Here is a 266898-nt window from a genome sequence, read left to right as displayed (position 1 = left end):
CTCTTTATTGAACCAGCAGCAATATATTAAGTTAAACTCACTTTTTTTTTTTTTTTTACACATTCGATTAAACAAGCTTTAAATTATCACTACATCACAATATTTAAGTGAGATGTTTTCCAAGAAGACGGCGCTAAGATAATAAGTCAATAATATTAGTCTTATATTCATTATTAGGGTGACTTTATAACTTCTCCAACCTCTTGGTTAAGGCTCTTGTTTATGAATGGGCACTAATCCTGTTAAATAATCCCATACATTTTAAACAAGTGGAAAGATTATTATTATTATTATTTGAGCCGCCTAATACACATTAGATGATTATGTTTCCAAATTGCAGGCTTTTCTCCCACAATCTATTCTGCTGAGATATGTACAAATACCTGCTGTCTTGTCTTCTAGAAGTTTCAATGTCTCAGGACACAGTCAGACATTATCCACTTACAGGAGACTGTCTCCCTCTGGAGGCATTTTCAGTTAAAAGCAGTTTCACTGTTTTAAGACCAATCTCAACTCTTTATTCAAGTCAAAAACAGGCGTGTTCATATTGAGTGAATAAATAATACCTAATTCACTTTGTCATGACCCAGCTCAGGAAATCTTAACAAGAAGGGAGACACACCATGGCAAATATTTAAACATGGAAACTTTATTTCACAGAGTAACCAAATTAGACCAAATAGTGCCAATAAACCACAATTAAGAAGTGATCACAAATTAAAATAGGACATGTGGATGACAGTAAAATCAGTAATATGTGTGAAGTGTTAACAATGGGTGTGTGTATGGGTGCTATAACCAGGATGACTAACTAAATGGCGTAACAAACCAAACCAAAAGACGAGAGAGCAGAGAGATGGTGGATGAGTACAGCCGGGGACTTAAGGAAGTTCAGGACACTGGGCCAAGGTGCACTGACTGCAGTTAGTCACCTGCAAGGGAGAGACACAGATCAGCAACAGATACAAGCTCCCAGATGACACCACAGGGGCCATCAAAACCTTACATACACTGGATGCTGTACTCAAGCTTCTGGTTTAACTGTGAATGTAGACAGGTGTTAAGAGGAAGGAAAAAACTTTTTCAAATATAATCTAAAAACAAAATGGAAAAGCTACTACGTTTGAGATACACCACTAGAGGGCAGTACATACAGTATTTTTATTTACAGATTAGATTACATTTTTAGAAACATAAACTTACACTGTAACCATTCAAAAACTCTACCTGTAAGATCTAAATTCCAGTTTGTGCTGTTTTAAGAATGAACTTAATGAGTAAGTGAGTGCGCGGGAGGATGTGCCAGAATCACAAATGTGTCAATCTCTTTACTGTAAGATTAGATAACATGAATTTACAGGAATGGACTAAATGTTGTAAAGCATGAATGTATGTTGGTAGCAAAGCACACTGACTGTAGAGGAATTATACTACTTCAGGACAATGTTTTTTTTAAGTTAACTGTATTTGTCCACAACCAGGTATGATTCAGTGGGAAGGTGCAGGGTATAATGGGTACAAATAAAACCAGGGATTGTATTTCAGGTGTTAATATAATTTATTTTATAGCCTATACAATGGGCCAGAATGATCTGTATGTAAATAATATTGTAAATAAAGATGTAGATCTATCACTTACACTGTCTAACTGTGTTGCAATCAGTGATGCATTATAAAAACTGACCAGTTTAACTTGTAAGTGTTTATTTTTTCTTCCACTGACATGGAACAGTGAATGTGAACAGAACAGATAGAATAGATACAGCGTGATAAAACATGAGTTACAGGCAGCAGTAGCTCAGTCAATAGGGATTGGCTTGGGGACCTGAGGCTGGCTGGTTTAAACCAAACCAGTCAATATGGAAGTGGACTGGTAGCTGGAGACTAACAGTCCACCCCCAGGGCACTGCCGAGGTACCTGTGAGCAACCTCTAACCGGTCAGGGAGCTGTACTGCGGTGACCAATCGCTCCAATATCTCTCCATATTGCATGTGTAGAGGATTCTGTGTTTGCACCACACTAAAACTACTAATCTGAGTGAAAAAGATGAATTTCTCCACTGGGACAAATAAAGTATCAAAACAATTTTATAAAATATGAATCGTTTTTTAAAAGAAGGTCAAGGTTTTTTAAATATCGACTTGTTGCATGATAACATCCATCATGCAGCTCGACATTTTCCTTTCACTTCTTCTTTGAGAGTTCAGGAAGGGTTGGCTGGCGTCAGAGTGTGGGCAGCAACATGTCAGTCCCATGAGAGACACCAACATTCGTTTACATCCGCTGAGAACGTCAACGCAGCCTTCTGCTATTTCTTGTGTTCACCAAAGAATGAGGTCAACAGTTTGAGTCTGAATGAAGGTGTTTTTGTGTAGCTACTGTGGTGTTCAGAAAAACACAACATTGCTTATCTGCATATCAAATTCTTCTGCGTTTTGTATCTTTAAAGGATCGAGTAATTTTGTCAAAAAGGGATGTTGATTGCTCCACACACACTTTGACTCAGTTTAATGGTGAAATTGGAGCAAACTTTCTAATCTGTTCAAATAGATTTTGGTAATCGAGTCCAAAAACACTGTTTTTTTTACTGATTGATGCTTGTTGTAGTTTCCTTTTGTCTTTTGTATCCTTCTTAACAAAATGTGAAAAGTACCAAACAATCATAAAATCTAATTCTAGGAACTGGTGCATACCCAAAAAGGGTTTAAGACACCGTGTTTTTCAGAGTATATGTGATGTAATGTTCCTGTTTCTTCTCTATGGCAGATTTCCTAAAACTGACTCTGAGCTCTACAGTATTTAGTGACGACGGTACAGTCTGAAAGGAAGGAAACTGTTTCGTGTCAGGAAAAACCTAATTACTGGAGCACCGTTGGCCTGTTTAAGGCAACAGGAGCTGCTTTGTTGGAGTAAACAGCAAAATCCTTCTGGGATCTTCACAATTTAAATGGAGCCAAGTCAAATTGAATGTGGGTTAATGTAGAATTTAATTAAATTAATTTAAGTTATTCACACATTTAGAACATAAAACCTATGATTTAAATTAGCTGGTAATCATACCATAATTGTATAAATTGGAGTGATAAGAATTTACCATGTCAGCAGGGATTTCTTAAATTATACACAAAAATAAGCTTCATACTGTAATGTCAAGAAAACAAATTCATTTTATTTTTATTTTCAAACTGTACATACATCTGTCACACTGCCACAAAACAATACAAACAACAAAATTATATGAAAATAAACCAAGAAAATATACTTTAGTCATATAACTAACAACACACAAACAAATCTATATTAACACCAGTGTGAAACTGAGGAGGTAAAGGGATATTACAGCATAAAAGTAATCTTGTCGAGAGTCAAAACTTTATTTCTACACTGTAAACTATTATTACATAACAAAGAAGTCTTCATTGCTACCTGTGGAGAGTACATTTATGATTTCATATACGAACAGACTGAGAAAATTCATAGCGTGTAAACTGAAGTGATTTAAAAATGGAATCCATATTTATATTTCTCTGATTGGAAAACAGACAAACAGATGACAGCAGCAGAAATGGCTACAGTGACCGATGGCAACCGAGTAACAAACATACATACAGTAAGTGTTCAGAAACAGAAAAGATCAATACTGAAAAATGGGGCTCAAAGTCATTACACACAGTCTGATCTGGTGTGTAATCCTGATCCTGGTTATTGTCTTTATGTTCAGTAGGTTGTATTTATAATCCGGCAGTGGGACACTTCCTCATCATATAAACAACAGCTTGCTCCAGTTTGACTGTATCAAGGCCTCTCCTGGGCCCCCGCCAGCTCTCCTTCACTAGACGTAGTTGGACGTTTGGTTGGTGGTGGGGAACAGGTGGTTTCCGCTTATGGACTCTTTCGACTCGGACCGTGAGCATCTCCGACAGCTCAGGAAAGAACCGCCCGCCATAGTGAGGAGGCCACCAGCCCAGCTGACAAACACCGCCTTACCAAACTCAAAGCTGCAAAGAAACACAGATACATTTAGATGCACATGTATATACAGAATCAGCTGTTTACATAATCAAAATGTGTGTGTGTGTGTGTGTGTGTGTGTGTGTGTGTGTGTGTGTGTGTGTGTGTGTATATTCATACTTGTCCAGATGATGGGCATTCTGGGAGGTGTCAACAATCATTTTGACATACCAGGAGGTTATGATAATGGTCAATAAACCTGAAAACACATCATATAATTCATCACAGACGTGTTCATTTCAACTCTGCTAATCTCTTTTAAGACATGACTTCTACTAATGTCTTTTCTTGTGCAGTTTGCTTCTTGATTTAGGGATTGATTGAATATTTTTAATGACTGAGGAGAGTTCAGATGGAGGATAAACACAAATGAAATGAATGATAAGGACTCGCTGCAGAAAAAAAAATACTGACGTGCAAATCGTCCCATGAAGTTATTGTTTAGGATTGCTTTTTGTTATTTTTATGGTTTCAGACAGCTCAGACAGTTGTTTTAAAGTGCCATTAAGGTCGTTTTTTTAAAATGAAACTTTAGTATGATTGTATTATAAATGTTATTCACGGTTCTATAATCACATTTGTGTTTAATACTGGTTTTGTGGTGTGGTTTTGCTGTGATATATTTATGGTGTTGCTTCTCCGTAACTCATTGTTATTGTTAAGAGATTTTAAAAAGAGAATTTCCTAGTTATATAAAGGTTACATTAAAACAAATGTGTTTAAAAATGATAGTGTTGGCACAGTATATTTGACATATTATCCAGTCTGGGTGCCACTGAACACACCTGAAACCATGAACATGATTCCTCCGATCATAGCTGTTGTGGCTTTGCTCTCTGGCTTGCTGTCCATGAAGTGGGTGCACTTCATTCCCACTGTGGAGATCAACAGCGCCACAGTGGAGAGGAAGACGCTGAGCAGCATCACCGCCCTGGTGGCCTGGACCTCATCTAGAGAAGCAGAAGTGGGAATGTTGGTACATATACAAAGTAAACTTCTTGTTTATACAGTCTGTGATTGTTGGACATGATCTTTTGTTGCTTCTTACCGTTTATTTACTTATTTCTGTAACTACATGTATTGAAATGTAATATTAATTTACTGTAGTAATAGTAGGCTAATTCAGTTTTACCCTGTAGGCTTAACCTTTCCCAAATAAGGCTGAAATAAAATTTATAATTCTACAAAATATACTAAAGAATTGGCAGTAACTAGATTAGAGAAGAATAAAAAAGAATAATATGACCCTATATGAATAAGATTATGCCATGAAGCCTGATGAGGTCAGTCCAAGAAGCTTATACAACAAAGACGCACTTCTGGTTAATTATAGTAACTTGTCAGTGGAAGGTATCTCAACAAGCAGTGTCTGGTTTTTAGAGGAGATGCAGATGCGATAAAAAAAAAAAAAAAAAACGTACTTGGCAGCTTGAGGAGGGACTGGTAAGGTTCACAAGTTGTTCTCTCGTAGCCACTGCAGCTCTTCCACAAACCGTCGAAGATGCGGTGCGTCTTTCCCTGGGTCTGCTTCTTCCATTCAACCATGAAAGTAGCGGAGACAGTGGCAGCGAGACCCACCAGTGAGAAGAGGAAACCGAGCAGCTGCAGTCCCGAGCTGGCCATATTGGTCCAGATAAGAGCAGAGTTCAGTGAATTCAAGTAAAAGCCCGGGAACTTGGTTGGATAAGTGACCAGGAGAAAAAAAAAAGTTAGAAACTCAATGACAAGTCGTTAAATAGTCGCGGATGTAAAATGACCTCCCTGTAAGTGTCTCCGCACTGCTGCTCGGACCGTTATGCGCGCGCTCCGCTGCAGCCTCTATTTAAAGGTCCGGGGCGCGTGACGAATGTGAGGTCTCTACTCCACCTGCAGCGGATGATGGGAGGACATTTTTCCTTCCTCAGAAAGTCAACCTCAGGACCGGGTCATGGATTGCGGTAAATGCTGACTAATCTAGAGGAAGAACATCAGAGAGGTTGTTATATTATAAGATTGCGCTTCTCTCCTTAAAGAGTCATGTTATTTAATTTATTTTATACATAGGCTACAACAAATATAAGATCATCAACAATAAAAATTAACATTGAAATAACTCAAAACATGAAAAAAAAAAAAAAAGAATTACATACAAAATTACTAAGATAAGCTGATTATTTTAAAGTTTCCCATAAGAGACAGTGTAACTTGTTAGACTCGCTGCAGCGAATTATAAGCAACACTTGAAATGCACTGTCATGTTAATTCTCGCAATTAACATGAGCACAGATTGCATGGTTAGTGTGCAAATATAATTAAATTAAGGAAAATTACACACTGCACACAAGGACACCTGGAGCATGTACATTTTGTATAAGAGGAACCAGTTTATATTTTTGTTATTGTGGGCATGTTATTATTCTGAATGGTTCCAGTGCAGCTCCAGGAACCTTCACAGTTCTCCAACAAAATCAGAAATAGTTAATTTGCATTTTATAGTGCATTTACTGCAGATTACATATACTGCACTTTACAATGTGTAATCAATAGGAGTTCAGTTTCAGAGCAGCTCCACAGAAAAAAATACTAAATTAATAATTTGATCCACTTTAATCTACAGGTTTTATGAAACAGTATCAAATGTTTTATTGACTCTTCAACTTACTTATAAACAATGTGCTATGCATATACCAATGAGCTATAACACTATGACCACTGACTGGTGACGTGAATAACACTGATTATCTCGTTATCATGGCGCATGTCAGTGGGTGGGATATATTAGGCAGCAAGTGAACATTTTGTCCTCAAGTTGATGTGTTAGAAGCAGGAAAGATGGGCAGCGTGAGGATTTCAGCGACTTGGACAAGGGCCAAATTGTGATGGCTAGACAACTGGGTCAAAGCATCTCTAAAACTGCAGCTCCGCAGAGGTCAGCACTTATCAAAAGTGGTCCAAAGAAGGAACAGAGGTGAACCGGAGACAAGGGTCATGGGCAGCCAAGGCTCATTGATGCACGTGGGGAGCAAAGGATGAAAACATTTGTAAAGAGGAGGTATTTCACCCAAACAAGCAAAGGTTTGCATGCTCCATTATCATTCCTTTCCTAAGCAATTAACAGAAGTAAGCTTGTGTTTATGTGAACCAACAGTCTTCATTTTACCCAGACAATTACCAAATTATTTGACCATATTTGGTGAAGGGGATGCCAGTCTGTAAACACTGGGCATTTGTGTGTTAGATTGGATCAGTGTCCACCCTTTCCTGAAATAAACCTCCATCAAAACATTTTTTGGCAATTAAAGTCACAGCTCCCATCTGAATTTGCCTAAAGCAAGTCGTTTTGTATGCCTCCCTTACAAGCATTTAGTTTTTCGCTCCCATTGTTTGATATGATTTAAGGTCTGCCTGGGTCAAACTTTATTTCCAACGAATTCCTGTTGTAGGTTTGCAGGCTGCAGGCAGAACCAGATTGTTAATGACAATATCAGGAAATGTATACTAACTTCCCTGTGATTCCCTAATCCTTCTGGTTCTTGTGTAACAAAAAAAAATCCATCAAGTGTTAAGAAAAAACATGTGGCCTCTGTCAGAAGTATGCTTAGGTGAACTTAAGAGAGAAGTAATCTCTCATTCCAGCAATCTGTCCTCCCACATTAACATATCAGCTGTGCTTCATAAGCGACACCAATAACCTCCCCCTCTGTGTAATGAGTAACATCCTATGAGGAGTTTGTGAGAACAGTATTATTCACTTCACTATTTCACACTAGCTTTGGCAATGTAAATGTCTGTTTGCCAATGCCAACATGTGTAACAGGTGTTCATGAAGATAAGAAAATGAAGTAAATGTATCTATGTGGTCTGTTTTCATAGAGCAGTTGGTTTCAGCTGAACATTCAGTGACCATAGCTACCACTACTGGCAGAGTTTCATAGCACTTTAACTGACATCGTTTGTTACATCCATCATTTTGTCAGATCAGGCAAATATTGACAGACCAGACATCTTTTATCTTCTAGTGAACTACTTGTTGCAGCATTATCTACATTATACTACTACTTTATTTTTATAGCCCATTTTTATTGTTGATTTAGTTTTTCCGCGAAAGTTAACCTAGCCGTCTGAGCTTGATGTCCTACTGGTAAAATTTCAAGTAACTGTAATTAGGTAACTGTTTTATTCTTTTTACTTTTAATCTTTTGGACTGTGTGTTTACTAAATTAATTTATGTTTTGTACGTCCTATGGGGTCCAGCGTAAACGTTTAGAAGGACTTATTGGCAGAAATGGAATATAATATTCATAGGTATGTTTTCATTAGTGCAATTACTTGTATAGGAATCGTTGTGTTTTAGTTACCTTAGTGAGCCACAACAGGTCGCCTTCCATGGAGTCTGCCAAACAATGCCTATAGATAGGGCCTTTCAGTTTAGCGGCCACCGTAGTTTCTCCTACACTCTTCCTGTCGTCAAATACAGAAGTGACCAGTATTCTAAGTTGCAATCTGTAACTTAACCGCTAGATGTCTCTAAATCCTACACACTGCTCCTTTAATTTTGACAGGTCTATATTTTAGTTGTTTTTTTACTCCATAATAGTAATAATAATAATAATGACACTGAACCTGTTGTCAAAACTGTTTTAATAGCTTCAGATTCCTGTCTTCAAGCTTCCTTATTCATGCAACCATGCTCTTGAGTGAAGTTTCCTGGTGGACTGGACCAGTGGATAACCAGCTTTATGAGAACACTTCAAGGATCACTGGGGACGCTGGACAAATCAAAGTTTGATGCTAAGATAATAATACAGTCATCATGATAGACACTGCTTTGAATCATCTTGAGCTATCATGTTGTGGGCATTATGTTTAGAAATTTGCAACCAAAATTAAATTAGGCCTTCTCACTTCTCTTTTAGCTGCCAAAAAAAGCTGTTTACCATCATTCTCAGAACAGAAACTGTGTGTCATCAAACGAGGAAGAGGAGGGAGTGCATGTGGATGTACAAGTTACTCCTCAACATTAAGTATGACACTTTTCTTGGTGTGATTCAAAACAGGGGAGGGGTCAGTGTGTGTTTCTGCTCAGACAATGGACAAGTTGGCAAGTGTGACTATGATTCTGATGCCTGATCAGCAGATACACCCACTCCTTATAGACAGTCTATCTGCCTGCATGAATCCAATGTGACACCCATACACACACCAAGGACAATACAAGTCACAATCCACTTCTAATAGCAAATCTGACTGTGAGAGTTTTATGAAACACAACAGTAAAATGTTGCATGTTATAGACTACTTATACTTTAGAAACCATGGATGATGCTTAATCAATTCAGGAAACATATTAGTGGTATGATACAAATCTAAAATTTATAAAATCTAAACAGATTCGTACCTCTGTGCCCCAAAAATAGTTTTTGGTAGAGACACCAAATCCAGATCATATTAACTGGTGTAAAGTTGGGAAAAAAGACTTAAATTGTAGATGTGAAATATTGGTCAATCCAACACTTGAAATATCTCAACAACTCTTAAAGGACCTACTATGTGTATTTTTTGTTTAAAAAAATAATTAGTATAAATACGTCTATGTATTGTGCTGCAGAGATATTTACACTGCAATTAGCACGCTAACAAGTTAGCCCTGGCCTGTCTCATAATACCACTTTAGTACCTCAAGAGGTGATGTAGCATCTAATCTGCCATGCATGAGAGGATGAATCCATGTTCAGCAGCAAAGAAAGGGATACAAAATAGAAGCAAAAAAAGGGTTAACATTGGCATTGCTTTCCTAAAGGGATGAAGTTTGATGCTGAACATTTCTTCTATAGCTGTAAGACAGCTGTTATTGTTGGCTATTTAGTGAAAGCTTATGGGTAATTTAGCAAATAGGTAAGGTATCTAATTGTATACTGACAGCGTTGATATGTTTGCCAAGTTAGAAAGACCTATGGAGGGACTGTGCATCCTTGTTTCTTACAATAGGAACTGACACCCCAACTTTCTGGTGATATGCTGCCTCCGATTATGTTTGGAGTATGAATTCAACAGATGGCCAGTTCTTACATATAGCTATTAATGACTTTGGTGATTCATTTGATTGCCATTAAATATTTTATGTAGCGCTATCTGTCATCTGGTCAAGCCTCAGCTGAACTTTGTGTTTAGTGTTAATTTGCATATGTTTGCACCCTAACAGGCTAAACTAAGATGATGATCATGTTAAACATTGTTCTTGCTTAGCATCAGCATGTTAGAAAATGTTAGCATTTAGCTCAAAGCTGAGCTTTACAGATCTGCTAGCTGTAGGCTTGTTACACAGAGGAATTACTTTGGCCTACACGCGAGTCCCCAAATGAATAGAGGACAAACTTAGGCCAATGCAAATGAATAAAATGGGGACACATTATAACCATTACATCTGGAAAAATTGACTTTAGGTCACTGAGGGAAAATAACAAAACCGTATCTCACACACAAAGACATTCCCCAAATTGACCTTTCAAACTAAGAAAGAGGCAGTTATTCTAGTCTTTATCAAAAATCAGCAGGCTGAGATTGTTTCCTCTAACAAATAAATGTCTGTGTTTATATGGATATAAAATATGAAATGTGGTGTTTAAAAAGGCGCAGTGCAGGTTGTTTTTCTCAGGAAACTTAAGTCCTTTGAGATCAGTTATAAACTCTAAATTGTTTTCTGTTAAAGCTGTGTGGTGCTGATTGTAAAAACTGCAAATGTCCCACAAAATCTTATAGGATTTTTCAAATGCGCTGAGCTCTGAAATATTTTTATTTTTGCGGTAAAGCTCTCATGTGTGATTGTCTTAAATCTGTATAAGCTGTTGTTTTATCACAAGTGACCAAACTTGGTATCAAACAGACAATGAGATGTCTCAGCCTTGACCGGAAGTAAAGATCACCTACAACGCACTTAACACAGAAACACTCAGATTCTTAGGTTCCTGGGAATCAGGGGAGGACTTTCTACACATCAATTTACAACTTTCAGTTCACTAACAAAGACTATGTCAATGAGGATGTGGAATTAGAATGTTATATTGCATAAAATTGATAAAGGTAAACTGATGTAATAAACTATAGGACGGATGAATGGGAAAAGGGTCGAGGGACGAATGGATGAGTGTTGAGGGATGGAGGATGAGGGAGTGTTTGTGGATGGATAGAAGGATGGAGGAGTTTGGATATGGATTGTGCTGACTGACGGCGAGAGGATGGGAGGGAACCGGTGAGTCAAAGAGTGTTTGGATAAGGTGTGCTTTAAGTATTTTTTTGTGGCAATGTGATGAGTTTGAGGTGCTGTCTTTGTTCCTGAATCTAGTTATAAAACTTCATTTATGGGTTATATGAATTATAAAAAACAGTACAGAAAAATGTCTTCTTGTCTTCTTACATTTTTCATTATCTGACTTAAGGAAGCCAAAAAGCTGCCACACGTCTGATTTTAAATTTGGACAAGTGATGTCGAACAAAGTCAGAAGTAGCTTTAGTGTCACAATTCATTTTTCATCTCACCTATTTGTATCACAATTTAACTGTCTTGCGATATATCATTACATTCCTTCTTACAGCAGAACTGGGTAACAAGTAGCCCGGCAACAACAGACTAAATTGCAGGCTAGGTAACAAGGGGGTACACAAATGTCAAGACAGTGACTCCGGTTTAGATATGGATGGACTGCAATGGATTATATAACAGTGAGCGAGCTCTTTTGAAGAGTTCAGTGGGTACTACGATTGTCAAAAGTATCAATACTTGAATACATCTTTAATGATATGTGTTTAGAACTGTACAATCTCCATTAATTTCACACATACATGCAAAAGTACAGAAGCTATTAAAACAGACCTACAATCAGATTTTCAATCCAAGGACACTGATGACACTGAAACAACAGGGAAGAAAATCAACTGGTCTTCAATATGTGTTCAGGGCTGTCTGCATGTTGAAATAAATTATCATATTTTGTGTGCTTAGAATTATTTTTTATTATTTTATCATGTTATGAAAAGAGGTCGTGTTTTTATACTAGTTGTATCGAAGTTTAAAATTCTGGTATGGTGACAACTCTAATGGGTTCGCAAGACAGTCAACACCAGTTGAATTGACAGGTTTCTTGGAAAGTAGCACATCAGTCAACTGATTATTTACAGTAAGTGCAGGTTATTATCATAATTCACTGTTAAAATTACTTGGGAAATAGGAAAAGTTTTGACAGTTGGCAGTCTAAGCATGGCTTCCTGCAAGTGTCGCCTAAATAATGCTCGCTATCATCACATAAAAGGAGGAAACAAACATTGGGGAGGAGCTACAGTATGATCTCAGTTCTGGGAATAACTTTGAGTCATTGGAGTTAATTAGAGGGGAGTTAGTAGTAGGGGATGGAATCGAAAGTAGGTTAAAGTCTCGTGCCTTCCTTTAATGTCTCAGTGATTGGGCAGTTTTACACTGCACAAAAACACATACAATTTCTCACAGGGGACAACAGCCAACGCCCGCTAATGCTACAACATAATGAATAAGTCAATAAGCTCCTCAAATACTGACCAAACAAACAAAGCAAAGCTCAAACACTTCATAACTAGCAAAGTGCTGAACATGCACCTTGGAAAATGTGTGAGGAAGATGCCATCTAGTGGCTGGTCAGAGCAGAACAACCAAGGTGTGTCTGTAGACACCCTGAGACACCTGTTACTCTCCTTGACGCTGACTGCAGTGTCTCTGTACTGGTAGTTTATAGTTTTCATCCCAGTGTTTTCTTTACACCTGCTCCATTACTGTTCACATATAACAACTCAGTTATGTACCAACCTGCAGGTTTGAAGCCCAAATCACTTTGAAATCACAAAAAATTTAGCTGTAATCACAGGGCAATTTATATAATTTATATTTGTATAATGTATTAAATCATATTTACATGTGGTGGTGGTCTATTGTTCTTTGCAATACTTATACTGAAATACTAAACTGCTATACAGACACAAAGTCATTTAATAAATGTGAAACCATCAAATACCCAAATGTGGAACTGCTGGCACAGAACCAATTGACTCAGAAAGGCTTTGACTCTCATACATAATATTTTATTTTAAGTTCTTTTAAATATTATAGTTGCATTATTTCATTACCACTCTTACATTGATATCATATGATTAGGCCTTAATTAGGATTAGTGCCACCCAATGGTCATATTGAAAATACAAACTAGGGTAGGCAATCTTCTTAATTACTTTTATGGTAGAAAATAAACTATGTGAGCAGAAGGCACCAAAATAATGATTCATTCTGACAGAGAGAGAGGGATTTCCCTTTAAAGTCAATGCAACATGTAAAGGCTGCCCCTAGTGGATGGAAGATTTTTAAAAAGAGACCACTGTTTTAATCACTCACTGCAATATATCTCCTCCTTAGGACCCTCTAAGGTCAGGAGTGAATGCTGCTGAACACAATGGAGCATACATAATAGATACATAAATAAAAAGGACCCAGAACGTGCTTCTGTCATCTAGAAGCCTATCCAGGCCGATGCATCCAAACAGGCTTATTTTACAGCAGAACATTTTACTTAGGTCATAGGTCAACTCAGGTGTTGACAATGGCTCTAATTTATGAGATATCATGAACAATGCCGGGGCTGTGAAACTGAAGCAGCTAAATGCAATTTAGCCATTGTTAATATTTATTATTTACAGATGTGCTTTTCCTCCTGTTACATGTGACAAAATGTCAGTTGTGAAAAAGGCTTATATTACTAGCACACATGTGCCCACTGTAGATGACCGAAAGTCAAGCAAACTGTTGTACAAAAGTCAATGTAACATTCCTATATTAGTGCTTCATCTTGTAAATGAAACTGTACCAGTCGAACAATATCCTAAAATAAATTCAGTAGTACCTTTTGTGCAAGCTTAAACAAAGCGCCCGAGAATTGCCTTGGCATGCGTACAAGGGTGACTCCCTGCACAGATGGGCCTAGGTGGTGCTAAAAACCAGTCCGATGTCATTCCTGCATCAGGCACAGCAACCTAATGCCTCAGGCCAAACGGTCTGCTTAATTTTTTACACCTCACATGAGAATGTTTGCTTTTGTCCACAAGCCAGCATTCAGGAGCTCCAAAACCTTTCAAATATGACAGACACTCCTCAGCGGCCATGAGAGTGTCTTTCTTCACTTAATGAGGCTCAAACAGGAGGTTTGAGCCAGTGTAAATAAAAGTGTGAATAGATAACATGGCTATTATGCATATGTACACAAATATGAGCAAAATATGATCTCTCATATTTGTTTGATACTATAGTCTGATCTAATAATCTCAAGTGATATGAATTGATTAAATGTATCCTGTGCAGACTCATGTTGGACTAGCTCTCTCCTGCATATGCAAGGTGGATGGATTTGAGTTCCTCTTTTGCGTAAAATCCTCGGTTGTTACTGATTTGGAGAAGACAGTGTGGGTGAAGGTGTTGCAACTCTGCTGATGCAACCCTTTCAGTGTAAGAATAATACCTGACACAGAAAGAGAGTATTAGTGTATAAAGTGATCAGATTAAAAAAGCTAAATGTGGTGTGTTTGAATAACTTGCAGGCTGTATTAGATGGCAGATTCTTTTCATTTTCCTACATACAGAGCTTCCCTCTGTGAAGGGTTGGATCAGTTTAAGGTCTGACAAAATAGTTATCTGACCACCTCTACCGGTTTTTCCTGAAGATGCGCCCCAGGCTTCATCATGCAGGCTGACAGAGAGAGAGAGAGAGAGAGAGAGAGAGAGAGAGAGAGAACATGCAATGCATTGGTTAAAGAAGACTGGAGCTTTTTCCTTTATATCAAAGAGTGTGGAGAACACACATGTTTTTATTTTCTCTCTCAGCAGGATTTACATGTTGATAAAGATCTGGATAGACAGAAACCTCCTGTATGTGGAGTGTAGCTCTCTCTCTCTCTCTCTCTCTCTCTCTCTCTCTAATAAGTGGGTGTGTCTTCATGTCTCAACAGGGCATGCTTCAGTTGATAGACAGCTGCACTCACCTTTTTACCTGCCAGGTGAGACACGAAACAGCATTCAGTCCTCAGAGTTAATTTTCACTCACTCAGTGAACGCAGCAGCTTGTTCATCCTTCGCAGGCCCCTCGAATGATTGGATGACACCGGCCAGGACAGGTGAGTTCAGTTACCTGTAAATACATATTGTTCTGTTTTGTCTGTGCACTTATGCAACACTGTTAACAGGCAGTATTGGTAGTTATGATGGCATATCAACATGTTCATGTTTTTCAATGCAAACACCTGTAGATGATGGCTATATCATAGTGCAGCACACTATGATTATTAAGACAACATATCAAACAAGTTTCAGCCTGAACCTGAATCAATATTTGCTTGCAGTGAGGATCATTGTGTGTATTTTGTGATATATGAGCACTGAAAAAGCATGATCAAACACGTTTTTTACACATTTCTACCCACACACAACTACAGTATATATTGGTGATATACAGAGTAATAATTATGTTTTGTCTCAACAGGATTATTTTACAACATTTCTGTTACCCGCTCAGCTGGAAACTTTGCCTGGGAATTTGTGTGTTCAAAAATTTCAGTCATTGTTTCTGGTCGTGTGTGTAATGTACATCCCAGGCAAAACTGAGGTACCACAATGGAGGTTTGGATGGTATTTGTGTTGGGGGAATATATTTTCAGGCTGAATTGCAAAATTGAACTCTGCTTCTAAAAAATGTCATGTATTTTTTTTTAATATTGCAAACTGTCAATATATGTTAAAGGAGCATTTGGGAATTAGAAGCTGCCAACCAAATGTTAGTAGGCTTCATGTCTAATCAGATATCCAAGCAGAGTCTCATCTGAGGAGCGTTTTAGCAGACAATCTTAAAATTCACCAGACACTAAATCCACAAGGAGTTAAACAGGAATTCTGTCTTAAATCTCCCAACAACAGCAGCAGCCACTTTTCTGGTTATGGAGGTGTAACTTCCAGTAGTTTGGTTGTGACATATCCCACTGAGGGCATGGCAGTGTTGTTACCACATGCAGGCGAAGCATCAGTATGTCAGGTATGTTGGTGAACCAGCTCCACTTAGACGTTCTCAGATGATGGGTGTAACTCTGTACTTCCCTTGACTGTGGCATGATTTATTAAAAATGCTGACAATAAAAGATTAATGCCACTGACAGCAAGCACCCCACACAAGGAAATAACTTCACAATGAAAACTCTGAGTACATGACTGCATCCAAGATAGAGATTAAAGAATTAGCACTGCATCCAAGTATCTGTATGTTGTTTTTCTTTTAAAATAAAATCCCATTTAGGGACAAATGTTACATATCAGTTTATGATTTCAGGGAATATATGCTCTTGTATCTGTTAAAACAAAAATGAACATGTGGGAAAAATGCTTGTACAGCATTGTATTGTCATAATAGTCTTTTAGCTTAAATCATTTATTTAAGCAAACAGCTTGAGATGTACACATACTTCAAACAGGTTTCTTCAAACTCAGTTCCCTTTCATTTGGTATTTCTGAGTTAACTTTGTCCAACAGGTGAGTGACACATTATGTAACATTCAGAACAAATGTGACATGAAACTGGGAGTCAGCCAACACCACCACAATTTAAAATCTAAATGCCCTTTGTTGCTTTTGCTATGCAGATTGTCCTCTGGGCCAAAAGCTAAGCAGGTCAGTTGCTAGAGGGTGAGTTTGGAGCTGAAAAGTTTTTCTTTTTGGGAAACTTAAAACCTGTACTACAGGTATATGGTGACATTCTGACAGTGGCAGAATGGTAAAAAAAAAAGACTTTACAAATTACTTTGGAAGCCTCAAGGTATTTTTTATTAAAATGTTATTTGGGCCGGAGCCTCTCTGTTTCACTAGTTGCACTCCAACGCACCGAGCAGCCTCGTGTTTATGTGGCCTAACTGTGTGACTTAATGAATGAGTCGTATTCATAAACAGTGGAAACGCTGATACAGTTTAATACATTTCGAGATGCTATAGGTAAAAGCAACTTGTTGATTCCTTTTACTTTAAAAAAAAGGTTCTGTTACAGCAAGTGCCAACACATACAGTATGTGTTGATTCATGATTGGTAGATTGCATACAAGCCCTGAATTAAAGAAAATCAAAAAATGTAACACTCAATGTTTGATGTAGACAGCACTTGATTCCAAAGTAATGTCTGATGCACAACATCCACAAATACACAAAGACGCATCCTGATCAGATCAATTTTGTACACGTCCTTTTCCACATGTCCACAAGGTGGTGCTCTCACCAAAGAATAAATTACGAGTCCCACCTTGGTGGGTGTGGTAGCTCTGCTACAACCACTACTAAGCTTTTCCCATTTTGAAGTCCCTGAAACAAATTACATATGGCACAAATTTCATTCTGTCAACAGCAATTAGCACATATTATGATTCAATATTTTCTCTTTTCTTTTCTCAGGATACAAACATCTCACACTTGGGTAAAGAAAACTGCTCTTTTTCTGTTAACAGGGAGGGAAGAGTTTTGGAAGCTGATTTTTAATTTCAGCAACATTTATTATAAAATGAGAACCTTGAAGCAGCACTAAATGTTCACTGGAGTGAATCACTTCTGTGGCCATCACAAACATTTCAGTAAACTCAAAAGATTGAATGTGCTTTTCATTTTCCTTATCATCCTTATTCAATATGAACAGAAATTAACGGATCCTGGAGCAGTAAAAAGACTAAAATAGGTCCCTTGGAGCAGTGATATATATTGTAGGTCAACATTTCAGGCAGTTCCTGTGACTGGTTTCCCTCAATCCTGACTTCTATTGTGGGACTGTTGCCTTTTCTGCAGGCAGGAAGGGATATCTGCCTTTGAGTTTGAGACAAAGAGAAGAGGACTGGAAGGGACGGCAGGACAGCTAGAGGGAATGGAAACTATGGGAACAATCTGGATCAGCAAAATATTGTATAAAAATAAAATGGAAGGCTCCCTTTTTAAACAAAGATAACTAGTGGGAAACAAGATAAAGGGACTTAAGACAGAATCTTGTATTATCCACAATGGGGAACATGATTTGGTAGAACGAGTTAAAAAAAGAAAAATCAGATATGTACATTTAAATATAAAGAACAAATATTCAATCGCACATCGTCTGTGCAGTAAGCACAAGCATAAACACAGACAAGCAATGTACATGCATTTCATTTAGGTACTGGTTCTTTTATGGGCCAGTTTTGGTTTGTAAATGATGAGCTGATATGAAATAGTTGCAGAAAAGTGATATTTTGTACAGTAATACATGAGCTAACGCATATTTTATTCATTCACAAAGAGAAGATTATTGGCTTTTTGTGGCTTTAGCCCTTTCTGACAATAAAGGAGGGAGACATAATTTGATATAGAGCTGAAATGCATGTACACTGTTGTACACTTTCAGTAAGCATGCACATAGAAACAGTGAGTATCATCCATCCACTTTCAGTTTAAGGGTGATGGCGTTAAAAAGTGCCCCTCACAAGCAGAACAAGACACAGCCTACAGCCAATTAAATGTCCATGGATCATCACAAAGCTCCACCTCCTCTGCACTGGAACAAGGTGGTAAACATGTCAAAGCAAAAACTACCAGCATCTTGATAAAGGCTTATTTCTGTTTAGCTTGAATACAGCAACAGAGACGTAACCCTCCAGAGTCATACACTGTGTGGCACATGGGTCGGGCCTGTGCAGAGAGAACAGAACTGCAGCATGGGTGTACAAAGCAGCTGCCATGTTGGTATCTAAGACACTGTAGCAGCCATGTTGGAGCAGACAGGCACGTCCCATGTAGAGTCATGAGGAAATTTGAGATTGCATGGTTATATCCAGCGGAGGCCTTGAGCCCCTGTGATGACACGGTCCACAGATGAACATCAGCACATGACGACGATGGCGGTCGAGGAGCTGGTTCCTCGATTTCAACAGCTAAGAATTAGGGGAGTTTATGTCAAAAAGGCTGATATTTTGGCTTGTCTTGATGTCGAGTCAGTTAAAATAATACAATTTACAAATAAAAAAAAAAAAAAAAAGAGGAAAAGATGAGTGTAGTTCCAACACTCACAGACCCACTTCCTTCACTCTGGGGCCAACTTTGGAGGGTATTAAAAAAAATCCATTGCATCAGATTGTCCCAAGGCTTTTGGTCAACGGAGTGCAAATGGTTGAAAACAAAAAGATAAATTAAAAAAAGAGGACAAAGAAGGACTGACAGCATGTCTGGACATGGTAGAGAGCCTGAGTCACCGCTTGTAATAGGCACCTGGAAAAGATGGAAGAGACCGTCAGAGATCCATCAGCAGCTTGACACATCACATTGTAATTTAAGTTGTATTGTATTGTAGTTGTGGTGTTTTTGCGCTTTCACTTTTTCTTCTTTGAGATCTGGAATTTGTTTTTGCTGATTATTCTTACCACTCTCCTAGTTATGTTAACAAGAACTGTCTCTGCTTTGATATAATACATCACTTCCCTGGTGGCCTGGGGGTTAAGGCACTGACCATCAGCCACAACCATCTCTGGTTTGTTCCCTGTCGCTTACTCTTCCCTCTAATTTCCTGTCATCCCTCAACTGTCAACTCAAGAGTAAGTATATATATGTATGAGCTGAGGAAATTTATTTGCAAGTTTGTAGCTTTTGCTAATTCAAAATCAACACTTCTGCTCCAAAATATGTGCAGTCAGGACAGTCTGGATGCACAGAGCTATAAAAACCACCTCAAAGACTAAAAATCTGACAAGCTAAAGAAAAATAGTAAGCAGTAATGTTAACTATATGCAATGTATCTTCCTTTATGCATCCTTCTTATTAGATAGTACTTTAGGTTTAAGTGTAATAAATACAGCCACTCTGTCACATGGACTTCATACCTTTGTAAGCAGCCTCAGGTCGGGTGGGGGCGCGGGGGGGAACAGGGTGGTCCGAGTAGCCATAACCAGGATTCACATTCTCATAGTCGTGTGCACGAGGCTGAGGAGGTCTGAGACAGTTGGAGAAAAAGAGAAAGAAAATTTAAGAAAAGACATTTCTGAGGTTTCTACTTCTTGACTGACTAGAAATATTTGGTCTGAAGAGTTAGTCTTGCAGAGTCTTGTACCTGGCAGGCTTGTTGTGGTTCCTCTGCCTCTGGTATTCATGCTCATCTCGTGTTCTGGGCCGGACAACTTCCTCTGAATTTGGCTGGAAACCAAGAAAGATTATGGTTCCTATAATTACGGTTCTAGTACCACAGTGGAAATACACACATATGTAAAATAAAGTCATAGGCTGCAAAAATATTTCACCCCGAAGCACACATTTAAAAATGAGTACGGTTGCGGAAAATTACCCTGTAGTCTCCCTCTTGCCGCCTCCTTTCCATTGCCATCCTCTCCAAGGCCAACCTCTCCTTCTCTCGCTCCTTCTCTTTCTCCCGCTCTCTCTCATTCTCCCGCTCACGATTCTTCCTGTACTCCTTTTTCTCTTGTTCCATGAGCAGTCGGGCGATTTCCTGCCGGGGCAAGACATCAGACACATCCATATCAAAAGAAAAAAACCTCCATATCCAATGTGATGCAATGTGTGGGCGACACCTCCATTGTGTTTCATGTAAATACAAATTTGTGTTATATACAGTATATCCCTAGTGTGCTGGAACTGTCGTATTCTAAAAACACCCTATTCATAGCTATATAGGTTTTTAAGAACATTAAATGAGTATAATGTCACTGGTACAGTAGTTTATAACTTCTTACATAATCTTGGTCAAGAATATGGTTTAGACATGGCTTTATATACTCATGGTTATATGACAATAAAGCTGATTCAATTGGCTGAGCTCAGGAAATGAAAGGACATAAAAAGAGGACAGACATAAGAAAAGTTTCCAGACTTCATGTCCACTCACCTCATCCTGTGCCACTTGGGCTGCGCGCACATGCATCTTGCTTGCCTGAAACCAGAAAACAATCAAAAAGTCACATTTTCCCCCAGAGTGGAACACATTGTTCCAACATTATATAACATAGGAAATGGCTGAGATTGAGGCCTTTCAGTATGTTTTTTTGGGACACACAGACTTCAAGGCATTTACAGCAGAGACGTATATTGCTTTATCACACTGTTATTCCAGTGCTTCTATCATACAGCACTCGCTACAGATGAAGCTGTAGCAATGTTGAGTAGACTTCACACGTACTCGCACTAACCCTTATACATTGCTTTCTTAAAATAAAGCCTCATGTTATTGCAACCAAAAACCTAATTCTATATAAGTCCAATGGTGCAAAGAACTGACACTGTACTTTTTATAAGCCTACTGTCAAGACTTTTGATATCGGATTTATTATAAGCTGAATATCTGACTTTGTATATCTGACTTGACACATCCGAGCACCATCCAGAAGCTGGGTGTTAGTATTCAGAGCTCTTGCTCTTTGTAGCCTTCAATAATACCAAGTTTAAGTGCTTGAGGTTGGTCTTGGCTTACAGTATTTATTACTGCCTGCACTTTTAACATGCACAGTAGCACATTTTGGGATCACTCAGCAGAACGCAGCAGCTTAATGGAGGAAGAGTTGTTAAATGCATAAAACTTTTATTATAAAATATGTTCAACATATTAAACAGTTTGATTTGATTTTAAGCATGCACAATAAAATGTTCACCTTTTATTTGAAGAAATTAATAAAAACTAATACTTCTCTGGTGTGCTCCCTCACTTTGATTTCCTCCTCTTGCAGTTTCCTGGCCACCTCCATGTCCTTCAGCTCCTGCTCACGGAGATCGAGCTTGGTCAGCCCCTTGGTGGCCTCCCTCAGCCCGTACTCCGTTTCTGCTACTACTACTGCTCCACTCCCTTTGTGCACAATACGACCTGCAGATGTCGGCACATTATAGTAACAACAGATTAGGGCCGCAACCAATGATGATTTTCGGGTTTCAATTATTTTGTGTTTCAGACCTGAGGAAATTGTATGTATGTATGTATACATACATTAAAAAAAACAAAAAAACAACACACAATTTCCCAGAGCCCAGGGCTATGTATTCAAATTGCTTTTTTGGTCTGATTTCTTTTGGCATTCATCTTCATAATTAGCAAAATGAAAAATTAAAATGAGCTAAATCATTTTTGAGTAATAGACTAATTGTTTCAGCACTAGAACAGACAAAATCATATCTGGATTAAAGCCACAAGGCACCTAAAAGGGCTGCAGTGCATCGCCGCTGGTATTTATCCCTGTGTTTTGTTTAATGCCTTCCACAGCTTCGGGATAAGATAATACAACTGGCTAACCAGCCCTGCAGCCCCTTGTGAATGCCACATTTGAACATCAAAATCCATTAAGCTATTCTATAACAAAATCACAGCACACATTTCACTCTCAGTGTAACAGGCAAGGCAAGAATGAGCGAACCCCACAGCACAACAAACCATCAGAATCACATCAGTCATCAGTAATTACTGTAAAATGATCATCGTCCTCATGAGAACAGAGAAAATTAAAGTCTTCATTAGTGATTGCATTGTTAGATCAACCCACCACCTGAGATTGCCACAGCTAAAAAAGCCACTCCAGCACACCACACAAACACCCCTGCAGCACCCAGAGGGGAGCTCAGGGTGGTACCTGTCTCTTCGTTGGGGTGAGTATGACTGCGTTCCCTGCCGGGGACCTTCCCCCTGTCGGGTGAGAACTCTTTGATGTTCCCTCTCCCTTCGTCGCTCCTGAACTCCTCAAACACCTCTTCGGGGCCTGACTGGATACGCTGCCGGCCCCTGGCCCTCCTCTCCCTCTCACCATCATCCCCTTCCTCCTCCCAAGACGCCCTGCCCTCCCTTGGCCAGTCCCTGCTGTGGCCTGGCTCCCCTTCAAGTCCCCTCTCCCTGCTCCTGGTTCTGGCTCGTTGTCTATCTCCGTCTTTCTGTCTGCGTCTGTCCCCGCTCTGTCCTCTATCTCTGGATCTTTCCCTGTCTCTTCCTCCTGCTCTCGCCCTCCTGAGGTCGTGCTCCCTGTCTCTCCTCTGGTCTTTTCCCATGTGCCTTTCCCACTCATGCTGCCTGTCCCTTTGTCTTTCCCTGGCCTTATCTCTCTCTGCAGGACTCTGTGGGGGAGGTGGTCTGGCTGGTCTCTCTTTCCTCCTCACCACTTTCTCTGCATCCTCTGTCTCTGGACCCCTGGCTCTGCCAGTCTCTGTGGGTTCATAAAATGGGTATCTGTCCCCGTGTTTCCCCCTGGAGGGCAGCAGGTGCTCTGGGTATGGATCTGCAGGTCTACTTCGCCCTCCTTCTGCCACTAGGTAATGCTCGGGGTATCTGGAGCGACTGTGGGGTGCTACTGGGTCCTGTTTTGGGTACCTGCTCCTTTTGGGCTCTATTGAGTTATAATCTGGGGAGTTATCACGATGTGAGCTCACTGGAGCATATGCATCATATCGGCCTGGGGACGTCGATTTGTGACGGGTGTGTTTGTCCAAGTCAAGGGGTCTTCTTGCAGCTGAACAGGGCAGAGATGAAGGAGCGAGGGTGGAAGGAGGGCAGCATGGAGAGAATGATGAAGATGATGGTTGATGAGAACATGGAAACGTGAAAAATGACACAGGAAATACATAAGCTGAGGTGGTTAGTAAGCACCGAGTTAGGCAGCACCTAACCTAGAATGATGGTAAAAAAGACAGATGTAAAGTGTCGGTGTTAGTTGCACCCAATATGTCCAGAGATGTGCTCATTACCGTGGGGAAATTAAAATGAAGTCCCAACAAATGTTTTGAGATGGTAATATTAATATAGAACAGCCGGTATAGCATATAATACTGTGTGTTGTTTGATGATTGACTCAAATGGAATTGAACGTGAGACTGAGCACAATATGTTCTTCTCTAAGAACAGTCCTGCTGGGAGTTGGCCTGTGACTGACAAGTTTGAATGAAAACAAATGAGTTGAAAAGCACATTGAGGAAGCACACAGCAGAGGCCTGGACCTGTGCAGAGTCAGCTCAATGGAATTCAGTTATCTAACCGGCTGCTTAATGTCTCAACTTTTGAAAAAGGGGGCAGGTACATAGACAGTTTACCTGGTACCTGCTCAGAGTGACTGGGCTATTCTAAGGGTTTGCTTTCTTCTGCCCCATCTCACTTTTAAATACACGTTCCCATCTTTCCTATACTCGTAACACTCTCTCACATTCTCACAGGCGTGTATCTGTCAAGCGGAGACAGATTCTGCCCCCACGCTGGCTCGTGTGCAACTGTAATCCATTGGATTAAGACAAACACAGCCAGCAGCCTCTCATTTCCTAAGAGGTGCGGCCAATTACATGACCTGATGAAAAGCAATGAGAGCATACAAAAAGCTGTGTGTGTGTACAGATGTATAAAAGAGTATATAAAACACAACACTCTAAGAATATCCACATATAAGCACAAGATGATGACAGTTTTTAACTTTAAAGAACTAAACACCTTTATGCACAGTTTCAGTCTTGTAACCTGCATATCACACATCTGGTTACTCACTGTGAAACCTGTCCCTTACAGCGATAGCTGCAGGCTAAACAAAGGTACTCAATCTTTGTTCTACTTTGTGTACATTCACACTGCCACAGTTGTATGCATACACATACAGTCAGCAGGGACACTGTAGGTGAGTGGTTATGTAACTTGCGAGGCAACACTGCAAACATAGTGAACCTGGCAGTGGCACAAATATTCTACTATAAAGAGAGCAGGGCAGAGTGGCACAGTTGCCATGGATGTACTGTAGGTAGGCCTGCCATGTGTGACATCTTTAGAAAGAGGTAATGTACCGGGTCAGCTGGTGATCCATACAGACACAACAGGACAGGTAGACTGTCAGCTAAAGACACTTAGGCCCGTTTGTGTCACAGTATAGACACTGTATTCTCTAAACTCTGCCTCCACAGCAGCTCTTCTGTTCACAATTGTCCCCCTCCCTCTGTGCTGTTTTGCATCAGCTGTTTCACTTAACATACGTCCACAAAGCATAAAAGGAGTGGAATAACCTAAAACTCCTCTTGTAAGCAGACAATATTAACCTTGGCTGTGAAAGTAAATAGTATTGTGTCTCTGGAATATATGTGCATTTCAGAGGATATAAAAAGGTGCTGGGAACAAACAAAGCAGAGGAAATCGATAGTTTTGTGTTACACACAAAATAATTATTTTCATTCAGACTTGGCCACATTACTATGAGATAGATGGTACATTTCAGCGGCAGCAACATTTCTCATGCTGACAAACTGATATCCCTTTACTATATGTCACTATGCTATTGAGCCAGCATGACGCAGAATGCAGGATTGACCCTGATCTTGAGGTGAATCTTCTGCACAGTTTACTTGACATGTGGCAACCGTTCACAAACAAGCCAAATGAAGATTCAAATGAGTTTCTGTTTCAGTAGAAAATGAACAGACCTCCAGTGGGATGAATCATGCAGTATGGTGATGCGTGGTGTGCTTGAAAGGAACGATTCCAATATGTGACACTGATAGAGCTCAACAGTATGTTACAAAAGCATAACAAATACAGGTTTCTGAACAAAAGAGGTTTTACGTAGGTATGTGGCCTCACTTGTTTTTTCCCAATGCCTTCATTGACCACTAACTGGAGATTCATTTAACATCTGAGGTAAACACTGATATCAAAGCACGTTTAAGATGCATCTTCAAAACTGGAGCACTGTTAAACCCATTTACAGTGGTGTTTGCTCTTGAATGGGAGTGAAATGACAAATTATTTCTCTGTAGGAACATGTAAGCCTCCCTTCAAGGTTAATTATGGGCTTATAAGCATTCCAAAATCTTTGCCTTGTGTCAGCAACAATCTCCAGCGCTGTGCAGCATCAAAAGCACACCCTCACACATCTAGAGCTGGTAAGAAAATCCCAGTCCACAGAAGAGGAAGCATATCTTCTCTCATGTCCTCACTCACACTCACACTCACACTCACACTCACACTCACAAGCTCATACGGGCAACAAACACATGGAGAGAGAGATAAACAAACACAAGAACAGCTAGATATTAACATGAGACAGTGGCGCTCTCCCCACCTCCGTGATCCTCAAAGTACTCCTCCTCAAAGTTTGCTTCCAGCTGCTTCTGTCTTCTCCTTTCCTCTTTCATCTCCTTCTCCTGCAGCTTACGAGCTATGGCCTACAAACAAACAAGGCCACAGTAAACATGTCATCCCACATGAATATGAAAAAGGCTCTCTGTTTGGGCCAATATGTAACAAATATGATGAAACCCATCAATGCTGGGGTAAATATTCTTACCAAAGTTATGAAAATTGGCATTTTGTGGGTTGAAAATGGCTACAGACATGCCCTGTATTGTTTTAAATCACTCTGAACCTTGCAAGGCCAATGCTGACATAGAGTTGGCCGCTTTGAGTGGAAGTCTGTGAAATGGCTGTGCTCCATGTCGAGGCCACACCCCTCAAAGTCACTGTCCTTTGCAGCTCTCGGATGCATTATTTAAATTTGCTGAGAGGAAGTTAACTACCAGAACTGAAGGGTGTAGTTACACTTTAAGATAAAGAAAAAATAATCAGTGACATCTGAGATATTTTGAAAGATCTACTAGCAATTAACCTCAACCGTTGCCCTTTGCGGAGGGAACACGGATACTGATATCTGAAATCATTATCAACAATATCATGGAATTTATGAACATCCTCATACTGTAGCATCAGCATCATATACTTAAATCTCTGCTCTTTGTGTAATGCAGAAACATTGTGAATACATTATGAATTTGAAAAAAATAAATACAGGTCAGGTCACTATGGCTGTCATTCCGTGATTACAATGGGAAAGCACAAACATGATTGTTCATGATTCTAGTGGAATGACCCACCCATTACAGTACACTGACACTAGAAGTCAAGTCATTGACGGGTCGATGTAACTGACATTACGCCTGTGTGTGGGTGCGTGCGTGCGTGCGTGCATCTTACCGCATCCTTCTCTTCCTGCTGTCGCTGCTGTTCTGCCTGTCGGACCAGTTCTTCCTGAATCTCCTGGGCGATCTCATTATCTTGGCGCTCACTGAGGTCCACACAGGTTGATGTGTGTTCATGGATATATGTGGAGGGGTTTGGAGAACATTAAAACATGAATTAAAGATATACAACAGTTAATAGCTTCAGGATTGTGACAAAATCTCTAGCAATGTTTAATCAGTAATGTTTGTAATCATATAAGTAAGGATGTGGATGATGATGATGGCTAAGACAGTGTCAGACCAGTGTTTAGAGATTAAAAATATTTTTGTTATTTCTACACATGTATGTCTCATACACATATGTCTCATACATATGTTAAATACTTCAATGTCTCCCGTTTTGAGCACTTCCTCCTGATGTTTCTGTTGGATTTCTTCTGACCCTCAATACTTTTTTCCCCCTCATTCTCCTTGATACATTTTACCCCAACTTGCCATGAAGTATTCCAGCCTTAATTCATACTGGATTAATATTGCAGACTTAGAAAGGAAAATGAAAACACTCTATTATACTGTATTGCGTTACACCAGAGAAACACAAGGCAGTGAAGTTATTATCTAACATGTAGTGAGCGGGAATGTGCTTGCTTCAGGCAGGAGCATTAATATTTTTGCCTGTTGTGATGTCGATCTCAACAGCTCGCTTTGGCTCACTCACGTCTTTAAACGGCATGGTTTTGACAACAACACCATCTGCCTGGAGGGCTGGTATGCAAAGATCATTTTTTTTGTTTGTGTGTGTAGACACACATGAGTGTAATGCTTTACTTAAAAAGACACAGCATCAGCGTAACTACCTTGCACTGTAACTGCATTTGACCTGAGCAGCTGACAGCTAAGGAGGACTTAAGCTGTCAAAGGTAAATAGACTATCGGGCCTTAGAGTGCCTTGATAGGTCTGTACTAAGAAACAAATGACGCTGCACTCCCCTGTGTGTGTGTGTGTGTGTGTGTGTGTGTGTGTGTGTTTAGTCAAATGTCTCAGAGTGGGTGTATATGAAGTGGCATTGGCAACACAAGGTGGATGGCAGTGTGAGCTCCCAGCATGACAAGCAGCACTGGCCTGCCTGCATAGATGGTGGAGCATCTGGTCTCCCCCCGGGGGTGCAATCCCACTACTGGAGCTTTCTGGCTCTGGGTGTGTTTGAAACGGTCACTAAACTGTGAGTCAGCAGTTTTATTTTAATAAAGATTTCGGAGCAGAGAGGAGGGCTTATGTTGCAGCTCCTAGTCTGGACTGAACAAGCACACGCATCTATGTTTAGGAGTGGTCACTGCCCACTTTGTGGGGAAGCTGCATAGCTTTGGACGTGAGGCTGGAGCTGACCCAAACCCCTTAAAAAATATAATTATATATCAGGGCTATGGAGATACCACACAGAGACCACAAGAACTGAATGGTCTGCTTGTGTTTTTTCCTCCATGTTTATGATGCTGGTAGCAGTTGCTGTTAGTGAAGACAACATCTATCAAACTGGAGACAGGCCTCATAATCTTCTCTTCTTCAGAGCGGTTTTAAAGCTAGTATATTTTGTGATCTAAGAAAGCCTTTACCTTCTCCACACAGCAATAGTTGCTCTTCATCAGAAAGTCAGTGTAGAAATGTAAAGTCAATTACATCTCATGTATATGAATGTGGGACTCCTCAGTAATCAGAAAAATAGCAAACAATACCAAATCTTTTACTCACTGATCTCTAGCAGACACTGAATGAAAGAGCATTTACAAGCTTATTTTGGTTAATGAATGCGAGACGTGACCTATTAATTTACGGCATTAGGGTTAAACCTACACTAAATCAATTTGGAGTCATCTGTGGCACGAGTGTTGGATCACCTCGCATAAATCTGTCTTAGGTTTTGGGAGTAATTACACTCATCTGAAAAAGATGCTACCAACAAAGCAACAAATACTGTACACAGCTATTATTATAAGTAAGTTATTACTTCTTGTGTTCTTTCGGGGGCCATAGCTTTCAAGTAAATAAAATGTATCATTAAATATGAATAAGAAATAAGAATATAAAGAATTGCTCCTCATTATAGGTCGCATTTTTTTTATTTGATTGATTTACATTTTTGAATTTTGCTTTGATATAGACATGTATAAATGGTGCGTGTGTGTGTCTGTCGGTTTGTTAGAGACACCCACAGGTCAACGTGCTGTTTTTGGCTCTGGACTTTGGCCCTCTTATCCTCCTCCTCCTGCAGCTTCTTGGCCACTTGCAGGTCCTTCTGCACCAGACGGCTCTTATTGACGTTGGACGCCAAGTGGCTCTCAACTGTAGACACAAACACATAAGCACTGCTCTTAAAAGTGTGTACACACAAACCAGAGTAGGTCAACTACTGCACTAGCGATGAATTAGAAGAATGATGAGCAGCTGAGCACCGAGGGGTTTAATTACAGATCGACACTTTCTTGATGTGTTCCACTTCTGAGGAGCAATAGTATTGTTTGGATGGTCTGCAGAGAACACTATTAACATCGAGGACGCAGACGCTTCAGTCTCTGGTAATAAACAGAGAGCACTCTTAGTCACTGAGAAATGAATGTTCACAGCTGAGGTGCCGTTCCAAGGTTGTGTGATGGCACGTTGTGAGCCATAACAGATAATAAATCCTGCTTGCTGACGCACTCTCGGCACTAGGTAAGCATGGAGAGCATCACTCACTCCTTAAGCTCTGTTTCACCTGTCTATCGATCTGTTGCCAGCTTTCATGTCAAAAGGACCAAATTACGTTTGGCAATTTACCCGTGAGAGGCCCCATAAAGTTTTTTTGCTTTCTGACCTCATGGGATGGAAAGAGGAAACAGTGAGTCACAACTTGATAAAAAGTCAAGGGGTTGACATTGATTTTTTTAGATGACACTGATCAATTGTTTAAGTGTATGACACCGTACAAAATGGCAAAACTGATGTCACAACCCAAGATAAGGCTATCATTTATCCACTGCCACATTTTTCATTGATTCATCTTTCCAGGCAGGAAAAAAAAAAAAAAAGATTGAAAAAACAAAACAAAAAACATGACCGGACATTGTGACATTAGTTCATTCAACAAACTCAACCTTGAAGAGGTCTCCTGTCATTCAGAAAAAAGAGGCGTTGGGGTGAGAAAGCTAGAACCTTAGACATAGCAGGGATCCATACACTGAAACAGAGAAAACACATTCCAGAAACAAAGACGCCAAGAGCTGACACAGCCATAAAGAACATTTGGATGTTTCAGTGTTCTGCATGCTCAACATTTTGAATGGAAATAAAAGCCAGCTGTAACTCCTCTTCAACTTGAAGTCAATGTGCCAAGAAGCCAATCTGGGAGGGCCATCTGTTGATGTGATCCAGGAAAAAAAAAAAGGGACACTGGCAGGCTACGTCAGCCAGCATTCTCCTCAATGACCCTTGGGTCAAAGGTGAAACAAACACTTGCCAGCTCAAACCAGCTCAGTTAGTGTGGCGACAACAGGAGATGAGCCTTGGCTATAGATCACTGAGGCTCTAAAAGGGTTAATGACAACGCAAGGACACGACAGCCAAAACCCAATTTTACATACAGCTGAAACAGAGACGAATCTGCTCTTAGGGTATGGCTGAATGACATTGCGCCTTCTTTCTTGCAGGGATTGTTGCATAAATTACCCTTTTATGGTGATATAGAGTGACATATTTATGGAAACAGAAAAACAAGCTATTGTTTGAAGAAGTGAAAGTGGTTATGTTTCCACTGTCTACATTCTAAATGCATCCATCCCCCTCAAAACAAAATTTCCTACACAATCTGAAAGCAGTAGCCTCTTTTTGTTGGTTCCTGTCATTTCTGAATGAAAGAGTGCATGTGCAGGATATGATGCGTTGTGGTGGCCATTAGCCACCTGCAGATATTCATTTGTGTCTGATAAAAGGAAGGCCTTGTTATGTCTGGCTTTGTGTTTGTCAGTGCCTCCTGGAAGAAAATGTCCTTTCAAACTAACTCAGCAGAAGGTGGCAGAAGCTCCAATGAGGGGCCAGACGTATTTCTACAAGAAACGTTAAAGCTTTTAACAATGAGATTTCAACAATTTGTCTGAATGCACCTAACTGAAGAATGTGAAAACGATGCCAGGTAATTACAGATGAATGAGCTCACATAAAAGCACCAGCAAATCTAACAAGGCATGCAGGGACAAACACATAGCACACACACACACACACACTACAGACAAAATGATGCTTTCGCCTGAGTCAGAGACACGAATTAATGTGATCTGATCTAATCACATGCACCAGTCCACTGTAGTCTGTCACAGCCCTGCCCTGACACAGTATTGTTGTGGCTTCCTGCATCATTCACACTGTTAACCGTGTGGCTGAAGTAGGGTTTATGTCGGCTTAGTCCAGCTGCAGCCACTGACGATGCGATTTACTCTGTTGGACACATTTTCCAGAATGGCCAAGAGCAGCGTGGTGGAGTCCTTGCTACTCTCTGAAAACATCTTTCATAGTTTGTTCTTTTGCAAAGTAAACATTAAGTGACCTACTGTAGGAATGTAGCAGGGCAGCTTGACAAAAAACAGTCCACAGTGATGTAATCGGCCCGATGCAGAAAACATTACAAGAATAAATGACTTAAGTGTTTAAACAGACTGTCTGGGAAAAGGGAATGGGACCTTTGTGTATGAACGGGATGAACCCATCTAAAGCAGCCGAGCTTGAAAACAGAAAAGCAGCAGACGTCTCTTGTTTGAAATAAGTAGCAGTTATAAGTCTCTTGGGTGGGGAAGGGGGGGCAATTCAAAAACCATAGCCAATTTGTAGTTTCTTACTTTCTTGTTCCTGGAGGTTGTAAGCCAGGCAGTGATCCTCCAGCACAGCAAAGTCTCGGCACACTGAAAAAAAAAAAAAAAGAAAGTCTGAAACTGAAAAAGAACACAGATACATCATTATAGTTTCAACTACGGCCGACTGAAACTCTAGCTGTTAGCTGGTACAAGTCATACTTGAGGCAGTTGAGGTGTTAGATCTAAATCTGACAATCACAGTTTCAGATGCCAAACATCCGGCGCATCAGCCTATACAAATGCTTAAATAGAACAAATATGTAAAAGCTGGCCCACAGGAAGCCAGGTCAAATAGGTTAACCAGAACACACAAGCAGATGATCAAAAAGGTGTCAGCAATTAAACTTTGATTGTAATTTGTGAATTTATTTCAGTGGCTCTACTACTAAACTCTTTTATATGTGTGATGTACAGATTTGCCTTGTGAGCCGAGTGACTACTGGATCAAAAACAAAAGATCTGTTTAACACTATATGCCCAGCTTATTTACAGGATGACACATTTACATATTTCACAAATTAAAAACTGGCCCCAAACAGTTTGAGTGTGATAAAGAGTCGGGCCATCTGGCTTGAGGCTCTGTGTTTTTTTTTGTCCGTAAGACATGAAGTGAAACTTTGAATGAGGAACCACCATTTGCCCTCAGACTGTGAAAACTAAATAAAACATGTTGTGGGAGATTTTGAGACTTATCTCTTTGAGAAAAGTTATTTAGAGGTGAGTGTGGTCTTAAGAAGTGAGAAGTAGTCAAATAGCTGACGAGCTGTGGTTTGAATCGTCCCTCCCCAAGAATTTGTGCAATTTGCAAAGATTAGAGATAAATGTATTTATATTTGTTTTAATTTGGTGATAAATCCTAAATCCTGATGTAGTGAATGAGTAAAATTATCTTATCAAAGCTCCAACCTAAATTGTCAGACAGCGTGAAATCTGAAAATATGATCTTTTGAACAAACCCATTTACTTGTGAGTCACATTTACTGTAACTGAGTTTTTGATGGGACTGACACTGTGTGCATGGCTAAAATCATGACCTCAATTATCTGCATACAGAGTATGATCACAATTTATAGCAAGCAAGATTTCCCTGGGGGAAAAAAAAAATCTATTTTACGGTTTGTTTTCCCATCTTACATGGACATCTTCACAACAAGTCAACAGCAGACTTTCCATTTATGGTTTCAAAAGCAGAGATACGGCCAAAATGCTGTGCATTCTGGAAACAATTGTGCAAACTGCTGTGGGAGGGGAGATTTCCTCATTAAAAAAACCTTGATAGCGTAACCAAATGTGCTTTTCTTCCTTCGTATATTCGGGATCCACCAGCCTTCAAATGCTGACAATTTCCTGTGTAGGAAACAGTAGAAACTAAGACCTTTCTCACAGCCTCAGATAATTATGGATGTGTGTAGCATAGGATGTGTGTACCTTATAGTGTCTACGGTTCAGTCGGCATAAATTTAACTACCCTCAGTTTAGCATGTATCTTGAAATACTGCAGCAGGAAACTTTTTTTCAGCTGCAAAACTTGTGTAAACATCGTTGCATTATATATATATATATATATATATATATATATATATATATATATATATATATAGAAGAAAAACAATGAATCTATGATTTCAGCTTGCAAAAAGCCATACGCCACTCTGCTCAGTGAAGACCAAAATAAAGAATAATTTAACTTACTCAGAGTATTTCTTTTACATACTCTTGTTTTAAGATGAAAGTTGATTCATATCATACACCATATATTATATATTATTCAGTCATATCAATCCTTCCTTTGACACTAATCTTGTATTTAAAGCTCTCCTCCTCCCAGCTTTCATTACACATGCGAGCCAAACTCAATAACCTCTCACATCTGCTCTCACAAAGATTCATCCACATAAAAAATTAATAACCAGCAACAGCCTATGACTATGTGTTTGCATGCATTAGAAATAGCTCTGTGGAAACAATTTTTTTGCCAAAAGTATTGACGAGCACAAAGACGCCTGGGACTCAAATCACTGACGCATGGTCCAGATTGTCTGGTTGTATTAGATGCGAGTTACTGGGTGAATGGTTGGGTTTAAACAGATGCTGTGAAGAAGAGGGCGAGACCTCCACAAAGCCCCCCTTAGTGTCTCAGAACAGTATGGGATTTGATTAACATTTCACAACCATATGCTTAATCTTCTTAGCCAAGAAACCTGAGATTATCTCTGGCTGGTATAGCTGTGTACAAGAGTGGTTTTAACTACTGTAACGATTTAGGTTTGTGTAACAGTAGCTTTTAAAAGCTTCCAAGATCGCGAGTATCTAACTAGGTCTAGTTTTCAAACCACCACCAAGCAACAAGTGACAAAAGAATTACAGCTGCAAGCTCTGGTTCATTTGATGGCTTTGAACTGGAAATAGAATAGTTCATTTGAGAGTTACTGTACTACTAGACAGCTCACAATATTCACTGTCTCCCCAACACATGAGGGATGAGGCTGAAACTTTTCCAGCAGCTTTCTCTGTCTTTCCCTCCCTCTGCAGACTAGCCAAGCAGTGGCAATGCACGTTCCCTCTCTCTCTGACCAGAATAACAAGCATCCTGCTGAGCAGCTGCTTCACACCAACAGGACGGGGTCCACTCCTTCCAACCAGCACAGCATCCCATTCAAAAACCTGCCCCAGTGTAAAAGCCACACTCTCCACCTGCTTTTTTTTTTTTACCTTCAAGTCAGTAACTGTAGTAGACCAGGTTTTGAGTGTGTATAAAAGTTATGTGGTGGGGGGTGGGGGGTGGGTGTTGGTTTCTTGCTGGTCACACAGAGTCTTTGAGGATAATGTGTCAAAGCAGTAACATATATTACAGCCAAAAGCAAAGTGCAACTGGATACGTCAGATGTGAAAATCAAAAAGGAAGAGGCCAAAGGTGTCTTTCAGTCCACCGTCCATGCTGCTTTCATCACAAAAACAAACGCATCTTATACTCAAGAGCTCTGGTTGAACTACAAAGTTCACAGCAGGCAAACATGTGATCAGACCAATGAATACAAGTTCCCTGACTCCTGCACTGTATTTTCCCATACTGGTGTCGTGCCAGATTGTGTACATCCATTAGGAGTATATGTCCCTTTACCCACAAAGCATTTAACCATAATACAAACACTGTGGGAAATATGAAAGGGGGGGGGCATGGTGTGCCGCCCTCCTTTCTCGGTGCTAAAAATCCCGTTTCGCCTCTAACCTTGAATGGAAACACATTGGGATACAAAATCTGGTCTGTATCCCCCTCTCTGGGTTAAGAAGTCTAATCAGTGCTGCCTACCTGACTCCAGCCTCTTTAAGTCTACTGTGCTAGCGTCAACTAGCAGGCTGAGCTAGCAACCATAACAACCGTGGTGCCTGGAAACACCTGCGGTCACTCGGTTAGCGTTAGCCTCGCTACTGTTACCTAGATACACAGCTAGCTTGCTTCACATACAGCCGGCAAATATGTTTACGGACATTACCCTCTTTCACTCCAGGTAGTTTTTTCTTGTCGATGCTAACGTTACATTCAGCCATGTTGTCACCGATTATAAGTCACAAAAAAAAAAAAAAAAAAACAACCGTTGACGTTGAATTACACTTCCGCGTTTTTCCGAAGGTTAACCGCAGGCTGATTGATCGCCTTTGCTCATAAACCCGATTGATGGTTCAGGTGCTGGACGGCCCTTTTGATTAGTTTCGGTAGCCACCCTCCCTCGATACGTCTCTGCTGTAATTGCCTGGCAGATACTCTGCTGAAGCTGGCGTGTCACGGTTTTTACGAGCGTCCCTCCCTCCCTGATCCTCCCCACGACCAGCCCCGCCAAGGCAGATCACGTTAACGAACAACTTCCGCTCAGAAATGTCAAAATAAAAGGCTCAAAGACTCAAACGTTATGTTGTTGTGGCACATTGTTAAAGCACTGAATAGAAATAAAGGTGGCATTAACATTAATACATTCTTATCACAGTAGGTGATCACTGTATTGTTTGCTTGTCAACACTTCCAAATGGAAAATATCTAAAAAAAAAAAAAAAAAAAAAATTTAAATCATGTTTCCCCAGAACCTTATACATTTATGATACAGAAAATAGTTTGTTCACAGGATGCCATCATAGTAAGAACCTTACTGAGAAAATGTGTTTTTAGGGCTTTTCATTTAACATTTTAAGGTAGCATTTCAGGGTTTTACACACCTACATTTCAACATTGTTGAAATGATCGATGTACGTACGTCATATGAAGACACCAGAACAAGTTACAACTGCTGAAGAAAGTTGTGAGATATAGTGTAATAAGTGAAACTTGATTTTTTTTAATGTTTTTGACTGGATATAAGATTATATTCTTCTGGGAGCTGGTGCCACAAAAATGCACATACTGCTGTAGTATGTTAAAACACAAATGTGTACAATAATAATTCACAGGTCACACAATAGCTGCAATAACATTTATTATATAACCAAAAAATACAAGGATACTAATAGAAGCCAAGATCACAACTTTCGGTTTTATTTTGAAGACCGCATTGTCACACTTCCGGTATAACTCTAGCTCCATCTGTCTGACTTGACGCAGCTCCCTCCGCAGGGTTCAGTGACTGGAGACATCTGCAGCTGCAGCTACAAGAAGTCTTCACCACGACCTCCTCTGGCCAAATCTATGATCCAAATGAATATTGATGCCTTGTGACATTTTTGTTCAACAAAACATATGTGAAAATGGTTTGTTATACTGGGTGTGGTGAAAACCTAACAAACACTATACAACGAAATAATCTGCTGACACGATTACAAATCCTTCCTGTTTATCTTCATGACCATTGTCCGCAGGATTTGTGAACAGTCTCCCTGATATAACCAACACACTGGGCTTTAATAACTCACTCAATCAAATCAAAGAATCAACATATAAATGGTGCACACACTGTAGCAAGCGCACCTTTTGTCCTTTGGATGAAGCAGACCAGACCCACAGCTGTGTTATTTACTTATTCTCTCAAATAAAAGAAGTTGAGGACAACTCTTGTTTTAATGTCCTTTCTCAAAGAAAAAGAACACGACACCTCGAGCACTGAATGCGGACGATATGTGCGGGATAAAAAAAAATCAAAACAAGACAAAGCAGACTGACTGACGACTCAGTCGTTTGTTTAAATGAGTATGACATACATTTATAAGTGACAGTGAGTTACAAGCTTTCTGTGTGTGCTCTGTTCTCTCTCTTTTTCACTCGCTATCATTTACACACACACACACACACACACACACACACACACACACACACACACACACACACACACACACACACACACACACACACACACACGTGTCATGTGATCTGAAAGCAGCCGGTATTCTGATTATGTTAATGTGATTGCTCCCTCTAGTGTTCAGCATTTGAACTTGCAGGTGTTTGCCACACTTGCAGCAGCCTGTTTCCAATTAATTTCCTTTACTGAATGCATACACCAATTATAAATAAGTGGTATTAGTGGTCCATTTACTGGCCAATCAATAACACCATTAATAGAAGCCTACATACTTTGTCAAATTAGTCTTACTGTTTATTTTTAGCAACATATTACGAGGTCAACGTGGCCCTGACCTTATTTATTAGTGATGCAGTGGACTGGTTGGGAGCAAAAGGGGATCGATGACTGCATGGCTTCAGCTCAAACATCACACACTTCTTACATTAATAGAAATCCAAAACTGGTTCAATTGTTTGCAAAAGCCTTGAACCATATTGCTGTATAATTCAGAAAAAAAGTAAGGCCATGGTACATGCAGCTGACATCTACCCCCCCCCAAAAGACTCTCTAGATGCTTTCAGGTTGTTTAAAGTTTCTAGTTTTATTAGGCCCTTGAGCTGCTTTGTACTAAAAAGCCAAACACTAAAGAGATGGATTTGTGAAAGATTCTTGGTTGCGAGACACCAGACGTCAACAGGCTCCTAAGTCAAGTCTGAAGGGGGGCAAGGCAGCCCTTTTATGAGACCCTCACCAGCCAGGTTCAGTAAATGCCAACCGGCTCATTTCCCTAAAGCTGCACAAGCACAATGGCTGCTCCTCTGGCAGAGACATGAGATGTGATTCCCTTGATGCACAAAATAGACCACAGTGACTTAGGAGGTGTTGAGTAGTTGGCTTGGCCGCAGTGATGGATGTTCCTTCAGATCCAAATCAGTCCCGAAGCCAAGATTGAGGCGCTCATCTCTGGCTATGATGCACTTAGAGACTGAATCAATTTACTTGCCCCCTCCCTCCCCAGACCAACGCACGCCCACATCTATTTAAAGAATCAATTAATGTAAAAGAAAAATACTTGCTAGTGCCAAGAACATCTGATTCTGGTCTTTCATAACCAACAGGCTGATTGATAACTTCCTCTCTCTGTTTGATTTGCCCATGTCAGAGTGATATAGGGTTACTGGCCTCGCCTAGAGCGTCAGATCACCGTATTTCACTCAGACGGTCCATGGTCCACGTGAAATTGTCGTCCATTGACGAAACCCACGATGACTAGCTATTGATTTAGTACGCAAGGGGCTGACTGGCCCCTCCTCCTGGCCCCTGAAAGGATAAATATATTGACTGGATGGACCCAAGGCAGTGGATTGCTTGCCTTGCTTGAGGGAGGTCTCACAGTGTGGCATTAGTTTGGGACAATACAATGAGTACTATGGATAGGGTTACAGTTGTGAACTACTGCTTAGGACTCCTGGGTTTGTTACTACTGCAGGGAGTGTTGAATGTAGAGGGAAGGAGCCTATTCAACCCTGGTAAGTGTTTTATGTCTTTATACAATGAAAATGCTTCTGATGCCGCATGCAAATACTGCACCCCTTAAATTGGTGTCATCGCTGGTTTAATGGCCAAAATGCAACAGGTTAAGAGATGATGCCTGACTATGAAATGGGATGGATGTGACATCATGTTTTGTGATACTTATGGTGCTTAAAGTTGCATTTTTTAAATTAGCTTTGTATATACAGGAAACCATGTTTTTAATCCAAAAGAAGACACAGATCCCCAGGGCAAGATTCTAGCTCTGTTACTACACAAGAGCTTAGTTCCTGTTGAAAAGGATGATCCTCTAGGTGAGAGATGAGAATAAAATAGTGAAACTAATTTAAATAACACAGATGTATTCTGGCTGTAATGATGACTGGTTTTCTTATCTGCAGGTCTTGAGCTGGCCAATAAATTAGCTGAATTAGAGGAGGTAAGGATATTTACACATTCACACATTCACATTGAAGCAACTTTTGAAAAAATGTGGATTAGGTAACAAAATCTACCAGGATCTACTACAGTGCTGTCTTATATAAATCGAATGTGTGCATCTTGTTTCTATTTTCCCCAAAAAATGTGAATCAATTACGTTGACAGGTGGCTCTGAATGAAAAACTGTTACACTACCTCCAGAATAGATGGTGTATTAATACTAAGTCATGTCTCGCTGTGTTTAATCACTCTGATCTCTGCTTGTAGCTGCGGGCGCTCAGGGACAACCTGGAGCTAGAGAGGGAGATCACAGCCAATTTGGCAGAAGGCAAATCCATAACTAGGAAGAGGGGAGAACGTAAGTTAATTCAGTATTTTGATTAATGTGTATTGTACAAATGAATTTTTGTTGTAAAAATATAATTTGCAGTCCTAATATGCTGCATGCAAGATATCATTCTACAAGTCTTTATCTCCTTTGGTCTGCAGCTTGCTTCTGGAAGTACTGTGTCTGACACGGATACAAGAGGAGGAGTACCACTGTGAAATCTTGCTGCAAAGCCCAACATAGCCTTAAGACTCAAAACACCAGTAACATAATCACACTGTATTTATCAGCAGCAATATAGAGTTGTACCATAATCAAAGTCATCAATAAATGTTTCATTTCCACTGCACCAAGGTGCTCTCATGAGAGTTTTAAGGACTGTGGCTGTATATCTTTAATCTGTAAATAATCAGCTACTCACTGGGAATACTTGAGGGTCAGATATGACAAAATGTACTTGACTGCAAAGACATATTATTATTCTTATTATCTTTATAATTGCATGGATTTTATTTGCCTGCTGCTTGTGTTTATGTCGCTCTCTTGTGGCAGAATTGGGCACAACAAAAAAATTTTGTACCACTGCCCAACATCGCATCTGTTCATTTTACTAAATAAATAAAATTATAATGTGAATCTGTACTTTTTGTTTTTTTGTTCTTTTTAAATCTTAAGGGAAATTGAACATGAGTCACTGAATGGACTGTTTTTTTAAAACGTTTGAAAAAAACATTGCTTTTACATTACTTCTCATTTTAAAAAGACACAATATTACTGACAAACATATTGGTCTTAACCCTCATACCTGCTTTTGTTGTATTTACTTCAAATATCAAATATTTAAACAGTGAAATTAAGCGTCTAAGTGAAGGAATGTGGGAACGGGGCACAGCGGTGACGGGTGAATTATTCTAGAGTGAGGTTAATATTACTGGATTTTTTGGAGGCAAGGTGACAAAGCTGAGTCACAGGCTTAGTCAAAATAATGGGAGAGCTGTTGTGAAAAGATCTGAATCATACAGAGGGCACAATGAACACAGGAGGTTTCAGGGAAACCAGGCTGAATGTGACGCTGAGCTGCATTCACAGCAGCATCAAAACCAATACTTTTTCTTTGAGGCAGTGAGTCCTTGCAGTCATGTTTTCAGAGCTTAGTAATGTACTTGCACAAAAAATATCCACATGCACACAACATGGGCGTTACCCCATACATAAATATCCAATAGTATATCACATACATAACACATTCTTCTGTGTAAGGAGGCAGACTATTTTTTATTTTTTTATGTTTATATCAGCAAGTAAATGTCCAAAAGTTAATTTAATATAAAAAGGAACGATACAAAAAAACAGTTTCATACTGCAACAGACTGCTGACTATGGTGGTTATATTACATATAGGCATACATAAATTATTAGATTGTGTGTTTCAAAATAATAGCCAGTAAGATATAATTTAAAAAATACCTACAAGATGATGTTAAAATGATTTTAATGTAAAATTCTACATCAGATAATTACTATGTCATATGAAAAAGTTACGGACAATTAATCTTTGCTCTCTGTTTCTGCTGCTGCACCACCAGATTTAAGAACAGCTTCCTCAGCACTCCATCTCATAAAATAGTACTTAATCAAATTTACTTTAAATATTTTTTTATAAATATATATATATGTATATATATTGTTTTGTTTTTAAGAGTAGCATAAAGGGAACTACAACCTAATTTGTATTATACAACCCTGCATTGTTAAATGACAATTACGTTTCCTTGTATCCTTGTTTTACCTTGGTTTTTTATGTTCTGGTTAGCGGTTCAACATAGCGGCCTCTGCTGCCTCTGAAGATATAAATGACTCATGTTGCACACTATACCTTTAAAGAGAAAAATATGACATCAGCAATCAATTGCAATTTACTTGGTAAACTGTGCCAAGTTGACAATTTATTTCCTTTTTGCCCCTAAATTCAAGGGGGTGTAAGCTGACATCACTGACTGGGTCTCATTTTAACTGTGTGACTCACCAATTAATCATAAGTTCTACCAGAACACTTTCTTTGTCTCTCTGTCTTATACACACACAAACAATATGCAGAGGTGACACATTAAAAAAGTGCTAGCTGTCAAATCTATTCAAACAAAGTGATAGTTTTACTCATTTTATTTCTTTACCAATACATTGTAATCAGCAGAGAAGTTACCACAATTAGTCCTCTGCTCTGTCACACTACAGACATCTGACACAAAACACTCACAACAACTCACCAACTGACTTCATACAGAAATGGGTGTTATCTGTTTCAGTTCAGTCCATAAATTGTGGAGTGGGGTCAGACCATCCTGTCAAGATAAGTCCACAGGAAATGAACCAGCATCCTGTGTGTCACTCATATAGTAAAACATGCACTATCGTGTCAAGAATAGTTCTTGTGTGGACAAAAGTTGCATACAATATGTTTTACAACTTTGGAAAAAAACCCATAGCACATAACAGTAAAACTGATGAAACTATGTAAAAGGCAACTCAAAGATCCCCTCTTGGTGCAGCGTTAATTGTTCCTAAAAACACAAAAAAACTACGATTACCATTACAGTCCAATATTAATGTAGAATTTCCACCATAAAGATGTTGTATAAGTGTAAAATAAAAATAAGTTCACTAAATGGGTTTAGTGAAATAGGTCATCATAAAGGTCAAATATTGTCATATATTTCCAATGGTAGGTGAGATGGTAATAATGTTCAACGGTTGGGCAACATAAAGGACTGTCAGCGCGATGCATGACTTTTGGGCGGGCATTTTGGTGGAGCAGAGGGCAGGGTCACTTGATTGACAGGGAGACCAGCTCTTCAAAACTAGAAAGAAGAACAGTGCAGAGCACAGCAACATGATCATAACGTCAAACGGACAATGATGGATTCTTACTTCAGAGGTCGGTAGAATATTTAACTTGTTTTGGTTTTTATCCCTAAATCAGGTTTAATCTTTGTACTGTTATTTAAGAGAAAGACTTTATTTATTATTATTGTTCGAGAATTAGTATGTCTAATAAGAACTGAATTCTGGATTTGCAGTAAATCCTGATTTGATAAAATTTGGGTAGAAAAAGGTATAGAAAAATTCTGGATAAACAGTGGCAGCTCATTACACTGGGTGATATCAGTGAGATAATTTCAGATCTAATCTTTTGTGTCAAAATGTGTCCTTATTTCAACTGTGCAGGCACCTGGTGGATGACATTCCTCCTCTTCACACTGCCACATCTCACCTGTAACATGGTCTGCCCCAGCAGCTGCCAGTGTGTTGAAGGTGCTGTCAAGTGTGTTGGCTACACAATCACAGATATACCAAAGCATCTGCCTGTCCACACATACCTGCTGCTACTTAATGACACCAACATGAACGTCATAAATGAGCAGAGCTTGGGAAACAAGGACCTCCTGTTACGTTTCAGTCTGACTTACAGTCATCTACACACTATCCATCCCCAGGCTTTCCACGTTGCTCCACAGCTCAAGTCTGTTAAGCTGTCATATAATGATCTCTCCATCCTTCCTGCTCAGGTTTTCAGTCCACTGACTGATCTGGAACAGCTGCATTTAGATGGTAACCAGTTGGAGATCATAGCTCAGGATATGTTTGAAGGACTTGTCAGGTTGCTGGATCTGGACTTGAGCCGGAACAAATTGAGAAATCTCTCTTCAGATGTTTTCGATGGACTGACCAAACTCAACTTTCTGAACCTTGGCAGGAACTTCATAAAAAAGCTTCCACCAACCATCTTTCATTCCTTGACTGAACTTCGCCAGCTCCCGATCTATAACAATGAGCTAGAGGTGCTAGAACCTGGGATCTTTGATGGACTTATCAACCTTGAGGAGCTTAAACTTCACCATAACCAGATTTCCTGTCTTCCACCTCAGGTGTTCTGGTCACTGAGGAGCCTGACGATGCTCACCCTGTCGTCCAACCAACTTAAGGCAATCCCGGAGAAGAGCTTCTACAACATGCCCAAGCTGAGAAAGCTTACCATTTACAACAACCCACTATTATTGCTACCAGACCAGCTAATGGGTTACATGCCAGACATGAGAGAATTTTATCTGTATGCCACTAACCTCACAACTGTTCCTGGAAATTTGTTTGCTAACATGTCTGGACTCCTGAGTCTTAACTTCCATTTAAATACATTTCTATATGAGTTGCCTTCAGACCTCTTCTGCTGCCTTCCCAACCTTCACAAGCTCTCATTGAAATTCAACAACCTCCTTTATCTACATCCTCAGTTGTTCTCCAAACTAACTGCACTGGACAAACTGCATCTTAATAACAATAAGCTGCAGAGACTACCAGAAAACATTTTTCAGGGCCTCGGAGATATTTTGACAATTGATTTGAAGAATAACCACCTCAAGACTCTCCCAGGAGATATTTTCCTGTCAAATACAGGTTTGAGAGCTCTTACTCTGAGTGGCAACCCCTGGAACTGTACCTGTGGTATTAGAGGTATTGCGAAATGGATACGACATAATGAGCATGTGGTTCTTGACAGAGATGAAGTGCTATGTCATAGTCCATTGTACCAACTGCTCCGTACCATTGGATCTCTGTCTGATGAGGAGTTCAAATTTTGCAATGCTACAAGATACAAAAGTTCTTTTACTACACAGAATTACTTGCATGAGCCAACAAAGCCATTCTACACCATTTCGACCAGCGGAAAAACATCAACTGTTGCTTCAACAACCACACCACCTACAACAAAATCCGACACCACTCAACGAGTTACTGAACAAATCACCACCTCAACAACCACTCCAACGACAAAATCACCTGTTTTACATACCACAGTCCCATCAACACCTCTCAAAACTCCCAGCACTAGCCCGCCAAACAACGACTTTTTTCTCCTTACTGAGACTCAATCGACCTATGACTTATCAGTTCCTTTCTATGACACATTGGTAGTAGAACAGGGGTCCGAGTATGTTCACCACAACCTTCACAAGGGCTGGGTCTATGTGTGGTTTCTGCAATCAGATACGGCCTTGACCGGGTTCCTCATGTTCTGTCACATCCTTCTTGTTGCCACAGGCTTGTTCTTCATTCTTACTACCATTTATGGCATGTATCGCCTCAACAAGATCATGGATGAGCTAAAGGCTGAGGCTGCACATACTCCAGGGTAATAAAACGTGTTATCAGGCCTGGTGCCCAAGAGACCAAGATAAACTGTGCCTATCTAGAGGTTGCAATTAATAAAATATTTTCTTCAAGTGTTACTTTAGGACAGCCAGACTTGAAATGGGCAAAAATAAAACAACCTCAATAAAATATTTATAATTATATTTTTATATTTTAAGATACCAACAAAATACTGTAAGATAATACATTTAATATTATATAAGACAGTGCAGTATAGTATATACACTTAAAAACAGTTATGTGGATGTAAGTCAATCCTTGTTACAAATTGTTTGTTCATAATTGTAAATAATTTACGTAGAGCTGTAATTTCAAAATAAATTAAATAGTCAAATAATCAATAAATGATTGAAAGAAAATGAATGGTTAAAACATTTTCTATCAAAAATGCCAAACATTATTTGGCTCTTGCTTTTCAAATGTGAAGATTTGCAGCTTTTCTTTGTCTTTTGGGTTTTGGGACATTAGTTGGACATATCAAGCAATTTGAACACATTGGGCTCTGGGAGGTTGTGATGGGTGTTTTTCACTACTTTTTGACATTTCATGGACCAAATTACTTAATCAGGGAAATATTTGGCAGATTAATCAATAATGAAAATAGTTTTCAGTTGCAGCCCTAGAGTTAAGTTTTGAAAAAACAACATATGAAATAAAACATCTTCCTTCGCTATCTATCCTTTGTTTTAAGGTTTTATACTAAATTTTACACAGACTAATATCTAATTTGTGTTTGTCCTTGTGCATTTATCTGCTTTTCCTTTATGACAGCAACACTTATGAAGAGTGCAATGTGAAGTGATTTGTTTCTCTCTAGTGGTGAAATCTTCAAACTGCATGAAGAGACATCACAAGTAAATATTGTTTACTGTAACTTTTGAGTAATAATCAATACATTTCTGAATAAATTGTATTACGTGCAAATGTCTCTTTTTTTCCCCACCATGTTGGTAAATGCCAACACTTTACTAACACTTGTCACAATTATGTTATTCCTATATGACAATGGTTTATGGGTCATATAATCAGGAATATCTACATCTGTTGTTCTTTACTTCTCCCCACATGCACATTCACACACTGGTATTTGGTAAAGGGAGTTCAGTTGTTTGTTGGTCATATTTTATAGTTTAATCAGTTATGAAAGTATATGTAAGAAATCTTATGTAGCCACAGTATAAGATATACTGTAGGTCCATATGCACCTATAACCCAAGGTCTACACATAGTTGAAGTATGTTGTTTAAGAAACAAACTTGCCAGGGCACCAGTTATATTTGAGGCTATTGTAAAAATCTTCATCTCCTAAAGTTCTTATCTGGATTTCCTCTTGGAATTGAGGGGGAATTGTACATTCCAATAATGAATCACCTCCTAGATACTAGGGAAATTATACCCTTATCTTCGCAACAGCCTTCAAAACAGGAAGCTAAGTCAGGGATCAAATAAAGGTTTGAGATGACTCTTTCGCAAAACAGTGTCCCTTTAGTTTCGTAAGCCTCCACTGTGAAACAAAACCACAAAATGTGCACACATTCTTTTTTAAATGAAAGAGGTCACTTAAGACAATATAAAAAAGGATTGAGAGAAGATAGTTGCTCTCTAATTTTGTCCTAACATTTTTCAAATTTCAATGTTTTTAAACGAGAACTTTGGAGGATTATTAATGGCTAATACAACTTAAGTTAGATTTGAAACCAGTTGTGTTGATAATTACCCATTGGACACATAAAACAATTTAAGATTATTATTTGGAGGTGAATCAACACAGAGAATGTTCAACTGCTGGTCAAAAAAGCTTTTGAATCTTTTAAACTTTCACAAAATGACAGCGGATGCCACAAATTCCACGAGAATTGATTGGACTTCTACAAACAAAAGAGGATGAATTGGTGAACAGCACCCAAGTTCATTGCTATGACAACGGGCGATTAGGCCTTTCCAGTACACTGAGCTCACACAACAGTCGGCACACACTCACACACAAACACAGTGAGAGAGTGCGGGGAGAGGAAACCATACTGCAGGCGTCATAAGAAATATTCTACCACAGTGGAAAACAAGTGGAAAGATTCATGAAACATTTTTTTAAACATGGGATTTTCCAGATTTGTACGTCTGGATTTAGCAGACTCTTGGCTGTAGGGTGGAGCGATAATCCTCTTACCTCTGATAATTAACTGTTAGATAGCCTTTTGACATTAACAAACTATAGTTTTAGCCAAACATTTTGCCAAAGGCAGCCACAGCACCATCATTAATGCATTTTTCTTTGGTCTCTAATTAGTTTCCATCTAAAAGGAGTAGAAGTATTTTTTAGGAATCAAAATTCCGCTATACTTGAAAAGAGAAGAGTACAATCTTGTTTTGTTTGTCTTTTTTCTCAAACGGGAAAAAATAAAGTACACTGCTATATTAGAACTTTCTTCATCTCCTCACATAAATCATGCATTATATCTGACATTACTGACTTATATCTTTAAAACTGAACCACTCTAACATCTCTTAACAGAATGACACACTCATAACACTACTCTTGTCACCCAGTCTGTCCCAGTATGCCCAGTTTATCAGTGTTGTTATGGTCTAGTGTGGACAAACACCTGTGGAAATATCAGAGGTAACATTTGGAAACTTTATGGACATTATGGGATAGAGAGGGGATATGTACTTCCATTTGCTATAACATGTGTTCCAGCTTAATAATAAAAAGACTTGATGATTCATCATGATGTTTCTGTCAGTTTAGATGGGTCTGTGGCTGTTGTGAGGTAATTCAGTTATAAAATACTGGTCTGACCTGCAGCACTTATTACTTTCTGACTTATATATCTTTCAGTACCTTTACAGTAATATCATAAAAACACCATGTTTCAAGCATGAAATGTATATGAACTGCAGCAACTGACTGTCTATACGTTCACTCCACCCACGTTATCTGTTTTCTGTGGTGAGGAGGGAGTTAGCTGTGTTTCAAAACAGATGGATTTACTTATAGCAACACAGGAATGTTAAAAGCTACAGAATACTCCCTGCTCAAACTTTTTTCCACTGGTTTATTCATCATTTAGCACCAAAGCTAAAACACACAGAATTTGCATTAACAGAAAAACAAACACTCAAACTCTATGAAAAGTATTTTACACACACATACTGTATATGTACATAAACAGAAACTTTCTGCAACCTCATCACACATAATTAGAATTATACAATACTGAAAGCTGTTTATTTATATTCCTGAACATACCTGCACAGGAGTTCATTATATGACACTAAACATACTGAATACAAAATGAATTATTTCTGCAGCATAAGTGAGACTTAAGAGACGTGTGCAGCTTGTTCGGTTGTTTTTTGGATCATCTTGTAATCTGTAATCCACAGTGTGAACACTGAAGACTGCCAAGTGGCCAAACCATGGGTTTACGAGCATACCACGGACGTCATACCAAAGATATGTGCAGCTGCTTAAATTTGCACACCCAAACAAGAAGGCACATACACAAAAAACAATGTCACAAACAAAAACACAAAACCAACTCCATTGTCTTAAACCAAATCAAATTCTCACCCTTGTTGTAACCCTAACCTCCAACATAAATATGTCTTTTTTCCTGAAAAGTAAACAAGAAAAACATGTAGCCACATCGATGAAAACATATTGATCCCCTAAGATGAAGCACAGCTCACACATCCCTTTACATGAATTCAAACAAGCACAGACACTCCTATAAACACAAATCACCAGAAGGTGGGGCTTCCCATTATGTGATCCCCAACCACCACATGTAGCTAAAAAATGTGAGCGTGAGTGTGTTAGAGGAACAGATGGGGGCAGGGGGACAGCTGGGACACTGAATAGTGCCTCTACAGCTTTTAGGAAAAGGACCTACAGATTTCATGAGCTCAAGGCAGAAATTAAAAAGAAAACATTGGTGATGGGAATCAAGTGATGACGAAGAGCAGGAAAATGTGATGGTGTGAGAGTTCTGACAGTTCTGGAAACATTCATCACAGGATTTGTAAAGCCGAGGAGGAAGGGAGGACGTACATAAAAGATAACCACACCAACCCACTGTCTCTATTCACTCAATCGTCAGCCACATCGGGAGGTAAGTTCTGCAAAACAACATTCACTCTTGTTTAACAGAGTGCTTTTTACTTCTAATATACGATGATGATGATGTAAGTAAGTAATTTCCCCACGGGGATTATTAAAGTATTTCTGATTCTGATCTGATTCTGATGTATGATGTGACAAATAGATGTCATGGTTAAATTATCAGAACTAATAAGATAAGGGCAGTTATAGAGTAGCAATATGTTCATATGCCACGTCTATATTTATATAAACCTCTGTACTTAATTCAACCCGTGCCTATAGGACTCTTATTCAGTGAATAAGTGAAATTTTCCGCCTGAAATGTGTCTTATTTTGGAAAGTTTGAGACTGGTAATCAAAATCCTTTTATATAAAACATAAATTAACTTATGTGGCTTGACTACTGGTTTGTGGGAATTCAGTTCCCCACTTTGCAAGCACAGTATTTTCATGACAGAGAAAGTGCTGATCTTTCAGCTATGGCAAAGGGGGGAAAAAAATCAAAGCAATTAATGGTGAACTGGAAATGCTTTAGACATTATACTATACTGCAGACCATTCCAAGTCATCCCAGTAGAGAGCAGACAGTGGTTTTGGTTGGACAGGGATGATGTAATATATACCAGAGAGGAAACATGGTTTAAGTGAACATTATTAAATTCATACTTGAGTCACAACAGGCATACAGGCAGAACAGTTCTCAGTGATTTTCTATCAAAATGCAGCTTGAAAACTACAAAAGCCGCTTACTGTAAATCCATTGTTCCTGACATTGTTTTTTAAAATGTTTCCCATTGCAACACAAACAAAAGAAGGTGAACCTGGTAGTTACGTAAGAAACACGTCTCTGAGTTAAATGTGAACACCTTCCATTCACAGCAGTAAAGAAAAGGGAAGTGGTAATGAAGCCAGTGTTGCCCAACAATGTTCCCCCGTTTGCCTAATTTGAACAAATAAGAAGGAGAGTTCTAAGTAATAAGACTAAGGGTTAGGGTTATTGATAGTAATAGAATAAAAAGTACTCATTTTAAAATAGTACAGTAACATTTTACTAACAATGAAAACATTGTTTTCCCTCTCACAGCAGGGATCCAGCACCATGAGTACAAAATGTATCAAAAATAGGAACAGCTGGGATGCACCAGGATGTATTCTATGACCCTCTGTCTTTGATGTGAACAAGAAAGAAAGAAAGAAAGAAAGAAAGAAAGAAAGAAAGAAAGAAAGAAAATAAATCTGTGGCTGAGCTCATCTGAGGGACATACTGGTCTCTTTAGAAAGTTACTTCCTCAGAAGGACTCTTTCTGCACCCTAATACACAGCCACAGAGAAACAACTCATGCTTGCCAATCTTAAGTTGCAGAACTTTAAATGGATTTGCATGGAGAAGCAGGTCATTATGTTGGCACAGCTTTGTGTTTGGAGCCTCCTGTGCCATTACAAACAGGGAGCACAGCCTAAGCCACAGCCTCGAACATGTGCAGGCAGTCATATGTTGAGATGTATTTTAGAACCAACGCAGAAATAATTTTGCTTGTGCAAGACCATGTCCATATTCAGTGAGGATATACTCTGCAGTTTGGGAATTCACACATTCTAAGAACTATAAGGTCTAGACCTGCTCTATTTGAAAAGTGTCCTGAGAAAACTTTTGTTATGATTTGGCACTATACAAACAAAATTTATTTGAATTCAACATGTGAGGTCCGAAATTGCTGTTGAAGACAAATCTTGAATAAATGGGTTTAATGCCAAAATACAGCATAAGCATAGTGATTCACCAGCCAATGCTGGTTACAATGCTGACAGGCAACAAAGTACAACACTGAATCAATTTATGCAAATGTATCCTTTTTGGTTAAAACAAGAATGCTGAGGCTGCAACACATGGAGACTGTTACTAATTAGCGTAGCCTTCAGTATAACTGCCTTATTATGGTGGTTATTTGAAGTGCAGAGAATCCCCTTGGTGGTTGTTTTCTCTGCGAGAGAATGAAAAACAGGCAAAAGTCTCTGGAAGCTAACAACAATTGTACATTAAATCTCAGAGAGTAGTGCAAGTAAAAAAACAAAAATGCAAAAATGTACCCCTTAATATTAATGCTTTAATAATTTAATAAAAAGTTTATAATTTTATAATGTTTACAGTGGAGCAGTTTATTTTCCCCATTTGCAAGAGTAGACCTTATTGTAATATGAAGCCAACAATAATTTCTAATTAAATAGGAGTTTAGAAACACAAACATTTATGTTTTGTGGTATATTTCAGTGTTTTATCTCTATCATTTTGTGTTTCCGCCATCTTGGTGGTATTTTGGACAGCACCATTTGCAACGCTGACTTTCTATTCAAATTGTGCAGCCTCCAGGTAATAAAAGTTGAGTCTTTGAGTTCTTGAACTTGACTCAACTCCTCTAAAGCCAGAGGACATTAAAAACTCCCAGTGTCTAGTTTAACAGCTTTAACATTTGTGCAATGCATCTTTGTAAAACTGGAATGTGTATGATTAACTGACATCTAGTGGGAAGGTTGGAGATTGCAACTATTTGAATTCAGCTCAGCCTTCCAAGCCGCGAAAAGTTCCTATCTAGAGCCCGTAATTGGTTTGTACATTCTGGGCTACTGTAGAAACATTGCAATTAAACACGGTGGACCAGCTCCCCATGTACATAAAAATAGCTTGTTCTAAAGTAAAAATAAAACCCCACAAAGATTCTTATTTTCAGGTGTTTATACACTAATGAAAACGTACCTATGAATAATATACATTGGACTTTTAAGGACAAAAATGGCTATATTGTACATAATGTTCACAAAGCCCTTAACTATCAATGTAAACATGATACAAGATTCATAACCAACCTTGTCTGTAACATAGCCATTTCTTCTGTTCTAGGGAAACAATGGATCTGTCCCTGACCATTCATGTGCTTCTACTTCTCTGTTCCCTCAATGCTGTCGTTTGGGCGTGTCCGGATGGATGCAAATGTCAAGGACTATCAATGCTCTGCAGTGGCCTCTCAGACTTCCCCACAACTGTGACCCCATCAACCACAAGCATTTACTTCTCCAATTGCACTTTCTACTCTCTAAAACCAGAGGACTTGACTGATTTCTCTAATACCCTTAGCATATTTTTGATTAAAGACACTGTTCTGAGGGAAGTGCACCTTGGTACATTTGATTCCACTCCAAACATGGGTGCCTTAGGGTTCACTGGCACCGAACTACAAGATCTCCCTGAGTCCTTGTTCCAAAATCTTCCGGCCCTTAAGTCTCTGAATCTGAAGAGCAACAAACTCCTGGTCCTCCGTCCTAACTGGTTTTCTGTGCTGAGAGATCTGAAACTCCTTGACCTCAGTAAGAACCTTTTTACTTCTGTACCTGTGGAAACATTTCACCCTCTTGCTGAGCTGCAGGTCCTTTATCTCTCTGGAAACAACATCAGTCAACTATCTAAAGAAACATTCAAGGGTCTTTCTCAGCTGAAAACCTTGCGGCTTAACAAAAACTCACTACACCAACTTCCTCCTGGCAGTTTGGATGACCTTGGAAACCTGGAGGAACTTTCCCTACATGACAATCTAATCACTCATCTCCCCCATGACCTGTTCTCCAAGACTTTGAAACTCCAGAAGCTGTTCCTCTCACACAACAGGCTCACATCTCTTCCACAGGGGATCTTCTTAAACCTACCCTCACTTTCACAGATCTCCCTGTATGAAAACCAGCTGGAAAGTCTGGCACCAGGGGTGTTTGGGCCTCTTGCCCTGCAGGAGTTGTGGCTATATGACAACAAGCTAAACCGTGTGGAAGATGACACATTCAAGAACCTGACTCAGTTGCGTCTCCTGGTGCTCAGTCGCAACCAGATTAGCTTTGTATCCACCAGGGCCTTTACAGGACTGGAGCAACTTGGAGAGGTATCACTTCACACGAATAAGCTCACAACCCTGCAAGCTGGGACTTTCCAAGGTCTGCCCAATCTGGTCAACATTTCCTTGGAGAACAATTTCATCAGCTCCCTCCCTTCAGGTTTTTTCCAGGGCGTGGGCCGCCTTGGACAGATTGACCTGCGAAATAACTCCTTTCCCAACCTGCCACAGGAGAGTCTTGATGACCTCACTGTAGCTACTGAAGTACTCCTGCAGCAGAATCCCTGGAAGTGTGACAAGGATATTCTGCCACTTAGGGACTGGCTGACAAAGAATCCAACCAAGGCTAACCAAACACTTGTGGTCTGTGAAACACCTTTCAGTCTGAATGGTGAGGTAATTGCTCTGCTGACAGATGAGAACTTGATGCCTCTCAGCTCCACTGAGGAGCCTGTGTTGACCTCGACGGAGAAGAGGAGAAAACCCCATACCCCTCCAACCAGACGCAGCACTCCCTCACCTGCTGTCAAGACCACCCCCACCACAAAGCATGAGGAGGTCACCAGCGGTGGACAAGGGGAGAAGGAAACGGTTGCCAATAACACTTCAATCATCCTCATCATCATCGCAGTAGTGTCCACTGTCATCATCAGCACTGTCATCATTGGCTGCGTGTGCTGGAGGAGAAACAAGAGAGGCAGAGGAAACATACGCAGCAGAAACAAGAACTCTGTGCTGTAGACTCGACCACCCAACATCCCAGCAACCCAAGAACTTTAAAGCCAAGTGAAACTGCTCACTGATTACTGTGGTTTACTTGGAAAATGTGGAGCCTAGAGTTGATTTTAGAGCCTCAAAGGCAACAGAAATAACCACTCCAGCTCCATTCAGATGTACCGGCTAGAACAAACAAGTAAACTTTTGAAAATCATTAGCTTTCAAATTCAATGATGACATTGAGCAGACGGTATTCATTTCCTATGTGCAGTAAAAACAGACATCATATGTATTAACTGTAAAAACACCCACCTTGCCATCTTGTGGAGAACCTGGACATTTTTGTGAATGTAACCTCAGATACACTGAAACAGTGTTTCACAGTTTTCTAGTAAAGTTAAGACTGCATTCAGTATTTTCTTCAAATTATTTTCCATTGTTCAGTACTAATAATTTCAGTATGACAATCGCTTTTTGCGCTAACATCAATACATTTAAGAGATGGTATTACTTTTTTTGTGAAATGGCTATCCATGAAAACACAGCATTGTGACTCCACTGTAACACAGTTCATCCTATGGTTTCCACATTTACAACTCAAAATGCTACTACTCATTCAATAAAGGCACTACTTTTAGTGGGAGCAATCTTTCATTGTATGACTCACTTACAGAACAAAGTGGTATTACATGCAAACCTCCATCTACTTGAATGTGATAGCAAGTTATCTTGGCTATCATATGTAGAGGAGCATATAACTTCACTTAAATGCTTGTTTACCCACAAATAAATGTGAAGTAATAAAAATAGAAGGTATCATTAGACGTGTACATGAAAAAAAAATACATCAACAAATCTAAAAGTATTGAGATTTTGATATCTTTACAGCATGTTTTGGCCTGTGATGTTCCTCCTGTGATTACTAAATAGCCAATAGGGAATAGACATAATGTTTAATCACCAGTATGTTTCTGATTACGTTGATTTTGCCAATTCAGTTAATGGATTTTACAGAAGAACAAAACCACTGAGTAGATTTAAAAGTGGTCATTGTGAAGACGGAACAGCATGATACTGAACCACAAATGTTTGGGTTTGCATTCACAGCAATCGGTATTTTTGTGAGGCAAAACTTTATTCTTTGTTATAAACACAGATTAATGGAGTGATGATGTATATTTACCACTGGTAGGAACTTCAGCCATTTATCTAACCTATGTCTACTACACCTCTTGGTTAAATTAGTTATATACAGTATAAAAGACTGCCATCTAATGGAAGGAATACAGAATAATGTTTGAAACCTTTGGCAAAAATCCAAAAATCCCACCCTTGTACTGCAATTACAGATACCAGACAAAACAAATGAATCATGTATGTTGTAATGCATGTCTAATTGTTCCCTAACAATAACAAAGTTCTAGTGAGAAAGAAAACATTATCAACAAACTGGAGATAGAGGTCAAACGGCTTTTCTAGTTGTAGAAACATGTACATTTTCAAAATGACAAAATGTTTACATACCATAGAGCATGTTAACATTTAGAGTATGTGCATAAATTATGAATTTTCAAGCCTTTAAAATAACATCTGTTGTTTACATTACTGTCCAAGGTGGAGAACCTAACATACCTAACACATTGGATGTTAGGTACAGCAGAGTCAGTGGTGATCATCCATAAAATTTCAAATTAAAATTCAGTGTATTCGTAGGTATTGATAACAGACATTGCTTTTAAAATGATGTTAATTAGGGCGCCTGGATAGCGGCGACCCATGTACCGTGACTGAGTCCTTGCTGCAGCGGCCCAGGGCTCGAATCTGACCTGCGGCCCTTTGCTGCGTGTCATCCCCTCTCTCTCTGCCCCCCTTTCCTGTCTGCCTTCAGCTGTCACTATAATAAAAGCCCCCAAAAATATACTTTAAAATGATGTTAATTTAGAATATTGAAAACAAAGAGTTGTGAATTCTGTTAAAATGTCAGTGATAATCAGAAAAAAGAAAAATATATCAGTTTGGTAATCTCACGAGCAATGCAGTAAGTGGCTGAAATTTAAAACAAAACGTCGGTCCTTCCTCTTATCTCAAGCTGCAGAAGTGAGTTATACCACACCCACATGCGATGCAACACACACAAAGCCAGCTGGCCAACATTGATACATAAGATAACTAATGAGACTCAGCTTGTTTGTGTCTCCTCATTGCTGCAACAACCTTTTTCATACTGGGACAAGAAATAAGAAGGTAGGCAAATTTGTTTTTTAAATTTGACTGTAACAGCACATAGATTTAATGATAACTTTGTATGATGTCACTGGTACTTGATCATTATTGCAAAAAACAACAACATAGGGTTAAAATTAAATCTACAAAATTTTATAAATTATACATTGTTGCCTTTTTTTTCTTTTTTAGTGAATAAACATGTCAAGAGGAGAAATCATCTTTCTTTTTCTGTGTTTACTGTTTGAATCTTCATCGACTCAAAGCAAACAATGCGAAACAGAGACAGACTGCCAGAACCAGATTGTTTTCCGGTCTGCCACAGAAATCCCACAAACCCTGAGACCAGGTGTGACAGAGGTTTTCTTTCTGGATAGCCAAATTAAAACAATCCCTAAAGCAGCCTTTCTTGAAAACCCCCAGCTTGAAAAGGTGGAATTCTTGAACACTAATACGACATCTATTGAGCCGGGAGCTTTTGAAGGTTTGGTAGACCTCAAGGATATTGAGATCTCCAACAATCCACTAACATCAATCCCAGTGGGAGCATTTAAAGACCTAAGCAACTTGGAGAGGCTTCGACTAAAGCTAAACAAGCTCCGCAGTCTAGAGAAAGGCTTATTTGACGGCCTTGAAAAAGTAAGAGAGCTCCAGTTAAATGGGAATGAGATTGAATTGATTGAAGACGGGTCCTTTGATGGTGTTGAGAACCTTGTACTCCTCCATTTAGGTAAAAACAAACTCTCTGCTGTATATACCAACTGGTTCTCAAAGCTAAACAAACTGGAGATATTACGACTTTACGAGAATCAGCTAATCACAATTCCTGAAGATATTTTTCAGAATTTGCCAAATTTGAAGGAAATTGGCTTGCAAGGAAACAAAATAGCAGAATTACCACCAAATCTATTACCACATAAAGACAAACTAAAGAAGCTTTATTTGGAAAGTAATCTTCTGACTAGTTTACCTCAAGAATTTTTTGTTGGGTTCCCTCAGCTTAGTTCACTGACGCTACATAAGAATAAACTGAGCACTCTACCACCAGGGCTTTTTGGAGCATTGCCTAAATTGACTGAGTTAAGTCTCAGTCAAAACAATCTCAACACTCTTCCTGAAGGAATAGTCAGCCCTCTGAAGAAACTCAAGAAGCTAGATCTTTCTAAAAATCACTTTGTCACCATGCATGCTGAGTACTTTGAAGGCCTTGAGAAGCTCACAGAGCTGAATCTACTGAACAACAAGATAAATTCGCTGGATGTAAATGTGTTTGCAAAGCTGCCATCACTGACCACACTCAAGCTAGCTCACAACAACCTCCAGACGCTTCCTGAAGATATTTTTCAGCATTTAGTAAAACTCCAAAAACTTTACCTCAGTGACAACCCATGGCACTGTGACTGCAATCTGATACATCTTCACCTCTGGTTGAAGGCGACCTCTGTCAAGATTATGAATCCTGTGGTTTGTGAGTATCCAGAAGATCTAAAAGGGAAGGAAATCCAATCATTAACAGAGGATCAATTTATATGCCCCACCCTTCCCTCCACAACCACTCTCACCACCACAACTACAACGACACTCCCAACTACAGAACCAACAACCACCATACTTACTACCACAACACCAACAACTACTTTGCTAACCACAATACTTACTACAACAACACCAACAACCACTTTGCCAACCACCACCACAATAATACCAACAACCACTGCTTTGCCAACAACCACACCCACAACAACAATAATAACAACTGTACCCACGACCACTATAACAACAACAGCTCCCACCACAACTATAGCAACAACTGTACCCACGACAACTATAACGACTACACCCACCACAACTATAGCAACAACTGCACCCACAACAACTATAGCAACACCAGCACCCACCACAACTATAGCAACAACTGTACCCACAACAACTATAACGACTACACCCACCATAACTATAGCAACAACTGCACCCACAACAACTATAGCAACAACAGCACCCACCACAACTATAACAACAACAGCACCCACCACAACTATAACAAAAACGGCACCCACAACAACTATAGCAACAACTGCACCCACGACCACTATAACAACAACGGCACTCACCACAACTATAACAACAACGGCACCCACGACCACTATAACAACAACTGCACCCACAACAACAATAGCAACAACTGCACCCACGACCACTATAACAACAACTGTACCCACGACAACTATAACAACAACTACACCTACAACCATTATTGCAACAACTGCGCCTACAACCACCATAACAACAATTTCACCTACCACCACTATAACAACATCTCTACCCATGACCACCACCACAACAAGAAGTACGCCTATGCCCATGACAACAACTCCACCTACAACAACTAGGACACCTCCTCCACAAACCACTCCAATGATCTTCATCGTTCATCCCAAGGAGCCAGCCACTCAGGAGCGATCATCTTCCTACAAAAACAAACTTCAGCGGTGCAAATATCAGATGATGATCTACACCTCACTGCTGGTGGTGGAGATCACCTGCACACTGGCACTGGCTAAGTTCACCCTGTCTCTTTACCGCCTGCTGCAGCACAGGGAGAGGATGTACTACAGAGTCAAACTCACCCACTTCTCCTACAGGAGAGAGGTCACCCTCAGGCCACTACTTGAGGCAGAGACTCATGGACTTTAAATAACAACAGCACTTTAGAAAGCGTCCACTTGTTTGATGTCAGTGATGGTAAATGAGCAGATTAGCAACCACATCACCTGTCAAAGCACCCTGACCTTCAACCAGCAATACAGAATGTTTGTCTCCCCCTCTGGCAGCGAGAGTAATTTCACACAAAACATATAAGAATTTTTAAGTTCACCACAGTGTAATATACAGTGAGTGCTCAATACAAACCCCACAGTAATAGCAACTTTAATAAAAAAAATGTAATAAAATATTCATTAACTAATGCTATACATTACTAATATTATCATGCTACTGATGACATGCTTTGGCAAGTTGTACATACACTAGAAATGTCTCATCTGCAAATTCTTTTGCTGTAAAGGATTTCTGAAATGCATAATAATGTGTTAAAAAGATAACACACAGTACAATGATTAAACATCCTTTTTCCTGGACATCTGTTTGTCTTGTTATGACTGAAATCAAGCACTTGTAGATACACTCTTACAGCAGGGGGAGCCAGAAATCCAAGAGACTTGATTCTCTCTTTCATTCACGAAAACAAGAAGAAACTTTACCTAACACAGTCTAGAATTGGCAAACATGTACCTGTAATTTAGACAACTTCCTAGTATACTGGTTAAAATGTATGGGTTTGTTTCATCTGTTAAGTACTACAACTTAATTTTTTTTTATTAAAGTAACAATCTTATGATGTTACTTGCTAAAAACAGAAACTACTGCACTATTTCCACAAGGTCATTTGTGAAGTAGCAGAGTGGAAAACACTGAGTGGGGATTTGGGACTGGGATTTGGGTTTTGGTAGGATAGTCTGCCTGATAACTAAAGGTTAAATGCATTAATTAGGCCGTTTATTAGACAGTAATACAGGAACAGAGCAGTGGGCCAAATTCATTAACCTCCTCTGAGTGAACACGTCTGTGAGTTTGTGTATGTGTGTGTGCGAGATAATAACAGAATGAAAAACTAAAATGTATCTAAGTAGAAACTATTTGCCTTTAAAATATGTTAAAGCAAAATAATGACTCAGACGCAGATAAACAATACTTGTAAGTGCCAACTTTAATTTTAGGGTTTTTACATATACCCTATATCCCCAGTCTGCTATAAAACTCAAAGCCAGCACTTCAACCTTGTAGTTACTGAACAGAGCCGAAACAATAAAAAAAATAACACAGTCCTAACACTAATAGAGTTCACAGTATATCAATCTGGGTTTTAATCATGTTAGTTGGTCATATTGTGGCCTAGTAGTTCTTCAATATATTTCTATTAGACTCTCAGGCCAAAGCATCTGCACAATGATACACTTTGTTTGTATTTCCATTTGAGAGATTGTCATGAAACCTACAGACACTCACAGTCTGACCATTTTGCCCTTAAAACGGACTGACTCTCTGAGGGAGGCGTTGTAGAGATTGATGACCACAGGCAGGAATGATTTCCTGTGGCACTCTGTAGTGCATCTGGGTGAGAGGAGTCTTCTGCTGAAGGTGCTCCTCTGCTGGGCCAGTGTGTCGTAGAGAGTTTATTTAGAGAGTCGTAGTTATTGTTGTTTGTTGTAAATCAACTTTTTTATCTCTGCAAAAAAGAAACTCAGCAATGTGGAGATGTAGAGATATTAATTTCTTCCACAAGAGGGCACTTATGTATTGGATAAAACAAGACTACAGAAAAAGATTCATTTGTTTCACTTCTTAAAATGTTCTCAGCTGTGCTTCTCCCCTCAGTCAAACTGCTGTATTGAATAACACAGTAGGTTCCTGTTGAATTCACGTGACACAGACAAGAGAATCTCGTTTCAAGTGAAATAAAATATGCGTTTATATATAATCAGATGGGATCTAAACTGAGAATACTCCATACACGGCAACTTACATAAATCCCTTTGGAGGAGTCATCTGTGAAAGAAAAAAATGTTATGAAGTTATGCCAGACAGTGAGAATAGTGAATGAAGAGACTGAATGAGGGTAACATAACTTTGCTTTATCAGATTTAGCTCAGGGCTATATGGAGAAACACACACACACACACACACACACACACACACACACACACACACACACACACACACACACACACACACACACACACAGAGAGAGATGACTCGATTACATCAGATATGGGCCTTCTGATGCGGTAGAAGGGAAATGATAAATAAGCAACTGTATCAGAAAGGACAGAATTTAAACCAACATTAAATGCATTTGTGATTGGTCAAGTTGACAATCAAAAAATCAAACCTGACATAAATCAACGGGCAAACAGATGTCTGGTGCTGATGAACACCAACATGCTACCTAAGCAACTGAAAGCTGCAGAGAAGCCAAAAGAGTTGTGTTGCTAAATATTTCATCCCACTCTGAAGTGTTATGTACGGTTAGCTTTTGTTAAGTCCTTTCCTGTGATGTTGCATCGCAAAGCTATTCTCGTCTCCACATGAAGCAAGCAGTATGATGTCTTTATTATTTATCCAGATTTGAGTGACTGGTCTATTTTAGTCCACTCTATATTTCCCTGTGTCTCTGTGATTGTAAAGGTCTGAAAGGGCAAGAAAAATGAGACACAGTTGAAATCATCCAGTCCACTACACTGTTTTTTTGTTTTTATATGTAGCTATGAAAACATTAAATTAATGGAAAATGAAGTATTGTCGATGCATCCTATCAACAACCAATATGCAAGCAGTTCAATTCTCATGCTGTGAATCTTCCAAATGCTTTCAGTTTAACAGTTTTGCATCAGTTATGTAGGAAAGTACTTATTAGTTAAACTCCAGTGTCAGATCTGGACTTTCTGGTCAACCCCAAACTGGTTTCAATTTAATGTCTCTCATGTATCAGGTTCAGAACTTATTTCTGTCACCATGCGGGATCCCACAAGGAGCAGTTCTCAGCTTCATCCTCTTTTTCCATTTGGCCATGCTATTAAGATGTATGGGAATTTATCTAATTATTATCATCAGACTCAACTGTACTTAATACCACTCATTGTTCCTCTGTTGCCTGTGCACTGATTAGGTTAAGATGAGTACAACGTCCTTCTACACAGCAAAAACTATGCTGCTCTTTGCTGCTCACAGCTCATGTTCACACTAAGGCAGAACCTGTGATGATGGGTCATCAGACGATGCTTATTTTAAGGGTCATAAGCCAAAAAGTATAGGAGGCACTGATGTACAGTAAGTGTTCTGAGGTTTTGGTATATTCTGAATAGTTCTTGTAGATGAGTCTAATAACCATTACATCATCATGAAGTTTTGGAAAAAGTTAAAAAAGGAGGATCATTTCTTTCACTTTTCACAGTTTCTGTTATCGTCTCCTTCACTTCCACTTTCCCACGTTGTCAAAGTTCCAACATTCACAATTCTGACACCACCATATCTTACAAATGATCTTCTGTAGAAATGCAACTCTTTTCATTCACACCGCCATAAATATCATTCCAATGTACCTCTCCTTATAGAACTAGTTTAGTGTGTTGGCAGCTGTGCATTCAAAACTATCTGTCTGACTCTACAGTGCATCCATCAAAATGTCCTATTTCACTTCTTGGAACTTCAACAACAACCATATGAACTGCCCGACCACTTCAAACTCTCTGCACATTGAAAACATTTCCTCAAAGAATGCCATGTGACTATGAGGAATTTAGCTTTTGATGTTAAATTTACTGTTTCGTTCAATTTTAATAAAACAATTCTAGGAGCATGTTAAGATTTACTCCAAATTATACAAAATACAACTTACTATTACATCATAGGGAGCCTGACATTTGAAAGCAAACCACACAATTTACTAGAAAATGGGCCAACAACCGCTAACATCAAATGGTCAGTTATATCTAACAAGGTATAGGTGACCTTGCCATGAGGCAATGTGATTATAATGAGTGGCTGGAACTATTTGCTGACTATAGAGTTGTATGCCCTGCTCTGAAGGTTATCGAGGTCTAAATGTTTCTAAAGCAGTGCAGTTGAGCCTCTGCTACATGGGCTTACATTAGATAATAATCAGCTGGCCCTCTTTTATTCTCAGAAACATACAATGAAGTAGATGTCAAAGCATAGTAAACACCTTGAAAGGTTGCATGGTTGTTGTGGGGGTCAAACTTTTACAGAATTTTATAATAGCCCCCATCACACCACAGTCTTTAAGCTCATCATTGGCGGACTATGCCCAGATGATTTAAAATACGTAGGGATGTGCAGCTGAAATCCTGAGTGTTAAAACAATACAGTGTCAGTAGCCAAATTAAGAAACTAAAAGTTGATATAATAACTTCAATCTCACATTTCTCTGCCTTTAGTGACCCTGTCTATTGCAACACAGGTCTACCATAACAAAACATATGCTCACTTTGACTTCCCTCTTTGAAATTCAATGGCTTTACAGTTTACAGTTTTAGATGAGCTAAATGATCCTCTTCCAGAAGCAGAAGAACTTGTCATATCCCCTGAAGCCTCTGCTTTTAGGGAAGGATAAGCCTGCAAGTCCTTCTAATGAGCCTGAAACAGAGCTGAGGAGGTAATTGCGTGTGAAAAGGGCAATGTGCTGAAGAACATAAGAGGCCATAAAATGAGGAGGAGCCCATTACAGCCAAACTAAGACATTTCAACTGGAAAATAGTTTGCAGTAAGCAGGCGGATTTTTAGCTGGGATGGTACAGCTGATTACCTGGGGTTAATGACCAACAGAGGCCTATTATAGAGAATATGTGGAACATACGATTGAGATGCGGCTGACTGATTTTTGAGCACTCTACCTCCCATTCTTCTGAAGTCATAAGAAAAGCTGAGAGTAAGCTCTTGGGGGAGATTAAATTCTTGCTCAACTGTGGCTACAGAATAGAAATCTTCATTCCAGACCCACCATTGTACCACATAAAGTTACCAAGGAAAATACATTTCTGATATGAAGCCAATTCACAGCCCCTTTTGAAACTGTTGTCAAAAGTCATCCTGGGCAATTACCAAGCAATCGAGGACGAGTCGGGTTGAGGGAAATTTCAACAAAGCATCAAGTAATGAAAATATCTCATAACAAGACACTCCAATCACATTGTAATGACATACTGTAAGCTCCATATAATGATACTTTTAACAGTCTGAAGTATGAGTGGTGGGATCAACATTTTTCACTTTGAGACTGTATTTACTTTGTTTTTCTCCTTGGTACTCTTACAAGACTGAAGACTTAGTTGTATATTATGTATTAGTATATTAAGGTGATTATACACTAATGAAAACATACCTATGAATAGTATATTCCACTTCTGCCTATTCATCGTCTTAATTTTTATTTTTTTTTAGCTTTTTTAGTAATGAATATCAAATGTTAAAGAGAAATACTTAAGATTTGAAATTGGGATTTCAAGGGCTTTCTTATTTTGGATTTATTTTTTTTAATGTTACTGCATATTTTTGCAGATGAACTGTGCTATTATTCCTGCCTTAAACTTTTAATGACTGATACACAGACTGACAAACTTCTTCTCTTGGCTCAGTGGACTCAGTTCTACAGCTTCCCTCCAGCCTCTAGAAACCCCCTCATGGGGCATCTGCTAGTTGCTGTTGCGAACACACGTAAAATGTCAGCAGACAAAGAAAAGCAATACATTTTGAGTTTTTATATAAGGATACTTTGCCATTTAAATGTGCTAAAAGCACAGATGAGATACAATAAAAAAATAACAAAATTCAGGACAATTATTTAAGCCACAAATTATTATTGTTCCCTCAACATCTCTAAAAGACCCATGGGACTTGTTGTGTTCGTGTATACAGTGGGAACAAAGACAGCCTGGAACAAACTGTCCAGCCGTGAGGTCCATCAGATATTTTAGATTACTACCTCCCTGATGTTGGCAACATTTAAATTTGATCTGTAAGTGCTTAATTTGCATATAGTCACAAAGTTTACACTGTGCCATATTTCATGGACACATAGGACATCTGCCACCCCTTAAATCACCTCCTGGTGTCTTGGTTTGACTTTTAATCCTCTATTTTTACTATCTATCCATCATCAGGATACTGTTTATTAAAGAAAATTAAAACAATTGGTTTATTTGATTATTTAAATATAAATCCTTTGTTTGCCTTTTTCATTTTTCAGTTTAGGCAAATTGTCTACCAATATTAAAATAGAAAATAGAAAAACACTCTGAATTTGTGTATTTCAGTATTATGTTGTCACCTAACCATTCACACTTATTCCTTAACCCCTAGCTCCAACTGTGACATGCACCACCACTTGCCAATTAATCCTAATCCTAAATTTTACATTAACCTCATGTCAGAAATGAGTGAGGGCCAGTAAACTGTTAACACTTGCAAAACAGCTTCCTCATCCTTGTACTGTATTGTTTTGAGGCAAATATAGAGGAACAGCGCATATGCACAAGCAGTCTCACACAGGCAGACAGTGCTGAGGGGCAGCCCTGGCCTCTGGCACTGGAAAACACAGCCGCCTTGGCTCTGGTGTCTCATGCATCCGCTCCCACAACCCAACCTCCCACCCAAAGAGTATCCAGCATTGCCAGCTGAGTCCAATCTCTGCTTGCCAGCTGCACCCCCCAGGCAGGCTGCAGCAACATGGAGCTAGGGTCACCATGACACCTTCTCTCTCACTGCTAAAAATGGAAACTGTCAGGTACTGAAACGTATCATGCTACATGGTGGCACAGTGGACACAGAGCATACTAAATATTTTCAACAATCAAACAAATGGTTTAGTTCTTCAGGGAATTAATAGATTATTAAATAACGTCCACAGATAGGAATAAAGTAGGAGATCAATTTTTTTTAAGCATAATCTTTAACCTCTAACCAGTGCATGAAAGCTTTGGCAGGGATCGCTATGGTGCTTTGTGATCAACGCTAACATCAGAATGCTAACATGCTACCTAGTATAATGTTGACCTGTTCAATATCCAAGTTTAGGGTTAGGGTTAGCCTGTTAGAATTTCTACCAATTGCAAATTAGCATTAAAACAAAGAACAGCTAAGACTGGTGGGAGGGTAGTTTTGCAAGCAATTAGTTTCATCAAAGGTATTGGCTCCAGAGCCGCATGTGGCTTCTAATCTTGTCTAGTCTAGTCTCCCTAGTTAGACAAGCTATGGATTCCAAATCCCAAAAAAGAAAGTCTCACAGGAAAATAGAGACAGTAATTGTGTGTGGACAGATTTGTGCCGTTTATCACGCTGCAACCAGTATGCTTGATCTGCTGTGAGAAATTAGAATTATATGTTTTTTAGTTCCGGACAGATTTTCACTCTTTATTTTTTGGCCAATAATGGCTCTTTTGAAAGTAAAGGTTGCTCACCCCTGCACTAGATGAAAAGTGAAGAGGTCACAAAATTATAGTTCATCCTGAGGTGGACAGGAATGTTACTACTGTTACCTACTGACCAACAGATCAACATATTCATCCCTAGAACCATGCTGCTAGCAAAAAAAGGTGTGCAGAGTGCAGAATACAAACTGTGAGTGAAAATACCATATAAAGGCTGCATATAACACATCACCTAAATCCTCACCGAATTAGCATAGGAAGGGTTAAGGAAAAAAAATCTATATTGAAAATTGGATCAATCAGGCATGATTATTGTAAATAATGGCAACAGACTGTTTCTGTCTGTTACTGTTTCACAAATATATCACCATAAATACGTAAAAAAAACTAATTATGGGTAATGTGAAATAAGATTACACTTTTCCTTATTAATGCATGAGATAAAGTTTTCCCACTATTGTCTCTCCTGATATCAACTAACTTTATTGGGCAATAGCAGCCCAAACATTCCCAAATAATTATAGATAAGAACGCAAAACAGCTAATGTGTCTTGTACGGTTACATTTTACAACCTTCAACTACAGTGATCTCAGCATTAGTAACCACATTACACATTAACCTTGGAGAAAATCTAGAAAAAATGTTCAAGCGCCTGAGCTGATGAGAAGATGAATCTTGGATGATACTTTGAATAACGATGCCAACGACCCAGCTGCCAAAACAAGAAGAAATAATGGCTTCAAATAATGACTTGTCAGGATTTGTATGAGGAAATGAGACAGAAATAACTCTGCTTGGGAAAAAAAAGGCATGGCTATTTTTACCCTGTCCTCTTCTCTTTCGTCTAATTTTAGTTAAGAATTACTCTTGCTGGCTGCCCAGGCGGAGGTCTCATCCATCTGCACAAGGGTGTTGCAAATATTACAGGAACAACTGTGCGAGTGATGAAAATCTCCGATATCCATATTTAAACACCTGGATTCACACAATGCTTAGTTCTCAAAGTCACATAATTTTGTTCGTTTCGAGGTCAATTTGAGTCACTACATTAGAGAGAAGTTTGAGATATTTTGGGATCTTTTGGACTATGATGTCATTCTAAAACACACCAGTGATAATGGTGTCATTGACTTAATGAGATGTTTCACCTTTGCTATACCCCAAGAAGATGGTGAAGCATTAGCCCAGCGTACAGGACACAAGAGAACACTTTGCCATTCAACTTCCAGATTCATGGGCATAGCATTTGGCTCTTAATTGGCCATTTGCAATTAAAGTGATTATTTCTCTTCTGTTCTCCTACCCCACAGGACTGCTCTGTGGGTCAAAACCAGAGTAAAGGTTCGGGGTTTAATTAAAAGAAAATTAAGTATACTGCAGTTTTCAACATGACCTATAGATATGCAGCCATCCAGCAATCCTATATCAAATAGTGCTAAGACTGACTGAAAGAGTCATTCCATACTGTGCTGCACTCGCACTGAAAGTCACTCACTTTGACAAAATAAGCAACTTAAAGATAAAGAGAGCAATCAGGGGCCAAACAGGGGCAAACACACAGTCGAGGGGCTGCTGGTATACAAATGTTATGCAATGAAAAAATTGAATGCATTTTTCAGTCTGCAAAGATAAAATGATTTAACCAATGCTGAAATAAGTCATTATTATGTGCTTAAGGACCACTGGCCAAGAAATAGTGAAACTGCATTGCATGAAAAATTCAGCAGCATTCAGTTGTACTTGTATAAACTGCTGGATAGTTTAATTTATAACAAAACATATTTTATAAGGTCTTAATATGGTTTATGTGCAAAAAAGTCTTAATTTGTAAAAAAAATTACTAAAGTGGTCAAATAATTGTTTTCCCTCTGAAATGTGGTAGAGCAAACTACAGTTTAATGCACACTAATAATAATGTGTTTGTGCATTCACGACATACAAACTCTTTTGGCTCTTATACAATGCAAAATGCCTTACAGCACAACTTCTGTGTTTAAGAATAAAGACTAACACTTTATTGTAATTTATAATAAAAATACAATACATTTACATTCCCATTTATAATAAACCAACAAAACAATATACATTGTATCCTTGATCCCTTTCTTTGTGTCCTCTCCTCACGTCTTGTTTCCCCCCCTCCTAAGATGCCGGCATAGGAAGCAAAGAAAAGAAACAAAGAGAGCGAAGTCGAGGCAACAGGCATTTAACAAATGAGACATCCTTGCTTTTAAAGCATCAGTGTCAATTAAATATGACATGTGGCAAAGCTGCATCAACTGTCTCTCAGCAAAGGATACATCTGTGCATCCTCTCTCATAGCTCCTCCGGCAAGACTCCTTTCCCCTTCAGAGGCATAATAGAAATTGAGACGTACTTCAAGATGGCGTGCCGGGATTGATTTGAGAGGAGATGACGTGGCCAAAATACAGAAATGAAAAGCGGGCCGATTGAATGACACAAACAGAATGGGACAGTTACATGTTTTGTCATTTTCAAATATGTATCAAACACACAGGTTAAACACACAATATGTATTCCTAAAGTTATTTACACACAGTCTCTTTTTGTCCATGTGCACTGCCCTTATTTCATGTTCAAACTGAAAGCTGGAGCGTATCACCATTCTGTCAAATTAGACTCAAACATTATGAGACAGCCAATGAAATCTTCCAAACAATCCAACAACAAAGTCTCATCAAATGAACTGCCTGAGATAGGACAGCCAATGCAGCTGATTATGTCACACTGCACTGTTGTTAAAATCCCTATTACTGTGTAGCGGTCTCTTTTCTCGAATTAGTTACATTTTTTAGCAAAAGAAACACAGATTCCTATGTGTTTGCAGGAACAAGAAGGAGGCTGCTACTAACAGAAAACCTAACTCTAAATCATACAATGAATCAACAGCCACACCAACATGTGACTGTTGAAACGCTCAGAGCTCCATGTATCTCAGATCTGAAGTTCTGAACATTTCATATTTGCATTTAGCCGGCTCAGCAAAGTACTGTACCGATCTGGTGTAGCTTGTAACTAAACTAATGATGGAACCTTCTTCTACCTAAAGAACAGTCAGTCAGTTTCAAACCCACAGCTGATTGATGTTCAGCAGCTCTCTACTCCATCTTTTATCACAATAAATCTGTATAGAGCTCATTTGCGACAATGTCACAATGACATCTACCAACTGCTGTGGGTAAAGTAAGTTCTCAATAGCAGCTGTCCATATCCAACCACACACAGCGTGTTCTGTTCTTCCAGCTGGGACTCTAGTGCTTTCTCAATTCATCAATTAATCATTTTATACATCATTTGATGTATAAAAGTAAAAATGCCCAACAATTAATAACTAACAGATTATTTGTTGTCCAGTCCAACAGTCAGAAACTTAAAGTTAAGTTATTCAGTTTACTATCATACATGACAGAAATATGACAAGCTGGAACCAGTGTTTTGATTTGTTTTTTGCTTGAAAATGAAATAATTATTTAAGCTGATTAATTAGTCTGTTAGTCAGCTCACTGATTAATTAACTAATCATTTCAGCGCTATGGGATACAGCACAGATAGACTTCTTCTACACCCAGCTGAAAATGTAAAATGTATCTATAACCTGTTTTTTGGTCTCTATTGTTGTTTTATTAAATGTATCCATCTTTAGACACCTATCAATCACCCAGAGAAAGTGTCTTGGATAAACAATGGTAAGCAGCCCTATAGAGAAGCTGCCTTTGAGGTTATATAGTTAGAGCCTAGATGATGCAGCAGTCTGGATCACAACACTTACTGTGAATGCACCTGTGTATGTGGCGAAGCGTCACCTCAGCCAGAAATCAATTGCAATCACCCTCTACTCTAGTCTCCCAGGAGCTGGTTGTTCCTCCACCTTGCAGTCCCACTCGGCCCAAGCAGCACTGTGGATGTAAACTCCCTGCTCTATCAGGACACAATAGCAGATTGTGACTCTCTGTTAGCACCATGTCTGTATTATTAGCAAATGATGAGTAAATTAGTTAGATAAATTAGAGTTTATATCTTTTAGTGATGGTACATTAGTATTAACTAATATAAATGTATGGAAGTGTAAAAAGGGTCTCTCTTGCAAACACAGCAGCACTTGATGAAGACATCCAGTTTCTTGTGTGTATTTCACAGTTCCTCTCAGTCATTGTGAGGTGATACTGCAGAGTGAGATTGAACAGCAGTTGATTTAGAGCCCAGCGTGCAGCCGTCATCAGACAGATTTACACTTTGGACAATAATAGTCAGCAACCACATGATTTGTCTCTGCACACAAAACTCTCTGTGACGGTCCCAATAAATGTGTCAGATTCAGATGTCATCTCAAAAACTTGACGAATGTTAGTCGTAGTAGTTAGGATTTAGTTAGGACTTGATTACTGTATAATTCGACAAGTATGTAGAACATCTTTCAGTTTGAAAAGATTCAGCCAGATTTTTTTACAGGAATATAATCTATCAAAAATAAATATTTTATAACAGCGTTGGTATAATACTACAATTACAAACAAACAACTACAACTTTTGTTGTGATCTCAAATTCTCTTTGAAGCAATTCATTTTTGCACAGTTTAAATAATGATGATAGTGTTTTATGAAATCTATGATGGTGCAATATTTTTGAATAGTGTAGTCTTGTTCTTTTAGGCATGATACTCTCATTGGGCACAGTAGAAGTGTCATCACTCATCAGTATTGGTTCTATTGAACTTTTTTACCCTTGTAAATATTAAGTCTGTTGATAGGGAAATATAATTTCCGTGTATATTCATAATATGCAATATTAGCACAAGTAGATAATAGATTATTTCAATTGAAGGTGATCAAGAGCACTGTGCAGGATGACCCTTATTCAGTAAATGTATATCTATATCTATATCTATATATATATGTATATCCAATGCCATGTGAAAAAAAAAGTCATTTGGATGTTACTTTACTTATTTGTTCAAATCACAAAAAATGTGGCAAACAGAAAAATGTTGCATTACTCATTGAATTCTGGTGCCAAATGTCAGCTCCTCAGGAAACTGTGAAAAAGTCTGATAATAAGTGTCAATGCTGACATAATGTCCTTTACACAAAAGCTCTGATATTCTGCTGTCCTGGACCTGTTGAGCTTTCGGCTTGTTTTGACTTTATTATTTAACTAATAACAGTTAGTATCAATTAGTATGACTAAAAATTAACTGCTATATAATCCAGTTTATTTATTTATTAACTCAATAATCAGGTACTTGTTTCACTCCTATATTTGTAAACATTAGGGATGTAAACAGACATTTGACACCATCAAAACACACCAAAAAAAATGTTAATGCTGACTAATGTTAGTATGACATGATAAGACAGGTGATAGCAGATTCTAATGATATCTTTCCAGTTTCGGTGGTGGGGCTTTTATATTTGGATCATTATTTATTGTTTATAATAGAATAACATGTCTGACATTTTAGTAATAAAATCATAACTTCTAACTGTTGCTATCATATCCCAGTATTTTTGTCTGTTTGTTTCATCTTACAGCTGAGGGGGAGGATGATATGAATAATTATCGCCTCTGTGCTAATTGACCAACTGCTTTTCACTCTGTTGTTTCAAGAGTTGTCAACCAATCACAAATGCCAATATACTAAACATGTACACATAAAATACCAAACACAAACACAGCATCCGTTCTCTCCCTTCTGCTACCTTTAAAGACACACACGCACACACACACTCACTCTCTATTTGACCCTTCCTTCTTACTGACATCCAGCTTACCCACAAGGAGTCATCTCCGTACACATACCAGCTGTGTTGGCGCAGCGAGGGGCCTGTCTGCTGTGTCAGGGTGCACCCTGAGTTAACCACACAATGAGCCACCATGAGCATTAAATAGCAATATAAATGGAAATTAGTCCCTTCAATGTAGAGAAGATAGAGTGCAAGGAAACAATATATGTTGCCAGATAAGTAAGAATGATTAAAATGCCATGGAAATGACTGTCTGGATTACTTGCTTGTTGTGAGGACATAATCCAGTCCTTCATTGGAGAATCGTGCAGATATTTATTGATTTATCTGTCTGTTGTTAAAAAGTACTTTAATTGTGTACCATACTGATTGACAAAGATGTTCTTTACCCAAGGTTGCTGCAAACTCAATCACAGAAAGATCTTTTTTGTTTCTGCTTCCACAATTTGCAGTTCTACTTTCAATAAACCTTTGCCAAATCTCGGCTCAATAAATTCCAGTGACTTAAAATGTGAGAGTTTGATCATCAGTGAGGAATCTGTCAAGAACCGGCCTTTCAGTCATACCGATGTAACATGGCCAGGGTAAGGACACCAAGAGACCTAGCAGAGAAGAAAACTTAGGAAGAAAGCTTTAAAGTATTCCAATCTCCATATTAAAGCCAGTGATTGGGTGAGGGGGTGGTAGCTGCATGTGTGGCAGTCACCCTCGCTCTCCTTGCCTCTTAGCAACAACTTCACGTCTGCAAGTACGTTTAGACACAAATATTCATTAGTTTTTATTACGGTTAACTAACCATTTAACAGCTGCTGTTAGCAAATACAGGGCAGCCTATAATTATGTCGTCTTAGTTTGGAACCCTCTTGAAAACAAGATGATTCATTAAGGGAGTTTGTCCTGATAAATAATAAATTTAACTTTAAGAAATGTCATAATTTCCTCCCCAAATGAAATTATGGAGCCTTCAAGGTCTGTTGATGTCAACGTCGATGTAGGTTTTTAATCTTATGCACGATGCATGATAATAATTTGTACACACAAGTTATTATCATGCAACAAGATAAAAAAAAAAAAAAATTCAGTACTTAAGGGGCTCTCCTTTTGTTTTTGTTTTTTTTGCTTTATTATTCTACATGATAAAGTACATGATGACCTCGCAAAAATCCCAACATAGCTTTGTAACTCCAACCTGAGTAACCAGCAAAACAACCAAAACCACCTGTGAGTGTATGTGGGACCTTTAATCTGTAACAGTGCATTACATTTACACTACTCATCATATGTTTGGTATGTAAAATCTAAATAACTACCAGTTAAGTAATTAAGTAGTAAAATGTACATAGTAGAGTCTTTGATTATAAGATTTATGATAATAAGTGACCTTAAATGGCTGCTTGGTTTGAATGTGTCTCGTGACTGTCGACCTGCCAAGGTTGAAACTTTCCTCTCACACAGTGTGTGTTGGGATACGCTCCAGCCTTCTGTGACCCTGCACAGGATAAGCAAGTATAGAAAATGGATGGATGTTTGCTGTTGTTTGTGTGGAGAGGGAGCATGACTCAGCGGTCAACCAGTGGGACTGGGACCGGCAGGTTAGCGGGGGAACAGTCTGTTTTATCAGTAGCTCTCTCAAACGTCACATAACAATCTCACATCTCAGCTCGCCTGAACCTGCCACATTTCATTTGAGGTTTGTTTATCAGACTGGGGTCGCACACCGCCTCCTCCTCCTCAATCAAAAAAACAGGACTTGTATTTTTCAAGACAAGGCACTTTGAACAATACAAAGTTCCAACAAATGTTTGCCGTTCAGCGAAAGGAATCATGCAAATGCTCCTTGCAGAATTATGCAAATCATCACGGCGAGACCCGGGAACAAAGCAAAAAGAAAAAAAAGATGCATATAAATAAAACAAGAGTGCTGATAGACTGAAAGAGGTTTAGATATGAATAAAGAAAATGGTTGTGAGTGTTTATACAACGCCCGACAATTCCATCAACAAAAGTAGAGAAGTATGGAATCTAAAATTAGCAGGATGTTGGATTATAAAATTTTGAGTGTGTACTCAGTGTATCCATACACAAAAAACTTTAAACATATAATGTACTGTATATAATTAGATTTGTGTGTATCGACTTTTCACTTAAAATCTAAAATGTAAATCGTGCAGAGGTCAGTTAGATGCATTTAAATATATGAGTCTTCCCAAGAAGAGCAGTGTGCACCCCTGTGCTGTGTCTCGCGTTGACAGAACAGTTTTTGTTAGTAGTTGTACTTACAATACATCTCTACTACAGTAACAGATTTCACTGCAGTCTTGCTCCATTCAAATTTACATCAACCTCTCCACCAGACTACAATCTCCTGCCAGGCAATATCTAATAAATTCTCATCAAGAATCATTTATGGAGGTTGTTTTTAGGTTGCAGCCACATTCCAGCTATTCATCCTTCATCTTCCACTCATTTCTCTTACATTTCTTTTAGATTTTCCGTCTTAACAATTCTCCTGAGAGACTAATTGCCGGATATGATTAGTAAAAAAACATACCGCTGCCGGTTCACTGACTGAGGAGTTGCACAGAATTGACAGGGGACTGACAGTAATGTGACAGAAAAGTCTTAATGGATGAGGAGAATTTAAAAGACAACTACAGCTCAGACTGTGTTAAATTAGTTGTAGTTTTCCTCCTCAAACATTAAACTGTACCATCAACCGGCAGCTCAAGCACTGTCTGTGGTCCACGCCCATGGGCATGATTACCCTGCTTCAAATTCACAGAGTATCACATTTCACACTAAGAAGTCTTTTTTTAGTTGTCACTATTCCATAAGAGTTTTTGATTGAGACACTTGCGTCACAGCCAGCAGATTCATAAGAGGCGAAGGTTTGCTCCATCACTGTGTATGGGTTGCACTCACCTCCAGAGGAAAGAAATGCAAATGAAGTACAGCATCTTGAGACCTTTCAGGCAAGTGGCTGCAAGGTCACACCTGCTGGTGGTAAGTGGCCTACTTGAATTTCCATGAAGTGAACACATTACTGATGCGAGGTCAGAGGCTTTCTCACTGTGCGTGCCATGGGAATAGCCTGTATTATATTTATATTGTAAAGCCAGCTGTAAAACCTGATCTCATATGTGAATCCGGTGGCAAAGAAGACCTGACTTTAGCTGTATAAACCATTTTTATCTGCACAGAATAGCTGTATATGTGGGTATCTTGATGTTTGTTGTTGCTCACATAGACACAGAGACTTGTTTAAAATGAAGAAGAGAAGAACTGTGAACTCCCTTGGAGGCAATATAGTAGACTTGCCAGTGTTACATAAGGCTGTGATTGCTCCTTTTAAAAGACACTGGCACCTCTGTGCTTTTTTCAACTCCTGGCTCACATGTTTCTATATTGGCAAAGTTTGGATCTATTAAATGTCAATAGTTTGGCTCTGACTTGAAATACTGTAAAACAATAGAATGAATGCGCCAAATTTATCACAGATTTTTTTTATCTCAGTTCTTAAGGAAAGAAGGACATTTGCTTTTAATCTCTAAGCAGCTTAACCCCCCCTACTGTGAGAGGAAGTAATGTGTATAATCCCTAAAGACACAAGTTTATCAAAGTTGTGGATTTAGTGATGAAACATCCTCCCAGCACTGTCCCTCATCAGAATCATTTCAGACTAGTTTGAAAGAAAACCTGCCCTCAGATTACATACATTTTAATAATAATACAATCAGTCACTGAGCTTCTGTACTGAAAATACTAGTGATGTTTTTACCCACTCATCTGATATTAAGCACTTGTTATGTATTTCATAAACAGCATGTGGTTATTACTTACTTTTGGATTCCAGAAGAGACCAAACCTCCAAGATTCACAGTCAAAACTTTAACTACACCAAACTCTTAACCATAATTAAAAGATGACTATCCTATAATATCAAGGCTTACTATATACACAATCATTGTTATGCCTTATCTAAATGATGTAGCAGTGTGCTGTCTGATTTTTTAAAATCTCATTACATTCAGTTGATTATACACTAAGATAGCTACTAAGATAACATAGTTATGAACATAATATTCCATTTCTGCCAATAGATCCTCCTAAATGTTACACAGTGGACCTTTTAACGCTTGATATACTATGTATGTATGTATGTTTTGCCTCAGTGACTTCCTAAACATACTCAAATATACTGATATGCTATACTATTGGTGTAACTCCAATTTACCAATGTATGGCAGTGGCACTAAACGCTGTATTATGATACCAGATCACATTTGGGTTTGTTGTAGTTTATTCAAAAGTAAATGCATGTATGTAAAATACAGGACAATACAGTAACTTGTCACACTTTACTTTAGAGTTTACTTTATCATACTTTTTCTTAGACCACTTCTAGTCTAATTATCATGCAGTTATGTATTATAGCTGTTTACATCAAAGTAATTTATGTTAACTGTATAACACTACTATAAAGAATACTTTCACTGAATAATTAAGGGATAATTTGCAAAAACAGATACACACTATTCTTAAAATGAGTAAACCAACAATATTTGGATTTATATTCTCTGGATTGCAAAAAAAAAACATAATTTATGAAAGTAATTAAAAACAAAGCTATCTGTTCTTGCAAATGAACCCTACTGTTTTTATTGTGCAACAAACTCTTCAGCAGCTGTTTACCCTTGAGTTGTGTGGTTAGTTTTATTTTCTCCCCTCAGGGATTCCCATCCATAGATATGCCGTGCTGTTTGAGCTCACTATTAGCTCATGACCTGCATAATAAAAAAATCAAGTTTAAATCCTGAAAGCTGGGAGTAGTGCTTGTCTCATTGTGTGCTCCTGTTTGAACAAAACCAGTATAGTCAGAGCTCATCTGGAGACAGCCTGCAGATATTTGCTGAGGTATACTACTGGCTGTTAGTTATAGGCTACTTTTTATATGCACTGGTTTGAATAATTCAATTATTTCTCCATCTGATACAATCAACATGATTCATTGTCTACTACTACATGTATTACCCAACTATGGGTAATAAATGATAATAATGAAATAAATCAAGAAATGATTTACCACATCCCTCATATTCATTTACCTGCCCTCCACAGGCCTAAAACATGCACTACACTTAATAATCTGCCTTAATACCCAGAGGTATAGTACATGTACAATACGGATATATTTTCTTATTGCATTTTGCAGCTTTCCTGCCAGACCGTTATGCAACATAGTAATTTTAAGTGAAAGCAAAACAAGTTCATCACAGTTTGTTCCTCTAAAACCAGAGGACATAAATATAGAAAACAAGAACAAGAAACAGCCTCATTCATCATACATTCGATTCTCCACACTGACTCAACGCAGTGATGACTGTAAGCTATTAAATAGAGTTGTGGGTTTAGTGAATGTGAATGTAATTAAGAAAACAGCAAGTGGATTTTCATTTATAAAGACTCGTTTTACTAAGGGAAGCTGCACAAGGTCAGAGGTTTGAGTAATTTAACACCGAATCATAATGCCTCACTTCATTGCATGAGGCAAAGGGCAATCTCTTCCTACCACGGATCGCTGTGATGTCAAGTTCAAGGTCAAAGGTCACCAGTAATTGGTCACTGATGAATTAGGTGTTTCCTGACGGGTACAGACACACCTAATCAGCATGTAATCCATGAATGTATGTTTACTTAAGACACGCAGCAATCTTTCTGAGCAATAGTGGAATAAGATGTTGGTAGCATATAAATCAGCACCTGCAATGCTGAGTCACCTGCTGTGCAGACAATACAATGTACAATGACTAGACTCATTTAAATAGTGTTGTGCTATTTTTAACATTAGACATTTTCCAAAAGCAACAGCTCACTGTAATTTCTGCATTTTGTCTATCCAGTAAAACATACATGGCAAAAACTGTTTTTTAGATGAAGAAAAGATTGCGTGAGTATGTGACAAGAGGAACTTACGGTAGAGGCTTGTGTTTAAGTCAGTGAAATGAAGAAAAAGAGAAAGTAAAGTAAACACGAAACACAACAAAAGTGAGAGGAAATAAAATCTGTCCCTTTCCCTCTAGACTGGCACCTCATATGTTTCTTAAAAGCAGCGAACACAAAAAATACCTCTACCTGTATACCTTCTGCTTTTCCTTCTGCTCACCTGTCACAATGGTGACAAGACTGGGCTCAGAGAGGAGAAGACAGACAGACACAGAGCGAGAGAGAGAGAGAGAGAGAGAGAGAGAGAGAGAGAGAGAGAGAGAGAGAGAGACTAATACACAGAGAGCCGTCCTTTGCTGCATTGCTGGGCTTGCGCCCCATCATTTCCCCATCTCATTTAATTTATCAGATATTGCCTGGCAGAATCACCCAACCTTGGCAGTGATTATGCTCACCTTGTCAGTCATTCTCTTAGGATGTGTCTGTGGAATCACATGAGAGTTGCAGCAATGCTAAGACCAGTACACTGCAAAATCATTATAACAAATGGAGCTGGATATAGTATTTTAGTTTGCTCTAGAGATTGTTCTTTTGCAGCTGAAAATGATGCATCTTGATATTATGTTTCAGATACAGACATGTCAATAAAATAAGCTCTGTTTTATGAAGTTAGGTTTGGAAATAAGTAGTTTTTTGTTAGCTTACTCAAGATGAGGTTAAATATGCAGTCACAATTTAAAGAATACTAATAGGCTGACACCAATGACTTTTATTTATTGCATTATAAAGAGAAATGTGTCCAGGGATGAAGGCAGAATGAATTTGTATAGAGCAGCTTTCAAAATGCAAAACAATAATATTTTTAATAATATAATCATAATTTACAATTATAAACAACAATATATGAATACTAGTGTTGCATGAATACAGCTCTATGTAATATTTTTTCCTTTATTGTGGAGAGATCACAGGAGGCCGAGTGTACATACATCACGCTGCACGGAATTGTTATTCCAAAAATATTCTGTGAGCAGAAATTATTTGCAAAACTGACGGAGCATTTAACTGTTAAGATTCCATATGGCAATGTGATTAACACACGCTTACTTTCATGTTCAAGTCCCGAGTGTCAATTTGTCAGAACAGCAGCCAGCTGTTCTGGTGCGAGGGGTCAGCACAGGATTGCCTTGACTCCACATGACACCACACAGCTGCCAAAGAGTGCCAGAGTGGGTGACATAATGACACAGTTTGGATTTGGTTTCCATCAGTGGCCATAATGTCAAGATGCCCTTGAGAAAATGTGAATTTCCCAGCAGACTTGCTTAACAACCAATAGCAGCTGTAGATGGATGTAGACTATTGTGTAGCTCCAGATGAGAATAGTATGCTCTGTATGGTCAGTGCCCTTAACCTCTAGAAGCCACAACATCTGAACTGCACATTCACACACAAATACACAAGTTTTCTGGTTATGACACGGTGGTTTAGGGTGTTGTGTTTACAGTTTTGCACATGTAAACATCTCATCCTCATCACATTAACTTGATTTTGGAACCCACAGTATGCAAGCTATGTGAATCTGAAAGAAACCAGGATAATGATAGTAAGGTTTGTTGTCTGCTATAAGCACATCTTCAACTTGAGTAATGCATTTTGTGTATTGGTGGTAAAAAAAAAAAAAAAAAAAACACACACACACACATCTATTTAGTACAACTTGCAGTTACATAAGTCTATTTTTCATTCCACTAGTAAAAAAATCCAGTTCATTTATCAATCAGCCAGACCCATTATGCTACAGGCTACATCCGTATGTTTCTGTCTATTTGCTACTCTTTTTTTTCTGTCAGTTGTCCATGACTGGCTGCTGATTCAGCTGCTGTTTTGCTTTTAATCTCACCAAATATTTGTGGTGTTTTTAAAACAGCTGCTGGTGTTTTGCACTCAAATACTGCATTTGGATTAAAAAACTCTACAAATTGTGCTCTCTGTAAAATGTTTCAGACTATTTAGGAATCTAAATCTGATATGAAATAATTTATATTCTAGGATCATGAGAGCTTAGTTTCTTGGTGCATGACATTAACACAGATGTGTGCGATGGTTGCTATGAGTGAAAGAAATGCTGTCCTGAGAAGGAACCCTTGGCACCATCTCCACATCATTAGTCCTGTCTCTGAACACTTGTTCTCTCAGTCTAATATTGACAAATGATGAGTAATGGAGTTGCGGGTCTATTCAGCTTTGTTCTTAACTCTAAAGGGAACAGTCCACTGAGGTCTGAACTGAGCCAGGATTATAAGGCCTATGTCTGTGAATGTTATTATGGGAGGTCAGGCTGTGTTGGTTACATTGACTGGCTGGTGAGTAGCAACTACTGAAGGGATAATAATTAAAGTGTACCATCTACAGAAACTCATACAGCAGAAAATCCCACAAAAATATTTTTTCTACTTACCCTTGTTGATTGACAGGTCAAAGTGAATAAAAACACATTGTTTCCATAAAATGCTTAGGTAGTGTGCATCAAAGCTCTTTTAGTGGACCAGCAGGGTATTTAAGATTCTGTAAATTAACAAAAAACACTTATTTGATGTGCATCTTATTATAATATCAAGTTTTTTTTATCTTACCTTGTAAGCTGCAGTTGGTTTTGCTTCACTCATTCTCGGGCTGACCCTTATAAAAAAAGAGAAATCTATTTTTTTACCGAGTAAATACGAGTTATATGAATTTGTGTATAGACATCTTCTTCTAATAACACAGTAGAGATACATGATACAGGGACAAGAGGAGTCTTAATTAAACTTGTGTACTTTAACCCACACAAGCTGCTCAGCTCACAAATCATCTCACCAAAGCAATCCATCTTTAAAATTGATTGATGAGAGCAAGAACAGTCTTTAATAATCCAGCAACTGATAGAGGGTGAGAAGATGTGACCTTATTTCTGGTTTTTAATGTGTGTGCGTGTGTGTGTGTGTGTGTGTGTGTGTGTGTGTGTGTGTGTGAGGAATGAGGAAATTAATGAAGCTTCCCATGGGTGGACATGTACTCACTGGGGCTAGTTGGAGCGAGGTTTGTGTGTGTAAAACATTTTAATGCTGTGCAGCCTCCCGGTCTCCTTGCTTCTATACCACCAAACTACTAAATGTGTCCTCTGACAAGGTGGCACTGCCGGACACAAGGTGCATTTTTGTTCAACACAAATTAGAGTAAAAGCTGGATGGTGTTTCAGTGTAATGACACCAAGACATGTTAGACAAAAAAGTATTTAAATCAATTTAGAGGATTATTTAGAATTTGAAAGGTTTCTAATAAAATTGGGATAACAAGCACTAAGGTTAAATACTGAGATGGTGATACTTTTCAACTGATTTACTCCCATATTTTGACTGTTAATTGTACAGCAGTGTGTTTTATATCAAGAATGGGTTATTTAGTGCCATAAGCTTTACATACACAGAAATAAATATTTTCAGGAAGCTCCCCAGCGCAATTACAATCTTCTACTGTTGGCTACCCAATTTAGGGTTTAACTGATTTGCTCCAAGGCTCTGAGGGTAGCTATTTTCTTTGAAACTCTGGGGGAAAGATGTTGAGCCAAAACACTTTATTCATCATTTGTTGCTAGTCAAAGAACCACAGGTGTTTACTGTGTGTAAACAGTTTCGTGTAGTGAGCTTAAATAGTAAAATGATTCATAGATTGTTTTAAAAGAAGAAAATAGGCAACTATCTTGGCAAGGAGCATTAAAATATAATCATTTTAGAAAGTGAGGGGAATTACTGGGGCAAATGCTCACCAGGTAGAGCAGTCCTTACTGCAGCGGCGCAGGTTTGATTCCAATGCATCTTTGCTGCATGTTATCCTGTCTCTCTCTTACCCCCCTTTCCTGTCTCTCTCTGGCTGTCTTATCAAAGACATAAAGGCATAAAAAGCCCAAACATATCTTTTAAGTTTTGTGTTACTGACTAACAACTTAATGTTGTCACAAGTATTTTATTATTATTATTAAAATTAGGATATTGTGCATATCCATGTTAGTGGTATCTAGACTGACATCAATCAATCCTAAATCTTTTACCTGTTATGCTGATGTTTAAATATGCTCAGTTCACAAGCAACATACACAAGCAGTGCATTTAATATGGAAAAACTATTAGAATTTAGAACTTAATTATCTGTTATGTTCTACGTGTGTGGCATAAATGGACTACAACTTTCTTTTGTCATAGCACAGCATTGATTTACATACAGTATATGAAAATCAATGTACAGTAAAATGCCCTACAGTTACCAATGTGCATACAATATGGAAATGGTATGATACAGGATTATATGTTGCAATTCTAAAATGAATATGAAAATTCTGCATCTTATTATGTAAACCATAAAAAATCCCCTATAAACAGTCTGACCTTTACTGTATGTCAGTCAGCTTTGCCACATACCTGCTCTTTTGCCCTCCCAGCAGGAAAATAGTCTGCAACGTGTCAACTGGGACTTCCATGTCGATGTGTAAAGTAACATCTTCCAGCTCCTGGTTGCAGAGAGAATAATACTGATGTCATTCAAAATGGCTGAAATGCCACAACCCTCAGGAAACAAAGCGATAAGAAAATAATTTAAAATACATGAATACTTAAATGTTCATGCTTGACCTTGGAAAGCAACCAGCAGTTGACAAAATGATCTAAAGGTTGACTAAAAGTCAATTTAGTAGCTGCTGAGCTTTCGACAATATCGTCACCAGCAGAACGAGTTGTCATGGAACCGTAGATATTCAAAATTAAGTTCTTCTCAGCACTTCGAGGACTTCTCATCCCTGCATGCACAACGGTCTGCTGAGCAAGCTCGGATGAAATGACAAAACAGCTACTAAATGGACTTTCTGGTGAGATTGTTTTGTCAGCTACATAAATAAAGTAGTTTCTTTTCAGCTTTCAAGTTACTTAATGTTTTTAACTTTTCAGGATCAAAGAAAAACAGTGCATTTATGCATTTATGACATATCAAAGTCTAAAGAGGCATGAAATCCTTCAGCTTAAATGAAAACATTAAAAATTAACAATATGAGTTTTTCGCACACCAACATTATGACTGTGTGTGTGTATGTGTGTATCACTGTAAGTCTATCCAGCTAATTATCCCATTGTGCTGTTGTGTATTGGGAGGTCACAGAAGTGTTATTGGCTGTCACCACTGACAGGCGGCACTGAGAGATGATCACACCATCTCTGTGTCAGCTTGAAAGCCTGAATACACTGCACCCGGTCAAAACACACACCGGGCATACAGCCAACTCTGATGGGATTTACACAAGAGGAAAAAAAACACTGATGTCTAATCCTTTGTGAGCCAAATGTAATCATTTTTTGTCATGCAGGTTGAATATGAAAATATCTGTCATACTTGGCTCAAATGTTACTTTTTTTTTGTTCAGATCTAAATCGAGCTCATAGCACAAAATGCTGTCTTATATAATGTTGTCATATTAATATACTTTTAAATAATTTGATAAAATGACTGTGTCATTCTCAATGTTCTCTGTGCTGTAATCCACCCCTTCCTGTCCTCTTCACCACCACATCTTTACTTCCCTCACAGGTCTCTTGTATGAATATAGTAAATGTTGATGATTCATCCACAAAGCAAAAAGTTGGTTTGGAAGACACCTAATGACATCATTTCAGATCAGTGAAGTTTTCATTGCACCATCACCTTGCAGCCTCCAGACAGATTAAACAAGATTTTCCTGAGCACACATCTCTGAACAATAATACATGAGATAATATTGTCTCAAAAAGGAAACATCTTTTCTGCACGCTCAAATGTGTTGGAGATCATTATCATTATCTTTCTTACAGAAATAGTGCATGATGCCTGTTACAACACAGTGGGAGTGCAAATAAAAATTAATTTTAATCTTCAGTTGTTGTTATTTGCTGTTGCATTGTATCATCCATTCAAAATATAAAGAAGAGGTTACAATGGATGGATAAAATTCACTAGTTCTGCTTCTGTTAGACAAAAGCATATGCTGGAAAAACATTCAAAACCCTGTAATAGCCCAATAGTTCTAAGAAGGATTTAAAAAGTTATGGGTCTCCTGGACACACTGTGAATGTAGGAGCAGAACATACAGTGAGCTATACACTTCTCATATACAATTCTGACTCTTCAAATGTTTCATTTTTCTAGTAAAGTTCATTAAAGAACAAACATTGACTTTTGTAGAACATAAAGTCTATCAATCGTTTTGCATAAGAATTCAATTATTAATATCAACTGATAATTTATTGGCTGTAATTTAATTATCCCAGATGTAGTATTATTTTGTCCTCCTTCGTAGGTGGCTATCAGTTTCCACTTGCTTTATGCAAAGCTTGGCAATAAACACATCCTGGTCCAATTTACTGAACGTAGCCTACAGAGATGAAACTGGTACTGATCCCTGTTTTTCCTGAAAAGTTATTAAATGTCTGTAACATATTTCAAATTCTTTCATTTAATACATCACTATAATAGAATAAATCTTAGTTCCTGTTTCTCGTAACGTTTCTCTGTCACTTAGAATTTGTGTTGTGTTTCTAACAGGGTGGTATCAGTCAAACTTACACAATGACGGCTCACTGCATATTCACTTAAGGAACTCCACATCCACATAAACGGTGCAGTATGTGGGAGTCCCGGTGCTAACGGGATATCTAATTAGACATCTGTGTGAAACTTATGTAGTTATCAACCTACTGCGACAATTAACCGCCCTCAGGCTACACACTCTGGATCCCTCCATCTGTCTCATATCTCATCTCATCATTCTCCATCCTTTTGTTCTGAAGGTGTCAGGTTTCCATTCATCGGTGTGAGCAGGCAGACAGGGGAGAAGGCGAGAGAGAGAGATCAGATACAGGGATGACTAACTGCTCATTGTTATGTTCTGGGAGCTTGTTCACATCTGAGGCAACCTGTTCAACGCAGTAATGCCAAACTGCCAAGACAATTTCAAAGTACAAATGTGCTTCTTGTCTTTGTGGTGCAGGATTCATGGTGTAGTGTTGGGGGAAAAAAGGCTGAATGCATGAGGGGCAGATTGATGTAAGTCTATTGACTGATTAATCAAGTAGGTTCTCCATTAACACTTTAAATAAAAGGCTGCACACAAGAACATACTCTATGTTTCAAGTGTACACTAATATGCAACATCTGGCTATGGGGAAATCCAACAATCTATAGTCCTGGCTTTATTCAGGGTCAAGTGCATTTACTGCATCACTGCACTTGCACTGAAAGAGTCATCTGGGGGCTTATGTTCAGAGTGGAAACGCAAGTCACCAGCCAAGCCCTGCAATATTTTGGCCACAACACACAAGATCTTTCTACTCAGCCAGCAGACTATAAATTGGAGGTCTTGCTCCAAATAGTGTCATTCCAGTTTTTTTTCAATTAACACCACACAACAAGTAGCCAAGGTGCTTATCAGGTTTCAGCAACAACTGCCAGGATAAGGTAGATCAGTAGCTAAAGTATTGATACTACCAACCCTATAAGCCTTATTTTGATACAAAAAAGTAACACTCTTCTGATTCTCTACCCTCTGCTGCATATGTGTATTAGCATATCACCTTGTTATTTCAGATAATTCATACAATACACATTTTGGTATTTACCATTTAAACTGTTGTGTATGATTTAGTAAGATAAAAAAATAATAAAGTAAATGTCTGGCAAATCATTAATGAAAATGTATTCAGAAGTAGCTCCAATGACCTCATAAATCATAACATATTGCTCTCCCTCACATTACAGTACATTAGCCGCTTTAAATAATAAAAACTCAAAATCAATATCAGTGATTCTCTTCTTCAATTACTTGGACTTGGAATACTTACTGGAGTGAAACCAATTTTTGTGCTATTACCCTCTGCTACCACCATTGATATACTCCATCATTTCCTCGTTCTAAACGGCTTTTCCTTTGAAGGCACAAGGGTCTGCAGCCTATCCCAGCAGGCACTAGGTGAGAAGGATGGTGCACCCTGTACGGGTTGCCACAGTAAAGTACATGACAGGACTATCACACAATTACGTGACTTCCCTGTCTTTGGATTCTGGGATGAAACCAGAGCACCTGTACAGTTGCTAACCCATGCTGACATAGCAGGGACGTGACCTTATACACTGCTTATCACTACGCAAAAAAAGAAGCATGAGCACAAGTGTGTTTCAATCATAGTACAAAGCACTTTGAACCATCTATTAATATTGCCTTGCTGTTAAAATTGTTAATGCTACACGGCCCTCTGATTGTGTTTTCTGCCTTGCTGGGAGGAATAGAGCTCACCTTTGGCATTAGCTGAAGAGGATCCTTAATGAAATACAAATAATCTCTATAGCTGCAGTAATTGACCTTGCCACAAACAGTAAAGTGCATAGATAAAAGGAGAGGCACTGAGGGGTCAACATTGTTTGAAGGTGCTTGCAGCTCTGCGGGCTTGTGAATGCAACTTGCTTTTATCGGCCACCAAACAACTAAATGCAGCAAAAGCAGGCAGCTGTATTTGCATTCTAAACACTAACAATCAGCGGGTAGTGATATCAAAGGACTTCAGACCCCTTGATCTACTTTTGTATTCATCAAGAAAATCCTGCGTTTACTAATAAATAAAAATACTTCTGCATATGAATATTCCTAGTTTGTGGTAATCTGGAGCAGTTCAGCTCACATGCAAGTATGTGTTTGCATTGGAGATGAATGGGATTTCTGTGTACGCCTCTACTCATCTGAGGGAATATTTGAGAAACATGAATTATGAATCCCATGCCGTGCACAGATAACCGTGGTAATGAAGCCGGCAGAACAACTGGATAGGCTACATATTTAAAGAGGCTACTTCCTTTGTGGACATGTCATCTGGGCATTAAAGATTCAGACGTTGTGATAGCCCAACATTAGAGAGGACTGCAGGGTGAGTGGGTTGGAGATGAGAGCATTATCTGGCCAATATTATAGGGGTTAATGCTTGCAAGGAATCGGAGCTGCAAGGGCAAGGCTGACGTAATAAGACGACACATGTAAGCTTTCCTGTGAAGTGTCCATAATAGCTCTGCAAACACTTCACAATATCCTCAATTGTTAATGTTGCACATTTAGGATGCTAATGATATTCTCATGCTAAATATATTCGCAGCATCAGAAAATATAGAAAAGCACATATTGTACACAGGGATTATTACTTCCAACTTCACAGCATCTACAAACAACCTCTTTAATCACACTAGAAACAGGATTGAAACGTTCTCTTACAAACCATAAAGCCCCAGCTCAGGTGGCATTAACCACAAAAGGCCAATTTCAGAAAGAGAGCTGCAAAATGTTTATTTTCTCCAAATTAGTTTCTGTGTAATTAGACATTCCTGGTAAAATGGGACACATTTATGCCCACACCATCCAGTTTCTATGCAACATTAGCTTTAGTTGATCCTCATCTTGTCTATGATACCAGTCTACGGACGTGAATCATACTATAATTTACCAGGGGAAAGAACCAGGCCAATGCATTCTGTTTAATCCTCCAATACATCATGGTTAACCAAGACCATTTGCTTAATCAAACTCCAACTAGAGTCAGTTCACTGTAGGCACTGATAAAGAAACAGTATACCACTGAAAGGTCCTGACTGTCATTAAAGCACTGAAAGAGTATGTCAACCTTTGGCCAGGTGAGCTCTTAGATCCACTTACTGCTGGGTGTCGAGATAACTGGTAGCTTCACCTCTTTGATATCAGTACGTAGTATGTTTAAAGTACTGTTCACTAGATACGCGTGGTGACATCTAGCCCCAGTTGGTGCCTCTCATGTATTGTCACTATGTTCTAGTTACAGAACTAAGCATCAGTTTTTCCAAAACAGAAATACCTGACTATGTTTAAAAAACCCAGAAGGTCATTTAACAACATTTACCACTGATGTTAGTGGTCGACCGATATGGCCAATACCAATGCCGATATTTAGAGATCGAAGTAGGTGTGAGAGTGAAGTAGGAGACGTATTGTTGTGTCCAGCAGGAAAACTTGAAAATAACAAGCCAGGGTACAGCAGAGGCTCAAAGGGAAACGTGTGTGTTGGAGTGTAAACTGAGTACAGAGTGTCTGCCACTCTAGATCATTTGACATAATTTGTTTGCTCTATTAACTTTTTGTCACTCTCCTCCTCTGCTCAGTGTTGTGTTGGCTCACTGCTAATGACTTGTCCTCCAAACAGCAGATTAGGTGTTAGTGTGGTAGTTACACCGTGTGCCAAATCAAAATAAATCACATTTTGTCTGAGGTGACCTGATGGAGCATGTTGTTTTCAGTTTGCTGTAGAAAAAAAGTTATCACATAAAACTGCAGTGTGACCGAATCGATAGAAGTACAAGAATCAGCTCCGTAGGGCACAACTCATCATTATCTTTGATTAAGCAGAGAGACAGATTATTCCTCTGAATATTACTCTGGATAACTACACTACCAAGGTCTCTCTGGTTACATTCAGTGAGCACAGAACAAACAAACAACACTCATCTCCTCTAATAGGTTTGTTTGTGAAAAAAACACACTTTCAGATTGGTGGGTGACACAGACTGAAGGTCAGATCCCTCTCAAGCAAACAAAGCATGATGATGACGTCATTGCGCTCTATTGCACCGCAGAAACAAACACACAATACCCAGACAGACAAATGGCCAGCACACAAGACAGCACTTTCCATTTGATCATGAATTGAGGTACAGAATTTTGTTGACTGACACAGTCTGTGACCTGTCGCTGTGGGTTGTGCAACAAGTGGCTGTCTGAAAATCACTTGTGAAAAAATGACAGTTACACTCTGAGCTGTAAGCTTCCCTGTGAGAAATGTGTCAGTGTATTTGGGACACTATGTTGAAGGTACAATCAGCTTGTACTCTCTGCTATATGCTATATTGTGTGCTGTTTTGTGACATGAACAATGTAGTGGTCACCCTCAGGGACTGTAGGACATGAACCCTAAATTCAATTAAACAAAACTTGAAGGTTCCTTATGTGCTTCACATATGTGCAAGTTCAGCTGCAGTACATCTTTGGCGGAAGTCTCAGTGTCACCTCAACCTGAAGTGAACAAGCTGTGGCGTTATATGATATACCTATCAGCCAATAGATGATACATGAGATAAAATGGAGATTTTAATTTTTAATCAGCAAATTTGTCAGGTGACTTTGGTGTCCGTCTGCTAATAATGGGCTCACCAAATGTGCCAACTGCATCTATTTTTGTCTCCATTAATTCTATTCAGACCATAGATCAGCGTATTCTGACATATATTTTTAGATTTATGGTATTTTTAGAATTCAAAAACCTAACCTGAGAGGCTATTTCAGAAATGGGCATTATGGGATGCTCTGGTCGCTCACCAGGCAAAATGTGCGCCCCATATACAAAGTCTTTGCTGCAGCGCCCTGGGTCCAAATCCAACCTGCTACCCTTCTATTCGTGTCATGGCCCTCTCTCTCCCCTTTTTCCTGTCACTCCTCAGCTGCTATTATGTAATAAAAAGGCAATAAAAGCCTAAATAATTTAGATCTGTAATCCAGTTTTGATCGCTGACTGGTATTGAATTATGGTGGAGTGAATACATTTGTCATGAATACATAGCCTGCATTTAAAAAATGTCTGGTTTTCTGCACTAGAAATGCTGCTTATGATCAAAACCAGCGTGTGACTTCTTTTGATTATCATAAACTTATCATAATTATCATACACACTCATCTGAAGTGGCACTACAAGTGTCTCTTGAGGTGTGATTCCCTCATCAAAGTAATTAACTGAAGCCTGAGTATCTTTATGCAAAAACAATGCATACTGCTTTCAACACTGTTGGATGAAAACCTCATATTTCCAGGTTTGGTGATTTTAATGTTTTTAGACAAGTTACCAGATAGCATACTCAAGTATAATGAGCTGTGAAAAGGCTTTAAAATGAGCAGGATAATAGGATAGCCACATACATTATGTACATTACATTAGATACATTAGCTGAGTTCCTTAACCTGAGGCATATGAAACATGTTCAAAATCCTTAAGGTGATTTGCCATCAACACTACAGTCTACAGCCTCCTTACTAAGACACATTAGTGCAACATCATCATGCTAACATGCTCACAAAAACAATGCTAGTATGCTGATGTTTCACAGGTATCATATTTGCCATTTTCACCATCTTAGTTGAGCATATTAGCATGCTAACATTTGCTAATTAGCACTAAACACAAATTACAGCTGAGGCTGATAGGAATGTTTTTCAAGTATTTGATCATGACCTAAAGTAACAAACAAAACAACTTTTGACTTGATGATTGTGCTGATTAAAAGTCAAGGGAGCATCAAAGTCATTAGGATTCATGCTTTTGGGAACATGAATGTCTGTGCCAAAATGTGCCCCAACCCAACTTGTTGATGCAGAGATAATTCCCTGAATATGTGAACAATTTAATGGAAAACCATCTGATAGTTGTTGAGGTTTTAACTGGACCTACAAATGGTGGACTGTCCGCCCAATCATCGCCATCCCTTGAGCAAATGACTAAAAACATTTACAAACACATAAAGCTAATTTATGATACAAAGTTTTAATCATGCAACAGTGTGTGCCCCAGACAAATTTATTTAAAGGGTTTAAATTATATTTCTTACACAAGTGGCAGCTGCCCGACATTCCCAAGCCTCAGGATAAGATAATTTACACACTGTACTTAAAGCAAATGTTACACTGAAAAACATTTCAGGGCAGTAGATGAATTTCTGCACAAAAGTCAAATGTTACATTACTTTAAACTTAAATACCTTCATTGTTATGATAGGTTTGGCACATTTATTCCAACTAAATTTAAACTTTCTCCATCTTTGTGGTAAACACACTCTGTATCTTTAATTAAAACAACCAAAAATAGATTCTGAGCTGTTTTGTCCATGCATGATATACAAATGCAACCAATGACTCCAATTATGATTTTTTTCCCCCCTGTCAATTTCCTGCTCAGCACTGATGGAAACTCTGTGGCTCTTTCTTTCAGCTGGTACATTTCAGAGGCAGATAAAACATTTCAATTTGCCAGAAATAATTTGTCCGTCAGAGAGCGCAGCCTGTCTGGTCTCTTGTACGGAGAAGTAATTCCCCTCATCTTAACATTAATTATGTTCTCCTTGTGTCTGTCAACACAAGGAGATTGATGGCTGAGGGAGGAAGAAAAACACAGAACCATCGTCCGATGAAATCTAAAAATAGACTCAGGGCCAGCATGTATACGTCTGTCATCTCACATCACATGAGCATGAATATGTAATTATTATTCATTGATAAAACACGGGGGGGGGTATGAAGAACAAGAATCTATTGTTACACAGGCTGGCAAATTTATGTCTATGTATTTCTGGTAAACAATATTTGCAGAAACACAGGGCCTAATAATCATTCTGACTTTCATGCCTGGGGGCTGGATTTGTTTTCATCTGGTGAGGGACGAAGGATATCAAAACACTGCAGATGGAGATGACTGCTGCGTTCCTGTTGTTGTACAATAAATAATACTGAGTACCAGAGGTTTGGGTAGGAATCATTAACAATGACAGGGTCTTAATTATTAAATAGTATTTTTCATATTCACTAAGGGCTAAATAAAGAGGAGAAGAAACAATTGTTAAATCTGAAAAATGTAGGCCTTCGACATAAACTCTGTTTGCCCCCCAAATTTCTGGTGTCAGGTGTGGACACAGGTGATTTCTGCCCACAAGAAGTGACAGATCTAAAATAAAGAGCGAAATAGGACTTGTCTCTTGATCAGGTGTGACTGAGAACTCTATAAAGCGAAAACTAGACTCACATATTAAATCCTTTGTCCCTCGACTGGCAACAGACATGAGAGCGTTGTCTGCAGTTACATCACGTTACATGACTTCTTGGCAATGAAGTTCATATTGTCAGTTATCCCTCGTTGCCATCTGGAGCTGCCAGTGTGAGAAGTTGCCTAGTGCAGCTTTTTATTCACACACTCTGTTTTAGAGGTAACATCTGACCTGAGTACAGTGTATCTAGTAGCTATACTAGTCCAGATGGTGGTACATTGTGATCCTTTGCTACTCAACTACATCTAATGAGCAGCTGTGTGGTAAGAAAAGGGTCTGCATGCAAAAACATATGGCGAACTTGTGAAATCATGGATTTTGTATATTTATAGGAGGCAATACAAAAGAAGTGTGAGTATATCATGACGCATTTTGACCCAGTGAGTTTAACAATGATGGGCTTTTCTGTTTCTATTTTCTATCTATGATATACTAGATGCTGGCCTGGATATATAATGTAAAGGCTGGACAACTCATTAAAACAAGTTTGCTTAGCCAAAAAAGGGCTATAATCACAACGGATAAAATGACAATGTAAACACAATTTGCCAATGTGAAAAGGTTCACTCGTTGTGATGAGTGTACAGAGAAGAAGCTCCCTGCTGCTTTATGGAGCTTTATAGTTTTTTTGTTTAGCTGTCCGGTCTGCAACTTTCCATTCTCGCCACTCTCCTAGTGTTGTTTTCTGCCACAGCAGGTAGCTTTATTTCAGTCTCATACAGACACACAAGATACCCGTCTGTATGAGATGCCTTTTCAGCACATGACTAATGTTGTGAAAAGTCACAGTTTGGTTAGGTTCAGGCAACAAAACAACTTGTTGAGGTGTAGGAAAAGAGCCTGGTTTGAGTTAAAATCATGGATGTATTAAGGGAGAACTGGATACAGCATTAATGGTGGGCCTCTCAAAGCCAAAAAGGTCTCTTCCTGGTGTGAAGAAATGATCCAGATGAATGCATATTACGGGCAGGGGTTTATTATGGGGGTGGTGACACTCAAAAACATGTATCCACCTATTTACAGCCACTTCTTTCAATTCAATTCAATTCAATTTTATTTGTATAGCGCCAATTCATAGCAAAAGTTATCTCAGGACACTGAGATAATAGAGCAGGTCGAGACCAAACTCCTTATAACATTATTTACAGAGACCCAACAGTACCACCATGAGCAAGCACTTGGCGACAAGGGCAAGGAAAAACTGCCTGTTAAAAGGCAGAAACCTAGGACAGATCCTTCGGCTCTAGGTGGGTAGTCGTGTGCCTCGACCAGTTGGGGTGAGAGAGAGAGAGAGACAGACAGACAGACAGACAGACAGACAGACAGACAGGTGCACAGCAACAACAGCATTGGCAATGGCAATCTAGCAGGACCATGGCAGGAGGTTCCACCAGGATCGATAAGAACCTGCGAGACGAGAAAGCACAAGAACTCTGGGGAAGAAGTGAAGTTAGTAACATGCATTAATGGGACATGAATGGGTGCAGAAAGAGAGAGAGAAAGAGAGGAGCTCAGTGCACCATGGGAAAACCCCCGATAGTCTAGGCCTATAGCAGCATAACTAAGGGATGGTTCAGGACTCACCTGATCCAGCCCTAACTATAAGCTTTATCAAAGAGGAATGTCTTAAGCCTACTCTTTAACGTGGTGAGGGTGTCTGCCTCCCGAACCACACCTGGAAGCTGGTTCCACAGGAGAGGAGCTTGGTAACTGAAGGCTCTGGCTCCTGTTCTACTTTTAGAGACTATAGGAACCACAAGTAGCCCAGCATTCAGAGAACCTGGTGTTCTAGTGGGGTAATAGGGTACTATGAGCTCTTTAAGATATGAAGGGGCCTGGCCATGAAGAGCTTTGTAGGTGAGGAGGAGGATTTTAAATTCTACTCTAAATTTTACAGAGAGCCAGTGCAGAGAAGCTAGTACAGGAGAGATGTGATCTCTTTTTCTAGTTCCTGTCAGTACTCGTGCTGCAGCGTTTTGAATTAATTGGAGCATTTTAATGGACTTATTGGGGCAACCTGATAATAAACAGTTGCAGTAATCCAGCCTTGAAGTAACAAATGCATGGATTAGTTTTTCTGCATCTGTCTGTGATAGGATGTGTCTAATTTTTGTAATATTACGGTTTTGGGGCCAAGAACAAGAATTTCGTTTTTTTCTGAGTTTAACATCAGAAAATTGCAGCTCATCCAGGACTTTATGTCCTTAAGACATGTTTTTAATTTAGATAATTGATTAATTTCATCAGGCTTGATTGACAGATATAACTGCGTATCATCTGCATAACAGTGAAAGTTAATGGAGTGATTTCTAACAATGTTGCCTAAAGGGAGCATATATAGTGTAAATAGTATTGGTCCAAGAACAGAACCTTGTGGAACTCCATGACTAACTGTAGTATTTATTGATGATTCATCGTTAACATGTACAAACTGCAAACGATCTGATAAGTATGACTTAAACCAGCTTAGTGCGGTTCCTTTAATGCCAATTTGATGCTCAAGTCTCTGTAAAAGAATATCATGGTCAATGGTGTCAAATGCAGCACTAAGATCTAATAATACAAGTACAGAGACAAGTCCATTGTCAGAAGCAATCAGAAGGTCATTATTAACTTTAACCAGAGCTGTCTCTGTGCTGTGATGGACTCTAAATCCTGACTGAAAATCCTCAAATAAACTATGGTAATGTAAAAAGTCACACAACTCTTTGGTGACTACTTTCTCCAGAATCTTAGAGAGGAAGGGGAGGTTAGAAATTGGTCTAAAGTTGGCTAAAACCCCTGGGTCAAGAGTGGGCTTTTTAAGAAGGGGTTTAATTACAGCTACTTTAAAGGACTGTGGTACATATCCTGATAATAAAGAAAGATTAATCATATCCAGTAAAGAAGTGCCAATTAAGGGTACAACTTCTTTAAGCAGCCTAGTTGGGATCGGGTCTTACAGACAGGTTGATGGCTTCGATGTAGAAATTATTGAAGTTAACTGATGAAGATCGATAGCAGAAAAACAGTCTAAATATATATCTGAGTTTACATTAGTTAAAGTTCCTAAACTTCACACTTTCATAGTGTAAGCTTCTTCTGGGGCCTGGGTGCATTGCTGTAATTACAAGGTTAGATGCATATGGGCATAAAGGATGAAAAAAACTGTTTGTTAACCTGTTACCGATGTTAGTGAGGTTTTTTTTTAAGAAGAAGAAGAACAACAACAAAGGATTTCACACACTGATACAAGGTAATTAGTTCTAGTTCTCCTACATAATTACCTGGAAACTATATGACTTGCATAGTTTTGGTTATATAATTGTTTCTTACACAAATTGGACAGCTGGGAACAGCAGCTAATTTGTTCATCACATGCAGCTATCACACTCTTTCACACATAACATGCTGTACACCGTTTGCTTTTAGCATTTAATTAGGAAATTGCACAGTATGCTGTATAATAATTAGAAGACAGACCCCAGAGAGGAACATAAATATGTTTCAAAAAGTGAAAGTCCACAGACATTGGCCAATAGGTATATTTAAATAATAAGAATTGAAGATACTGAGGAATATTTCAAATAACTTGCATTGCACTGTGTTAGGGGTATGGTGGGGTTTTTTTGTAATAAAAAGCAAGTAGCCTACATTTTGAACATTTTCTGTGCTTTTCTGAACATGCTCTTAAGTTTGAGTGAAATGTTCTTGTGTGCCTCCTTGTGGAGCACGTCAGCACTGGAGGAGGCACCGGAGGGCTGGGTCAGAGAGAGTAGTTGGCAAACAGGAAAGAGGAGCGCACTATAAGAAGAGACTGAAACCCCGAGGAGCGTCAAAACATTTAAACCAGAGCCGAGAGAGGAGGAGAGGAGAGAGGGAGACAGAGGCGAGGTGAGAGACACAGAGAGAAGGAGAGATACGTGGAGAACGGCAACGCGTTCAGGATGAAGACTTAAATCGCGGTGATTTTTTTTTTTTATTTCTGCAAGGACTGCAAGGCTGCATTTTAATAATCCAGCGTCAGCACAGTGTTAGGGGGAAAAAGGGAAAAGTGCGGTCCGACACTGCACTCCTCCTGCGCCCGGCGCGCCTCGGTGTCACCGCGCAGAGAAATCCTGGATGAGCGCAAAGTGTCAGCTTCAGCACCTGAGGAGAGGACAGCTCCACTCTGCGTGCTCCTCCGGACCTCCTGTCCCCCCCCCAACAAAAAAAAACTCTGCTGCAGCTTTTTTTTTGTTTTCATGTCAACACTTCCAGCGTGACACTCTGCTACACAAGTCTGGAAGAAGTCTAAAGATCCACTGACGGAGAGATCCGCGACTGACTGGGTGCTCAATATGTACCAGGGGCATTTACAGGTAAGACACAAGCACCTCTTTTGGTTGCTCATTGTCCATGAGAGGGAAGGGTTTTAGTTGTGATGGAACAAATGAACCGATGTGAACAGGGCGCACTTCTACATGCAGCCTAGTTCACTTCAAGGGCATTTTTTCTTTTCTTTTTACACAAGGGATATGAGGTAAGCACAATTAGTCCAAGGCAAGAAGACATTTCTGCGCTAAACAAACTGTACCCTGATAACAGAGACATGCATGGCGTTTTTAACTGACCAATTACAGCGGAAAAGACAGTGGGGCTTCTAGGTTGTTGGGGGGGAAAATGATTAAATTGATGGGAAGGGATGGCCAAGGGACTATAAATAAACCTAATTGCATACATTATTTCTAATATTCATTGAGAAAACAGAGACAGAGCCACTGTGCACGTGCAGGTGCATGACAAATGTAAACAGGAGGTAAGCGTAAACAGGGGCAGCCTCGACACTGGGAATCATTAGATCCTTAACATACATGTGCTCATGCTCGTGACGTCATGCAATCTGACGTCAGTTTTCATACAGCAAACTACAGCACTAACAATACACTTAGTGTTACATCACTAGAGGAGCCTGAAACTCAACTCAGACACCAGAAACTGGGACAAGAAGGCACAAAACACGCTGGAATAATGAACAGCTCGATCATGCCTCAGCTTTTTCCCTGCTAGTAGAAATCAGAAGACTTTCAGTGTGTAGCTGCTCCCCAGCAGCTCAACACTGCATGTTTGATGTACAGTATAATCACACGTTTTCATTTCAACACAATGAGCTCATAGTGCAAAACAGTAATCCTTCCTCAGTGGTTAATGACAGCCTCTCCTCTAGTTTAGATGCATGGATTGAAATGAATACTGTTGGTTGACAGAGATACTTCAGCTTCCAAGCAGTTGATTATGTAATAAGAAGACCACTCCTGACCAAAATTTAATATTTCATGATATATTACTCAAGCAGCAGTATTCATTTAAAATGCATGAATAGGCGGTCAGTAGTTTCTTGTCTGGACTGTGTTTGTTAAGGGTCAATGAATGGTCATAAAGAGTTGGACATATAATCAATCTTACCTTTTTAATCACAGTTTTCATGTTTCATCCCATGATGTTTCAATTATCTCACACTTTATATGTTTTTCATCACACGCATGCAAGTCATTACACCGTGCCGTGTTTAGATCATAACTGAAACACGATACTGCTCTTTCTCAGCCATGATATGGGACTAATTTAGCAGCAAATGTCCAGTGAATGCAGAGCAGACACTCTATCTCTCGGTATTGGATCTTCCGCCGTGATGCTCACTTGCGTAACTGATGCATTTATCTTGATGTTGGCAACACTTTCCTCTTGGAGTCAAGTGTGTTCTTGTGTGTGTGCATATGAAATCGGACCTGAGCTTGTGAGTTACACAGCCAGATCTTTTTCACATAGAGAGTGGAACTCATGTATTGCCTGTGTGGGGAATGGGTGGGAATTTGCACAAAAAGTTGCATTTTAAAAAGGACACATTTAGTTGAGGGTGCATGCTTTCAGTAAAGAACATTTTTTGAAATTAGTCCAGAAATCTATGCTTTTTTTCCATTTTGCATGTGTTTTATTCAAGCCACAGTATATATTGCTTTAAAACATAGCCAAGCATTACAATAATGTTGAGCATGTCCTCTAAAATCTTCATTTTTACATGATTCACTGTGTCAACGTGACCTCTGAATGCAGGCTTGGGGCATAAATCATTGAGAGTTGTAGCTCCGAATTTTAAATGAAGCTCATACTGTACACAATTCTCGATGTAATAGCGATGCAGCATCAGTCAGTCGCTCATTATCAGAGCTATCAGATTTCCTTCCTCATAGTAGATACACTTGTAAGTCCTTCTTTATTACATGATTGTCAGTCAGAAAGATTTGTCAGCTTATGCTGCAGCTCAGGAGGCAGTTGGCTGTGGGAACAAGATAAGGATGTCCCATCTTTCCATTCTTTTTTTTGTTCATTCTTGTCATTTGTTGACCTTCTCATTTCTCTGTGACCTGGTGCATCAATACATGTGGGTTGTTGTGGTAGTACAATCCATGGAGAGTGAGGTATTTCCATAAACACACTAATATGTTTGCATAATTGCTGCCGATCTGCACACAATGTTACAATATTGGGTGGATCAAATATCTTGGCACGAGTTTCACAAACAACGCCAAATCTTGTCCTCATGGTTGGCATGTGTAGATCTGCATGGGAAATATCAGAGTTTGGCGTGGCCAGTGCTGCTTGGCAGAAATATAATGCTGGACTCAATTTCTCTAATCATGATTTTTGTCTTTAAAATATCATACACATGCGTCAACACACAAGTCAGCATCCTACAGTAGTTACCAATTTGTGTTGTGCATGAAATGAAATGTGTGTTCCTTTTTTGTGAGCAGAGGATCACCTTACTGTATCAAGTGTTGGAAAAGATTGATGCAGTCCACACAGATTTAGAGGTGTGGATGTCAGCCTCATTGCTCTTTCTGTGAAGGTGCAACTGAAGCTCCTGCGAGGCGAGCTGATTCAGCACAGCTCCTCAGCTTTATCAAACAAAAAGCCAGAAGACATATTGTTTTAGTCAATGCACTGTTTATTGTGACCTTGATGTACTACATATAAAAAAAGACCTTGAGTTTGTCTCCATCCATACTCCCTCAGATGGCACTTTCCCACAACATTTTGACATAATAGATTGCAGTGTAATTGCTGTGGTGGTTTCCTTACTTTGGTATTCATGTTTACAGTGAATCTAATTACGGGAGCGTTTGTACTGTGTGTATAAAATACATCCTGACTTAATGGAAGTGATGCTCCAAGGCCTTCGGATATTTGCTCTGTTAAGCGCAACATGATTGCATAATTTGATTACCATATTCCAACCCCCCGGGGGAAAACTTGGATGGATGCTATCGTTGATCAGAAGTAGATCGAGTCTCTAAAGATCTCATTCATTCACACCGTCTTTTCATTAAGCTTGATTTGTTTATACTGTCTGGTTGGTTGGGTGAAAGATTATTTGTTTAGAGGTTTTCCTCCAGCACTCTGCGAGAGTAAATAGGCCACAGATACAATCTAAAAATCGCTGAGCTGTTCAGAATCAGTTTCTTCTATTTGAATTTCCTGTTTTCTGTTCTGTTTTGGTGGTGTGGATATTTGTGGCAACCAAGTGAATCCCTTTGTGTTTTTGGTTTGTCCTCATTGTAGCCAAGACTTGTCAAAAACATTTTCTCAAGGGACACTAAAGCCCTGATATATTCTTGTTGCTGAAGTTTCCATTCCCCTCCTACCCTGACTTCAAACACAGGCTTGATACTGACACATTCAAATGCTGTTAATTAGCATAATCAGATGTGTTTTATGAAATGCAAAATAACAGGTTACAAGTCCTTATGATTTAAAATATTCCAATCAATGCTAAAAGAAACATTAAGTAGGGTTTAATGGCGGAAAAACTATTGATAACAACCCAACACCAGCAGGAGTCTTGCACTTTCATCAAGACTTCTCCCACAGCCATGGTGGTCAGCTACAGGCATGACAAAGTGGTCCTAAACGCCTTTTCCACAGAGACTGTTTTAAAGTCTCCTTGATTTAATGACCCATGGTCTTGATTAAGAGTGATTTAATAGGCCTGACTATTTCAGGAGCCAGGATAATGAGTGAAATCAGGTGGTATCCGGCTGGAACGAAAGCTCCACAGAAAGTACTGCTCTCCTTGTTGAAGACGGGCAGGAAAATAAATGTCTATGAGAAACATATTCCAAAGTTATTCTGTTCCTGTATTTCTGATTGTAGTTTCAGGAAACTGAGAAATGATCCCTTCTCAAAATGCATAGAGAAAGAAATATAAAAGAAAAGAGAAATTTCCTTTTCAGCCTTCTTCCTCAAACAGGGAGAACACTTTAAAGATGTTTGTTTGTTGCTTTAACATTTTCAAAATTCTTTCAAATTTCAAAATCACATGTCCATTTAATGCTTGCATAACCCACCTGCAGTAGAGGACCATAATAGTGATAGTGCTGTACTGTAAGTACATTGTGTTTATTTAGTTGACTGGTATGTGTGGTGGATTTTAAATAACCTCTGACACTGGACAGAGTAAGGCCATTTTTCCAATGGGGAGACTTACACACCCGCCACAATGATTTTCCGTCAGATTTTTCAGCTGAAGTTCAGCTTTGACCTTCAAGACGTGGGTCCAGTGGATTTCTGCTATTGACAAGAGGCAGCAGTTATGACGGCTGTAATTTTACTGCAGAGGAAAAAGTAAAAGTTAATTTATGCATCGCTGAGTGAAGTTATTTACTCTAACTGTACTGGATCAGGATCTCAAGCGTCGGAGAAAAGAACAAGGAATACCAGGTGAGAAACTAAATGTCATGATCATTTACAGTCAGATGTAATCCATAGCATCCTAGTTGGCTGCTTTGGAAAGGTATGTGCTGCTCTACATTTTGCACACATCCTCACACTGTTTGCTGCTCAAATATGGTCTGAAACTGGCATTTGTATCTCTTCCTCTGTCTTTTTACAGATATTTTAGTGAATTACTCTCATCTTGTCACTGTGTGCTCACAAATAAAGAAACTAATGTTAAAAGACACAGTGAAGTTTGCTGAAAAGGACCAGATAAACGACCTAAAGGATTTGCATTGTTTCACTGTGCTTAACAAGGTGGCAGGCATCCAGTCTTCAGTCACTGGTGACAGTGGGGGGGGGGCATACTGGGACTCTCTCCTTCTCCTTGGTTGGATGGCTAAGGCTCTACAGAGGCACTGAGCAGCTTGCAGAGCTCGTAAAGCGGACTAGAAGGAGACTAAGAGGGATTCAAGCATACATCAGCAGCGGCTGTGCTATAAGCTGATTGAGGAGACAGGGGTCGTTGTTCTTGCCCACATAGCATGGGAATTTGGTCATTTTGCCATTCACTGTCATCTGTGCTCTGTGCTCCCCTAACACCTATCCATCCTATAAAATGATTACAAATCCAAAAATGTGAACATTAGGGACAGCTGTGGGTGTGAATGATGAAAAGGGATACGAGAGATAGGGATGAAGAGACATACAATATTTCATGGTGCTTACAGTCACTTTATTTTATGTTTGTATTTATTTTATGTACATTTTAATCAAGTCTCTAATCTGTCCCTCAGAGTCGTAATTTCACATGATGAGTTCCTGCTGTCTGACTGAGATGAAATCAGGACCTCCTGTGTCTGCGTCATACATTGTGCTACAGTCCATTATAGTCAGAGTTTGACAGTAGGGGTGTGTGTCTGTGTACAGGTATGAGAGTGTGAGACCAGGTGTCAATCACTCTACCCTGTTTGAGAATCTGATCCATGATGGGATTGAAATGATGAGACTGGGCTTCCTGATTATTTGTGTCCCATTATTGTAGGATTGTTGTCAGGAACTAATAAAGTGCTTTTAGACGGATTACATACACTTCTTTATATCTTCAAATAAGTTTTGACAGGGATTCATAAACCCAAAGTGAAGCATTTCATAGTTAAAGTGTAGTGAAAACAAAATATCACCAAAATATTCACCAAAAATTTAAAGTGTCTAATCTTCACAATTTATGAATGAAAGTGTGCTCTGCTATTGCCCTCTTCATTCAGTGTATCAATCTAATATTTCAGCCTGAACTGTAATTGCCTATTACTAACCTTGCACTGGTCACTGACGCTCTGCAAAAGGTCACCACAATTCAGTGTAGAAGCAAAATCTTTTTACACACTTGATGGAGGAACTGCGTTCTATTATTGATTTTTATGGTTGGAGTCAGATTTATTATAGATTCTAGATTATATTCTTTTTTTTTCTGACTGCCATTTATCAATTTGACTGACACAAGCCTTCAGGATTACAAATTATATCTTCTAACACAGTCTTTGCTAATGTAAACAATAATGAGATTGTAGCTTTATTTATGTTTTAGGTTTATGTAAATCAGCTTCTTGATAAATGACTATTATACTGAAACAGCATTGGGATCATAATTTATGTTTTGATGTGTTTCTGTGTGAAACAAGATGTAAGAGTGGAAATTTTATCTCATCTACATGTATGAATATTTCTGAAGCTTCGTAAGTAAAAAGAGACTCCAATCACAACTGTGGCACTTTGGGAAATGTTAGCGCCCCACAACTGTTAGTGCTAATTATCTTAAGCATGATGTAGACAAAAGATTGAGAGTTTTCAATATCTGAGATTGTCAAGTGCTCTTTTTATAGTTTAACAGTTGGTCCAACCAAGGCCACAGTATAAGCATTTTTATATTTTAATAGTGAGTTTTACTTCTAATTATTTTAGGAGGATATCCCACATTTTACAATTTCTACTGATCTCATTTTGAAAACGAGACCACCGGCCTGTTAAGGATAAAATGTCCCACTTACCCTCCCTATAGACGAAACTCAAATTAAAATTTGGTATTCTTTATAAGGTTTTTTTTTTTCATTTCATTGATATTTGATGAGCTGATATTTTGGAGGTTCAAAACTTTCCCCAGATGCCAGAGATGGAGTGTGGTACAGATGTGCCGCTTAGATACCTCAATAAAAGATAAATAATGGTGTCGTGCTGTGTGTCAGACTGTGTTGCTTATTAAATGCTTGGGTGAACTCGTGTTTCGCAGTTTTGATAGAAAGGGTGACACAGGATAAGTGTTGTCTACACAATGCCAGAGTAACAAGCCTTACACGACATTAGAGACTCAAACTGAATGTCATGGGGCCGTCTTGCTCTTAACTACAGACTCACACACACGCTCACACCAGATGTCAACACAGTTTAGTAGGCTTTCTCAAACAAGACGCCTGTATCAGAGAAGGGATATAATCAATGCAAAGCAAAATCGCAGCTTCACAGCTCTACATCATTCTCTCTGTTGGTGGATTTCCTCTGGGTATCTTTCTGCTCCGAGTCTCTTAACACGGCAGCCCTCCCAGCCTGACATGGAGAGTCCCCTGAGCTACTGTACAAAGCCACATTATTCCTCCCCCAAAAGTAGGACAAGCCCCAGCATCTTTGTTACTGGGTGCAGAGGGCTGTGCGGAAGACTCGGTAGCCCATCCATCTCTCTCACCCAACCCATTCATAACAGTCATTCTCCAACTGGGAATTAATTTGCTCCAGAAACCAGGCGTCTCACTGCTGGAGTGGAGAGAGCATGTGTTTAGTCCTCTAGGGAGATGTGAGCTATCATGGATGAGAGCTGTTGATAAACAAATATGCACTTCACTGAGGCAGATGTGAGCAGGGTTTTCACCTAGGTATTTAAAGGGATTACCAAGTGATGAGTTAGTGCCACCCCTCCTTTGTAAATTAACAGAATATGCAGATTATGCTCTACATCAGATATTGGTACTAATTCAGCTAAAAAAGATAATTTGGCTATGTTTCTACTGTACTTTTATGCTACTTCCATGATAAGTAGCAATAATAAAAAATAAAAAAATATTTGTGAATGTATAAATCTGATTATTTTTTAACTGATTAATTATTCAGTCTCATTAACAGAGTCTGTGAAGTGAAGCCAATGCAGAAGTGTCTTTAACCTGCATTCTGTCTAATGGCCAGCAGGGGGCAGCTCCATGGGCTGCAATAACACACAGATACCAGGCAGTCTTATGGAGAAATTAGCCTACTTCTTACTGTATTTATTAGCTAATTTCTCACCTAAAATTGTTTCAGAAACATAATTTAGTGAACTGTTTAGCTGTAATACGAGACTGTGTGTGACCAGGCAAGTTGTCGTTGTTTCTTACTAAGGACGAGTTGAAACTGTGCAGCCAGTAAGAGCAGCTCAATTTGCAGTACGTCACCTCTGCTGGGTTGAACAAACTGTAATCACGGTACTCTACAAACCAATGGGTGACATCACGATAGGTTCACTCTTTAAAATGTCAGACAATTGTGAAAAAAGACCTTCACAATTTCTCAGAAACCAAAGGTGAACTCTTCAAATGTCTTTGAATGTTTTGTTTAACAGTCTAAACCTCAAAGAAAGTGAGTTTATAATGATATTAAACAAAGAAAAGTAGAAAGCCTTCACACTTAAGAAGCAAATATTTGGCATTTTTAGCCAAGCCATCAGCATGGCTCTAGATAGATTTCATGGATTGCTATGAAATTTTGCACACACATAAATGGTCCCTCTGACTTTGGTGATTCCCTGACTTTTCCTCTATGACAGGCGTTTTAAGTCTCACAGTGATTGAGGTTGTAACAAAGGTTTAAGTTGTTGTATCAATAACTGCTTCATTTTGCCACTTCAAGTACCTTATTTGCTTCCATGAGCTGTTTATTATAACCACTGCTGCTTGTGCAACTGCTGACTGTGTTGATGAGCCGGGCAAATCAGTAGACCAAACTACAAAAACCAACTTCACGCTGTTTTCACAACTGGGGTATGAACCTCTCTCTTTCACTTACCAACTTTGCTTCAAGTTTTTCTCTCTGAGCTTGGCTTGAAGTCTCGCACTGGGCACCTGTCACAGTTTGTAAGCCTCTGCTCTAGTGCTACGATGAGATTTACATTTTAGTTTTTTTGTGAAATACCTAGTCAAGTATTTGACAATCGGTATGAAATTTGATACAGATATTCATGTATCCTACAGGATTAACTTTAATAACTTCTGATGGTGATCTCTCAACCTTACCTCTAGTTGCATCATCAGGTCAAAATAAAAGCTGCTAGAATGGCTGTGGACTCTTAAAACTGCAGTAGATAACTTTTATAAAAATAACACATTTGCTGAAACATTCACTATATCCTGACATTAGTACATGAGACAGATCAATCAGGTTCCTCTGGCTCCTCCTGCTCCTAATGGCAATTGTGACACCGTGCCTGAATGAAAACAACCAATCAGAGCCAAGACAAATTGTTGCTTGTTGAGTCTCATTCCCAGTTCGCCAAATACCCTCCTCCTCCTCCTCCTCCTCCTCCTCCTCCTCCTCCTCCTCCTCCTCCTCCTCCTCCTTCTTCTTCTCCTTCTTGACACAGATGGGGAATACATTACAAAAGTACACTAAATAAATGTCCAGTTTACTTTTAGCACAATCTGCTCACTTGTGTTGGTGATTTTTCTAATAATTATTGATTTATCAATTAATCAGCTCTCAAATTCATGATGGTGATTTTCTGCTGCCTAATTGCACCCTTTTCTGAGACATGACTCAATTCTGAATAATAAATACAGTTTAACCAAACAGTTCGTGTTGTGTTTTGCTCTCTCTTTGTGCTTTTAAGGTCACGGAAGCTTCGGTATAGAACGGATAGTGAGGACAGATTCACACATTAAAAGTGAGGTATATATCCGAAGGCTGTTCCTACATGAGGAACACATGAAACACTGCTCTCGTTTTCATCATGTCTTATTCTCATCTATGTTTTGCTGGGAGAATCTGTTTCACGCCTCGAGGAAGAGATACTCATCTTTTGATTTGCCGACTCCCAACATCCTGCCTCTGGAGTTGAACCTAGCAACTCTATCTTCACCCTCAGCCTGACACAATAGCTCTTCCTCTCTGAGCCAGTGATCTTGTCAGATAATTGCAGGAGAACACTCCGCAAAAAACCAAGGTCTGCATATTATCACAGCAATTATTGTGTACCCACAAATACCAATTACCTTTCTCTCATAATCACCAGTAATGACAATTTCAACACTCTCTCCGTCACAGCCCTGTACTTACAACTGAGCGCTACCCTGCAGTTAACAGCTAGGAAAAGCAAGCTGCTTGCAGAGAAGTCACAATAATTGAACGTAAACGGAAGCTGCTCTAATTTCCCTTAAATTAATTTTGAGAGCCTTTTGCTGCATGAACCAATAATTTGTCTCTCCAAAGCTCTCTTGTGTAAGGCTGGAGTGGAAATAGGAATCTTTGATGTTATTTGAACACGCTCAATGAAGGATGTGAAGTGTGGAGGATAATGATACTTTGGCTGGAAAATGTGGCAATTTAAAATTTTTTGCAGAAAAGCACAGAAAAATTGTGGATATGGAATTTGTTTAGTGTTTTGAGGTGGATGGATTTACAGCAGTTTTCCCTCTAAGTGAAGCCAGGGGAAATAAAGGCAGTAAGTGGAAAGGTCAAATTATACCACTTTCCTTCAGTTGTTCACTAAGTGTATCTCAAATTGAGTGTGTGTATTTCAGTGTCTACGCACCATAACTTTCTGTGTGAGTTTGTCTGTTAGAAGCAGGTGAGGGGGCCTTGCATTTCTATAAATACCTATGAGACGTGCGGTTAATGAATTCCCTGGCAGAAGTTGAGGGCTGGGCTGCAGAGCAGAGCACAGAGAGGAGCTGGGTGTACAGATGGGATGTATGCAGAGTTCAAGGATACACCAGCTGAGAGGTCTAAAGGCAGGAAGGTTTCACTAGCAGAGCAGGACCGACTCCTCGCCTGGAGCAATCCCACAGGCCTCAATCTGACTCTGACTGCATGTGCATCTCAGTTCATGCCTGTATGTGTGCAGGTACAAACCTACAGTATGCGTTTGTGTTTTCCAGATGCACATAAAATACCTGCATGCTACTGTGTGCATGTGTGCATCTGTATGCCCGGGAGCATACGGGCATGTTCACACAAGTGTAGGTAATGAAGGAAGGCATGGATGTGTGATTCATATTTCTTCACATGACAGGAGTGGTAGCAGTGTGCCAAGGGAAGAGGTCGAAGGCCCCGCTCCTTCCTGACTTCTCTCCATACAGGCAGGGAACGAACAATGCTTCTTGGCAGCCAAACGAACGATGAACATGTTCATATGATGAGGCAAGCATCAAATCTTGAATGGGTTATCTCATGTGATCAGTTTACCACTAGAAACCACCTACGTGTTCAATACGAACAGAACAATATTGAAATATGTTTCTTGCACAATTTTCAACATAGTCTGATTTGAATGGTTTTGATTAATAGGTTTCCTGGTGTGCAGAACTTGCTTTTGCAGATATGAAAGCTCTTAATAAATCTAAAAATGGTAATAATATGTTGCATTACTTGGAAATATTATAAAATACAGTGAAGGTCTGCACTAGGATTGAGGCAAGAGAGCTAAAGAACATTGTGTTCACACATATTCTAACAAATAATATAGAAAACACAAAATTAAGTTTGTTTTGTTGCAGTTTTGCAGTTCAGTCATAAGGTTGACCATTCTTCCTTATGGTCAGCTCTGGGTAGGAGCAGCCCTAAAAAATTTTCATATTCAAATATATGTAATGGAAATGGAAACGCAAGACCAGAAAGTCACATTGCTTAAGAGTAAAAGGGGTACTGAACTGGTGTGAATATCACCATTAGTGATCTTAAATTGAGAGTGAAGTCTCTTTACATTACATGTGTACACTGTTGTGATTAGGGATGTGAGGATGTGAATAAACTGCGGTGTATTGGAGAAGAGTTGTGTGCTGTGTTTTATGCACAGCAAGTTTTTTTTATGAACTCTCAGTTAATAATGTTGATCAAATAAATATGTATTTGATGATTTATAACTCTGTACAAGTTCATTTAAATCAAGGTTCATAACTAAAATAATTGTTTTTCTTTTACTGCAAAACTCTTCTGTGAATAAAACTGTAAAGTTATTTGACCTGTAATTAGCTACATATCTCAGTTACAGACTCTAGAGAACTGCACAACCATGAAAACTGAGACTGTAGCCACATCCTTAAGACCTGATCGACGCAGACTCTACTGCCAAAAATGACACCTGACCTGAGCTTGACCCAACCTGATATGCAAGTTTAAATGACTTTGTTATAATTAAACAAATAGCTAACTCTACTGGCGTCAAAGTTTTTATCACCATTTGAAGAATTCTTGCTGAAACATGCAATTAGCTGCTGGACTATGAGGGTGAGAGTTTCACACCCGTGTGGAGAGTGAGCGAGGGATATGAAGAGGGAGAGAAAAGTAAAGAAACAATGGGACTGTATTTTCTGTGGGAACAACTACCTTAAAGGAGATAAACAAATGTTTCAATGTGATGTGACATTTTGGTTATTTGGAAATGAGACAGAGTCTGTATGTTGATTCCAAAGACAGAAAAAATGTGCCAGCAAAACAAAGGGACATCTTACTATATATCCTTGTTTAAAAAAGGTTCCTATTACTTTCTACAACCTTCATCCCTTGTGGAAAAATGAACGCCGTTCCATTGTGTTCTCCAATCCATTCCTCTCTCAGTGTAATCTATCACTGACAGCGGCAATGAGAGTGTAAGTGTCTCTGTGTGTCTGTGACAGTGTCTGTATCCGAGGAAAGATCCCTGTGTGTCAGTTAGGAGCCTGCTGGCTATGTGAACGTCTAATTCAAGTAGTATAGATACCAGGGGTTGTTGCTATTTTGGGCTGTTGAAGCTTTCTCTCTCTGTGTGTGTGTGTGTGTGTGTGTGTGTGTGTGTGTGTGTGTGTGTGTGTGTGTGTGTGTGTTTGTGTGTGCGATCGTCACACACTCACGAAATGATTAGATCGATCCAGCCCTGTTTCCCCTATGTAAGAGTATGTAGAAATTCAGAGATACCATACATAGTAAACAATGTCAAACCTTGGTACTTCAGTTTCTTAAGCTGTCATCACAGTTGACCTTATTCCCTCAGGGACCATATTGTCTAGACTGGCCTGAAATTTTAGAAAGTGAGCAAGATGTCTTAAAATGCAAGCAGGCAATGTACAAGCATTAAAAATAGAGAGGAATATGTTTCCCCAAAGGTGCCACAAAAAGAAAGAGGCAGCAGTCCATCAGTGAATTAGCACAGCAGGAAGGATGTTGTGGCTATAAACATTTATGCTGGATTTTATACTTCTGTGTTTTTGTTTCTGTGTTACCTGTGTTGGGTTCAATGCTATTCCATAGTGTCAAAGTAAGGGTTTTGCCTAAATCTTTCACACACATTCCCATCTGGGAGATTCCCAGTATAACCACTGTCCTCTACTGTTGGTCACTATGAGGTATTGGACCAGAGGGGAGTTGAGTGCTTCATTGAGGTTCACCTTGATCAGAGTTTTTAGAGGTGAGGAGAACTTTACTCAGGTCTAACTCATTACTTTCCCCAGCCAGTCCAGAGGTTAGAACCAACTCTGTTAACACGTGTTCTCTCTTTTATTGCCTTTAATTGATAGAGACAGCTGAAGAGTGACAGGAAATGGGAGAGAGAGAGAGGTGGTGACACGCAGCAAAGGGCCACAGGTCAGAATAAAACCCATGGCCGCTGCAGCAAAGACTCTACCTTGGTACATGAGCAGATTTTCAAAGCACTTTATGTTCCTTTGTTTTGTTTCCTTTAATTGAAAGCGCCAATGATTAAATGGTCACTTTTTTAATGAATTAGCTTCAGCAGCGTTTTCGCCACCGTGAATTTCAGTCAAATGCAATGAGTCTTTTAAGATAGATAGAACACATTTGATGGCGTTGTACGTTCCACCACTGTAGATGAATTACTGACTCGGTAGATAATCATTTTGCAGTGTTATGGAGGTTTTACAGTTAGTGCTTTGTTTCTTTTAATTGATTTCACACAGTGCAGGCTTTGGCAACCCACCTAGTGTAGCCCACCTAGTCCCATCTCTCTTTCCTTAAAGTTTACAGCCTATAAAGTCACAGTGAAACAGTACCTAGAGAGTCTTCAGCTTCCATAATGTGATGTATTTCCAAGTGAAACTGAATATGTCATCCAAATACCTCTGACCCATGAGACTGCTCAATTAGCTACTATGACCAACAAGCTAATGGGCAAGAATGGTTTCATAGGATGGGCATTTTTAGCTAGTTGACCCAAATCGCATTTAATTGCATATATTATATATATGATCCACAGAAAAACAAGAAAATCAACAGGAAAGAGGCATTTTGATGCAATTATTAGTGCTGTCAAAATTAATGTGTTCATTTTTGTGATTAATTTGAAATATTTTACGTAATTAATGCAGCTTTACTTCCTGTGGCAGCTGACCTATGACCTGTAACAACGTGCACCGTCAAACTGAGCCATCCTGGCTAAAGATGGAGATAGTGTTTCACTTTAAAAAGTTGCCCCATGGATCTTTGGAGAAAACAAAAGTAAGCTACAGTTTGCAAAACAGAATTTAATTACCACAAAAGTAATCTTTCATTGAAATATCCCCTCAAAGCAAAACACCCCATCTTAAAATGGCCTCGCCAATCTAAATTGCAGCAGTGTGGTTCTTGCGGGCGAAAAACCTGCAAAACCTGTAAGTGAGAAGGTAACTAATGCTTTGGCTAATTGGATAGCTACAAATTGCCGCAACATTGACACAGTAGAAGACGATGGACTGAGAGAAATCATTCGAGTCGCATCGGGAGACACCTCTTATAATCTGCTCTCCAGAGAAACCATCGTGTCAAGAATACACACTTTGTATGAAGGGGAGCCGGCACCGAAGATAAACATGCTTGAGCAAGCAAAGGACATTGCTCTCACAGGGGAGACAACTACTTGGCCGCTATAGCACTCTTCACTGATAAAGAATGCAATCTGCAATCGTTTGCACTGTGAGTAAAACAGAAGAGTTAGTACTCCAATTTATTATACTTCCTTTGTGTTGATTCTAGATTAATCTTGTGATTTTACATTTAAATATCCATTATTACAAGCTCCAGTCTTAAGAAAATGCAGATGCAAATTGCGATTAATTAGTAAAAACATTGTATCAACAGCACTAAATGTTATGGTGTGTAATAGATTTAGGATTTATGAATGCAGCCAATGTTAGATAAGTCAAAGTTGTACTGTGCTAAAGTGTTCCTAAAGCAGCAGATCTACTCCTGGAAAGTAACTGCTTGCTGTTTCAGCTCTTAATAATGCCCTGCAGTAAGAAAATGATGTGTCTCAAACATGTAGGCCAGCAAAACAAATGCACCAATGCACTACATGGATGTCTCTGGATGGATGGATGGATGGATGGATGGATATAAACTTCCAGTGAAGAAAATGAAATCACAATCCACTTCTATTTCTGGTCTACTAAAAAATCAAATGTGATTAATCTGAGTGGATGATTACCTTTGACTATCATTGAATAATGTGTAGGCATTCAAATTCTGTATCACAGGGTTAATTTAAGTTAAAGGTGAAAATCTATTGAATGCATTTTTTAAATTAATGTCAGGAGGCAAAGCAAGATTCACTCAAGTTCATTTAGAGTTGAGACACGACTAAAAAAGATTTATCTTGTTCCAGTTTACAAAAGACAAGCGAGCTGTTGAGATAAGAGTTGCATGTCTGCGGTACTTAAAGCATACCAGCAGCCAGTGGAGTATTTTCTCAGGCATGGCACCGCTGTTTTGTTTCCAGCTTGACTAAAAAGGGAGTCTATACAGTCCGATGAAAAGGTCATAGAAAAGATGTGGGCTCAATTGGGTGCAGTCAGGCAGTGAAACACAGTTCTACTGAATAAATTCAAAATTACTTTCCTAAATTGACTGTACAAATACTCTAAAGTGGTCTTTAACCACAGGCTGCATCTCACGGAGAAAGATTTTTTAAAATTTAATCCACAACCTCATTTTAAAGTGAGAACAATGACCACATCATGCTGTAGTGCTACTGCTAAAGAAGGGAAAATGCTTCAAATTAGAGAGAAACCCAACTGTCTCCCATCAGATCATTGTCATCTAAACTCATGAGGAGACATTTCCAACCTTGAGCAAAGACCACTCAAGAGCGTAACCTTTCTACTTTCAACATTTCTCTACCTACTCCTCTCCCTCACCTCGCCCAACCTCAAGAATGCTATCACGTCAATTAAAGCCTATCCTCCAGCTATCATATACCCCAGGGTAGTTAGACAGGCTGCCACGGAAAAGGTCAGTCACTGCTTTAACAGTGGTGCAGAGAGAAATAAAGACACAAAGAAGATAGAAGAGTGTTGTTGTTGGGGATGACAGGCAGAACTGACACAAAACAGCTGGTCAGACTATAACTTACCGTATGTATGCTTTTACAAAATTTTGCGATATTAAGACTGTTAAGACTTGGTTTTGTCTATCTCGCACCTTTAAAATATTATAGCACAAATTGAAAAAAAAAAAACCTTTTCAAACTGCTTTAAATAAAGTTCAATATGGACAACTTAAACTCTCTGTTTGCTTTGGGTGAGTTCAAAATATGGAGGAATGTAATTAATTGCCCCAGAAAAGTTTCACTACTGATTAATCTGCCAATTCAAATATTTTTGGATTCATTGATTATTTGCTTGGTTAATAAAACATCAGAACATTGTGTTGAAGCCTATGGTGAAGTCTTTAAATTCCTTGTTTTGTTAGGTTTGTTTTTGTAAAGCAATCCCACTTTAAATGCTGCGCCTTTTTCAAAGCCTGGTCATCAAACGTTTAATGATAATTAAAATGAAAATTGAAACGATAATGCTAATCGTATGTTTCATCCCTACTACACAAGTATGGCTAAATGACTTAAATGAGCATCAAAATTGCAGACTGACTAATCAAGTAATTGACTAATCATTTCGTTGTGTAATGATGAACTAACTAACTTGAAGGGAATGTATTCACTCATCTGCCACTCCTCCTCCACATCCTTCCTTTCATCTGCATTATTTCAAAGTGTCTCACTTTTTACAAACAAATCCTGTAACTTGCATTTGAAGACACTGCTCGTTTCTCAAAATTCAAAAATGGTGCATATTTATTAACAACAAAATCCTTGCACAGATATTGCTGCTCCTTATATCCATGACAGGCAGCAGTGAATGTATATTGTAAATTCAAATTAGCAACTCAGAAGTATCCAGAGAGACATGCAGGCTCCATCAATCCTGTTACAGCATTATTATGTAGCATCAGCTTTTTTGTTAATGTAAATCAGTCTGTTGTGCACTACAGAGAATGTTTGTTCATGCTCTGAAGAGCGAGATAATGCGTGGTACTTTCACTGCGCTATTGGCAGCCTCTTTTATGTCCAACAGCTTTAACTCCAATAACACACTGTAAGAGGAATATCATATACTGGAACTGTCAGAGACGAGATGGTTGCTATACTTCACAGCACGTTAATTATCACAGTTTGTTCCTCTCTGCATTCATTTTCAGAGTTTCAGTTTTCAAAAGGCAGCCAGACAGAGCAGAGATAGAAACTCTCCAGTCTGGCAGAGGGTAAGAGATGGTAACAAACTAAGCTGTATGACGTGATTATGTGCACCTCACAGCCCCTTGTGTAATCAGCACCGCTGCCCACATCTAATCTTGTGTGAAGAGCGGCCTCCCCACCCCACCACACATACACGCACACACACACACACACACACGACCATGAGCCCATTCTAGATGACCAGTAAAGAAATTGTCCTTTGATGATGAACTCCTCAGCATGGTGATTTGTGCTGGAAGACATTTTATGAGGAAAGCTACAACAGCAGCATCTGTCCCTCATCAGAAATAACAGCTTGAGCCTACTTGAGTGACCCACATGAGAGAATCATACTTCTTTTCTGCATTGATGAAGGCATCTTTACACTGATTGGTAGGTCACATGATGTTTCCAGTCTGTTATTATCAGAAGTGTTCTGTTGATGATTAAGGGTCTAAAGCCAGATCAAGCAGGTTTCCTGACTGTGGTTTGATGAAGTAATGGCACCAATGACTTGCTGACAAAAATGAAAAACTGAACAGAGCTGCTTTGGTCTTCAGTTTTAAAAATAGGAGTCTAAATTGGCCACACACCTGGAAGCTATTGTGAAATCTGAGATCTCCCGATCAATGGTCAGGCACAGAGCCAGCCTCTGCTCCAAACTTGTGGATGTTGTGCTGAGGAATCCCTGCCTTGTGCCCTCAGTGAATATCTGTTTTCATGCAGAAAACATCCTTCTCACTGTGACATCATTTGTGCAAGCACCTTATAATTACAGATTACCAAATGAACCCATGCATTGGGTTAAAGGACATCCTTTGACTGAAAATAACAATGCTTCTCCTCTCTCGTTCCTCCTCTGTTTAAAGAAGAAGGACTTGGAATAGCAAATCGTCATTATCATTCCTTTGTATGAGGCTATGAAAGCAGCTCAGTGAGACAGCATGTCAATGTATTGCTTTTATCAAGAACTCTGGATTTTACTGTACAAGCACGTCACCCCGAAATAATCTGGCATGGAAGGGCATCTGCTGAAGTGGGACTGTATGTGTGTTTGCCAAAGGGTGAGATCCTAATAGATTAGCCTAATTACATGTGATGCTAATGGGCTGATTCATTGTTTGATGATGAATGAAACTAGCGCTATCTTGGCTTGCTGGTGTCACTGGCTGCTGTTTAGTTTTAAAAGGACTAAGTGTCAAAGAGAAACGTCCCCAAGGGAAGAGACGAAAAGGCTCACAGTGTCTAAATCTACTTTAAAAGCCATCAGGAAAACAGCAAATGAAACCCTGTGAGACAGTGTGCAGGGAATTAGAAATAACTGGCAATAAAGCTGCCATCAGTATCTCACCTTGCACAGCTACTCTGCATGAATAGCCGTGGCCCCCAGAAAATCTGTTTTTGTTATGTTCAGCTTAGCGCTAGCAGTCATATCAGGACATCAGTCTTCTTCCGATAAAGGGCTCAGGGGAGAAAATCCAGCTTGGTCTGAGTTTTGCCAAAGATAGAGGACGTAACACTGGCACTGCTTTACTTGCAATAAGTGGCTTTTGGCCACAGCGACCCTTGATCAGTGGTTAAGTTTACTGTCACAAATTTCAAAAGGGATTACTGCTGATTTTAAGTAAAGGCCCTTAAAACATTTAATCTGAAAAATGAGAATCAAAGACACATCACTTCCACATTTTGGCTACGTGAAAGATTGATGGCTGTGCATTGCAAGTGTGGCTGCCCCTTGTGTTAGTCAGTGATGTCTTTCCATGTTGGGTTGGATGGCATCCTGCTTCCACTGAGATCAATGGTACTGTGAGAGGGCATTTATCTTCTGACAGATTCCTTGTGATTGTGGTGGACGGGTAATGAGCTGCCTGTGGGCGTCTCATTCTCTTTCTGTCTTTGTCACAGTTTCTCTTTATGACACACACAGGTGCACCAACACTAATCTGTACACCCCCTCACCCAAACACACACACACACACACACACACACACACACACACACACACACACACACACTAACATCCATACACAGATGTATTGAAAGAGAAGAAATTCTTGCCCATTGTAAAGCATTCTCACAATAGAGAACCATCTATAACAGCTGGCAGTTCCCATTTAAGGCATGCTCCTCTCCATGGGTCATACTTCACTTTGATAGATTTGTACTATTATGATGTGATGATCACAATAGAGCCATTAGATGGTTGACTGCACCCTTTCTTAAAATGTAATGACTTTGCATGCCTTGCAGGTACAGTCTCATTGTAAGGCAGTCCGCAAATTCATTCAGTTCATTGTGTCCAGAGAAACAAGCTATGAGTGAAAAGCAGCTCTTCATTCAAAACCCTGAAATTTTCCACTTAAAGAGTATGTGAGGTCATCCACTTCAGTCAGTTGAACAACTCGCACTGACTAGACTCGCTGAACTTGTCCAGGAAATGCTTTTAAAACATCAGCAACCACAAATGATTTGCTAAGTGCATGATGGCTGCTTAATGGTCCCCCTAGATGTGCCTTTACATTACGTTTGCATAACGCTTGAGGCTCTGGATTCTTCTTGAAACTTAATAATTAGAAACTTAATAATAACTCCTCAAAGTTTCTAAGTTGATGAACAGCAGTGTTGTTACTTTCTGAATTACTGTAAAGATCTCCCATGAAACCTCATATTCAGTATATTCAGTTCAGTTTATGTATATGAAACTGTATCCTCAGTCACTGCCAGACCACAAAACTAATTTTGTTGCTCAAACATAAAGCCCTGCTAAAAACAGAAACCTTGTCGGGCAGCGGCTTGTAAAAAACTTGTAATTCATCACTTTATTGAAGTTAAAAGGCCTGTTTTTTTTTTTTTATCTGCTGGAAATTAGAGATAGATAGATAGATAGATAGATAGATAGATAGATAGATAGATAGATAGATAGATAGATAGATAGATAGATAGATAGATAGATAGATAGACAGACAGACAGACAGACAGACAGACAGACAGACAGACAGACAGACAGACAGACAGACAGACAGACAGACAGATAGATAGATAGATAGATAGATAGATAGATAGATAGATAGATAAGTGTGTGTATTTCAAAAAGAACAATGTGTTTGTGTATGGAGAGAATGTGTTACAGAGAAAAATGCAAGGAAGACAGAAACATTATTTTTAAAAAGAGTCAGAGAAGCTGACGCTGGCAGTCCGAGCTGTAATTCTGCCTCGTGTTTCTTCGGTTTACCTAATAGCTTTTTAAAATGTTTGCTTAATCACTTGGATCTGTCTGTGCACTGGAAGTCCAAAAAGCTTCCTGGCTCAGTTTTACTGATAACAGTATTGGCCAAAATAAGCGCTGCTCCAGATAGTGTTCCTTAGACAAAATGCCTGACTGGAACAAACTGTCAGTTCACTTTAGAGTACAATTACTTACAATGCAAAGAAATATTACTTGAACTTAAGGAGGTATTTCAAGGTGTCACATTAAAACTCATGAAAATACAAAGAATCACAAGAATCCTACCATATTACTAAAAGCACATCATGATGGAAGAAATCCTCCATGAACGATTATTACTTCACTGACATATCCTCAAGTAGTCAGATCTTTTTATGATGATATGTAAATGGATGCATCTAAAGAGAATTAATTTCCTCTCACAGCATGGGTGAGCATCCTCAAACAATAAGGCAATACTGGCAGCCTATCTTGTTTGCGCAGCAGGACCTTGATCCATTCCAGTGAAGGACCGGTGAACAAGAGGCAGGCTGGGTGACAGAAGGGAGGTGAGATTGGGAGTCAGGGCCTTCAGAGAGGCAGTGTGACATCATTCTAATAAGGGTGGGGGTGGGCAAGTGTAACACCATTACAGGAGACCTGCACTTGACCTAGGCTTGCTCGTTTATGCATGAACACTGACTCCTGCTTGTTTTCACAGTTCTTCTTCTGTGTGGGACAATAATGCAGTACATCCTACTTGAAAACTTTTGCAGCTTTTGGTTTTTGGATTGTGTCTTGGCTACTTAGGGCTGTAATCAGTGAGACAAACATACTGGAAAACAGCAAATAACTAACTCAGAGGATTATTGATGGGATTTTGATCAGAGCTGACTGGTGTGTATGACAATGTCTAAAAAAAGGAGGCTCGGGTTAGAAATTGATCATGATCAGCAGGCTGGGAGGTTCATGTGGTGCTGATGCTTGCACATACCCGTTCCCTCCTCCTCCTCTACCTCCTCCTCCTAACAACAATTCTCTATTCCTGCAGCTGCTGTTTTCAAAGGCTTTAATTGGCCAAAGTCACTCAAGGTAACCAGGGCCTCATGGGCCTGTGTCTGGGCAACCTGATTACTGTGTCTGTGTATGTGTATGTGTATGTGTATGTGTATGTGTGTGTGTGTGTGTGTGTGTGTGTGTGTGTGTGTGTGTGCCAGGCACAACGTTGGTAAAGGTACCAACACTGGGGCACTGAAGTCAACAAGGATGACATGTAATTGCCTGTGGTGGTAAAATGAGGTGATGACTTTGCTTTGAATAAAATCCAGTTTCACTGCCAAAATTCTAGTGAGGAAACTGATGTATAATATATAAGTACATCCAGGCGAAGCCCAACAATGAAGAACATTAACCTTGGATGACTGACAGTGGAAAAATATATACTTTGGTCCAGACTGAAAAATCTCAGCAGCTTTTGGGTGGTTGATATTCATGGTATCCAGATGATGAACCCTGCTGACTTTGGTGATCCCCTGACTATTCTTCCAGCACCGTCATGAGGTTCACGATTGGTATTAGATGAAATGTCTCAACAACAATTTGATGGATTGCCATTACATTTGGTTCACTCAATCATGTTCAGATCAATTGTAATAACATTGGTGATCCCTTAAAGGTCCAGTGTGTTCCTGAACTATTGCGTTTTCGTTACCTTAGAATGAGACACTTTTATCTAGTCTCCTTCCATGGAGTCCGCAATATTGAACTGCCATGTTTCTATAGTAGCCCCAAGCAGACAAACCAAACACTGGTTGTCGAGTTTCACAGCTACCGTAGTTTCACATGTTGTGTCTCATCCAAGTTCATCAAAGTCCAAGACGTCTTTGGTTCATGAAAAACTACCTGCAAAACTAATGATATTGCTATCAGCGTCAGCTGTTCTTTGTGTTTTGTGCTAATTAGCACATGTTAGTGCTAACTAAGCTAGCTAAATAAAGATTGCACTTTGCACACACAAGTGCACATCATAAACTTTCTGCCTGCTAAACATCAGTGTGTTAGCATTGTCAGCATGAGCATGGTAGCATTCTGATGTTAGCATTTAGCTCCAAGCATCCCTGTGCCTATGTACATCCTCACCGAGCTGTCTATGACACTCACTCACTTTCGCTTTCTATCTTTCTTTCTCTGTCTCTCGCTCTCTCTCTCTCTCTCTCTATAAATAGCTCTGGTTCTATTTCAGCAGCACAGCTACTTGAGACAGAACAGACAAATGAGTAGATTGAATTGCAGGTATCCAAATGATAAAAGCCAATTTTCTGGTTTAAGTCAACTCATTAAAAGGTTGGCTCTCTGCTTTGAAGTTGCACAATATGGTACATTTTTCCCTTGCTGTCCACATCTCATCTATAATTCCCAGTGGCACACTGTACTCAACAACATCTTTGTCATGTAATTGAAAGGCAGCTGGACCTGCATCCCTTATTGTAGGCGGATAATGAAATCAAAACACATCTTGATGGACTGAAATAGTAATGCATAAAGAAGACAGAGAGCCACGGTTTGCAATCAAAGCACTAAGAGGCAGACAGCTGCCCAGTAGCCGTGTGTACGACAGCTCCTTACAATGATAAACTCATCCACAGAGAGAAAGACAGTGCAGCCGCCCAGATCTAGGACAGTCGGAGGCTCAAAGTGAGAGACTGGTCTGCAGCAAGAATGAAATGCCATTTTCCAGGCAGCCACTAGTAATCAGGTTACTGTACCCTCCTGCTCAATGCACAGAGGGGATCCTCCTCCTTTTACTGCCATCCCTCATCATTAGCAGCTGCAGGCCAAGCTGCAAGTAGCGACGCAGCTATAGTGTAAGTAATGACTTGGGCTGGCTCTGCAAGAAGAGCTCTGTGTCCTCTTTCTCCAGTTTTTCTTAATGGGAAGGTAATGGGGAAAGAGGAAATTGGCCACTGGGGCCTAGAAAGGGCTTTTGTTCCTTCAGGATATGAGCAGTTATCAAAGGGAGAGAGAGTTAAAGTAGAGGCAGAGGGAGAGTTCAGCTTGGGGGTGAGTGTTACCGCCCAGCTGTCATTACCTGCCTTCATCCTTCAGTAATGCGTACTCTTGCCATCATGGCCACCCATATTATCTCTCAAAGTCACTCTCAGACGTGTATGTGTGATATTTGGAAGAAAGGAGGTTGTGGAAGGAATTCGACATATAAGATTTTGTTCAGTAGGATTTTTACCTAAAATGCAGGTAGGACCTTGACACTGAATGGGTTGAATGGGAAACTAAAAATAAGTTTCAAATAACAACCTTGTCTCCTAGAGAGTATTTTTAAGTGTAATGTGAGGGAACATTTTTAATGAATGTGTTTGCAAAACATGACTGTCCATTAACTTGTTTTCCCTACCCATCTACTCATAGCAGTACAATATCTGACTGTAACAACAAAAGCATGATTCATGTTTTTATGGGTAATTTTAGGCCATTAAATGACCAATGTGTATGATTTAGTGTCATCTAGCAGTGTAGTTGTAGATACTAGCCCCCTAGCCACAAACCTCCTGTTCCAAGCTAGCAGGAAAACTATGGTGGCCGTGAAAAATGCAACAGGCCCTTGCTAGAGCGCTTGCTTGGTTTGTCTGTTCTGGGATACTGTAGCAACGTGGTGGTTCAACATGACTCCGTAGAAGAGGACCCGCTCCCTCTGTAGATAAAAACAGCTCATTTAAAGTTAAGGTAAGCTCCTAAATGTTACACAGTGGACCTTTAAAGCACTTAGTTAAGATTAGTGAATAACATTAATATTTTGACCTGAGGATGGTGCTAGATGAAAAGTCAGGTGTTCACCAAAATCAACATAATTCAACCTTCGTCATTCCTCTGGGGACCATGAACGCCAAAATGTCATGGCAATCCACCTAATAGTTGTTGGGATATTTTACAACAAAAGTGGTGGACCATCAGTCCAACATCGCTGCTGGCATGACTATAAACTCTAGCACTAAATTCACTGGAAAAAATGTTACCACAGGATCCAGGTAGCAATTAAATTACCACCAAATTCTATTTGGCAAAACAAATTATTTCATGAAGGTTATTTCTAGGAGATAGGGGTGCGAATACTTTTAAATTAAAATGGAGGTAATTCAATTCAATTAAAAAAGGCAGACCTATAATTTTCAAATTGAAAAACTAATTTAAAACATAAACATGTGGAAAAGTGTGGAAAGTCTTCTGAAATTTGTATCCTCTGTTTCAGTTCAGTGATCTTTCAACTCTGTCCCCTCATTCTTTTCCCTCGGTTAATTATAGTGAGAGATGTGCTGCAGCATTTCAGCAGCAGAGAAGACGAAGCACTCTTACAAGACTATAATCTCAGCTTCTTTTATTACCCTCCAGCTGGTGGCTGTGCTGCTGGTGGAGGAATTACAACTCGAAGTTCAGCACTGACAGAACCCCCGTAGGTCCGACTGAGCACTGAAGAGGGAAATGGATGAGTCTGGGTCAGTTAATGGGCACCTATGTTTAAAATGGACGAGGTCAATTAGAAAGACTATGTTTTTTTATTTATTTAAAAATGTTTCTCTTTGATTACACCAGCATGGAAGGAATCTAATGTCAGGATGAGTTAATTCATTTATTTGTTTCTTTTTGTCCTTTCAGGTTGTTTCCATCCATCTGGCTCTTTAATATCAAATCAGATAGATGAGTTTCTGAGTTTGGGCTTCTGACTCACTGATGTTATCTAAGATCTACATTCTACTTGACCCAAACCAGTCTAGTTTCAGTGCAGTCAGTGTCAGTTACTCAATAATGAAAGAAACTCATCTGTCTGTCTTTTTGACAGATGAGTTTCTTTCATTTTTGAGTAATGGTCGAGGGAAGACAGGTTTGCTACTCAAGACAGAACAGGAACAGGACTAATAGTCTACAGTGATGCTAGTTGTGTCCTTTGAAAAGAAACACATAAAGCTAAATGATTATTGCAATAATGCAGGGCTGTATTGAGACAAACTTTTTTGCCATAAACTCTGTTTAAACAAAACATCTGATTCAAACCATGACTAGTTTTGTGGTTCCCAACAAGTTTCTGAAGTGAGCAAGAACCTTGTGGATTATCACTTTAACACTTATAACATGTTGTACCATTGGGGGCCAAAAGGAGCAGCCACATTACTTGACTAAAAGAGCCGGTATACTCAATAAGTCTGATGGTTTAATTACCCCCCCCACACACACCACACACACACACACACACACACACATCTTTCCTATGTCGGATTAGGGGGGCTGTGTCTGACTGTTCCTGTAAATTTCCAAAACCGACGTCATTCACACCCACTTCACACTATGATTGGCCAGCTGTGCGGAGGTGAGAATGGAGCCAGGGTTCTTTTATTCTTAACTATTTCTGTCACTTTTCATATGAACAGCCAAATGCATTGCTGTGTACTTCTTCCAGGACAGAGTGTTTAAAGATGTACACTGTTATCCCCATATTAAAAATATCACTCCTCCCACCTATCACTGTTAAATCAGTTTTATGACGTGATTGGTTAAAGTTTGGTTCTGATTATGCAAGAAAATAAACTTGGTTAGGTTTAAGGAAACATTGTGGTTTGGGCTTAAATTACTGCTTTGTTAAGCCTGAGTGACTTGTTGTTGTTGTTGTTGTTGTTGTTGTTGTTGTTGTTGTTATCAAAACAATAAAACAAAACAAAACAACAACAATATCAAAAAACCACTCACAGTTGGAAACAGGAAAGGAACAGCTGTCACCTATGTTTAAGTCGGACATTCAGTTTTCCCATCCGACCTCCTTCCTGCAAAGGCTGTTTAATTACATCATCCGATTTTCTCCTTTGCTCTTGTCATAATTACTGTGGTCACTGGAGGGCTTTGTCACTTGTATGTAAACATATGTCATTTTGGGATGCTTGCTGAAGTCATGATGGTGCTAGAGGAAGAGTCAGGAAGAGTCATTAGGATATATCCTCTGGGCACCATGATTATCTGTACCAAATGTAATGGCGAGCCATCCGTTATCAAGATTATGTCAGAAAAAGCCAAAAGTATATACCTCATAGTGGCACTAGAGGAAGTCCAGGGAAACCCAGTCAGAAGACTTCATCCTCTGGGGAACATCCTTGGTCATAGGGATGTCCCCCAGAAGTCTTCTGACTCCACTAATGTGGCTTTACAAAAAAAAAACCTTAATTTTAAGCCACTTTAAGTGTGGGTCTATGACAGCCCTAATTAAACATATACAGTTAGAAGATAAAAAGGCCCTAAAACCATCAATATATGTAGAAATTATTGCTTAACACCACATAATGAAATACATGAAACCAACACACCTGCTCTTTCAGAGCATTCAGAGCAGGTGCGTTGTTTAAAATAAAACAAGCCGACACTGCATATCATTAGTCTTAGCCAACGGAGTGCACTGAGGGGCAAATTCACATGAGGAATTGCTGAATTGCTGGTCATTATACAAGTTCGCCACTTTCTTCAGTAGCTCGCAGATGGCTTATGTGTTTCTGAGCGCTGGTCTGTAGCTACTGTACAAAGAATGATTAAAGAGAACTGACTCACTGATATTTGTTCCACAGCTGAAGTAGAGGTTTACTGTTATGTCAGGCCTTGCTGCCAGGTCATTCTGGCTTCTGGGAAATGAACAATAAACTCAATATAATAACACTGTATACACCAGTTCACCCTTTAGAAAGCTTTCATTTAGTATTGCCATTATGCAGGGAAAGAAATAAGCTTTTTACGAAAAGCAATTTTTGCTCCTTCAATGTTATTTGTGGGATACTGCAGTTTTACAGGGAAACTTATTTTACTTATCACGGTGCTAACCTTTGCCCTTTTAGAGTAGATCAGCACAACAGATCTGTAGCCCTGGTTGTGTAAGTTGTGTAGCCCAGGCCTCTGTGTTATGTTAGCATAAGGAGCACATGTGGGTATATGTGGGTTGGCTAACCTCCTTATTTCTGAAAATATGCGTACTGTCATCATTTACATTGGTAATGAAATAACCACAAAAATTAATTTATCAATGCATTTAGTTCAAATTAATTTATTGTTTGCATTCAATTTGTTTGTTTAAAAGCAGGTTTTAGAGGTTCTTCAGGGGAGTTAATGGTTGGAATTGAAAGTTTGTTCAGTTCAGGTGCTGGCCTGCTGGAAGCATGCTGCCCAGTAGCCATGGGCCTTCCTTTCTGTTGACAGAGAGTTTCCGTATATTCTTTTGAAAAGTTTATTTTTGTATATAATCTTTTCACCAAAACCAGTCTGAACTGCTTGCTGATGTAGTCTATAAGTAAAACATATACACAAGTCTTCCTCCCCCACTTAGCCAATCATTTACAATAATGTATATTAAACACTAGAATGCCTTCGCATTTCTTGCCAGCAGGTTTTACTCCTGACTATTGAGAGTTAATTTTCTCTCTCTCTCTCTCTCTCTCTCTCTCAGTCCACAATTAGTATTCCTCTCACCACTTCATTGATGACTTGTTTCCTATATTGTTTGTTGTGGTTCATGTACAGTGAACCATATTTGTTCCCTTGCTGGCTGCAAAAATTTAGTATTGCCTTACTGGTGTCTCTACTGTTCCCTATCAATAACTAACTAGTTTTTCTCAGTCAGATTTTCAAGGTCTAAAATCTGTAGGGAACAGTAGCTGAATTCATACTAAAATACAGGGCATTATTTGACCTTTCAATTACAATTTAATTGACACTTTATGAACTTTAAATGGCAGGTTTACCCTGATCCCCCTTTAATTTCTGACCCTTCTCATGGGTGTTACAAATAAGGCAGTGAGGGTGTCTTTGGCCTTGACCACAAGCATAAACACCATGACCGAATGCACAGTATGTGAGGCTGCAGCAGTATAGTGGGTAGAAAGGTCAGGTTGTAGAATATTAAGAGTGAAGTTTCCAGATGGCAGCAGGGACAGAGCAGAGGATAAATAAGGTTTGTTTTGTAAACAGTAAACCTGTACAGCGACAGTAGTTGCCTCATGTTGTACAGCTGATCTGAGTGTGCTTGAAGGGCTAAGACCATGGGAAAATGGATCTTCTCTTGGTACATGCTCAACATTACAGCTCCATTATCAAGTTGCCATTCTTTCAAGTCTAAATTAATGAACTTGTCAATCAAAAAGAGCAGCAGTCCATATCTGGAAGCTGTCTCTGATGTGTAATTTGCAACTATTCAAAACAGGTAAAAGATCATCAGGGACGTGCTGAGGAGTTGTTCATTTCTGGAGTTGATAACGTGACATCTTTATAGTATATTGTCAAATTCAAGTGTCCTATAGCTTTAATGCAGAGCTTACAAGCTTGATTGGTTGTGTGTGGACTCAAAGGTCATGGCCGCTTACATAAAAGCCTGTTCCCTGTCCTTGAGGTGACATGACCATAAAGAACTATCATTGAGTTCTCCCAAAACAGGATGATCAGTGCTGCAAGCTGTGGATGGACTTCAGAGCTTTACGAATCAATCTCACTCCTGCTAAGAAGAGCTGAAGTCAAAACAAAGCCTGTTATTTGTTGCTGTGGTACCTGATAGTTGAGTCGTCTCCAGAGAATACATAAAGCTTTAGGGGGAAGGAGGGAAGAAGAGCACGTTGAGAGAACAGTGAACACAGCATAGTGCATCTGAGAGGGTGCAAGAATGTGTTAATACACATTTGTGTGTATGATGTGTTGTAATTAAGAAGATAAAAGCAAACAGAAGTGTAACTAAAAAACAGCACCAAAGCCATATGGATTACAGCAATGTTGTATATGCCTGGGATGTCATTACTATTAAATTTTTTATTACTATTATTTTATTTATTTATTGACAGTTTAATTAGTTTTAAATGCCATCATCTTCTCCATACATGCCCTACATGTACTGTAGCTCCAGCCAGATCTGTGTACATGCTCTATATTAGTAGCCTGAGTTACACAATGTAAAAAATGTTAATATATGCAATTATAATGAGAAACGGGAATGCATTATCCACTATTCAGTGTTCAACCAAGCACACTAGAAACCTCAGCGAAATCCTTGTGTTTTTCTTGCCAAATCGGATTCTAGTTAATGAAATGTTCAACTGCCAAAAACATCTCATGTGAGTACTTCAACTGGGAGGGGCCCAAAGCGCTCTGTAATGAACACCGCAGGCCACTTTTCACACTAATGCCGACACATCCTGAGCCGATTCTGTCGCCAGTTCACAAGCGTTTTCAACCAAGTGGATCCAGTGTCCAGTGTGCATACTTATTAATGATTAAAACATACAGTACATCCTCTGGTGTAGGTTGCCAGTTGCCTCTAGAGTCGAGTCCTTGTATTGCCTAAGTTGAAACTGACATGCTTTTTACATGCTCTGTGATCCAGTGTTAATTTTTTATGAGCAGCGGCCTGTGTTTCATGTTCATGTTTCAACATGAGCCTACAGTATCCACAGGGATTACACACACATTGCTCCCATCCAGGTTGGTTAGCATGAGTATCAAGTTGTGGCCCATCAGCTGGTGGTGGTTTTTTTAATGATGTGCACCCCCTGTTTCTGTTCAAGTCACCGAGTGGGACTTTGCTTTGCATAGGATAGGTGATCTTCTTGCAATGTCCTCTTGACCCCCTGACCTTTAACCTGTAGTAATATCTCAGCCAGACCAAAGGTGACCATGCCTTTAAACTCCTATACAGTAGACTTTGGAGCAATCAAAAATAGTGTCATCTTTTGTTGTTGTTGCAATTCCTAAAGTATTTTTATACAAATAAGTTTTCTAGTATATTATGTTTTTAGGGCTGGGCAACAAATAACGTCAATATTAGTTCTGGAAGTGGATGTTTCAACTAAGTTAAACAAACTTGAACTAAGAATATGTAATCTGCTGATGAAGACCATCTGGCACGTTGGAAAGCTACAGAACAACAAGTAATTGAACCTCGAGGGGAGATTTTGTCAATTTCTGGCATGGTGGTCAGGTAATGTTACATGGCCATTTTCTACATTATGAACAAACCTATTGATTGGTACTCCCCAGACATGAGCACAACAGCACATGATGCAAAATGACCATTAATATAATAAGATTTCAACCCAGCTCTACATACTAAATACTACTATTTACCTATTGAATTTCTGTAGTGTTTTGAGGGCCCATTAAAAACGTTAAATTCATTTAATTTTGTTGTTAAGCATAACAAAAATTAATTAACTTGTCTTGTCCTTAATCTCAACTTGTTTATCTCTAGAAAATTCAGGCCTGTGTTTAGTCCCATTGTCTGAAAGTAGAGATGGAATTCATGTAAACCTGGTGAAGCAGTCTCTCTCAGAGTTCATCACTTGAAACCCTTTTACATCCACCAGATGCAAAAACAGGATCTACTTGGAACAGATGAATCTTATTTGCCTGAGTTGCTCTCCATACAGAGTGTCTACCACAGACCTACAAATGTGAGTGGGGCTCATAAATCTGCCATATTGGATTAAAATGTTGAATGCTACACTTCATATAACTGATGGAGAATAATCAGAGGAGGGTGATTACTTTCAAGATGGGTGATTGATGGAGAGATTATTGTAAACAGTGATGGCATTGGAGGTCTTATTTTGCACTTAGGACTAATGGAAGAAGGTTCTCAGAGGTTATCAGAGAGTGATTATTTGCATTCATTTGTCATTTTTAGTTGAGCAGCTCAGTAGCATTCACTCAGACCGATCAGTTTTCAGGGTTTGAAAATGGTAATCATTAATTTCTATTACAGTGCATGGTGTTGAATTTCTTGGCAGAATTAGCACAAAATTCTGTTTGAACATTCTTCCAGACATAAATTGTTAATTCATGTAATTCATTTTTAAATTACAAGTTCAAGTCAAGTTCAAGTCAGACAGGATTTTTTGGAAGTAAGAAGGAAACAAAAAAAGAGCCTTAAACAAAGAGACGTGTATTAGTTCACACACTGACATTTTTAAGTGTGTTGAATCTCCACGGGATATAAAAAATGCAGGACAACTCTATTTTAACTATAAAGGGGTTATACTCCACCAGAAATCCAAGTAAATTCTTTTACTAATCTTTTATCATTTCTTTTCATTTTGCTCCTGTTGTTAAATTAATAAAAGGTATTTGTCTGCTATTTCAAATGTTTAACTACAGTCCTCAGGTGTACCGTTAAAATTTTAATTTCTGCTAATTGGTGAATCTAAAACAATCATTTTACACTGACAATAATAGAACATTTTATTTGTATACTGTGGGTCTTATAATCCCTTGTTTGTTTGTTTTTTTAATAAGCACACTGATTTTTTTTTTTTTGTTGTTGTTCTAATGAAAGCATGAATAGTGCTAGTGTAGAGGATTTCAACACCAGACCAACAGTGTGTGGTCAGATTTTAGAGTGGTGCTGGCATATGTCCAGGTGTTTGTGTGCACTAGAGTTATAATGAAGTGCCCAGCACACTGCATTGCTCTACACAGTGTGATCCCAGCTCTACTGGGAAAACTCACACTTTTTAACCATTCCTGCCTTTAAAAAGATCTTATTGCCTTTAGCTGCTGTACAAGTAACACAGTGCCAATGTGTTTCTTCTCTTTTTAATCAAGTGAAAAGTAGTTTAAGAAGTTATACGCCATTAAGACAGTCATCTGTTAAAAAAAAACAGATGTTCAACACTCCCATTAGGGATTTTTCTGCTGTTGTTGTTTCTACTTCCAAATGTTCTTCTGATGGCCTGAGGTTCTATCTGGCAACCATGTAGAGTAACATCAGCATGCTTAAGCTCAAGGCTACAGCATATTCTGTGTGCTTCACCCTTACATCCGTACATATTATTTGTTGTAACACAGTTCTCCCTTAAGTAATTGTTTCAAAGGAGATAGAAACTGGCTATTCAGGCTCTTATATACTGGAAATGTCCCAACGGCTGGGCAGTAATTGCATCTCCAGTGTCTCCAAGTGTTATAGCCTTTGACAGTCAGGTAGAAACACCAATCATTTGTTGAAATTTAAGGTCCCTATCGTGTTGAAGATCTACTTAAAAGTGTATATTTTATGATTAGAAACTTGTTAAAACTAATTTAGTTTAAAATGAGTATTTTTAACTGCCATGTTGGTACAAGTACTGAAAGTGTAGTGGAAAGGTTTGTTTTTTCTGCTCTCTGGAGTGCCACATGAGGCCCAGTGTAATAAGGAGCAATCATAGGCACATGTAGCAAGAAGCAGTAATACCACTTATAAGCCTATTCATATTCATTTGTTTTTCTTATTTATTTGGCCATTTTTCTGCATTTGCTTATCTTTAGACATGCAATTTAGCTAATGCGGGTGAACTAGAAACTAACATGCCTGTACATGCTAGCTCTGTGATAGACTGGAAACCTATCTTCGGTGTACCTGCTTCTTTCTAAATGCATGCTGGGAAAGGCTCCAGTATCCCACACCCTGAACATAGGATTAGCAGATATAGATGTATTAATTGGTTAAATTCTTTAATCTTTAATAAGGTAAGTCTGTTGACATTTTTGATAATAAGAGTATAGCTTCACTGTCTATAGTCTTGATGATTACATACATGTAGGCTGACAGTGAACAGGAACATGATGACACATGCATGAGTGGAGATTTTCTGGAAAATCTTACCAGATGCTTTTTATCATGTTCAACATTTTAATATTTTCTTCCATGCAACTTACAAGTATTGTTGTGAAATAGTCAGTTTGGTTAGGTTTAGGGAAAAAAACATGATTTAGGTTAAAATAAACATGTTATGTGACGCAAGTTATGGGATCTGCAAGTCATGTTATCATTACTGTGTTTCACACAGAACGCGAAGGCCTGTCTCCTGGGTGAAAGTCCTGTGTTTGTTTTGACTTATGTAGACTTGATCGCTCTTTATACTACATCACCTGCCACAGACAGGTTACACTGCAGTTAGATTAAAGCCCAGTGCATCTCATACAGATGGTAAAATAATGGTCCATTTAATACATTTGTGGAGCAGTGCTAATTTCAAAAGAACACCTTGGACCTTCATATGATGTGCATATATTACGTTAGACTCAAAAAAGTCAATTGTCGGCCACTTTCCAGGTTTTTCAGTGTGAAAACAGTCCAGCAGCAGCCAGTGGTGTGTTTGTTAACATGTTCTGCCAATCACTACATCCGCACCTCAGCTATAGCAACCAGTTGCTCAGTGAGGTGATTCTTAATGGTGTGAACTCAGAGGTGGGTTTGTGGGTGTTTGGGCCTTAATAGTCTGGCACACACCAGGCAGCCTGATGCCTTTGCAATGATTTCTATTTAAGCCGTATTTGCTCAGCTGTCCTAGGGAGCGGCAGCCTGTAAACCCTCAGGGACACGTTTTTTTTTCGCTATCTATCCCTATTATAAGGCATTACAGTCCTCTGCCTTTCCCAGAGTGTCACTTCATTTTTGTGCAAGCTCTGCCATGGCACATCCTCTCCATAATGAAATATATTTAGTATGGTTTAGCTGCACTGAAATTAGATTTACAGGACATCTGTGAAATAATTATTTCCCTAAACGTAAATGTAATAGTGGGCTGTTACTGCGGATGTTTTGTTGCCAAAAACGTAGTTAATTAAGTCTTGATTAATAAATTCGGGGACTGTATATAGGATTAACATTGTCACCATAAGTTATAAAAAGTTGTCTGCTGTTTATTATCTTTTTCCAGCCTGTATACAATGCGAGCTTGTCCGTGGATTTTGTTTTTTTGTATTTGGTCCAATGGGCACTATTAAGTTTAGTGTGCATCTTGCTGACATTCGCAGCAGTATTTCAACATATTCCTTAGTGTTTGTTTTAAGATGCTGTATGGGATACCAGGAAGTTGGGGTTTTCACTTGAGGGTAAAAACACTTAAAAGTTACTTGACAGACATAACCCTCCTTAATCTAATAAATCAATAATACATTTACTGAGGTTAAACACGTGCTTAGAAGTAGCTTATCTTAACCTTTCTGATGTTATGAGTTTCTTCTATATTAATGAGAGTTGTAATGATTGCGGCCACTTAATGAAAAGATTATAGTTTTATGGTGTTAAGACTCTACCCACACAAACATCAATCAAATAACTTATTCAAATGTTATGTCATGTTAACAAGGGAAAAGAACAGAGTCAACAAAATACTGACAAACAATAATTCACATTGCTCGTTCTCTAATGAGATATTCATTATAGTGAGTAAACAGTGAGCAGCATGGAGAATGTGACACCACGGACATTGGGTTCAATCAACACAAATCTAATTTCAATTGTAATAGCCGTTGTCACTGATCTCACCTATGTGACACCTGAGTAAGATAAACCAAACTCTAAAAAGTGTTTGTCTTGGGTCTGATACACAGTGGAAGCCTGACATGCCCTCAAGTAGTTAAATGCTGCAAAGCAGAAATGCAACCATAAGGTGGTTTTCAGCAAATCTCCTGAAACGTCTTTTGTTGACTGAGGGATTTAAAGCGTCACCAAAGCTTAAATCCATACAGACTTGTCTGTCACAGTACTATGGGAAACATTCCTGACAGGCAAACACTTTTACACAGATCACCAGCTAAGCGCTGCTTTTCAAGTGATCTGTGGGTGAAAATCTCTGCAAATGAAATAAGGTGATTCACTTTAAAATGACTCAAGAGGGAAGTGATTGGAAGACTTTTAAACAAATAAATTTCTAGTGTACATTTTATTTCTAAATGTATTTCTCTGAATCAAAGCAGCGACCATATAATGTAATCTCACTTTTGAGTAGATCAGGCATTAATGCTATTTGAGGTTATAGAACATTAAATACAATTTCCATTCGCTGCACTAAGCTAAGTTTAACTAAAGGCTGCTGTGGGTTCATATTTAAGTGAATACATTTATCTACAAAATGTTAAAAAAATGAAATTAAACATTATTTTAGATTTTGATTCTGACATTGCCGGTGTTAATCACTTGTTTGGTTTGATTTGATTTAATTTCTAGAAAACAATCCCAATGAAAATAATTTACTAACTCTGACTCCCTATAGCATTGTGATAAATATGTTTCTATGCAACATTATGCTGCATTTGATGACATTACATGCACATAAGGGACAATTAAAATCAGACAACTTGCTTCAGCCTCCGATGCCTCTAATTAGTTCTGTGGCCTGAATTGCACTTTTGTTAAGGAGAAAATAAGGTAACCAAGGAATCAAAAAACTGATTAGAGATGAGAAATAAACCCACCATGCTGTTTTTCAGGGTTATAATTATGTTCACATTAGAATAATTCCAATTAAATAAGATCATTTTGCCACAAGCACAAAAGAACATTGCTTCACAAACAAAAACATGTCTGTGATCCTGAATGTGCCTCTAAACAGTTTTTTAAACAGGCTTTGAGAGTTAGATCATGTCTACTGCTCAGACATATTAATTTGGCTAGGAATGATTTAATGTCACAGTTTTCAAGTTTTTATAAACTGGGAACATGAGTGGGTACTTAATGTATCCTCAGGAGACAAGACTTGGCGTAGAGGGCAGTTATTTGTACTGAAGCGTAAATTCAATCAACAAAGAAATCTCTTGTCTCGACACTGCTGCAAAGATCATCACACTACAGCCCAATAGTTTTGGACAGTGATGTATGAGCAGCTATAAGAACAGTAAACTGTTCAAATTATTTTTCAAGACCACATCAGGTTTCAGTTTTCAGTGACATATTATGTGTGCTGCCAGCATACTCCATTCATTATAAGAAGTAATCCCCATAAACTTTATGAAAGCCAATAAACAGCGACAGGAAATATCGTACTGACAGAAAACCTCCTCATGAGACACTTCGGTTGAAATGGCAGCCATAAAATTGAAGACCCATGGTAACATTTATAGGTATTAGCCTAGCTTATCCGGGGTATTAGCACTATTGGAAGTCAGTTATTGGCTTTAATATCTAGGGTGTTCAGGATCCTATAACACACTGAGCCTCAGCACCACAGTGTGTGTCTGTCCATTGAGATTAAAGGCATCTGACTCTGCATAATTCTCTCTGCCTTTCAAAGTTTCCATTGTGAATGCACATGTGTGTGTGTAAGGGATACCTATATAATTTCCTGCCAGCACAGGCAGCAAAAACATTAATACGAGCACTTTTTGCTTGTTTGTGGCTACAAACAAACTTGCTGGCCTCAAAGTGAATAGATTGGCACACTTGAGGTTGTAGTTTAAGATATCTGGTGGCACACTGCAATTCTGCTACTTATTTTGGCATGAGTTTACACTTACATATGTGCCTGCTCACTAAATGGCCATTATTGCAGCTCTTAACCATATCAATCAAAGACTGACTTTCTTTTCCTCTATGGGTTTGTTTGAATCATCTTTAAATGCCTGAAACACCTGAATTATCCGGTAATTTACAAAAAAAAAAGATTAATCAGATTCAAGCTGTGACCCCTTGTCAACCCTCTGCTCTAAACAATCAGTGTAGTGTGTCCCAGACTTTGGGTTGGTGGCTTGACAATAGTTGATTGTTGAGTCTCATTCCCAGTATTGATATTTTGATGACCTGGGAATCAGACTCAACAATCAACTATCTTTCTTGGCTCTAATTGGTTGTTTTCATTCAGGCCCAGTGGATTCTTGCAAATGTCATTAGGAGCACTAGAAGGAGCCAAAGGGACCAGATTTTTTCATTTGTCTCATGTACTACTCAGGATATAGTGAAAGTTTCAGCAAATTCCATTATGTGCCATCATAGGCAGCTGTTTTCATTCAGCCCGCCTCAGCTCCACCCACACTCCACGTATTTGCTTATTTTTGGATTAAGCAGGACTGCCAACATGGCAATGACCAGAGCCGACCACACGGAGTCGACCACACTGAGCTTCACAAAGACTCTTCAGAAACCTACTGGTGATGTCACAGACACTACATCCATTTTTAGTTTTACAGTCTATGATCACTGCCAGCTGATTACTAACTGAGAGGCCTATATGAAGCTCTGCTTGGTAGCCAGAACTGTGGCCTCTGTTGAGGGGCCTGTTCCCTGTACAGAGAATGTGCCTTATCATGATTTATTTACACAAGCTTCTTGGATCCCAGAAGGGTGTCTACTCATTATTAGCCATTGTATATCAGCTCACTGTAGCCAGTAGTGTGCCACATATCTTCCTCTCGAGTGTTCGTGAAGTATGCTTTCATCCCTGACTGTGATAAATTTTCCATCTGCAGAGAGGCATCCCAGCTATTGTTTGTGGCATCTCGCTGAAGCAAAGAGTGAATCATGCAAGAGGTGAAAGGCTAGAGTTCTGCCAGCAGCACAGAGAGACGCGGCAAAAACTACACTGCATTATCACAGCCAGCTGATACTGTCGCATGTGGCCAACCTGGTGAGCAGATGGTGCTCCAGGTTCTGACCATGCAATATAGCAAGGAATTGATTGAATTTTACTACTGTATGTAAGAGGAGATTTAAAAAAAAAACTTTTTTATTCAGATGTGTCTTTTTATCCCACTTTTTTTTACCTGTCTGCAACCAGTTCTTTTTATAGGTACATGGCCATTTTTCCCTTCTGGCTCTGAAATAGACTTTGCAGAGAAGAGCCTCCTGTTCCATAAAACAGGACTTAAATGTCATCAGTTTAACACTATAAAACGGATCAACAGAAAAGGTGCCCTGATTTTGAGCAGTAGATATTCCCTCATGAAAACCATCTTTTACATGAACTATGAAGAATGGGGCTACTGCACAGTCCACCTTTTATTACATAAGTGCTTTATATTCCCACTAAAACTTCAATCCACTGGAACCACTACTTCTATTTTACAAAAATTGACAAGACAACTTCAAGTAAGGATCCCTTTACCCAGGGCAGATACATATAATACAACATATAGCTTATGCAAACATTACAGACAGTCTGGACAATCTTGTGCTTGGTGAGACACTCATAACCTTTTAAATTGTTTATTTTCTTTACTTAGCAAACCTTTGCCTTACAGTTTTATGTTTTATGATCGATGCAATAAAAATTTAATGGAGAATTAATGGAGAGGGGAGATGTCTACTATAATAAGCCACTGTACAGGAACAGGAACCTGTGTTCACCCTTTCATACCAAAGGTATGCAAGGTTACAGTAGAACACCTTCCCACAGCACTTTTGACATGTGTCAACATCTTAAAAAGATGTCCAGTGACCTGTTTTGACCATACACCTAAGAAATGTATATAATATATACATATATATAATATAATCTTCTGACACATCAAAATACCCCTGCTTTAAAAAAAAATCTTATCTCTCCTACAACTATTTACATTGTGTCACCTCTAAAGAGGTTTAGTAACAAACCAAATTTCTTTGTGTAGAAGTAATGACACATTAAATTTGATATAGATTATTTCATTACTGTCTTGTGAATGCCACAAAAGATGGTGCAATATAGCTGGTCTGCATTAAAAAGGTAATTTTACTCTTCATTAGTCAGAGCCATCATGTCTCCAGTGTTTGGGTTACATTACAGTACGGAAGACATTTCTACACCTGTTCGGTTCATTAATACAGTTTCAGTCTCTTACATAATTTTTTGGAAGTTGGAACAACAATGGAAGAAATAGTCTATTGTTTGATCCCAGTTTGATTACTGATTGACTATGAAGATTTTATCCCCTAAAAATAACAAAAAATATATTCAGAGGGGACAAAATCCTCTCTAATTGGAAGTCTTGTGGTCTATTGTGCATATATTGTGGAGGTCCTTGGCATGAAAAGGTTCCCCCTGCTTTAAGAGACTGATGAAGGGAGCAATGTTACTTTTCCATGTCTAAAAAGGGCAAAAAAAGTCATTTTGAGGGACTTTTTGCCAAATAGATAAACCCAGACCCAGACAAAATGTCCAAAACATTCCGTTAACATTTTTATAACAGTCAGCAGGCCATCATCAGCTCAAGGATAGATCATTGTCACATTTTACTGACTGTAGACAGGAACTTTGAAAACAGCATTTCAGACAGGAACAGACTACAGTTGGTCAATGAGACGATCTGTCGAGTCAGACTACAGTCATGCTTCCTCCTTCACCCAACAACAAACAGGTTTCTCTCCCTACTTCTGCTATAGCATGAAAGCAAAACTGCATTTCTTCATGAAGGCCATTTTCAAGAAATTATGCCTTTCCCCAGAATAGATACAGCTTATTGCATGTGGAAAAGACTCTCTCCTGACTTAGAAAAACAACAGACTTGTGTCAGTGCCTCAGAATCTTCTGGTTTTAACTTTGCTATGAATTTCATAAAGCTTGTCAATCCTCCCTATGAGAACTGCCTGTGCAGAACACCGACTTCCCAGCAAATTTATTAGTTTGGAGTGATGAACAAGTTGTGGTGGATGGGAGAATGTAAATTGATTTCTGGAGCCATGAGATAAACAGCAACATTTATGTCATCTGCAACCCACAGCACCTAATGATTTGATTAAACTGTTTGCATAAAGCTGCAGTCAATCTCGTCTGCTGTTAATATTTCTTTTGATTTTATCTTCTAGAACAGTCTTCTGGTCAGATGCTGCTGTATTTGGGGAAGAAAACTATTTAAAGACAATGTGTTACAGTTCTTTCATTCAGCTCATACACTGAAATTGGATGTCCTTAAACAAAAAAACTTAATAATTCATATTTCTGTCTTTGGCAGCCTGCACACATGCACAGCACATAATTATCTTCTTGTCAAGGATTCAAACAGCTGTGTTGGTCAGGAAAACAAAGTTGTAAAAAACACTAAGGCTATCAAGTTTCACAATAGCTATCCACTGCAGTGTGCTGCCAAACATATTTATATTTATTCCTAGAAAAACAAGAACCACTTTAGCAAAAGTCGACAGAAAACAACACAGCAGGCCAGCCAAGACTCTAAACCAATACAAACTGACTGCGTGCCTGGTGGAAGATATCTTCGACACTGTTGGCTCACACAATACCTGCACATATGGCACAGAAGGAACATTTAGCAGTTTTCAAATAGGATCATCAGCCATTCAAAAAAACAGCAAAAAAACAAATGTTTAGGCTTGTTTAGAGCTTTTCTGAATCATCTCTGGCCGCTACTGGCATGTCTTGGCGCTGGGTGTTGTTCATTTGTACTGGGTCAGACTCAGCTAGAGAGTGGTCGCAGGTGGCTTTTGAGACTTTATTAGGAGCATTAGGCTTTCAAGGGAACTGTTCCCTCAAGGCCAGGCACATGCATTTTGTGACATGATCCGTTAAGGAAATCAGTGGAAGAAATGCCTAATTCATTTTTCTGGCAAGTCGAAATGCCCTAATAAGATCCAGCTAAAAGGCTTTCAGTGTGGTTCATGCTCAGTCAGAACAGGCAGCTTCACTGAGTCCACAAAATGTAGAAACTGAGTGTGATGAACAACAATTTTGTCTCTCTCTGGTCAGCAAATTTAATTGCAGGAGGGTGAGCTCTTTTCTTAGATGAAATGTGTAGTCTCCTGTGACTATTTTAATTCTGCAACATCTGTGCGTCCTGAAATGATTAATAGTGTATGGTGTATCTTTTGGCTATGGGTAAAATGTAAAGTGAAGTGAATGAATGTCTGAGGGACTGCCAGTGTTTTTACCTCTGCCATAGAGCAGGTGAAAAGGATGTCAATAGGATAGCAAAATCAATGTAATCATAAGATCAATGTACATAATCTTATGTAATCGATTTGCAATGTTATGTAATGTCGAATTTATCAGAAAAGCTCTACACAGTTATGAGAGGTTGTGGGTGGTAGATGGAGGAGCAGGACAGTTCATGTATGTATGCATGTAGGCTACTATATATGCTTGGAGGGTAAGTTTTGGTATAGCGAAGGCCACAATACAGTCTGGATAAAAGCTTAAACTGAGATCATATCACTTTTGTTGATGAAAAAAAACCTTGTACAGTTTCTACAAAATAATTGAAGTAAGTCTGACCAACAAACTGGACAAGAATGTGTATTGCGTCACTCACACTTGTGTGACAAACAAAGCGGACTAGCTTGTAAAAACGTTGCTACAAGTGGTCAAAAAACTCCATATGTTGCTTTTAACATACAAGCACATAATATACAGAGAATATACTTACCAATACTCTCTCTTTTCCTCCTTTATAACTTTGGTCTTCCTTATTACGAAGCTTCACAGATCAGCTGAGCTTGACAACTTGACAACATGAACACTGTGCAGTTTACTGACACATCACATTACTTTTTAGTACTGACGTTTGAACCTCTCAGTTACCTCTAATGTTGTAATTCCAACATGCCTAATGTGGCTTTGCAACTACCACAACCAGAGATATATTGCAAGCGTCAGCTCCCCAATACACATGGATATTCATCTGCCACACACTGTACATAACTCTTAGTAAATAATATGGTCTGTGTAATGAGCTCTGTATGATATTCTGTCATCATAAATACTGGATAAGTACTGCTGTGGACAACCATGATCATCACTGTCTACAGTCAACCCTCTACATTGTGCAGTGATCCTCTTTTCATTGCCATAGTCTTGTGGAAATGTCTTCAGTCGATGTTGTGTTACCGTAGACAGCCCCACACAGTATTTCCATCATCATAAAGTAAAGTCTTTTCTGTAAGATGCCCCGGACGGGGGCAAAAAGCACTGAGTTGTCCAACTGTCCTGACACAAGTCATTGTTGATTTCACTGTTGTAGGGGAAAGACTCTAGGGCTGCAGATAAGACTGTTGCCATGGTCCTGAAGGAGATACCAAGTAAGGCGTCATCAGAAGGGAAGCCCCTCCTCACAGTGACTACCAAGGTGGGCAGAACCATTTCAGAACACCTCCCACCCCCACCCTCTCTCCGCCCTTCTCCCCTGCCTCCAAGTGGAACGTCCTCCTGTGTTGGTCATACTGAACAATAGCAAAGCTTTGAGTGTCCTATAACTGACCTCCACTGTCTACTAACTCATTACTTAAGCCTTATGACTGTTGTATCTAACATAGAAACAACAAGAATTCATTTCCAGCTGCTCTATGGGGTATAAAACCCTTCTACTACATCACCACACTTACACAAATAGTGAATAATGATTTTATGATCTACAGAAGCAACTACAAATTGCTGCAATTACACATGTTACGTTTTATCTTTTCAAATTAGCCTCTGAAAGATTCATACTGCTCTTCTAGTTAACATTTATTGTGCATTTTGGATGTATGGGCAGGGGGGATTAACCAGAGGGTCACACAAATTTCCTCTCCCATTCCAAATCAAGTCAGAAAAACTTTCTCATGAACTTTTTACACCTCATAAGCAGCTAATCCTCCGCACAAAACAGTGTATGAATGCATTTCCAAAATGCTATGCTACACAGCATGGCATTGAGCTATTGATTGAGCCCTCTGTGTACAAAATACTGCAGCAAATTACTGTTTACCCGCTGCTGAGCTTTTCACTTCTCTTTTGCTTTTTAAGTGTTATAGCTGGATGGGGTCGGTGCTCCAGATGCTAATATGAGTTTTCTTGCTCTGTGCTTGATTGCTTTTGTACAGTATGTGTGTGTGTGTGTGTGTGTGTGTGTGTGTGTGTGTGCTGCTCTGTGTGTCCTCTTGTATATCCATCTGTGTTTTAATAACATGTAGCATGCTTTATACTTGTTTTACTTTCTAATATAATGTCTGGTTTGATAAGATGTCACACAACCAAGATAATGCTTCCTGTCAAGTGGAAGGGATTTCATTACGCCTCAGCACTTTTGCTGACGAAATGGAAGATGCTGAGTTCACACAATAAGATACGACTTGTATATTTTTAAAAGTATATAGTTCATTTTGTAATGTGTAAATCATTTGAATAACTGTATGGTAAGAGCAAGTCACTGAAGAACTGCTCTCTATAGTAACTTTAGTAGTTCCCTCGGATATAGATCCTGTACTTTACGTCAGGAGCCTAATGCACTTATACCTCAAGCCTTTTCTTCCGGTGCATCTATTGAATAGACACAATAGATTAGATTGCCTGAAGATTCTGCTTTTTCAGAGAAATCAATATTATCGACACAATAGGCCTATAATTACACGTTTATAACATTTAACCACCTGCAAAAATCCATACTTTCATCCTTCAGAGAACACAGTGACAGGATCGACAAAAAACATAAACATGTGCACTTTACTGCACCTTGTCTGATTCTTGCGGCACACTAGTGATTAAACCATTATCCAGGTTATGAAGGTTTTCAGCAAATATCAGAAAAGGCATTTCTTCAGGATAAATCTTCTGGTTTACAGGAATTGTTGCATTGAGGAGTTCCATTATGCTCGTGCAGTGATAGATACCACAGTTCAACAGAGGAACAAAGGAAAGGCACCTTTAGAAACTCGAATTTCATTTGCACTAATTTGCATAATGTGCTAAACATAAACAATGTTTTTAATAGACATTTATATAGTGTACATATTTCCATGACCATGTCTATCATAAATTAGAGTTATCAAATTGTTAACATTATGGATCTCTTACTAACTACATTTATATTGCATTTTTCACTAATTATGTATAAAGTGACAATAACGGCAACCCTCACAAGTTACAATACTTTAAATATCTTTTCTAATTTTTGTTGTATATGTTTTTGGTGTACCACTGAATTGTTTTGTTGGCTACGTATTTTATTTAAAGGTGACTGCAGCTGTGTGTAGCACTGTTACCTGTTGCCAAATTTCCCCTTGACGACAATTAAGTATATTTTATCTTACAATCCAACCAGAAGAAACCAACACGGCAAAAGCTAAGCCATATTGTAATTAAACAATCAACATGATAAAGGGCATATACGACACTATATTGGGTGTAAAGATTTACCGACATAGGTACATGGACACCTGGAGTTATTTAAATGTACCATGAACCGGTCGATGATACGATTCTAAATCAATGAATCGGTTGACTGAAGCTTTGCTGCTAACAGGTTAACGCGAGGGTCTTGCAACAAGAGGCAACAGGAGGCCACACTGCCTGGTCCTAAACAATGGCAATATATTAAAATCCAGTGTTTTTCCAGTATATTATGCACTGTTCTCAAGCACATCCCATCTAAAAACACTGTAACTCTAAAATTCCGTGTTTTAGAAATGAAGAAAAATAGCTTTGTTTTCAAACTGATAACTGACTTAAATAGGCTTCAAACACGTTTTATTAGCCTACAGTAAAATGCTGTAGACTGCTTGTAATCCTTTAACATACCTGCAAACATGTCATCGCTGTCAAGTGACGGCTCAGAACTGCAGTACAAAAACAACACAGCAACAAACTATAGAGATGCCGCCAAAAACCAAAATCTTGAAAATGATCACAGTTCAGACTGGCCCATTGTATGCACTACACAAACTCTTCATCACATGCAAGCACACAGTCAGCATTGTTTAGCTAAGAGCAGTTGGTAAATATTTTATGCCAGGTTAGCAAGAGGGCGAGTAAAGCAAGCATCAGGAAAAAAAAATGTCATTACGTAAAGAATTTCACCTTCATCTTTCTAGATTCTACGAGTCACCTCTCGCTTACTTGTTTGGTTAAAACCATTTAAAAAGCAAACACAAAATTGAAGAAACTTCAGCGTCAAGCTGATCACTTGACGTCGTTTCCATGTGGCCAGACACAACTCATGATTGCTGTGCTCTCCAGTGGCTGAGGATGCAGTTTGAGGGGCATCATGTCCCAACTTGATGTCACAAAGCAAGTGACAGAGGCTAAGTGACAGGCTGTGGCTCCTCACGCCACATGTCAAGTAGAGTCAAGTCTGTTTGTAATGCCCAATATCACACACAATATCTCAAAGGGTTTCACAGAGCCAGAAGTCTCAGCCCAGTCTAAGATCTCTGAGAAGATAGGGAAAATTCAAAGAAAGCCGAGCACATAAAAAAATGGAAGCAGCATGAAACAAGACTTCATCTAACTATCTATTATTGTGTTAACTGTCATCCCCCATTCCTTGGTGCCACTGAGGAGGAAGAGAAAATAGTACGTGAAGACAACCCTTACTGTAATTTTCAGCTCAGATGTCCCAAATTAACTAAAGAGTAAATGTGCTGCTAGCTGTGAAACACATAACTTAATCTGTACAAAATCAAATCACTCTTTACTAGGAACTTAGGGATTGTATTACTGTATGTAGAATTGATTTTCTGCTTAAAGGATAAGGCTGGTGAACAAATGCACTATTTGGTCCTGTTTCAATGATAAAACTATAACAATAAAACTGTATGTTTGTGAACAGAAGAACAGTAGTGTTCGCTATACTTTTTCATAATTTAATTTTCAATTTTTCTGCCTAAGGACAAATCACGTAAAGCCATTATGATGAGTCATAAAATACCCAGCTAACTGAACTCCAGTATGCAGACCCGTGGGAGTACATGGAACAGTTCATTGCCACCCACAATAACAGCTTCAACACAACTGTAATGAGTAAACAACCTGCTGCATAATAGAGAAGATTTACAGAGATATCAGAATCAAGCCAACACAGTTTTAGTTTGTTTTTTTTACAGATACTGAAGAGTTAACTGTGATATAATTGCTGATCACATCTCTTCATGTGACCCACACGTACTGCAAGATGTTGGCTGTAATTATTGTTTCAGGACAACCTTCTTTAACACAGCCCCCAGGTTTTATCTAACAACTGCTTTGATATTTTTTATCCACTTTTCCCTTTATGTAGTGTTTTCCATCCTCTCCACCTCCTCCTGTCCTCACCTCAACCTCCCCGCCTTCAAAGCTCTGTCAAGTTTAACTGGTACACAGTTCCCTTAACAGCAACATCTGAGAGATCTCTTGGAGTCAAGCCCAAGCGGCACAATTAGCTGAAGTTTTCCATTACATAATTTTCTAGATGACTCCTTAAAGCACTTGTAAACAAAGTGCCAAAGTGCTTTGCATAGGAGAGAAGCAAAAAGTGTGTAACAGGAGGAAAAATAACAGTATGGGAAATCGGTAACCTTCCTCATAGTGAGAGTAATGGGCAAGGAGCTCAGAAAGCTGCTCTCTTGGGTTAAGAGTGAACCTATAATTGGCATTTGCATGCTACCTGCTACCAAAGTGCCCGACGCATCTCCCCAGATGAATGTGGTAGATCTTCTGTCCCCATTTTCTGGATGATTAGAAGAGGAAAATGCAGAGTCTCATCATCGCAAACCCATTATTTAAAATTGGCCCCAATGGCAATCACAGGAAGTGCTTTGAAGAACATCCACGACAATCATGGAGTGTGTAGTGCGGATAACACAGTGTCCTCCATTAGGACACTGCCTAGAAGTGATGTACAGATATATCCTTGATTCCTACAGATATTACTCAACTTTCAGGCCTAACGTAGCAGTGAAGTGTGAGCGCTTTATTATTCATTCCTATTATTAAATGCAACAAACAGCCATTATTAAAGCACTGTGTTAGTCATTATGAAGGTCTGCAGCCCTGCTAGCTGCTCTGTGAGGCTGTGCTTGGATACAGCAGTTATCTGTGCTAAATGCATCAATATGCTAACATGCTCACATGACAATGCAAGCATGCTAATGTTTAACATGTTTAACGTGCTCTACCATCCCTTGAGTACCTGAAATGCTGGGCCTCATGCTGGAACCACTGGTACAAACATATTTGTTCTTAAGTGGCTTGTACGACTGATTTAGGAGAACTTGCAGCAATTTCAGCAATTTTCTCTTATTTTGAATTTTGTCTTAGGTACAAGTGGGTGGTTCAGACTACTTGTATTCTTTCGTCTGTCTCTGTTGCGGACTTCTTCTTGGAATGGTTTGATATACTTGTGCAAATTTTCAGTTCTCATGAACGCACGCTCCATTAGGCACAGGTGGCATTCATCATTTTTATGCAGGGTCTTTACACAGAAATTTAAAGTTAGGAGCATCCTCAGCCAATTATGGGACAGGCTGGTTGAAGTTTACCATAAATAAAGTTCTTGTTTCACAACTAAACATTAGGTTGTATTTTCTGAGAAACGCTGCCAACTTTCAGCAGCGAACATGACTCAGCAGGGCGCTTAGCCAAGATTCTGTCAACATCTGTCATTATTCTCTAAAAACCTCAAGACTATTTAATGAATTCAATGTATCACTTGAAGATAATGATATCCTATAAATGTCTAGCATGCTGCTCTTTTGGCAGTGCTGACCTTCAGTCAATCAGTTACGACATCAAAAACAGTGACTCACCAGGGAAGGCTTAAGCCTGCATCCAGAGGACATTTTTATTGCTCAAAAAATACAGAGTGAAGAAATCCAAGGTCAACTATCGTTAGGGGAATTTTCACACTGACTACATAAGATTTATCAGTGCACCTCTGTTTAACGCAGTCAGTAACTCTCAGATGTCCCCAATAGATGCATCACAAAAATTGTTATTCACTGACAGATGTTTCTCTGGTTATCATCCACTCAGCCACTGCGAGCATATGCATTTATGAATGTCATTCACATTGTTAAGAGATTCTCTCTCCTGCCAGTCCTCGGTTCCCTGAGGTTTTAAAGCGCATACACTACATTTATACAGCTCAGCTGCCATTCATGTTGAACGAACCAGTCAGCTAAGAAGCTGTTTGGATGGAGCTACAACACAAAACCATACAGAAACCAAAAACACAACAAAACAGAAACTATGTACGATATCAATAATGTATCAGCAGTGTGTTTGGATTTTACTTCATAACAAACTAATATACTTTTGCTACTTGTATATTTCTTAGAGGTTTAAAAGAATACTACGCTGGAACAGTTGGCACCCGTAAGAAAACTTATTTACCAGAAATTCCTGATTTGTCACAAATTGTCACACTAGAGAAGTTAAAAACTAAAATCTAAAACAATCTTAAAACAATGTTTTTAATTTTTGCTTAATAAATGACTTAAATAATTAATCAAATATCAAACATTTTGCAGGATAATTTTCTGTAAGTGCTCTAAGTATCTTGTGACAGACAAGCATCAGCTCGCCGCATAAGGCTTAAAACCAATTAGAATAGTCTTTAATCATTTTTAATGTTAGTTGTTAAAATATTTGCATGCGTGAATGAACCAGATCCATATAATGAGATATGATGGTTACAATAATAAGGTTATTTTATGAAAACAAGACAATTCTCAAAGAAAAAAAAAAACATAGTACTCACAAACACAGGCTAAGAGAGGTGTTTTGATGTGGTAAATAATAATAGTAATAATAGTCATGCTGCTGTTTTTGTTTTCTCTGACTGACAAGAGCTTCTTTCCTCTCTCTGCCAGGGCTGTCAGTTTAATCATTCCTATTCCTATGTGTTAAGAGGTATTTTAATCACATAGTTTTTCAGTCGAATATGCGTAGAAATCTTCTAATTAAAGCGGCGGAAGCCATTTGAGATGATTCAGTTCTTCCATTAAAAGCCAACAGTTCAGTGGTTATTATTCAGGTTTTATGACATTTTGAAGCCAAGATGAAATGAGGACTCTACATCTTTCACAACACTAACAATTGTAAATAAGTCAGTGGTGGTTCAGCCTTCACTCAGACTCAATTACACGTTTCACAAACAAGCACGGAGTGTAAATCCCTGAATAAGTTCAGTCTTTAAAAACAAGTCAACCCCTGTGTTTTCCCATCCTATGATTTGTCGCTGTAGTCCAAAATTGGGGGGAAATGCATGGGCTGGCAGCAGCAGAGGATGAAATCAGGTTACTTCACACTGTGAGACTTGCCATGAACCAAAGCTTCATTCTGACACCAGAAGTGCACAAAGTCTAATTACCTGTGCTGGGTCAGCGTTCTTGAAGCGCAGTGCAAACTCTACCAAGTAATGACCCCTTCCTCTGGATATTATTTATGTACTTTTTTTCAAAGGTTTTCTCTCTTCTGCAAAGGTTTGTGCTTCTTTCTGTTGTGCAGCAACTATTGGATATTATTCCAAACTAGCTGTCATCATCTTCTACATTCATTTCACTCATCTTTTTGTTGGACAAAGTTATTATTAACTGCCAAGTGACAAAACACTTCTGTTGTTCAAATATGCATGAAGCAAAATTCATAACATCCACCTCATCATGAATTATAATTAGTTTTATTTTATTGCGGCTTAACTCTAATGTTCTTTGTTCATAAGAGGTTTAGCAGGAAGTCAGACCTCTCTGGAGTTTAATTGAACCCAAAAATAAGTAACATTACCATGTGGGATAACTCACTGTACATTTCTTTGTGTGAATGACTTTTTGACAAACTAAAGTCACATACAGACCCAGTTGCCAGTACACTAAGCTAAAACGAATGCAGTCAAATACAAAAGTCTTGCTATAAATCCTACGTTTGTAAAGGTAATAATGTTCAGCCTTAGTGAAAACTTTTTTAGAGAGGTTGATTCAACCGTATGCTCATTTTGAAGGCCTTAGTTTGTGCAGTTTGAGCTTCCCAGCAATGGTTTGCACTTCAAAATTTTTATTGGGTTAATAAGGTCAGAAGAAAAGAAAAAAATATTTAAAGGAAGAAAATTTTGAGTCATTGTTTGCAATTACTATTATTTTTAGCGGTGGGATCTGTGGGACAATGAGGTTGTAAAGCCAATGTCATTGTTAAATGGCTACTATAATGCCAAAGTATAATACAGGATGAATATACTATACATTTATAATTGTAAGGGCACATACAGCGTAGACACTCTATGAAAACCCCATTCAGCATCTTTCATATCAAGCATATGGCAGGTTGTGTGCAGTCCATTCTTGCTCGGTAATTAAACTTTTAGCACCTTCATTAAAATTCTGCTTGCGAGCACGGCCTGGAGAGCAACAATAGCAAATGTCATGTTTCGTCGCTGCCAGCATTATATACACGCTGCACAGGCTGACAACAGTGGTGGTGGCTTACCCTTTCACTGGGACAAAACTGGTTTTCACCTCCAAATCATGAAGCATTGGTTGGCAAATTGCGGCCAGCTGCACCTGGAGTATTGAGGCTTCAGGGTACCAATAATGAATTGGATGTAACCTATTCAGCTGCACTGGCAGGCCTACAAATTGGTGCATCACAAGCAAGGTGATTAGCATTTTCATGGTTTGGAAGGTGAGATAAGCAATAATGGCTAAGCAATTATTTTTTGGGATACATCCATCAGGTTTCTCTCAGCCCAGCTCATCTCAGTGGTTACCATGGGACGCACTCAGTAAGATAATGTACTGTACTGACCTCGGTCAACTTTCTCCTTTCTTGTCACATTTTAAGTTAGCTAATGTTAGCAACACACTAGGTAACTATCTAGCTAATCTACATCAATGTTAGCTAGGATTGCATTGTACATACTCAATCCTGGACCAAATTTAAAACATGTTATCCCCATTAGTCATTTCAACATGGGGACCAGGTTAAAAAAATTCCCAGATTTCTATTTAAAACAAGGAAAGTATCAGTGTAACAGCAGCACAGAAGGTTGAAAGATGTTTGTAGTTGTGTTTTTTATATCTGAAATGTTAAATAGTAAAAGCCCTGCCATCCATGGTCCGCCCACACAGCTGTTTTCACTTATCATGCCTGATTAAGCCTCTTCTGAAGGTGAGATCACGCCAGTTTCTGCTTCCCATTGCAAATGTCCAGTCAGCTTGAAAGATGGGGCTGGATTGACCTCTCATTCAGGAAATACTGATTGTTTATATTCTTGCTTATATTAATGGATAAAACAACAATAAAACAAGGAACAGAGAAGGAGGGATGTTTCCTGGCTGTAGCACAAGGACAGTGACAGAGGTTTGATGAGATGTCACGTAACTTACAACTTATAGACTGATGTGAACGAGCCGTGCTAATTCAAGCAGGTTATGTTTACAATCATCTGTGTCATTTCCTGTCCTGCCTGCTTTCTACCACACAACACGAAAAAACGTATTATTCTTATTGGTTAATGTAGTTTGTTGATCAATCACCTGTGTGGGTGTGTAGGGTCTTTAAACCCAAGTTTGACTAAAACTGCAACTCAAACTGGATTCCAGCACCATCAGTAAAATTCAAGCACATTTAGGCCTACACACATGAAAACCTGTATTCTATCTCACTACAGAACCTGTCCTCTCAGTCCAAATGCAGAAACAATAGCTCTGCAGGCAGCATCGTAATTACTAACATATTTAAAATGCCAGTTTGGATTCAAGAATATGGTTGGGATTTGCAGACCAGCTGTATGTAAAGACTTATTTATAGCACATGTAAAACATTGTCCAATTTCATGCCTTACCCTGTTTTTTCCCCCAGTTGCAGTGCTTTGTGTGTGCATGCAAACATAGTGGTGACATTGTGTGATGAAGATGTTTCAACATCAACCAATGGCCAGACATTAACTGTGTTTTGATGTCTGTCAAAAAAGCTTGAAAGCTGGCTGCAGATGCACAATTGGGCAACATCAGCTACCACTCAATATGCAATATAACCACATGCCAGTTGTCAAAAAATACTGGCACAAGTAGCAACAAATCAGTTTGCAAAGAGCAGCTACTGAGCCTGACTCAAAATATACAGTACATGATCGAATGTGGTCAAGAGAGTGAACAGTAGGGTCTCTCTCAAAAGATTTCAGTAAATAGTTTCTTCACATAAACACAATTGTTATTGAGCTGAGTGGATCAACACACATTTGAATAACTTCAGTGTATCTGTGTCAAGATGCTGTGAATAGATGATGTGCTGAAAAGTATCATGTGTGTTATTTTCCTAAAATGACACACAGGCACATTGAAACCCTTTTGCAATGCAGGGATGTCAGTAGGGACTCTAGTGTCTTCTGTATCATGACCAAAGGGCTGAACTTCACTTAATGTTAACATACCAGGGACTTTTGTAGACATTATGATGGAAGTTTTCATGCTGAGAGGAAGCCTGAACTGTCTTGTCTGTTTGCCCTTACAGCTGGTGAGTGAGCAACAAGAGAGCCGCCCGCTTCTTAGCCCTTCCATCGACGATTTCCTCTGCGAGACCAAGTGTGATGGGCTTTCCCGCCCAGTGACTTCCAACACAGCTGGTACAGTAAAGTTATTTTTCTGTCTGCAAAAGTGTGTCAAACTGATGACATGCAAACATACAAACCAGGCGCCATATCAAAAGAATAATATGTAATACAAATCTACAATTAGTCTGCAATATACAGAGGAACAGCTTGGTGATACCACACTGTGGTTGTTAACACGTGAGGGACTTGAATGACACATTGGATGCGGTCTCCTGTTAACAACATGTTTTTATCAACCATGGCAACAACACTGGAGAGGGGTTTCAGCTGTGCCATGTGTCTGTTAAATCAAAATCCTACCCATGACCACTGGTGTAGCAACTAGTGTATCTATATAGAGCAGTAGAGTGTATTATCTGATGTTGACATTCACAGCAAAGCTCTCTAGGAACCACAAGTTTGAACTGCAACCAGTAATGCATGGCTGCCTGCGCATTCATTTACCGTATCCCTGAAGTGCATAATTATGTTCATCAATGGACAATGCAATACCAGTTCTAATGAAGGTTCCTTCTTCTTTCCCAGTTAGCAGCAAATTAGTTACTGTAGAAGATCCTCTCGCTCTCTATTTAGTAACATACTCGTAAAAGATTAAAAGACTTTCTTGTCAGGTTTCCATCCTAGTGTAGTACAATTTTGAACTGAATTTACAGAAAACTGTCAATCTTTGTTTCCATCCACTACTGTTATGTGAATATTAGGAGTTGGGTGCACCAAGATAAAAAGTGGCACTGATTCTCCAGACAGGTGCCATTAAACCATTGCAGAAGAAGAAGAAGGTGACGTAATTAAAAGGGCGCCAATTAAAGGACCATTGTGTAGGACTTGGTGGCATCTAGCAGTGAAGCTGCAGATTGCAACTATTTGAATACAGCTCAGCCTTCCAAGAGTGTGAGAAATTACAGTGACCGCAAAACTCCTTTGTAGAGCCAGTGTTTGGTTTGTTCGTTCTTGGCTGCTGTAGAAACATGGCAGTTAAATATGGTGGACTCCGTAGAAGAGGACCCGCTCCCTCTGTAGATAAAAATGGCTTATTCTAAGGTAACAAAAACACAATGGTTCTTATTTTCATTATACACTAATGAAAACATACAGATATTATATTTAATTTCTGCCAACAGATAAATGTTACTTTAAACCTCAAATGATGAAATATAGAAGAATAGGATTTTTGTTTGTTGCATAGGTACATTTACAGAAAATTACAGTCAGTAAATTATTATTTATTACAGAATTTCTCCACATAGATTTCTGCTGTTTGTTGGGTTTTCATCTGCTGCTATATTTTGAGTCTGTTTACACCTGGTATTAACATGGGTCTTGGATGATCCGATCATAAGTGGACAGTTCCAAATACAAGAATAAACGGCCCCTGAGAAGTGTTGTTATCCGATCACTCAAACAACGAGGTGGTCTGGGACTCATTTGACCACATGTTTTTTAGTGTAAACACTGATGCTTCCTGGGCCACATTGAATGCCTGCCTACTCATCTTACATCCTTTAAGTACACACGAAACACGTTGTCTATTTGGTTCATTGTAATGCAAATTACGTGCTAGGGCTCTTTTACCTGCCAAGATAAGCAGCAGATATTGGTGAACACACGGTTTCAATTGATTCGACCAACAATCGAGACTCCAATTTTGAAAGTTTTTGAATGAAGAGAAACTTTATAAACTTTGTGAAACGCTATCTACGACAGGTTGTTAATTATTTGGGCTTTCTTGTAAATTCGGGAAACTTTACATGTTAAGTTATTTCTTACTTAGTTATTTCCCAGCGTGTTGTCTAGACAGCGGTACAACCTCCTCTACTGCCGTCCACTGTGAGTGACAGCCTATGGGAAGCAGAGACGTTTCATGGTGGGAGCAGGGCATACACTTTTACTTTCTCTGGCATTACTGCCTTTCTTCGTGATCTGTGATGTGAAAAAAACAGATTTCCACAGTCCTGCTCATAAAATTCAGTTAAAACATCCCACAGTGCACCAGGAGCTCTCCTGCAGGTCTGCTGACAGCACAGGTAAAAGTGATGGGCTAATTTGCCGCTGAACTGAAAAAAGGACAGTAATAATTGACATTGACTGACAACATTTTGATTAAAGTTAAGCCCTAAAAGTGTTTATTTGCATAGAGCGTGGTGAAGTGAGGTGTAAACTGACGTACTTACAACCATATAAACAGCCTCTTTGTCTCTTCAGTTTAAAGGAAGCTTCAGTGACGAATACTGTAAGTCTCGTACTTTATGCACTTTTTCAGCCAAGTGCAAAAAACGTTTGGGATATTCCGAATTGTTTCTGAAGTTTTCACATATGAGATGTTAGATCATGTTAGATGCCAGTAAATGCACTAAAAGATGTGGTCGTATAGGTAAAATATGAGACTTGAGTTTGGGATCCTTACAGTTTACTGTGGGGTAATTGAGCAGAGGACATGCATTGTATCGTATTTCTCTGTAAGATTGGTAAAAATGTATCAATGATAATATTAGCCTATTGAGTAACACACCTACCCACTACTATTCAAGGCATTACCCAAACTTATTTGGAATATAGCTTAATCGGTCTGAACATACTGTATACGCACAAGGGTAACATCTTGACATCAGTAAAATGTTCAAGTGTGTCTCCCTTTGCATTTGTGCAATGTAACTTTATCATTATCATTTATCACTATAACTTTATTATTCTATATAAATAATCTAAATATAATCTGGGTCAAAGTGTGTGTTGAGAAATTCAAAGTTCTGACTTTAGCAGATGCCAAGTGCCATCTTGGTTTCCACATGGATGGGACCTTGATCACTGAGCTGTACCATCTTTTGAATGACGATTTACAGAACCAGATTGCACAGCTGACATGTGTCATCTCCAAACTGGGCACTGACTGTGCCGATTCAGCTGGGCAAAGTATGGGGGACTGTTGTGGGAAACTCTCCCACCTTCTGTCTCCCCAATGCCTCCTGCTGCTCCTGCTGACAATGATTTAGGCATATAATTGGTTATGAATCTTAAAATTCCGCAAATGGTCAGACCCTGTCTTAAATTTTATCTATGTGGAATATTGGGAAAGTGTGTGTTGTTTTGGAAGGTTTTGGATAAATTCTTGTACAAATGCCAGTTGGTACAAATAGGGACAACACTGGTCCTCTCTGGTAGGCAGTTTTACATTCTCCATATGTTCACTTGGGTTTCTTCCAGCTGCTTTTGCTTTCCTCACACAGTCTAAAGACATGCAGGTAAAGTGGATTTTACTGTAGATGTCATTGTCTGTCAATCTGTTTTTACCCTGTGATAGACCGGCAGTAATTTCAGCACTGAATAACACTGAGCAGGAATTAGCAAGCAAAGAAAATCAATGATGAATGATAATTACCAGCTCAAATATGCTAATCCGCCTGAGGCCTACATCTTGTTGTGTTCTCTCTTGCATGCAGTTTTACTTCAGTCAGATTTTGAGGTGGATGACTATTTTTGCCCGTTGATATAATTTTAAAAACTTCATCATAAATTATACATTGGTTACATGGGTATCTGGGGGTTAGAAAAACTAGCCACTAGTCTAGTCTCTTCAAATGTTCAATTTAAGTAAGAAAATTAGTGCTGAGTCTGAAGCTATAAACTAACCTAATCGGCTGGTTTCCCCTATTATTGAGGAGAAACATCACTGAGAAAACACTCCTCAACACTGTAATGTCCTTCCCACTCTGGTTAGGATATCCATCATTATCCAGATGAAGGCTGAACCTCATTTATTCAAGAAGAGCCTCTCATCACCACCCCCTCATTGCATAAAATCCCCTGTCTTCAATACTCACAACTTTTTTTTCCCCTTTTGTCAGCACTTTGCTCCAACATGCTGGTTCAATAGTCACACAACGGTTCTCCTCTTTGAATTCTTCACAACTGATTGTTTGAGATTTCAGCGATCAATTCAGTGATTATTGTTTACTGAATGTAAAAGATTTAAGTGTGTGCTTTATTGCAAGCTGGAAACGTTAGCATGCCCGGCCAACCGGAACATCCACCGTGTTATTTCCCCCGCTGCATGGGAGCTGGCTTGCTGGCTAACATGACTCTCATAGTTAACACGGAAGCTCTGCTCTGATTTTGGACAGTTTACAATCACAATCTCAGCTGAACTTATTATCCAAGATCATGTTACATTTCCCAAACTCAGTTAGTCCCCCCCTCAAACCTTTTTGTCTTGTAAAAGTGAAACATACTTTTGTCCATTAACTGGTTAGTTGTCAAATATTCAAATAATCGGTAAGTAGTTTCGTAATTTTGAGTCAACTCCTTTGAAGGTTTCTTGGTGACTCAGTAACACTTCTAATCTGATGGGTCTGGGCTCTGAAAGGTTGTATTAGTATCTCCTTTCCCCTCTCACTACTCCATATTTTCTGTCAGTCATTATATTATAAAACTGAAAAGCTTAAGACCCAGTTAACATGGTCAATGGTGACACTGATTTGCTCACCATCAGTCCATTGGCCACCACAGAGCAAATCATTATCCATTAGATAAATATACATTATACAAGCATCCATTTAAAATATCCAGCTGATTAGGAAAACTTGCTTGTCTGTGCAATTGTCTTACTAGTCCCATCATTTCAAGTAGACTGGAGGGTGCCAAAACATTTTTGACATCATTGCCTTTTCATAAACAGCTTGTGTTTCTTTTTGATGCTGAAAACTCTTCAGGCAACCTTCCCCACGAGTGTGTCTCCCTTGATTTGTAATTGTACTTGTCATCTAAAGAGCACAAGGCATAGAAGACGAGCATACTCTCTAATTACGCAGAGATTCCAGTCAACAAATGCTCTCAGTTGGTTGTCATGAAACAGCGGCATGCCAATTATGCAGTCATGTGTCTGTAGTTTTGAGTTCACATTGCACGAAAGACACAGTCAGGGTCCTTGGAAATAAACTTTGTAGGTTCCTCAAATAACCAATGCATGAAAATGCTTTTTTACTGAGGTTATGAACTTACCCACTGAACTTACTTCTCTTACCATGGGTCTACAAGGTTTCCGTCAAACATATGTTCATAAAGATCCAGTGTCAAAACCAAAGATCATTAGAAATTATTGAATGTTAGTAAACATAGAAAACAACTTCATTTAAACAGCCAGATGTGCTTCATATAGAATAAGCGCATTACACTGACAATGTAATGTGATGCCACATGTACAATGGATTAAGAAGTGACAACAAGTTTTGAAAATGCAGTCACAGAAAATTTCCCATTCAGAGGGAAAACGTCTCCTAGAATTAGGAACCTCTGTGTGTAATTGACGCAATTTGTTTTATTCATTCATTTATGACAACACAATTGGCAACAACAGCCAGCTGTGGGATATAATGCCAATTTGACTCACACCACACCACCACAACAAATTAAATTACCAACACAGAAATAATTCAATAGACAAAATATGAAAGAACTGTGGGTGTAAATAGAGAAAAATCAGCAGGGGGAAGAAATAGGCAGTGTGATTTACAATGAAAGACATCTTGTAGATACAAAGGCTTCTGGAAATTCACAATACTTATTCAAATCAAACATCCTCTTAGTTTTACTGAAACCTGGCTATCAGCATGGAGTTTTAACACTGTGAGACAGTCTGTAGCCATGAAGCTGACATGTAGCTCACAGACAAAAGTTGAGCCACTTGACAGAAGGCTCTGTCCTTCTTTGCCGCTCTACCAACCTGAGATTGAATTACTTAATTGACCAAACTGGATCTCCTCAAGGGGCTGCCTTATCCTTATCAAACTGTGCAGTGGTCTGTAGTATATTTAGATTCTCTGAAAAGAGCAGCAGCAAATTCTTTAGATGTCTGCTGATGGCAATACCGTGACAGCTAAAGTACCCTTGACAGCTCAACTCATGAGTCAGAAAATGTGCAGATCAAAATCAAAGCTTCACGCAGCAATGTGAAAGTGAAATTGTTCTATCTTATAACAAGGGGAACGTTAAGCATGTGAATATGATGTCACATGCCTCAACCTTGGCATAACCACAAACTAAAAGCCGAACTATTGAGATTTAAGAAGAAAAAAGATCACTCAGATGACCATCATTCACAGGTTGAATTTAAATTAAAACTCAAGCATTTTTATGAACCAGCAATAAACACAGAAGTTATATTGGTGGTGCAATTTACAGTACATTCACACAATGCCTCTATGAAAAGAGGAAGACTTAACTACTGTAATTTCCCTTTCAGTTCTATCTTCAACACTGGACCTGCTGGATCTCAGTGAACCTGGCGACAGGAGGAACAGCAAGGACAGGAAGAGTCCCCTGTCATCCCGGGGCAACGGCCAGAAGAACAACGCTCACAAGAAGAAGACGGATGAGACGGAGCTGATCCAGGTGGAAGTTGAACAGACAGGACCGAGCATGAGAACCCCAGAGAGGGCATCACTAGACTCAGGTAGAGATGGACTGTAAACTTTTTTCACAATGTTTTAGAAGAGCTGTATAGAGTCATATAGATGCATTCCTCACATGCAATTTATGGACAAATTATAGTTCTGTGATAGTGATGCAGACCAACCATCGGGTACTTCGCATGTACGAAAAGTCCTGCTACAGAGGAACAGCAACACCCTCGTACACAGTGAAAAAAACAACCCATACACTGGAGATGATAGCCTCTATTACTATGAAATATATCTGTACCACCAGTAATTGAAAACTGTCAAATGCTAAATGCTGACATCAAATATACAGTCAGATTCTTGTTTACCTCTCTTTTGGTCAGATCCTTTCTGAATTAAATCAAAATTTGCCGATTTCAGTATTTTATTCATGCGAAGTTCTTGTACAGCTGTTTGTGTTTGAATCAAATTTAATTTTGTTAAATATTTTCGAGTACAACATGTTTAAATTTCTCAGTGAGTAAAGTTTTTTTCTAAAGGTTTGTTGTGGTATCCCAAAATTCAGATTTCAAACAAGACAAGCCCTTTATGTTATGATTCAGTTACCATTCAGGGTATTGATTCTATAGCATAGATGGCGTTTGATTTCATACCGCATGCAGTAGTTAGTGTACAGTGTCTTTTTTGACTTTTCACTCTAAATGTGTATTTCATCTTATCTATTCTATAAAGATTAAATCATGCCACCCAGTACCCTGACTTGTTTTATCTTGCTATCAACCACTTCACCCAGTTTCTCAAATGACATAAAGCTCCCACAACCCCCCAACCCATATATACCCCAACAAGTTGGAATACCATCATCTCCACAAACTGACCTCACACACGTTCAAGCTAGGCCAAAGAAGGATCTTGCCAATTTACTGTAATGAAAGGGATCATCTTAAAAAGACATTAAGAGGAAACTGCCAATTAGTTTCATATTTGCCAGTTGAAAAGGTTAAAGTCTTCAATGAGAACTAATGCAAAGTGAGTCAAACTACAGTGTGGTGAATAATTCATGGCAGTAGATTGATTATAACTTTAGTGTCATTTACCGCAAAATCGTTGTCCTGTTAGAATTGTGGACAGATTGTTTTTTAGTTTAGACACACACAACAACAATTGTCTGACTGTTTTCAGCTCAGTTTGTCCTATCATAAGATTCCATTAATGCTTGTAATCTGGTGTTAAAAGGTTTTTTTTTTTAACTAATGGGAAATCATAACTAGTTACTTTTTAAATTAGTGTTATTTTTGATGACATTGGAAAATGTAAATGTCTTTTTATTTGCTTTTTACAAAGCTAAAAACACATTAACAGATAAGTGATTCATTTAATCAAAGGTGAGGGTGTGATGAGCAACCAATTAAACAAAACAAATCAACTTAATTTGCCTCCTTTGTTGATTCAGTCTATTTCGTGATTATTATTTTATTCCTAATTATTTTATTACTGCCACCAGTTACCATTGGTTCACCGTTGGATAAATGGGAAGAGCTGAACCCCAATCCTGAAAGGAATGCCAACAGAAAATGGAAGTTGGAGAGACGGCGCTCTTCTAAAAATTCCTCCAATGAGTTTCTGTGGTAGGTTGTCCTAAAACAAATTTCACCCAAGGGATCAATAAAGTATTTCTGATTCTGATTCTGATTCTGAACAGGCAGAACTATATTAAACAACTCCACGCCTCTCAATTTACATCCAGTGCCATTGCAGGGAATATTGTTCCGTTTATGTAGCAAAGTACACATTGAGGTCAAGGAGGTTGGGGTGTTTTGATAAATGTGTAGCACATTAGACTTCATGCAGGAGACAGTCAGACAAAATCAGTGACTAACTGGAGTATTTAGCAGCTATAGAGTAAGATATTTCTCTCAGGAGTTGGTGGAGTTAAAAGGAGAGGGAATATTGCATTCACTTACATTCACAAGGTGGCCAGAAACACAACTCTAAATGATGCTAAAGTTCCTCCATATCTGCTAGATGTGGTCGAGGACCACCCAACTAGAGCCGAGGGTCTGTCCTAGGCAGTTTTTTCTTGCCGCCGTCACCAAGTGCTTGCTCATGGTGGGAACTGTTGGGTCTCTGTAAATGATGTTATGTTCGGTCTAGACCTGCTCTATTTGAAAAGTGTCCTGAGATAACTTCTGTTATGAATTGGCACTATACAAATAAAATTGAATTGAATTGAATGCGTGATTTAGCAACTGTTTTCCACCATGCTAGCTATGTTACCTTTATAAAGGATGTTTACAGGTTGTTGTGATGTTGTGATACTAAGTATTTTAGTATCCTATCCTTAACCATACAATATTATTTTATATTAATATTATTTTAATTTGCTAAAACGTTTACTATAACATAGCTGCCAGTTGTTTTTTCATGTGGAAGCACCTGGATTTGGAATCGGGCTTGAAATGTCCCTCAAAAACTGGTTTACAGGTGTAATGCTGAAATCTTCTTTTAATATACTGAAAAATATCAGAAATGTTTCATCCATATCACGTTGAGTCTATGTCATGTAAACCACCTGTCTCTCTTCTACTTTAGGTCCATAGACTGTAAAACCCAATTAGAGCCATCAAATAAGAACTCCTTGGAAGCAAATACCAAAGTCGAGCCAGAGTCCGCCCTAGCAACTCAAGTAAGTGCTCAGTTTGACAGAAGCAGGCAGTAATCATCATGATTGTATGCTCTGTCTGCACTTGAAATCAACATTCTTTTGAAGTGAGAAAGCTTTCACACATCTTCTGATGGTTAAGCCTTCATAATAATTTCATTAAATGATAAATTTGACCTATTTAGCAACTGCATGTTAATGCATGAAAATGTAGCCTTAATACTGAATGTTGTTTTTTAAAAAAACACCCTGTTGTGTAGGTGTTTACCCATCATTTTCCTAACACCTACAATTCTTCCATTTCAGCTCAACAGGCAGTATATTAGTGGAAGACATGTAAGCCTCCCTATGCATCCTTTCATATAATACTGAAAGACTTCAACATTTGCACCAGAAAAGAAAGCATCACACCATCTCATAAAAATCTGACTTAAAAGACCAAAAAGAGAGAGTTTGCATTGAAGCCAAAAGGAAATCTAGATATACTGTTGGCCTTGAGATTGTTCCTTTGTGGTGCTACGAGGTCCAAATGTCAAGCGCTTTCCTCCTGAGTTGATGTCTCTGTGTAGGTCTGCATAAGGGGTCTTGTTTCCAGACGCCATTATTAGATTAATAGCCGATGAATTATTCAGCAGCCTTACTCTGAGCCCATTAGTGCTGATCTCACCAAGCTAGCTAAACATACATCACCTTTTCAGCGCTCCAATAAATAATAGATTTGAGATTAAAGATAACTGTCCGAGATGGAGGGAAGTTATTGGCAAACAAACAGACTATATTTGTTTTTCCCAGGAGTTACATAATAGCTGATAGAGATACTTTAAAGAGTGGTTCTAGTTTCCTTCTTGGCAGGTACCATACGCACACACCAACAGAAAATGCATGCAAAGAAGGGAGGCGTGTGTTGCATGGGATTTACATACACTGAAATGACACAAGAAAAAAGAAAAATTAGAGCCTTAAGGAAAAATCCACCCTCATTCAGTGATTGTTCAGTGTTCAGTACCATTAGTTTGAAGTGCACAATACACTCCATGAGTGACTAGTTGTATATTAGTAAGAGTATGAAAGTTTATTCTTGACCTCAAGATCAATATGTGACATTACAAAATAGATTTCAAATGCATCTCACTGACTTTTTTGGTACCCTATTGACCGTTCGCTAAACCCATCCCCTGAACAGTGACTGTCCAATGACAGCTTTAGTAATTGGAGTTTGGAGGGTATTGCACTTATTTTTTTCTTTCCAATACCAGCATTTTATTTAGTATTTACCTCTACTAAAATAAGCTGCAGTACGTTTGTGGGTTTACAGGTTATGTTTAAAAAAATCTTCTTTACGTTAAATACATAGTTTGAAATACAAACAAATATGTAACAAGCAACAGCCAAACAGGCTGAAACAAAACAACACTTTGATACGGGTGAACTAGCTCTTCACCACAATACAAGAACAACTCTGTCTTTACTTCTGTGTCTTCTAGCTATGAGTCATCAACTGGCACTGCTGACTTTAGCCTCAGTCTTTTAGCACGACGTCATAAACGTAGCCATCAAATGCATATTTAAAGACCCCTTTTAAAGGATTCTGGTTTCAAAACGAGTCAGCTTGAGAAAGTGTTCTCAAACTATTCATGTAGCTAACATTAGCTTCATTAGCTAGATAGCTATAGTTGATAAAATCTACCAGCAACTGTTGTAATGTCTCCACTGAAGCCGCTTTTGTCTGCCTCTGTATAAACAAGAATGGAAAGTGTGACAGGCGTAGCAACAGTAACTAAGCAGGCAGGGCTTACTGAAGACAATCTGCTTTGTCTACTTCAGTGTGTTTTTTTCTAGATGTAAACCTGGTGTTGGAAATTAAAGGTTGAAATATAGACAATATTACTCACTGATGATCAAGGTAATGCTTCTGATTGGAAATACACCATCAGGCATTTCATTCTGGTCTATTGCCAGGGAATTAAAATAAAAAAATACAACCAGGACACAACAAAAACACCAGTTTTTTTAAATAGTGTTACAGTGTTTGGGTGGATTTTTCCTTTAGCAAGCCTACTACAGTACACTGTAGTTTCTTCACGCAACACAGCAAAGACTATAGTGAGATTTACTTTTAACACTGCATGCCTTTTGTTTTTGTAAATAAAAATATTCTATCTGATCTATGATAAATGGATGAGGCGATTTCCATTATTACTGAGATCAAAGTCTTGCATAATGGTAGTCTGTAGAGATGGGAATTTATACAGGTACTGGCTGACCTGACTGCCAAGCAGCCTATTCTGGGGGAAGTCACTGACTCCACACACATTCCTCAGTCAGTAATGGATTTGGTAGCCATGGGATACATACAGTCATTGCTATTTACAGTAAATTACATCTGAGCATGAAAGGGTATCAAATAATTTCCCCTTGCAGTTAAATGTGTTGGTGTAATGTGGAATCATGTAAACTATATCACACTAACACAATTCCAAACCTCATGTGTGTAATTGGTCGATTTTCATTTTCACAGCCGAGCAAGGCCATATATGCAAGTCTGTAGCTGAGGGGGTATCAGCATATTCTGATATTTGCATGTGCAGGTGCACAGTAAAGAGGGAGGTGGGGAGTGAAATTGAGAGAAGCTGAATGAGTAGCATGGCATTCAGATGAGGGGTGGGGCGAGATGCTGACAGTAGTGATTCTGCTGGCCTTCCTAAGCATGTCAGAGGCTTTGTCGAGGCAGGGATATTTACTCGTCCCTGAGAAAGCAGAGACGGCTGACCCTGCACACTCTCCCTGCCTGTCTCTCCCTCTGGCTGTGTGCGTGTGTGTGTGCGTGTGTGTGTGTGTGTGTGTGTGTGTGTGTGTGTGTGTGTGACATGGTGTGTGATGTGGTGTGTGAAAGTGCGTATCTTTAATGGATTTTTGTCTGTGCATATATGTATATGTTATGAAATGTGTGTCTGAATGTATGTGTGACAGGCTCGCCTAAGCAAGGAGCAGCGGTGGGGCAGCGCCCTCCTGTCCAGACATCAGTCCCTGGAGGAGGAGTTTGAGCGAGCCAAGGCTGCTGTTGAGGTAAGCAGAGTGCTGCTTAGTGCACCTCACATCTGTCAGCTGTCAGCCGAGAGCCATCTCCACCGCTGACTTATAATAAGGTTTAACAGGAATGACCGAGTTGATTTTTCAATATTTAACAGCAGAATTTTTCCTCGGTGCGCTGTCCTTGTCTGCTTTGTTTGGGTTTTTGGAAGTATAATTTCTGCTGAATTCTTTTGATTTGAGCAGGATACTGAATCCCAGACAGCTCAGGTGTTCTTCTATAGATTACCCTGACCTTAGGCTTATTTGACTAAGACAGCAGCTGTGTACAGTTCCTCATGTTAACACAAATAAAATGTGTCAATCTAACCCATTAGGGCTCATCTATGAAATCCAAAGATAGTGTCTGAAAACACCTCTGATTAAGCATAAATCTCATCCCCAACTTTAAGAGAAAGAGATGGAAAATCTCTCTTAAAATGCATTGTAAAAACTTTAAGCTAAGAAAACTTTATTCAATATCGCATTTTATTTCATTGCCCATGTAGCTTAATAATTGTTCCTGCAATCTGAATATATCTACCTGACGCCCCGTGGAGCTGATTGCCATTTGATTCCTTCAGCCCTTTTATCTCTTTGTCAGATTATCACTATTCCTGCGATGTATTCGTCCCTGTGGTGCTAGCGGACAGGTTAATAGTCCATGCTAAACTCACACACTCAAGTTCACGGGGTGTTTGACCCAGAAAAATATGCACGACTCTCAGCTGGCTAACAATAGGAAGGTAAATAGGTCAGTCATTTTACAGCCAGACATATCAGATACCACAGGAGATGGAGAAGTTACAGTAATTAGATCTGGCTTAATTCTTCATAGGGCTGTGTATCGACACTTTGCATGTGTGGAATTTTGAAGCATGTCTGACATTCTTGTGCAACATTGACAATTACTTGAAACCTCCTACATCTCTGAGAAAGAATAACTTTTCTTTGAAGCTCAAAGCACTCTCATCACTTTTCCCTTTTTTTTTTATGTAATTTCACATTAGGTTACTATTTGATCCACTGATGAGATGGAATGTGAATTTCTATCCACACTTTACTGAGTTTTTTTCCTTGATTCTGCAGTATGTTTGGATACTTATATTATTATTATATATTTTTGAAAGGTTACATCACAGTGATCCAATAACAGCTACCTGAGTGACTAAAAGGGCAGGGTTTCTGTACTGTATCAGGAAAGTTTTGTTTTTAAACCACTTTACTGAATGGCCATCTCCCTTCCCAGAAAATGAGTGTTACTTCAGCTTTACTGAGGGCTACAGTAGACTGTTGCATACTAAGCTATGTGTAATGGTCAATAAATAATAGAGCAGGAACAGGAAGACGGTGAGAAAGTGAGAGGGTGCAGAGGAGTCCACCCGCTTGGGGAATCCTTCCCAAAGTTAGCAATGATGTCACATCTTGTATAAGCCATGAGTTGCATCCTCCCAAATAATTGCACAGTTTGAGTACCGGCGTCAGCCGTAGGGCAGGTAAGTGATGAGATTTTTAGATTCTCCTGAACAAGCATCTGAGCATGGAGCATCGATTGGTAACAGTATCTCGAAGCTTCGATCGAGCAGCCTGAGTGCTGGCCTCCTCTCCAGAGGAGCTCTGATGCAAGTGGTCAGCCATTTTGGCTTCAGCTGCCAATGTCAATGCCCACAATCAGATAATTTCTATTTAAGTAGCTGTGCATATGCATGCCCTTACATACTAATAAAGACATGGAGGTAGAGACGGCTCAGATGGCAGAGAGAACATTAAATCAGCACACAGCCTTTCTGCCAATTCATTCAATTAGATGAAGCAGCCAAATGTAAGAAAATTAGGACCCACAGAGGGAGCAGACAAGGAATTAGGCCCCCAAATATAATCCATTTTACAAAGCTGGCACTGATGAGAAAGTGTAGGTTTCTCACATTAAAATGCCTGAAAAGGGGAGGATGAAATGGCAGTGGGCCAAGAGACGGAACTCAGCTTTGAATCCATTTACAAAGAGGCTGATGAAGAGATATTTTCTTAGTAGGCAAGTGTCCCTGTCACACGAGGATACCATCAATTAATCCAAGCTGATGACAATGTAATATTTTTATTAAAAAGAGAACCACTGGAACAGCTGCAGGGTAAATTGTGACTTCAGGGAACAGTGTTTTGGCGGTGGGGCATGAGCAAGCACTCCCATAGTGGCGATAAAGGCGAGATGAAGGTGACTGTGTGGTCTCTTGTTTGATTAAAACAGTAGCAGGACAGGTTCACTTTTATCTTGCAGAATATTAGTCTGAGGCACTTCGGGTTTAGTGAGTGATTACAAAGGCAGCGCTAGAAGTTAGAGATGTAGACTTGCGATCAAAATGTCAGTGGTTTTAATCCACAGACCTGCTGGGAAAATGTGGATAGGGAAAGTGAATGAGTAATGCTTTCACCTCCCTCTGTAACTAAATCAGTGTGCTCTCAGACATCAGACTTTTCTATTGGAGCTGCAAAGTTTCCATCATGACAACAAGGGTGCTCACAGCATCTACCATTATATCTTCAAATGTAACTTTATTATATTTACAGAAATTGATTTGGTCAGCGGTGCATGCAAGGGTGAATTTAGTACAAAAAGGAAGTAGTGCAGAAAATACATTAGTAAAACAAATATTAAGAGATTATGCCATTAATTAACTTTAATTCCACTAACTACCTTCTAACTTTACAATCTCAGCACAAAATATCTTTTTCACCCATACAAGAGTAATGCCCTGGCCACAGTAGCTCAGTGTGTCTTTATTACAGACATACACACAGCGAGAAATCACTAGGGCTGTACCAAAGAATTTTGTCAGTCAAAATTGGATTTAGCTGTTCAATACAGAGATTTTTTTCCTTTTGTTCAGTTCAGCGTCACATTAAACTTCTCTATCAGCCTACATAAGTCTCATGTTTAATGCCTTTCTTCGTCATCTATAATATGAAAATATCAGGTTTCCACATAGTCAGAGTGCATCCTGCTCACAGTTCAGTCATAAAATCCCAGCATACCACAGAGTGTCTCTCCTGCCGGGCTGCTGTGTTGATCTGTGTACAATTACGCAGCCAGAAAAAGGCAAGTACAGAGATTCAACTGACAAATGCAAATCGACTCAGGGTCTTTTTGACTGATGACTCAGATCAAATTATCAACTTTTAGGGGGCAGCCCTAGTAATCACATTGTCTGCCAAAACGCATTCATAGCACTTTGTCCACTGAAATGAATTTTAGTCTTCTCTGAGTGACATTATCAGGACTCCAGCTTCCTATTTTTGTCTCGTTGACCAAGGACTTGGCCTGCGTAGCAGAGTGGTGGGTGGCTCATTAACATTAAAAGGCCAGACCAGCTCTGCTCTGGAGATGAGGGCAGCTTTTTTTTGGAGGTTGCTCTGTGTCACTGGTAAATAATTAGACTTTTTGTAATGTAAGGCCCCTGGGCAAAGTGGATAAGTAAACCCTATTCACGTGCTTGGTTTCCTCCAAAGGTTGAGTCAAGTTAATACAGCTCAAACTGACATGAACAGGTAAGGTTAGAGTCCACTTGAGAAGCAACCAGAGCTAGCTAAATGTCAGCAATTTCAGGAAGGCCTTTGTATCGGATCGGTACTAGGTATCAGTCGATGCACAAATTCAGGTATCAGAATCAGGAAAGAAAAAATTGTATACCCAAACTCAGGAAAACACAGGATACAGCTTAATGTTACCATTGCTTTTTTGCTGACAGCAAATAGGTCTTAATTAAAGTAATTCATTCCTTATTATGTCTATTCCTAGGGTAAAAGCCCACTATGAATTTGTCTAGTTACGATTTACTATTTTTTGCTGAAAATCTGAAGCAGTTGTTTTAAGAGCATTGGTTTCAGTGTCTTCGCTGACCAAGAATTAATTATTGCTCTATAAATTACCTTCCTGACAGTGTACATTTATTTTCACTAAATATATTGTCTCAGTCCAGCTCAATAAGAAACACTAATTAGAGGCAATATATAAATACACCTTTTCTAAAAGTGGGTGACAGCAGAGGGTATGTGTAACTTCTGTAGATGTTGTAATGATTATGTATGTTGTCAATGATGTGTTCATGAGGTAACTAATGAATCCCGAACCCACTTCCAACACCCAGTTCATTTCCAAACAGTGGTGACACATTTGGTGGCAGGAAGCACTCTGGATTCAATCCATTTCACGTAACACTTCATCAGAGCTGCTGAAATTAGAGTCACAGCAATGGGTTCACTCCAGTCATACACAGGGTATAAATTACCTTGCTGTATCTTTGCCTTGTTCCACATAATTAAACTGCCAATGTCAGTGTAAAAAACACCCTTCAGCGTTACAAAGAAATATGACTAAATTTCTTATAAATGAAAAACATGTCCGTATCTTTACTCCATTTCGATTCTCCAAGCAATTTGTTGCCACCCGTGGTGCAATTAGGGGACGGACAAGTTACACACCAGATGGGATTTCACAGAGTAAACAACTGACTGTCTATGAGACACAAATAACGAGATGATGGACTAGGTCACAGTGCAAATACATGCCCACAACACAATGAGAAATAATGATAAAATAATGTTACTATATTATGTAAATGAGCATAATAGCTGTGGCATGAGAACCATTCTCATTAACATAATAGCTGAAGATTGTATGAGGCCAGGACCAGCACTGGGCTGTGCAGCAATTTTGCCAGCATGGCTAACAGTTAGATCTGTTGGTCATGTGACTTCCTTTGTTGATGGCGCTTTTTGCAGCACACTGTATTAACTATAAACACTTTCTAAAGTACTTGACTGACAGTAAGTAAAGTTTCAGATATGTGTACTTTACTTCAAAGTTTCCATTTTATTTTTCCAAGGTTTTCTTCCTGAACTCCCATACATTCACTCAGTAAGCTTTTTCAAACGACCAGTCCAGATGATGTGACTCGTTCATATCCACAAACTCACTTGTATCTTGTATATCATTAAACAAAAGACCACAATATTTACAGTCTAAGGGGCATTAAAAAAAAAGTAGTACCAGCTATGATTTGAACATACATTTCATGAATGCATAAATAATAATCCAATAATATAATATTTATACTCATTTAAGATCATTAATAAACATAGATTTAAAAAAGGAGTTATTCTGCATATCGAGAACTTTTAACTGAAGTAATTAATTGAACTATAACCTCCAATGCATTTTCAAAAGCCACCAAAAAGTCTCATAAAGACATCATTTTCATGACATTCGTGTGTGGGAGTTAACATTACGAATATATAATATAATATAATATAATTTTACCATCAAAACCAAGTAAATCCACTTTGATCATAAATACAATGCAAACCTTTAATAGGGCCTCAGTGGAGAACCAACATTGTTTCTACATCTAAACGGTTACTCTAAAGTTCAATCCCCACAACTGCCTCCCTCTATGCATTTCCTCTATCTCAGGAACCATGATAGTGCACTTCCTCACAGAGCCAACAATGAAGACTCATATTCAGGCAATTTGTCTGACAGTCAGCAGCCTGCAATTACCTGCCGTTTCTCACCATCAGGGGCCACACTATGGCCTCCTTGTCAATCACAAGCCTCTAATATGTGGAGATGAGAAGGCCTTTGACACACACACACATACCTACACATTACATTTACAGTAGATCTTTCTGACCCTGCTCCCCTCTACAGTGTCACTACACACACTTACTGTATACAGTGCTGTCATGTACTGATGAGTTTCTGGCTATAGAGGACTCAATAAGTCACATGAGACTGTTCTGCTCCGTTTGGCATTATTCTTCCTGTTTGCTCTGCCTCTGACAGGAAGACGGCCAAGAATCCTACACTCAGCCAGCTAGAAAAGAAAAAAAACTTTACATGAAAAACAGACATGACGGTTAACTGCATCTGTAGCAGCAAATGCTAGCACATGGTAGGAGCATAGGCATAGATCACTAAGAACTGTGTGTACATGTTTACCACAATAGGTTGAATAAGAGGACAGAAGAATAAGCTTTACCTCTCAAAAAGTCATGTAGATGTGTATCCAAGACTTCAAACACCATCCCAAGATAACTCTACAAATATTCCACTCTAAATTATCACAGAAATGTACCTTGGTACAAAAGTGGCACCCTCTAGGTCAGAATTTGCAACTGCAGGCTGCTGTAATTTTTATGATATGATCAGACAATAAACAAGCACCTGTTGGTAGTTAAAAATAATAATATTAATAATATTGTTTTATAGTTTTGGTTTATTATAAACAAACAAGACGGCGCAGCGCAGGTCACAGTCAAGTGCGCCTTTCTGCATGTCGGGGGTGGGGATGACGTCTGTTGCCATTCCCTCTGGGGTTTTGCATGGAGACGGGGGGAGAGGGGGAGGAGTGGCAGGAACCAACAGTCCTGAGAGAGTTATTAGTGGACACAAGACATTTTAATTGATGTATAATTTATCATGGAATTGCGTCAACTGTTCAGTGTCAGTATCCAACACGCCTGCAGTAGAAACTGTATAATATTTCATTAGAACGGCACATGCACATGAGCACAGAGGATTCTGTGGTTATTTTTGCAACAGTCTGGTGCTCGTTGCACAAAATTTAACCAGCGGATCTGACATACATAATTGTGCCTTGACATCACTCACATGAAAAAATTACCTGGTGCTTTCAAATGGCTGGTAAGAGACTCACCAGAGTAAAGGAAAGGCTGTCATTATTGGCTACTAGCTGTCGTGGATCAGCATTCTGCCTCGCTAGCATTGACTTCATAATCAGAATACATTTTTTCTGTATAAAAAACATGACAGCTGGTTGAAAAACGTACAAAACGTACAATAAAAGGGTCTGTATGATTTCAGAGACATTTATATGGGTGTGCTTTCACCAAATATAGTACCCAAAATATTATGGAACAACAGTGCGTTGACCTGTCGACCTGCTCTGAGCTGGCGAGATGCACTTGGCACCAAGATTGCTATGCACCGCTGGATTGGCATTGTGACACAATGGGCCACCAAGATAACAAACTGCTACAGTCAAGGAAATAACCTCAGTGTAGAGTCTACAGTTATGGTAAGGGGCTCCGTGGTAATGTTTGTTAATTAGAACTAAACACAGTACAGCTGAGGCTGATGGGGATATCATTAGTTTTACCAGTATTTGGTATTAAGCCAAAATATTAGACAAATGTATTTTGACCTAATGGTGGCACTAGATTAAAAGTCATTAGTAATTACAATTCTACCTGAGGGAAATATCAATGTCTGTATCAATCCATCTAATAGTTGAGACGAAAATGTCAACCTACTGCAGGCGGTTGATTAAAGGCAGGGGTTAGTAGGTCAGTCAGTAGAATTTATCCTCTGGGGACAATGAATGTCTGTAACTGTACATATATTTCAATGGTGGACTGACTGACTGACATTGCCATCCCTACAGCTATGGCACTAGCATGCCTAAGAAACACCTTACTTTACATTGTACCACAATTGTGGTGTCCAGTGTATGAAAGGTCTTAATAAACGTTTCATTACATTGCATGTGTCTAAAACACTGGTAAAAACTAAAAGTGACAAATGTATATGTTTAATATTAAGTAAATAATCTACAGGGAAAAAGTCACCAAATGCACCTTTAAATCAGCTCTTAAATAAACTGGTATACAATGAGAAGATGGTAAAACAGGAGAGATACTGTGTGGTCCTGTTAAACAGTTTTAGTTAAATCCCTTGATGCAGTTTTGAACACACTGAAGCTGATTCAACTCCTCTTGGCGAAGGCTGATAAACAGAGAGTTGCACTAGTCAAAGTGAGAAGAGATAAAGGCACTTATAATCCTCTCTGTATCACTAAATTTATGATGGTTCTAATTTTAGCAGTTCTCCTGAGATGGAAAAACCTTGGCTAAACAGGTGTTTAGCAACTCTTTCAAAACTACGGCTTGAGTCTCATCAGAGAGGCTGACTGGATATGTTTACTAAGAAGCAAAAACAGGTTGAATCTGGCTGGAAACAAAACAATGGGTTATATCTAAAGACAAATAGAAATTAATATTCATATTTAGTTTTCAAAACTTAATATGTCATATGGTTAATACTATTTAAAAAAACATGAAAAGATAAACACTGATGTATTGATTTGGCTTATGTGAGAAGTTAAGCGGCATGTCATCAGCAATGAAATGTATGTTTCTTGTTGCTCAATTAAATTAACTAAAAGAGCACCTACACTGATCAGTGGGTCAGAAGATATAAAAAACAGTTGAATTTCCTGCCAGTAAAGTAATTCAAGTAAAATAAGACCCGATGTAGGAATTGTGAAATATGATGCGATGTCAAGATTTCAAATTTGGCAATAAAAAAAAAAGCATTAATTTTGATGCTGATGTATTTTCAGAACTACACTGTGATCTTTAAGTTTAATACCATGAGTGTAAGTGAGTTAAAATATGAGCAACTTCATCATAATATTTACATTGTTTTGGAGTTTGCTTCTACCTAAAAACAACTTTGGAGCAAGTTTAAATATGAAAACTGGAGTTTCACTTATTGTGTGCCGTCACAATAAACAATCAAACTCTAGAGGAAAGTTGTCCGACTTATAATTAAATTTCCCTAAGCTGCTCTTCATTCTGCTATGTCATTTGACTGCATCTTTTCCAAACTACTTATCTGGTCTCATCTGGATTTTAGGCCTTTATCTTTGTCGACCACTCACAAGCCTCACTTGAATCTAACTGAACGCTGGGTTTGAGGCAAACTACAAATGAACAATTTCTTCAATGAGGCAAACTCATCATCCAAACAACATTACAGTGATTATAACAGTTAGCTGCACAGCGGAGGCTTTTGAGTCTGTCGGCACTGTTGATTGCTGAAGGGTAAAACAATTTCAAGCAGCAGTTTTTAATGTGGAAGTTGGAAATGTGCATGGTTTTCTTATAGCAATTAATAATTAGCCTCTTTACTGACCTAATAAGAAACTGTCAGGTGCAGTGACAGTTTATCCATGTTGATCATTAGCATATTATTTTAAGTGTAAAAGCTATGTTTCTCTGCAAGGACTTATTTTACAATTTTTTACAAGTGCAAGTACATTGCAGATATTTTGTATTCATTGGAAGGATTCTGTTACATTACACTACAATATCATATTTGGATATGTACATAACAGGTTGTGTACCAAAGGATTTGGATTGAGATATATTCAAACGATGCTGGCTGCTGTCGTCTGAAGACTAATATAAGCTTTTATGTAATAGGCTCATTCTAGGATTTAGTGTCTCTGACGAATAGAAAATGAAAAGCTATTCCAGGAGGTGGATTGGCATATTTAACTGATAAGTTAACCTTTCAAGGATTCAGCTAATTGAAATGCCAACAAATAACAGTTCAAATGTCAAACTAATAGAGAAGTTAAAGCCTCAATCCGGCATTTTTTGACCACATAAATGTGTCTATTCAAATGTATGATTAAAAACATTTTGTCTTACAGAGGAGATATGAGCATTTTGTGCATTTCTTAACTGATCATATATGAAACTATAGGTCTGTCTTCCAGCTGTACTAACAAACATTATTTATGTAAACATGCCTTTAACAGTATCAGGAAACATAAATACTGATTGTTAAGTATTAATTTGCATTTAAAAAGACCTGTCAATCAATTTGAAGGTGGAAGAAGGTACTAATCTTGTGTATTGATTTTTTGGTGGTGGAGCTGCCCATTAGTTTGCATTTGAAATGTGGATAGTTCCTTTAAGCTCTGCCTTGACTTGCAAACGTAATGAGTCATCAGAAAATGTAAAGTCCATATGTTACAGCAAGCCAGTGAGCCGGACAGACGTGACATTTTCAACAGAAGGATGATGGGAAATTACTAGAGCTGTGGTTCTACTGTGTACTAATCACTCATTCCTTCCTCTCACCCTCCCACTCCCCCATCCATCCACCCCCCTTTCTCCCTCCACTGTGTCCTACTCTTTCTCTGACGTCTGTAGTCAGATACCGAGTTCTGGGATAAGATGCAAGCAGAGTGGGAAGAGCTTGCTCGGCGGAACTGGCTGACGGAAAATGAGCAAGCGCAGATTCCCTCCAGTGTCTCTCCACATGAGAAGGTCACCATCACAAAATGTTATTAGCCTGTGTAGAAATGTGTCTGTATAATAATGACATCCTCGGTAGAGTAAATAATTCATGCCTGTCCAGTGTTATAATGTGAAATCAGTTACACGGTATTTTTTAAAGTGAAATGTGATTAGATAAATGTTTAAATAAAAATACACCTGACTCATACATAACTCCCAAAGTGGGGTTCCAATAGAAGACAGCACACAAACCTAACATTAAAATACAAGCTGAAAACAGAGGCCGCTTTGATTGAAATCATCATAGAGCTTTCTGGCTTATACACATGAGTGCTGTCATTCATAAAATGTGCAGGGTTAACAAAATTATTTTCACATCTAGTTACTTTTCACTTTAAATGTATTGAATGATCAGATTTATTTTCAAATTTTCCTCCCATTAATACATATGGAACATTTTGGAATAGGATGCACTGTATATCCTATATTCTATCTATGTGTATGTGTATGGCATCATGATATATGATATATAAGACTGTTGGTGGGTTTCACAGCATATGGCCTAGCAGTATATTTAACCGATCCGCTGAACTTCTTATATGACGAAATCATACAAGATCAGACTTCTGGGCTTTCTGATTGATCCCAGTGCAGAGCTAGTTCTTAAAGAAAAAGCTGTTTCAAAGTCATCGCACTCAGAAGCGGTCAACAACACACCAGGGTAATCACAGTTTGAAAATGCAAAGTTTAACATTTAAAGAGAACAGACAAACCCCGGGGAGCACAGCCCAGGTTTGATGTGAAGCAGAAAAGATCAATTCCTGCTGCTGGAGCTTTGCTTAAATATACAACTGCACAGGACAGTTGCCCTGGTTTGCATCTGAATATGGAAGAGAGAAACTGACATTGCCACTGTCCCTATTTTTTGTTTGTTTGTTTTTTTTTTTTTTTCGCTGACAGGGTTACTACTTCCACACAGATAATCCTTATAAGGACTTGCCTAACGCATATGAAGAGGGACTAAAGAAGTCTCGAGAGGGAGACTTGCCAAACGCTGTGCTTTTGCTGGAAGCAGCTGTCTTGCAGGACCCTCATGATTCAGAGGTGAATTCATTTAGCCCACACATGCATACACACGTCAACACACACACACACACACACACAAACACACACACAATACTAAAGAGCACACTTAATAAACCATGATCTGTTGCCCACCACATGTTTCCATGCTCATGCTAACACACAGAGCAGATATGAACCCCCCAAGCTTATACACATCCTTAGGGAGATGGAGCCACAATTATTGTATTTTTACATTGTAAAAGCAAATAAAACTGCAAGTCTGCACCAGTCAATCCAGCTGGAGTAGTTTTGAGCTCAAACTAAATCCAACCGCGATGACTCCACCTCGTGTTGGGAGAAGCTAGAGAGGAAGAATGCCTCACTGACCACAGGCTGTGTGAAGCAGATTTAGCAGGCTGCACCCACAGGCTGGATGTTGATTGCCTGTAGAGGGCAAAGAATTTTTTTCCCCCCTTGTTAAAAGAGTTGTTTACTGTAGCAAAAATACTAAACTTTTTCATACTCTTGATGAGAATTTCCATTTGCCCAGTGAGCTGAATAATAGCTCATTCTGCAGGTTTTTCGTCCTTTTTGTATTCTCCCCGTTTCAAAAGAAGTGACCTCTTTGCAGGCTGAAAGAGCAAAGCCTTCATACAAAGTACTTTCGGAATCCCCTGGAATATACAGAAATGTGCCAGTTATTCCGAGGAGAGGATTATCCCGCGGTGTATGGAACTAATACGATTCCAAAATTCTTCCTAGGGCGCTTAGTGGCTTATTGCCCCACTGTGAAGACCTCTGAATCATTCAGAAATAATTTCGACCCTCATTTCAAAGAGTGGAACAGAAAAGCATCTACAGAGATTAGCTTTAGAACAGGTCATTAAGTGTGCCCTTACAGACACAAAATACAGAAGAGTAATCTTATAATCTTACATTTTGGATTTGAGGTTACTTATATCATTGTCTGCCCTCTTGTGCTGATCAAAGGTACTTTCTATTTGCGTCTCCCTGCCGAGGACTAACAGTGGCACAAAGATCAACCGCAGTGCCTCTCCCACAGTCACATTCAAGGTTTACTGAGCAAAAACTCAGCAATGAATAATCTATTGGTCGACTGACAGAAAATTAGTGTGTATTTATTACTGGGTTTAGTCCTAAATTGAAATGTTTCAAGTGAAAATCCCAACACTGGCTTCTTCCAGCTTCTCCAGTGTGAATATTTGATGCTTCTGTTATTTTATTTAACTGTAAATGAAATATTTGGGGGGTTTGGCACTGTTGGAAGGACAAGAAATCTGACAACGGGCTCTGATTTTTTTCCTTTTGACATTTTATACTATTTAACACTATTGATAATGAAAGTAATCAATTGTTTCAGCTCTTATATTAATTATCTGGTGTACTTAAGCACCTTCAAATAAATTTAGGCCTGCAACTAATGCTTTTATTTCATTTAATTTGATTAATCTGCCAATTAACTCTTTTGATGAAATGTCAAATAGTCCCTGATTAATTTTCTGTTAATCAACTAGTCCTGCAGCTTCCTTCCACCTTCCTGAATTATCACTTCACTTTTTTAAAGAGATAAAGCAGTATGTCAGCAAGTCATATCTGAACTTCACTGAAAAATAAATGGCTCTCTTGGTTGATTTAATGGAGTATCTGAGTGTATCTAAGGACAACCCTCCAAGCTTTACACTTTTTAATCATAATTGCATGCACTTTTGTTTGACCTCATGAAGGTTTTACATCCTATGGAGTTCTGAATTTTTAAATGCACTGCATTGTCCTCTGTGGGGATGTGTCTGAAACACTGGCATCATTCACTCTGTGCTGGATCACACTCATTGTGCCTGACAGACGATGCTGAGCCACTGTAACTCTGTTTTAGCCCCTGGAGAATACCGGCTATGGAGTCCAGGTTTCCACCCTGCTGTTTACTGTTACCTGTATTTTATTTCCCTGCAGGCTTGGCAAGTATTGGGGACCACCCAGGCTGAAAATGAGAATGAGCAGGCTGCGATTGTCTCCCTCCAGAGGTAAAGAGAAACAACTGCATCAAATTCCCATTTAAAATTAAAAATCACCGTCAGACATGGCGGAGTTGTCAGCTGTTACTGCTCGGGGACACCATATGTTTGCACAAGTGGGACTCTGTGGAAATGTCATGTTAAAAGATGAAGCCCAGTGTATGAAATTTGCCTGAGAGGTTTCAATGAACTTTTTGGCAGCAGTCTATTCAGCAAACAACTAAAAATTCTGTAACGTAAAGATTTGGTATATTTTTAGTCCCAAGAAGAACATGATTTTACTTTACCAACCAGCGACTGGAAGGAAACATATTGCGATTTTTATTCTTAAAGTAGAGACACCCCACACGGATGGTGATTTCACAGATCCGGGGTATGAACAGAGTCCTCAATGGGAGGTGGCCCACTTTCATTCATAACAGTGCTGAAGCCAGAAATTGCACCTATCTGGGAGTGTGAACACTGACAAGTCAACTGAAAACCCAAGAGACAGCCATTCAGGGAAAAAAAGCCTCCTTCCTTTTTTAAGTGCAACATAGAGGGTCTATTCTGTAAAATAAAAAAATAAAACATTTTAATTGCTGCTCTACTTAAATGGGATTACAAAGGCTGTGAAGAATTTATTTTTCAGTTCTTGCTAGAATCTCACTTAATCCAATAGACTCTTAGATTCTGAAACTCCATTCAGATTTCGTGTCATCTGCACGGTGTAAACTTCAGTTTGTTTATTATGTAATAGCTCCATCTGTGAGGGGAGTGTTGGGGTATGAAGTGAGATTAGATGTTTACCTGGCATTAGTCTTGTTGTTGCTATGCTGGCAAAACTTCAGTTGGCAAGCACAATGTTATCCTGCTCTATTCGGGTTTCTTCATCAATTGTATTAAATAATGCCACACAAACATCTATTATCTTCCACTTCATTTTTCTTTATTTTGTCATGATTATTTTATGCTTCACTTTTGATGGTCAAGACATGTGAGCTGCATCTCAACAGCTTCTGAAGGGGAAAAAAACATTTTCTGAAGTGATGTGAGGCAAAACTGTGACTGTGGTTATTTAATGGGCAAGTCAGCTTGGTTCTGTACACAAACAAATCTGGGATTGTCCCTGGAAAACATGGTTCTCTGGTCACTCTGGACTTGCACAAACACATTCTTGTAAGTGTACAGTGGATTTGAGTGGATTTACCCAAGTTTATGTAATCTTTACCTCGAGCACATTCAAGTGGGGGACTGAAATAATTTGGTTTGACTGAGATTATGAGGGTTTTAAGGAAGTTGGCGCATCAGCTGTAGCAAATCTGGCTTGAAAATTATCTTGATGAAAGCTAAATCTTGTTTTGGCCTCTCCTCCAGTCTCTTAAATTATCCAAATTGTTCATCCAACACAGTGCTGCTCTTCTCCCCTTTTCAATTACAAAGGCCAGCGTAAATCTTAGTGGCAGTAGTCCCAATGATATAACCAGTGATATAACTTTAGTACTCGAACACACTTTCCATCTGTGGCTCTGGAACAATCACCATTTTTTCCTAAATGTAAACCAAATGTAAATAATCTAACCATGCGGCTGAGGGTAGCATGCAAAGCAGGAGAGGTGCAGCTCATCCATTCTGACCCAGAAATCATTAGCCTCCGCCTGATGTTCACTTGCTTTGGCCTGTCCCAATTAATGCCTGTCAAATCTAGATTTCCCTTTGAAGTGAACACCTTACACCATCTCTTCTCTCCCATGACCGGTGTCCTTTCTCCATCCAGGTGTTTGGAGCTCCACCCAAACAACCTCCCAGCCCTCATGGCTCTGGCAGTGAGCCTGACCAACACTGGTATGCGCAATGATGCCTGCGAAGCCCTGCTCCGCTGGGTGCGACACAATCCAAAGTACAAGCACCTGCTGAAGGGCAAGACCCACCTGATGGGATCCCCAAACTCCCAACGCAGGATGTCTCAAGCTCCCAACACAGGCAGACACGAAAGGTGGAGTATTTAGTCTAATAGGCAGACAGTTCAATAATACTTCATGAAAACAAAGTTTAGAGCGTTTAGCTGTTTTGTGGTCTAAGGCTGAACAAGCAACAGGGTTGCTCAGATACGACATTTTTAACATCCATTTATGTGGGACTTTACCAAAAAAACCTGGAAATCATCTACCATTGGCCACTGGAAAATTAAAATCTCAATTTCATTAAGCCAAGATTATATTTGTACATGTCCTGTATTGTCCTGGAAGTCCAAAACCCAAGGATTTTCAGTGTAAATGTCATAAAACAAAAAAGAAGCAGTAAATCTTCACATTGGCGAAGAATTACTGAAACAATAAATTGTCAAAATTGTTGCCAATTAATTTTCTGCCAAACTCTAGTGGACAATGTTGAAAATCAATAAGCAGGACTTATTTATGTGAATACTGGATTTTGATATGATTTTTTGACAATATGATGAAGTACTTTGATTTTTCAGGTATTTAATTGACTGGATTAGCCATACTAAACATGCTTGTCTAGGGTGCCTGGTTAGCTCAGTCGGTAGAGCTGGTGACCCATATACGGAGTTGCTGCGGCCATTTGCTGTGTGTCATCCCCTCTCTCTCTACCCACCTTTCCTGTCTATCTTCAGCTGTCCCTATCTAATAAAGGCATGAAGAAAAAAAAAAAAAAAAAAAAAAAAACATCTATTAATAGTTTCTCAACTGATACTCCAGAAAAGTATAATATCATGATTTATACTGATATTATTACTATACTATATATCTGAGACAATTGGTGATGATATGGATGTCAAAAGTAAAGTGGAAAGTGAATAATTTGTAGCCATCTATGAGTTTTAAGAGTCTTAAACAGTTTTAATTAAGACATTAAAATGCCACAACTGAATTTCAACCTTATCTAACAACTCAGGAGTCATTGAGTAACTGACAAACATATCATATATCACATGCTTCAACATCTTTACCAGCCATTTCAGACTCTCGTTTGTTTTACTTAAACTGCTATTACTCTGTCAGGGAGTGCAAAAAACATATTTCAAGGTTTCTCAACCACAGCTGGTGTTGGTGTTATTTTCACTGGAGAGACAGCATACATGGAGCTACATGTATCCGTCTTGTCAAACCACTTACTGCTGTAGAAGGCAGACCATCTAGGCCAGAAAAATGAGGCTGTTAGGCATATCAGATTGAAAAAGCCTAATTATTCTCCCAGGTAAAGCAGCACAAATAATTAATCGTCTAGTCAATGTGAAGAGATACAGGTACATCCCAATTACTGTGGTCTCCCCTGTCATCCTCTTCTTTTCATTTCTGCTGCTTACACCATCCCTCTCTCTTTGCACTTCTCTCCCTCTCCTTTTTCCTCACTCTAACTTTCCTTTACCCTCCCTGTGTTTGTTATGACAGCCTAGTGGAAGCTAAGATACTAAGGGAAGATAACATAAAGGGCAATCCTTATCTTTACCCAAACGCTAAGGACCAAATGACCACGGAAGCAGAAGGAGCTGTCTAGCTGTCATTTGTTTAATTTTTCACTTTAGTCCACTGGTTCTCGAGCTGCTCTGGGAGGACATACAACCACTGCAGAAGGAGGCACACATGACAGGAGATAAAAGTGTTCAGTGGAGCTTAAGCTGGATGAATCTGAACGATAAACAAGGAAGCAAGACTTTCAAGATTCAGCTAAAGCAGAAATGGTTATGGAAAAATATTTCATATTTGGCTCACTTTGATAATAGTTAATCAAACTACTTTTCAAAGCAAACTACTTTTCAAAACAGCTACTTTTTTCTGTCACAACCAAAACAAAATGAAATACTACTGGCCCTACTTTTACTCATCTCTCTGCAATTTCTCGCTTTTCTTCTTCCTTCACTTTATCTCTCCTTTACCCTCCTGTCAATATCTCTCTCTCGGTCTATTACATTCCATGTATAAAAGTTGACATGCAGTACAGTGCACATCATAGCTCTACGATCTTAAGAGCTCTTCACTCAGCAGCCTTAAGTCACACTAATCCTTAGCTGTGTGTGTGTGTCCACAGCTCCCTTCAACCCGAGGTCAAGGAGCTCTTCCTGGAAGCAGTTCAGCACAACTCTGACAGCATCGACCCGGATTTGCAGACGGGCCTCGGGGTGCTTTACAACCTCAGCGGAGAGTTCAACAAAGCTGTGGAGGCCTTCAATACGGCCCTGTCAGTGCGGCCCGAGGTAGGAACCACACACACACACACACACACACACACACACACACACACACACACACACACACACACACACACACACACACACACACACACACACACACACACACACACACACACACACACACACACACACACACACAGCGGAACTTGTTAGAGGCAGATGTGCTCTGCAGGCACAAATAATGTCATTGGTCCGTTCAAGCCTCAAGTCATGAAAGAATAAAGTGGAAGATTACCTATACTGTAAACGGACAAGAGAAAAAGTTCAGTATACTGACTTACTGAGAAATATATTGAGGATTCCTATTTCCTGTATATTATATAATACATAACAATATATTGCTTTCCTTAAGAATATATTTGAGTAATAAGACAAAAGAGAGACTGACATACAGTATGGTATTGGCACTGGTGTTGTAGATCACCACATAACTTAAATAGTTTGAGATATCAGTATTTTGAGAATTCTGCCGCCATTCAGTACTGTGCTGGGCTTTCAGTGACAGAGATGTCAAAACCAGCCTGACCAGCTGACTGTAAGCTGTGGCTGGTGAACACACTGGATGTACTGGTTTCCTTGCAGAGGCAACATGTCTGACAGCTGGTTGACTCCAGCTGGCACTCGAATGTGCCAATGATGTAAACTCTGCACATTTCATGAAACACTATTTATGGATGATCAGATGCTCATTCAGATATTTACAGCTGATACATTTTACATAATTTTCACTGCTCATTTTTTGCCCGATGTGAATCCAAGGAGGCTGATTTGTTTGCGAATCCTTAATGGTGGCTGTTGATAGGTTGATACATTACAGGGAGTCATGCAACATTTCATAGTATTATGATCTTCACCAAAATGACCCCTGTTACAAGGTTTCATTCTTCTTCAAAACATTGTTGTTGTTTTTTCATTTTAAACATTTAAAGTGAAACTATGAAAAAAATTAAACTTCTCTGGACATTTCCCTCAGATTGTGTATTTTGCAATAATGATGTTAATAAAATAGTGGTTGTGGTAGGAGTGCCATACGACGTGAATATGAATGTATTAGCAAATTAATGTTCATATATTAGACCTCCATATGTAGAATATACTGTATGTTTCTTAAATACAGGACTCATTATAATCCTTTACATTTGTAATCTTGGAGGGTCAGCATGCAAACTAAAATGAACTTACTAAGATATTACTGCTGTTTCTCTTCTTTTTGTTTAAATTGTAGTAAGAGAACAACAATATGTGCAAAAATAATATGAATAATATTGGCTACCTCCTACAGTTGGTCTGTTGAACACTGATTTGACCACAGAGAAACACATTCAGGATCTAAGATCTGATAAAAACACACACACACACACACACACACACACACACAGCGGAACTTGTTAGAGGCAGATGTGCTCTGCAGGCACAAATAATGTCATTGGTCCGTTCAAGCCTCAAGTCATGAAAGAATAAAGTGGAAGATTACCTATACTGTAAACGGACAAGAGAAAAAGTTCAAATCTGCATCTTATATCAAAATGCAAAGAGAAATCATTTTTTACTTTCTGTCATCACTTATTGAACAAGTATTCAGTATACTGACTTACTGAGAAATATAATAATAATAATATAATACTAAAGAGCACACTTAATAAACCATGATCTGTTGCACACCACATGTTTCCATGCTCGTGCTAACACACAGAGCAGATATGAACCCCCCAAGCTTATACACATCCTTAAGGAGATGGAGCCACAATTATCAAGGGAGAGCTCATGCAAACAGATGCAGTGAAGCAAACTGTATGTGCAATATGTGAAGCAAGGAGCTGCCAAATCTGGCCTCATGAACTCTTGACTGGCACACATACACTCTCACTCATGGCCCAGCACAAGAGTATAGCAAGATCTAGTGCACACACATTTACAAAGAAAACTAAAAAACAGATTCTGACGCATATTCAAAACACTGAAATGCACGCATTTACACAACAAACAAAATAAACACACACATACAATTACAACTACAAACTTTTCCTCCATTTCTGCATCTCCTTCATGCAAATCAGTCTCTGTCCTCCGAGCGCTGTCCCAAGCCGGCAAGAATATTACTCACTGTTAAATCCAACCTCCCACATTTGACTTGGTAATATCTGCTCCCCTGCTGGAAAAATGGTTCTGAACACAAAGGGAGATAATTATATCCCACTGCCGGGCTTAGCCAAAGATGAAGGACCCCTATACTGTAGCAGACCATGACCTCTGTATGTGCCTGTCTACCTGCAGGTGGGAAACAACAGCAAGGACATCCTGTATGATGTAATCAACTCTCCTTAAATTACCCTTGTTAGGTTACTTCATAGCAGGGAGCTGTGTAACGCCCCAAACACTTCATTGTCATCTGTATATTAAAAAACCCCAGACAATTCTATCTCTAGCACTGCTTTGTAATGCTGTCACTGCAGATACAAAGATGAGTGTTGTGTAGCAGCTCAGATTATTCAGCTCTGTTTCACTTGCACCTTTCTGTTAAAGACACTGTCAGCTACTTGATCGGTTCTGAAAGCATTTAAACTTTAAGATATCTGAGGAGATGTTGCTGATGAATTTTAAATTCCGGCTAAAAGGAAAAAACTCTCCAGTGTGTTTACTGATTAAATACATCTGCATGCAAGCCACGTTATTAAAGCTGGCAGCATCTGACAACACACATCAAAGGGAACTTTACTAAAAAACAAATCTTTCATCTTCACCCTCTGACACTGCTTATCCCTCAACCAACCCCACCACTTGTCCCCCATGTAGGACTACTTGCTGTGGAATCGCCTGGGGGCCACGCTGGCAAACGGGGATCGGAGTGAGGAGGCGGTGGAGGCTTATACACGAGCCCTAGAGCTGCAGCCGGGGTTTATCAGGTCCCGCTACAACCTCGGCATCAGCTGTATTAACCTGGGGGCACACAGGTAAGTGATCTGGGGCTCCAGGAGAGTGCGGCAAAACTCCTACACTTGTTTTATGTAGTGGAGAGGAGCTACTTATAGCACCCAGGGAGGAAAAAGTGGAAAATAACTAATGCAGTGAGCTATGTACAGAGTTGATATTTGGAAACAATACAGTGTAATCTCACGACTAGCATACACCAAACCTAGCACAGCATGGATTGGGAAGTGATAATATAACATCAGGTATGTGGTATCTCCTTTGTGCAGATCAGGCACCAGCTGTGTATGTTAATTTCCCAACAAAGCATTTGCAGCCATTGAAGAGGATATACAATCTAGTGAAGTGAGATGAATAAATAGACTCACCTGTTATACAGCTGCAGGCTAAGTCCTTTCAACTATGCAGCAAAACATACACACACGTTCAAATTAGGGCTACAATTGACAATTATTTTCATTAACTAATCTGCCTATTATTCTCAATTGAACAATTCATACAAATGTCCAAAAATAGTGAAAACTGCTGTAATAAATTTCCCATTGCCCAAAGTCATGTCTTCAGATTGCTTGTTTTATTCAACCAACAGTGCAAACCTTAAATATAATCAGATAACTATCATGTGACAACAAAAAGGCTATCTGGAACGGGATAATGTTTCTGCATTTTTTTTCTTGAAAAATGACTGAAACAATTAATTATTAAAATTGTTGCTCGTTAATTTTTCGGCTGAACAACTAATCGTTGTAGCTCCTAATATAAATCACAAAAATCTGTGATGTGGAGCAGACAGTCTCTGTTGTATGTGATGAGCAGATGACCATCAGCGCATAACCTACATAATAATATCATAAGCTTGGTAACATTAATGATATATTCTATTGAGTGTAACCGCAACTGCTTTTGTTCAATATTTCCTCAAATGCTTGGCTGATTATAAAAAGGTGTGGAGAAAATATTCATTTGTGTGTGACAAAAGCATGAAGCCAATATTACATGTGTGGGAAAAATCCAAGAGGCAAAAAAACAATTGAGCCCTTAGCATTCATAATACTCAATCATTAGTTATTCATATTTCACAACTACCTTAAAAAATAACATCACCGACTCCATCCAAAAGAAAACAAGCCCCCAAGAAATCCGTTCAGTACATACAGTACCCTTATGCACAAAGCAGCAGTATATAATCAGAAATTAGTAACCAACAGAGGCCAAGACATAGGCAAACCTGGCAAGCAGCCACAGTAAACAAGCACACAACCCTCATTTAGTATGTTACAACAACAGACAACAAATACTTACAGAAGCTTGGTGGAGAGAAGCAGTGACCCTCGGCATCTCATGGTGGGAGAGTAATTAATCCTCATGGAAGAGTTGCTTCCAGGCTGGAGGCAGTGCAGACAGGAAAAAACCCTCAGGGTTGAAGTGACTGTTGAGGATAACAACGGTCGACCAACTGGAGTCTCTGTTGGGCCACAAACACAATTATTCCTTTATAAACTTCACGAAGCTAATGAAGGTTAGGTAGCTGGTTTGCTTATCAAATTGAATGAAAGTAACAACAGGAACATTTAGTAGCTAGCTTATCAAATGATATGAAAGCCAAAAAACTCTCTTATTTACCTCCAGTGGTACCTGGCCATATGGTTTCATGTGTCTCTGGGATGTCTGCCTCTTTCCAAATACAATAAAAGTGACTCAAATGGGGTTTGAGGTGCTAACAGCATTAAAAAAGTACATTTTACAAATTTAAATCAGAGTGAGATTACCAGCGTTCATCCTCACTCCCACAGGTGTTTTCAATATCCTGGCTGATTAGCCCTCTGCTCCACTAATAAGAATCCTACAGTTGTGATTTGTCCCACCTAACAGGTGTGAAAAGCTAACAGATAAATCAGGGAGATGCAAACATTTGCACACACCTACATAGCCCTGCCCAGGCCCAGTCACACCAGAAAGTGGCACAGCCGAGTTCATTTGTTCAACCTGGCAAAATGGGCAATGCTTGAAGCTCGGTGATGTCGAAACTGCTTATGAGACTAGCGGTAAACTAGCTGCTGAGCTAACCTTGAACACACTAGCTAGCCAGAAATATGCAAGTCAGTTGTAACGACTTTCTGAGCTAGCTAGCTTGCAAACTGTCATTCTAAATGAGTAACGCGAACGGGACAATAAGTTCACATAATTTAAAGTTGTTTTAAAAGTCTACATGAATAGAAGCAGATAAACATCAAAACTTTCAAAAAAGATTTACTTCAGCCCAATCAGAAAATGCACTGATTGTAGCAATTCCATTTAAATGATTTTATTCTCTTTTAAATGCTGGTGTGACCAGGCTGTAAGATGATGCCTAATCAGTCTGAAGTGTTTGGGTGTAGGCTACCATGAGTGTGCAGAACGGGACTTGAATCAACCATTGCGAGTTTGCTCAGCGCTGCCTTAAAACAAATTGATTCCTATTATTTTTGCTTCCCCAGGGAGGCAGCCAGTAACTTCCTGACTGCCTTAAGCCTTCAGAGGAAAAGTCGGAGTCGTCAGCAGTCCCACCAGGTGATGTCTGGAAACATCTGGGCTGCTCTGAGGATAGCTTTATCCATGATGGACCAACCTGAACTCTTCCAGGCTGCAAACATTGGTGATCTTGATCTTCTCATGCGGGCCTTCAACCTAGACATTTAAGGAATGGGAGGTAGTGACAATAGCATCTCTCTCTCTTCACTTACTCTTCGATTTCTACCCAACAGCCAAATCCCCAAAGTGCACACATCAGAATGGGTTGGATCTGATGTTAGAGACAATTGTGTGGTTTTTATGCACGTCAAAATTAACTACAGTCGTCAAAGTTGTTATATTTTTCGCCCAAGTACCTTGGAGCAGTTCAGAGGACAGGTTCTTCCAAGTGCTTGAAGTGACTGCTTTGTGATGGATTTGCACTGCAATTTGTGATTTCCCTAAAGAGCACAAGGACGGGCAAAGATTGTACGAGCAATGCCTTAGAGAACACATCAATTAAAAACTGACTCATCCAGTGGAACAGAGCTAAGCCAGGAGAGAGGCAGACAGACAGTTTGAGAATCTCACAGAGGAACCCTCACATGCTGTTTGCAGAGAAAAAAGATGAGGTCTTGAGGAAAAAAAAAAAAAAACGGTTTCGTTATCCAATTGCTTTCAAAGACTCAAGGCTGTCTCACCCTCCTGAAGGATGGATTTAGTGAGAAAATGATAAAGACTGCACCATATGACCTGAAACTCCAAATTCTGTTCCTGGCTTGTTTTCATCCTCTTTCAGTGGAGAATAATGATACTGCATGAATAAGCATTTTCATAAATGGATTCTTGTTTAATATTTAACATACTTTTAGAAGTTTTCCCTTTGCACTTCAGACAAACAGATAACTTCCTCAACCCAAGTGGAATGTGCAAGCCAGGTTGTAAAGCCTTACTCAAATGCATGCGAACAACATTTATTTATACTATTTGTATGGCAACACAAAAACACAAAGCCATTTTCAGTCTGGTTTTAATTTCTTTAAATAACTGCCGTATTCTGAACTTGAAAGCTTTCTGAGCCATTCATTTGGTTTTGTTGGGTTTATTTTTTTATTTTTTGGTCTTGGCTCCTAGCTTCTCTTTGTTCCCTTTATTCTGACTGGTTGGAGAAATTCACACAAAAGCTGGGCAACACTGATCCTTACAACTTGCATTAGTGTGGAAACTTTCTCATATGAAAAAGTTGTCGCAGGTCTAAAAATAGCTCTTTCATCTTTTAGCTCCTGGTACAGCTTTAGTATCCCTCACATTTGATGTACGCATCACACTCTCCTCTACTTTTCCTCACTGTATTTATTTCAATACAGTATAATAACATTTCAGATAAAAGATGTGTGGTTGCAAGCCTAGACCTAGAAGAGCTTGGGGTATTTCTTAATGCAGTCATTTGTATCTTTGCCGCACCTCCACAGGCAGCGAGGCTCATACATTTAATTAGATCAGTTTGCCTCAGCCATCATGCATGATTTAAATATTTATGTAAGCTTGAGCAGAATGCAGTACATATTTGAAAAGCTGTTTGTTTTACCATCTGCAAACTCCAATTTACATCATAATAATACATTAAGTTATCTTGCATCCACAAAACACATGATTGTAAGGAGCCAGTCGGTCTAGAAAATTCACCTCAAAAGCAAAGCTTTTTTCTTAAAACATGCTTTTTGGCAAAACAGCTTCTCTTGTGTCACTGTTGCAACTTTGAAAGTCACTCTGTGAAGTGAAGACCATGTTCCTCGCTGTACAACAGAGTAAATGATAGATCAGCTGTACTGTATAGCTCTGCACCTTGGTGTTTAACAGGCGTGTCTACAGTCTGGGTGTGCTGTAGAAAGTAGGTTTTTATTCTCAGATCCTATGCAAAAGGTCATGTTTTATGTTGCCATTCCCGAATTGTCAGTTTGTCCCCGTCTGCCTCAGCGGACCAAAAGGAAGTGGTGATTCTGTGCTTCGAAAGAATGCTATCAGGGGAAAGCAGAGACCAGTACCAGAGCCATTCATCTTCCAAACTGTACAGCTTTGATGTCATGGTGGTCTGTATAAGAAGAAGTGTTTCGTAAGGAAACCGGGGGGAGAACAAAAACAAGTGTTCTTGTTCAAGAGAAAAACGTGGTCAGTGATTCTGAAAAATACAGATACACAAACACCGTCCACCTAAAGTGTAGCCTTCCTGTTTTATAACCCTGTGTTGTAGCGATATTTCTCTGACCTCAGTTGCAATCCCTGAATTCAGTGTCGTACATCAAGCTTTGCTATCAGATACATGTTTTATTTCACCGGTCTGCCGCTTATGTTCTCTTTGAAACTCACCTTAGATGCCCTTTAAGTAGGAAACTCTCCTTTATAAGTGCACAACTACAGTAGAAAAATGTTATCGGACCATTTACATTATCCACTGGCACTTGTAACACGAGTATGATTATATTTCAGGCTGAAACAGACGAGTAGCTACAGCAGTCAGATACTTAAATTTTTTGGCAGAGAGTCTCTGTGGCCAACCGTGATGTTTAATAGATCAAGGAGGCAGAGGAACCCAGTGAGACACAGCACATATGTGCACGTCACTAACAATCTGCAGTGGATGGAGGGCTGATAGTGGACTGCACAATGGCAAAGGCAATGAGGCCAAAGCGGAGGTGGATGCACAAATGTATTCACTGATTTTATTATGATAGAAGAACTGGCAGTGTCGCTTTTTTACTGAAATAATATGGTTGATGTGCAGTAGTCCATCAGTGCCACCTTGTTGAATATTTAATTATCATTAAATTAATTAATAAATAAGTTATTTTTAGCCATGATAGCGCCACAGCTTTATAGAGCTGTCTGTATATCTTGGCAACTGTTGGATGGATTGCTGTGGAATTTGTTGCAAACATTATTGCCCCCCGCAGGATGACTTGGAATAACCTTAAAGTGGCAACAAGCAACTTTTATTTTTTGTTGATTCTGGTGGCCTTTGTGGACAAAAGCAGTCTTTCCACCACCTTTTGTTTCATTGATTTCGAGGGGATCTTCTCGCCATCTCGTATCTCTTGTTTGTTTATTTAAGTCTGGCATCAGTATTACATTTAGACTGTTTAATAACCAGTTTTTACCATCATGTCAAAATCTAAATTTGTCCAATTATTGGGTTCCTAACGTATGAATGTATGCCATAGCTGTATTTAGCTTAGTGCTAATGAGAAAATGTTAGCATGCGCTCCCCTTTAACTCAGATGGTGACAATGATAATCATTGTATACCTGCTAAACATTAGCATGTTAGCATTGTCATTGTGGGCCTCACAGAGCAGTTTGCTTCTATGTTACAGCTGCACAGCTACATCTGTTTCAGCCGAGTGTTTTTTGCTGTTGACATCCACCTCAGTCACTTACGGTGTATGTGCTAACGCTGCCAGCTAGAGGCGCACTGGGCCAGCGCCGCCCTGTGGGTATTTCATTTGTATCAGATCAGAGTCTCAGCATGTCCAAGACAAGCTTCCATCCTGTTTTCTTTCCATAAACAATAAACCCAACCTTTTTGTAATAGTTCCCTGAGAGACTGTTGAGAGACATCGCAGTTATTCTAAAAGGCCAGTATCCCTCCATTTTTAAATATGAACCGTATTCTGTCCCTGGTCCTCCCAGCTGTCTTTTGTGTCAACAGTGAACCGTAGAAACTCCAAAACAGGATGTCTGTTAAATTGTGATTTCCAAATCAAGTCTAGTTTTCTTAAAAAGGTTGTAGGCCTTCGCTTTTTGCATTTCAAGATACTGTAGTTGTGTTAAAAATGAAAACCTATTTTTTTAAAGAGACCTTAAATTGCTGGCTTAAAATCTAATTGTATGTGTACAACTGTGCACATCGTACTGCAGTGCATTGAGATAGGATGCCTGGTGTTTTCTTTTTGTAGAACCTACCTACTACTGTACCTTCTCAGGTGAACTGACCTAGCTTAACGCATGCTCCTGAGGAACAGATCGAGGTTGACCGCATGCTAGATCCTCTACATTTATTTTTTTGAATGCTATCTTCATTTGTATGCATGAACTACATGGAAGTGCTTTCTCTCTCTCCCACCATCGTATAAAAATGAAATATATCATGACGTTTCCTTGCAATATTTCTACAATGCACTTTTAAAATCTGTAACCTTGAGAAAAAGTGATGTATATATTCGGTATATATTCTACACAAGATGCTTTTTCTTGCATAGAGGTAGCGAGTGTGCAAAGCTCGAGCAGAGAAATCAAATACTTGAGCTTGAATACTGGCACATTGATACAACTAACTAGTTATAGTTATATTCTGTAGAAATTTTGTAATTACTTCTACAAATTATAAATGTACTGGTAACACTTTTAATGACCCCAGCATATAAAGCCATCTACCTGTTGTTAGGGAAATGCTTTCTTGTGTTGAAACTTGATCATGCTTAACATCAATTGTTATGCACACATCCATAAAGCCACTGTAAACTATTAATAGTTTCCTAATGTTGTATAAAGCATTACAGCTTTGTTAGTTCTGGTTACACATGTAAACAGATGTGGAGTTTGATGTCTTTTATCAGGTAAAAACAACATTTAAATCACTGATATGTTCAGTACCAATTTTACACAGCTTTGCTCATAACGCTTTACATATGGAGAACTAAGGTGTTTCATTTTTTTAAGTGTTTCCCGGTTGATTTTTCAATACTTTCCAACAGTATAATAAATATTTCTAATGATAAAATCTATTAAATTAATGCAGCCAAGACCCAAATAAGCAGCAAGACATCGATGGATGGATAAGCCAAATAAAGAATACATTAATTTAAATCACTTAGTCAGTTTTTGTTAAAACTGCCACCTGTTATCCATCATCAGTGAGTTTCCTCGCTGCTGCTGCAGTTAGCAGTAGTGACAGTGTTAGCTACAGGTGTGATGGTGCTGAATGAAAGGACTGAACTGCCTCCTGTGGCACAATCTACTGTCGTAACAATCCCACTTTCAGTTTGTAGGTGTGTAACGTCACCTGACAACCTGCAATCTGATACAAAAACACTTCTAACAGAACTGCCTACAGCAGGCAAGAGACAATATTTAAGACTCTTGTAAAGACCTTTTAAGGCCTTTGTCTTTCCTGTGGAAACTCAATCAATCAAGAGTTCAATGCTTTTTTCAAGACCACCAGATATCTTGTATTTATGTGTTTCATTTTGAGCACTTTAGTTCTCTGTATTTATAAAGCATTTGTTATTGTTTTTTGAGTGTGGTAATAACAACTTATAGATGTGTTTAGTCCTCTTGCATTAAATCAAGTTCTCACTCTATTAAGTATTGATAAATTGTTACTACCGGCATCATTGGTTGGGGTTCATAAAGGTTATCAGTACATGTTGTGTACATTTCTTTCTTCACTCCTTTGATTCAACATATGTACAAAGGCAGTTTGTTCTGGTTTATTTATTGATGCATCAGATATGTATGAATAAAATGATATTTTGATGAATGAACTTAGAAATTAATACTTTATATACAGTTATTCATTTATTTAAACACCTACCTATAATGCATATTACTCTCCCTGTATAATCACAAGGAAAGCATTAGCACCTTTGAAACTTACAATATGAAAGTAATCTTTTAAAATAAACTGTTGTTATATATTGTTTGCTTGTGCGTCTTTATTTTTCTGAAAGAAAGTCACACTTGAACTGCAGTTTGTTGTTCATTCTTAAAGAAGCCAAGTCTCAACAAAGGTGTAGTTTATTAAATTATCCAAACCTCGTAAGTAAACAGTGCCACTGAGTATACTGTCATTACTCTATTCACATACACCTAAGCCATATTTGGATAAAGGCATACATTACAAAAGTCAACTTAAAATAATCCCTTCAGGAAAACTATGTAATGAAAACTACAGAATTGGCACAAACTTGTTTGCAAAAAAGGCAACAGAGTAAAAACAGGTGAAGAACCTTTTTGACATTTAGTTAAATGAAAAAAGAGAATAAAACGCACAAAAGTACATTGTACAATCCAAATGACTAAATGTCAACTTCTAGTGCACATGCGGACAGTGAAAAAGCTTTTTTGTGACAAATTGAACCATTACGTTTTAACAACGTAGAGAAAAAAGAATGGAAGAGACCCAGCTGGAGGGAAAGCTGAAACAAAAAGACAAAAATACAAAGACGATAACGTAACCTGGAGGATGTGGGGAGAACAAAAGGTGCAGAGAAATAAAAATGGCACAAAATATCTGAAGGAACTTATAATTAAATATCCTTAAGAAAGACGAAAGGTTTATCACCCATCCACAGAAAGACTGACTTTAGCAGGGTTTGACATGAAGATACATTTGGTTTCTGACAAAAAAAGTTTTTATAGGAAGAACGGCAGAAACACAAGACTTGCATAGAGAGACTTTTTTGAATTCTCTGCTGCATAGACAATGAACACTGCAGCAGTTTATCAAGTAGTATCTGATGAAGTTGATGGGTTGAAATATAATAAAACTCAGTCCAGTCTAGGCAGAGTTGTTAAAGGGGAGCGCCACTGAAAGATAAAGATTTTTTTGTCTGTAAAGACATTAGCCATCGAGGAAAGTGTGACTGATGAGATTGCTGAAAGACATTTTTAGGGACAGTCATATTCCTTCACTATCTTTACTACCACAGTTGTTTAATAGATATGCAGTAAAATGTGTCTCCTTTTTCTCTTTCAGCTATCTTAAGAAATGTCAATTTATTGTCCTCTCCAGAAACGAGAGGTAATGATTCCAAAATCAGCTAAAAATTGAACTATTAATAAGGTATCTACACACAAAATCTATTTTCAGCAGAACTCCCCTTTAAAATATGCACCTGGAAGCGCAACATTGAGTGACAGACAGTTCGCCGCACGTCAGGGTCACCAAACTGGAATTAAGCGTTTGTGCACATTGTAATATTTCACCGGTATGCAACAGATAGAAGCTGATTCAAGTCCAGTTCCACGTAGCTCACGAGTTTAAGTTGTAAATAGAGAACATAAACCATAATGCTGAGAAGTTGTTGACAATCAAAGGCTGTAAATTCACTAATATTTGACAAACAAGTACGTCATATCTACATTGAATCTGTCCGGCACATTATGAACATACTGAGTAGATAAATAAGTACAGAGTCAGTGGATAGTGAGCATGAGGTTATAGTGACCAAACAGCAAAGGGCCAGTTTCTACGTCCACTGTAGCGTCTGAATATTAAAGCTGAACAGGAGGTTTTGGTTGCAGTGAGCACCATGAAGTAATACATTCAGTACTGCAACATGTCTGTTAGTACAAGAATGCACATTTTAGAGGAGATACAGGTCACTGTGCAGCTTTTGTCATATAGTAGAGAGTTGGTTGTGGTGCATATATTGCTTGAGAGGTGAAAACAGTTTAGATGCATAACTGAATTAACTGACCTGCAAAAAGTTGTAACAGGTCAAGGAAAACATTCATTTTAACTTTTGGGTCATAGTCTGAATCTGTCAGCGTGATAAAGGAACCAAACTGGACCGGCTGCAGCTATAAGTTAAAGTTTTGCCTACAATGCAAATATTTTGCAAATTGGGCAAACACAATTAATGACATAAGTTCACTCCGGGATTGAGGACACTTCATAGACCAATGGCCACTTCAAGGATTTGCAGACTCAACAGTACTGAAGTTGAAATTTAAGATATCACATTCAATATCTTATAGCTGGTGAATAAAAAGACCACTTCAGCAGCATCAGGTGCAAAATATGAACTTGTTATAGTCAAAAGGTGCTTTCAGGGAAGGTAAAATACTTGTATCTTGATAACTCAACTGAAACTTTCTTATTGAAAAAAGCACATCATCTCCAGATAAAACGGGGGCAGGTTTGAGTCACTGTACTTTTAACTAAGCTAGATCCTATTTGTGGCCTTCCTGGTGCTCTCCTTCAGTCTGAAACCTGCATACAGTATGTTGGTAATTTCTCTGTGTCCAACCAAAACATTTTAATTCTTGGTGTCCTTTTTAATTTCCTGGGGATGAAAAACATTCTTTCGTATTTCAATGTCAAATGCAAAAACCACCAGCAGCACAGTAATTTCTTGTTTGTTGTTGCAGTTTCAAAGCATTTCAGGGCTGGCAGTGAAGCACTCCCATTTCAATATACATTTATAAAATGTACCACTTTGAAAATCCTGGCACAGTAGCTGAAGGCATAGAGGAGGAACAATGAGATTTGATATGTGACATTATTTTGTGTACAAAGCACTCCAGAAGTGGAAATTGCACAAATCCCTCTGTACCTCCACTGTCGAGAAAATGTCTTTTCTTAAACACAAACACTGAAATATACATTTAAAGCACGACATAACACGAATGCACGATAAGCACATTGCTTTCCCTTTCTGACCAGTGTTCCTGGTTGCTTGAATGACATCACAGTCAGGCGAGCAGCTGGTCTGAAAGGTTACTTCCATTGTTTCCGCTGTGGCTGTTAATAAAGTTGTCTGCCAGTCTTTGGGGGGGAACGACCGCGGTTCTTTAAAAAGGTTGCATGGTGGTGGGGGCGGTAACTTTAATTTAACTGCTAGACAGTCGATGGTAAAAGTAGATGTAGCCCAAGTCTTTAGGAGGCCTTTCTGACAAACACACTTTGTGGTCGTTGTAGATCACCCACCTACAGAAAGAAAGAACATTTGTGGATAATGTTGATTTTACTGCAGTGCGAAATGCTTTCAAAGTGTTACTTCTTTCAAAACTGACTATGAGGAAGGAGGAAATGGGTCAATTTATTTTTTCCATTCAGTCTAAAAAAACAAACTGTCCCTGCAATTTTGAATAATTTATTTTCAGACTTCTGGTGGAAAAAGCTTAATAATAAAAGTAATAATTGAATTTGTTTAGAATGTCTATATTTGACATGAAACTAAAAGGCACTGAGATCAGACCATTAACAATAGACACTTGTGTGACTAACAGGAACACAATGAACTGAATGAATATAAAACTGTGTGCAACTAACCTTCCCTCCTTTTTGATGTGACAAACATAATGTCCAGACATTGTGGATGCTCCCATGTGGCTGATGAAAGCAAAGAGCTCATAACCTGAAAAAGGGAACATCAAGTCAAATATAGAATATGTGATAAATAACACAGCAGGGTTTCACAACTAGTAAATGTCAGACACATATATCTGTTACACAACTTGTATAAATGAACCTGTTCCGTCGACGCATACAGAGCCTCGACTATAAAGAGTCTTTTAAAGCCTCCACACAGATGGAGACGATAAGCTAAAATGGCAGTTTCTGTTTGAAATGCCTTCACGTTACAGATCAAGCACAGCATACGAAACTAATCAAAAAGATAAAACATACAGCTATATAATCATCCAACATTAGTTTTTATAGATTTTCTCCGCTTCAAGAGCACACAGTTTACAATAACGACCAGTAAACAGGGTCCTCTTGTGGAAAGGACAGCTCAGAATATACTTCTGCAAATAGTGAAGAGAATCATTTAAAAATGAAAAGCCAGAATGTCTGCGTTGCTAAATAATCCATGATTTTCACCCTCAATATTGCCTGGTTGTTGTTTAAACGCTATTGGTATGCAAGTATGTATGTGCATTATTATATTGTGCATATTTTTGTGAGGAGTGTTAAGAGTTAAAAAGCTCTTGAAACATGTTTTTAATGCCACTGTGCTTAAAGTCGGTCTGGCAGGGCAGGTCAGTGCCCAGCAGCACCTGAGTACACTGTGTATCAGTGGCAGACATTAATTGGAGCTGAGGGTAAACCGCCCTGTGAACGTTCATAACACACAGGTGAAATTAAAAAACAGGAGGCAGAAAACCTGCAATACTTTTTTTATTTTTTACGCTGACCCTTTGTTAATTTCTTGGTAATGCAGATCTTTGTGTTGTAAAATAATAAATAATATGCTGATTCGAAATGTGACTTGTAAATCAACTGATCACAGACAAAGATTGATAAAAGTCAACCTATTATTTAATGTACTTTCAGATAACGGTTAATAATAAATAAAGTCAAAACAGAAACAGCAGCTACAATCAGTGAAATCACTCACGTCCTGGTCCATCTTTGACCCGCGGGCCCGACGTGTCTCTGTCTGGAGACAGCGTGGAGTCGCTGTGTGAGTTGGCATTGGAGAAAGCGTTGTCGTTGGGCTCTGTGTCAGCCATATCTGAGATTGCGTCACTCTCCTCCTCCTCCGGGTGGGTGAAGATCCAGTCGAGTGCTCGCTCTAGGTTATTGTTCTGAAAGGACGTTTCGAGTTTATTACTGAAGTTCACTGAAATCCCAAACTAAAAATGCCTTTACTATGCCAGTAATGAAAATTTGAAATGAAAAACTTTTACTGTTGGACTCCAAAATCTGGTTTAAGCGATTTCATAAAAGCTTTACGTTCACTGTTTTTATGTACTGCCCTTTCCTGGGAAAATCCTCTGCTGCACAGAAGCTGTTGCATAATATGCTAATGACAAAAAAAACTACTAGTTGTAACAAGAAATATTAGCACATTGAAGACATATGGCCTACAGACACAATGCATATGAGGACAAAATCAGGCCTGAGGATAAAAAAAAACTTTCCTATCCTATCTTGTTTTCTCTCCATTAGTCCTCTCTATTATTCCCTTGCGGTTGTATCTTTAGGTAGCTAAAAATGTTCAAAATAAGCAATCATTTATCGGGGACGTGGCAGGCATCCATCTGTGCTAAATTCCCCCTGAGGATGTTTGCTTTTTAAATCCAAAATAGAGGTGTGATTCCTGGAGAATGTGTCTTTTTTGGCGAGTGCAGCCGGCTGCTTTTTCTATCTTTCCATGTCAGGTCAGTGAGGTTGAGAAAAAAAAAAAAGTTCCTCCTGCTAATTTTGGGCTAATAATAAACCAGCCATGAGACCCCACTCTGCTTCACACCTCCATCTACCTCATGAGGAATATGTGTTCATTTTTTTTTCACTTCAGTTTGGTGGCATTGGGGGTGATAAACAAGGAAGCCTGGTGTCTATTTCTGTGTCTTAATAACAGTCTGCTGGGCTATTTTTGCTGAGGGGGCAGTTTGAAATACGAAACATGAAACGTGAGAATCGGGGGCCATTTCAAAACAGGAGACATAATATATTTGCCTCAGCTACATTCCCTTTCATTCAGATAAAAAAAAAAAACCCTTTGTCATTTGTGAGATGTGATGATAAAATGGCTCGAAATGTCACAGAGGCAGATCCTGTTCCTAAGCCTGAAAGGCTGCATTAGCGGCGGCGTGACGTCCATATGCTGCTGGGACTATTCGTAAACAATTAAAAACTATTAAATTTGCAGTTTGGAAAGCAAACAAGTAGGCCAGCCGAGCCCATTTATGACTGACTGAGCTTGGTTTTCATCATCTCACCCTTTCTTTGCCCTGTTTTCAAACACTGCCTCGCTTCATGCCAACCTGCTGGTGACGCTTTTGTTTTTATTGACCGGGACAGACTTCCTTTTTCTGCGGTGTCACACGGTTGTTGCTTCCCAGAGACTCTTGTCAAACTGTGTGGGTGGTTCTTTGTCTGCAGATTTTCTCCTGTTTTTTTTTTTTTTTTTTTTTAGCTCTGTAGAACTTTTTAATGTCTCTGTGAGTCACAGACTGACTTTCCATAAGTGGTGCTCTTTTCTTTGTCAGTTAAGTCATGGTGACCAACACTGCAAAACTAGCTACTCTTCCTTTTCTGGCCATTCAGAACCAATCACTGTTATCACACAAGCGCAATGCATCACTTCGTGTACAGCAGAGGGTTTTAAGTCTCAGGAGCCGGAGAAGACTCATAAATTAAGGCTGATAAACAATAAACAGACAACTCTTAATAAGAAAAGTTGAGGATTAAGACCCATCTGAATTATACGCTGACAGAAACACAGTAGAAGGAAAGAAAAACGGTGCTAAGCTAATGATAAAGTTATTTATGAGTACACAAAGTACAAACATAAACAGAGTGGGCAGAAGACTGACCGTGGCTTTGAGTGCATGGATGCTGTGAGCGCGGGGGAAGCCCATTGAAGTGAGGATGGCGATGCTCTCCTCGGGGGGTGAGTTGCCCAGTGGGGTGGCACCCATGGGGCTGTCACTGGTGGAGGGACCAGGATCTATCATGGAGGGCAGAGTGAGAGGTTCTGCAAAGTCTGAAAAAAGAGAGAGAAGAATAATAATGAGATGCTGTAACTCTCAATTTATTTTTAACCCAATCAATGAATAGATTTATGTCGGTGGTCAGAGTGAGACATCTATTTGCTGTTTTGTGGATTTTGATGCCTTTATTAATCTCTGTAAGCAAATTCAATCTCTGCATTTCACCCACAACCCCAAGAACTAGGAGCAGTGGGCAGCCACCGTGCTGTGCCCGGGGGACTGACTGGAGAAATGAACCTAACATACATGTTTTGATGGTGGGGGGAAACTGGAGCACCCAGAGCTAGCCCACACAAACACAGGAAGAACATGCAAACTCCAGACAGAAAGGTCCTGCGCCAGTTGGGAATTGAACCCAGGACATTCTTCCTGTGAGGCGACAGACACACAACTACTTCATGTAAACATCTGTGGAGGTGGGACCCTGGATACTTTAGTACTGGAAACAGTATCTGATGCAAAAGCACCCTGTGGCATGTTCATGTCAGAGTCAGGATTAGTAGTGCGAGTCCACGCGTCTCTCACTATGGATAATGTAGGGAGTATTTCTTAAGAAGCAAAAGATCTGCAATGGTGAAACAGATCCTTAATATGGCTCCTGTTCAGAGGAATGCATACAAGAGGAACATTGCATGAATTTAAATAGATTCAGGGAGCATCCTCAACTAAGAATGAAGTATTTCTGATTTGCAACTGCAATGCTTTGTGCACCTTGAACAGATTCAAATGAAAGTGAAGTGACTCTCAACCCGGGAACAAGGACACTCCTACTGTAATTACTCTGCTGTTGGCCATAAACAGAGCCTTCATTACTGTCCTTGCCATAAATGAGAATGCATACCACTTATCTCCCACCACCATCTCTATCTCAGCCTCCTTGTCTTGTGTCCTTTAGATGGCCCATGATGCAGTTGTTTTTAATGCGACAGCAGGAACGCTCTGCAGGCAGAGAAATAAGTAGTAGCTGACCAACTCATGTTTCCAAGTTAAATTGAATTACTGTTAAATTGGTTGCTGTTGTTCAACTTTTGACATTATCTACCTTTTTACCTTTATTAAAGACATGTATGAAGTTTATATGCACTCTGGTCCTCTCACAGTCCTCTCATGAAAAATAATTTAGTCGTCTGTCTGCACAGTGCTTTGGAAATGCACCTCTTAGTTAGTTTACCTTTGTAAATGCAGCACTTAGGTTCACCTCAATAAAAACAGTGGTCTGTGGTACTGCGTCTAAAAATTATTAAGTAGAAAGTTTAGTTGTGAAAGAAAAAGTTGAAGTAATTCTAATGGGAAAGTAATGAAACCAAACAAATGTGGGGCAAGCAGAAGAAGCAACATTTGTGCAGCAGGCAGGGACGGACCGTTTTACTAATGTTATTGAGCCTGAATGGAGCCCATTTTACAGAGGCATTAGGCCCATTTAAAAACTAACAGGCAGGGGGCTGCTCTAATTTCCCTCCACTGTAGAGGCCCTTTACAACCAACCAGGGAAATAAAAGTGACACGAGTCAACGCCTCAGGGGAACGTCTCTACTGCTGAGAGGCTCTACAAGAGACAATGTCAGCTCTGACAACGTTTCTGGTGAAGATCTCACACACAGCCATGCAGAAATAAACACCTGCAGTACACAAAGGGATGCAATGTCTGACACTTACAAAAACAACTCTGATTTCTCTCTGTGGAAGAACTTGCGAGATGTGATGTGTCTCTCACATTGAATTACCTTTGTGTATTAAAAGTTCCCATAAAGATAAACGTGCCTCTGTATACCTGCTGCATAGGCACAGTCTTTACATGTGAGCTGACTGGCTTGCCGAAGCAGTATCACTTTGTTTTTTTTCCTCGTTCATTGCCTTGAACTCAGTGCCCACATCTCAGCATCTCAGGCTCACCCTCTTGAAGTCTGCCGACTCTGCTTATTGAAATTGTTGGAGAACTGTGGCTCTGCAGCTGCTGTGCGGATTATTTGTCACCAGTATCTTGGATTCTCAGGGGTTACAGTTACCTCTTTAACCCCCAACACTCACTTAACACTCACATATGTTTATTAAGACTGTGAGTCTATATGTTGTATGTAAATCTTGCCCTTGCCAAATACCCCCATATTGTAAAAAAAAAATGTAAACAAAACTAACACTGAAAATACTAAAAACTGAACTAAAGGTAAACATTTTTAAATAATAAAAACTAAACTGAAACAAGCAAACCCACTCTGAAAACTAAGTCTGATCTAAACTAATCTGAATTGGAAACAAAACTATAATAACTATAGATGAACACATGTTCATATACGTTTTCACTGTGCAAGTTCTACATAGTGTTTGCATCCTGCGGGCCAAAGAGTGGGTGGTAAAAGTTGCCCTTCATGTCTCCCCTTTGGATGGTAAATAAACTCAGTATCGATTCATTTGAGTGCAGAGACATGTTGGTCTTTCTGCTTCCAGTAAAACTATGACTTTGTTGCAAATGCACTGGTTTAGGTGATGCACTCCTACTATACATTTACTATATATGTAAAAAGTCTCAATATGTGTGTCTGCTGATCTCTCCACCATTGAATGCAGTGATTTCCTCTTACCAGGCTCCTCCATGTGGGCTATGATCCAGTTAAAGGCCATCTCAGGGCCCATGTTGCCTGTGTAGTAGACCGCCTTCCTACAGGCCTCCACCGGAAAGCCCATCTCTGCCAGCTGCATTACTGCCGCCTCGTCTATTTCTGGAGCTGGGGACACAGCAAACCGACACTGATAACTACAACATAGCAGTTGCTGATTCAACACTACCAGAAACCTTCCAGTTTAAACAACCAAACAGGATTTTGAAAAAAAAGAAGTGTCTCTCTCTCTCTCTCTCTCTGGGCCTCATTAAACAAAAAGACCAGAAGAGAATCAGCCCTGGGGAGGTTTCTTTATCGAAGGATGATTTATCAACAAGAGAAATGAGTCTGGCTAAAAACAAGTAGAGCCCAATGGAAAAGTAAAGTTTGTTTGTAAGTAGAGAGCAGCTGCAGCACCTGCTAGAGTATACATGGTCACAGGTTTGGCTCCATAGCATTCATCACTATTGCTTGGTACCCAAAATACATTTTCTTGGCAATAACTTATGTAAATGTTACATATTTATATACATAGTAGTGAGTAACTGAAAAGAGAAATGAAATACTCACAGTCTATGGAGCTCATGGAGTTATCTGAAACAAGGGGAAAGAAACTTATTTTAGTTTAACAGCACACAATGATATCAAATACTATGCATATTTTCTTTTGTGTGTTTCTGGTTTTATGTACTTTAAATCATAAGAATGTTAATTATTTAATTTTTTAAATTTAGGAATATACTCCATGTGAGATCAGCTGCGATTAATGAAGGTCTTAAAACTAGATTTTGACCGACCTTAAAGTGAGACTATGTAACTTTGGTTGGTTGGTCTGGTATGACCAGTCGCTTATGTTGGCTAACGTTAGATAACTTTAGATAGATAATTCTGTCAAATGGACACTGCTGAATCATTTTGCTGACTGTATTTCTACTTATGCTGTCGTTGCGCAGTGTTTAAACATTTACCATAGTCTCATAATTGTCACTTGTGGGCACAGGGGCTGCTGTTTGTCAAATCTTATACAGGCTCTCTGTAGCAGTAATCGTACTAGGGATGTCCCTTTACAGACAGGGCTGATTCAAGTTGTCAGAAAACACTTGGCAGGGTCGCGTCACCACCTGTGGTGAGGAGACTGATCGACTCCCACTGTTCCCAAACACTGCAATCACAACTTGAGTGAATCGTGCTCCTATCAAACATGCTTGATTTTTTTGTGATGCCTTGCCAACTGTGTTACTCTGGACTGTGAAATCTTAGCTGTGTCTCGCACAATACTCATCATGAGGCACATACACATCCTTCAGTTATTTGAAGGTAATAATTTTCTGCACATAAAGACAAAGAAATACCTGTTCACGCCTTTCTCGTTCCCAATCCCTTACTCTACATGGACATAACATTGTTTTTTTTTTTTACTTCTTTAGCTGAGAGTTTTATCTGAGTCTAAGTGAGTTGCAGTTTGTTTAGTTTCATTGTCGTGCTCACCCAATCTCTTTGTGTGCTTCCTCCCTCTCTTTCTTATTTTGAATTTAAAAGAAATGATAAAACAGATCGGTTTTTTTTCCATTTTAATCTTGACAGTGTGATTAGGAACCAAAACCAGCGATCAATATCTAAATGGTTTGAGCAGTTTTTCATTGTTTAAATGAAAATGGAATAACATAACACATAACAAAAAAAAAAAAAAACATGATACAATTTGTTTGTCTTCCATTTCCTTAATGGCCTGGAATCACTGAGTAAATGGATGATACACAGACCAATGAGAAATAATGTGGTTCAAGCAGCAAAGAGGAAAACAGATTTGTGAGGTGCTGTGTAATCAATGAGAAGCACTGAAGCCTTTTGGAGACAGAAGGGTGACCAATGATTAATCATTCTTGATGCCAGCCGGGAGATAATGGGCCGGTGGTTAATTCACAACCGACAAAACTCATCATATAAATGTGAAATAAATAATTAAATCAGAAGATGTATTGAAAGCAGCACATCATTTCCTCTGACCTCTTTTCATTTCACAGTTTAAACCGCATGATTTACACACTGGTGCTTCTTTTAACCTCTGTCTGTAGAAAGATACATTTTCTCCATCGATATTATTGTTGTTGATTTTCTGTATGTTAATTCTGTGTTTTCTAAAACTGTGAAATTTTAATTTTAGGCTTCAAATAAGCCCACGTTGGTTATGTATTTTTTAAACTGTGCAAAAATGTAACTAAACTAACGAGAAACTCTGCCAGAACAGGACAGAAGTGCAAAATGACTCTACCACCTCAAACTTACTACATGCAAAAAACATTTACACACATTTTTGTGCGTAGATTTCACCATGGCCTTCTAAGATAGCTGCATAGCTTGCTGCTGTCAGACGTAGATATGCATTGCTGCCTGAGCAAGGTAGTTTCAGCTCAAAGAGAGGACGCTTTGATGTGTGAGACTCTGAAGAGTTTTGAGTAGATTCTGCACTCTTCCAAAAAAGCCAATTTCATGTGTTTGGGGGTCTGAGATAGCAAGTACAGCACATAATGTGCAGTCCTGAAATATTAAGGCATACTCAGACAAACATGTTCAGACTTCTGTTTTGTCCTCCGAGTTTCCTGTCCTAAGAGGAAGCCGGCTAAACGATTCTCTCAGAAATGTGTGAAGCACAGCAAAAGCTGCTTGCAGATGTTACTGTGTCTTTGCTCCTTGGACCCCTTTTCGTGTTTGGAGCTTTAGACGGTACAGAACACTTTGTGCTTCACGCCTGCTAAAATATTAAGGAGCACACTGATAACTTGATGTAGCTGAACTGCAAACAACGGAAGGGGGACTAGAGAAATGAAAATTACAATCACAGAGGAGACGGAGAGAAAGAAAGACAAACCAAAGGAGGGAGGTTGTAGTTTTGGCCTTTAGGAAGAGGCTTACAACTGGCTCCATTACACTGTACGTAATACTGGAAATATCACTGAACAAACAGTGTAATGCAACTAAGTTTCAGCAAAATTAACAACAATACTGCTTGTGCTCTAAAACACACTAACTAGCTTCTAGTAGGTTATTCCCAGAGCCCAGGGAAGTGCATTACAAGGGGATCTCATACAATCCTTCTACCTTATTAGGCTTAGCTACACTGTGAACACAACAACTTTTCGGTAATTGATTGAGCATGCCTTTCCCGTGGGATTCTTTTCAATATGCCCTTAAGAGAAAACCTTGGTGGCTTTGAGCAGAACATCATATTACAGACAATTTCACGGATCATTTGTCTCTGTCACAAAAATACTCTAAAGTACACCTCCTGAAAAAGATGGAACAACACACATCTGGGTGGGCTCTCAAAACAACAGCGTATTACCAGTTCACTGGGAGAAATCTACATACTGTCTCATATAATGAGAGGTGTTTCTAGTATACTGCACACTACATTTATATAATTGAAGTGGAAAAAATGTGTTCGGCTATCTGGGTAAAACAAATATAAAAAACAGGTGCTCAGGGAAAACAATGACCTTTAAAATTAATAAGAGGACTGTGAAATTGAACATGAAGGGCCAAAAATGCCCCTAGATGTTAAGAATGGGTTTTGCATTTATGCATGCATGCAAATCCCCCTGTAGGCCTCTGGAGGTGAGTCATGAGAGCTTGTGACCAGGGAGTCCTTTATCAGTGAATTCTGCCTGAGACAAACAGAGCACTGTCTGATCGGAAAACAGCAGAATATATCTGCAGCAAAACCAAATGGTGGCTCCGTTTTAAACTGCAAGTAAAATGGACGTGTTCTGTACCTCTGGTGTCTTCAGGTAGCACGATGGGGGGCATGAGGTCAGGCAGCTCCTCCTCACCTGCCTGCAGCCCCGTGGCCCGCAGCCGGCTCAGATCCAGAAAGTCTGGAACATCAATGGCCAAGTCTGTAGAGGAAGAGACAAACATTAAATTCAACTGAGGAATGGCTATGCTGAGGATCAGAGACTTTGCTGTGAGCCCCTCCGAAGCTGTGGCTCTAAAAGAATCTCAGGGCTACAGTGATCTTAGCCTGATCTTAGACTTACACTGAAAGAGTTAAGAGTCCAAAGCAGTATCCTTTAATTTGCTACCTTTAATTAAATCAAGAAGCACATTTATTTTATCTATGGTTTGTTATTTTCTTTTAAATGTTGGTGTGTTTTAATCCAATCATTGTCTGTTATCATATTTTTTAGTTTAGGTGGTGACATGAACACCTCTCATAGTTCCTGCTCAGCAGTATGCAAGAAAAACTAATGAGGTTGCTACCAAACTGAAAATCTGAAATATACTGTTACAGGAGTTACATGCGGTCCCTGTTGCAGCATGACTTGAGCCTCTGCTAGCTGGGAAGTGACACTCCACCTACAAAACATAACTATGACAGTAGGCCATGTAAAACTGCCAAATATAATACTGAGGATCATGATTTATAAATATCAGTTTACACAACTGAGCTATCATATGGCCATGTCTCATTAATAAAAGAGATAAACACTTAAACCTTTGATTTTGTTGGCAAAGCCATGAGGGTCACTGAGAGTTCATTTCAAGATGCTGCAAGCCACTTATCTGAATTCCGACGTCAAGTTAAATATAAAACTCCAGCAGCCCTTTAGAGATATAGACAAGATGAAAGATGGAGTAGTTCATGACTATGTGTCCAAAATTGCAGGTGAAGCAATTCCTGAGTTTCACTTAGGCAGCAGTTTTACCTACTGCTGTACATGCCTTGTGAATTGCAGTTTAATGGTGCCCTCTGCTGGGAATTTATAGCACTACAAGCACTTATAATAAAGTCACAATATTGGTGGAGGAAAGCAAAAGATATTTTAAATCCCATGAATCAGTGAAGGATAACAGTTACCTAGTTTCTTCGGCACCCAGTCAACGCCGAATGTAAATTTCTTAATCTGCAAAATCAGATACTCTGGGAAGGAGGCGAAACGGGAAGTTCTGCAGAGGAAAATAACAATTTTATAAATACAACTGGTTTTAATCAAAATATTTGAGATGGTAAAGAACACTGAGGTGTGGAGAAGTTACTGCAGGAACAAGAACAGGTGGCCCTTTGCTTACTTGATTCCGGCTGACTTGGCCTGCAGCGCTGAACTCCAAAAGTCGGGGACGTTGTCCGGCTCTGTGAAGGCCTGCAGGCATGCAGTGAAAGGGATCCGTGCTCTCACCGGCTCAGGAGGAGACCGCATGTTCTCCTCAGCGTCCTTCCGCTTGGCCTCGTATGCCAGCAGCTCCTCTGGTAGAATGAAGATAAGAACAAACACTCTGAGCAGTGCAAATCTCTGCAACACTAATAATATTTTAAAATCTAAAAAGTAAAATCAAAGGTGATGCAAGTTGCATTATAAGTTATTTAAGGTGTTCATGTACCATTCAAGATAGCTGCTGACAAGATTGACAGCCACTGCTTCCATCTACCTCAGACAAAGTTTATCATCCTCACCAAGGTCACGTCTGTTAGGGTCACATTTGTAATTATACCGATATTGTCACAATTCATATGTCTGCAATGTTACAAGGATGTTAGCTACCTTTAAATATCCTTTACAGAATGTGTAACAACAGTACACATATACAAAGCCATAAGCAGCCACATATGTTACTACTATACAGCTCTCAGCCGGGACCTTCTGTGCCCTTTCAAAGCAGAATCTGCCGATTCCTCCAGCAGCTGGTGCCACCTGAGCCCAGCGTCATGCCAGCTGTGCTGACCAGAGGCACCTGTTGATTTCTAAGGCAGCAGAACATTCGCTGTGTACGTGTGCATACAGGAGCTCCTTTACCTCGATTGGTAGCTGCCTCGATGGGGGCTGGCAGCTGGATGCAGTAGTCCACCCGCTGAGTGTAACGAACCCGACGTGACTGGCAGCACTGAATACGCTCCTCCACCAAGAAGCGGAAGGCGTCACTTGGGTTCTCCGAGCCTGCGCTGTTCCTCTGTAAACACATAGGGAGAATGAGAGGGTGAGGTTGAACATCAGCAAAGAAATTAGGCCAAATATTGAAGTTTGATAATATAAGACCAGTGATGTTATTCAACACTGATAAAAATATATATAAAAATGGAGGTTGGATAAACTGTTCAATTTGCATATTTAATTTTTTTTCTCTGTTTTTTCCCCCAAATATTTCTTGATTTCAATGAAAAATTCAATCTTAATGGCAGACATGCTGTCAGGTGTAATGCTGTTGTAATACTATTGTTTGGTACCCTGCACTAATGCACCAGTTATACAAACATTAGTTTGGACATTTCTTGTGTCTTAAAGTCTGAAGCGGTCAAAAATACTTTTAAGAGTAAACCATGAATAAACTAAACAAAATTATTTGAAAATTATTTAAAATACTGTATGTGAGCTCAAGAACGGTACAGAAGCTTCTATGACACATGACAGCCTGAGGTCTGAAATGCAACTCTATCTATAAGCTATTCTTTGCTGTGGTCCATTACAGTCTCCTGGCATGACTTCAACACAACTGCTGTCTGACCCAGATCTCTTAATAAAGTCATTCATAATGTAGATGCAACTCTTTAATTTAGGAACCACCTCATTTAACGGGACCCTGCATAACTGAGAGTGTTACATCTTTTCAGAATCACAGGCACATTAATTATCATCACTGAGCGGCTCTGTGCCTTCTATGAACAGTAGGGGTCATTAAAGTTTGCACTGTGTTTATTTGAAGGCTGTGATGAAGGATGGCAGCGCGACCTAACACACCAATTTGCACTGCAGCCTTTCTGCAATCCAGCCCTTCTATTCTAAGATGCTACAGAAATACACAAGTTATAATTTTACTCAGGCCAAGTATGCTGGCTGACATAGACAGAGGAAAATGTTGCTGATGGTGGTGGCTTTAGTCATATTATCTATGTCTGGATAACTAAATCAGTATCTAGCTATCAGTATCTCTACCAAGCTCGAGCACAACAGCTGTGAAGCTTCTAAGATACTGGGGCCAATATGGAGAAATTGAGGCTTGGGGAATCTGGGTGATATATTTTGTTGTTCATCAGGCAGACTAAGTGTCAGGGCATGTATCAGGGCTGAGGCAGAATAGGAAGCATTATCTGGCCTCTCTGTGTAACAGATAGTACTGAGCTATATATATCCTGGTTGAGAGAGACACGTCAGAGCACCCCATGTGTACGTACCAACCAAGGAGACCGAGCGCTGTGTTTAGTCAAAAACAGACTCTCCCCTCCCAATCAACTGCCTGTGCATGTGTGTCAGGGGTCAGAAGTAAAGCAGCCATTTTGTAAATATGTTATGATATCACTAGGGATGCACTGATTGGGATGCTCGGCCCATACCAATACTAATAGGCGATTTTTTTTTTTTTTGTTTGTTATTTATTTACCCTTTTGTGTCAGGGAAACAATCTACAAATCAACAAAGATATATATCTCTGCCTTGTTGCAGCTCGGTCTATTTCTCTTCTCATCCAAGAAGTGAGATGCAGAGCTGAATGTCACTTCACTGTCTGAGCTACTGCATGAAGCACAAAGATATTTGTGTCCAATTTGTGCCAGTGATGGAAAAACAGAGGTAATTATTTCTCCAAAATCCAAGTTGAACATTTAGCCAGCACAAAACTGACACAACAGATAAACACTGGCCAATAATATAGACGAATGCCATCTTATTCGTCAATAGGCCGATGTCAGTCAACAAGGCAGATACCAATGTCCGGCTGACAAATTGGTGCACCCCTAAATGTCAATGTAGTTCGTTTTGGGAGAGGCAGCTTCCCTTTCAGTTGTGTGTTTGTACTGTTTATATGGGATTAATTCCAAAGCTTAACATATCCATCTCATGAAACAAATGTTTTTATTTTTGTTTTGTTTTTATTTAATATTTTGACCTGCGCATTAAGCTTCATTCACCTCCACAAGGTTGATCATGTGCAGGAGGAACTCGTGGGCATCTTGTTGTCTGTTGGAGGAAAACTCTGGGTGTCCCCTGCTGACCAGGGCCTTCAACATCCGGGGAGAGGCGCCCTTCTGCTGGTGCTGGAACGAGAACATTTGGGCGTCACACATACTTACTGTGCATGACCGCTCATCTGTCTGAGGGGGATGTATAAGACAAGGCAGCAGACCAGTGCTGAATATTACAGATACACGCTGAAAGCAGCTCAGGGTAGCGAGCCAGTACCATGCTCTATACAGGAGAAATACCAGGAAATCCAAAATAAAGCTCTATTAAAGAGACTTGATTTTTTATACCCTGACAAGACTGTTCGATCCCAAAACAATGGTCAAACATTATGTTGCTAAACAAGTGGTATTTGCTAAATAAGTAACTCAAAGATTAATATGTAGAAAGGGCGCAGCATCAACAATGAATTATTGTGACCACTGCTTCCCAAGTGAATAACGTTATGACTGCTATGGGTTAAACTAATATTTTTCCAAGATAAAAGATAAAAGATTCACAAAAAATGAGGACAGAGCCTGGTAAGTAGAGAATAAAATTAAAAATGAAATGGTGTCTGGCGTATCTGTCTGCTGCTGAAGGTCTTCATATGTCACCAATTATATCCTGTTAGTGTGTCCAGCAATCTAGTGGCCTAAAAGGTGCCCAACACCCAATACTGGACAATATATATATATATAGCCTGTGACTAAAAAAAGAGTTTCTGTAGTGTAAAATAGTATGTTAAAGAAAAAGTTTGACATTTTTTGGAAGTACAATTGGTTTTCTGGTGGACAGTCAGCTAAAATGAGCTAGGCTAGATGAGAAGATCAAACATTAAGTTAGCTAGCTAGTTAAACATGAGACAAGATGACAATCTCAGAGTACCATCATGTCTAAAGCTCATTTATGAACTGTTTTATTTTCGTCTGAGAGCAGTTGCCAGGCAACCAGTGGAACTCCAGGAAGTTACTGCCAGTCTTTATGCTAGGCTAAACTAATCTCCTGCTGGGTTCGCCTGCCTCATATATAAGGAAGGGACATGAGAATGGTAACAACCTTCTCATCGACTCTCCAGAAGGCAAATGTCAAAATGTCAAACTATTCACTATTAATACTTTAACCCAACAAGATGTGCAACAAAAATACAGTATACTCATTCATCGCGTTCATAATCGATTGACTATAGATAAATCCAATGTGCAAACAACCCCACATTACCCTGGCACTCTATGGGTTGGCAGGGGAATCAACTTAAAAAGCCATTTTAATGAGCAGCCATTCCTATCATAAAATAGTAGGGTAATCAAAGGTGTTACCAATTACACTAATTAAGGTTCCATTCCATTTAGTGTATCAGATCCTTTCCAGTGAACCAACATGTACAATAACAGCACCCTGACTCTGTTTACCCTACTATTTCATGTCCAAATTGCTGCTGTGAAAAAGGTCTTTTGTAATGGGTAGTACAGATTGACCACAGCATGCCAACTCAAGCCCCCGATATCGTCCCAGCTGTCAACATGTATCCAAACCTGACTCCAGCATCATGTGCAGGAAGTGCAGGATCACAGCTCTGCCCTATCAATTACTGTGGCTGGTGAGGCTTAAAAGAGGCCCGGAGCTTACAGACCTAGTGCTGGATCCCATTATGCCTTAATGGTTTTCCTCTCCTAGTTTCCTGCCAGCTGTGCACCTATTATGTGCATTTAAATTAGTAAAGCGAAACACACCAACAAATAATCAAGTACATAAATTAAACTGTTCAAGACCTTGAGAGATTGCAGGAAGCACGAGACAATCGTTAAGCGCAGCTAATATTTGTGACTAAATTAAGTGCAGATGTGGAGAATTAAAGCAAAACACAGGATTTAAGCTGTGCCTGGAGCTGTGTGCATAAACACTTTGAGTTGCACATTTTGGACTGCAGCCAAAAGCTATTTTCAGACTACAAGAAAAAGGTCAGAGCAAAAGAAAATTTGGCAATGTATCAAAAAAATAGTGTCTTCCTTTTGGTTCGATCGACACCTCTCCGGCTGTACAAAATAGCACAAGTGTATAAATACCAAAGATATATCGCAATTTGAAATGTCGTTTCATGTTTAAATTGGGAAAACATCAAACTGAAATGCCGAAACTCCGTCTTGACAACCCTAGCGGCCACTAAATGAAAAAGACTTCCACTATCACTCAGTATTAACATGCTTCTTGCGGTTATGGACCCAGTTTGGGAGCTGGACATACCCAGTTTAATACCTTGTGTTCTTCTTTCATCACCTGTTCAATGAGCTCAGATTTCATGGGTGGTTTGGAGTACTGGCCTGAGAGCAGTCCGTGTCCCAGTTTAGCCCTGTCAGACAAAAACAAAAAGGCATAAATGTTGAACTTACAGTCAAGTCTTTTAGTTTTGTTCTAGTCTTGTTGGGGTGATTTCTGAGGGCACATGTGTCTTTACTCGTCAGAGCAGACATTTCAAAACCTTCAGTCAATACACCCGGGGCCCGAGGCAGCTAACTTGTTAACCCTGGCTCTTCAGTCTCACAAGGCTGGCTCCAGTTCAAACTCAGCTCTGTTGCCGTGGTAACAAACCTTTCAGGAATATATCACTTTTCCATCCTTCATCTTTTCCTCAAAATTAAGACAGAACATATGAAAGCAAGTTAAGCAAAATATCTCAAGCAGACTGAGCATTGAGTTGATTTTACCATTAATATCCTCTTAAAAAGAATAAATTACAAGTCAAGACTGAAACGGTATGAATATGATGATCCTTTTCATTTTATTTTTTTCATTTTATTTAACATTTATATAACCAGGAAAGCCTCATTGAGATTAAAAATCTCTTTTCTTCTCCTTCTGAATTTCCTGGCCAAGATATTAAGTCGTTATTAGGTACTGTCACCCATCTAATAAAGGCATCAAATTCCCCAAAAATAATTATACAAAAAAACAAATGCAATAAACAAGACTAGTCTAAAACAATAAGAGTAAACAGGGTGCAGCACAAATTTGCTTGTGCAGGCTTAGCATTGCTTTTACATGAATACAGTATTCTTGTCTGGCCTTTTCCCCCTTTCATATTCATCTTGAAAGAAATTTCTGAATCTATTTCTGTACTTTCTTATTTATGCACAGGATACAGTGTAATATATTCATTTAATTAGGTTAATCCTACTATATTTAACGCTCACGCTCTGCCTTCAGTGCTTTTAAAGGAAAGGGTCATATTTAATCAATAGTGGCCCGCCGCATTAGGCGACACAGATTTTCTTTCTTAATGACCTGGTTTGTGCTGACAGGCGCTATCAAATACAAACAGTGACGGATATAAACATGTTTATCTGGCAATGTGAAACGTTTGTTGCTTCACATAACTGATATTCATCGCCTGCCTGCCTGGCTTACACTCTACTTACCTTTCATCATGGCCACAGCATCTGACCAGCCTCTTGCAAAACACATACAGCAAGCATTTACCAGAACACATGGGGGTGAGGGGGAAAGGCTTTCAACTGTATTAGCTTAACAGATATTCATACATTGGCCATCTTAAAAAAACAACCCATGGCAAAACCTCAGTAGCTGGAAAACACCGTAACTTGTTTTGTGTGTTCGAACGCTGCATTATGTAACACTGGAGTCACTTACATTTGTGTGGCGAAGTCCTGGCTGGGGTCAAGAGGTGAATAGTCAAATATCCTCTGAAGATTACCCACATACCTAAAGATCAAAACACATGTCACGCACGCAGACACAAGACCAGTGGGAACACATGAGGTGGTAATGAGAAAACACTTCATCACACCATCTGCTGATGGCCATATTAGTTATTTTAAAAAAAAAAGTTGTTTCAAAAGAAGTATCAATTTTGTATTACTCTGTATTTAATCCAGAGCTAGAAAATCAATAAACAAACAAAACAAAAATTTGATTGCCATCAATAACTACAAGGAAGCAAGTTGACAGAAATACTTTATGGAAATTGACTTTAACTTTAATTGAAAAAACTACTACAAAGGTGAGTCATACCAGGATGTCCATCATGCTCATATAAACTAGCATTATTTATCAATGATTGGTATACTTCTGTCATGATTTATAATTTAAATATCTAGTCATATTTATAGTAAGAACACAACTTGTCTCAAATGCAAAATAATTACTGGAATCAGCCTACATTCAATGCAGTTATATTGTACAGCAATATTTGAAGAAATAATTAAGGTGATAGGGCAACAACTGCTCCCTAGCCCACATTTATACATATTAGGAAGTATGCCAATTCTTTGAAGGTACACAAAGAAACAGTTCTCTAGTTCACTTTCTCTAAATGTTGGCTAGAAAGGCTACAATGACAAAGTCGGTCGGGGATGATTCTCCTTCTGTTCAACTGTGGAAATCTCTGATATGTGACATTGCCACTTTAGAGAAGTTGACCACCGTATTGGTGGGAGAACTTATCTTTTTGTAAGAAAAAACACTTAATCTTCTAGGAAGTGAAGTTTGGCATGAAGATAACTGACTGAGCTGAGGGATTATTTTGTTAATTTACACCATTGTTCAATACTTCTGTGCTCTAGTGACTATATGAATGCAGTGTGTTGTTTTCCTGAGCCAATAATCCAAATACTTTGTAAATGGTACTGAGTTGTTGTTTCCCCCTTTAAAAATGAGATTCTGTTTACACTCAAAAGACTACCTAAGCATGGCCTTTTTGTGCTATGATATACAGTACGTATGAATAATGTAAAAACAAATGGCGTGTGAAATCTCATCACAGTGTACTCACATCCTCTGGAAGTCTGGGATGCTGAACAGGACCTGCATCACTGTGCCGAGGTAGCAGCTGTTGCCCAGGTTTTTGATGCCCGTGTAACCAGAACCAAACACCGCCTTCAGCTTCATGCCCGACTCCTGGATCACCTCCCATTCACTGACCCGCTGCCGGGAGTTATTGTCTGTGTGGTGACCATTCTCTGTCTGAAGGAGGAGAGAGAGTTTGGTGTGAAACATTTGCTGGGGAAGCCTCACATTTTGGTTTGGGTTTGGTTCGTTCTGAGCTAAGACAACTTACTGTTCTGTTCTGCATCTGTAGCATGTCTATTCCAAAGTGTGACAAGTGTTCTGATATGTGCGGGTCCAACACAGCTTCCTCCTCCTCAAATGAGTAGATATCTGAAAGCAAGGGAAGAGTTAGTCACTATGATGAGCCCCATTTTTTTTATTTCTGGTCAGCAAATCCACCCTACCTTACAACCACCTTATTACGTAAACCTGTACAATCTAATGTATTATTTACAGACATGAGTGGGGTAAAACATTATAAACACCTCTCAGTAAAAAGCTCTACATCACATCATCATTGCTTACAAAATCCTCAAAAATAAATACAAAATCAACAAAAACTGATATGATACATAATAACCTGGTAAGTCTGTGTATATAACATTCAAATCATACGATTTAAATACAGGATTATACAATATGAGCTACTTTACATCCCATCCAAAACAAGGAACAAATTAGAAAAAGCTTTTCTTTGCATTAGTAAAAACAATTTAAAGGACACTGATCGTTGACACCACATAACCACCACCACCAACTGTTTAGATCACTGGTTATCAAACTATAGTATGTGTATAACTGGTCATACCCAAGTTGCCTCTAGTGGTATGCGAAGGAATATCAAACACATTTTTTAAACAATTAAAACAATTTATTTAAAAACATACTTTCAAAATAACACAAAATTTAGAGATTGCTTGAAAAGTTTTGCTGTACTTTCTTGTAATATTTTGTTTAAACTTTAGCATGCTATGTAGCCACTTTCATGCATGTACCACACACATACATTCATGATTAGTTACGACCTAAACTGTGATGGCAAGATAGTAAGCAGAGGTAAAATGAATGGTTTAGAAACACTGCAATAGTGACTCCACATGGGAACATATTGGTAAGATAACCAAATTAGCACAGGTTCTTGATCTTGTTCTGTCAACAATAAATAATCTTCTTATTAGGAATAAACCTTCTGACTTCTGTGTGAATAAGATAAATAGGGTCGACCTATGCTACTGTATTTTAATGTTGGTCATAATGGCAGTATTAGGAGAGGTGGTACACACTGCAAAAAGCTTGAGAAACGCTGGTTTGGATAATAACTTTATGTGTGTCAGACCTGCTCCATCTGGTGTGATAGTGTCCAGTTTGACAGCTAAGGGGTAGTTGGTCGCTCTGTAGTGCTCCAGAGCATGGCCGTTGCCACCGCTCCCATCAAAGAACCACTTCCCACAGAGCACTGCTCCATCTGTCAGGTTCAGCCACAGGTTTTCTCTCATCTCGCACTTCTGACACTTCCAGCCACTGATGACAAAGAAACAGAGACTCTGGTTACTGATGTGTTGTTGTTTTTAAAATCTTGCAGTCATGCAAAGACTCAGCAGCTGCAGAAGTGATCAGATTTACATTTTGACTGTTTTCAGACTGGATAAAAAGGGCAAACAGCAAGAGACAAAGTAATACAGTCATCAATTGACTGGCAAATCTTAAAACTCATAATAAAACAAAATTTTTCACAAAATTTCACTTAACAGGAGTCGACATTGAGAGTAGAATGTAAAAGATTTCAGAAAAATTTGAAAAACTTCCTGTGTAAAAAGACACTTGTGATAACGATGAGCAATGACTTCCTCTTCTCAAATGCTACATAAATACAACTGTTCCTGTCTACCCACAAAAGGCCCACTGCATTAGTGATACAGTGGTGTATCTTCTTGGTGCCAGTCCTACCTAGGTGGGATCCTGACCCCATTATCCAGCTGTCTGAGGCTCCTGGCATGTCTGGACACCTGAATCTCCTCCTCCCAGGATTCAAGCTCCTGCTTCTTATAAGCTGATGGAGCATTGAGCACTGCGTCACAGGCGATGGTCACCTGAACGTCAGATGAAACAGCAGAGACAGAATTAACTTCTGGAAGATGGTGCGATTGAAGTTATGCATAAAATATATCATCCATCTCCTTAAAACAAAACTTACGGGATCTGTTTTTAACTCTGCACTTGTCAGATATAAGAAATTATTTTTACTGCTGTAGAAACTTCTCTCAATGTACCTTTAATGTAAGTCATCAATAACAGTAAATAGAAAGGTCAATATCAGACATGCAAGATCTATGCAAGACATTGTGAAGCTGTGCCACATAAAGCGATTTATCCAGCATACAGGATGCCACTATATTGATACTGCAGCATAGAGACAAATCATGCAAAACATTTTAAAACAAGAAGAGTATTCACCAGGTGTTAACCCAGTAAATGTAAACATCACAATTTGTACATTCACAACATTAAATGATGCATGCATAAAATAATTTGGAAAATGAAACCCTGTGACATGCAAAAAGTAAGCCTTGTTCAATGTAGAAGCTCAAACTGCTCTAAAAACAACAAAAAAAACAGATGTAAAATCTCTCCTCTGTACTCCATGCACAAGCAGTGGCACACAGAGCCAAAAGTGGCACCTCTACAGTACGTGCATCCAGTGGTTCCCCCAGACACTTTTCTTGGCAAAGAGTAGCCTATGAAACAACCTTTATTTTAAAATCTTTCAGCAAAACTTTTAGGTAAGCAAACAGCTACTACAGGTCTGAGCTGCTTCCACAAATTATATTGAGTGCAAAGTTTAAGATTTCTGACCATGAAACTCTCACTTAAACCTAAACAGATGAATAGATTCAGGCTTTAGGACGACCAGCCTGTCTGTACAGTGACAGGGGAACCACTGAGTCCGCCCCCTCCCACCCCATCGACATGCATGGAAACACACAGAGCCCGTACGGCACCGACTCACTGACCAGAGCGGGCAACTCCTCAATATTTGGTAACGGGATCTCGAAGTGGTCCGGAAAAATGACAAGCTTGGCCTCGTCTTCATATTCATAGTCCTCTCCGTTAAAATCACGGTTTAGCTCTAAATCTACAGGGGAGGAAGTGAACATCCGGTCAGCTACTGGTAGACAGTGACTGACGTTAGCATCAAGTTTGGTCTTGGTTGTTTTTATTTTATGTTCTGAGTGTGAGATCTGTTCTTTTTTATGTTCCTGCTTTGTTCATCTAGTCAATACCATAATAGTCTGAGGATGCAGCGAGTACAAAGAGATGAATCCTTGAACAAGAGAACCATAGTGAAAAATGTCCATCACTGCTGAAGTTCAATAAGACATCTTGTTGTCTGACCAACAGTCAAAAATCCAAAGACATTTAGATTACTGTAGAGCTGAAACAATTAGTCTACTACTACAATGTTTCTGATAACTGAATAATCCTTTCACTCATTTATAAGCAAAAACCTTCTCTGGTTCCAGATAGTTTTCTGCTTTTTTGGTTTTATATTGCTGTAAATGTATCCTTTTAAAATGTAAAAATGTGAAGACATAACCCTGGGCTATAGGAACTTTTGATGGATATTTTTTACTTTAGACTAAATGATGAATCAATGAATCGAGAAAAAAATCTGCAGATTAATCAGTAATGAAAACAATTAGTTTCATCCCTCGTTTACGATCAACTAAGACAAAGAGTGGAGTAAACTCCTCATAATGAAGAGGCTAAACCAGCTAAACATTTCTTGCATTTTTGCTAGAAAAACAATCAAATTCAATTTTCTGTCGCCTACTGGATTAAACAACTAATAACTTCAGCTCCAATCAAAATGATTTCAAGAAAAGCTTTCTGAAATCTAGAGAGAGCCTCTTCTCTCCGTATAGAGTTGTCTGTCCTCCGCCCCAGCCTAGAGTCGTGTAATGACTCATGTGAAACAGGATCATAGGTTATCCCTGGCATTGTTATTGTGCTCGCTGGTTTCATGGTAACATCTGACGTTACCAGCTAGCGGCTTGATTAGATCACTGGTCTGGTATGGAGGTGACGGAGGGCACATCCATACATGCCCGTGGACACATCAAACATCCAAAATGGACGACAGTAAAAATCATGCCACACAAGAAGAGGCTGACAAATTCAGAGTCAGACGTCAGACATCGACTAGCGGGTTGACCTAATGTACAGCAGTCAGATCGAAGGCGGTGGAGTCTATTAAACTCAACAATAAGACAACAGGAACATCAATTACATCGAGGTTGAGTGGAAGGAATTCCTCCCACGCCCAGCCAGCAGTGAGGGAGGGAGGGAGATAGACACCTGGTCCTCTCCGAGCAGCGTCATAGCTGCAGTAGAAGTGTGTCAGTCTATAAGGGAGGTTGACAGGTGGTGGCAGCTGAGAGGCCGGCGACCAGCCATCCCCTCCCCACACCGAGGAGGAGGAGGAGGAGGAGGAGGAGGAGGAGGGGAGTAGGCCAGGCTTTGATTTAGAACAGTTACCAACCACATATACAAATAAATGGGCTATATTTGGAGCAAAGGAGGAGGAGGAGGAGGCCTCATCATAGGAAATATCTGACGCTTTGGGTAAAGGCTGGCTGGAGGGGCAGCTGGTGGGTCACCACAGTGTAACAAACAATAACACCAGCTCGTAACGGAGGGGGGTCCTCTTAGTGGAGAGGGGTGTTTCTGAGCACACAAATCACATTTACTTTATTATTAAAACACCAACTCAATGAAAAACATGTAAAATTAATCCAGAGCTGCACCTTTGTTCTGTCACCAACAAGCCTCATTTGGTTTTCAGTTATGATGGAAATACCAGCGACCAAGAGGGGTTAAGTCCAGCCTCTAACCGGTGGTAGAATATAACCGAGTACATTCATTAAACATTAAACTTTTGAGGTAGGCTTACTAGTACATTACTTTTCCATTTTATGCTACTTTATAAGTCTATTATACTACTTTTGTGATGGGAATATTATTTACTCTAAATACAATACAATAAAATGAAATATTAAAAAATAAACCAATGATGCGCAGCCAAAATAAATATCTCTTCTGAACTTCTTAGATTTTTTCATTTAAATAACTTTTCAAGGCCTGAAGATGTAAAACTTTCCAATATTTCCCCCCATAAAGCATAGATTAGATTAAAGTCCAAAAATTGAGCTCCATGAACCCCCTCTGTAAACCTACAATATAACTGTATTTAAAAATCTAATAATGTTTTATACAATAATATATTAATCATTTTTCTGCATAAACACGCGCCTTGATAATTTGAGTACATTTAACTGATAATATTCTGTGTTTCACTGCAGGATTTTTACTTGTAATGGGGTACTTGGAACTGATACTTTTACTACAGTAAAGAAGTACTTCTTCCACCACCTGTCTCTAACTCACTAGTAAACCTAACTTACCTAGAAACACTTTTCCATTTCTTCGTCTGGGGATGGCGCCCCCTGCAGCTCCTGTGGCTTTCTGTGGGAAACAGAAAGGAGATTAAACTGGATTAAAGAACCCTCATCACATTAAAAACACATTTTAGCACTTGTGATGATTCTTTTTGCAAAATGCTGTAAAAAAAAATACTGTTATGCTTTGCTGTTACAGGAAGTCCAGATGGTTGTCATTTTGTTAGAAATAGATGCTGGATGTTCCAGTTGCCAGGTCAGGTTACAGGGCAAGGGGAAATCCCCCTTCCATGTCAAAGTCAAAATTAAAGAATGATAAATGAAACTGATTTAGTTGCACTGTTTGATCTGTTGACTTGGACAGATATAATTTACAGTCTGTTAAACGTCATGTGTTTGGGCCTGTCTTTGCTTGTAGAGTGTGATATCACTTTTCATTTTTTCCACTACACACTGTCCACACTGGTAGAAAAATAAAATAAAATCATCAAGACGGACAGATTTTAAATCAGCAAACAAAAGACACTTTACTGTCAGTGAATCCACGAAAACGTGACTCTGCCAAATGGCTAACTGGCAGCCAAACAACCCAGTACCACCAACTGGTTTGCTGTTAATCCATTCAGATTCAGGTGACTGCTTCCCGTTCGCTCAGCAGGGAGGAGGAGAGACAGACAGAAAGACAGAGAATGCTGACACATTCGCGACCAAGAGGACTCATGGGGAAAAAAAGAAAACAGCAGACACAGGAGCCTGCAGAATGTGAGCAGCTGTTTCTGGCCAGATCCCGGCATGGAAATAGCAGCTCTTTACAAAGCAGAGCTTATCTGAGGGCAATTAAGAGCCAGTGAGAAAACACAGCAGCGGCTAAGGTCTTTGTTGTTTACAATCAACTTTTTATAAGAGGGCTCGTTTTGGGTGTGCTTTGTTGAATGTTTTATACCTACAAGCATGGAGAAAATAACAGAAACCCCTTACAAGGCAACACTACCACAAAACTTAAAAAGTTGAATCAATAGTTGTCTGCCTCAGTCTCAACTAAAATGGGACAATCTTTGGAAGTATCTGTTGCAGGGTTTTTGCTTTAGATTGCATCTATTGCAAGATGGTTCTGTTATTTTGTCTACCTCACCCACTAATATGAATGAACTGATTCTGTTACTTCAAATGATGTGTTGTTCAGTAAAATCTTATTATTATAAATATTTTAATTTATTTGAAGTAACTTTTCAGTAACATTAACATAGTGTTAACTAATTATAATGTACTTTTTACGAGGACAAGTATGATCGTAAAATGTGTCAAGAACCGCACTCGTAATTAGAGCATTTTTATAAAAATAAAACAAACACTTGCTCTGTAAATAGTTCTCTTACTCTTTTGGTTAAAAGCATTGCTCTGAAGTTCAATTCCTTCTGAGGCTGTTCATTAAATAGTGTTCCAATAAATATAGTAACTGATCAACCCATATCAATTTCAAGCTTAAATGTACAGCTTCATGTTAGTCCCACCCATTTCCGTTTTGAGCACCACCCGTTTTGTTTATATGTCCTGTTTAGGCCCCGCCCATTCCAAGATATTAATACAGATCACTCAGTTGGTTGAACAGATACAGGTAATGGCTTACTCACTCATCCCTACTGGTAACACTTTATTTCTTGGGTCTGTGTTTTCAGAATAGTTGCTTGATCATTTCAAACAAGACAATTTCTTGGAAGAAAATATGTAAAAGTGGTGCTAATTATAGGGACAATAAGAATTATCTTTGAAGAAGCACTCCAGTTAAACCCAAGTAAATATTAATTCATCATCATTTATTATTGGAAACTTTAATATCTGTATATATTGAATTATATGCAACAAATTTCACATTTTGCCTGTTCAGTTTACCTACTGTGCACCGAAAATAAGACCAAATTACCAGTTTCCTTCTGAAAAACTTTACCAATACAGATACAAAGAGAATGGTGTGAAAGGTTATAATTGTGATATGGGAGTACAGACAGATACAGAGCTGAAAACATATCAAGTGTTAGCTATAAACACTCAGACAGTCCTCAGTCTGAAGGTCAAAAATAGTCCAATGAAAAGGCTGAAACAACAATTAATATTTTTATCTCTCTTTAAATAAATGTTGATGACCAAGCATTCAAGTACATGCAGGACAAACAACGTAATTCAATGACAGATATTGAAAACAATGGCATTATGATACCCACCATTCCGGTCACACAGTGTACTGTACAGCAGCTTACAGTATTGTATAGTTCTGCAGCATCACTCACCACAGTGGGAATTTAACCTGCGCTTCTCTACTAACTGAAATACACAGTGTTACTGTAAGTCTCTCTATTTATTTAAATAAGCAGTATACCAATGTTTAATAAATTGTTTATAACACACTACAATGTAGTTATAAGAAAATATTAGGACATGTTTAAGTGTTTATTAATGTACAGTATTTGTCAATTCTAACTGCTCCTAAAAAGACATCTTAAATTAGTACAACTGTGTTAAACTATCTTGTCTTTCATTATTTGTTTATACAGTAGCCTCCAATTATGGGTGCCCACACGAGGGGTTATTTTTATTTACTACTCTTCCACATTACATGTTACAAGACTCTTAAAGTGTATTAATTTTTTTTGTATCACTACGTCAAGTATGAAATAAATCAGTTTTAAATCCTTTGGATGCAATTCAGATCTGCCTGAAGCAAAAATCAGTATCATAACTGAAACTGACAAAAGTATAAAATCGGTTGTAACCACTTTATCATGGTTGTATTGGACTCTTCTGTTATAATGTGATTTATAAAGGCACTGTGTAAACTGGGGTGCTGTTAGTAATCAGTGCTCAATAGACATACAGGGCAGGAGTAAAACGTACCTCTTTGACGTGTCGTTTGAGGTGCATGTAAACACTCTGTCCTGTTTTGCGATAATGTCTCTCCACATGTTCTCGTCCAAAGCCCAGGAATGTGTTCATACACACATACAGTCCTCCCTCTGACTCCTACAGGACCAAAACAAACAGTTAACAATGAACAGCAGCACGAAGTGACCGACCATGGACACAACAGCACATTTAACACTGAAAAACGTGAAGTGCGCATATTATACAGAAAATGTTATAGTATTATAGTATTATAGTATAGTATTATAGTATTATATTTTCGCTTTTATCTTTATTATAGGTCTTTGAATTGGTAGCCTCCATGTTTATTGTGCCTAACTGTAGACTACTTATAGTGTATCATATATATCCTCACACATGTATTCCCTCTAACAATACCTTTTCTAATCTGTTAAAAAAAAAGAGTGAAAAGATAATAATAATTTCAGCTTCAAGAACAGTATTGTGATGTACTGTACTTTGTTACACATTACTTGGCCTTAAACTTTACACAACATGTGATGCAAGTAAGAGATGATGTGCCAATGATTCTGCAAGCACATTTTCAAAAAGGCCATCTTGCATCTTGTCAGACCGCCAAAAATCTGTTCCGCCACAAAAAAAATCCCCCTTTTATCGAGTCTCCTGCTGTGAAGCCTGATTTTTATTATAAGGCCACAAAATTATAGTCTCTTTTTTTACACATTATTTTAGCCAAAAAATGTCTCAAAAATTGGATAAATCTCTGATAAAGAATTATCTTATTGTCCATTTTTTTTTAAAAAGCAGTTTGATGGACCCATTTTGCTGGTTTTGTTTCAACTAAAGATGGGCATCCTGTTACAAGCAGCAACACACAAATCAATTTAATTGACAAAAGTAGAACCTCTACGCTTTTAGGGCACTGGGGACCTGCAGGTTTTTGCTACAATTTAAAAACACAGTACCCTCAGTCCTGATAAAAATGCTGTGTGTCTGTGGACTGAGCCCCACACGTCAAATCTCAAGCTGACTGTCTAAAACATCCTTTTGTCACATTCAGAAGGTCCGTATGCGAGCAATGACGCACATTTAACACGTTCACATGTGAACGACATCAAGAAAACCCTTTCAAAACTAACCTAAATCTGCAATCAGTGTAGGCCTTATAAACCCCTTGTGATAAACCTTTAAGTGGCCCAGAGTGACATATGAGCTTCAACAGTGCAAGGATAAAAATAACCCAGTCCTCAGGCCAACATGATGAACTCCAGACAGCTGAGTCACCTTTAAAAACGGTTTCAGTCGAGAAAGTAGGTTTTTGTTTTGTTGTATGTAGAATCTGTTAAGAGCCTAAAACTCAGACTTTCTATTTGTCACAAACTTTTACAGGTACAGGGAAGGTTGAACTCTGCATCAATACTTCAGATTTAAAAGTTTTTAAAAAGTTTAATAATTCAAAATATTCAGTATTTTGATGCCCTATCACGATTGCCTTAATCACAGAACAACCAGAGAAAGACAACAAATAAATAAACACTTGCATTAAAATGTGGGTCATGAGATTCTACATGAACTTTCTAGTGACATAATAACATAAAAACATCATATAAAGGCCCCCACAGACTCACTATTGAGTATAAAAACTCACTTTAAGTAAATATATGAGTCATACAATACTACCATGGATAGCATGAAGTTTTGATTAGTCACTGTAAATTCACCGAAGTGAATTGTAACTGTGCATCACACAATCAACTGATGTTTATAGGCTAAAGAAACACACTGCTGGGAGCCTATAATGGTGGAAGCATTGTATAAGCACCACTGACACAATACAAGTCAATTTTTTGACAAATTACAAATTACAAACACACCATTAAGTGGCTGCAAAGTCACTACAGAGCCACACACACACACACACACACACACACACACACACACACACACACACAGCTGTTTCCTACAAGCTGACAGACCTGCTGAATCTTTTAAAAATCAATTCAAAGCTCAGAGCAGGTGTGTTTGCTGGTGCATTTATTGGCTGAATTGGCAAATATGGCCCTGAAGTGGACCGACTGCCTCTCCCTGCACAAAGGGAAACCCCTCCAGCCCCCCCTCTCTCTCTCTCTCTCTCTCTCTCTCTCTTTCTCTTTCTCTGTATCCTGAGATGTAAACAACATTTAATTATTTATTTCTCTTTCACGCTCACGGGGAGGAAGGCGGCCATGGAGACACACACAAACAAAAACAATACGGCCGCAGATTCAGGTGTGTGTGCGCTCATATCAGACGCACAGTCCTCGCCCTCCCTCCTCTACTACCATCACCCGCAAAACCAGCCGCTCCTGTCTCGGCTGTGTGTGTGTGTGTGTGTGTGTGTGTGTGTGTGGACACTTACGGGAGAGTCGAAAGAAAAGGCGCACTCGCTCTTGAAAACCCTGTCTCCTGTCCTGGGCACCCTGATGGTGGGCATGTACGGGACCAGCAGCTCTCCTAGGTCTGTAGCCATGTTCGCATTCCTGCTTCTCGCACCACAGTGCCGCGGAGCCACCGGAGCAGCGCTGTCAGAGGAGAGGATGCTATTTTTAAAGCACTCCGTCTCTACATTCCTCCAGCCAGAGGGACGTGACGCTGAAAAACATAAAAATAAAATGACGGAGAGGGTGGAGGGCTGCGCGGCCGCTGCGCACGGTGCGAAGCTAAGGACGTGAAGGCTAATGTTGTTTTTCTTCTTGCAAAAAAAAAAGGAAAAAGAAAAGGAAGACGCTTTGACCTGCGCAGATATTACATGGCTACTGTTGACTGTGGTGACGCTCTGTGCACACAGGGATATTTTACCAGAAGGGCCCCTCCCACCTCTGAGGGTGATTCATAAAGCCACCCACACTTACTACACCATGTGTCCCCCACCCGGATTCAGGGAAAGCGGGATTATTAGGTGCGCTTTGAGTTTTAATAGCTGCTGATTGCGGTGTCCTACAAGCCTAACAAAAGACTGCATTCATCTGCAGGAGCTTTTGTTGTTGAAATACATTTTCAAAAAATAGAATAAAATGTATTTCTCCGCAGCATTATGCGTTTATAATAAAGAAAATATCGTGCATCTTATGTAAAATGTGATTTGTACAACCACATCATCTGCAAAGAGTCCCTTTGTCCATCAGACAACAATCATCTGGTCTGCACAGCTCTGCCACCAGGTGGACACTCTGCTTCATTGCAAAAAAATAGAAATTGTTGGCCAATACTGAATCCACTAAATAAAAAAAAAAGGGTTTCACCATGCAATGTGTCCTTAATGCTTCATACTCCAATTTTTAATCCCACAAATGTTCATATCTTTGTGTATTTAACTGCTGTATTTTACAGTACAGATAAACAGTGTATATAGCTGAATGCCCTGTTTGGATTTAAGCACTATGTAAATGCAGTTCATTAATGTCCAGCACCCCGCCCTGATTAGGTTCTTACAAACAAAAGGTATAAATAAGATTTAAGATCATTTAAAACAAATAACACAACAAATAAGACCATGTGCATATGCATGTGTAAGTGCAAAAACGTTTGTGCCTATACATGTCCATTTTAGACTCAGATTGGTGTTTGAGTACTTGGACTGCAATGGATCCGCTATCTGCACCTGGTTATCCTTTGCAGGGTGGAGACTATCCCCTCGCATTCTGGGTGAGAGCCAGGATACCACCTAGACAGGTACAGGGCTGACACTTGGATAGACAAGCACTCGGAAGCACACAGAGTAAACCCAAACAGACACAGGGACAACATGCAGACTACACAGAAAGACCTTGGCTGGCTGGTGGATTTGAACACTGGACTTTTTACATGCAGCAGAGTGCCATACACTCAGCCACTGTGCAATGCAACCTATAATATATTTGGAGCATGAAGCCAATAAAGACACCAGAGGTAAAAATGTAGACCACATAGATACTTTATTTAGGCAAGAAGGGGAAAAAAATTTACAAACAGTTAGATTGATCAGCATGATGTACTGATGGCAGACACGGCTGGATTAATTGTCAGGTGTTGACTTGGGGCTGTAGTCAATTAGTTCCTTGTCGGGGGTGTTCAAATGGAACCAGGGGCCGTCACCCTTCTGCCTCATCTGTCGACGCACCTCCAACTGAATCAGTCTGTTGATGACAAACGGGCAGTGAATTGATCAAATATGGCTTTAATAATGGAAAACGGGGCAAGATTGTGTTAGAGCTACATCCTTCGCTCGCTTCTGACAAAACAGATGTGTTTTTCTTCTAAAGTATCCAACCTTCCTTTTTGTGATTGTGATTAAAATAAACTTCTGGAAAAGCAGATTGAGTTTCATCATAGTGAGAGTTGTGGAGAGCTGGATTTTCCCCAGGTGTTGAATCAAGAGGCCCGCCGTCCTTTTTCAGGATCGACATGGTCTAACATCTCACAGACAGTTTGCATTTGGTGTTATACAGGATATGTGCTTCATAAGAAACATCCCCTTTTATTCACATATTTACATGCAGTTCTCATAAGCATAAACACGTATGTTTGGTGTGTCACAAACAAGAAATTTCAGTTTGACAAGATATGTTAGATATGATATGTTATCACAACCGCTTTCTGGATTCTGACGTCAGAAGCTACACACCGGTACGGACACTCACCTCTCATCTCCCTTTTCTTTCTCAATTTGGATTGCAGCCATCATCTTTTCATAGTCCTTCACTGGGGAGTCAAAGATGTTCCGTGCAATCCACCTGGTGATGGGGTGCTGCAAAACACAAGTATTTGATCCAAATAAATTAGTTTAATCATTTGGTTGTGACAATATTAAATTTGATCCTTTTACATTCTCTAAAATATCCCCATATGAATGTAAGAAGAACTGTACACAAAGTTCTTTCTGGAAAATCTAGAATTATAGAAGTCCAAATAGCACTTTTAAAAAATAAATAAACATTCACTAGAGGCAAGCACAGATGTTTTAAAAGGTTGATACTGCAGCAAAAGCTTTGTGATGGAAAGGACGATTACAGTATGTACATACTGTGATGGCCAATACCTAATTTAAGCCCATCCTGATCAGTGACACATAAAAACTTGTGAAAGAACTAATGAGATACGATGTTAGCTACATACCTTGTAGTACTCCCAGTGCTCAGGTTCATAGTCCTCAGGAATTTCTGCCAGCTCTGCCTCACCTTCACAACACAATCACACACCAGTTCAATTCAAAGTAACATGCAACTTCTTGAGATTAATTCATTAAATTACATCTTCAAACTTGAAGAAATATGCTTACTTACCAATGAAAACATTCACAGATGTGATCAGGATAGCCACAGGAATGCCGGTCAGCAGGATATAAAAGTGCTAAAGAAAAAAATTAAAGACCAATTAAATACTCACTTAAATATTCAATATTCTAACGTATGTTCTGTATGAGGGGTGGTCGAGTCTGGAGGTCTAAAATAATTGTTACTTTTATGCAAAAGTAGTTTATTTCATTACATTGCACCTTTATATCATAGAAACAACAAACACAGGAGTAATTGTTAGACCAGAAATTCTGTCCACTCTGGGTTTGACTTGCAAGGCTCACTACTGGCTCTTTGTGAAGTTTATTCTGTTGTTGAATATAACCAAATGCCAGTCCTTCAACGTTAGTGAAATATAAATACAAATATGACATGGACAAGAGCGATAATGCGTGGTATTTATTTAGGTGGATTTGATAAGTAAATTCCAACAGTTTTGACAACTAATACCCAAATGAATACAACTTTAATGACTGGTTGGTGAGGCTGAATTTGAGTAAATTCACATTACCAGCTTTTAGTATCCTTGTCCAACCTTTAAAATAGTGAGTGGGTACAGCAGGGCTCCACTTTAGTGTCTTAGCTTTTGACACACAGCTGTTTATGAAGATCGACTGCAGCTGGCATCAATCTTATTATCTATTAACTGCAGCTACCATATCTGGGCTCGGACAACCCCTTTAGTTTGTCAGGATCACTGGCAATAAATGACATGGTGTTGTAATACTCACCAATAAGCGCAAAAATCTCCTGTCATAGAAGTCAGAGGCTTTGATGAAGAACAATTTCTTTCCATGACCCAAACGAACGGACACTGCAAAATAAGACAGGGGACACTGCGATGACCACTTATTTCCCTAAATAATGTTTGGTGCTTTAATGACAGCATGATATATATATATACATGATATTCCTTAACATAAGGTTGAGGTCAATGTTGTTTACTTATTAGACTGTCATATCAACACTGAACAATCACTGCCTCATGATATCCACATTACTGATGATCATTCCTCGTGTGTCTTAAATAAATCAGGGGTGGACAATATGGACAAAATTACTGTTGTGATCATTATTTACGAAGGTTTACAAAAAAAAAGGCTGGCAAAATGTTTAATGTGCATCCCACTGAGTCAAATGGGTTTTTAGTGGTTTAAAATAAAATCCTACAAATTATAACACATTTCTCTCGTATTTAAGCTCTCGGGTTATTACAGTTGTTTTAATGAAACAAAAAGGACGTGCTGATTCCTTTAGACAGGAAGACAATAAACCACAATATAGTATTGTATCATGATTATATGGGGAGAAATGATCATTTGTCATTCAAACGCTATAAAAGAACTATTACACCGGCTGAATGACATTTACTTTAATGAAAGGAGCTGTTTAAAAATGTCACTAGCTGACTATTAAACTATTAAAAGTACTAACATACTTTTTTTTAATAGTTTTTGTTGACAGCGGGACAAACGTTACCAGCTAGCTAATGTTAGCAAGCTAACAAGCCCCGGCGCAAGGTCATAAGAAGAGACGACCACCTTCAGGCTCAAACTTCTCCCTCTTTAAACAACCAGGGTGTTTCTTACCTTTGTTTGTCTGTGGGATTGATCGGGTCAGTAAATTTGCCGCATTATTTCCAGATTTCAGAGGACTCAGTCTGGCTGCAAACGCAGCAGCAGACCTGAGAAAACTCATCCCCACCATCGTTACTGTGGGACGACGGCTCAACAACACGATCTCTGATTGGTCGATGAAGGAGTGAAGCGGAAACCGCCATATTTGATGGGGGCAGATACGTTTAAAAAAAAAAAAATTCTAGTTTAGTTGTATTTTTGTGTAGGCACGGCATATACATGTATAATATAAATAAACATTAATAACTCGAAAAAGCCAAATAAATAAAAAATATATATATTTAGTGTGGAAAAATGCATGACGGGTAATGTGGGAAGTAACTACGGCAAAGATGGCGGCGTCCTCAGCGGCAGGACGCGTTTTGACTCTTTGCAAGCAGTTTCAAAATGTCTTAAGGATATCTTCAGCGATAAATCCTCAGCACTGCACTGCTAATATAACCAAGTACCAGGCTCATGTTTACAGGTAAGACGCCCTGCAGTGTGCTCAACATCCCGTACAAGCGACGTTAAAGTCAACGTGTTCATAGCTAACGCTGGCTCTGATGCCCACTGATGGTTCTTGTGGATTATGTAAAAATAATGATCTGCGAATGAAAAAAGCAGCATCAGCTTTTATATTTATGATGCCAGCTGCAGTGGCATTAATGTGACAGACCAACGGTATGCTTAAAGTATACTAAAATAATACATTTAGGTCAGAGCTTTGGAAAAGGAGACCTTGAAGCTGCTTTTTTTACTTCTTATAGCACCTGTTAAGATGGCAGTACAAGCTTCAGCCTAAAGAAGTCTTTACCAGAACTTTAAATGTCTAAGTCAGATTTACACACAATAGGCCTTTTGGCTATTTGGGCTCTGCAAGCACATCTGTTGTTACTTCATGATCCTTTCCCTGTGTTTTGAAGTGCCATCATGTTTCTAACAATATAACAAATAATGTTTAATCTTCTATTTGGTGTCTTGCTAAAAACCACCAACACTAAAAGCATTTTCTGGGTCAGAAAGGAAAAGGAGAAAGTAGCTAAGGAAGGAAGGGAGGAGACATTTTAAGAGAAGCATAATGCACTTGTTTTAGGATTTTAATTCAACCTAGGTGCAATCATAGGAAAACAACATGCAGTTTGTAATTTAAGGTGGATTTAAGTCTTGTTATGTGAATTTATATTGCATCCACCAGGGAAAAGTCTCCTCTGGTTGCCGTGCCCTTTTGGTACAGTCCGAGCAGCTCAGCAGGTCAGTGTCGAGCCCTGCACACAACCATCAGCAGAAGAGGGCTGGAAGAGTTCTTTGACCTCCCTGAGAACTGGGGAGAGGCCACCGTGAAGTCAGGTAAAACACCGAAATATTATATGTGTCACATTTTTGTTACTGCCCACCAGGCATGATGGCAGCATTTCACACATTTTTGGTTTGTTATAATCTTATAGGTGCACCATGGACTGCCAAACAACTGAGAACCAAGAGCAATGAAGATTTACACAAACTCTGGTAAGAACTGTTGAAATTACACTGGTGATTTACAGTGTGTGAACGTTTATTGGCTGTGTGTAACACTCTTGTTTTATTTCAGGTATGTGCTGTTGAAAGAAAAGAACATGCTGCTCACAATTGAGCAGGAGGCAAGAAGGCAAAGGGCTCAGATGCCAAGTCCAGAAAGATTAAGGAAGGTTCGTATGATGCTCAAGTGACACCTCCACCAGTACTGTAGAAATCCTGAACTAGATTTGTCATATTTGGATCAACTTTGGCAGAGTTAGGTGGGATGCAAGGTTTGTACATGGAGTATTGTGGGTGTTGTTTGTGTTAAAGCAGGAGCCCTGGCTAAGGTAAATCTTGCTGTCTTTCTCCTCCCAGGTTGAACGGTCGATAATCAGACTGGAGACGACGGTGAAGGAGAGAGAGACTGCACTGCGTCTGCTGCAGACAGGACAGGAGAAAGGCAGACCAGGAACCTGGAGGAGGAACATGTTTGGATACGTCTACTGGTGAGGGCAGAGTCTCTGTATACATTCTGTCACACAGGCACACATAGAAGGAGAATGAAGCCCTCTTAACACTTTAAAGGTTTCTTGTGGAGTTTTTTTTTAACTCCGGTAGCACCATGGAGCACATGTAGACCACAGGAGACATGATACACATTGCTGCCTGTTCCAGTGATCAACACTGAAAACACTTGTCCCAATCTTTTTTAAACACATTGGAGTCAAATTAATGTAAAAAATCAAACAAACAAAATAGAACTTTTTTAGCAAACTTTTGGATCCATGTGAGGTTTATAGTCACACACACATCCATTAGTATTCCAATCTGGTTTTGGTTTCAACAGAACTTTTAAACTGTAGGCAATGCTGACTTTAGACTGTCTGCGGGTGGTTTGTAACGTGGTTGTTGTACCTCTAAAGGGCTAGGCTTTGCAAAATGAAATATGTGAAGTAGAATCACTCATGTACACTTGTCTTTCCCTCAGGTATCGATTCAAAGAGTATGCAATTCCTTGGTACATGAACAAAAGGTACAAGCGAAAGAGGTTCTACACACCTGCGTTTGTCCAACCACACATCAGGTAAGATATGCCACATATTTTTGTATATTGTGTGGGGAGTTATATTGTGCAAAATTAATGTTTTCTTACAATAATCTAAATGTTTTTCTCACTTTTCTGTCTTGCAGGCTGCGCATAGAGAAGCATCTTCGAGACAAGGCCAGGAAGGCCAACAGAGAAAAAGAAACTCTGATGAAACTCAAGAAAAAGTTGCCTCACATCAAAGTTCCTGCATCGTGAAATTTCAAACGCACATTTTGAACAATTTCAGGAGGTTTTGACAGCTGTGAGTCGTCCAGACACAAGTCCCAACACATTTTATCAGCAGATATAAGTTGATATGAATACTCAAGTCTGAATCAGCTCATGTCAGATATCTGAAGTTGGTCTGAAACTTGTCCCATGTAGAATCTGAGTGTATTTGTCTAGCAGTTATCTGATCCTATTACATAAATTATGCTTCATCACCATGAAATGTTTTGGTCACTGTTTTCATACATAATATTAAACACACCTCATGTATTGAGTTTTCCTCATCTTGTTTTAATAGTAACTTGTTACCTAAATGTAAACCTGCCATTTCATGTCAGACAACCAAGAAACCCTCTGAATTAAAATAACCATGTACATGTAAAAGTATTAGACTTTTATCACACTCATTTAAAGAAACATTTAACAAAAAAGGACTTTATTTTTAAAAGACCATATGTAGCCAGTGACAAGCAAAGTGAAAATTAAATACAGATTTATTTGAGTTGACACTCACCCAAGCACAGGCGAGAACTGACTGGCCTTTGCCTACGATGAGCTTACTACAAAGAAAGAGAACGGCGTATGGACAAAAAGACATTCACCCCAAACTGTTAGGTTGTTCTTAATACACACCCAAATTTTGCCTCATTAGTATTTTGCAGAAACCTTGGACAACAAATTGCATTTCTCACATTGTTTTTTTTTCCCCCAGTGCCAGTGTAGGACCAACATGCTAATATTTAATGGCCCACAGACCACGTCAGTCAGACAAAGACATGGGCAATAGGTAGCAAGATCAAGCTTTTGTCAATTCCAAAAAAGTTTATAGTTGCAAAGTTTCCGCAAAACACCAATCCTAAAGATAAGGCAACAGCCTGACTTATGATACAAACAAAGTAACTTAAACCTCACCTCATCATAGTGACAGTTTATTTTGTAGGTGTTTGACTGATTTTCACAATAAATCCCAAACAGACAGGCAGAATATGGACAAACTCAGTTATTTTTAAAAACAAAATCATACAAAACAAGAGCGATCATCCGGAGGTGTTCCTGAGTCCAGGGTCAGAGGTGAATGACTCATGATGAGCTTGTGGCAAAGACTGTGACAAGGAGGGTAATGATTGGTTGTCAAAATCAAGGGCACTTCCTGTCCACACACTGCTTTCCTCCCTCTTCGTACTCCTGTTTGGAGATCCACATCTGCTGGAAGGTTCCCTGTCGGACAGAGAAAACATGTTTCGTTTGAATACATCAGAAAAAGGGAAGGAATACAATTGGTCTGGAGTACACACACATAACTAAAGACAAAGCTGGGGAGTAAAGTCGATTAAACACAGTTCTCACGCAAAATAAACCTACACATCAGAAAAAGTCAATTTTCTTAAACACTACAAATATTCCTTAATGAGAACAATAGTCCATCTATGTAATAAATCAGAGATAAAAATAGAAAATGTCCCTTCAAATCTTTAGGTATGAATGCCACAGTACTCCGCCCTTATTCTGAAAAACATCAGCTATTGGTAGCCTGAGCCACTAGCTCTGGAGTTGTTGCTCTTATTCCCGTCAGTGTGTGACAGACAGTTTCCTGTCATAAAGATTAAAAAAAACTCAAAAATGTTGATATATTCTCATAGAACAGGTTTAGCTTCTGTGTGTCCTTACGAGTGATGCCAGGATGGAGCCTCCTATCCAGGCACTGAACCGGCGCTCCACTGTAGTGTTGTTGGCTATCAGCTTCAGCCTCATGCTCTGCAAATCAAAGACACACATGATAAACAACAAGCCGCACTGTATTTTGACTTTGCATTTGAATCATTAAAGCTTAAGATAATAGTGTTAATCAGATTATGTGAGGAAGTAGTGGCATTAACTCACCGGAGGAGTTTTCTGGGAGAGTTCTCTGTTCAGTCGGTCTGTGAAGCCCTGAATGAGTGTGTTTCCTCCAGTCACCACCACACTGCCATACAGACCCTGAGACACAAGTCACAGGTCAGAAAAATAGACTTTCTGGTTTTAAAGCAAAAAGTAAAAGTGCAACACGCAGGCACTCTTATAGAAACACTGCCTCTTATCAGACATTGAACAAATTTTGTGATAACGTCACACTGTTGGACATCGAACAGTGACTATGAATACATTTCAGGGGTTATTCTATTACCAAAAATGTAAATATACAAACCAGCCTTGTTTACATTCATTTCAGATTTCATGCATTTCTACATTTTTGTTGACATCACGTAGTGTGTGAAACATTTTGTATTCACTACTACTGGTAAAATGCCATGGACAGAACTAATCATCAAAATACAAGGCACTCTTAATTGCGGTTTTCTTTGAAAGCGTTTTATGGTGTATTTTAATTGAGCCCAAAATTCACCTTTACTGTTTCATCTACATTTCTCGGGCGAGGCAAAATTTATCTCAAATCAACTCAAAGAACAGGAAACATTTCAGCCACCAAAAACATTGCATGCCATGTTTTAAACATCTTGATAATCACCGGCCGGATGTCGATGTCACACATTCCCACGCTGGTCGTCACCACATGGCCAACTCCCAACATGGTATTTCCAGACAGGCCCTGAAGTGGTCAGAACAAACAAAAACACTAAAATACATTTCCACAAAACAAATTCATAACACATATGAAGCAACACATCTGGACACTTAAAACAACGTTTCATAAGAGAGCTTTCCTTATTTAACAGCAGTAAAGGGTTATATTTCTATTTTGGCTGCTTTGTAACCTCCACATTTAAACTAATGGAGCATTATGAGTGGGCACACACCTTGGCATTCGAGGGGTCAAACAGCCCCTCTGGGATCTTCAGCCTCTCAGCCCCAAAGTCACAGTTGTAGCCGTTGGGTAGCTCATAGTGCACTGTGGGCATCTGCGCAGCAACCCTGATGAAAGAGAAACGAACATTTTAACCTTTCAGATGATGTATACCTTTAGTATGCAAACCTCTATGGATTATGGACAGGTGGATAAAACTACAGCGCTCCTTTATTTATTTATTTTTTTACATAAATTGAAAACCATATGTGGGAGAAGCATTGGAAAGCACTGGTGTAGGAACCTCAAATACTTGCAGGTTTTAAGACTACACACTACATGCAGTATATTGTGTATTCCTATTCCATAGAGAGGCCAGGTAGTGGGAATCTATTGAACTGGAGTGAAACATGTCTACGAAATGGACAGATTCATATTAAGTTGCAAATAATGCTCTTACTGTTCATCATATGGCGAGTCTGACACCTGCAGCACAGATGCCTGGAAGTCCTGGATCACACACTGCAGACAAAGAAAAGATGAGTTATACACACATTGAACAAAACACAACACATACCAACCAACTATAAAATAATAATTCCTTTATTACTGCTAGTAATAAGTGTGAGTTTGCTGCTTACGTTACACATGTAGTTGTGCCATGAGCGGGTGACTTGAGGTAGTTTCTCCTTCTTCTTCCAGCTGGCTGGGGATCCCTCCCGCACTGAATCCTGTAATGACAAACCCCGTGATTGGTTTTGATTTACAAACTTGGACCGCTGTGCTACTGGCTGTAAACTGGTTCAATCCATATTGTTTTACATGTATGTAAAACCGAGAGCTAACATTATAATCACCCCATTTATGATGTTAATGTGCATGTATGTATCCAAATAGCCAGTTAATCAGATTTACAAGAAAAATCAGTCCAGTGATAACAAGAGAAAAATATAAGTCTACCACTGTATGATCTGTACAACTGTATATAATTATAACATTCAAAACACAACCTTTTTTAAAGACAATATTTGGGCTTTTTATGCCTTTTTTTTGATAGGACAATTAAGACAGACAGGAAAGGGGAGAGAGGAAAAGAGGGGACAACATGTAGTAAAGAGCCACAGCTCTAAAAAATAAAAAAAAACTGGTTACATCAGTGGGTTTCACGCTAGAGCAATATATGCCAAATACTTACTACTACTACTACTACTACTACTAAATTTTAAAAATACTATTACACTTGTGAATCAAGATAAACAAGATTCTCTAAAGTGAGGTTTCCACACAAAGATCTTACCTTTGATGCAATCATGTAAGGGGGGATTATTTCAACACTTAATTCTTGAAAAAGCTCCCTACACTGCATGCTCATGAAGTCTCCAGCCAGGGGCGATTTGACGATTCCTGTCAGAGAGAATAAATACCAAATGACTTAAAAAGGTAAAGTAAATCTACCATGATTATAACATTCTATTTAATCTTGCTCATCTTAATACATCACTATGACCATAATGTATCCTTTATGACTCCAAATTCGTCAGATTAGCAATCTCTCCTCCTTTTGTTCCATTACAGTTACAGAAGCTTGTAATAACTGATCACTTGTAGGAACAGCTGATTTTATTGGCAAGGCTGAGATGCAAGCGCCAACCAGCAGATGGCAACATAAATCACAAAAGATAAGCACATGAATCAATAAAGGACCATAAAATGTACATGATTCCTCTTAGGTGATGAATCCCATGCCTGGTTTATATGTAGACCAGGTAAAATCTGCAGGTAGAGTATCAAGTTATGATGAAAGATTTATGATAATTGGTCACCTTGCTGCAGGACGTAGCCATCATGCACTGGAATTGCTGTGGTGTGTGTGGCTCCGCTGTCCAGAACCAAGCCTGTAGACCGTCCATTCGCAAAGCTTAGATACTCAGAGTGAAGGAAACGTAACACAGTTCGACATATAATTGATTCAATATTGGTTCAACAGACTTTATGTAAGAGAAATGGTAGTCTGAGACCATTATCAAGCAGTTATGGGACAATTAAATGACTCATATTAGCTCTGTCCCATCCTTTTCTGGACTAAGTGAAATAGTAAAGGATACGCAGACAGCACAGCAGATTTGCAGAGGAAGAAGGCAGGAATGTTGTAATGTTCAAACATCAGCTCTGTTAGTTTCTCTCGTTTCGCTCGCGTGTTCCACTGCGGATAAAAAACAGGAAATGATTGTCAGCAAAACATAAACTACTAAGATTCTCTATGATATGATGAAGAAGAGAAAACACCTCCTCGGCTCACAATACTTTGCTTAGAGCTAAGTATTGTAAGTAGTAGGTAAGAGTATTTACCGATGCCTCTGACATGAGCACTGGATGCAAGCTGGGTTCAGACTTGAAGTGCATCTTGTAGGTGTGATCCAAAATGGCCTGGAAACTGTCCCAGTCCTCAACTGTAAACAAGGCAGAAGAGAAAACAAGGGTAGAGCTTGTTAAATGTAACAACACTGTCAAATTACTGTTTTTGGCTATTACACAGGGAGCCAAATTCAAATTCCCTACCTCGTTTTGGTAAATAGTCTGTAGTTATTAGTAGTATGTCTTTGGTTTATTCATGGCTACAGATCGCCAAAAATGTTTTATAAATAAATATTTAAACGTCACAAAAAAAACACGTATCTTTCATCATCGTCACTGCTGGGTCAGATGGAGGAGAAAATAGAGCAATGATGAGCTTTTTTAGATAATAATTTGAGCACCTGGCACCAATGTTCCAGGTCAGCCCTCTGAGGGAGCCTGTGGTCCCACGGTGCGGTTATGCTGCAATTAAGATTGGTGTCACATTCGTCTCTAAATAGCTTCACAGCCAAACTCCACTGGACCAGATTCTGATGAGCATCATCAGCTAGGTCAGTGCACCAGAGCGCTTGTTTCACATCCGCTGTCGCCAATACTCCCGAGGTGACAGAAATCAGACACACCTGTAAAATGTAGCGTTTGTATCTGAAAATTTCAGTTTGGCTTTAAATGTTTTGGACAGAGTGGAAATGATCGGTCAAATACCTGATCGGTCAATAGACAGGAAGTGAATTGGCTTTCATAACTGACTAATGTTTAAATCATCGAGACAAAGGCCGACAACCACTGGTACCAGCTACACTTAGTGCTTTTAATATATGTACATTATTTGAAAACTGAAAATGAAGGAGCATTTTTTTTTTTTACTATTTTTATATTTCATATACTAAACAAATAATTAATCACAAGTATGATCAAAATATTAGTGAATAATGACAAAAATAGTTATTTGGAGCCCAAGTTTTGGATAATAGTTGTCTAGTTGATAAAATAATAATGTTTTAGCTAGATAGCATTGAACAAATGTGAGAAAAACACCACAAAAAAAACAAAACAGAAAACGGGGGAAATTTGAGACTGAAACTGAGATTCAGACTATAGCGTGGGAAACTAATCCTAGATCCAACAGTGACTTAACCCTATTTCAGGACAATAGCTCCAGTTCAGCACCAAGGACAGCTCTGGATTCACATCTGGCATCCAACACAACACAATCAGGATGGGAAAATATGATCACTGTCAGGCAGACATGGCGGTAAACCCAAGACAGAAAGGGGTTTGCCTTCCATCAAGAGGACGCTAGACGGGAGGGCTCATAATAATGAGTTGCCTTGGTCTTCAAATAATCTCATTAATATTCATGATGAACAGCAGTCATCTATACGTCAGCGAGGTTTGTGACTAGTTCATCTACAGCAACAGTCTAATTATGGATATGGATCAAGCAGTCAGGATTATAAATATTCATTTCTGAGTTTACTTCACAGACCGTGACAAAGAACGGGCTCATACACACGCCCCTTGTATGTTCTTATAGGAGATCTCTCAGCATTGCACGTACACAGTGTGTTGGTTTTAATGCATGAAAGAAATCACACGCCGTGAGTCAACACTCACTCATGCCATTCTTGAGCGGAGACATGACCTCCATGTTTTCCCTGGGTACCCTCAGCTGGTTGGTATCAATGTAGTAGGTGGTGCCACTCTGCTTGCCCTTGTCACCGTCTGTCTCCATGGGCGTGCTGCCATCCTCTCGGTCAAGGGTCACACCTATCACTGTGGGAAAGTCCGCCTGAGCAAAAATAAAACAGGACACAATGCAGATCAAGAAGCATTCTCACATGGTTAACCAATATCATTCACAAGAACACAACATTCATAAAAATCTTGAATGCCGTCCCAAACACTGAATGAAAAAGTTCCCATTTTTGTGAAACTGTGATAGTGAGGCAATACTCTTCTGACTTAAAAAAAAAAACAAAGAGTACAAATGTTATGACATGCTGAAAAGTACCTGATTTCATTGCGTAATAATGATTTGGCGTGTACTGAGTAATTCATCTTGCACAAAGAATGTCTGCACATTGCAACTCAAAGCCACAAGGACTGAAGTTGTTCCATACGCAGTAAGGATCAGCACAGGTGTTACTAATAACATCAACGATAACACATAGCAGCTAAATGTAACTCAGCCATCAACCATTTTATTGCCGCCAGCTATGCTTTTCCTACAGTGTCTGCTTTTTACAGCAGCTCGGGTCAAACCAAAAGAGAACATTATATATTCTAATTAGGCCTAAAACAATTAGTCGACTAATCAATCGTCAATAAAAATGTATCTATCGACAGATACATTTTTAAGTCATAATTTTTAAGCAAAATAGCCTTTAATTCAGTTGTTCGCGCTACACAAATGTTTATATGGGAAGATTTAATAAAAATGTTATTTCAAACAAAATAATTTCTGACATTTTCTAGACTACAGATTATCTATCAACCAATAAACTAAATAGTAAACTAAATAATAAAGATTAATCCATTTTGAAAATAATCATTTGTTGCTTTCATAGCTTCCATTTATACAAAACCAGTAACTATTATACCAACATATTAATTAGGTCACATTGTGATGGTGTCTGAAGCCATCAAACAATTGTTTTTGAAAACAGACAGGAAATGTGGAAGGATTAGGTTATACGGTAAGGTTTAACATTAAAGTATAAAGGAAAACTTATTCTCAGCATAATTCTACGGTATTTGCATAAGGCCAATACTACATAAATTAATGAGAGCATGGCCAATCAGTGCCCACCTCTGATACTAATATTTACACAATCAAGAAACCAAATCCAGCCAAGCAAGTACTCCAGAATGATCTGAACCCAATTTATGCCGTCTGTCTCCAGGGTGACAGTCCTCATTTCTTGACATTGGCATAACCCCAGAGGGAAGATGAAGATGACAGAGGAAGAAAAGACACATAGTTAATCAGGTCATGAGTGATCCACTTACCTTGGGACAGTCTTCTCCTGCATATCCAGCTCTTACAGAGTATGAGCCAATGTCGAACACCAACGCTCCCACCTCATCTGGAGAAATGAGACATGTGCTGTGAATTTGATTTCAATTGTAAATTTAACAATCATGTTCTCAATGAGAGGAAGGTCAGTGCTGTTTAATATCTCGATGAATACTGATACTTAGAAATACTCAATAAGAGTTTACGGTAGGTCTCTAAAATAACAAATGGCAGTATATTTCACTGAATTGATTACATAAGGAGCAGTTCCTTAAACAATATTCGGTCTCTTTTTCCCCCATTCTCACACGATACACAATCACATGAAATGTTTCTGATATTTACAGCTAGCCCGTACTTTAAACGTCCCCATTCCACCACTTTATCTGCTGATACTGGTATTTTTCAAGTACTTTTCCTATTGCAAAAATGATAATGCCACAATCTGATGAACAGACTGTGGCGCTGGCATTTCTTTGTGATCTTTCCGTGGAGGATGCCACAGGAAGTTTAACCTGTTTTCACATGGATCTGAAATCATCAGTCTTACTCAGATCTGTGCTTGTCAAATTATTTTTTCCCCCTGAATGATAACCTGTGCTGCTTATTGACTAGTCATTTTAATACATTTGGCAAAGTTAATTGATAATTACTTTTATTATGAATTAAAACTACCAATATATTGCTCAGTACTGGTAAAGATTACAGACTCCTCAGCTGATACTTTAAATGCTTTGTACAATAAACATTCAACCTTTACAGAATAAGTTAAGTTTAAGTATAAATTAAATTAAAGTTGGATGATGAATGTACACACATTTGTTCCTAAGAGCCATTTATCATTACCTTTTAAGATTAGTGTCAGTAACATTAACTAGGCATGCTGTAATGATATTGTAAAGAATCTAGCTTGCACAAGAACTTGCTCAACAATATCTAGGTTTAAGTTATCATTACCACTGCTAACAACATGAATGGCATATTTATATGAAGTACTCAGAGCAGCAGATTCACTTAATAAAGTTATTTCAGTTCAGAAAAGATCTGTAAAGTTCTCATTCGCGTTATCTGAATGTCAACAAAAAGGCAAAACCCTTTTATTACCAATAAATCGATCGCCATCACAGAACGGGATGTGATCGTGAGCTCTTCAAACCCACTTTCATTCATTTCCTTGCTAGCAACTTAGCTTGGCGGCACCGGGGTCGGTTTACAGGGTTGTTGCATAAACAAACTAAAGCTAAAGCCACACCACGACGCGCATAACGTGGTATCAAGTTTATATATTCTTAAACGCATGAGGAATAAAAACGCTAGCAAGAATGTAGCTTTAGTCGACCACGGAGCTAGTTACACGTTAGCACCGCTAGCATAGCAAGCTAACTAGAAAGCAGGCTAAAGCTACAGGACGGGACAACGTGGACAAACAGTTGGTTTTATTTTAACCATAAGATCCCACTCACCGCCTCCGTACACTCCGCCACTCATCGTGTAAGTTATCTCAAGAGCAACTTTCTTAATAGAAGTTATTACAGCAGAATCACAACCGCTGAACGGTTAATCACAACAAAGGAAATGTGTTAGCATGGATCAACCCAACAAAGCAGGCGCCACACTGCGCAGAGGCAGCGGTCCAATCACAGCGCAGCACAGCGCTAGTACTTCCGTTTCAGCTGTGACCAAACCATCAAGAGACTGCAATTACTTCCATGCTCTGGAGTGGACGTGGCCCTACGGACTTGATATCAACGTGAGTAAGAGAAAGAAACTGATTATAAGTAGCATAAACTTACTTTTATTAATCAGAACTGACGTGCAGACAATGTACGCGCACGCTTTATAGCAGCACGCCGCTGTCAGGGAGCGTAAACTGCAGGACCTTGAGTCACGGTCGATCAGACTCAACAAGATTGACGCTGATCGGCGACCATGTCACGTCGCCCTGCAGAAGTAGCAACTCTGACATTGGAAAATTTGGAGTTTCAAAACGCAAACGTGTAGTTACTGTTTCGGTTTACATTCAGTGGTTTTGTTGTGTCGACTGTCTTCTTTATTTATCTTGAAAAAACGTTTCTACTGCCTCGTGGTTGTCCAAAGTTGGATGTTTTGCGCAAGCGCACAGGCTGGATATGCTTGAGTAACTTGTTGGCCATACAGTAAAAGTCTGAGAACACCTATGGTTACGTAACCCATAGGCTATTTTGAATGAAGTGCACACAGCTGCAACATTATTAGTTCCAACCTGCTCCAGTTCTACTATATATGTTGTTTAACTTGTGGTTTCCCTTTAATTGACCTTCTGCATAATGCATTATTGATATTAAGTTAATAGGAGAATATTAGTGCATTTTTGCAATTAGTAGAATATGGAAAATTACATTTCCCCAGAACCAGGGGCTCTGCCACCAACAGTATGACACCAAAATAGATTCAGTTTAATATCATAAACAGCTAAAAGTAGAATATCGTCACAGTTTAGGAGCTGGAATGAATGATAAACAATTAACTGATTATCAAAATTGTTGCCATTTAATCTTGTGTCAGTCGACTAGTTAATTAATCAACCATTTCAGTTTCAATAAGAATTCCTCACACAATACTTACTATAGCTGATGCAACTGAAGTTATTTATTAATCTTCAAACTGAAAGTTAATTTTTGACCTGGAGTAACAGAAATGGACAGAAGTGGAGTTGAAATGTGAAAATTGTGTTCTGCATTTCTCTCTATTTTCTGCAGTTTTATTGAATAAACAATTACTTGATGTACTGAACAAGCAGTTCATCTGACCCTTCTGATTAGATTGTTTTGTCAACAATTCTTTACAAATGTTCTTCACACATTTTAAACTTGTAAAATAAATGTTTAACTTTGTTTGCTTCCAGCACCCATGCAGCACTGCCTCACTCTGACCCTTGCCCGGCACAGCAGGCTCCTCTTAAGAAATAAACTTGCATTTGTCCGCTGCCAGCAGTCAGCAGCCATGTCAGGTCTCCTCATCAACCAGCCCAAATACTCCTGGCTGAAAGAGCTGGGCCTGTCTGAGGACAACCCTGGTGTTTACAACGGGAGTTGGGGAGGTAGCGGAGAGGTCATCACGTCATACTGCCCTGCCAACAATGAGCCGATTGCCAGAGTAACCCAGGCAACTTTGGCGGAGTATGAAGAAACTGTCCAGAAGTCGAGGGAGGCTTGGAAGATGTGGGCGGATATTCCAGCTCCCAAAAGAGGGGAGATTGTGAGGCAGATTGGAGATGCGCTTAGAAAGAAAATCAAAGTCCTCGGGAGCCTGGTGTCTCTAGAAATGGGCAAGATCTATGTTGAGGGAGTGGGAGAGGTTCAGGAGTATGTTGATGTCTGTGATTATGCTGTTGGTCTGTCTAGAATGATTGGCGGGCCCATCCTGCCTTCAGAAAGACCAGGTCACGCCCTGCTCGAGCAGTGGAACCCAGTTGGTCTTGTCGGCATCATCACTGCCTTTAACTTCCCCGTGGCTGTCTACGGTTGGAACAATGCCATCGCTTTGACCTGCGGCAACGTTTGCCTCTGGAAAGGCGCTCCAACAACGCCCCTCACAAGTGTTGCAGTTACCAGGATCGTGGCTGAGGTGCTGGAGCAGAACAACCTGCCCGGTGCCATCTGCTCCATGACCTGTGGAGGCGCAGATATCGGCACAGCCATGGCGAAGGATGAGCGCGTGGATCTGGTGTCGTTCACTGGCAGCACCCATGTCGGCAAGATGGTGGCCATGATGGTGCAGGAGAGGTTCGGTCGTAAGCTGCTGGAGCTCGGCGGAAACAATGCTATCATCGTGTTTGAGGACGCTGACCTGAATCTGGTGGTGCCCTCTGCCGTGTTTGCCTCTGTGGGAACCGCTGGCCAGCGCTGCACCACAACCAGGAGGCTGATGCTGCACGAGAGCGTTCACGACACAGTGGTTGAGAGGATCGCCAAGGCCTACAAACAAGTCCGTATCGGAGACCCCTGGGATCCGAGCACCCTGTATGGGCCTCTGCACACCAAACAAGCTGTGGAGCAGTATCTGGCTGCCATCGAGCAGGCCAAGCAGCAGGGTGGCACTCTGGTCTGCGGAGGAAAGGTGATGGACCGCCCTGGAAACTACGTGGAGCCTACCATCATCACAGGGCTGGCTCATGACGCTCCCATTGTCCACACCGAAACCTTCGTCCCCATACTGTACGTCCTCAAGTTCAAGACAGAGGAGGAGGCATTTACCTGGAACAACGAGGTCCAGCAGGGACTGTCCAGCAGCATCTTCACCAAAGATATGGGTCGGGTTTTCCGCTGGCTGGGGCCCAAGGGATCCGACTGCGGCATTGTGAATGTCAACATTCCTACAAGCGGAGCTGAAATCGGAGGAGCCTTTGGTGGGGAGAAACACACAGGGGGTGGAAGAGAGTCCGGCAGTGACTCATGGAAGCAGTACATGAGGCGTTCAACCTGTACGATAAACTACAGCAAGGATCTTCCTCTGGCCCAGGGAATCAAGTTTGAGTGAAGCCTTCATGTAGTTTGTTGTTTAAGCGTTCGATGCCCAAAAGGACAACACTAAAAGATTTAGTGGCAGAGTGTTGCCGAGCAAATGCTAGGCGTGTGTCATTGCATTTTCAGGTCAGTTTTAATTTTAACAACATATTGGATCAGTTTCATTTTACCTGAATGAAATCTATGTCTGTGGTTGTTGCATTAGATATTAATCCCAGTTTTGAAATAACATAATAGCTTTGTGTGAAAGGTCAAATTTTGTTCCTTTAAACAGCTGGTGTGCACTTTTCTACAAGCACTTGGAAATTGAGTTTGAGTGCTAGATAACTGTACCAGATACTTTATACTGTATAATAAAATAAATCTTGCCTTTATTTTGGAACAAAAACCGGAGTGGACATTTTAATGTGTAGATTAAATCACTGTTGTGCAAATTTCATTCAAACACAGACTGCTTAAAAATCTTGTCATAAACTTTCTCAAGGTCAATTGATTAACTGCACTATGGATCCAGAGCACCCTTTAAGACAGAGTCACACTGTGCTTTTCAGACAATAAAACAACAATAAATAAAAGGCTTCATGTTGACATGTGGACTTGGCCTGGCCTTTATTTGTAACTTGTGTAGAGTGGATTACAAGAAGCAACACAGGTTCAGCATTCAGCCATGTTAACTGTTCTATCGCGGCTTGGTAATTTTTATGATCCTTGGGTTTCCTTGTTTTTTGTGTTACTCAAGCATCAAACATCACTGATTTAGGCATGCAAAAAAAATTGAATGCAGTCAAGATGCTGATGGATTAAACTAAAATGTGACTGATTTTGTGTGAAGTGAATATATTTCTGTGCTTGATAACCATTAATAATCTCTGCGTAACCAAAGCCTTTGTTTAGTGTTATAATTAATTACCAAATGATACATAAGTGTTACACAATAACAAACATTGTGTATATAACTTAATAAGACAATTGATACAAAACAAATTACTAAACTTATGACCATTAGCGAAAGAGGCAAAAAAAAAAAAAATGGAAATTTGAGGGTTTTTGGATTTGAGGCAATGGTTGAAATGATGGATTGCTTTTAAAGGTGTCCAAAGGTGTTTCTCAAACATTATCAAAGGAACCCTCTTTATTTACAAGTGTGAAAAAAATGATGAATTAAGAGACCTGGTAAAAAACAGTCATGTATGCCTTTTTCACAGCAGACAATTTCACTTGTCATAGTAGGAAACGCAGAAGTGTTAGTAATGACATCAATGATGGCTCCGTTCTTCGTGTCCCAGTAAGTCATTGCAGTGTGACAATGAGCCAGCATGGGGCTAAATGGAATTCAGCCATGCCTGCACTTTTTCTAGTGCAACATGTTGATATGTCTCCAGTGAAAAATTAAATTTTTAGAGGAGGTTCATTTATCATGCCTTATATAAGACGTACCTGTATAATTATTCTCTATCCTACCTAAATCTGGCAAATATGGGTTCTGTTGCAGCAAGAAACTGACTGATACTTATTTAATATTTCTGAGCATTTCTTGTAAATGATTTACAGTTCATCTCATTTTGGACCCTTCCTCTTTACTTGACTTCCACCCAGTGTGTGCTCGGATGGATTTCAGCCCCCCTTTACCCTGAATTGATGAATCTTCCTCAATATCGGACATTCTAACTATACCTACAAGCAGAGTGGTGTCCACTTTCTTAAAGGTAACTGTGTACTGTAGATCACCCTGAGCCCATCTTGGATGTTAGTAACACAACATATTTGCCATAAATAACACAATTTCTGCAACTTATCCAGTTAGGTCCTAAACTATAGTGTTGTAGAAATAAACTCTGTCCCTTTAATAGAAATACTACTCCATCTCCCATCCTCCATGCCCCCATATGCTCACCCTCCCACTCAGCAGCTCTACCTCATACTCCACCACTGTCTCTCTCTCCATTTACTGCTCCTCCCAGCAGCATCTACACTCACAGCTGAAAGGAAGAACTGAAACGACAGCGCTCTGTACAACTCGAAATCCATGCCATTTAGGACGTATGCAGAAAACGCCCACTTCCTCTGCTACTCATCTGCACAGGAAAAAGGTAGAAAAGCTTTAACTGTTTTTGTAAATGTATAGTTTTTGTTGTGTATTGGTGTGCACATTGTCCGGTCTTTCCCTCTGCATTCGTTCATCTGCGATTCACTGCCACAGCAAAATCACTACAACTACTGCCTGATTTTAGGCACATATAAGCACATTCCTACAGTTTGATGTAATATTTTTATTCAAACAAAGCATCAAAATAAGATCAGAAATCTGTACTAGAGGCATTATTTGAATTACAACAGGGATGGGTGTGGAGCCAGAACTAACAGTTAATCCACCACTGCAGAATTAACAGAGGAAACACTGGTGACTGTTGTATTTCGGCTGTGAGATTATCAAACGGATCTGCAGTTCTGGCATCAAGGGGTGTGTTTGGTTTTCAGGAAACAAGGAAGTCATACTTTGGTCTTATCTCATGTTCTGAACCTGCGGTGCACCAAAATGTCAAATCAAAATAATTTAGGGCTTGTGGTAATAAATAAATTATCATCTGGTGTCATGGTGTTGCAGCTGCTAACGGGAGCCATTTGAAAAGGGTGGCATTAGCACATCAGGGTTGTTCCTCACTTCCTTTAATTTCTTTTCCCATGCACGACTTGTGTGATTCACTTCTTTGGAAACTCAGAGCATGTTAGTTCATGCTTTGCGTTGCTTGTTGCGCCCCTGATTTACAGAAGTGTCTGGGATTCCCCTGGACTGAAACACTCTCACTTCTTCTCTTTGCACATTTCCTCTGCAGCTTCTCTCTGAAACAAAAGCTATAAGCTTCAGGCCCACTCACTCCGGTGTTCATTGACTCCTTCATGTACATAGTACACAGAAAACAGGTGCTTTTATTTGGAGTAACTTATAATACAGATGTTTGACAGGCAACATTTATGATGTTGCTTATTTAGAACATAACATTTCAGTCACACGAGTCTTTATGGATATTATTAACCTTTTAAATATATTTTATGTATGCATGTTAATATTTATTTTTAACATGCATGCCACTAATTAATTCTTATTTATAAAGGCAGCACATTGATATTCTTATGTTATCGCCAATTATTTCATGTAATCACTTATTCTCTCTCTCTATTATTTGTTCTGTTAAATGTTTTTGTGGTGAATTTATGTGCATGAGCTTTAGACAATAAAGTTTTATTCTATTCTCCAAAGAAGCCAAACTGGAAGTTAAGATTCTTTATCACGTAATATCCATACTTAATGTGATAGCATATTGATATTAAAATACGCCTGTGACATTATGATGGTGATAAATCCATATGTTCCACCATGCTACCCCAAAATAGACACCATTTCAATTCTCTATTGCATGTACGTGCTTCTGTCCTGCTGAATTCATTTGGATAGCAACAGCACTTGGCCTTTGCCATCAGCAAACCTGACTGCACAATCGGTGTCCCAATTGTCGATAGTGTGACTGCAACACAACACAAGAGGCATTATCACAGAAACGATGAGGGCTCTTCACCAAGCTGCCGCTGTGAGTCTCTCATGGGCCAACAACAGCACTGAGATTAGACAAGAACCGGACACAGGGACAGAGTAAACTGCTGGTGGTTACGCTCTGGACTTGGATCTGAAGCGATCACTTCTGAGAACCTATGCATAAATGTCACGGTGGATCCTCGTTACGTGACAACAAAAGATCTGCTGGTGGTGGTAATAGCTGATGTGCCAGATATCTGTTTCTTTGGTTTAGATTGGGTAAGATGCAGAGCAGGTGGCTGTACATTTTGATTTGAGTACAGTAACAGAAGGTTTTGCTTTCATATGTAGACACAGTAGCACATATACTCCAGCTTACAGGACAAGATTACTTATATTTACAAATAGCATTAAAATTATCCAATCTAGGAAAAGAAACCATAATGTGTCCTTTGAAGAGATATTTCATCAGCAGTGTTTGACTCAAGATGGTTAATTTAAATTGGGCCAGTCAAGCCCAAGCTGTCCTAGTCAGCAAGTAAAACCCTGAAACTGTCAACATCTATTTTCCTCATCACAGAGAGAGAGGGAGAGGGAGAGAGATAAGTGTGGTGGCAAGCCCAGCAAGGCACGCATATTTTAAGTCACTTTGCACTCCTCAAGAGGGCCCTTTTTTCAATAATCCATTATGCATAGCAGCTCTGGCTCTCCCTGGTATTTCTCCTACCTTCTTGACGTCAGTTGCCATTTGTGAGGGTTACCCTGGCAACGGCCAGCCTCCCCGGGAGATGTCTGGTGGATAAGACGGCCCTGATAAAGCCTTTTAAGGTTCTACTGTTGCAACACCTTTTAATTGCCTTTGATACAGTGGAAGTATTACATGGAGGTCGTCAGGGCGCGTCGCCACATGTGGGCAAAAAAATGAGAACGTGCAGATAAAAATAGGCATCGAGAAGCTGCTTCAGATTGACGTTCCATTATCTCCACTTGATTTGATCACCCACGTATTGGGCTCATTTTTGAGCAGTCCTGTGAAACTGAATTGGACATGATAGATCTATTTTTGGCCACGTTGTGCTCTACTCTACCATTACACAAAAGATGTGTACGACCCATTTTAACAATGTGCCATTGTAATGATGAGATAATATGTAAAGACTAGATACAGCACGCAGCTTGTCGTGATGCCTCTGAACAATATGTGGATGTAATATGAGATGATGAATAATGAGATAATATGAAAAGATCCAACAAGTTATTCATGTAAGCCATTAAACCCTAAATCCCCTCTGGCATGCAAACTTGTCCATGCACATTATTGATTGTTATAGTACATTCAAATTTATTATTGCAGAAGAGGCCATTGTACTTTTGCATCTATATAAAACATCAGATAGCAAATAGTAGGATGAAGAAACTGCTGCCTACGAATACCAACCTGTTTTTATTTTTACACAGTAATAAAGAGATTTTGTTCCTAATAAGCCCTAAAACCACCCTTACATTCAAATGATTTCATTCAGCTGCCTGACTGTTACTGTACTTTGAGCGCCGTTTGCACAACCCATGTTGAATTTGCATTGATGCAAAATGTCTCATTCGTAGGCAACAATACAGTTGAGATACTGTACACGATACCCGTTCCAGGCTCCAGAAGGCTATTTATAGTCTCACCAACATGTGTGTCTTTCTTTTTTTTTCAGACACCAGGCTATTGATGTGCTATTTTTACAGTGTCAATTTGCTCCCTTCCTTTCCTTTTGGTTGCCAAGCAATGGGCCAAAGGACCTGATTGGCTAAGGATGTGCTTTTGGACACCTTGACTCTGATTCAGCTGGCTAATGAATTCAGTCTTTTTGCTCACTAGAGGCAGCGAGCAGAAGAGTTATCTCTTTCTTATAAAAGGCAACCTCTGTCCCAAAAAGGCAAAAAAAAAAAGATTACGGTAATGAATTGAGTATTTATGACCAGATTTAAATTGTATTTGAATTGCAGGTGCATGATTTATATCTACCTTTGGGCAATCAGTAAAAGCAATTTATTGAGCAACTTCACATGACACAACAGAAAGACTGAGATGATGCAAGATTATGTCATCTTTAAAACAAGTTGTGGCAAAAACCTGTTAGTGTATCATGTTCATGCTGTCATACTGTACATTTAACAAAACCATTCAGATGTCAGATGATTTTTGTGAGGATACATAAGGACTATTTTTCCTCTTATATAGGGGCAGATTTATGGTTATGATTTTGTATGTTTTTAAATTAAATGTATTTTAAAGTAAATATGTGAGGATATTTAGTCATATTCAATGAATTATAGAGGAATTAATCAAATATTTCAAATTTTAGGAGCAACAGTCCTAAAACATGTGAGCAACACGTACTGTACATTACTGTATTTATTAAAGTCCAACATTTATAAATCTACCACAACATATGTTTCTGCTATCATGCTAATCCTAATCCTCATACTGTGTTTAGGGGGAAATTGGTCTGACACACCTAAACTACTGCTGTGTGTGTGAATTCAATTAGACTTAATCTGACCCCATACCACTCCGAAAGGAAACCAAGGGCTGGGCAACTTTCATCTTCCCTCCATTGATTGTGGCTCGTGCAGAGATATGGAAAAGCCTATCCCACTGCTCCCTTTCATTGGCCCCATTAAAAATTCATCCTGTCCTAATGGAGAGAGATCCTTTTCAATGAGGCCACTCCAGGCCAACTGTGGTGTGCCGGGGTGAGACTTGGCACAGCTGTCTCCTGGCACAATTCAAACCCTACAGCTTTAAATGTTGATTTAGGGTGTTTTTCGGGGGGGTTAATAACTGATTTAGCTTCTCTGTCTTGGATTCTAGTTACTGGATCTACTGTAAATTACTTAAGCTTCAATAGCGTAGCGACAGAAAAAAAATACTGTCACTTGGTACAATTGGATTATTTATTATAAGCATATCATATCTGCAACTAATAAGTAATGTTTTAATGAAATGCAATAATCATTTGGTGTATAAAATGTAAGAAAATAGGGAAAATACTCTTTACAAGTTCAAAAACCCCTTGGTTACATCTTCAAATGTTTTTGTTTTGTCCAGCCAACAGTCCAAACCCCAGAGATATTAGTTTACTATCATAGAAGACATGAAAAACAGAAGATATTTACATTTGAGAAGCTGGAAGCAGTGAGTTTTTTCTTACAAAACAACTTAAAAATGAAATTATTATCGAAATAGCTGCTGATTAACTATCTATTGATCGAGTAAGTGATTTATTGACAGATTTTTGCAGCTAAGCTAAGTATTTTTAGGGCTGCCACTAATAGTTATTTTCTTAATTGGTTAATCTGTATTGATAATTGTTTTGGCAGAATTTCACAGAGCACAGGGTGAAGTCTTTACATTACTTGCCAACAGTCAGAAGCACAAAAAGAGTCCATTTACAACGGTATAAAGCAAAGGGAAAACAGAAAAATCCTGATATTAGATCCAGAAAACGTTGCTTCCGTCCATTGATGAATCAACTTATGATTTCAGCTCTAAAGCATGGCTACAGCAGACTTACTGTACAGACTCATACTGTAATGGGCTCTATAACTCACAGAATCTTTGAGTAGATGCAATATAACCACATTACATAGCTATTCCTGCACATATAGTTCGAAGTATTTCATGCTTATGAGGTGTTTTATATGCAAAATAAACAGAGAAAGATAAAACATATAAGTTCACAATAATGCTCACAGGTCACAAAGTAAACTCATGATTGGTAATATATTACATTTATAGAGTAAACCCCCCAAAAAAATACTGCACTTTCCTCACCTCCAGCTTTTTAATACTAATACTGTAGATTCACGACTCGCCTGGTTTGTTCTTTATATTGATGTGTGAGCACATTTAAAAGAGTGGACTTTATGACCAAAAAGTGTGTTTTCAAACCTGAGGTGAAGTCCACTTGAGTCACTACTACTACTACACAGGCTTTATAGGTCTAATATTTGTTTCCTGTATCCCATTCGGTTCCTTTTTGTTGAGGGGGCTGTAAGACGCTACCATTTCGCCCGTAGGTTACACAACCCATTTGAGACATTTTCTTAAGCTTAAAGAAGATGATATAACCGATTGTTTTGGACTACTGACTTCATTTTAAGTCTTACTAGTAAAGGTCTGATATTCTATAACTTGTTATATTGGTTATATTAGAAAAAAGATCAATCTATCCTCCACCGCGCACCCCTCAGCGTAGGCTGTTGCCATGTTCCCACTTTCATGGGTGTGGTGATTAGCTTGCTTAGTGAAAATTTTTAGTCTAATCCGACCCGAGTTGTGCTCGCTTCTGCCCCTTTAAACCGATTAAATTGTCTTAAAATTAACACGTCTCCCATTCACGGTTTCTCTCACAGCTGTGACCATGGTTGTCGTGTGAAAACGGATCGGTGTGACTCGGACTGGAAGGACGGACAGTGCCAAAGAAAAAAGCAAAGAGAGAGAGAGAGCCTGTTTTCAGGTAAGGGACGCGTAGTCTTGATATTTTGGTGGCTTTCGGGGCTATTTCCTGCTTCGCTCACGGCGGTTTTTGTATGTTTATATTTTATATTAAAGGGGTTGACATGCAGAAATGTCCGTGAGCTTTGTAAATGTTGTCGGTGCTGTGAGTAGCTCTTGAACATAACTGTTCCCAGGCTACTCTTGTCTCAATGCTGGGTTTTTTTTCCACTGCTGAAAATCCACTGCTCTCCAAACGCGGCCTTTTTTTATATTATTTTTTTAAACAAAACAGTCTGTCAAATGATAATCATGCGGAACTATGGGCTACAAAAGCTTTCACTAGAAGACACATATTCATCCTTTCCCGTATTTCATACACCAGTTTTCTCATTTGTGGTCGCACGACACCCTGCGTAGCTTCTTTTTTTTTTTTTTTTCTCTCCCCCCTTTTTTATTAAATATACATGGCCAGTCCGCCTTCATCCGAGCGGCAACTGGTTGCGAGGCTCATGCAATTTGTTGCTTGTTGTCAGAAAATGTGTCTCGACTCAGATTATTTCATAAAGATATGTTTTTGTTTTTTTTTATACATGTTAATGTCATCTGCAGTCTGTGTGTCTCCATTATGATGTAGCTGATGGTTTCCTGTCTGGGCTGTTGTTGACTGTCAGTGTGTGCAATCTACAGGGTTGAAGTTACAGCTGGTAAAAGTTTCAATCTTCAGCTTTTCTGGTTGGTTACTTACCTACAGGGGTTTTAAGTTGTGTTGTTGGTGCTCATGTAATGGTATATTTAATTTTAAGTTTAAAAGGTGGATGATAGGGGGATTGATTATGCAGCATACAACTGTAATATGGCCTTTACAGACAGCTGGACTGATTTGAGACAATAAATTGATTAATTGATCAACAGGAAATTAACTGGCAAGAATTTTTGTTATTGCTTAATTGTTTTGGTCAAAAATGCCCAAAACTCTCTGGTTTCAGCGTCTCAAATATGAGGATTTGTTAGTTTAATCAGTCGTATATAGCTGTTAATTGAATATGTGTGGGTTTTGAAGTCATCAACCTTGGGTTCTGTGAAATTGTTTCACTATTTTCTGAATCCATGATGAAAATAATTGTTAGTTGCAGCCCTACAGCCAGAAAAAGACAGTATTGGAAACCTTTTTACAGTGATTGGGAACATTAGACACAATAAATATTCCTCACAATAATAATGTTGTATGTAGGGCTGGACTGATTAAAATATTCAGTCTGTCACTGAAGTGAATAATCATTTTTCGACCTTCAGTTGAATTGTATGATGTGATCATATAATCTTAAAATAAATCTACCAAAATGAGTAACTTTTTGTTTTAACATGTATTATACTAATAATACTGCCCATCCCTAGTGTACTGCATCTTCAAGCTCTACAACACCTGTTAGTCCAGCAGCGCATTACCAAACTCTGCCACACCTCAGAGAAATTAACCCGTGGTAATGGCAAAATAACAACTCGTAGTTTTTATATTGGACCCATTATAAACTGGCAGGAATTCTCAAACTTTCATGTAAAAGGATCTTGGTTCACTTCAAGCAATTGTGGATGTCCTGTAGCAAACAGTCTTGTCCAAACAAGCCTCGTCTAACTGGGGTTCTTGCAGTTTTTTTTATTAGGAGTTACGTGTGACTGTATTATGTGTAATTCTGTAACTGTCTGGTGTAGGTGGAGTGAAATCTGCGAACAAAGTAGGTCATACATTCATCACACATTTATTCACTGTGTTCCTGTCAGTTATGTGTAATAATAAGCAAAAATCAAACTTTATATATTTTTTTCTGGGGTCCAGTGAAAACACCTCCATGGTGGTCCTGACTAATAGTATGCCTTAGGCGTTCTGCCTATTTTGTTTCTTTACTTCACTAATTCACGGCAGATGAACAACATGATACGAACACGTGTCAGCTGACTAGAAGGAAGAAATGTGGCTTCTTACCTTACTGGAATCTCACCAAGTATTTCCTCCATTCTCTGGATGTTTGGAATAGTCAGTGGGTTATCTGAACAAGTTTACACCTGGTGGAGCAGCCCTCGCTACATCTAGTTTTCACTGTCGCACACCAAACCCACGGCGGGTTTCCTGCTCTTTTTCAGTGGGGGCCCATTCAGTACAGGCACTTGCGAATCCTGAAATTGCCTCAGATAGATACTGTGAGGGCAAGATCAGTCATAGGTGTAGGATTATGTTTGTGTGGGAGATGTTCAACAAAACTGAAACTTAAACCATCTAATGAATACCTGGGCATGTTCATCATCCTCCAGCAGTGTATGTCATACATTTAAAATGCCCTACAGTACTGATTTTGGTTCAGGAAAAGGAAGAAGGAACAAGCTTAATATTGATTGGACTTGGGCCTTTCGATCTTACATTTATTACAAATTAAACACACCCTAACATTTGAGAACATAGCTGGTCTAAACCAGTGAATTATTCAAGTCAGCGAAAAGAATTATAAGGGTCAAAGTCTTATCATTTTCCATTGGAAATAAGAAGGTGTGTGTCCAACTTATACAATGTGATAATGTTGATCATGATGAATAAAGTTTTACTGTAAACAATGGTGTAAAGTCCTCACAGTTGTTCACATCTGGCTGTTTATAACATTAATTCCTTAACTTCCTGACCATTTCATGTTGTTAGGCCCCTGTGGCTCCGGGTGCAGCTGCACTGACTATACCTCCTGCTGCTCTGTTCACCAGTATTTGCTCATGATTGAGGCAGATGTGACTGACTTTCAACTGTATGTGACCCAGAAGGAGCAGAAGGTCTCATTGACAAATTTGTTTGATATAAAACATGCTGATGAGCATTAAAGGTCCAGTGGATAACATTTTGGAGGACTTATTGGCAGCAATTGAATTATTTTCACTACATGGTTCGGCCCGACTCTACTTGCTTTTGGTACCTCTACTCCACTGTAGATAGTACGTTTGATAGTATGTTCGATATTACGCCCTCTCCGTAGGTGTAGCTGAGCGTCAGAGCGACGCTGTTCCAGCAGTTGGGAAACAACACACAGGAGCTTTACTTGTTCTTGAGAAGCTGCACACTAACTAGGTGCACAAAAAGCAGCTGCTGCTCCTATAACAGACAATATGAAGGAATGGTGTTCTTGATACATCTGCACGTTGTCACTTGACCAATCGGTAGTCTGCAGTGTTTTCACACCAACCTTTAGTGACCGCTCAGCTCGTTTGTAACCTTGATCGAGGTGGTACCAAAATATGAACCAGGTACTATCCATAATGGAAAACCATAGAAGAGGTAGTTGAGTCGAGCCATACCGTGTGGTGGAAAAGCGGCTTAATGTTTATTGGTATGTTTTCATTAGTGTAAAATCGCATGAAAATAAGAATTTTGCATTTTTGTTGCCTTAGAATGAGCTGTTTTTTAAATCTCTTTTATTCCATCTTCTACAGTATACCAGAACGACTAAACCAAACATTTGACGAGTTTCGCGGCCTCCATAGTTTTTCCTACACACTTGGAAGGCTTCATCGCTAGATGCCACTAAATCCTACACACTGCTCTAGCGTGGTTTCATCTGATGTGAATCAGTTTTTGAACTGAAATTGAAACACTTTAATCTGCTTCTAGACATTAGTTAAACATTCGCTTGAAGCGATTACTGTCTTACGATTGTATATTTCCTGCTCAACAAGAACTATTACTGAGTCAGCAGGGACTCACACTGAAGGGACAGTGTAGGTTTCCTGTAACAAATTGTGACCAAGCTTCATTATTAGAACGGGAAACCATAGTGATTGTGAATTACCTTACTATGGAGCAGTTAAGGAGATCTCTCTGCGTGTCTCTCTTTCTCCTTGTCTTTGAGGGGTAGAAAATGAAAGTGAAAGTTTGCCACTTTCTCATAAACATTCCTTTTACAGTCATTGGTAACCTGAATGAATCAATTACAAAGATATGCAGCCAGAAACATGTTGAACCAGATGTAAAAACACCAGATGTGTACACTTTACAGGGCTACAACTGACAGTTATTTTTTATTATTAATCTTCCGATTATTTTCTTGATTAATCGTTTAATTGTGTGGTAAAAATGGTATGCCTACTTCTGCCTTTGTGTATATATGTCTATAGCTACAATTTTATGCAGATGGCAGTTTGTTTGGTCCCAGTTCAGGACACAGTGGTCTCCTGATGGCTGCTGGGAGCTTCAAGGCTGACCATGTTGGATGGATGGGTGGTTGGTTGGTGTCAGAAGGGCAGTAGCAATAAAGGCCTCCTATGGCCAGTCTCCTGAGGCCCAACTGTGGTGGTGCCAAGCAGCACTATCTACTGTAGCTGGCAGCCACATACTAAACAATAGGCAGCTCCAACACACAGCTCTGCCTTTGTCGCCCCTGATACTGTGCCATGCTCTGGGCCTGAGTTTGCCCGGCTGGCCGGGTAGCTACACGACTCCAGTCAAGACACACATGTACGCTTGCTCACTGAGGTTTAAAACTATAAATTGTTACCTTTTTATATAGTCCTTTTTGTAGACCATTTATCTGTGTGACAGCTTCTTTTGGCTGTGGTCAATATGTGGTGTTTTGGTTTCAGAATGACTAATATTTAGTATCCAGGTGTGAACAAGAATCTTTCGCAAATCACTGACATGGCATGCGTAAAATCAGAGATGTCAGCTTTATCCAAAGTGATGGGAAAGCAGCCCCAACACGTCACATTTTTCAGCATCATCTTCCATCATACCTGTGTTATTTTCCACCTCATCTCTCTTGTGAACTCCATTGCCTTTCACGACACAAGCCTCAGGCTGAAAACATCGATTGAAAATATTTAGCATGCAGAGTGTGGAAGGTCATATCGGGTGTTTTGGTAGTCCACAAGGCGCTTTGTGTGACGTGGCAGATTTCAGAGGCCTACAGTATAATGGATGCATGGCAGTCATAGAGCAATACCACATCACAGGCGAGCTGACGCTGAGAGCCTATCTTCAGGGGGGTTGCGTCAGCCGGAGGAGAGAGTGACGTCACTCCTGGGCAACTGAAAGCAACGCTCGCTATCCCCGATGCCTCGTTACTGTCAAAGACCTCTTTGGCTGAGACAAGAGTCCACGATGAGCAGCCCAAGGCAGCCTCTGTTGTAGCAGAGCAGAGCCCGAACCCGGAGTCTAAAAGAGTAGCTTTCCACACACTTGCAGTATCTTTAAAATCTTAGCAGCGTGAACATCACATTTTCTTATTTACTTATTTGCTATTTGTAAAATTATGTTTTTCTGTGGTAAAGCAATTAAATGGGCCCCAATGGTTTTAAAGCCTCTGTAAAAATGAAGATAACGCACAAACAACCTCCTCTTTACATTAACATGATTTCCTGTGGAGAGGAAGGGCTGGGCTCGGTCTAATTGTTGAATTATAGAAAATGGAACTAAAAATTTAATCTCGGAGGGTTAGACTTCTGGACAGCAGACTGTAAAACAGCTTGGAAAATGAGTATTACGCGGAGGGGGGTTGCGGGGCGTGGTCCAAACAGTTCTGTGGAGTGTCTAAGTGCTTTGTGACCCACATTCATCTGGCTCCCCAAGGTAAAGGAAGAGGCAACTTGCACATGCATACTCACACACACACATGCATGTACAGACAGATGCTCCATCTGACACACTTAACCCAGGCACACATTTAAATAAATGCTCCCATAATGTATACACACGCAGATAAATATATGCACAAATGTTCTCTTTCTCTTTTGGACAAATTGTCTAGTAAACCATCCAGATCAGCCCACAGTACACAACACACACACACACACACACACACACACACACACACACACACACACACACACACACGTTCAGAGCTCTTTAGGGCGGGCCGAGCAAACAGCGCAATGCAACAACACAAAAGACTGATTGAGTCAGGAAAGGTCAGAGCCTGGCTCAGATGGCCTTTTGAACCAGACTGGGGGTGTTTGAAGAGCCAGGCCACCCTCCAGGTCCCCACCCAGCCCCACCCTTTGCAGCACTCTCTTTTGGTCTGAGCCCATACAGGATACCTATGTTTGTCTGATGGCTGTTCCCATCCTTCACTCTCCATCCGCCTGTTGAACTCATAGTATTTCTGTCTTTCTGTCTTGCAGGTGTCAGCTGGTTAAGCGTGTGTGGGTGTGTGAGAGTGTGTGTGTGTGTGCGCGTGTGTGTGTGCGTGCAGGCACGTGTGTTTTCCCAGCCCAGTCAGTATTTGGAGCGGAGAGTGTGGCCTGAACACATCACAGAGGGACAATGAGCGAGCTGGAACAGTTGCGGCAGGAAGCCGAGCAACTACGCAATCAGATCCGGGTACGGCAACATTTTGAGTGCATGTGTTTGTTTATGTTGACGTTTGTGTGTGTGTGTGTGTGTGTGTGTGTGTGTACATCACACGTGTGCCACTGTCTAATAACTGCAAGCTGTGACTCACACAGTTTCAGATGAGACAGTGACGCACTCGACATATAACTTGTCACTCCAGCTACATCCATTCTCGTGGAGAAATTGGAATTTGATCTATAAATGTCAGCTGCTGCTGCTGTGTGATTATTCTGTGACCACTGAGATATTCAGTGCCTGTGATTGGCAATAAGTTAAAGCACATGTTAAGACAATTATTTAGAAGCAATTTTTGTCATTTTTGTTTTGAGGTTTGTCTGCAAAAATTACCCATGTTGAATTTCAGTCAGCTATCCAGTGACTGAAATTTCTTCCTGGTCAACATGATTATTAAGGTTTTTGTTGTGTTGCAGGATGCGAGGAAAGCCTGCAGTGACTCCACTCTGTCACAGGTAAGCATTCTGGGCCACATATTTATGTAAACAATTAGTGGTCTGTTTTACAATGTAGTTCTACAAGTTTTCACAGTAGCAACTACAGTGTGTTGCTTAAGGAGGGAGTGTTCAAGACTTGGCTCAAACTATGAAAAAAAGAAATAAAATATGCCTGTAAAACAAATTGAGGTTCCCAAAGTTAAAGCACTTCAAATACATCTATGAAAACCATGAATTAAGTTTTGACCCATTAATTAGTTATATAGTCAGTTCAGTTTAGTTTTAAACAGTTGTCGCCAAATGTGGACAGCTCCGAAGCTTCATAATATTTTTGAATACCTGCGAAAAATGTGTTTGTCAAAATGGACATTAGAAATCTTTCCCGGGCCTGCCCTCAGTATGCACAAACTAACACATATTCCAAAGACATCATACACTAATATACACTCCACTATTATTCATCATTGTTCATTGCTGAGTGACACTGGCCTGTTTTCGCTGCCTCAGCCAGAGTCCAGTCCAGTGATGTGTGTGTGTTTGTGGTGATAAAAGTGTGTGCGTGTGGGCCTCAAGTGTCACTGCTAACGCTTCTTCCTGTGTTTTGGCAGATCACAGCTGGTCTGGACTCAGTGGGCCGGATACAGATGCGAACGCGACGCACTCTCAGGGGCCACCTGGCCAAGATCTATGCAATGCACTGGGGGAGCGACTCCAGGTATTGTAGTTATTCTACAGACACAATTATTAGCTAAGAGCAGAACAGGAAATGGACCTTTATAATCCACTGGGGTGGATTTTTTTTGGTCTGATTAATTTTTTTGTTGTATGTTGTTATTATTTACAGGCATTTATATAAATTGTTAGACATAAAATCTATACTTAATGATTTATCTTTTTCCCCATTTCTGTAAAGTTTTGGGAGACCTTACAGAAGGAAATACTGCAGTTTGTACCCTCAGTCTGTCGTCAACTTGTTTTAAATGTTTTTCAGCATAATATTGTTTTGATGCAGTGTTTGGTGTTTTCCTCTGCGGGCTATGTGTTCTTTCCCTCAGCACACTTGAACAAAATTATCTGTTTTGTAGTTCACATGAATTACCCACCCACAAGAAAAGCACAAAGGGATGCTGCTGCTAATAATAATAATAATAATAATAATAATAATAATAATAATAATAATAATCATCACAGTTTAGTCCAATTCTCTTTCTTAATTTTATTATATTGTGCAAACACTGAAGGTAATTTTTCCCCTGAGACTGTTGAATTTCTAGACTGCTAGTGACAGCATGGTGACTGTTAACACTACAGCTATAACTGTCAAGATCTACAGTATGCCAGGAATGGGCAATAAAGTGCCTCCAAGGGCTGACAGTGTGCAGGTTTCAATTCCAGCCAAACATGGACCCACCTTCAGTCACAGTGCAGGAATTTTACAGTAAAATCTCCAGTCTGGTATTGGCTTAATGTATTGGCTTAATCTGTGTCTTGGAAAATGTAGTTAATTGCTTAATTCTTACATTAGTAGTAATACCTAAGTAATACAACCAACTTGACTATCAATATCCTTCAGTAATGGCAACATATCGGTACCAAATTACAACTCTCACTACAAAACAGACTGATGAAAAAATGTTGGAAGTCTCAAGATCTTGTATCACTGTCATTAACAAATTTATTTCTGTGTTTAATATGTCTGTGTCACTCTTTATCTTTCTCTCTGTCCATCTGTCTCCAAATGCAATGCACTGGGACAGTGACGGCAGTCCCAGGTGTGGGGCTATACTACTACTAGTACCACTACTACTATTATTATTACTACTACCACTCTACTAATATGACTAATACCACCATAACTGACTGTCACTACTGCCACCTCCACTACTACTGTACATCTAAGTGCTAGCACTGTTTTACGCCCTCACTAGGAGCACAGTAATGATATTCACTGGGCACAGAGACAGGCAGCCACAGCTTATTCAGTATTTCCTTAAAGATGCAGTTTGTAAGATCTAAATCTTTGACCGTTTTTCAGATGTTATGATGATTTAAAATTAATCCGTGAGAAACTGTGGATGTACCCATTGAGTTATCCCGAAATTATAACTTACAAACTGCTTTTTTAACTGTTTGCTGCTGTTACGAGCACCAAGAATAATCAGTCAAGATCACAGTTTCCCAATATTATGCATGCAGTGCACTGATCTTTATCCATTGGAGTTGAACTAGGTAGAGGGTGTCACCAAAAAGGAGTTTAGTTTCTGGTAAACCTTTTTGTAGATTTTTAGAAAACATATGGTAGTTCACTCACTTCTGTTTAGGCAAATTAGTTCTCTCTTTTTTCACCACTAAAACCTGTGTTTGAGTCTAACAAAGTGTGATTACAAAGCTAAATACTGGTATTGGCTGTTCAATCCTGATTGTTCTGTTAAGTGTGTGGGTGTGTGTATGTATTTGTGCGATTGTGTGCATGTGTGTGTGTGCCTAGCACCCTCTGGGTGACCCTGCAGGAGGCCAGTGTTTATTTTGTATACAGCCACTGACATTTGAGCGTGATGGCTCTCCTCTTGATTGTAGCATAGCACCATCAAACTACTTCCTGTCCCCGGAGAGATGGAAACACCCAGTCAGGATTGGAGGGAGGGTTTCCAGCTGTTTCTGCATCTGTACCACCAATAACTCTCACTCTTTACTGACTGTTTCTACTTCACCCTCTTCTCTGTCTTCATTTTTTGCTGTCCCTTCTTGCGGCCACACCTCAGCTTCTTTCTAGTGCTTTCCCAACCCCTCAGGCTTCCACCTCCCACTCGACAGTAGGGACTTTTACATAACTGGGGTAATGAATATTAGATGGAGTAGGACATTAAAAGTGGCTTCCCTGGATGAGGAAACTTCCACTAGGATGGGGAGAAGGGGGGGGGGGGGCAGCGAAATGGGGACTGGGAGGGAAGAGTAGGGAGCTCACGCTGAATGCTGTTTGACAGAGCACCTTACACTCACTCAGACAGTGTAGCACAGTAGTCTGCAAGGTGGCTGGCTCTCATTGCTTTTAATGATCCAAGTGCATGTACCTTTTTAGATTAAATGTGTGTGTTTGTTTTCAGTGTGTGACCTCAGCCTCATGTTGCTGTTCTTAACTTGTTTCCAGGTTACTTGTCAGTGCCTCGCAAGATGGAAAACTAATCATCTGGGACAGTTACACAACAAATAAGGTGATTATTGATCATCAATGATAGAATTTATAATATGTACAAGAACAACCAGTCCAGTTACAGTACATGTAGAAGTTTTCTGCTGTCAGATTTCACTGATTCTCCCCTTTTGACTTTTGAATTAGAGAGATGATTTGACAAGCTGAAATCAACTGTCCAGATGTTCCTTTTTAGAGTACAGCCAGTAATTTATAGATTGGTTATACTGTTGTAAATATGTTGGGAACTGCAATAAGCCACCATCCAAATGGCAGCTATTTGGACACCGGGAGGTATATATATATATATATATATATATATATATATATATTAATTATAAAATGAATCTAGCTGGTCAAATAGTGAAAGTAACCACTGTATTTTGAGAAATCATTTTAATGTCCAGTTTTCAAAACTTACGAGGAAAATTCAGATTCATTATCATCCAGAAATAATTTAATAATTATCTGCAAACAAAATATGCGGATATCCATACCATAAGATACAATTCACCTCTCCAAAAGTGGAGAAAGGAAAAACCTTACACAGTCTTTCTCTGACCTCTTGCACTTAATGTTTACTTCTGTTCTGGATCGAAACACGATATTTGACCGGAACATAAAAGCCACTGACCTGAATTAACCTTGAAGCTCAGCATCACTTCCTTTCATTGTATTAAATAAAGTATTGACTCTCCTCGTCCTCAGATGCATGCCATCCCACTGCGCTCTTCCTGGGTGATGACATGTGCCTACGCCCCCTCTGGGAACTATGTGGCTTGCGGAGGCCTGGACAACATCTGCTCCATATACAGCCTTAAGACCCGCGAGGGCAATGTGCGCGTCACCCGAGAGCTACCCGGACACACAGGTAGGCCTTGGAACCAGTGAAGAAATAATGCTAGCAAAACTCAACAGAACCACAAACCCTGATCATATTGCTTGCTATTTTCTATATTAAGCAACTTTAACAGTTTTATCATATCCTGACCTGAGAGCAGCACTCCAGCATGTCTAATTTGTCAATGTCTGTGACACACATATTCTGTTACTGTTTTCAGATATTCTTTAGGAACTGGCTGGCTGGTTTGATGAGTCAAACAATGAAAAGCTAAACAAGCTGCTGTTGTTGTCCGCTGTATTTCATGGGATTTCATTGGCTTATTTACAGTCTGTCTCCTGGCACAAACAGTTCATTGAAAATTTAATTTTACCCACCTCGCTCAGTGGGTGGGCACTTTCTTTCCCTGCAATTTATTCAAGACGATGTAAGCATGAAATGTGTAAACTAACTTTTTCCACAAATATGCGGTAGACGTTTGCTTACATTACATTTCCTTAGTCTCACTTGTCAGCCTGGTGAGTGAGAGGGAGGAGAGGGAGAGGGAGAGGGAGAGGGAGAGGGAGAGGGAGAGAGGGAGAGGGAGGGAGAGAGAGAGAGAGAGAGAGAGAGAGAGATTTATCATGGTCAGAAATAGCCTTCACAATAGTTTCATTAATATACCAGTGCAACTCTAGAGCATGCACACCCTTGAAGATGGAGGGACATGAGTGCCTTCAACCCCAGGGCTATACTGCTGGCTGAACATGCCACCTAAACCAATATCTCAAAAATATAAGCCAATTCTCCAACTTGTTTTTGTTTTGGAATAGAGGTGGGTTCAGCTACCTGGGCACAACCAAAATGAGTGGGACTGCTCATAAGGGCCACAGGTGTCCCCCTTGCAGGAAAAGATATCACTCCTGGTTAAAAAGTTACATAAAGCAACCTTTTGAAGAAGTATCAGCACAGCAGTAAAAAAATAAAATAAAAATCAGGCAGGGCATCCTTATCTGATGTTGAACCTCTGTTTGTCTCCAGGTTACTTGTCCTGCTGTCGTTTCCTGGATGACAACCAGATACTGACCAGCTCTGGAGACACCACCTGGTGAGTGATGACTCTGCCTCCACCTGTACAGCATAAAGAATAGAACCCTAGTATTGATATTGTTTTCATGCTACACAGCCGACTGAATGCTTCGCCACATTACTGTATATAAAAACGTTATGTTGTGTATATAAAAAAAGAGTTTCTCTCCAGTATCCATCCTCTTACTCTCACTATCTTACTCTCACGTTGCAGCTGAGGAAAGCCCTTTGTGTGGTTAACTAACAAAAGTGCTTTGCTCTATGCTATTCTCTATAGCTCTAATATGTGAGCTTAGATATCCATGTCAGACCAGGCATTGGCATTGTCATACAGGGTCATAATTCTACTGAGGTGTATAAAGAAACATAGATATGGAAACCCCCCAAACATTGATATTGTAAAGTCTCTCTCTCACAATCACAAGTTCTCATTGCTGTATACTTCCCACCTGCGCTTTCATAATAACTCAGAGGTCGCATACCTAACTACTATCTCCTGTCTTGCAGTGCATTGTGGGACATAGAGACAGGCCAGCAGGCCACCACCTTTACTGGCCACACAGGGGATGTAATGAGTTTGTCTCTAAGCCCGGACTATAAGACCTTTGTGTCAGGAGCCTGTGACGCCACCTCCAAGCTATGGGACATCCGTGATGGCATGTGCAGGCAATCCTTCACCGGCCACGTGTCTGACATAAATGCCGTCACCGTGAGTACTACAGTCGCGCACACACACAGATTATCGGATTGAGGACTCAATATCATTTGATTCTTGAAAATTGTAGATTTGATAAACATTCTTTATGAGAAAGAAACCTATAACATACAAAGTTTGAATTTTAACTTGATGAATTATCAACTATGAAAAATGACTCTTGTAAAGGAATACATTATTACTCTATAAGTGCTCTTTTTAAAGTAAATCAGCGTCTTGGGCGTAATCACCTCAAAAACCCAATATGATGACTTAACATTCTTTACTTCTGCTTGATTTTAAATGTTTTTTCCCCTGCAGTTTTTCCCCAATGGGAATGCCTTTGGCACAGGCTCAGATGACGCCACCTGCAGGCTGTTTGACCTGCGTGCTGACCAGGAGCTGATGATGTACAGCCACGACAACATCATCTGCGGCATCACCTCTGTGGCTTTCTCCAAGAGTGGCCGACTGCTCCTGGCCGGCTACGATGACTTTAACTGCAACGTCTGGGACACTCTGAAAGGCGAACGTGCAGGTAAGGAAGTCTGGTCTTTTCTTTTATTATATGTGACCGAATGAAGAAATAATTTAGCTTGTGCTAATAACTAAACACAGTCTCTTGTCATTTTGAAATCCATGAGCTCAGTGGAAGCAACTGGATAAAACAAGGGTGCGATATACAGTCATTTTGAAATGATTGATGATGTCAGTGTAGCTTTCAGCACTTTGAGCAAATAGCTATATTTGGACCTCAAATATTTGGACCACATGAACAATGAATGAATGTGAAATGTATGAATCCTAACACAACTTGTATGTGACGATTTGAATCTAGATTTATTTGACAATAAGGGTCAGTAGAATCAAGGATTCAAAGTTTGCATTTTAAAAAAAGCTGTGGTGTCCTTGACGTGTGCTTATTTTGTCACTGCACAAAATGAGAGAATTGAACCTACCTACCTTGTAGAGCCACAACAATTAGTTGATGAATCAAGGAAATTTAAAGAAAAGTGCAATTGTTTTGATGATCAGTTGATTGTTTTACTCAGAGTTCAAGCAAAAATGCCAAACATTATCTGGTTCCAGCTTCTCAAATGTGAGAATGTGCTGCTTTTTTAGGTCTAACAACTAAATTAACCAAATATTTTTTTTAAGATATTTGATGGTGTCACCTTGTGTATATTGTGACGGCATTTTACTCTCTTCAAATGTTTTGTAGAACATATCAATAATTGACAAAATAATCAATTATGAAAATAATTGTTAGTTGCACAAGACAAAATAAGACGAAGAGAAGCTGAAAATGTTCACATTTAATAATCAGTTATCAACATAGCGACCAGTTATTTCCTGTAGATTTACTCATCAATCAGTTGACAGATTCAGCGCTAATATCACCCAAGTTGCATCCTTGAACAAACATCTGTGAATTTGAATTTCTCCTACGGGGTATCAATAAATGTACATCTTATCTTATCCTAAGAATGAGCATCAAGTTGAACATTAAGGCCTATAGTGTGAACTGCTCATGTTATAGCCGAAGACATTGTGTTTGAATGGCTCTTAACTTTGGGCTGCAGATTTTTGATAACCAACCTTTGACTCTGGTTTATCGTCTTTGACCTCCCAGGTGTGCTAGCGGGCCACGACAACAGAGTGAGCTGCTTAGGGGTGACAGAAGACGGCATGGCTGTGGCCACCGGCTCCTGGGACAGTTTCCTCCGGATCTGGAACTAAAACAAACCTCTTCCCTGTTGTACTCAATCACTGCCTGCCAACTTCCTCCCCACAACCCCACCCTACATATCCCAACTCATCTGCTGGGCTGGACCTGCGGGGTGCACACCGTGTCTGCCGAAATCCTCTTAAGTCACCCCCAGTTTTCCTCTCTGCTGGCAACCTGCCCACCTGTGAGAAAGTACCAACTCTTTCTACCTTTCCAAGTGACGTTTTTTTCACCCAGCTATTACACAGAAACAAAAATAAGAACCTTTCAGTAGAATTGTCCAATCATAAATAAAAGAGATGAGTTATGAGAAACTGAAGGGGAAAAAAATAGAAGATTTTGCCCTTAAACCAATTCTCTAAAAGGCGATGAAGAACGTCTGTAACCATGACTAACAACAAGCAAGATGAGCGTTGATGTGTATTATGTAAATGTATATATAAAGACAGTATATATGTATAGCATTATGTGTGTATATATGCATCATATATGCATATATAATGTGTATGTATATATTTTTGTAGTTAATTTCCCACCCTTGCGTTTTTTTTTTTATGATTTGGGGGTTTTATGTTTTATTTCAAATGTACATATTCACATTACTACACAACATAATGCCAGAAACACTTATTTTATCCTGTGTAAGTACCAGAGTCAGTGCCAGACACTTCTGATACCGCAACGTATCGTAAAAAGTAAAAAATTCTGGTACGTGCTGATTCAGTCAAGCCCACTCATCTAGCAACAAAAGAGGACATAGCAAGTAAACAGGTCAATTAGAAAAAATATAATTTGGCCTAGTTTTAACTCACTTTCCTCATTTTTTGTGTGTTCAGTGTGCGTGCGTGTGTGCGTGCGTGCGTGCGTGCGTGCGTGCGTGTATTATTGTTACAGGCAGTGGGCATAACTCATGCGTCCTGTATCTAGAAATGTTGCGTTCATGTGAATGATGGCTATGATATTTTTTTTTCTTTTTCTTTTTCTTTTTCTTTTAATAACACAACCCCCGGCATTCCTCACCACAGTCTTTTCATTTGGAAGGAAACCGGCACACTGCTGTGGTAGTGATTAGAGAGAGCTTCAAGACCAACAAGCAGCGTTTTTAAGTATTTTTTTTTTTTTTTTAGTCTGGATTCAGCTTTAGCTCCAAAGTAGAAACCAGTAAATTTTAGCCTTAGATTGAAAAATTTTATTTTCCTGGAGGCCCTGCCTTGGCCTCTTTCTCACATGGATTGTGGTTTTAAATCATCCGCATGCTGAATATCTGAAGACCACATCCATTCCATGCAAATCAACAGCTGTGTGATGTGTTTGATAACCCAATAATGGTCCTAAACAGAGGTTTTGCATCATAATATGCCCGTCTCCTGTGGCCTATAGAAACTACACTTTTCCTTAAAGTCGAGATGAGCATCTCAAGTTGCCCGTACAAATGACGCTGATGGAAAAGAGGGACACGTTCTCCCCGAGCAGAAGCTGTTTTCTACCGGTGCTGAGGCCTGCATGGACAAATGGTAGAGCGGGCAGTCGTTATATGAGGATATTAAAGGACCATAAAGGACAGCGGTGACATGTCAGCGGCCTCTGAGGACTAGAGAAAAGATGAAAGAGTGAAAGATGTCTGTCAGAGCTCTCCATGTCATTTTTTTTTTCTTTTTTTTTCTAAATGAAGGATCAAGAAGTCCTTTTCGCCGTCAGCAAGGTGTGAAATGAGTGACTGCATGGAACTGAAATCATGTTTGCCACTCAAAAATCACACCAGTGCCACCACAAGCCTGTAAAAAAAAAAAGAAAACAGAAAAAAAGATTTTTTTAAGGGTTTAACACTTTCAGCGATTTTATTTTATTTCTTTCCTCACCAAAAACATGTTATGAACCGTTAAATATTGCTAGTGAAGAAATTACACTTGTTAGACAGAAATGTACACTTAGTAGAGAGCTAGAAATGCACTCACAAGCTGTAGTACAAACGTAGACCATCGAGCACATGTGACTTATTTACCCATAGAAGTGGTAATCTCTGATTTTGGGTATTTTCACGCAACTTCCATTATTTTGGTTCCTCCTAAAGGCTTAATTTAAAAAAACAACAGCTAAAACACATAATGTATGTGAGTTGGACCTATCCATCAGCTGTCTCAGGTGCCTATCTCTAAATAGAAACATTTGACCCACACGGGCTGGATAAAGGAGGGTTTGTGCTCCTGCGAGATGTGGCACTATTGTGTCTCCATTCTGCCTTACGATACCATTCATAATAGAAGGTAATACTAGCATCGACTACAGTAATGTTTTCCTCTTACTATTCCTTTTTACACACTGATCAATAAGAAAGATTGCTAATTATTTTTCTGTTTTCTCGATAGAAGCACATTCTGATACTAGTGAACACTAAAAAGCATGCTTACAGAAACAAAAACCACCATGGCCACATGCAGCTCCATACTGCTTCTTAGAGCAAGTGTTTTACATCACTTTTTATACAACTCTGCTTTCTACTACTACCGTACAGTTTGTAGTATTTATTTAGGTTCAATCAGCTATCAATGAAACCCCTCTTTGGCATACCGTGATTCTAGTGACTTTTTTTTTTTTTTTTTCCAACGTTTTAGCTGCTTCTACCTGGCTTTGCATTAATGAATCCATTTTGAGAGAATGTTAAAAATAACAATTATAGTTTTTAGCCTGAGAATAACTTTGAGGTGTGTAGGATGTGATATGTATTGCATATCAGTGTTGAGGTGTGTGTGTGTGTGGGGGGGGGTGGTAAGGCAAGGCAAGGCAAGGCAAGGGGAGGGGAGGGAGGGCGGGAGGGGGGGTGATTGCTGATGTATGTGGATAACATGTAGATCTAAGTGTTACTTCCTCATTTGTGCCAATGTTATCCACAGACCCTGAGCTGTGAACTGAAAACTAGTCAATGTGACAAAAAAAAAAACATGTTTGCTCAAGTGCCAGCCTTCTCCATATCCATCAATTAAAGTCGCATCACTATCTGATTTTATACCCAACTGTTGTCTGATCAAACAGGTTGACTGCTTTATCTGAAGATGGGTGTTTGTATCCCAAAGTGGTATTAAAGTGACAGTGCTAAAGTCTTCATGTCAGTCAGAGGACATCAGACGTCAAAGATGACAAAATGTATTTTCAATAATATTTTGAGAAATGTTCGCTTTCTAGCAGTCACATGAGTCGATCCATACCACTCTCATGTCTGTTGGGCTACAACCAGCAGCCTGTTAGCTTAGCACAAAGACAAAAACTGTGGGAACAGCCCGGTTCTGTCAAAAGATTAATAAAACAATCTGCTAATTAACA

At 39.2% G+C, this 266898-nt stretch overlaps 13 protein-coding genes and 1 long non-coding RNA gene across 21 annotated transcripts; 8 read left to right on the top strand and 6 right to left on the bottom strand.

Moving 5' to 3' along the window:
* Nucleotides 1-3150: 3150 nt before the first annotated feature.
* Nucleotides 3151-5819, bottom strand: LOC127350750 (claudin-7). The gene is made up of 4 exons (XM_051377648.1): nt 5434-5819; nt 4798-4962; nt 4133-4211; nt 3151-3999 (listed from the first exon to the last, which is right to left on the bottom strand). The coding sequence occupies exons 1-4, from the start codon at nt 5633-5635 to the stop codon at nt 3834-3836; spliced, it is 612 nt and encodes a 203-aa protein (XP_051233608.1). The 5' UTR covers nt 5636-5819; the 3' UTR covers nt 3151-3833.
* An 11023-nt stretch (nt 5820-16842) lies between these two features.
* ccdc50a (coiled-coil domain containing 50a) lies at nt 16843-35678 on the bottom strand. 2 transcript variants are annotated; one of them, XM_051377638.1, is made up of 12 exons: nt 35375-35678; nt 31866-31928; nt 29211-29340; nt 27013-27103; nt 26105-26207; nt 22661-23527; nt 21749-21903; nt 20935-20979; nt 20377-20538; nt 20146-20228; nt 19919-20028; nt 16843-19310 (listed from the first exon to the last, which is right to left on the bottom strand). In XM_051377638.1, the coding sequence occupies exons 1-12, from the start codon at nt 35427-35429 to the stop codon at nt 19291-19293; spliced, it is 1884 nt and encodes a 627-aa protein (XP_051233598.1). In that variant the 5' UTR covers nt 35430-35678; the 3' UTR covers nt 16843-19290. The 2 variants fall into 2 exon arrangements, with proteins under 2 accessions (XP_051233598.1, XP_051233597.1); XM_051377637.1 differs by having other exon boundaries at nt 21728-21903; nt 35375-35677.
* A 651-nt stretch (nt 35679-36329) lies between these two features.
* Nucleotides 36330-42203, bottom strand: LOC127350752 (uncharacterized). The gene is made up of 2 exons (XR_007880625.1): nt 41239-42203; nt 36330-36553 (listed from the first exon to the last, which is right to left on the bottom strand). It is a non-coding gene; the product is annotated as an uncharacterized LOC127350752 (long non-coding RNA).
* Nucleotides 38520-40091, top strand: uts2d (urotensin 2 domain containing). Its single transcript, XM_051377649.1, has 5 exons — nt 38520-38676; nt 38890-38994; nt 39082-39119; nt 39389-39479; nt 39611-40091. Exons 1-5 carry the CDS (start codon nt 38568-38570, stop codon nt 39634-39636), a joined length of 369 nt encoding a protein of 122 aa, XP_051233609.1. The 5' UTR covers nt 38520-38567; the 3' UTR covers nt 39637-40091.
* A 90-nt stretch (nt 42204-42293) lies between the features above and the next one.
* LOC127350743 (platelet glycoprotein V) lies at nt 42294-45581 on the top strand. The gene is made up of 2 exons (XM_051377636.1): nt 42294-42384; nt 42675-45581. The coding sequence occupies exons 1-2, from the start codon at nt 42363-42365 to the stop codon at nt 44639-44641; spliced, it is 1989 nt and encodes a 662-aa protein (XP_051233596.1). The 5' UTR covers nt 42294-42362; the 3' UTR covers nt 44642-45581.
* A 2875-nt stretch (nt 45582-48456) lies between these two features.
* lrrc15 (leucine rich repeat containing 15) lies at nt 48457-53997 on the top strand. The gene is made up of 2 exons (XM_051377640.1): nt 48457-48772; nt 51659-53997. Exon 2 carries the CDS (start codon nt 51666-51668, stop codon nt 53376-53378), a length of 1713 nt encoding a protein of 570 aa, XP_051233600.1. The 5' UTR covers nt 48457-48772; nt 51659-51665; the 3' UTR covers nt 53379-53997.
* Nucleotides 53998-55109: 1112 nt separating this feature from the next.
* LOC127350740 (carboxypeptidase N subunit 2) lies at nt 55110-58714 on the top strand. Its single transcript, XM_051377634.1, has 2 exons — nt 55110-55598; nt 55770-58714. The coding sequence occupies exon 2, from the start codon at nt 55779-55781 to the stop codon at nt 58269-58271; it is 2493 nt and encodes an 830-aa protein (XP_051233594.1). The 5' UTR covers nt 55110-55598; nt 55770-55778; the 3' UTR covers nt 58272-58714.
* Nucleotides 58715-95018: 36304 nt separating this feature from the next.
* On the top strand, nt 95019-188585 carry pex5la (peroxisomal biogenesis factor 5-like a). 4 transcript variants are annotated; one of them, XM_051376046.1, is made up of 15 exons: nt 95020-95554; nt 137639-137743; nt 147856-147967; nt 154191-154400; nt 155852-155975; nt 156940-157033; nt 157316-157345; nt 159980-160075; nt 170099-170215; nt 171146-171289; nt 173222-173292; nt 175040-175258; nt 177313-177478; nt 180269-180426; nt 182881-188585. In XM_051376046.1, the coding sequence occupies exons 1-15, from the start codon at nt 95534-95536 to the stop codon at nt 183080-183082; spliced, it is 1869 nt and encodes a 622-aa protein (XP_051232006.1). In that variant the 5' UTR covers nt 95020-95533; the 3' UTR covers nt 183083-188585. The 4 variants fall into 4 exon arrangements, with proteins under 4 accessions (XP_051232009.1, XP_051232006.1, XP_051232008.1 ...); XM_051376049.1 differs by lacking the exon at nt 171146-171289 and having other exon boundaries at nt 95019-95554; XM_051376048.1 differs by lacking the exon at nt 137639-137743.
* Nucleotides 188586-188639: 54 nt separating this feature from the next.
* usp13 (ubiquitin specific peptidase 13) lies at nt 188640-221619 on the bottom strand. Of its 3 annotated transcripts, none has more exons than XM_051376045.1 (21): nt 221219-221619; nt 218833-218958; nt 215950-216010; nt 213499-213620; nt 212435-212577; nt 211824-212008; nt 210717-210817; nt 210432-210622; nt 209291-209362; nt 207920-207992; nt 205612-205737; nt 203507-203660; nt 202785-202959; nt 202573-202661; nt 201488-201610; nt 198285-198308; nt 197697-197840; nt 194941-195110; nt 193017-193206; nt 191948-192032; nt 188640-191602 (listed from the first exon to the last, which is right to left on the bottom strand). In XM_051376045.1, exons 1-21 carry the CDS (start codon nt 221327-221329, stop codon nt 191506-191508), a joined length of 2562 nt encoding a protein of 853 aa, XP_051232005.1. In that variant the 5' UTR covers nt 221330-221619; the 3' UTR covers nt 188640-191505. The 3 variants fall into 3 exon arrangements, with proteins under 3 accessions (XP_051232005.1, XP_051232003.1, XP_051232004.1); XM_051376043.1 differs by having other exon boundaries at nt 207887-207992; nt 221219-221618; XM_051376044.1 differs by having other exon boundaries at nt 207899-207992; nt 221219-221618.
* Nucleotides 221620-222748: 1129 nt separating this feature from the next.
* ndufb5 (NADH:ubiquinone oxidoreductase subunit B5) lies at nt 222749-225871 on the bottom strand. The gene is made up of 6 exons (XM_051376050.1): nt 225722-225871; nt 224864-224946; nt 224121-224187; nt 223954-224015; nt 223479-223585; nt 222749-222974 (listed from the first exon to the last, which is right to left on the bottom strand). Exons 1-6 carry the CDS (start codon nt 225837-225839, stop codon nt 222854-222856), a joined length of 558 nt encoding a protein of 185 aa, XP_051232010.1. The 5' UTR covers nt 225840-225871; the 3' UTR covers nt 222749-222853.
* Nucleotides 225872-226086: 215 nt separating this feature from the next.
* mrpl47 (mitochondrial ribosomal protein L47) lies at nt 226087-228833 on the top strand. The gene is made up of 7 exons (XM_051376498.1): nt 226087-226235; nt 226947-227098; nt 227197-227257; nt 227340-227436; nt 227624-227754; nt 228237-228332; nt 228440-228833. Exons 1-7 carry the CDS (start codon nt 226102-226104, stop codon nt 228549-228551), a joined length of 783 nt encoding a protein of 260 aa, XP_051232458.1. The 5' UTR covers nt 226087-226101; the 3' UTR covers nt 228552-228833.
* Nucleotides 228834-228982: 149 nt separating this feature from the next.
* actl6a (actin-like 6A) lies at nt 228983-238329 on the bottom strand. The gene is made up of 14 exons (XM_051376497.1): nt 238183-238329; nt 236713-236789; nt 235318-235492; nt 233695-233795; nt 233451-233548; nt 233169-233263; nt 232643-232749; nt 231987-232076; nt 231806-231867; nt 231359-231473; nt 231070-231150; nt 230445-230540; nt 230232-230318; nt 228983-229781 (listed from the first exon to the last, which is right to left on the bottom strand). The coding sequence occupies exons 1-14, from the start codon at nt 238205-238207 to the stop codon at nt 229701-229703; spliced, it is 1290 nt and encodes a 429-aa protein (XP_051232457.1). The 5' UTR covers nt 238208-238329; the 3' UTR covers nt 228983-229700.
* Nucleotides 238327-241812, top strand: aldh7a1 (aldehyde dehydrogenase 7 family, member A1). Its single transcript, XM_051376496.1, has 2 exons — nt 238327-238469; nt 239604-241812. Exon 2 carries the CDS (start codon nt 239609-239611, stop codon nt 241235-241237), a length of 1629 nt encoding a protein of 542 aa, XP_051232456.1. The 5' UTR covers nt 238327-238469; nt 239604-239608; the 3' UTR covers nt 241238-241812.
* Nucleotides 241813-243171: 1359 nt separating this feature from the next.
* On the top strand, nt 243172-264108 carry LOC127349857 (guanine nucleotide-binding protein subunit beta-4). Of its 2 annotated transcripts, XM_051375873.1 has the most exons (12): nt 243172-243314; nt 249164-249267; nt 255396-255594; nt 256038-256076; nt 256667-256773; nt 257816-257830; nt 259207-259270; nt 259957-260119; nt 261110-261176; nt 261665-261866; nt 262173-262389; nt 263485-264108. In XM_051375873.1, exons 3-12 carry the CDS (start codon nt 255538-255540, stop codon nt 263589-263591), a joined length of 1038 nt encoding a protein of 345 aa, XP_051231833.1. In that variant the 5' UTR covers nt 243172-243314; nt 249164-249267; nt 255396-255537; the 3' UTR covers nt 263592-264108. The 2 variants fall into 2 exon arrangements, with proteins under 2 accessions (XP_051231833.1, XP_051231834.1); XM_051375874.1 differs by lacking the exons at nt 243172-243314; nt 257816-257830 and having other exon boundaries at nt 249036-249267.
* Nucleotides 264109-266898: the final 2790 nt, after the last annotated feature.

Source organism: Dicentrarchus labrax, unplaced genomic scaffold, assembly GCF_905237075.1.
Source record: "Dicentrarchus labrax unplaced genomic scaffold, dlabrax2021, whole genome shotgun sequence".
NCBI lineage: Eukaryota > Metazoa > Chordata > Actinopteri > Moronidae > Dicentrarchus > Dicentrarchus labrax.
This window is presented reverse-complemented; position numbering and strand designations above follow the sequence as displayed.

Bases quoted from the DNA above. Each gene is read 5' to 3' on its own strand.
- LOC127350743 (XM_051377636.1), top strand. From the start codon at position 42,363: ATGATGGATTCTTACTTCAGAG. The intron at 42,385-42,674 runs GTCGGTAGAATA...TCAACTGTGCAG, and splicing joins GATGGATTCTTACTTCAGAG to GCACCTGGTGGATGACATTC.
- LOC127350740 (XM_051377634.1), top strand. From the start codon at position 55,779: ATGTCAAGAGGAGAAATCATCTTTCTTTTTCTGTGTTTACTGTTTGAA.
- lrrc15 (XM_051377640.1), top strand. From the start codon at position 51,666: ATGGATCTGTCCCTGACCATTCATGTGCTTCTACTTCTCTGTTCCCTC.
- usp13 (XM_051376043.1), bottom strand. From the start codon at position 221,329: ATGGCTACAGACCTAGGAGAGCTGCTGGTCCCGTACATGCCCACCATC. The intron at 212,009-212,434 runs GTAGGACTGGCA...CTTTGTCATCAG, and splicing joins GGGGTCAGGATCCCACCTAG to TGGCTGGAAGTGTCAGAAGT. The intron at 203,661-205,611 runs GTGAATGAAGCT...ATGTGTTTACAG, and splicing joins ACATGATCAACCTTGTGGAG to AGGAACAGCGCAGGCTCGGA.
- mrpl47 (XM_051376498.1), top strand. From the start codon at position 226,102: ATGGCGGCGTCCTCAGCGGCAGGACGCGTTTTGACTCTTTGCAAGCAG. The intron at 227,437-227,623 runs GTTCGTATGATG...TTCTCCTCCCAG, and splicing joins GTCCAGAAAGATTAAGGAAG to GTTGAACGGTCGATAATCAG. The intron at 228,333-228,439 runs GTAAGATATGCC...TCTGTCTTGCAG, and splicing joins TTTGTCCAACCACACATCAG to GCTGCGCATAGAGAAGCATC.
- pex5la (XM_051376046.1), top strand. From the start codon at position 95,534: ATGTACCAGGGGCATTTACAG. The intron at 160,076-170,098 runs GTAAGCAGAGTG...TGACGTCTGTAG, and splicing joins GAGCCAAGGCTGCTGTTGAG to TCAGATACCGAGTTCTGGGA. The intron at 173,293-175,039 runs GTAAAGAGAAAC...TTCTCCATCCAG, and splicing joins GCGATTGTCTCCCTCCAGAG to GTGTTTGGAGCTCCACCCAA.
- uts2d (XM_051377649.1), top strand. From the start codon at position 38,568: ATGAGTACTATGGATAGGGTTACAGTTGTGAACTACTGCTTAGGACTC. The intron at 38,995-39,081 runs GTGAGAGATGAG...TCTTATCTGCAG, and splicing joins TGAAAAGGATGATCCTCTAG to GTCTTGAGCTGGCCAATAAA. The intron at 39,480-39,610 runs GTAAGTTAATTC...TTTGGTCTGCAG, and splicing joins AACTAGGAAGAGGGGAGAAC to CTTGCTTCTGGAAGTACTGT.
- ndufb5 (XM_051376050.1), bottom strand. From the start codon at position 225,839: ATGGTGGGGATGAGTTTTCTCAGGTCTGCTGCTGCGTTTGCAGCCAGA. The intron at 224,947-225,721 runs GTAAGAAACACC...CTTATTTTGCAG, and splicing joins AATCCCACAGACAAACAAAG to TGTCCGTTCGTTTGGGTCAT. The intron at 222,975-223,478 runs GTGAGTGTCCGT...TGTCATCAACAG, and splicing joins AAAGAAAAGGGAGATGAGAG to ACTGATTCAGTTGGAGGTGC.
- actl6a (XM_051376497.1), bottom strand. From the start codon at position 238,207: ATGAGTGGCGGAGTGTACGGAGGCG. The intron at 236,790-238,182 runs GTGAGTGGGATC...TCATTTCTCCAG, and splicing joins TGGCGGAGTGTACGGAGGCG to ATGAGGTGGGAGCGTTGGTG. The intron at 230,541-231,069 runs GTGATTATCAAG...CTTGTGTCTCAG, and splicing joins GTGACATCGACATCCGGCCG to GGTCTGTATGGCAGTGTGGT.
- aldh7a1 (XM_051376496.1), top strand. From the start codon at position 239,609: ATGCAGCACTGCCTCACTCTGACCCTTGCCCGGCACAGCAGGCTCCTC.
- LOC127350750 (XM_051377648.1), bottom strand. From the start codon at position 5,635: ATGGCCAGCTCGGGACTGCAGCTGCTCGGTTTCCTCTTCTCACTGGTG. The intron at 4,963-5,433 runs GTACGTTTTTTT...CTGCTTCTCTAG, and splicing joins GTCCCTCCTCAAGCTGCCAA to ATGAGGTCCAGGCCACCAGG. The intron at 4,000-4,132 runs GTATGAATATAC...GTTTCTTTGCAG, and splicing joins AATGCCCATCATCTGGACAA to CTTTGAGTTTGGTAAGGCGG.
- LOC127349857 (XM_051375873.1), top strand. From the start codon at position 255,538: ATGAGCGAGCTGGAACAGTTGCGGCAGGAAGCCGAGCAACTACGCAAT. The intron at 256,077-256,666 runs GTAAGCATTCTG...GTGTTTTGGCAG, and splicing joins GTGACTCCACTCTGTCACAG to ATCACAGCTGGTCTGGACTC. The intron at 261,177-261,664 runs GTGAGTGATGAC...CCTGTCTTGCAG, and splicing joins AGCTCTGGAGACACCACCTG to TGCATTGTGGGACATAGAGA.
- ccdc50a (XM_051377637.1), bottom strand. From the start codon at position 35,429: ATGGCTGAATGTAACGTTAGCATCGACAAGAAAAAACTACCTGGAGTG. The intron at 26,208-27,012 runs GTAAGATGCACG...GTTTGTTTGTAG, and splicing joins AGCAGGAAGAGAAGGATGCG to GCCATAGCTCGTAAGCTGCA. The intron at 20,029-20,145 runs GTACAAGACTCT...CAACTGTCTCAG, and splicing joins AACCACAACAAGCCTGCCAG to ACCTCCTCAGCCTCGTGCAC.